The following is a 286,471-nucleotide window of genomic DNA, read 5'->3' as shown; positions in this document are numbered from 1 at the left end:
TGTCTTTCTGGAAATGCAAATACTTTGCTACAATTTGAGAAGATTTTTACCCCAGATAGATTTCCCGCCAGCTTGCAACAGTGCCTGAAATTCCACAAGAAATATTCATATCTTTTTGTCTTGAAAGGAACTCAAGCTAGCTATTAAAATGTATTCGTGTGTGTGTGTGTGTGTGTGTGTGTGTGTGTGTGTGTGTGTGTGTGTTTTAAAAGGTTAACAATAATTTTCTGGAGAGAATGGATATAATGGTTATTTTTATATTCTTCATACTTTAACCTATTTTAAAATTTTTCTACAGGAAAGATATACACTTCTATTATCAGAAAAAAAATGCTATAGCAATTTTTATGAGGCCAGGTGTGGTGGCTCACACCTGTAATCCCAACACTTTAGGAGGCTGATTGCTTAAGGCCAGGAGTTTGATACAAGCCTGGGCAACATAGCACGACTCTGCCTCTACAAAATAAAACTAAAAAAAAATTATACACTCAAAGATGAGAAAAATCTAAAGCCATTATCAGATAGCAGCTTATTGAATGTATATTTCTCAAACCTTTTATGTTAATGCTAGGCAGCTAGAACCCAGACCTTTTCAGAAATTCGCATAAGATCCCAAAAGGAAGTAAATCCTCATATTGATAATGTTCTTGTTCTTAAGCAGAGTGTTTATTCTATTATATTTAACAACACATTCTTTTGTATGTATCAAATATTACACTCAAATTTTTCTTTTTTTTAATCCTGAAAGGGCCAAAGATAAACTTCCTGTTTCCCCAGTATTTGCCCAAGCCTCCCATGGCAGGACTCACATACAGGGCCTTTTTTACAGCTAATGCTGCTATAAGTAGCATTTCTAAAAGCATTTCAGAAACTATGCCGGGCACAGTGGCTCACACTTGTAATCCCAGCTCTTTGCAGGCTGAGGCAAGAGTGTGGCTTGAGCTCAGGAGTTTGAGGCCACAGTGAGCTATGATCATGCCACTGCACTCCAGCTTAGGTGACAGAGCAAGACCCTTTCTGTAAAAATAAAAAGTATTTGAGAAACTGGAACAGATAAGACAGACCAATATTACGCTCAAGTTTTCCTCATATTATGGTAAAGTTGAAATTATTGAACTAGGCTGGGCATAGTGGCTAACACCTGTAACCCTAAGAACTTTGCAAGACTAAGGCAGGAGGATTGCTTGAGCCCAGGAGTTCAAGGCCAGCCTGGGCAGCATAGTGATAATCTGTCCCTAAAAAAAAATAATAATAACCATACCTGGCCAACATCGTGAAACCATGTCTCTACTAAAATACAAAAATTAGCTGGGTTTTTTGGTGCATGCCTGTAATCCCAACTACTTGGGAGGTTAAGGCAGAAGAATCACTTGAACCCGGGAGGCAGAGGTTGGAGTGAGCTGAGATTGCCCCACTGCACTCCAGCCTGGGTGACAGAGTGAAACTTCTTTTCTGAAACTGTCTCAAAAAAATAAAAATTAAAAGGCCAGGCGCGGTGGCCTACGCCTGTAATCCCAGCATTTTGGGAGGCCAAGGCGGGCAGATCACAAGGTCAGGAGATCGAGACCATCCTGGCTAATATGGTGAAACCACATCTCTACTAAAAATATAAAAAATTAGCCAGGTGTGGTGGCAGGCGCCTGTAGTCCCAGCTACTCGGGAGGCTGAGGCAGGAGAATGGCGTGAACCCAGGAGGCGGAGGTTGCAGTGAGCCGAGATCGAGCCACTGCACTCCAGCCTGGGCGACAGAGCGAGACTCCATCTCAAAATAAATAAAATTAAATTAAAATTAAAAAATAAATATTAAAATTCAATGTAAAACAATTAAGTTATGATGATAAACATCATACGATATCAACTCACACAAGATTCATGGTCCTTTTCAATGTCAGGTAAATTCATCCTTGATTTCATGAAAATCCAGGGATTAAAGCAGAGTAGTTTCATCTAAGTGCAGCTAATGTCTATTCCATTTTCAGGTATGTCCGTGGAGAACATACCTGAAAATGATATGTTCATGGAGAATCAACTTGCCTTTCATTCACTTCAACTTGTCTTTCATTCAAATATTCAGATATTTCATTTCAGATATTTCCTGAGCCATATGTTAGGTGCATGCCAAATTCATGCTGGGGATATTGTGTTGAACAAACCAGGCATGGTTCCTGCCCTCACGGAGTTTACAGCCTAGTGTGGTCCTAGCATACCGCCATGCCAATAATGTGCAGTTGTTTTTCTTTTTTTCCAGAAGGATCTCACTCTGTTGCCTACGCTAGAGTGCAGTGGTGCAATCATAGCTCACTGCAGCCTCCAACTGCTCGCTCAAGCAATCCTCTTACCTCAGCCTCCCAAGTAGCTGGGACTACAGGCATGTGCCACCATAATCAGCTGATTTTTTAAAAATTTTTTTGTAGAAACAGGACCTCACTTTGTTTTCTGGGATGGTCTTTTATTATTATTATTATTATTATTGTTTTTTTTTTTTTTTTTGAGATGGAGTCTTGCTCTGTTGCCAGGCTGGAGTGCAATGGCGTGATCTCGGCTCACTGCAGTCTCCACCTCCTGGGTTCAAGCGATTCCCCTGCCTCAGCCTCCCAAGTAGCTGGGATTAAAGGTGCATGCCACCATGCCCGGCTAATTTTTTTTTTGTATTTTAGTAGAGACGGGGTTTCACCATGTTGGCCAGGATGGCCTCGATCTCCTGACCTCATGATCCACCTGCCTCGGCCTCCCAAAGTGCTGGGATTATGGGCGTGAGCCACCGCGCCCAGCCTTTGGGCTGGTCTTGAACTCAGGGCCTGAAGTGATCCTCTTACCTCCCCTCCCAAAGTGTTGGGATTACAGGTGTGAGTAACCATGCCTGGACCTTTTTTTTTTTTTTTTTTTTTTTTTTTTAAGATACAGGTAGGGCCAGGGCTGGGCCCAGTGGCTCACTTCTATAATCCCAGCTATTTGGGAAGCCCAGGAGGGTGGATGGCTTGGGCTCAGGAATTCGAGACCAGCCCAGGCAACATGGCAAAACTCCATCTCTACTAAAACTACAAAAATTAGCCAGGCATGGTGGCCTGTACCTGTAGTCCCAGCCATTCAGGAAGCTAAGGTAGTAGGATCACTTGAGCCTAGGAGGCGGAGGTTGCAGTGAGCCAAGATCATGCCACTGCACTCCAGCCTGGGTGCAGAGCCAGACTCTGTCTCACGAAAAAATAAAAATAAAAAAAATAAGGAGGCTGGGCACGGTGGCTCACTCCTGTAATCTCAGCACTTTGGGAGGCCAAGGTGGGCCGATCACTTGAGTCCGGGAGTTCAAGACCAGCCTTGAAGACCAGCCTGGGCAACATGGTAAAACCCTGTATCTACTAAAAAATAAATAATATTAATAAATAAAATAAAATAAAGATATAATTAACAGCTAGGCGCAGTGGCTCAGGCCTGTAATTCCAGCACTGTGGGAGGCCAAGGCAGGAAAATCTCTTGAAGCCAGGACTTGGAGACCAGCCTGAGCAACATGGTGAGACTCCATCTCTACCAAAAATATACAGAAATTAGGCGGGCATGGTGGCATGGCACTTGTGGTGCCAGCTACTCTGGAGACTGAAGTGAAGGATCGCTTGAGCCCTGGAGGTGGAGATTGCAGTAAGTGGAGATTGCACCACTGCACTGCACTGCACCACTGCACTGTTGTCTGAGCAACAGAGGGAGACCCTCTTTAAAAAAAAATGCTGGAACTCATAGATACAATGGATTGAGTGCTCAGGGTTTTCCCTAATCACTAGGTAAAACCAGCATGGTTGATGTCTTTGTGAAGGTACTTTTCCAGCTACACCCAAGCTTTAATGCACAGGCAATCACCAGGAATCTTGGTAAAATGCAGACTGTGATCAGTAGGTGTGTGTTGGATCTGAGATTTTGCGTTTCTTTTCTTTCTTTCTCTCTTTCTTTCTTTCTTTCTCTTTCTTTCTTTCTTTTTTTGATGGAGTCTCGCTCTTGCACCCAGGCTGGAGTGCAGTGGCGCAATCTCGGCTCACTGCAAGCTCTGCCTCCCGGGTTCACACCATTCTCCTGCCTCAGCCTCCTGCGTAGCTGGGACTGCAGGCGCCTGCCACCGTGCCTGGCTAATTTTTTGTATTTTTAGTAGAGACGGGGTTTCACCATGTTAGCCAGGATGGTCTCGATCTCCTGACCTCGTGATCCGCCCACCTTGGCCTCTCAAAGTGCTGGGGTTACAGGCGTGAGCCACCACGCCTGGCCTCTTTCTTTTTTTGAGAAGTAGTCTCACTCTGTCACCCAGGCTGGAGTGCAGTGGCACCATCTTGGCTCACTGCAACCTCCGTCTCCTGGGTTCAAGCAATTATCCTGCCTCAGCCTCCTGAGTAGCTGGGATTACAGGTGTGCGCCACCATGCCCGGCTAATGTTTTTTGTATTTTGAGTAGAGATGGGGTTTCGTGATGTTGGCAAGGCTGGTCTTGAACTCTTGACCTCAGGTGATCCACCCACCTTGGCCTTCCAAAGTGCTGGAATTACAGACATTAGCCACCACGCCTGGCCAGATTTTGCATTTCTAATAAACTCACAGATGCTGCCTGTGCTGATGGTCCACTGATCCCATTTTGAGTGCAAGGAGTTAGACTATGTCATCAGGAGAATATCAGCTGAGGCTCCTTCAGGTGTTTCTGTGTGAGGGCTGTCCTGTCCTCCATATAGTATATAGCTTCTCCCCACCTTGGCCAGCACAATCTCTGTTCCACCCAGCCCCCAGCTCTTTAACAGGTTTTACACACACACACACACGCCCGCATGCGCACACACACATATGTATTTTGTTTGTTTTTGAGACAGGGTCTTGCTCTGTCGTCAGGCTGGAGTGCAGTGGTGTGATCACAGCTCACTGCAGTCTCAACCTCCCAGGATCAAACCATCCTCCCACCTCAGCCTCCCGAGGAGCTGGGACTAGAGGTGCATGCCACTATGCCTAGCTAATTTTTGTTTTGTTTTGTTTTTGAGAAGGAGCTTCACTCTTTTTGCCCAGGCTGGAGTACAATGGTGCAATCTCAGCTCAATGCAACCTCCACCTCCTGGGTTCAAGCGATTCTCTCTGCCTCAGCCTCCCAAGTAGCTGGGATTAAAGGCGCCTGCCACCACGCCCGGCTAATTTTTTGTATTTTTAGTAGAGATGGAGTTTCACCATGTTGGCCAGGCCAGTCTCGAACTCCTGACCTCACGTGATCCTACCCGCCTCGGCCTCCCAAAGTGCTGGGGTTACAGGCCTGAGCCACCGTGCCCAGCTGTGCCCAGCTAATTTTTAAATTGTTTGGACAGACAGATGCAGGGGGGCGGGTCTCCCTATGTTGCCTAGGCTGGTCTCTAGCTCCTGGCTTCAAGCCTCACTGTGGCTCCCAAAGTGCTGGGATTACAGGCAGGAGCCATTGTGCCCCGCCTTCAACGGGTTTCTTGTTCTGAGATCTGAGGGTGTTTGCCGGACCCACAGCTGCCTGACCCAGGGCCTGTTTCCTATCTCAGGAGGGGCCTTTGTGCTACTTCTCCTTGAGATGCTACTCCCTCCCATCCCCCAGGAAGTGATATATGGCCTCTCCTCCCTTTTGCAGGGATACTTGGCAACCAGACCCTTTGTGTATTTATGGCCCATTAACAAACTTTATCTAAGAGATAAGAAAGATCGTGAAAACCAGCTGCCCTTTGTTCAGATCATTTCACTTTGAAATAAGACTTACCCCTCTCTATTTTTAGTCTGCTGTTTATTTTGTAGGTTTGGATAAGGTGATTATAGCCCAAGGCTTGTTTTGATCTTTGTTCCTTAAGCTCTGGGGTGATTGGTAAACATTTTAGAAGCCAGTGGCTACTAGCTTTTATTTTAGCTTTTTCAGGATCATAGAATTGTAGACTTCGACCGTAGAAAAGGGCTTTCAAGGAGTTGTAGCTTAGCCCCCTTTATCTGACAAATAGGAAACAGGAGTTTTCTGTCAGGAGCCCATGGAGTTTCTGTACCTTACCAAAGACTACACAATTTAGGGCCAACTGGGCTGCTAGAGTCCCTCAGACCTTTTAAACTGTGCTCCAAGGAGCTGCTTAGACCTGCCTGCCCTGATATGTTTGTGTTTGGAGGAGTGGAGATAAAGGAGTACCTCAAGCAAAGCAGCGCCATTCATAACACTTTCATCCATTTCACATCCATTTCATACAATCTAAGATTTTAGAACTTGGATTTTATTTGAACAATGAGCTTTATATCTTAAAAAATTAATCATTTTATTTCACCTTGATGTCTGCAAATTAGTCTTTATTAAATATCTGTAGTTTAAGAGTCACATTTTTCTATTCTCATTTTACATGCAGAGTTTGAGCCAGAGCTAAAATTCTGTATCTGTGGAAAAGCTAAAGAAAGGAAGTCTGACACTTAGAACATTTAAATACAATATTTAAATACCCATTTTATCTTAGGCAGGAACTCATATTGTAAAGATATGTCTTCCATTTAGAAAGATAGAACATGCATCATCTTATCTAGTCACTGTTAGCATTTTTATGATACTTTTCCAACTCTTATATTGAAAGTTATACCCATTGATTTTCACCCAAGCCTTGGGAAATTAAAAACCCTTGTTGAGATACAATTTACTTAACACATAATTCTCCAATTTAAGCTGTACAATTCAATGTCTTTTAGCCTATTCACAGACTTGTGCAGCTATCTCCACTATCTAAATCCAGAACATTATCATCATTCCAAAAAGAAACCCTGTTGGCTGGGCGTGGTGGCTTATGCCTGTAATCCCAGCACTTTGGGAGGCCGAGGCAGGCAGATCATGAGGTCAGGAGATGGAGACCATACTGGCTAACACGGTGAAACCCCACCTCTACTAAAAATACAAAAATTGGCCGGGCGCGGTAGAACGCACCTGTAGTCCCAGCTACTCAGGAGGCTGATGTAGGAGAATCGCTTGAACTGGGGAGGCAGAGGTTGTAGTGAGCCGAGATCACGCTGCTGCACTCCATCTCAAAAAAAAAAAAAGGATGCTTCAAGATGAAGCTGAACATCTCCTTCCCAGCCACTGGCTGCCAGAAACTCATTGAAATGGATGATGAATGCAAACTTCGTACTTTTTATGAGAAACGTACGGCCACAAAAGTTGCTGCTGACACACTGGGTGAAGAATGGAAGGGTTATGTGGTCCGAATCAGTGGTGGGAACGACAAATAAGGTTTCCCCATGAAGCAGGGTGTCTTGACCCATGGCCATGTCCACCTGCTACTGAGTAAGGGGCATTCCTGTTACAGACCAAGGAGAACTGGAGAAAGGAAGGGAAAATCAGTTCATGGTTGCATTGTGGTTGCCAATCTGAGCATTCTCAACTTGGTTATTGTAAAAAAAGGAGAGAAGGATATTCCTGGACTGACTGATACTATGGTGCCTCATCACCTGGGACCCAAAAGAGCTAGCAGAATCCATAAACTTTTCAATCTCTCTAAAGAAAGCCCTTAAAGAAGGTAAGAAACCTAGGACCAAAGCACCCAAGATTCAGCGTCTTGTTACTCCATGTGTCCTGCAGCACAAACGGCGGTGTATTGCTCTGAAGAAGCAGCATACTAAGAAAAATAAGGAAGACGCTGCAGAATATGCTAAGCTTTTGGCAAGAGAATGAAGGAGGCTAAGGAAAAGCGCCAGGAACAAATTGTGAAGAGACGCAGACTTTCCTCTCTGCGAGCTTCTACTTCTAAGTGAGTAAAAAATAAATAAGATCAGACTCACAAAAAAAAAAAAGAAAAAAGAAAAAGAAAAGAAACCCTGTTACTCCCATTGCCCTCTTCTCGGCCCCTGGCAATCACTAATCTCCTTCTTATATCTATAGATTGCTTATACTGGATATTTTATTTAAATGAAATCATACAATATGTGGCCTTTTGTGTCTGGCTTCTTTCACATGTGTAATGTTTTCAAGTTTCATCCATGTTGTAGCATGTATCAGTACTCTTTATGCCTGGATAGTAACTCATTGTATGGCTATTCCACGTTTTGTTTATTCATTCATTATTTGATGGAAATTTGAGTGTTTTCCACCTTTTGGCCATTATAAATGATACTGCTATGATCAATGATATATAAGAATTTGGCCAGGCAGGGTAGCTCAAGCCTGTAATCTCAGCACTTTGGGAGGCTGAGGTGGGCGGATCACTTGAGCTCAGGAGTTGAAGACCAGCCTGGCCAACATGGTGAAACCCCATCTCTACTAAAAATACAAAAACTAGCTGGGCAAGGAGGCGGGTACCTGTAATCTTAGCTACTCGGGAGGCTGAGGCAGAAGAATCGTTTGAATGCAGGAGGTGGAGGTTGCAGTGAGCTGAGATTGCACCATTGCACTCCAGCCTAGGCAACAGAGCAAGACTCTGTCTCGAAAAACAGAATTTGAGTACTTGTTTTTAATTCTTTTGGATATATACCTAGGAGTAGAATTTCTGGGTCATATGTTAATTCTGTGTTTTAACTTCTGAAGGAACCACCAAATAGTTTTCCACAAAGGCTGTACCATCCTACATTTCTTCTAGCAATGTACAAGAGTTCCAACTTTTCCATATCCTCACCATTTATATATCTACACTATAAAAAGAACAGCCTTATTAGATATATGATTTGCATATATTTTCTCCCATTCTGTGATTTGGCTTTTCATTTTCTCGATGGTGTCCTTGGAAGGAAAAAGTTTTATATTTCGGTGATGTTCAATATGTAGAATAAAATTTACAGGAGGCCATTGAGTTGGACTGAGTTCCTGCCCTAGGCCTAACAGACCCCACCAAAATGGAGTTACTTATGCTGAAATTGCATGTCATGTCACTAAGTCAAAACTAAGATCTTTATCTGACCTTCTGAGAAATCAGGAGAGAGAGAGAGAGAATAGCCAAATCCTCAAACAGGCCAGTTTTAGCTGGCATGATAAGGAAATCCCCTCTGCCTCTCTATAAAAGCTATCTCTGGCATGATAAGGAAGTCCTCTCTGCCTGTTTATAAAAGCAATCTCTTCTGCTTTGTTCATTGGAAGACTCATTCTGTTTTATAGAATGATATATTGCCTGAGTTTAGAATCACAAATAAGTAACAATTAAGATTTTTAAACTTAATGTGTTGTAATTTTGTCTTTTGACAAATATATTCATTTGTTCTTTTGTTGTTTGTGCTTTTGATGTCATATCCCAGAAACCATTGTCTAATGAAAGCTCCTGAATACGTACACATAAGTTTTCTTTTAAAACTCTAATAGTTTTTGCTCTTACATTTGGGTGTATGGTCCATTTTGATTTTATTTATTTGGGTTTTTTTTAGATAGGATCTTGCTCAACTGCCCAGGCTTCAGTGCAATGGCACAATCATGGCAGTTGGCTCACTGCAACTTCCAAAACTCTTAGGCTCAAGCAATCCTCCTGTCTCAGCCTCCTGAATAGCTAGGACTACAGATGCTCGCCACCACACATGGCTAATTTTTACAATTTTGTAAGAGACAGGGTATTTGTGTGTGTGTGTTGGTGTGACAGGGTCTTGCTCTGTTGCCCAGGCTGGAGTGCTGTGGCATGATCAGCTTGCTGGACTCAAGTGATCCTTCCATCTTAGGCTCCTGAGTAGCTGGAACTACAGACACACACCACCATGCCCAGGTAATATTTTTATTTTTAGTACGGACGAAGTCTCACTATATTGTTCAGGCTGGTCTTGAACTCCTGGGCTCAAGCAATCTTCCCACCTCAGCCTCCCAAAGGGCTAGGATTACAGGACAAAGCCACTATGCCTAGCCTGGAGTTAATTTTTGTATGTGAAGTGAGCTAGGGTTCCAACTTCATTTTTTTTTTTTCATGTGGCATCCACTTGTTTCAGCATTATTTGTTGAAAAGATAGTTTATATGGGTCAAGTTTGAGGACTGCAACCTGGGACCTTTAATTAAGTTGCCTTGAATATATGCCATGATCAGCAGCAGTCACAGGTGAATTTTTTTTTTTTTTTTTTTGAGAAGGAGTCTCGCTCTGTTGCCCAGGCTGGAGTCCAGTGGCACGATCTTGGCTCACTGCAAGCTCCGTATCCCGGGTTCACACCATTCTCTTGCCTCAGCCTCCCGAGTAGCTGGGAGTACAGGCACCCGCCACCACGCCTGGCTAATTTTTTTGTATTTTTAGTAGAGACAGGGTTTCACTGTGTTAGCCAGGATGGTCTCGATCTCCTGACCTCGTGATCTGCCTGCCTCGGCCTCCCAAACTGCTGGGATTACAGGTGTGAGCCACCATGCCCAGCCTACAAGTGAATTTTTAAAGAAAAAAAGAAGAGGTAGTTCCTAAGTTGTTTACCAAGAATTTACCATAAAATAACATAAACTATTAATTGGCTATGCGTTGACTTTTCTTTTTAATTTAATTAAATTCTATTTTATTTTATTTTATAGAGACAGGGTTTTGCCATGTATCTAGGCTGGTCTTGAACTCCTGGACTCAGGGGATCCACCTGCCTTGGCCTCCCAAAGTGCTGAGATTACAGGCATGAGCTACCATGCCTGGCTTGTTTTTGCTTTTGGTTTTGTTTAAGATAGGGTCTCACTCTCGCTTAGGTGGACCGTACTGGTGCAATCACTGATCACTGCAGCCTCCACTTCCCAGGCTCAAGCAGTCCTCTCACCTCAGCCCTGTAAGTATCTGGGTGTGTACCACCACACCTAGCTAATTGTTTTTTTAATTTTTTGTAGAGATGGGTTCTCTCTATGTTGCCTAGGCTGGTCTGGAACTCCTGGGCTTAACCAGTCCTCCTGCCTCTGCCTCCCAAAGTGTTGAGATTACAGGTGTCAGCCACCGTGCCCGGCCCCAAATCCCTTTAAACAGTTGCCCCCCTGGACGTGTATGTTGGGTGGGTGGGGGAGCTTGACATACTCATGTCTCTCTGGACTCAATAAATTTTGCATCTCAATGTCCCAGACTGCTGTGAGCTATTTTTCTTTACTCAGAAATCAGAATGCAGGCTGGGCATGGTGGCTCATCCCTGTAATCCCAGCACTTTGGTAAGCCTAGGTCAGAGGATAGCTTGAGCCCAGGAGTTTGAGATCAGCCCTGGCCACATAGCAAGACCCAATATATACAAAATTTAAAAAATTAGTTGAAGCCTGGTACCGTGATTCACGCCTATAATCCTAGCACTTTGGGAGGCCGAGGCAGGTGGATCACCTGAGGTCAGGAGTTCGAGACCAGCCTGGCCAATATGGCAAAACCCTGTCTCTACTAAAAATACAAAAATTAGCTGGGCATGGTGGTGAGCACCTATAATCCCAGCTACTCAGGAGGGTGAGGCAGGAGAATCGCTTGAACCCAGGGAGCAGAGGTGCAGTGAGCTGAGATCACACTACTTCACTTCAGCCTGGGCCAAAGAGTGAAACTGTCTCAAACAAACAAACAAACAAACAAAAAATTAGTTGGGTATAGTGGCATGTACCTGTAGTCCCAGTTACTTGGGAGGCTGAGGTAGGAGGATGGCTTGAGCCTGAAGGTCAAGGCTTCAGTGAGCCCTGATCTCATCACTGCACTCTAGTCTGGGTGACAGAACAAGACCCTGTCTCAAAAAAAAAAAAAAAAAAAAAAAAAAAAGCCAGTCATGGTGGTAAGAGTCTGTAGTCCCAACTACTTAGGAGGCTGAGGTGGGAGGATCACTTGAGCCCAGTAGTTTGAGGCTGCAGTAAACTGTGATTGCACCACTGTGCTCCAGCCTGGGGGACAGAGCGAGACCCTGGCTCATAAATAAATAAGAAGTCAGAATGTATGTGTCCTCAAATTTTATTCTTCCTCTTCCTGATTGTATGGGCGATTCTTAGTCCTTTGCATTTCCAAACTATTCAGAATCAGCTTGTTGATTTCTGCAAAGAAGACAGCTGGGATTTGGAGAGAAGTGGTGTTAAATGTGTAGATCAGTTTGGGGAGTACTGCCATCTTAACAATATTAAGTCTTCCAATCCATGAACATACGATGTCTTTCCATTGATTTAGATCTTTTAAAATTTATTTCAGCAATGTTTGTAGTTTTCAGAGTACCCATTATGCAATTCTTTTGTTAAATGTATTTCTTTGTATTTTATTTATTTATTTATTTTGAGACAGAGTCTTGCTCTGTCACCCAGGCTAGAGTGCAGTGGTGTGATCTCGGCTCACTGCAACCTCCGCCTCCCAGGGTTCAAGCGATTCTCCTTCCTCAGTCTCCCAAGTAGCTGAGACTACAGGTGCATGCTACCACACCCTGCTAATTTTTATATTTTTAGTAGAGAAGAGGTTTCACCATGTTGGCCAGACTGGTCTGAAACTCCTGACCTCAGGTGATCTGCCTACCTCAGCCTCCCAAAGTGCTGGGATTACAGGCATGAGCCACCACGGGCAGCTGTATTTTTGTTTTTAATTTATTTTTTTGAGACAAGGTCTCACTCTGTCACCCAGGCTGGACTTCAATGGTGCAATCATAGCTCACTGCAGCCTCAACTTCCTGGACTCAAGCCCTTTTCCCACCTTAACTTCCTGAGTAGCTAAACTACACAGCTGCATGCCACGACACCCAGCACTTTTTTTTTTTTTTTTGAGACAGAATCTGGCTCTGTTGTCCAGGCTGGAGTGCAGTGGCTCAATTTTGGCTCACCGCACCTCCGCCTCCTGGGTTCAGGTGATTCTCCTGCCTCAGCCTCCTGAGTAGCTGGGATTACAGGGGCCCGCCACCATGCCTGGCTAATTTTTGTATTTTTAGTAGAGATGGGTTTTCACCATGTTGGCCAGGCTGGTCTTGAACTCCTGACCTCAGGTGATCCACCCACCTCAGCCTCCCAAACTGTTGGGATTACAGGTGTGAACCACTGCGCCAGACCTCACCCAGCAAATTTTTTTTTTTAGACGGAGTCTCTCTCTGTCGCCTAAGCTGGAGTGCAATGGTATGATTTTGGCTCCCTGCAATCTCTCTCTCGATCACCTGACCTCGTGATCTGCCCGCCTCGGCCTCCCAAAGTGCTGGGATTACAGGCATGAGCTACTGTGCCCGGCTGGAAAGACTGACTTTATCTCCTCTGTTATTTATAAACCACCTTTGATGAAAGAGAATTTTTTTTTCTTGAGATGGAGTCTCCGTCTGTCGCCCAGGCTGGAGTGCAGTGGCGTGATCTCGGCTCACTGCAACTTCTGCCTCCTGGGTTCAAGCAATTGTCCTGCCTCAGCCTCCTGAAAATTTTCTGTATACAAGATCATACAACCTGCAAGTAGAGATTGTGTTACTTCTTATTTTCCAATCTGGAGACCTTGTATTTATTTATTTTCTTGCCTAATAGCCCTCACTGGAACCTCCAGTGCACCGTTGAATGGCAGTGGCAAAGTGGACATGCTTGTCTTATTTCTGATGTTAGAGGAAAAGCATTCAATCTTTCACCATTAAGTATGATGTTAGTGATGGGGTTTTAGCTATGTCTACAATACCAATGCATATCCTAGTACAGATGTTCCAGCTGAGGGTGGAAATAGAGAACAGAGGTCAGAATAAAAAGCTGGGCTACATTTGGGAATCTTCAGTATTCAGATGAGAGTTGAAGTCATGGAAACTTAGTAAGATTGTCCAGGGCAGATCACACAGGATGAGAAGAGGATTGGGGATTGATACGGTTTGGTTTTGTGTCTCCACCCATATCTCATTTTGAACTGTAATTCCCATGTGTTGTGGGAGGGACCTGGTGGGAGGTGATTGGATCATGGGGGTGGTTTCCCCTATGCTGTTCTCATAATAGCGAAGGAGTTCTCATGAGATCTGATGGTTTAAAAGTGGCAGTTTTCCCTGCGCTCACTCTCTCCTGCCGTCTTGTGAGGAAGGTGCTTGCTTCACCTTCTCTTTCCACCATGATTGTAAGTTTCATAAGGCCTCCCCAGCCATGCATAACTGTAGTCAACTTAACCTCTTTCCTTCATAAATTACCCAGTCTCAGGCAGTTCTTTATAGCAATATGAGAATGGACTAATACAGAGAATTGGTACTAACAGAGTGAGGTACTGCTATAAAGATAACCTGAAAATGTGGAAGTGACTTTGGAACTCGGTAATGAGCAGAGGTTGGAACAGCTTGGAGGGCTCAGAAGAAGACAGGAAGATGTGGGAAAGTTTGGAGCTTACTAGAAACTTGTTGAATGGTTTTGACCAACATGCTGATAGTGATATGGACAATAAAGTCCAGGCTGAGGTGGTCTCAGGTGGAGATGAGGAACTTTTTGGGAACTGGAGCAAAAGTCACTTTGCTATGCTTTAGCAAAGAGACTGGTGGCATTTTGCCCCTGCCCTAGAAATCTGTGGAACTTTGAACTTGAGAGAGATGATTTAGGGCATCTGGCAGGAGAAATTTCTAAGCAGCAAAACATTCAAGAGGTGATCTGGATTTTTCTGAAAGCATACAGTCACATACGGTCACAAAGAGATGATTTGAAATTGGAATTTTTGTTTTGTTTTGTTCTTTTGAGATAGAGTCTTGCTATGTCACCCAGGCTGGAGTGCAGTGGTGCGATATCAGCTCAGTGCTTTCTATGCTAAAACCAGAAAAGTCCCAAACAAGACATATTGGTCACTTTTAGGAATACATGAATAAATACCTTTTCCCAAAGAGACTGAAGGAAGTTGAAATGTAATGGTGAGTTGAGATTGCAGTTCCTAGGCTGCCCTACCAATACTTAGCAAATTCATAAGTCATGTAAAAACTTTTTCTAAGCCTTGAAAGTATGTTTGTTTAGTCCCTGAAATCTGACCACTCGTCTCCTTTTTATTTATTTATTTATTTATTTTTGAAATGGAGTCTCATCTGTCGCCCAGGCTGGAGTGCAATGGCGCTATCTTGGCTCACTGCAACCTCCGCCTCCCGGGCTCAAATGATAACTTCTCTCCTTTTCATCTTACATTCCATAGCCTGGAGCCCCTGTCTGCTGTGAGAGGTAGGATGTGGGTAAGGCAGGTGGACAGCTCCAGGGCAACAGAGACAGAGGAGACTTCTTGCACAAGAAGAGGAGCTGGGCCAGACCTTTAAAAGCTCCTCCAGAAATAATAGCTGGGGCATTTATGAAAGGGAAGCAGGTAGCAGCAGCAGAAGGGCCCAGGAGCAAGAATAGTGAAGCACAAGGGGCTGCTTGTTTGTGCTGTCATTTGCAAGTCAGGAACTGCTTGACTTTACAAACATTTTATCACTCATGACTATTTTAAGAGAATTTCCGTCACAGGAAGTCCACTTCTAATCATTTCCACTAAGGGCACAATCAGGAATGTATGCAAATATATGTACAAAGAAGAAAAAATATTGATTACAGTTTTATAGTAGTAAAGATCTCAAAGAGAAAGTGATACTTAATTGAGCTGAACTTTGAAGGGTAAATAGGAGTTAGCCAGGTATGTAGGGTAGGGAAGAGTAAGAAGGGAAGTTAGAGGGAACAGCATGTGCCAAGTTACAGAGATAGGACAGAATGTATTGGGGAACAATAGGAAATTGGATATTACTGGAGCAAAGGATACACTGTGAATGGGGGAAGGGACAAGGCTGGGAGGAAGAACTCTGAGGCAGAACAGAATTATAATGCCAATTTTTAAAATCATAGTCATTTTCCTCTTTGAGTGAAAAAAATCCACATTCTTTAGGTTGGCATGTATACACAGAGAGATAAGAAATCTAACTCTGTATGCAGAAAATTCAAACCAAGGGAAGTAGTGAATTATCCTTGAGTTTAAATGTTATTTGAAATAATAAAATAGGGTGATTAAAGAGTCCTACTACTTTGATGTCAGATGAAGTCTTGTCTATGTATAATACACTGGTCAAAGTTCAAGAACTGGTTATCTTAATAAAAACACTACTCTCTTCTTTGCAAGATCATCGCAATGGCTCCAGAATTATTGGGGTAATACATTTTGTTTTTCATGTAAAAAGTTATCTTTTTATTTATTTTGAGACGGAGTCTTCTCTGACGCACAGGCTGGAGTGCAGTGGCACAATCTCGGCTCACTGCAACCTCCGCCTCCCGGGTTCAAGCAATTCTCCTGCCTCAGCCTCCCGAGTAGCTGGGACTACAGGCATGTGCCACCACGCCCAGCTAATTTTGTATTTTTAGTAGAGACAGGGTTTCACTATGTTGGCCAGGCTGGTCTCAAACTCCTGATCTCAGGTGATCTGCCCACCTTGGCCTCACAAAGTGCTGGGATTACAGGTGTGAGCCATGGCGCCTGGGCCAAAAGTTATCTTTTCAGTCAAGTTGATCAAAAAGTAAAATTTTGCTTATTGCTAATGGATCTATTTACATAATAAGACATTTCTCTAAATTTATCATTATCACGTTGTCTCAGTCATTACCTGCTGTTGTTACCACTTGCCTGTTCTTAAACTCCACTTACTTTTTGCAACTCATCTTTTTGTTACTTCTACTGCTAAATAATCTTTGCAAAGGAAGTTTTTTTTCCCTACCTCTTGTCATCACTTACTTAATTGTTCCCTGACCACAGAGATCAAAACCAAAATAATGTACCACCATCACTGTAGGGGATGGAAAAACACACACGAACCTTTTTCTTCTACCCTCCTAGGTTCTCCAGCTGGAGTCCTGGGAATCAAACTGATAAAAGAGAAAACAGTTTTCTGTTTTCTGATAAAAAGAGAAAAACAGAGTTTTTTAACATGTACAGCACACATACACACAAGAGAAACTCAGTAATGAGTAACTCAAAGGGGTGGTTAAAATCCAGGGCTTATATAGCATCTTAACATGGAACAATATATCTGTAGAGAAGTGACAAGAGAAAGGGGTTACAGCTTTTAGGGGCAGCAAACTGTGGGGAGGTAAATATGTGGGGGAGAAACCACTGGAAGATAAAGGTTATTTTATTTCTTTTGAGGCAGGGTCTTGCTCCATCGCCCAGGTTGGAGTGCAGTGGCTCCATCTCGGCCCACTGCAACCTCCACCTCCCAGGTTCAAGTGATTCTCTTGCCTCGGCCTCCCGAATAGCTGGGATTATAGACACCTGCCACCATACCCAGGTATTTTTATTTTATTTTATTTTTAGTAGAGATGGGGTTTCAGGCTAGGCACAATGGCTCATGCCTGTAATCCTAGCACTTTGGGAGGCAGAGGTGAGCAGATCCCTTGAGCTCAGAAGTTCGAGACCGACCTGAGCAACATGGAGAAACCCCATCTCTACCAAAAATACAAAACAATTAGCTGGGCATGGTGACGCATTCCTGTAGTCCCAGCTACTCAGAGAGGCTGAGGCGGGAGTATTGCTTGAGCCTGGGAGGCAGAGTTTGCAGTGAGTTGAGATCATGTCACTGCACTCCAGCCTGGGTGACAGAGTGAGACCTTATCTCAAAAAAAAAAAAAAAAAGAGAGATGGGATTTCACCATGTTGGCCAGGTTGGTCTTGAACTCCTACCCTCAAGTGATCCACCCACCTTGGCCTCCCAAAGTGCTGGGATTACAGGCCTGAGCCACAGTACCCAGCCAAAGGTTATCTTAGTAAAGTTTTTTATGTGGATTCCTCTTTCAGTGCTATGTCTGATTCCTGTCCTCTTAGTCTGGACTAAGAGTCAGGAATGATTGAGTTGTTCTCCTTTTCATGGAGGGGAAGGGAGACACCCTTACAATTTATATCCTGTTCTTAGCCAGACAGAGGAAAGAAGCCCAAGAGGTTTTTTTTTTTTTTAATTGGAGACAGGGTCTTGCTCTGTTGCCCAGGCTGGAGTGCATGGGCACAATCACGGCTCACTGCACTCTCAACCTTCTGGGCTCAAGCAATCCTCCCACCTCAGCCTCCTCAGTAGCTGGGACTATAGGCATGTACCACCACGCCAGGCTAATTTTTACTATTTTTTGTAGAGACAGAGTCTCACTGTGATGCCCAGGCTGGTCTCAAACTCCTGGACTCAAGCAATCCTCCCACCTCAGCCTCCCAAAGTGCTGGGATTACAGGTGTGAGCCCCAGGAGCTTCTTCTGCATCAGCTATTTCTCAGTTGTCTTCAGCTCAAAATAATCTTATTTGAAAGTGACATATTTGGGGTGGGGTAGGATGTTCTAATCCCCTGCAATACCATTTATTGCATCAACCAACAATGGATTCGTGGTATTACTTGCTCACAGGTAGAGGTTATTAGACTCCCCTGACTGGTTAATTGAAATGATTGCATCTTCACTCTCTTTTTTCTTTTTTTAGATTTTGGTACTCATTTTTCAAATTTCCAACGAAACATCTTGAAATGTCCCTCTGTAAGCCTCAAATAGTTAAGCGCCTCAGAAATGCATAATTGATTCTAAAGGTAACAATTACTTTTAGTTGTAAGAACCAGTCTCACAACTTGCAATTATGGCCATAGAATTTTAGCGGTGCACACTAGCACGCACTTCAGAAATTATCTAGTCCAGATCCTTCTTATAGATAAAGCAACTGAAGACAACACGGTGACTGGGTGACCTTGGGCAATTCACCTATCTTCTCACTTTTCTTATCAAATTGATCTCAGCAGTTCCTATACGTTTAAGGGTTATTTTAAGGAATGGATAATAAAAGGCTGGGCACAGTGGTTCACATTTGTAATTCCAGCATTTTGGGAGGCCAAGGCAGGAGAAACAATTGAGCCCAGGTGTTTGAGACTAGCCTAGGCAACATACCAAGACCCAGTCTCTAAAAAAAAAAAAGGTTAAAAATTAGCAGGGCATGGTGGTGCATGAAGTCCTAGGTACTCAGGAGGCTGAGGCGGGTGGATCATTTGAGCCCAGGAGTTTGAAGTCACAGAGAAGCGCTGTTGCCGTCTGGGATAAATATCAGAGGTTTCTTGTCTCATGCCAAGGGAATCAAGAACGCAGACACATAAGAAGTTAATTTAAGAGCATTGGTTTAATAGGCAAAAGGAAGAGAAAAGGGAATACCTCTCTCTCTTACAGAGAGAGGGGCTCCTGAGTGGGACTTTTGGTCTCATGGTGAAACGCAAAGGGTTTTGTAGACAAGCTTGTGGAGGCAGTGTCTGAGTTACATAGTGCCCGAGAGATTGGATGGACCAGGTGTGCCATTTACATAGCACGCAAAGAAGCTGGCTACCCCACCCGAATCTTTTATTATGCAGATGGTCCTCTATCTGGCCGGAGCCATGTTGCCTGTTTCTTTACTGTACACATGGTTGACAAAGAAAAGGGAAAATGGAGCCTCCATGTTGAACATGCCCCACCCCCAGTTAGCCTTTTCCTATTGGCACAGCTGTTGGCATTTACCTATGCAAGCTTCCAGCTTGCTTATTTATGTCTGCAGCTCAATTTTTCAGGCTGCTCTTTGTTAGAAAAGAAATGATTTAGGAGCTACTTGGTAAGAACCCTCAGTATCGGCCTAAATAATTTCTTTCTAGTTCCAGTATCAACAGTGAGCTGTGGGCCAGGTGTGGTGGCTCATGCCTGTAATCCTAGCATTTTGGGAGGCTGAGGTGGGCAGATCACTTGAGATCAGCAATTCAAGACCAGCCTGGCCAACATGGTGAAACCCCTGTCTCTACTAAAAATACAAAAATTAGCCAGGCATGGTGGCTCATGCTTGTAAATCCAGCTATTCGGGAGACTGAGGCAGGAGAATCGCTTGAACCCAGGAGGCAGAGGTTGCAGTTAGCTGAGATTATGCCACTGCACTCCAGCCTGGCTGACAGAGTGAGACTCCATCTCAGAAACAAACAAATCAGTGACAAATCAGTGACAAACAAACCAATGCATTCTAGCCTGGTAACAGAGTGAGACCCTGTCTCTAAAAAGAAAAAGAAAAAAGCCCTGTACAGTGGCTCACGCGTGTAATCCTAACACTTTGGGAGGCCAAGGCGGGAGGATTGCTTGAGCCTAGGAGTTTGAGACCAGCCTGGGCAATATGGCGAAACCCCGTCTCTGCAAAAAAATACAAAAAGTAGCTGTGACAGCGTATGCCTGTAGTCCCAGGTACTTGGGAGGCCGAGGTGGGAGGATCGCTTGAGCCTGGGAGGCAGAGATTGCAGGAGCCACAATCGCACCTCTGCACTTCAGACTGGGCCGCAGAACAAGAACCTGTGTCAAAAAAAAAAAAGAAAAAGTATGAATGACATGATGCAAGTGAAACACAGCAGTAAATCATTCAATAAATGTTCGTTATGACCATGGATACAACTAAACAGTCCTGAATTTGCTATTTACATTAGTTCGGAAAGTCCCTAAATATCTCTGGATCTCAGTTTTAACAATCCATGAAATGAATGAGAAGGTTAGACTAAGTCAGTGGTTCAAGTTGTGCTGTGGAGTCCTAGGGCTTCCCTGAAGGACAGCAGAGAGGGGCTGGGAGGCCAGCAGACAGCCACAGAATAACCTACCTTTCTTCAACCAAAGCTGTTTAGCTTTCCTCTTCTTAAATTTTTGTTTGAGGCCAGGCGCGGTGGCTCACGCCTGTAATCCCAGCACTTTGGGAGGCCGAGGCGGGCGGATCACGAGGTCAGGAGATCGAGACCACGGTGAAACCCCGTCTCTACTAAAAATACAAAAAAAAAAAAAAAAAAAAAAAATTAGCCGGGCGTAGTGGCGGGCGCCTGTAGTTCCAGCTACTCGGGAGGCTGAGGCAGGAGAATGGCGTGAACCCGGGAGGCGGAGCTTGCAGTGAGCCGAGATTGCGCCACTGCACTCCAGCCTGGGTGACAGAGCGAGACACCGTCTCAAAAAAAAAAAAAATTTTTTTTTGTTTGAATAAAATAGTTCTGAGCTGGGCATAGTGGCTCATGCCTGTAATCGCAGCCTTTTGGGAGGCCACAGTGGGAGGATCATTTGAGGCCAGGAGTTTGAGACCAGCTTGAGCCCCATCTCTGAAAAAAAATAAAAATAAAAATAAAAATTGTGCTTAAAAAAGTAACTACTTAGCAAGATAAACTTTAAGCTTCTTTCAGCTCAAGATTCTGTGATTTTGCAAAGATCACACTGTGTCCTTTGTTCTGGTTTCAAAATAAAGACAGGGATTTTATTTATTTATTTATTTTATTTTTGAGACAGAGTCTCACTCCTTGTCACCCAGGCTAGAGTGCAGTGGTGCAATCTGGGCTCATTGCAACTTCTGACTTCTGGGTTCAAGCGATTCTTGTGCCTCAGCCTCCCAAGTAGCTGGGATTACAGGTGTGTGCCACCACACTTGGCTAATATTTATATTTTTAGTAGATACAGGGTTTCACCACATTGGCCAGGTTGGTCTCAAGCGATCTGTCCTCAACTCCTGGCCTCAAATGATCCACCTGCCTTAGTCTCCCAAAGTGCTGGGATTACAGTCATATATCACCATGCTCGGCCAAAATAAAGACAAAGATTTTTACGTTTTTAAGGATAAGATCAACTTATGACTATAGGCACAGAGCCAGGACAGGACTCTAGGTCTCCTGACAGTAAGGAAGAGATATTATAATGTCTTGAGGTTAAAAGGAAGGAGATCTTCAAATGGTTAATGCTCAGTAATGACTATGGACATTCTTCTATTTTGGTTATAGAGAAACAAACCCTGGATTTTTGCTTCTTAGTTTTCTTTTGGATTACTTAAGGGGTGAGTATTCTTTAGGTGACGGTGCTGATTATGATCCAGTCTATGATTAACACATTTATTACCTAATCTTTTTCCGGGTAACTGAAGTTTAATGTTTGCTGAATTATAGTTGATTGAGAAAGAGGACCTTAAGGAGAGATTTCAGCATCACTTCCACTGAGATTTATTTTTAAAAAGGTTATAGGGTGGTTATTGCCATGCTATTGAGATATCCAGGTGAGCTTTGCATATTTCAGATGCAATTCTCTGGTACAGTTCTATTTTCAGTAAACCTACCCCAATTTCAAAGCTCTAATCAAAAAAGAGGTTGTATTGGCCAGATGCAGTGGCTCACACCTGTAATCCCAGCACTTTGGGAGGCTGAGGCGGGTGGATCACATGAGGCCAGGAGTTCAAGACCAGCCTGGCCAACATAGCAAAACCCCGTCTCTACTAAAAAGACAAAAATTAGTTGGTGTGGTGGTTCACATCTGTAATCCCAGCTACTTGGGAGGCTGAGGCACAAGAATCGCTTGAACCAGGGAGGCGGAGGTTGCAGTGAGCCAAGACTGCCCCACTGTACTCCAGCCTGGGTGACATAGCGAGACTCTGTCTCAAAAAATAAAAATAAAAATAAAAATAATTTTTTTTTAAAAAAAGGTTGTATATGTAATCCCAGCACTTTGGGAGGCCGAGGCAGGCGTATCACCTGAGGTCAGGAGTTCAAGACCAGCATGGCCAATATGGTGAAACCCTATCTCTACTAAAAATACAAAAATTAGCCGGGCGTGTTAGTGGACACTTGTAACCCCAGCTACTCGGGAGACTGAGGCAGGAGAATCGCTTGAACCCCAGAGGCAGAGGTTGCAGTGAGCAGAGATCATACCACACTGCACTCCAGCCTGGATTACAAGAGCAAAACTCCATCTCAAAAAAAAAGAAAAAAGAAAGAAATCAAAACTTAAACACACATTATTTTATTTGATCCTTACAAAAATTCTCTGAGGTAGACAGAAGAGGTTTCTTCCCTGATCACAGAAGAGAAAACAAAGGCTCAAGGAAGTTAATTATTATAACTATTCTACAGCTAATAAGTTGGTTATGCAGTCATTAAGTCTTTATTGAACATCTCTAGCATCCAGGCATTGGGTTAAGGAACCGGGACTCAAGTTCAAATGAATCACACCTCAGTGTTGTTTCTCTTATTTGGAGTAGTTCTTTAATGCATCAGTTTTAAAAGACTGAAAGTTTTAAACTTAGGGTGGCTTTCTTACAACTTAAAACTGTTTAATAGAGAATTCTTAATTCACATAGTATAATATAATATACCCAGCAACATTCTGCAACAGGCCAGGCGCGGTGGCTCACGCCTGTAATCACAGCACTTTGGGAGGCCAAGGCAGGTGGATGATCCAAGTTCATGAGTTCGAGACCAGCCTAGCCAACATGGAGAAACCCTGTCTCTACTAAAAATACAAAAAAAAAAAAAATTAGCTGGGCCTGGTGGCATACTCCTGTAGTCCCAGCTACTGGGGAGGCTGAGGCAGGAGAATCACTTGAACCCAGGAGGCGAAGGTTGCAGTGAACTGCACTCCAGCTGGGACGACAGAACAAGACTCTGCCTAAAAAAAAAAAAATTATGCAACAGTTGACTACAATCAAAAGAGAAAAGTAAAGGTTGACTTTTCTAACTATGGTATTTTGCCTGCTAGGCATTCTAGGTTTTTATTTTAAAAATTTCTTAGGAAACTCCAGCTGTTACAAGGAAGTATTGCTTTTGGTTTAATGTTTTATCCTGCTAGTGCACTCCACCCTTAAGTGATCTTGGTGACTAATAGGACTGGCACCAGTTCTCACTTACCAGATGTGAATTCCACTTACTAGTTTGTTTTTTGTCTTCTGCTAATTTGCAGTTGTAGACAAAAACGGAGTAAAGAAGTTCTTAAAATAAATGAAAATCGGCAATGTAGTCGCTCTTTAATTTTTGAATTGGCCTGGCGCAGTGGCCTCACCTAAGAGTCATATGGTTGTTATGTTCCCTGATGTTAGGGGGCCCTCCCCTGCAGCCCACAGTGACTCAGAAGGCAGCTGCCGAGAACAGGAAGGCCTGGGGTTCATGTGACAAGCCACCAGCCTTTACCAGAGCAAACAAAGTAGGTGGGATGTTCCCCTGTCCCCTGCCCACCAGTTTTATAACACATTTCAGGGCTTTTTTTTTCCCTTCCTCAGACTGCTCTGAATTTTCTCTTTGACCTAATTTGATTTGTGGAGAAATGCTGTCGAAAGGGCCTGCTGAGATTTTGTCCTGGCCTGCCTCACTGAAGAAGGCCAACAATCTGTTTGCATAGCAAGAATGAAAAAAATGTTTCTGTGCTTCAGAGATTACTGAATACTTTTTCCAAAATGAATCTGTTCCTTCTAGCAGGGATCGTTTTGCTAGTTGGGAAGATAAAGCTGTCAATATTCAGTAGCTAATCTCTAGATTTCTTTCTGTGATGGAGTCTAGCTCAGTGCAGGCTGAGGGGCAGTGGCACGATCTCAGCTCACTGCAACCTCCCACTCCTGGGTTCAAGCGATTCTCCTGCCTCAGCCTCCCAAGTAGCTGGGATTACAGGCACGCGCCATCACACCTGGCTAATTTTTGTATTTTTGGTAGAGATGGGGTTTCACCATATTGGCCAGGCTGGTCTCAACTCCTGATCTCAAGTGATCCACCCGCCTTGGCCTCCCATAATGCTAGGATTACAGGGGTGAGCCATCACATGTAGCACCAATCTCTAGATTTCAAGAGACCACATATTGTCACAGCTTCTTGGAGATTTTCTTCACTGGATTTAAGTCATTGTTCTCCAAAGTGTGTTCTGAGAGCTACCTACATTTGAATCATCTAGATTAAGGTATCATCATCTCTACTAAAGGACCTTGTAATCTGTGTTTTTTTTTTTTGAGATGAAGTCTCCCTCTATTGCCCAGGCTGGAGTGCAATGGTGCAATCTTGGCTTACTGGCAACCTCCGCCTCCAGGGTTCAAGCAATTATCTGCCTCAGCCTCCCGAATAGCTGGGATTACTGGCACCCGCCACCACACCCAGCTAATTTTTGTATTTTTAGTAGACATGGGGTTTCACCATCTTGGTCAGGCTGGCCTTGAACTCCTGACCTTGTGATCCACCCACCTCGGCCTCCCAAAGTGGTGGGATTACAGGCGTGAGCCACTGCGCCCGGCCCGGAATCTGTTTTTAACAAGCACTACAACTCCCCAGAATTCTTTTTTTTTTTTTTTTTTTGAGATGGAGTCCCTCTCTGTGGCCCAGGCTGGAGTGCAGTGGCGTGATCTCGGCTTACTGCAACCTCCAGCTCCTGGGTTCAAGCAATTTTCCTGCCTCAGCCTCCCGAGTAGCTGGGGTTACAGGCGCCCACCACCACGCTGGCTAATTTTTTGCGTGTATTTTTAGTAGAGACAGGGTTTCACCATCTTGGACAGGCTGGTCTTGAACTAACCTCATGATCCACCTGCCTCGGCCTCCCAAAGTGCTGGGATTACAGGTGTGAGCCACCGCACCGGGCCAAAATTTATTTTTTTGCACAAAATTAACTTAGCTAAATCAGAGTTCACAAGCCTTCACTGGTAATGTGACCCACAGGAGAGAGTCCTGGGGCAGAGGAGGAGTCTTGTTTATGCCTTTCCTGTTTCCATTCCTGTACTCCCTGTCCCTGCCAAAATGCCATTTCTGATAGTGTTGGTCACTGCAGAAGGAAACAGGAAAAAACAGGAAGGAACTGAGGAAACTTCAGTGTTCCCTCTTGATTACAGTAGTGTGGGAAACAGGCCTGGGTTTAGAAAGCAATGCAGCAGAATGCTTAAAAATCATTCACAAAGCTTGGTAAAACCACAGACTCCCCTTCTCCCCATTCTAATTAAGTGGGTATGCGGTGGGGCCTCAGAACCTATATTTGTAAAAATACCTACAGTGATTCTAATGCAGGTTGATCTGGGGGTACATCAGGATATTTCTTATTTAATGTACTGGAGCCCAGAGCTAGAAGTCCCCTTTGACAGCTGTCTTCAAACTGTCGGCACAAAGACCTAAAGTAATTTTACAATATAAAGACATCTGGGTTCTCTAACTGTCACAGGGCAACTCCCCAAACTGGGGATCAGCCCAGGAGGCCATAAGGGTTCTTGACTTTTGGCAGAAAAGAATTAAGGAGGCCATGGTGGCTAATGCCTGTAATCCCAACACTTTGGGAGGCTGAGGCAGGTGGATTGCCTCAGGTCAGGAGTTCGAGAACAGTCTGGCCAACATGGTGAAACCCCATCTCTACTAAAAATACAAAAAAATTAACTGGGTGTGGTGGCATGCACCTGTAATCCCAGCTACTCGGGAGGCTGAGGTAGGGGAATTGCTTGAACCAGGGAGGTGGAGGTTGCAGTGAGCGGAGATCATGCCACTGCACTCTAGCCTGGACAACAGAGCAAGACTCTGTCTCAAAAAAAAAAAAAAAAACAGGAGCAAGTGGACCGAATAAAGTGAAAGCCAGTTTATTAAAAAGTAAAGGAATGAAACAGTGGCTACCCCATAGACAGAGTAGAAGCACGGACTGCTGGACTAACTATAGTTATGGTTATTTCTTGATTACATGCTGAAAAGGGGGTGGATTATTCATGTTTTCTTGGAATGGGGTGGGGAGTTCCCCAGAACTGAGGGTCCTCCCCATCTCCTACTCTATAGGGTAACTTAGGGACGTTGCCATAACATTTGTAAACTTTCATGGTGCCAGTGGGAGTGTCTTTCAGGGCGCTGATAATGCATTAGAATTAGCATATAATGAGCAATGAGAATGACCAGAGGTCACGTTCTGTTTTTTTTTTTTTTTTTTTTTTTTTGAGACAGTCTTGTTCTGTCACCCAGGCTGGAGTGCAGTGGCGAGATCTCAGCTCACTTGCAACCTCTGCCTCTCAGGTTCAAGCGATTCTCCTGCCTCAGCCTTCTGAGTAGCTGGGAATACAGGTGCCCGCCACCAGGCCCAGCTAATTTTCGTATTATTAGTAGAGACGGGGTTTTACCATGTTGGTCAGGCTGGTCTCGAACTCCTGACCTCGTGATCCACCCACCTCGGCCTCCCAAAGTGCTAGGATTACAGGCGTGAACCACTGCGCACGTCCTCCAGAGGTCACTTTCTTTGCCATCTTGATTTTGATTTTGGGAGGGAGCTGGCTAACTGTTTTGTTTTTTTGTTTTGTTTTGTTTTTATGTTGCCAGGCTGTTCTTGAACTCCTAGCCTCAAGCGATCCTCACACCTTGGCTTCTCAAGTGCTGAGATTACAGGCATGAGCCACCACACCCAGCCCTTGGCTGGGTTCTTTACTGCACCCTGTTTTATAAGCAGGGTCTTTGTGACCTACGTCTTGTGAAACAAGTCCTGCCAAATTCCTATCTTATAACTAGCCAGCATTTAGTTTTAGTATATTCTGTGTTTGCCTTAAGATAGTATGTACATTTTCCCCTAGAGCAGCAAAAAAGAAAAGGATAGTGTATATTTTGTATTTCAAAGAAATACTGGGGCTGGGTGCTGTGGCTGACATCTGTAATCCCAGTACTTTGGGAGGCTGAGATGGGTGAATCACCTGAGGTCAGGAGTTTGAGACCAGCCTGGCCAATATGGCCAAACATTTTTTCTAGTCTCTGCTAAAAAAAAAAAAATTAGCCAGGCAAGGTGGCGCCTGCCTATAATCCCAGCTACTCAGGAAGCTGAGGCAGGAGAATTGCTGGAACCCAGGAGGCAGAGGATGCAGTGAGTCGAGATGGCGCCACTACACTCCAGCCTGAGCGACAGAGCGAGACTCCATCTCAAAAAAAAAAAAAAAAATACTGGCTAACATCTCTACAAATAAATGAACCATTTGATAGGAACATTACTTTCATATGATTCCATTAAAAATATAAACTTTGGCTGGGCATTGCGGTTCATGCCTGTAATCAATCCCAGCACTTTGGGAGGCCAAGGCAGGTGGATCACCTGAGGTGAGGAGTTCGAGAGCAGCCTAGCCAACATGGTGAAACCCTGTCTGTACTAAAAATATAAAAAATTAGCCAGGCATGGTGGCACACACCTGTAATCCCAGCTACTCAGGAAGCTGAAGCAGGAGAATTGCTTGAACACAGGAGGCAGAAGTTGCAGTGAGCCGAGACCCCACCACTGTACTTCAGCCTGGGTAAGAAGAGCAAAACTTTGTTTAAAAAAAAAAAAATTAGCTGGGTGTGGTGGCACACACCTGTAATCCTAACTATTTGGGAGGCTGAGGCATGAGAATCACTTGAACCTGGGAGGCAGAGATTGCAGTGAGCTGAGATTGTGCCATTGCATGCTAGCTTGGGCAACAGCAAGACTCTTGTTTAAAAAAAAAAAAAAAAATCATGGTGGCTTGTCAAGTTTTGGAAATTTCTCCTTAATGGTTTTTCCTAACATATTGCTTTTAGTATGTCATTCTGTCACTGCTTTCCTCAAAATCTTCAGTGGGACTTCACTGCCTACTTATTAATTTCCGTCGGCTAGTGTTTGAGGCCTTATGACTTTATCAGTCCACCTTGCCAGCCTCACTTTTTTGTTTTGTTTTGTTTGAGACAGAGTCACACTCTGTCACCCAGGCTGGAGTACTTTGGCACAATCTCGGCTCACTGCAACCTCCACCTCCCAGGTTCAAGCGATTCTCCTGCCTCAGCCTCCCAAGTAGCTGGGACTACAGGTGCCCACCACCATGCCTGGCTAATTTTTTTTTTTTTTTTTGTATTTTTTGTAGTGTCAGGGTTTCACCATGATGGCCAGACTGGTCTCGAACTCCTGACCTCAGGTGATCCGCCATCTCGGCCTCTCAAAGTACTGGGATTAAAGACATGAGCCGCAGTGCCCAGCCAAATTGATTCTTTTATTTTTTATTTTTATTTTTATTTATTTATTTGTTGAGGTGGAGTTTTGCTCTTGTTGCCAAGGCTGGAGTGCAATGGCATGATCTCAGTTCACTACAACCTCTGCCTCCCTGGTTCAAGCGATTCTCCTGCCTCAGCCTCCTGAGTAGCTGGGATTACAGGCGCCCGCCACAGCCGGGCTAATTTTTTGTATTTTTAGTAGAGACAGGGTTTCACCATGTTGGCCAGGCTGGTCTTGAACTCCTGACCTCAGGTGATCCACCCGCCTTGGCCTCCCAAAGTGCTGGGATTACAGGCATGAGCCACCATGCCTGGCCTATTTATTTATTTTTTGAGACAGAGTTTCACTTTTGTTGCCCAGGTTGGAGTGCAATGGTGCAATCTCAGCTCATTGCAACCTCTGCCTCCCATGTTTAAGTGATTCTCCTGCCTCAGCCTCCTGCTTTTAGAAAGCATTTTACAGGAGAACGGGCGCAGTGGCTAATGCCGGTAATCCCAGCACTTTGGGAAGTTGGAGGCAGGCAGATTGCTTGAGCTCAGGGGCTCAGGACTTTCCTGGGCAATATGGTGAGACCCCATCTCTACTAAAGATTGTTTTTAAATAGCTGAGTGTTGTGGCGAGGGCCTCTAGTCCTAACTACTCAGAGGCTGAGGCGAAAGGATGCTTGAGCCTGGGAGGTCGAGGCTGCAGTGAGCCGTGATCGCACCACTGCACTCCCGCCTGGGTGACAGAGTGAGACCCTGTCTCAAAACCAACTAATAAAAACAAAACAAAAGTATTTTAAAGGATTTCTCCTATTTAAGTCCTTATTCATATGCTTGAAAATATGTGGTAAAGATGTTTTAGTTGTAGGAAAAATGTTGGAAGCAATCTAAATGTCTATCAAACGAGATAATGGTTAAATTATGGTACATCCTGTGATATACCATACAGATTAGAAAGAATGAAGTGGATCTCCAGATCCTAAAGAATTTGATTCTTCAAAATTAAGAAAATCTGTCCAATTAAAAATACTTCAGGGGTGGCAGGGCACGGTGGCTCAAACCTGTAATCCCATCACTTTGGGAGGCCAAGGCAGGCGGATCACCTGAGATCAGGAGTTCAAGACCAGCCTGGCCAACATGATGAAACCCCGTCTCTACTAAAAATACAAAAAAAATTAGCTGGGCATGGTGGCGTGTGCCTGGAATCCCGGCTACCCAGGAGGCTGAGGCAGGAGAATCGCTGGAACCCGGGAGGCAGAGGCTGCAGAGAGCCAAGATCACACCACTGCACTCCAGCCTGGCCAATGGAGCAAGACTCTGTCTCAAAAAAAAAAAAAAAAAAAAAAAAAATTCAGGGCCAGGCACCACAGTGGCTCATGCCTGTAATCCCAGCACTTTTAGAGGCTGAGGCGGGCAGATCACTTGAGGCTAGGAGTTTGAGACTAGCCTGGCCAACATGGTGAAACCCCATCTCTACAAAAAAATACAAAAATTAGCTGGGTGCCTGTAAACCCAGCTACTTGGAAGGCTGAGGCAGGAGAATCACTTGAACCTGGGAGGCAGAAGTTGCAGTGAGCCAAGACTGTGCCATTGCACTCCAGCCTGGGTGACAAGAGTGAGACTCCGTCTCAAAAACAAACAAAAAAGCCGTTAATATTATATTTACATTAGTGATATCATGTCTCACACATAAATAATAAATATATATTGGCTATGAACAATATATTTTTAAGATTCTGGGGCCAGGCACAGTGGCTCATGCCTATAATCCCAGCACTTTGGGAGGCCAAGGCGGGTGGATCACCTGAGGTCAGGAGTTCGAGAACAGCCTGACCAACATGATGAAACCCTGTCTACTAAAAATACAAAATTAGCTGGGTTTAGTGGTGCATGCCTGTAATCCCAGCTACTCGGGAGGCTGAGGCAGGAGAATAGCTTGAACCCAAGAGGTGGAGGTTGTAGTGAGCTGAGATCGTGCCGTTGCATTCCAGTCTGGGCAACAAGAGCAAAATTCTGTCTCAAAAAAAAAAAAAAAAGATTCTGGTCATGAAGGCACTATTGAGAGGTGACAAAGATATATGCATATATGGAAGATATGTACATGACATAAATCCCCACTGTAGTTATCAGTAACTCCACTTTTTTTCTTTTTCTTTTCTTTTTTTTGAGATGGGGTCTCACTCTATCACCAGGCTGGAGTGCAGTGGTACAGTGATATAATCTTGGCTCACTGTAACCTCTGCCTCCCAGGCTCAAGCGATCCTCCTACCTCAGCCTCCCAAGTAGCTGGGACTGTAGGCACACCACACCACATCCAGCTAATTTTTGTATTTTTTTGTAGAGACAGGGTTTTGCCATGTTGCCCAGGCTGGTCTCGAACTCATGGCTTCAAGCATTTCGCTCCCCTTTGGCCTCCCAAAGTGCTGAGATTATAGGTGTGAGCACCGTGCCCAGCCACTAACTCCACCCTTCCAATAGTTCAAGCCAAAAATCTTGGCATCATCCCTAAATCCTCTCTTTCTCTCATACCCCACATTAAAGTATCAACAATATCTGTTGATATTATTTTAAAAATATTTCCGGAATCCAAACCCTTCTCACCACTTCCTTCTATACCACTCTGGTCCAAAGCATCATCTTTTTTCTTTCTTTTTTTTTTTTTTGGAGATGGAGTTTCGCTTTTTCGCCCAGGCTGGAGTGAAGTGGTGCGATCTCAGTTCACTGTAACCTCCACCCCCCGGGTTTAAGTGATTCTCTTGCCTCAGCCTCCCAAGTAGCTGGAATTACAGGCATGTGCCACCACGCCTGGCTAATTTTTGTATTTTTAGTAGAGATGGGGTTTCACCATGTTGGCCAGGCTGGTCTTGAACTCCTGACCTAAGGTGATCCACCTGCCTCGGCCCCCCAAAGTGCTAGGATTATAGGCATGAGCCACCGCGCCCGGTCAGTACTTTCTTTTTGTAGCACTTATCACAATTGTTGGCATATAGTTACCAGGTTATAAGCTTCATGGAGAGTTTGGGTCTGGATTTCTGTTGTATCCCTAGCACTGGTATATAGTAGATACTCAACAAATACTTACCAATGAGTTAATAAATATATCTGCAAGAGTGGTTATAGTATTGTTGTAACTTCCCTTCTACCTCAAAGCTGCTTTTGATTCAACTCCTATCAACAGGTAGGAGAAGTGAGTTCACCATGACTTGTTCTCCATTATGTATACAGTTGTGTCCCCACAATCCTTGTGATGCTAAACATACAAAAGGGGATATATACATGTTTACGGGTTGGTTGATTAAATGATGTGGTTTGATACTCATCTCCTACCTCAACTTTGCCTATTGTCAGATAAGAGGCAAAGAGAAATATTAGGGAAGCAACTCTCAGGTTACAGAGGTCAAAATCTTACTTGGGTCTTTTGAAATGTAGTCTGGCATTCATAGGAATTTGTCTGTTTTTGTCCACTATTGGCCTGAAAAATCAAATACCCTAGGCCAAGACCCTAATTGCCAGTAACTACTATATTATTGAGCATTATAGTATTAAATTCCATGCATGGCCAATATTATACATTATTAGGTTTTAAAGTAATCAGAAAGTATTTGCCCTTTTTTTTTTGCTTTGCAAATGGATGGGTAAATATATTCACTGTTCCTCTCTTCATTGTAGCAAAATCACGACTATATTACAGCATTAATAACTCTCTAGCTGTGTGGCTTTGGGCAAATCATTTCTCTCTGGACATAAATTTCCTTATTGACACAATGAGGAGATTGGATGTAAGGTCTCTTCCAATTCTAACATCTTTTTTTTCTATTTCATTTGATGAAAATTACCACACAAGGCCGGGCACAGTGGCTCACGCCTGTAATCCCAGCACTTTGGGAGGCCGAGGTGGGTGGATCACGAGGTCAGGAGATCAAGACCAGCCTGGCCAAGATGCTGAAACCCCATCTCTACTAAAAATACAAAAATTAGCCGGACGCGGTGGCAGGCGCCTGTAATCCCAGCTACTTGGGAGGTTGAGGTAGCAGAATCGCTTGAACCCGGGGGAGAGAGGTTGCAGTGAGCTGAGATTGCACCACTGCACTCCAGTCTGGGTGACAGAGCAAGACTCGGTAGACTCTGTCTCAAAAAAAAAAAAAGAAAAAAAGAAAAAGAAAAAAGAAAAGAAAATTACCACACAAATTAACTTACCTCTGGCCGGGTGCAGTGACTCACGCATGTAATCCCAGAACTTTGGGAGGCCAGGGCAGGTGGATCACCTGAGGTCAGGAGTTCGAGACCAGCCTGACCAACATGGTGAAACCCCGTCTTTATTAAAAATGCAAAAATTAGCCGGGCATGGTGGTGCATGCCTGTAATCCCAGCTACTCGGGAGGCTGAGGCAGGAGAATCGCCTGAACCCGGGAGGTGAGGTTGCAGTGAGCCGAGATCATTGCCATTGCATGCCAGGCTGGGCAACAAGAGAGAAATAGTCTCAAAAAAAAAAAATTAGCTTACCTCTAATTTATTCAGTTTTCTTCTATGTTCACAGGGAAAAATAAGACTCAAGTTTTCCTTAAATCTGGAGAAACTTTTTTTTAGGTTGTGTATGTGTTCCTACAAGAGAATTTTCTTTGAAAATAAAATACTGGACCAGCCTGGGCAGCCAAAAAACGGAAAAATTAGCCAGGCGTGGTGGCACATGCCTATAGTCCCAGCTACTCAGGAGGCTGAGGTGGGGGGATCATATGAACCCGGGACATCAAGGCTGCAGTGAGCTGTGACTGTGCCACTGCACTCCAGTCTGTGCAACAGAGTGAGACCTTGTCAAAAAAAGAAAGGAAGAAAAAAAGAAAGAAAGAAAGAAAGAAAGAAAAGGAAGGGAGGGAGAGACAGAGAGAAAAGAAAAAGAAGAAAGGAAGGAGAGGAAGAAAGGAAGGAAGGGAGGGAGGAAAAAATAGAGGAAGGAAGGAAGAGAGAAAGGGATAGAAAGAAAGGAAGGAAGGAAGGAGAGAGAATGAAACAAGGAAGGAAGGACGGAAGGAAGGAGAGAGAAAGGAAAGAAGGAAGGAAGAGAGAGAAAGAAAGAAAAAGAGAAAGGAAGGAAGGAAGGGAAAGAAAGAAGGAAAGGAAAAGAAGAAACTGAAAACATAGACTTTTTCCTATTTGGCCATTAGATGTCGCTCAACATCCAAAAAGTAGAAGAAACCAGATGTACACTATAAAGCTCCTGCCCAGTTCCCCCGGGACTGACCCAGTCATACTGGGTGGCTTGCTTAATCGTGTACTGGTATTTGTGTGTCAGTGTCTTGCCACGTATAGCAAAAAATCCCCTTAGCCATCCAGAAAACTTGTTGCCTATATGTCTTATATATGTGTTTATTTATTTATTTATTTAAGGAGACAGGGTCTTGCTCTGTAGCCCAGGTTAGAATGAAGTGGTGCAATTATAGCTCACTGCAACCTTGAACTCCTAGACTCAAGCAATCCTCTCACCTCAACCCAAACATCTCAATTTTATAACTTCTTTTTATTTTTTTCAGACAGAGTCTCTGTTCCCCATGCTGGAGTACATTGACATAGTCACAGCTCACTGCTGCCTCAAGCTCCTGGGCTCAAGTCATCCTCTTGCCTCAGCCTTCAGAGTGGCTGGGACTTACAGGCGCGGGCCACCACACCAGGCTAATTTTTGTGTCTTTTGGAAACATGAGGTCTCCCTGTGTTGTCTAGGCTGGTCTTGAACACCTGCAGTCAAGGGGTCCTCCTACCTCAGCTTCCCAAAGTGCTGGGATTAGGATTGCAGGCGTGGGACACTGCACCTGGCTGATTTTATCACTTAAGTCAACATATAGTTGTTGAACATTTTGGCTGACTACATACCAGGATCAATAAGCTCCATGGCGGAATTCCCCCTCATCCTTCAGGACCTAGATCAAATGCCACCTCCTCTGTGGGACCTTATCTGACCTTCCTAGAAAACTCTTTGTCACAGTACTTTTGTATTGTGTTTGTTTACCCACCTACCTCCCCAAATTCTGGAAAAGATTCCCAATCTTCTTCATAATAAAAGAAATGCACACTAAACTACAAAAAGATGCTATTTTAACTTACATGGTAAATATCAACAGTTCTGATATTTGGTTTAGAATAATAGGCATTCTCATATATTTTTAGTGAGAGTGTACACTGGTTTATGATTACTGTTAATAGAAGACAATTTAGAAATTTCTGTCTTTTTTTTTTTTTGAGACATGGTCTCGCTCTGTCACCCAGGCTGGAGTGCAGTGGCACTATCATGGCTCACTTCAGCCTTGACCTCCTGGGCTCAAGTGATCCCCCAACCTTACTGCCCCCTGCCCCAGGTCCTAGGCTAATAAACAGATGAGATTTGGCATGAGAAGGAATAACAATAGTAGCATGAATGCATTTTTGGCAGACACGAGTTGGGGAAGGGACATGTCCTCCCCTTCCCCGTGATGGGGAGAGGGGTGATGCGAAGTATGACAACCGGCAGGTGGGTGATTAAAGGCCCGCTTATACTGCCAAACACATGAGGGTAGTCCTGCACCAACCACACTAGGCATCTTATCATTCAATCGGCATCCTTTGCCATATCTCTTTTTCCTCTTGGGGAAGAAAAATGTGCTGGCACTCACCACCTTCAGTCCCCTTCATTTTTCAGAATGCTGATATTTATTTATACTTGAGGAGTGCTTTAAAGTAATTTTTTTTTTTTTTTGAGACTGAGTCTTGCTTTGTTGCCCAGGCTGGAGTGCAGTGGCGCGATCTTGGCTCACTGCAACCTTTGCCTCCTGGGTTTAATCGATTCTCCTGCCTCAGCCTCCCAGGTAGCTGGGACTACAAGAGCGTGCCACGCCTGGCTAATTTTTTGTATCTTTAGTAGAGACGGGGTTTCACTGTGTTAACCAGGATGGTCTTAATTTCCTGACCTCATGATCCGCCCGCCTCGGCCTCTCAAAGTACTGGGATTACAGGTGTGAGCCACCGCACCTGGCCATAAAGTAATTTTTAATTGGTTGTATGTTTCACAACCTGCACAGGGAAACTCAGACATCGCCTGCAACTTTCCCATGCAGTAAGTGTTCCAACCTCACATCACATTTCAGTACAGAATCTTTTTTTGTTGTTGTTAAGATAGAGACAGGGTCTCCCTATGTTGCCCAGGCTGGTCTCAAACTCCTGGGCTCAAGGGATCCTCCTGCCTCGGCCTCCCAAAGTGCTAAGATTATAGGCATCAGTCACCAAGCCCTGCCCCAGTACAGAATCTTGAGTGTAATTATGTTTTCATAATGAACTTTGGTTTCATCAGATGAAGATTGAATCATAGCACTGCAACTTTTATTTATCCACAAGTGGATTACTTAATATTTGTTCTCATTACTACAGATTTAAAAAGCCTTTCAGCAAAAGCCTCTCATTTGCCTCTCACGTGATTGTTGCCAGGAAATGAGAAACCAAATTACATCCTGAATATTCCTTGCTGCTGCCTCAACAATAGACCTAAAACAATAACAGGCTCAAATTAAGATAGAAATAGAACTATGGGGTTGGGGGGAACTAACGTTAGCAATATACAATGCTAATTTAGCACAGAACACTTACAGAACCAATGTACTTTATGCATCACTAGGGCACCTAAACATTTATTCAATAAGCAGCTATCGGCTGGGTGCAGTGGCTCACACCTGTAATCTCAGCACTTTGGGAGGCCAAGGTGGGTGGATCACCCGAGGTGAGGAGTTCAAGACCAGCCTGGCCAACATAGTGAAACCCAGTCTTTACTAAAAATACAAATATTAGTTGGGCATGGTGGCCCATGCCTGTAATTCCAGCTACTTGGGAGGTTGAGGCAGGAGAATCACTTGAACCCGGGAGGCGGAGGTTGCAGTGAGCCAAGATTGCGCCACTGCGCTCCAGCCTGGGCTACAGAGTGAGACTCCGTCTCAAAAAACAAAACAAAACAAAACAAACAAACAAAAAAAAACAAAAAAAAGCAGCTATAGAATACTTGACATTTTTTTACTTTTCCCTCTGATTTCTAGTTAATAACTGTATTTGAATATTATGTAATCCTATATGCCAGGTGCTATTTTAGGCACTTTATATATCATCTCATTTTCACACTTTGATTTCACATGTCTATTCTCCTCCTAACTGCCTCTTCCTTCTGTAGCTCACAGTTTGCTTCTGCCTCCTACTGTTTTCCTCTTGTCTCTATTATTTACTTTCCTCCCATTATTTTTCTCTCTGTTTCACCTCCGTCCTTGGAAAACTTTTTCCATTTTTCCTGAGATTCCCATCCCCCACTGCCCCCATCCTTCTCCTCTTTGCCTGCCTGTAGTGTATGTTGATAGATATGAAGAAAATTCAGAGGAAAGTCACAAATAGTTTTTCTTAAAATACTTTTAAGTTTTAATGACCACTAATAAGTGTATGAGGTTTTGGTGCTCCACATCCTCACTATTTAAAAAATTTTTGCCATCCCGGTGGGTGTGTAGCAGTATGTCATTCAGGTTTTAGTTTGCATTTCCCTGAACACCAATGATGTTGACCATCTTTTCATGTGCTACTGGACACTCACATATCTTCTTTTTATTATTATTAGTGTGTGTGTGTGTGTGTGTGTGTGTGTGTGTGTCTGTGTGTGTTTCACCCAGGCTGGAGTGCAGTGTCATGATCTGGGCTCACTGCAACCTCCGCCTCCCAGGTTCAAGCTATTCTCCTGCTTCAGCCTCCCAAGTAGCTGGGATTACAGGCGCACGCCACCATGCCTGGCTGATTTTTGTATTTTTAGTAGAGACGGAGTTTTGCCATGTTGCCCAGGCTGGTCTTGAACTCCTGACCTCAGGTGATCTGTCTGCCTTGGCCTCCCAAAGTGCTGGGATTAGAGGCGTGAGCCACCACGACCAGCCACATACCTACTTTGGTGAAGTATCTATTGAAATATTTTTCCCTTTCAAAAAAATGAGTTGTCTTTTTATTACTGAGTTGTAGGAATTCCTTATATATCCTAGATACTGCAGCCTTATCTGATATATATTTTGTTAATAATTTTTCCCCAGTGTGTGGCTTGCATCTGTTTCCTAGTGGTGGCTTGTTGGGCTGGACACGGTGGCTCATGCCTGTAATCCCAGCACTTTGGGAGGCCGCAGTGGGCGGATCACAAGGTCTGGAGTTCGAGACCGCCTGACCAACATGGTGAAACCCCATGTCTAACAAAAATACAAAAATTAGCTGGGCGTGGTGGCATGTGCCTGTAATCCCAGCTACTCATGAGGCTGAGGCAGGAGAATCACTTGAACCCGCAAGATGGAGGTTGCAGTGAGTCGAGATCGAGCCATTGCACTCCAGCCTGGGCACAGAGCGAGACTCCATCTCAAAAAAAAAAAAAAAAAAAAAAGGCCGGGCGTAGTGGCTCACGCCTGTAATCCCAGCACTTTTGAGAGGCCGAGGCGGGTGAATCACAAGGTCAGAAGTTCAAGACCAGCCTGGCCAAGATGGTGAAACCCCATCTCTACTGCAAGTACAAAAATTAGCCAGGTGTGGTGGTGGGTGCCTGTAATCCCAGCTACTTGGGAGGCTGAGGCAGGAGAATCACTTGAAACTGGGAGGCGGACGTTGCAGTGAGCTGAGATCTCACCACTGTGCTCCAGCCTGGGCAACAAGAGCAAGACTCCATCTCAGGAAAAAAAAAAAAAAAATGGCTTATTGTTGTTTTGAGACAGTCTCACTCTGTCACCCAGGCTAGAGTGCAGTGGCATGATCTCAGCTCACTACAGTCTCTGCCTCCCAGCTTCAAGCAATTCTCCTACCTTAGCCTCCCGAGTAGCTGGCACTATAGCCGCACCACCACACCTGGCTAATTAATGTATTTTTAGTGAAGAGGAGGTTTCACTATGTTGGCCAGGCTGGTCTCAAACTCCTGACCTGAAATGATCCGCCTCCCTCGGCCTCCCAAAGTGCTGGGATTACAGACATGAGCCACTGCGTTCAGCATGTTTTGTTTGGTTTTTGGTTTTTTGAGACAGGGTCTTGCTCTGTTGCTCAGGATGAGTGCAGTGAAGCGACCACAGCTCACTGCAGCCTCAAATTCCCGGGCTCAAGAGACGCTCCCACCTCAGCCTCCCAAGTAGCTGGGACTACAGGCACGTGCCACCGTGCCAGACTAATTTTATTTTATTTTTTGTGGAGATGGGTCTCCCTATTTTGCCCAGGCTAGGCTGAACTCAAGTGATCCTCCTACCCCAGCCTCCCATGCCTAGCCGATGGTGGCTTTTGGTAACCAAAAGTATTTCTTTTTGATGAAGTCTACTGCTTTCTCAAACCTTCACCTATTCACAAGTCAAGCTGTTATTTTCACATGTTTCCTCTAAAAGCTTTATGGTTCTAGCTTTACATTTAGGTTTATGATCTATCTCAAAATGATTTTTGTGTGTTATGAGCTGGTGGAAGGGATTTATTTTTTCCATAAGGATATGCAGCATAATTTATTGAATTACTTTCATTTACTCATTGGATTGCTTTGGTTCCTTTTTGAAAGTCAAAGGCTGCATAAATATGGGTGTTTTGCTATTTTTTGAACTATTATTATTTTCTAATTCATTTTTAAATTATCTTTTTGTTATCAGTTTTTTACTTTATTATATTCTGATCTGAGGATCTGGATTATATAATATTGATTTTTTAATTTAAGAAGACCTCTCTTTTGGCTTAGTACATTGTCAGTTTTATTAAGTAATCCTTTGTGCTTGAAAAGAAAAAGTTTTTTCTCTAATATTTGGTTTCAGAGTTCTATGTAGGTCATTTGAGGAACTGCTTTAATTGTGTTGTACAAATCTTCATACTCTTTTTTTTTTTTCTTCTTTTTTTTGAGACAGAGTCTTGCTTAGTCACCCAGGCTGGAGTGCAGTGGCTCGATCTCCGCTCACTGCAAGCTCCGCCTCCTGGGTTCACGCCATTCTCCTGCCTCAGCCTCCGAAGCAGCTGGGACTACAGGCGCTCGCCACCACTCCCAGCTAATTTTTTTGGATTTTTTTTAGTAGAGACGGGGTTTCACCGTGTTAGCCAGGATGGTCGCGATCTCCTGACCTCGTGATCCGCCCGCCTCGGCCTCCCGAAGTGCTGGGATTACAGGCGTGAGCCACCGCGCCCAGCCCTTCATACTCTTAATAAATCTTTTTTTGGCTTGAGCTCTCATTTTCTGAGATATGTGTTACAATCTCCAGTGAAACCCCGTTTCTACTAAAAATACAAAAAATTAGCCAGGTGTGGTGGTGGACGCCTGTAGTCCCAGCTACTTGGGAGGCTGATGCAGGAGAATGGCGTGAACCCAGGAGGTGGAGCTTGCAGTGAGCCGAGATCGCGCCACTGCACTCCAGCCTAGGCAACAGAGTGAGAATCTGTCTCAAAAAAAAAAAAAAGAAAAAAATTGAAAAAGAGATATGTGTTACAATCTCCTACCTTGGCATGCTCATGGGATGGCAAGGAGGCCCATACGCGATTCAACTGGAGTGAGTAAAGGGAAGAAGAGTAGGAGTTCAAATCAAAGAAGCAAGTGGTGCTGGATCATGTCTTAAAGGCTTGGATTTTACTGTGAGCGAGCTGAGTCATTTCTGAAGGGTTTTTTGAACAAAGGATTCAGTGATGCCATTTAAAGAATGGAATTTCAATACCTGAAAATAATAAGACCTATAACAAACCCACAGCCAACATTATACTGAATGGGCCAGAGCTGGAAGCATACCCCTTGAGAGCTGAAACAAGACAAGGATGTCCTCTTTCACCACTCCTATTCTGCACAGTGCTGGAAGTCCTAGCCAGAGCAACCGGGCCAAAGAAAGAAATAAAATGCATCCAAGTAGGAAAATAAGTCAAATTATCTCTCTTCACTGACAATATGATTCTATACCTAGAAAACGCTAAAGACTCCACCAAAAGGTGCCCGTCAATGGTGGAATGGTTAAAGAAAACTTGAAATATATACACCATGGAAAGCTGGGTGCAGTGGCTCACGCCTATAATCCCAACACTTCGGGAGGCTGAGATGGGCGGATCACGAGGTCAGGAGTTCGAGACCAGCCTAACCAATATGGTGAAACCCTGTCTCTACTAAAAATACAAAAATTAGCCAGGTGTGGTGGCATGCGCCCGTAGTCCCAGCTACTTGGGAGGCTGAGGCAGGGAAAATTGCTTGAACCAGGAGGTGGAGGTTGCAGTGAGCCGAGATCGTGTCACTGCACTCCAGCCTGGGCGACAGAGCAAGACTCCGTCTCAAAAAAAAAAAAAACAAAAAAAACCACATACACACAGAACACCATGGAATACTATGCAGCCATAAAAGGAATGAAACCATGTTCTTTGTAGCAACTTGCATGCAGCTGGAGGCCATTATCCTAAGCAAATTAATGCAGAAACAGAAAACCACATACCACATATTCTCACTTACAAGCGGGAGCTAAACATTGGTTACACATGGACACAAAGATGAGATAATAGATGCTGGGGACTATGAGAGAGGAGGGAGTAAAAAAACTACCTATTGGGTACTATGCTCACTTCTTGGGTGACAGGTTCAATAGCACCCCAAACCTTTCGCATCACACAATATACCCATGTAACAAACCTGCACATGTACCCCCTAAATCTAAAATAAAAGTTGAAATTTTTAAAAATAAAAAAAATAAAACTATTGTATTAGTCTGTTCTCACACTGCTATGGAGAACTACCTGAGACTGGGTAATTTATAAAGAAAAGAGGTTTAATTGGCTCCTGGTTCTGCAGGCTGTACAGGAAGCATGGCTGAGGAGGCCTCAGGAAACTTACAACCGTGGCGGAGGGTGAAGAGGAAGGAGGCATGTCTTACATGGCCAGAGCAGAGGAAGAGAGAGCAAAGCGGGAAGTGCTACACACTTTTAAACAACCAGATCTCGGCTAGGCGCGGTGGCTCACGCCTGTAATCCCAGCACTCTGGGAGGTCAAGGCAGGGGGATCACGAGGTCAGGAGTTCAAGACCAGCCTGGCCAAGATGGTGAAACCTTGTCTCTACGAAAAATACAAAAATTAGCTGGGCGTGGTGGTGGACGCCTGTAATCCCAGCTACTCGGGAGGCTGAGGCAGAGAATTGCTTGAACCCCGGAGGCAGAGGTTGCAGTGAGCTGAGATCATGTCACTGCACTCCAGCCTGGGCAACAGAGCAAGACTGCATCTCAAAAAATAAAAAATAAAAAATAAACCAAAAAAAAAAAAAACAAAAAACAGAACTCGTGAGAACTCAGTATCACAAAAATAGCAAGGGGGAAATCCACCCCCATGATCTAATCACTTCTCACCTGGTCCCTCCTCCAAAAGTGTGGATTACAATTCAACATGAGATTTGGGTGGGGACATAGATCCAAACAATATCAATTATATACAAGTATGGGAAAAAAGATGAATTTTTCCACAGGGGGCCAGGGGGCAGGTGGGGGTTCCATAAGAGACTAGTTAAAGAAACTATTGTAGAAGGCCAGGCAAGAGATGATGATGCTTTAGGCCAGGTGCAGTGGCTCGTGCCTATAATCCCAGCATGTTGGGAGGCCAAGGTGGGTGGATCACTTGAGGTGAGGAGTTCGAGACCAGCCTGACCAACATGGTGAAACCCTGTCTCTACTAAACATACAAAAATTAGCCAGGCATGGTGGCCCATGCCTGTAATCCCTCTAGAGGCTGAGGCAGGAGAATCGCTTGAACTTGGGAAGCGGAGGTTGCAGTGAGCCAAGATCATACCTCTGCGCTCCACCCTGGGTGACAGAGCAAGACTCTGTCTCAAAAAAAAAAAAAAAAAATGATGCTTTGGACCAGCGTGGTATACAAGAAGTGGTGAGAAGGGTTTAGATTCTAGAAATATTTTTAAAATAATATCAACAGATATTGTTGATACTTCAATGTGGGGTATGAGAGAAAGAGAGGATTCAAGGATGATGCCAAGATTTTTGGCTTGAACTATTGGAAGGGTGGAGTTAGTGGCTGGGCACGGTGCCCACACCTGGTAATCTCAGCACTTTGGGAGACCAAGGTGGGAGAAACACCTGTAGCCAGAAGTTTGAGACCAGCCTGGGCAACATGGCAAAACTCTGTCTCTACAAAAAATACAAAAATTAGCTGAGCGTGGTGTAATGTGCCTATAGTCCCAGGTACTTGGGAGGCTGAGGTGGGAGGATCGCTTGAGCCCAAGAGGCAGAGGGTACAATGAGCCAAGATTGCATCACTGTACCACTGCACTCCAGCCTGGGTGACGGAGTAAGACCCCATCTCAAAAAAAAAAAAAAAAAAAAAAAAAAAAAGAGAAACAGGAGTGGAGTTACTGATAACTATGGTGGGGATTTATGTTATGTATGTATCTTCCATATATGCATATATCTTTGTCACCTCAGTAGTGCCTTCATGACCAGAATCTTTTTTTTTTTGAGGCGGAATTTTGTTCTTGTTGCCCAGGCTGGAGTGCAATGGGATGACCTCGGCTCACTGCAAACTCTGCCTCCTGGGTTCAAGCGATTCTACTGCCTCAGCCTCCTGAGTAGCCAGGATTACAGGCATGCGCCACCAAGCCCGGCTAATTTTGTATTTTTAGCAGAGTTGGGGTTTCACCATGTTGGTCAGGCTGGTCTCAAACTCCTCACCTCAGCTGATCCGCCCACCTCGGCCTACCAAAGTTTGGCCTACCAAACCACTTACGGCTACCAACATAATTATAGTTATGAGCCTCTATGCCCAGTCCCAGAATCTTAAAAATATATTGTTTGTAGCTAATATATGTTTATTATTTATGTGTGAGGCATGATATCACTAATGTAAATATAATACTAAATTTTTTGTTTGTTTGTTTTTGAGACGGAGTCTCACTCTGTCACCCAGGCTGGAGTGCAATAGCATAATCTCGGCTCACTGCAACCTTGGCCTCCCAGGTTCAAGCAATTCTTCTGCCTCAGACTCCTGAGTAGCTGGGACTACAGGTCGCGCCACCACGCCCAGCTAATTTTTGTATTTTTAGTAGAGACAGGGTTTCACCATGTTGGCCAGGCTGGTCTTGAACTCCTGATCTCAGGTGATCCACCCGCCTCAGCCTCCCGAAGTGCTGGGATTACAGGCATGAGCCACCACGCCTGGCCCTATAATACTAAATGTTTTATTGCACATTAATAGTTAATCCTCGTTCAAACCTAGGTGATAGGTCCCTTTAATACAAAGGGACACTGAGCCCTGTGGACATTAAATAACTTGTCCATGGATGCATAGCTAGTAAAAAGGAAGGCTGAGATTCTTTTTTTGTTTGTTTTTGAGACAGCATCTCATTCTGTCGCCCAGGCTGGAGTACAGTGGCACATTCATAGCTCACTGCAGCCTTGACCTCCTGGGTTCAAACAGTCCTCCCACCTCAGCCCCCAGAGTAGCTGGGACTACAGGCACATGCCACCACGCCAGGCTAGTTTTTGTATTTTTAGTAGAGACAGGGTTTCACCATGTTGGCCAGGATGGTCTCAAACTCCTGACCTCAAGTAATCAGCCCGCCTCAGCCTCCCAAAGTGCTGGGATTATAGGCATCAGCCACTGTGCCCAGCCAGAAAGCTGGGATTTTTTTTTTTCATTTTGTAAGTTGTTACCAGATGCTCCTTTACTTTTTCTTTAAAAATGGTTGTTTTAATTTTTGACCAGATGACAGTCATAGTTCAAAATTGAAAAATACACGAAACTTCCCTTTTAATCTTTTTTTGTTTATTGAGACAGAGTCTCACTCTGTCACACAGGCCAGAGTGCAGTGGCCGGATCTCGGCTCACACTGCAACCTCCGCTTCCCATATTCAAGAGATTCTCCTGCCTCAGCCTCCCAAGTAGGTGGGATTACAGGCATGTGCCACCACACCTGGCTAATTTTTCTTTTTTCTTTTTTTTTTTTTTTTTGAGACGGATTCTTGCTCTGTCACTCGGGCTGGAGTGCAATGGCACCATCTCAGCTCACTGTAAACTCCACCTCCCGAGTTCAAGCGATTCTCCTGCCTCAGCTTCCTGAGTAGCTGGGATTACAGGTGTGCACTACCACGCCTGACTAATTTTTGTATTTTTAGTAAAGACAGGGTTTCACCATTTTGGTCAGGCTGGTCTCGAACTCCTGACCTTGTGATCCGCCCCCCCTTGGCCTCCCAAAGTGCTGGGATTACAGGAGTGAGCCACTGCGCCCGGCCACTTTTTTGTATTTTTATTAGAGACCGGTTTCACCTTTTTGGCCAAGCTGGTCTTGAACTCCTGGCCTCAAGTGATCCGCCCGCCTCAGCCTCCCAAAGAGTTGGGATTATGGGCGTGAGCCACTGCGATCAGCATTGCTAACTTCTTCAATACCCTTCCAGAGATACTTACTGAACAAGCAGCTATTAAGTAAGTATTTCTACACTTTGGGAAGTCAAAGCGGGAACATCACTTGAGCTCAGGAGTTTGAGACCAGCTTGAGCAACATAATGAGATCATATCTCTACTAAAAATAAAAGAAATTGGCCGGGCGTGATGGTACGTGCCGGTAGTCTCAACTACTTGGGAGGCAGAGGGGGGAGGATTGCTTGAGCCCAGGAGGCAGAGATTGCAGTGAGCTGTGACCATGCCACTGCATTCCACCCTGGGCAACTGAGTAAGACCCTGTCTCAAAAAAAAAAAAAAAATTCCCCCGTTTTATTTTTTTTTACAAAGGGTAACAATTTATACCCTGCTCTGTATCTTGCTTTTCCATTTGGATAACTTTCCACATTGTCATACCCATAATTTATTTAATTAGTTCCGTATCGATGGACATTTAGTATCTTTCCAGTCATTTTTTATTGTAAACAATGCTGCTGTGAATTACCTGGTACATATGGAATTTTGCAAAGGTGAAGCTAGTATTATAAACCAAATCTGAGTGTAAAGCCACTAAGCTGTGGCACCACACTGCCTCCCAATGTTGTTAATTGACTTGAGAAGATGATTCTTCCTGACTCCTATTTTTTTTTTTTTTTTCTGAGACAGAATTTCGCTCTTGTTGCCCAGGCTGGAGTGCAGTGGCGACATCTCAGCTCACCTCGAGCTCCGCCTCCTGGGTTCAAGCGATTCTCCTGCCTCAGCCTCCCGAGTAGCTGGGATTACAGGCATGCACCACCATGCCACACTAATTTTGTATTTTTAGTAGAGATGGGGTTTCTCCATGTTGGTCAGGCTGGTCTCGAACTCCCAACCTCAGGTGATCCGCCTGCCTTGGCCTCCCAAAGTGCTGTGATTACAGGTGTGAGCCATCGTGCCTGGCCCACTCCTCTCAATTTGATGAGCATACTTTATGTTTTAATCTTCCTGATGCTCAGCTCCCAGCTCCAGGTGCAGCCACCCTTGAATACCTGTGAAATTCATAAACATGCAATGTCCTCCAGCAGTCCTCTCTGGGAACCTCATCCACATGCAGATGACCCTGATGAGAGTCTAGAAAAGGGAAATAATAAACTCAGAGCACTTGAGAAAGATTTCCTTTTCTTATAAGTTAAGGTGAATGTACTTTAGGAAGTAACCCAGAAAGGGAAAGTGTCTCTCTAGGGCACATGGAAAGCCTTTCCTAAGGTGAGACAATGATCTGACTCTTGCAAAGACTGATTGCATACCAGCATCTTGAGCAATACGCCACCTGATCATGTGTGACACGTAGCACAGATCTTTTTTGTGTTGTGCAACCTTTCACTTTGTGCATGGGACTAACTTTGCTCTAGATTGGAGTCATTTCCTGTTAAAATGTTACATCTACTTTGTGGTGCTAAGAGGCTTACTGGTCTTATGATAAGACAGATAAATGACTCAGTAACTGTCTCTTCCTGAACTTTGGTCTAATTTGTGTTACAATGACATGTACTTCCCTGTGAACTTTCACCTAGATAGCTGATTCCCTGAAATTATTAAGAGTACTGCAGGTGGGCCTAATAATCCTCTTTATTGATTTTGAGATATCTAAACACTTCATAAATATTAGCAAATACGTGTAAAGTTAAAACTCCTTTCTTTCTTTCTTTCTTTTTTTTTTTTTGTGAGACAGAGTCTTGTTTTGTCACCCAGGCTGGAGTGCAGTGGATCAGTCTCCGCTCACTGCAACCTCTGCCTCCCGGGTTCAAGCGAATCTCATGCCTCAGGCTCCCAAGCAGCTGGAATTACAAGCTCGTGCCACCATGCTCAGCTAATTTTTTGTATTTTTTAACAGAGATGAGGTTTCAGCCATGTTGGCCAGGCTGGTCTCAAACTCCTGACCTCGAATGATGCACCTGGGTCAGTCTTCCACTGCTTTGGGATTCCAGGCATGAGCGACTGGGACTGGCCAAAACTCCTCTATCTCACCCATAAAAAACAGCACTGGTCTATAATTTTCATCTTGTGGAAATACTAATAATTAATATTGATAGAGTCCTTACCACACACTACGTATTGTTCTAAGCCCTTTAGGTAATACTCTCATGAGGTGGGCTCTATTGTTATTATCCCCATTTTATTTTTTTATTAGATTTTTTTTTTTTTTTTGTCTGGGCATGATGGCTCATGCCTGTAACCCCAGTACTTTGGGAGGCAGAGGTGGGTGGATCACTTGAGGTCCGGAGTTTGAGACCAGCTTGGCCAACATGACAAAACCCCATCTTTACTAAAAATAAAAAAATTAGCCAGGTATGGTGGTGCATGCCTATAATCCCAGCTGTTGCCTCAGGAGGCTGAGGCAAAAGAATCCCTTGAGCCCAGGAGGCAGAGGTTGCAGTGACCTGAGATCGTGCCACTGCACTTCAGCCTGGGCGACAGAACAAGACATCATCTCGAAAAAATTAAATTAAATTAAAAAATAATAAATAATTTTTTTGGAGACAGCATCTCACTGTATCGCCCAGGCTGGAGTGCAGTGGCACGATCTCAGCTCACTGCAACCTCCACCTACCGAGTTCAAACGATTCTCCTGCCTCAGTCTCCCAGGTAGCTGGGATTACAGGCGCCCACCACCATGCCCGGCTAATTTTTTGTATTTTTAGTAGAGACGGGGTTTCACCATGTTGGCCAGGCTGGTCTTGACCTTCTGACGTCAGGTGATCCACCCACCTTGGCCTCCCAAAGTTCTGGGCTTACAGGAGTGAGCCACCACACCCTGCTTTTTTTTTTTTTTTTTTAAGAGACAGAGTATTGCTATGTTGCCCAGGCTGGACTTGATCTCCTGGGCTCAAGCGATCTACATGCTATAGCCTCCCAAGAAGCAGAGGTTAAAGACCTTGCTCCAAATCCACCCGCTTTGTGAGAGCGTCCTTGCAACACTGACCTCAGTCCTCCTCCCACTCTGACTCTAAATAAGCTGCTTCTTCAGCTGTGTCCTCAAGGCATGGTATATCTGATTCTCTCTGTAGATCACATTCCATCCCCCATGTAGTACATTTTGCTGTTTATAATCTGTTGTAGAACATAGGCTCCTTGAGATTGAGAACTGACACTATTTCATTTCTATATCCCTTTGCAAGTTCTACTTAGGTTTCTGCAACCTCCACCTCCTGGGTTCACACAATTCTCCTGCCTCAGCCTCTGAGTAGCTGGGATTACAGGCGCGTGCCGGCACACCTGGCTAATTTTTGTATTTTTAGTAGAGACGGGGTTTCGCCATGTTGGCTATGGCTGGTTCCAAACTCCCGACCTCAGGTGATCCACTCACCTTGGCCTCCCAAAATGCTGGGTTTACAGGCATAAGCCACCATGCCCGGCCACATTATTCACATTTCAAGTGCTCAATTGCCATACCTGGCTGGCAGCTAGTGTATGAGCAACACAGACACAGGGCATTTCCATCACTGTAGAAAGTTCAACCAGACAGTACTAATCTGGAAAGATCATTGGTACAGATCACTGGAGTTACAGTTTGTTTGGTTTTTTGTTTTGTTTTGTTTTTTCTTTCTGAGATGGAGTCTTGCCATGTCGCCCAGGCTGGAGTGCGATCTCAGCTCATTGCAATCTCCACCTCCCAGGTTCAAGTGATTCTCCTGCCTCAGCCTCCCAAGCAGCTGGGACTACAAGCGCGTGCCACCACACCCAGCTAATTTTTTGTATTTTTAGTAGAGACAGGGTTTCGCTGTGTTAGCCAGGATGGTCTCGATCTCCTGACCTCGTGATCCACCCGCCTCGGCCTCTGAAAGTGCTGGGATTACAGGCGTGAGCCACCACACCCAGCCTGGAGTTACAGTTTGTATACCATTAAGAAACTGTTCTGGGAGGGTGGGGGCAGTGGCTTATGCCTGTAATCCCAGCACTTTGGGAGGCCTAGGCAAAAGGATCCCTTGAGGGCAGGAGTTCAAGACCAGCCTAAGCTACATAGTGAGACTCCATCTCTACAAAAAATGAAAAATTGGCCAGGCGTGGTGGCTTGCCTCTGTAGTCCCAGATGCTCAGGCGGCTGAGGCAGGAGAATCACTTGAGCCCAGTAGGTCAAGGCTCCAGTGAGCCATGGTGGCACCACTGCACTTCAGCCTGGATGACAAGGTTAGACTGTCTTTCAAATAAATAAAAGAAAAAAGCCAGGCGAGGTGGCTCACACTGTAATCCCAGCACTTTGGGAGGCCGAGGCGGGCGGATCACGAGGTCAGGAGATCGAGACCACGGTGAAACCCCGTCTCTACTAAAAATACAAAAAACAATTAGCCGGGCGCGGTGGTGGGAGCCTGTAGTCCCAGCTACTCGGGAGGCTGAGGCAGGAGAATGGCGTGAACCCGGGAGGTGAAGCTTGCAGTGAGCCGAGATTGCGCCACTGCACTCCAGCCTGGGCGACAGAGCGAGACTCCATCTCAAAAAAAAAAAAAAAGAAAAAAACTGTTCTTGGGAGCACTTGAGGGTAACATTGATCATAACATCGTCTTGGAGAATAACTGTTAATGATTTACCTTTAGAATATTCCACACTTGGTAAATGACTTAGGCTTACAGTAGAGAAAGAAGAAAAAGAAAAAAAGAAGCCATCAGTAAAACAACCATGTTAGAAAACTGCACCTGGGTGCAGTGTCTCACGCCTGTAATCCCAGCACTTTGGGAGGCCAAGGTGGGAAGATCACTTGAGGTCAGGAGTTTGAGACCAGCCTGGCCAACATGTTGAAACCCCGTCTCTACTAAAAATACAAAAATTAGCCAGGTATGGTGGTGGGTGCCTGTAATCCCAGCTACTCAGGAGGCTGAGGCAGGAGAATCACTTGAACCCCGGAGGCAGAGGTTGCAGTGAGCTGAGATCGCAACACTGCACTCTAGCCTGGGTGACAAGAACGAGACTCCATCTCAAAGAAAGAAAAAAAGAAAAAAGGAAAATTGCTTTGAGGCAAACCTCAGTAATCACAATGTTGTATCTTAAGTAATAATTAACAATTGTGAAAGCATATTTCTGTAGGCCTTTTGCAAGATACACAGAGTAAAAATCGGGCACATAAAGGTTGGGATTATAAAAGGATGTTCATTCATTTTTCAAGTTTGTGTAGTAACTTGCCTGACATTTATGTCAACTAAAAAAAAAAGTAAGATGACTGGCTACAGTGGCTCACGCCTGTAATCCCAGCATTTTGGGATGCCAACAAGAGTGGATCACCTGAGGTCAGGAATTCAAAACCAGCCTGACCAACATGGCAAAACCCCATCTCTACTAAAAATACAAGAGCTAGCCGGGCACGGTGGCACTTGCCTGTAATACTCAGGAGGCTGAGGCAGGAGAATCGCTTGAACCCAGGAGGCGGAGGTTGCAGTGAGCCAAGATCACACCACTGCACTCCACACTGGGCAACAAAGCCAGACTCCATCTCAAAAAAAAAGTCCCAGCACTTTTGGAGGCCAAGGCAGGTGGATCACCTGAGGTTGGGAGTTCAAGAGCAGCCTGACCAACATGGAAAACCCCCCTCTCTACTAAATACACAAAATTAGCTGGGCGTGGTGGCGCATGCCTGTAATCCCAGCTACTCGGGAGGCTGAGGCAGGAGAATCGCTTGAACACAGGGCGCTGAGGTTGCAGAGAGCTGAGATCACACCATTGCATTCCAGCCTGGGCAACAAGAGAGCAAAACTCCATCTCAAAAAAACAAACAAATTAGTCAAGTGTGGTGGTGTGCGCCTGTGGTCCCAGCTACTTGAGAGGCTGAGGTGGGAGGATGAACCCAGGAAGTCAAGTCTGCAATGAGCCGCGATCGTGCCATTGCACTTTGGCCTGGACAACAGAGAGAGATCCTGCTCAAAAAAGAAGAGGAGGAAGAGAGAAGAAGAAGAGGAAGAGGAAGGAGAAGGAGAAAGAAAAGGCTTTCAATGTGTCATAATTTTCTTTTCTTTTTTTTTTGAGACAGAGTCTTGCTCTGTTGCCCAGGCTGGAGTGCAGTGGCGCGATCTCGGCTCACTGCAAGCTCCTCCTCCAGGGTTCACGCCATTCTCCTGTCTCAGCCTCTGGAGTAGCTGGGACTATAGGCGCCACCACCACGCCCAGCTAATTTTTTATATTATTTGTAGAGATGGGGTTTCACCATGTTAGCCAGGATCGTCTCCATCTCCTGACTTTGTCATCCGCCCGCCTTGGCCTCCCAGAGTGCTGGGATTACAGGCGTGAGCCACTGCACCCGGCCCAATGTGTCATAATTTTCTGGCATCAATGAGAATTGGTACTTTTCCCAGTGATTTCTCCTATGATTCCCTCAGCCTGTTCTCTAAATCTAGCCATTACTGAAGGTTTTCTCAGAACCTCCTTTCTTTTCTCTCTGGACCCTCTCTCTTGATCATAAGCCATCTCACACAACTCCTAACTCCTAATTCCAAGGCAATGACTCCTTTTTTTTTTTCGGGGGGGTGGGGGGGTGGACAGAGTTTCACTCTTTTTGTCCAGGCTGGAGAGCAATGGTGTGATCTCGGCTCACCGCAACCTCTGCCTCCCGGGTTCAAGTGATTCTTCTGCCTCAGCCTCCCGAGTAGCTGGGATTACAGGCATGTGCCACCATGCCCAGCTAATTTAGTATTTTTAGTAGAGACGGGGTTTCTCCATGTTGGATTTTGGTCAGGCTGGTCTCGAACTCCTGACTGCAGGTGATCCGCCCACCTCGGCCTCCCAAAGTGCTGGGATTACAGGCATGAGCCACCGCGCCTGGCTGTCAATGACTCCTAAATCAACCTTCACCACCCTGAGCTATCTGTGCACAGAGGGACAATGTGTGCTGGTGTCTAAGGATGACACTTAGACCACAGACCAAGAACATAGGTAACACCTGTGCATTGTAATAAAGCCCTAGATGGTAGGTTGGCAAACCTTGTCTTTAAAGGGCCAGATAGCAAATACTTTCAATTCTGTGGACCATGGGGTTTCCCTGTCCTGATTATTCAGCTTGGTCATTGTAACATGAAAGCAGGCAGAGACAATATGAAATCAAAGAGGCATAGCTGTATCCCCATAGGTTTTTATTTGCAAAAGCAGGTGGCAGGCAGGAGCTGGTTGTGGTTTGCTAAGCCCTTTGATCATTGATTTTCAAACAAGAAGCCCCTTCAGAATCCACTTGGAGAGAAAGAAAGAAATGAGAGGAAGGAAAGAACTCAGTTCTTCCCTCCCACTTATTCCAACCAGAGTAATTTAGCTTTAATCTATTTGTTTACAATGGCTGACTAACATTTCATTTGTACAAAGGGTTTCAGGGCCAAAAAGTTTGAAAGCTGCTTGTCTACCTGTTCTCTGAGTTTCATTCTAGGTATGAATCTGTCACCTTGCTCAATCTAGTCACTGTCTGCTCTGAGCCACATTCTCTGCCAAAGTAGTAACCGAACTGCCCACTTCTGATCACATTACTTATCAACCTTCAGTGACTCCCTATGAGGCATTCCCAAGCTTCCCCCTTAATCTAACATACCTTCTCCATCAGCCACCCTGGGCTCTGTGCAGGAGACTCCCCAAAGGTGCTTTTCCTTCCTTCTGTTTCTGCACATTCTCCCCTTGCCTGAGAGGCTCTCTGCCTCCCATCCCATGCTCTTTGTAATCATCTATTTCACCACCCAGAAGCAGCTTCTCTTCTATGTTCCTGCTGTACTTTGTTCATGGGGCTTTTATGTGTGCATGTTCTAGCTCCCCTGCTGGATTAATTATCCTTATTAAGGGCAGGAATTACATTTTATAGATCTCTGTACCCAGCATAGGCATTAGCAAGATACCATATGCACAACAGCTATTTGAGCTCTTTATTTAGGTTGAAATGGGGCATGCCCTGGCAGAGTGCATCCTACCTCGCCAAATATTTCTTCACCTGTCTGTCATCTTCTCACTCCCACCTCCTCTCACCATCTGTAGGAGGCTATCATTACAATGCACAGGTGTTACCTAAGTTCTTAGATTATAGAACACCTGGTTGATGCCTGGGAGCTAAAAGAACAAGATCCAGGTCAACTAGTAGTGAACAAGACATGAGAAAGAGGCTTGAGAGAGAGACAAGTCCACAAGCCTTTGATGACAGGCAGACATAAGCTCTCTGGCCCTAGTGGGAAACGTCTAGGCTGAGACAATTGCCAGAGTTTGGAAATACATTGTTTTACAGTAGAAAGAGAGCAGTAGGTCTTGGAAAAGAACATACTTAATATTTACAGCTGTTTAATATTAGGTGGATTTCTAATCCTCTGAGCCTCATCTGTAAATTAGGAATAAAACATCTTCTGTAAACCTCTGAGGGTTAGCAATAATGTTCCTCATACGTAGCATACACAGCAGGCTCAATAAGTGGAATTACAGGTTGTGAAGAAAGGGAGTAAAGAGGCAAATGAGATGTAAAAACAAGAAGAAGGAAAGGTTGTTTTAAAGATAAATGTCTTTATTTTTCTTTATAGTCTTGCTATGTTGCCCAGGCTGGACTTGAACTCCTGGCCTCAAGTGATCATCCCACTTTGGCATCCCAAAGTGTTAGGATTACAGACATGAGTTACCATGGCTGATCAAGAAAAATGTCATGAACTACTCTTTTTTTTTTTTCCACGTATGACCAGTAAATCACATTGGGCTCCTTTTAACCATGGCTGAAGTGAGACTGTAATGATGTGGCATGTGCATAGGAATCACTTGGACATCTTGTGAAATGGCAGATTCTCATTCTATAGGTCTGGGTGGGCCTGATACTGTGCATTTATGATGTAATTCGGCTGGTCTGTGAACCACACACTGTGAGTAGAAAAGTGGTTGTCCATGTAGGCTGTTGAGATAAAAACAGATGAGTCAGCTGGGATGCCTGGTCTGCTTCCCTCACATGCCTAAAAGCTACCATGCTTTCAAGAAGAAGGAGGTCAGCTGAGGGAGGTTAAACTGTTAGGGAGAACAGCACCACGTGGAATGATAAGGGCCAAAGGATGGCGCAATTACAAGTGAAAAAGAGAACTTGTGTTCTTTGGGCCTTATCTACAGACCATATTCGGACACAAGAAACTGGATTGAAATTCTTCTCAGGGAACGTTAATCTCTTTGGACCTTGGTTGAAATGCTGGAATAATTAAAAAAAAAAAAAAGATTAAGCAAGATACCATTAGAAGCTTTTGCAACAAGACACAGTTTCATCAGCGGTAAAATGAGAATAATAATAGCAATACCTAAAGTAAATGTAGCAAATTAGTCATTGCAGAATCTAGGTGGTGGGAGTGTGGGTGTTCACTGAACAATTCTTTCTTTCTTTTCTTTTCTTTCTTTCTTTTTTTTTTTTGAGATGGAGTCTTGCTCTGTCTAACAGGCTGGAGTGCAGTGGTGTGATCTCAGCTCACTGCAGCCTCCACCTCTGGGGCTCAAGTGATTCTCCTTCCTCAGCCTCCCGAGTAGCTGGGATTACAGGTGCCTGCCACCACACCCAGCTAATTTTTGTAGTTTTGGTCGAGACGGGGTTTCTCCATGTTGGCCAGGCTGGTTTCAAACTCCTGACCTCAAGTAATCCGCCCACCTTGGCCTCCCAAAGTGCTGGGATTAGAGGCGTAAACCACTGCACCTGGCCCCACTGAACAATTCTTTCAACTTTCCTGTATGTTTGAAAAATCTTCAGAGTGAAATGTTGAAAAAATATGCCTCCAAATAAGGTTGAAATTAGATACATTAGAGTAAAATAGAGGAATGTAAATAACATTAGCCCAGTCTGAACACTAGTTACTCTCTAAGGGACATTCTTTTAGCAATTTTAGAAATTATTTTGGAGGCAGAAATACACATAAAATGTTTCTGAGGGCTGGGCGCGGTGGCTCACGCCTGTAATCCCAGCACTTTGGGAGGCCGAGGCGGGCAGATCACCTGAGGTCAGGAGTTCAAGACCAGCCTGGCCAACATGGTGAAACCCTGTCTGTACTAAAAATACAAAAATTAGCCAGGTGTGGTGGCAGGCGCCTGTAATCCCAGCTACTGAGGAGGCTGAGGCAGGAGAATCACTTGAACCCGGGAGGCAGAAGTTGCAGTGAGCCGAGATCGCACCACTGCACTCCAGCCTGGGCAACAGAGAGAGACAACATACCAAAAAAAAAAAATAATTATATATATATATATATATATATATATTTCTGAAAGGATACATAAGAAAAAGTTAGCATTGGCTGTGTGCGGTGGCTCGCGCCTGTAATCCCAGCAATTTGGGAGGCCGAGGCAGGTGGATTGCCTGAGCTCAGGAGTTTGCAACCAGCCTAGGCAACACAGTGAAACCCCGTCTCTACTAAAATACAAAAAAAAATAGCCAGGTGTGGTGGCATGCGCCTGTAGTCCCAGCTACTCAGGAGGCTGAGGCAGGAGAATTGCTTGAACCCGGGGGGCAGAGGTTGCAGTGAGCCGAGATATCGCCACTGCACTCCAGCCTGGGCAACAGACAGAGACTCTGTCTCAAAAAAAAAAACAAAAAGAGAAAAGAAAAGAAAAGAAAAGAAAGGATAGCATTGATTGCCTCCAGCAAGGGGGAACTTTGTGAGTAGAAGACAGAATGGAAGGGAGGCTTTTCACTGTATTATCTTTTGTAGGTTTTGCATATCAGATCATGTGTAAGTATTACCTATTCAAAAATAAATAAAATTATGGCCAGGTATGGTGGCTCACACCTGTAATCCCAGCACTTTGGGAGGCCAAGGCAGGCAGATCACTTGAGGTCATGAGTTCGAGACCAGCCTGGCCAACATGGTGAAACCTCATCTCTACTAAAAATAGAAAAATTAGCCAGGTGTGGTGGCAAGCACCTGTAATCCCAGCTACTCAGAAGGCTGAGGCAGGAGAATTGCTTGAACCTGGGAGGCAGAGGTTGCAGTGAGCCAAGATTACACCACTGCACTCCAGCCTGGGAGACAGAGCAAGAGTCCATCTCAAAATAAATAAATAAATAAAATCAAAATAAAAACGTAGAGCTCTCAAAGTCTAATAGTTTGCCTCTCTTCTAAGCAGTTTAATCATTAAGTTGCAGAATTTGCTGTGCATGGCCCTTGGTTATCAAAGAGGTCAATGTCCAGCTTCATTGAAGTGGTACATAATGAGGTTGAATTGACCTATGCACAGCCAGCTGGCTGGATCTATTTGAGGACATTTTTAGCTATGACCCAAAGGACTGTATTTTCCATTCCTGCGTTCCAGACAGGGCTGAGCTCAGGAAGTATCTAGGTTGGGTAGCCAGAGGCAGACTGGAGGTCTCATAGGTGTGTGTTAAAGGATGTAGACAGAGATAGGGAGTGAAGAGCTACACATCACGACTGGGTCATAGTCCTGTGTAAGGAATATTTTACCTGTTCCATACTTAAAGTTTACAAAGTGTTTACAGACATTACCTTCTCTGAGTCATCCAATTTCTCTGGATGGCAAGTGGGCAAGGATTTTGTCCTGTCTTACTAAAGGGGAAAACTGAGTGTGGTGACCATGAGATACACCGCTCAGATATCCTTCTAACTGCGGGGAGCAATTGACTGAGGGCCCCTGCTGCCTTCTGAATTCCATCACCACATGTGAGCTGAGGCCACACACCCATGGGCTACTCTCAGCCAGTGACAGAGTGTGGCAGGGATATTAAGGCAGGGTGATACTTTGGAGATATGGGACTCCTCTGATGACTGGGGTGCTCCCACAGCCTCACTGAAATTTCTTTAGAGTACACTATAATGTAACGTGCTTCTACCCACCCTTCTCTCCTTTCCTCTCTTCTTCACTTGGGTTGAGGCCTGCATCGCAGTCTGATGGGCCTGCCAGCCTCTCCTGGCTCCTTCCCATTTTCTCTTAGAGGCATTTCCTACAAGTTGAATACTATTTTGTCATCAAACATAGATCTGGGTGATTGTAGGTATGCTTGTAATCACTGCAATATATTGTCTTTGTTTTCAGAAATTCATTTCAACTTGAGTCATTAGATAGGCAAATCTTTTTTTCCTACTAGCTTATCATTTTGAATACTTTATTAAAAATATTTTCATATACATGTGATTCTGTGTGGCATATTACATAGGCATAGAAATAACAATTGGCTAGGCACACTGGCTCACACCTGTAATTCCAGCACTTTGGGAGGCCGAGGCAGGTGGATCATTTGAGGCCAGGAGTTCAAGACCAGCCTGGTCAACATGGTGAAACTCTGTCTGTACTAAAAATACAAAACATTAGCTGGGTATGATGGTGCATGCCTGTACTCCCAGATACTCGGGAGTCTGAGGCAGAAGAATCGCTTGAACCTGGGAGGTAGATGTTGTAGTGAGCTGAGATCGTACCACTGCACTCCAGCCTGGGTGACAGAGTGAGATCCTGTCTGCCCCGCAAAAAAAAGGAAAAAGAGAGAAAGACAGCTTCTCACTGTGTTGCCTAGGCTGAAGTGAGTGGCTATTTACAGGTGTGATCATAGTGCATGACAGCACTGTGATCTCCTATGATCACTCTTAAACTCCTGGGCTCAAGTGATCTGCCTGCCTCAGCCTCATGAGTAGCTGGGACAACAGGCACATGCCACCATGCCTGGCTATTTATTATTATTATTGAGACGGAGTCTCACTCTGTTGCCCATGCCAGAGTGCAGTGGGGCAATCTCAGCTTATTGCAATCTCTGCCTCCCAGGTTCGTGCAATTTTCCTGCCTCAGCCTCCCAAGCCCTGGGATTACAGGTGTGCACCACTACGCCCAGCTGGTTTTTGTTGTTGTTTTTTTGAGACGGAGTCTCACTGTCGCCCAGGCTGGAGAGCAGTCCTGGCTCACTGCAAACTCTGTCTCCCCGTCTCAAGCAATTCTCCTGCCTCAGCCTCCCCAGTAGCTGGGATTATAGGCGTGCGCCACCACGCCCAGCTAATTTTGTATATTTAGTAGAGACGGGGTTTCACCATGTTAGCTAGGCTGATCTCAAACTCCTGACCTCAGGTAATCTAACTGCCTCAGTCTCCCAAAATGCTGGGATTACAGGTGTGAGCCATCATGCCGGGCCCTAGTTTTTGTATTTTTAGTAGAGACAGGGTTTTACCGTGTTGGCCAGGCAGGTCTCACACTCCTGACCTCAAGTGACCCATTCACCTCAGACTCCCAAAGTGCTGGGATTACAGGTGTGAGCCACCATGCCTGGCCCATGCCTGGCTATTTAGTGTTTATGAAGATTTCAAGGTATTTTTGTTGTTGTTGTTCTTTGTAAAATAATTTGTCCTCCTCCATTGTCCACTCCACTTTTCTTCTTTCTTTTTTTGTCTTGAGACAGTCTTGCTCTGTCACCTAGGCCACAGTGCAGTTGCCTGATCCCGGCTCACTGCAACCCGGCTCAAGCGATCTTCCCACCTCAGCCTCTTTAGTAGCTGGGACTACAGGCTACAGGCACACACCACCGTACCTGGCTAATTATTGTATTTTTTTATACAGATGAGGTTTCACTATGTTGCCCAGGCTGGTCTGGAACTTCTGGGCTCAAGAATCCTCATGCCTCAGCCTCCCAAAGTGCTGAGATTATGGGCATGAGCCAGCCACTTCACTTTTCCTTGTCTTTATTAATGCTCTGGAGTTTGTAATTATATGGCCAACCTAGGGGTTCTGGGAACTTACTCAGGCCAGGAGAATTACCATTTGCAGATTACCCTGTGGCTTGGCAAGGAACGTCATAAACCCACACATGCTGGTCAAAGGAGGAGATGGTTTAAGTCTTTTGAAATGGTGTCATCAGGAGAATGGAGACATTGTCAGCTGTCAGCACGACACCATTTGACATAGGGTGGGAGGAGGCAGAGCAATCAGCAGGCTCTTACTTCTAGACTGTTCTTGGAGTTGGCTGGCAGCAACCTGATTGGCAATAGTTGTTTGCCTGAGTTCCCAGAATTCCATTTTGAGTTCATTCTGGTTGAACAGAACGTTTTGTCAGAACAATTATGGCTTTCTTCCTGAAGTGTGCTTGGCCGGAAAAGAAAGCAGGAGACCTCAAGGGCTAATAATCTAGCAGTGGCTGACACTGAAATGATGCATGGAAGAAAGGCTACCAAGCAAGGGAGGTGGAGAGCAGTTTGAAGCAACTGGGGTAAGCTGAGGTGTGTGAAAGCAGCCCTTCTGCTTGTGCGTCCCCACAGCGACAGCAAGTGTGGCTAGTGACGAGGAGGAGTGTGCCAAAGCCAGAGGGCCACAGGAAAGGGAAGGCTTGGCCATCAGTACATGACTTGGTGAAGACATGAAGAATGTCTTCAAGGAACTTGTCTATGTAGCAGACTGGTGATGAGGTGGTCTTGTTGAGTCCATGTAGTAAGGAATCAGTACCTTACACACATGCACACACACACCATGAGAGAGAGAGAGAGAGAAAGAGAGAGAACAGTATTGCCTTGCCTGTTTACAACAGAGATCTCAGTTACTAACTATATATTCTGGGCTCTTCAAGAGCAGGGGTCATGAATTTTTTTTTTTTTTTTTTGAGACAGTGTCTTGCTCTGTCACCCAGGCTAGAGTGCAGTGGTGTGATCTCGGTTCACTGCGACCTCCACCTCCTGGGTTCAAGAGATTCTCCTGCCTCAGCCTCCCTAGTAGCTGGGATTACAGGTGTGCGCCACCACGCCCAGCTAATTTTTGTATTTGTTTAGTAGAGATGGGGTTTCACCATGTTGGCCAGGCTGGTCTTGAACTCCTGACCTCATGATCCACCTGCCTTGGCCTCCCAAGGTGCTGGGATTACCGGCATGAGCCACTGCACCCAGCCGAGGGATCATTAATTTTACCTCTGTTGATTCCCTAATGTTACTCAATACAGGGCTGCACACTTGCCAGGGCCTCCTTGAATACAGTATATTATTCTTTTGGGCGTCATGGAAAACAGTTTCTTGACATCCTGCCAATGTGCACTATGCTAAATGGTTTCCATGCCCAAAAGCACGAAAGTTCCCCACCTCATCTTCAACATTCTTTCTCCACACATTTTTAGGGCTCTACCTAACAGTTCAGTTCTAAGCACATCTTTCACTAAGCATGAGGTTTGTTAGTGTTGACAGTCAATACCAGATTAAACCTCTGTGTCCCTTAGCCATTTGCAGAGAGGCCTGGGAAATCAACCATAAACAAAAGGCACATGGGGGTGAGAAGATAGGTAAGGACCCACAGGGAAACTGCTCATTCTGATGGTGAAGACAGTCCTGACAGACCCGAGGGAAAAGGTTACAAGGAAAGGAAGCCCAAGGGCTTCTACTTTGTCCCAGATTGGTATCTGCATGTGTGATTTTTTTGGTTTTGTTTTGTTTTGTTTGTTTTTTTGAGACGGAGTCCTGCTCTGTTACCCAGGCTGGAGTGCAATGGCGAGATCTCAGCTCACTGCAACCCCCTGCCTTCCGGGTTCAAGCGATTCTCCTGCCTCAGCCTCCCAAGTAGCTGGGATTACAGGCACAAACCACCACACTTGGCTAATTTTTGTATTTTTAGTAGAGATGGGGTTTCACCATGTTGGCCAGGCTGGTCTCAAACTCCTGACCTCGTGATCTGCCCGCTTCGGCCACCCAAAGTGCTGGGATTACAGGCGTGAGCCACGGCGCCCAGCCCCTCCTTTTTTTTTTTTTTTTTTTTTGAGTCAGAGTCTTGCTCTGTCACCCAGGCTGGAGTGCAGTGGTGCGGTCTCGTCTCACTGCAACCTCTGCCTCCTGGGTTTGAGCGATTCTCCTGCCTCAGCCTCCCGAGTAGCTAGGATTAAAGGCATGTGCCACCACACACGGCTAATTTTTGTATTTTTAGTAGAGACAGTGTTTCACTATGTTGGCCAGGCTGGTCTGGAACTCCTGACTTTGTGGTCCTCCCACCTTGGCCTCCCAAAGTGCTGGGATTACAGGCGTGAGCCACTGTGCCTGCATGATTTTCTACCCATTCAGAGGACTGGTAAGGAGCTGCCAAATCTTTTCAGGGACCCTCACAGCTGCTTGGAGATTGTGAATCAGGGATTCTCATGAACAGGCAGAACTATCACAAGGAGTCCGGCATGAAGTGAATGATGGTAGTATGTGGTCCACTGCTAAGAGAGGTGGCATGCTGCTTTTGTTTTTAAACTTTCTCTGTGTTATACTTTCTGCTTACAAAAGGAGAAATATAGGCTCACTAAACATGTTCAAACATTATAAGAAATATATAATATGAAAAGTGTGGAAGTTTTTTTATGATCCCTGCCCATCTATCCCAGATCACCATTGCCAATTATTTGGTATATCTCTCGAGATGGCATGCTTTCTGATTTTGAAGCAGATTGTGTCTTTTTTTTTTTTTTTTTGAGACAGGATACAGCTCTGACACTCAGGAGGGAGTGCAGTGGTGCAGTCTTGGTTCATTGCAGCCTCCACCTCTCAGGCTCAAGCCATTCTGTCACCTCAACCTCCTGGGTAGCTGGGATAACGGGTGCATGCCACCACACCCAGTTAATTTTTGTATATTTTGTAGAGCCAGAGTTTTGACACGTTGCCCAGGCTGGTCTCCAAATCCTGAGCTCAAGTCATCCGCCTGCCTCGGCTTCCCAAAGTGCTGGGATTATGAGCCACTGTGCCCAGCCAGGTTGTGACTTAAAATGTGCAATATCTTCGACTTCCAAAAATTGCACCACAAACAGATTCCTTGGCAGTTTGGAGTGTATGTCTCAATCTGTGTGTATGGGTGGGTACGAGAGAAAGAGAGAGAGAAAGAATAAATGTAACAAATTCACCACTATTCTTTTTCTGGGAAATAGTCTTCAGTTCTTGATTTTTATCTTTCACAGGAAATTGTGTTATTAATTAGGTAGCCAAATCATTTATTTAACATGAATATATTAAAATTTAGTTCAGTCCGAGACTACCCCAATCAGAATCTCCCCCACCCTCCATTAAATAAATAAGAACTGGTTATGAGCCTCATATGCTCACCTGGTGGAGAGCTGGCAAGAACATGGTGATAGGCCAGGCACAGGGGCTCACGCATGTAATCCCAACACTTTGGGAGGATGGGGTGGGAAGATCGCCTGAGCCCAGGAGTTTGAGACTAGCCTGGGCAACATACCAAGGCCCCGTCTCTATTAAAAAAAAAAAAAAGAGGAAGAAGAACATGGTGGTCTAGGTGTGGTTTCTGCCCAAGCATCCCTGAAGTTCTTATGAGCATGTGAAGGGAAGGGGCCATATTTTTTATGCCTAGCAAGGATATTCTGTAGTGGTGGCTTGAGGAGAAACCCTTTTGTAAACAATTACTGGGAAACCTGCAAGTTAAACTTCGACTCCCTCATGCAAGTAAAACCATGTGCGTTTTGGGCATACCCACTCAGTGCACCAGCCACTAAGCAGTTCCAGAGAGTAGTCCTTGTGTTTCAGGGATACATGTTGCTTGGAGAAAGGAGATAGAGACCTAGATTCTTTGTGTGTGTGTGTGTGTGTGTGTGTGTGTGTGTTTTGTTTTTTTTTTTTTCTTTTGTGACACAGTCTCACTCTCTCACCCAGACTGGAGTGCAGTGGCCTGATCTCAGTTCACTGCAACCTCCGCCTCTCAGGCTCAAGGGATTCTCCCACCTCAGCCTCCCGAGTAGCTGGGATTACAAGTGCATGCCACTACTGCCCAGGTAATTTTTTGTATTTTAGTAGAGACGGGGTTTCACCATGTTGGTCAGGCCGGTCTCGAACTCCTGACCTCAAATGATCCACCTGCCTCGGCCTCCCAAAGTGCTGGGATTATAGGTGTGAGCCACCGCATCCAGCCCCCTAGATTCTTACTCATTCTGTAACAGTGTGGCTGCTTTGCTGAGTTTATGCTCCCACATCCACACTTTTACAGAACATTTGAGAGAATATGTTTTGGCTCATGAATTAACTTGCAGTTTGAGACTCCCTAACTGACAATCTCCAAGCTGCTGTGGGAGTCCTTGATTCACATACATGTGTAAAATTTTGCTTGGATTTTCTAGGACAGTGAGCTGCATCCAATTACAGGCTTTCTGTAACCAAGTTCTAGGTAGAATTTAGCACTCATCAGTGACTTCTCTTGTTAGTTGTTTAGTTCTATGAGCATTAAGTAGAATCTGATACAAATATCCATCTAAAAACCACACTTTGGGCTAGGCACGGTGGCTCATGCATAGCACTTTGGGAGGCCAAGGCGGGTGGATTACCTGAGGTCAGGAGTTCAAGACCAGGCTGGCCAACATGGTGAAATCCCGTCTCTACTAAAAATACAAAAATTGGCCAGGCATGGTGGTACACACCTGTAATACCAGCTACTTGGGAGAGTGAGGCAGGAGAACCGCTTGAATCTGGGAGGCAGAGGTTGCAGTGAACCCACATCTCACCACTGCACTCCAGCCTGAGCCACAGACCAAGACTCCATCTCAAAAAAAAAAAAAAAAAAAAATTGGTCAAGCACAGTGGCTCACGCCTATAATCCCAGCACTTTGGGAGGCCGAGGCAGGCAGATCACCTGAGGTCAGGAATTCGAGACCAGCCTGGCCAACATGGCAAAACCCCGAATCTACCAAAATTACAAAAATTAGCCGGGCACCGTGGCAGGTGCCTGTAGTCCCAGCTACTCGGGAGGCAGGAGAATCGCTTGAACCCAAGAGGTGGAGGTTGCAGTGAGCCGAGATCACACCACTGCACTCCAGCCTGGGTGATGGAGTGAAACTTGTCTCAAAACAAAAACAAAAACAAAAACAAAAACAAAAACAAAAACAAAATTAGCCAGTCATGGTGGTAGGCGCCTGTGATCCCAGCTACTCAGGAGGCTGAGGCAGGAGAATCACTTGAACCCAGGAGGTGGAGATTGCGGTGAGCCGACATCATGCCACCGCACTCCAGCCTGGGTGACAGAGCAAGACTCTGTCTTAAAAAAAAAAAAAAAAAATCAAGATGCATTATATGTATGACATTAATTTAATTCAGCTCTTGGTTAACTAGAGACGTTTGGATTTAGCCATTCTACATTTCCAGGGTTACATCTGTAGACCTATAAAGCCAGCCTGAGGTGCGTTAATATAGGGAGTGGAGGGGTGGCAGAGTGTTTCTGAGTTCATATTCCATTTCTGTTAGTTATATCTAATCAGAATCTGAGTGATGAATGTCAACAAGGGCAGATTCATGGCTGATCTGTATTTTAGTTTCAGAGCAATGGACTGTTTCTTCTTCTCCGACAGTAGACTAGAGTGATTTCATTTGCTAAAGCCTAAGCCTGAACATTTCTGGAAGCTTACGAAAGTGATGTTTCAGGCTGAGAACGGTGGCTCACACCTGTAATCCCAGCACTTTAGGAGGCCGAGGCAGGCGGATCATGAGGTCAGGAGATCGAGACCATCCTGGCTAACACAGAGAAACACCGTCTCTACTAAAAATACAAAAAATTAGCCGGTGTGGTGGCACACGCCTGTAGTCCCAGCTACTGGTGAGGCTGAGGCAGGAGAATCGTTTGAATTTGGTAGGTGGAGGTTGCAGTGAGCAGAGATCGCACCATTGCACTCTAGCCTGGGCAACAGAGCAAGACTCTGTCTCAAAAAAAGGAAAAGAAAAGAAAAGAAAAAAGTGATGTTTCAGCTGGGCACGATGGCTCATGCCTGTAATCCCAGCACTTTGGGAGGAGTGGGGGGGCGGAACACCTGAGGTAGGAGTTCGAGACCAGCCTGGTCAACATGGTGAAACCCCGTCTCTATTAAAAACACAAAAAATTAGCCAGGGCCTGGTGGCAGGCACCTGTAATCCCAGCTACTTGGGATGCTGAGGCAGAAGAATTGCTTGAACTCAGGAGGCAGAGCCTGCAGTGAGCCGAGATCATGCCACTGCACTCCAGCCTGGGCAGCAAAGTGAAACTCCATCTCAAAAAAAAAAAAAAAAGAAAAGAAAAGAAAAAAAGAAAAGTGTTGTTGCTATGGTAGATGCCATTCTTACAGCATAACTTTGGATCACAAACCTTTTTTATTTTTTCATTGCAGTGCTCTAACTTCAAAGACAGATTGATTTGGTTTTGTTTTTGTTTTTTGAGATGGAGTCTTGCTCTGTCACCCAGGCTGGAGTGCAGTGGTGTGATCTCGGCTCACTGCAACCTCTGCTTCCCAGCTTCAAGCGATTCTCCTGCCTCAGCCTCCCGAGTAGCTGGGACTACAGGCATGAGACCCCATACCTGGCTAATTTTTGTATTTTTAGTAGAGACGGGGTTTCACCACACTGGCCATGCTGGTCTCAAACTCCTGACCACAAGTGATCTGCCTGTCTCAGCCTCCCAAAGTGCTGTGATTACAGGCCTGAGCCACCAGACCCGGCCATTGATTTGTTTTTTGTTTCTTCTTTTATTTTTCTCTGCCTCTTTGCATGCCTCAATCAGATGATTTTTTGTGTGTTTTAGAGATCTGTTAAAATTACATCAGGCTGACTTGACATCAATATAGCCTTACATTTTAGAAGATAAATTCTGAATTCTTGATGGATTTCATAACATTTGTAAGTAGTGTGGTAATCACATGTTTGCTAAACTTTGGAAATCATGATGTAACCCTCTGTCTTCACATAGTGAAGCCTTTTGGATTTTTCTTTAATGAAATATTAAGTTGAATGTGGAACTTTGAGTAATTGGCCCAGATAAAAGAAATGACTTGTCCAGGGATGACAAAAATTAATCCTGACCTTGAGGGATTCACTCTACCAACTCAGAGAATGAGATACACTGGCACTGATTGGTAAAGTCATAGTACCCCTAACTCCCTCAGTTGTTTTTGAGTCATTAAGAACTACTAATATTAGCCCTGTCAGAAGCCAACCTAAGAAAAGAATATTTGCCAAATGCAATTCCATAGCTGGAATGTTGAGGTATAGACAGTGAATATAATGGTTAAGTTATTCCTGAAACTTTAGCTCAGTTCTCTTTCCAAAATTAACGTACTAATATATATAAAAAATCACTCCTTTTCTCCTACTCCTCTTTCCTACTGGCTCTCAAAAAACAGGACTCAGAAATGAAAGGATCAGGCATCTTCACAAAAATGAAGGAAGCCTAGCTTGAACTGGACATGGCTTCTCAAACCTGCACTTGTAGTCCTAACTACATGGGAGGCTGAGGCAGGAGGACGGCTTGAGCCCAAGAGTTTGAGGCCAGCCTGGACAACACAGTGAAACTTTGCCTCTTAAAAAAAAAAAAATACTGAGCCAAAATAAAAGGTTTCAGGGTTTTTGTTTTTTGTTTTTTGTTTTTTTCCCAAACGTGGCTAGCAACAGCACTTGCCTCCAACAAAACTGCAGAGGCAGCTATTCCAGAGTGCAATGGTGCGATCTGGCTCACTGCAACCTCCGCTTCCTGGGTTCAAGCAAACCTCCTGCCTCAGCCTCCTGAATAGCTGGGATTACAGGCATATGCCACCACACCTGGCTAATTTTTGTATTTTTAGTAGAGACGGGGTTTCTCCATGTTGGTCAGGCTGATCTTGAACTCCTGACCTCAGGTGGTCTGCCTGCCTCAGCCTCTCAAAGTGCTGGGATTACAGGTGTGAGCTACCGTGCCTGGCCCACCAGGTATCAGCGTTTTCAAGCACAATTTGGTGGGTAGGGGGAAGCCAGTGATCTGGAGGTGCTGATTGGTCAGGTCAGAGATGAAATCATAGGGTCAAAGCTGTATTCTTGCACTAAGTCAGTTCCTGGGTGGGAGGGCTATAAGATCAGATGAGCTAGTTTATTGATCTAGGTTGTGCCAGCTGATCCATCAAGTGAAGGATCCGCAAAATACCTTAAGCACTGGTTTTAGGTTTTACAATAAACCTAAAATTTAGGTGATGTTATTCCCAGGAGCAATTTGGAGAGGGTCAGAGTCGTGTAGCCTCCAGTTTCATGACTACTAAACTATAATTTTTTTTTTTTTTTTTTTTTGAGACAGAGTCTCGCTCTGTTGCCCAGGCTGGAGTTCAGTGGCACAATCTCGGCTCAATGCAACCTCCGCCTCTCGGGTTCAACCAATTCTCTGCCTTAGTCTCCTGAGTAGCTGGGATCACAGGTACCCACTACCATGCCCAGCTGATTTTTGTATTTTTAGTACAGATGGGGTTTCACCATCTTGGCCAGGCTGGTCTTGAACTCCTGACCTCATGATCCACCTACCTCGGCCTCCCAAAGTGCTGGGATTACAAGCATGAGCCACTGCACCCGGCCCTAAACCATAATTTCTAATCTTGCAGCTAATTTGACAGTCCTACAAAGGCAGTCTAGTCCCTAGGCAAGAAGGGGGTTTGTTTTGGGAAAGGGGTGTTATCATCTTTGCTTTAAACTCTAAACTATAGCCGGGCACAGTAGCTCACGCCTGTAATCCCAGCACTTTGGCATGCCAAGGTGGGTGGATGACCTGAGGTCAGGAGTTTGCGACCAGCCTGACCAACATGGAGAAACCCCGTCTCTACTAAAAATACAAAATTAGCAGGGCGTGGTGGCACATGTCTGTAATCCCAGCTACTCCAGAGGCTGAGGCAGGAGAATCGCTTGAACTGAGGAGGTGGAGGCTGCAGTGAGCCAAGATTGCACCACTGCACTCCAGCCTGGGCAACAAGAGCAAAACAACGTATCAAAAAACAAAAAAACGAAAACAAAAAAAACAAAACCTCTAAACTATAAACTAAGTTCCTCCTAAAGTTAGTTCAGCCTACATCCAGGAGTGAACAAGGACAGCTTGGAGGCGAGAAGCAAGATGATGTTGGTTAGGTCAGATCTCTTTCACTGTCTCAGTTACAATTTTGCAATGGCTGCTTCAATAGTGTGTGGGGGAAGAAGTGTGTGTGTGTGTCTGTCTGTGTTGAGGGAGTTGTTCTTTTTTATTTTCTGAGAGGAAATCTCGTTCTGTTGCCCAGGCTGGAGTGCAATGTCACAATCTTGGCCCACTGCAACCTCTGCCTTCCAGGCTCAAGCGATTCTCCTGTCTTAGCCTCCCGAGTAGTTGGGATTACAGGCGTGTGCCACCATGCCCGGCTAATTTTTTGTATTTTTAGTAGTGACAAGGTTTCACCATATTGGCCAGGCTGGTCCTGAACTCCTGCTAGGATTATAGGTGTGAGCCACTGCGCTCGGCCTGAGGGGGATGTTAACTTTACATAGCCTTCTCTATCTACCAAGAACAAACAATTCCTTTCTGGCCCCCTTAAGGGAATAATGCTCAGTGTTTTTTTTTTTTTTTTTTTTTTTTTTTTTTTTTTTTTGTCTTTCTTTCTCATTACCTCATTCCCTCTTGCTCTTTCTTTCAACATTCATTCAACAAACATTCACTGGGGACCTTCAGACATTTATCCCTCAGAGACAGCATAATATAACTGAAAAAACTTTGGCTTCAAAGGTTGTAGAGAGGATCTTTGATCTAACTCTATACTTACAAACTGGGGAAACTTGAACAGGTAACTTAATCTCTTTCAGGCAGAGGACAGAATAGGAAAAACATGTCCTTCCCACTTCACATGAGAAGGTATTTTGTAAATTGTAAAAAACAAAAAACAAAAAACAAAAAAAATGTATAAAACAGACATGTGCCACCATGCCTGGCTAATTTTTGTATTTTTAGTAGAGATGGGGTTTCACCATGTTGGCCAGGCTGGTCTTGAACTCCTGGCCTCAAGTGATCCACCCATGTTGGCCTCCCAAAATACTGGGATTACAGGTGTGAGCCACCGTGCCCAGCCATAAAGGGCAATTTATGCAAAAATGATGAGGTGAAATAGACTTATTGTTTAGTTGTATTTTTATATGCATTGTGGAAGCAATGCAGCATGGAGGAAAGGCCGTGGAGTCATGCACCCCAGGTCCTGGTTTCAATCTGCCAGCTGTGGTACCTTAGGCAAATAACTCGATTGCTGTAACCCTCTGTAAATGAAGAGTCTGACTTGAACGCAGTGTTTCTTAATCTGTGGTTCTTGGATCACCTGCATCAGAATGACCTGGGTGGCTCACACTTGCAATTCCAACACTTCGGGAGGCCAAGGTGGGAGGATCGCTTGAGCCCACGAGTTCAAGACCAGCCCTGAGCAAAAGAGTGAGATACTGTCTCTATAAACTAAACTAATTAATCATTTAAAAATAAAATAAAAGTTTCTGGATTGTGTCCTAGATCAGGTGAATAACAATCTCTGGAGATGAGGCCCTAGAATCTGCATTTTTAGCAAGTGCTCAGGCCATTGTCATGCACACAGAAGCACACAGAGACCCACTGATAAGACCATCAACAGATTCTCTTCCTGCTCAAAAATTCTATAATTCTCATGACCCAAATTGTAGTTAGCTCTATTTTTCTGTGATCAAAGCAAAATTAAAAGGAGACAGGAAATAACAAAGATTTAGAAACTACTATTTGCAGGCCAGGCATGGTGGCTCACACCGGTAATCCCAGCACTTTGGGAGGCTGAGGTGGGCAGATCACTGGGTCAGGAAATCGAGACCATCCTGGCCAACATGGTGAAACCTCGTCTCTACTAAAAAAATACAAAAAATTAGCCGAGGGTGGTGGCACGTGCCTGTAGTCCCAGCTACTTAGGAGGCTGAGGCACGAGACTCGCTTGAACCCGGGAGGTGGAGGTTTGCAGTAAGCCACGATCGCACCACTGCACTCCAGCCTGGGTGACAGAGCAAGACTCCATCTCAAAAAAAAAAAAAAAAAGAAAAGAAACTACTACTTGCCTTGTACTATGTTTAGGTTTTTATATACACTGTCGTATTTTTCTCCACAATGATCTTTTGAGGTAGGTATTATTATCACCATAGTATGCATGGATTCAAAGTTGGGAATCTGATTTCAAAGTCAGTGGTTTTTCAGGAGTCTCTCTGAACCTATTCTGATTCAGTGGCTGCCTGAAAAAAAAAGTCAATGGTTTTTCCATTATACAATGCTCCACTAAGAAACCACAAAAGAGCTTACTGTAATTGATAAGCTCCAGTGCACACCTTATTTGTATACAGTAGATTAGGAGTTGTTTCTTCATTTTTGTTGAATCATGAGTTTTTCCTATTGTGAACCTTAATTGCTTGATGTGGTGATGACAATATAAAAACTATAAGTGTTATGTCACTCCACTTTAGCCTGGGTGACAGAGTAAGACCCTGTCTCAAAAAGACGAAACAAAACAAAACAAAAACCCAGAAAACTAAAATCTTCTTCTTAATTTCTCTTTGCTTTATTCTTCTTGCCTACTTAAAATTTATTCCTCCTATAATCTGTGCGTTTTTGTAAGGCAGTTTAAATCTTTTGTGTGGTGGAGAATGAATTGGATATAAACAAATAATAAAAAGCAAGCTACAATTATGAATTCACTAAACAACCACATTCATGTAAAGAGAATAAAAATACTTGAAATTGTGACAGCCCAGGATAATTTCAGTTTATGAGATCTCAAACATACAGCTAGCTGCAAAATAGAGAAGACAAGTAGTCTAGATGAGAAATAGATTTGAAATTGACAAGGTCTATCTTTTGAATCCTTTTGCTTGAATTACCTGTTTCAGAAAGAGAAGGGGCCAGGGCAGGCTCAAAGACTTGGTTTAGATGGGGAGAAGGAGGTTGGTCTCTTTGGAAACAAAGTCAAAACAAGGTCCATGTGAAAAAGGCATTGCCTTTTCCTCTTCATGGTATTTGGAGAAGAAACACAAAAAGAAAAGCAGAGGATCAAGTTCAGGGGTGATTAAGAATGCTGAGTAATTGAGTCATCCAAGAAATTGTTCTTGCTGCTGACCAGTTTGCATGGAAGTTGAACTGGTCAAAACAGAAATCATCTGGCCTTCTGATTGGTAACTTGTAACCCCATTATCTTGGTCTCTGATTCATAAGAAAAGTAGTTTGATCTAATTTCAAGCTCAGGTGAAAGGAAGAAATGAGGCCGGCCATGGTGGCTTATGTCTATAATCCCACCACTTTGGGATGCCAAGGTGGGTGGATCATCTGAGGTCAGGAGTTTGAGACCAGCCTGGCCAACATGGCGAAACCCCAATTCTACTAAAAATACAAAAATTAGCCAGGTGTGGTGGCATGCGCCTGTAATCCCAGCTACTCGGGAGGCTGAGGGAGAATCACTTGAACCCGAGAGGTGAAGGTTGCAGTGAGCCGAGATCGCACCACTGCACTCCAGCTGGGTGACACAGAGAGACTCTGTCTCAAAAAAAAAAAAAAAAAAAAAAAAGCTGGGTGCGGTGGCTCACACCTATAGTCCCAGCACTTTGGGAAGCTGAGGTGGGCAGATCACAAGGTCAGGCGTTCAAGACCAGCCTGGCCAACATGGTGAAACCCCATCTCTACTAAAAATACAAAAAATAGCCGGGTATGGTGGCAAGCGCCTGTAATCCCAGCTGCTCTGGAGGCTGAGGCAGGAGAATTGCTTGAGCCCGGGTGGTGGAGGTTAGAGTGAGCCGAGATTGTGCCATTGCACTCCAGCCAGGGCAACGGAACGAGACTCCGTCTCAAAATAATAAAAAGAACGAAAGAAAAGAAAAGAAGAAATGAATATAGGAACTTTCCTCTGTGATTGGATAGAGCTATCTTGTGACAAGAGAATAGCAAAAGTCACCTGTCTGAGATAATGTTTTGGAAAGGACATTATAAAGCCATATACAATGTAAGCAATTGTTTTTGTTGTTGTTTTTGATTAAGACAACACAACTGAAGGGAACCCTAGATATCATCAAGTCTAATTCCTTCATCTTATGATGTCTATGTGGACACTGAAGCCTGTCAGGTTAAGTGTATTTGTTGCCCAAGAGCACACACTTAGCAGAAGTAGCAATGTAGACTTTAGAATTAGACAAACCCTATGCAGGGCCCGGCTCTGCCATTTACTAGTTTATGATTTAGGGCTGGGGAGCGCCTCAGAGAGGTGAAAAGCTGAGCTACACAGAGAAAGTGGAGTTTTCCAGAGGGTCAGGCAATACAGACAGAGGGAGCAGTATATCTGAAGAGGAGCTATGACAGGGAGGATGAGCTTAATGAAGAAAGGGATGCAGGTGGCTGTAGCTGGAGCACATGGAGCTCTTGGGGGAGGGACGAGAAATTATGGGAAGAAAGGGAGGCTGTTGTCTTGTCTCTGGAAGAGGAAACTCCACTGCCAGATTTTTTTTTCTTGCTATATCAATATTACTTTGCATCAGCAACATACCCAAAGAAGCCTGAGTTGCTATAATACAAACTCTAGAAAAGGTGGCTTTTCCAGCAGAGTCTCCTATACTTCTTAGTCTAGGAAGGCAGACTGGAAAGGGCCTGGGATATTACTGGTCCCTTGAAGTCCCTTCCAATAATCCTGTGAGCTGAGCTCTCTTCAGCTCAATGCCCAGGAAGGCTTTCTTAGGCAACAGTTCTCGGGGTGTGTTCAAACAAACAAACAAACAAACAAACAAAAAACCATGAATAATAGCTACCATTTCTATGTGCCTGGCATTATTCTGTTGAGTGAATTGATTCATTTAATCCCCACAAGTCTTATGAAGTAATCACCGTTATTTTTCTACTCCTCAACTTTTCAAAACTTTTTTCTTTTTTTTTCTTTTTTTTTTTTTTTTTGAGATGGAGTCTTGCACCTGTTGCGCAGGGTGGAGTGCAATGGTGCGATCTCGGCTCACCACAACCTCTGCCTCCCGGGTTCAAGCGATTCTCCTGCCTCAGACTCCCCAGTAGCTGGGACAATAGGCATGCGCCATCACGCCTGGCTAATTTTGTATTTTTATTAGAGACGGGGTTTCTCCACGTTGGTCAGGCTGGTCTCGAACTCCTGACCTCAGGTGATCCGCCTGCCTTGGCCTCCCAAAGTGCTGGGATTACAGGCGTGAGTCACCGGACCCAGCCAACTTTTTTTTTTTCATTAAAAAAATTTTTTTACCAGCCTGGCCAATATGGTGAAACCCTGTCTCTACTAAAAGTACAAAAATTAGCTGGGCATGGTGGTGCGCACATATAGTCCCAGCTACTCGGGAGGCTGAGGCAGAAGAATCACTTGAACCCAGGAGGCAGAGGTTGCAGTGAGCAGAGATCACCCCACTGCACTCCAGCCTGGGCGACAGAGTGAGACCCAATCTTAAAAAAAAAAAAATTGTTTTAGCCAGGCACAGTGACTCACGCCTGTAATCCAACACTTTGGGAGGCCGAGGCAGGTGGATCACCTGAGGTCAGGAGTTCGAGACCAGCCTGGCCAACATGGTGAAACGCCGTCTCTACTCAAAATGCAAAAATTAGCCGGGCGTGGTGGTGGGCACCTGTAATCCCAGCTACTCGGGAGGCTGAGGCAGGAGAATCGCTTGAACCCAGGAGGTGGAGGTTGCAGTGAGCTGAGATCATGCCACTGCACTCCAGCCTGGGCAACAGAGTGCGACTCCATCTCAAAAAAAAAAAAATTAGCCAGGCATGATGGCACATGACTGTAATCCCAGCTACTCGGGAGGCTGAGGCAGGAGAATTGCTTGAACCCGGGAGGCAGAGGTTGCAGTGAGTCGAGATTGCGCCATTGCACTCCAGCCTGGGCAACAGAGCAAAACTGTCCCCCCCCAAAAAATTTTTTTTTTTAATAAAGATAGGGTCTCGTTGTGTTATGCAGGCTGGTCTTGAACTCCTAGTCTCAAGCAATCCTCCTGCCTCGGCCTCCCAAAATGCGGGGATTATAGGCATCGGCCACCATTCTCAGCTCACAACTTTTTATTGGAAGTGTAAGATCCATACAAAAACATATATGTCATAAGTGTACAGCTTGATGAATTTTCACAAAAGAGCATACACATGTATGTAACTAGCTTCCAGAATAAGACATAAAAAGTTACCAGCACCAAAAGGCCCCTAGCAGTCACTAGTCTTCCCACCCCCAACTCCCTGCAGAACAACTACCATCCTTACTTTTTACAGCAGAGCTTACTTTGTTTTTGTATGGTATGAACCTGTAGGTAACTGCTTTCATTTCATTTACATTACATTGCATATATGTGGTTAGTTATGGGTCTCTTCATTCTCTCTTATCACTGTATAACAACCTAAACTTTTCATTTTGAAACAGTTTTCTAAACCCACAGAAAAGCTGAAAGACCAGTACAATGAACACTCATATAACTGTTTTTTGTTTTGTTTTGTTTTTGAGGCCTTCTTATTCTGCTGCCCATGCTGGAGTGCAGTGGCGCCATCATGGCTCATTGCAGCCTCTACCTCCTGGGATCAAGTGATCCTCCTGCGTAAGCCTCCTTAGTAGCTGGGACTATAGGCACACGCCAACATTCCTGGCTAACTTTTGTATTTTTTTTGTAGAAATGGGGTCTCCCTATGTTGCCTGGGTTGGTCTTGAACTCCTGGGCTCAAGCAACCCTCCTGCTTCAGCTTCCTAAAGAGCTGGGATATAGTTGTGAGCAACCGCACTCAGCCTTATAAAACCTTTACGTAAAACATGAAGAGCTATTATTATCTCCACTTTACATATGAGGAAACTAAGACAAAAAGAAATTAGGTAACTAGCCCAGGTCATGCCCCTGGGATCTAATTTTGCCTAGCTTGCTGCTTAGTCATAAAACTATAGCCAGATCATATAACTTATCTGAGACTGTTTCTTTACTGTTAAGATGGGAGTAATAACCCCACTCCATCAAGTTTCCAGGCTGTTGTGAGGCTCAAATATGAGCGACATGGGAAAGTGCTTTGTGAAGAGTAAAGTGGTGGCACCTATCGTCACAAATGCAGGCTTCTGGGCCCCACCCCTCATAGATCTTGACTCAGTAGGTCTGGGGGAGGAGGCATAACGTTTGACAAACATCTTCGGTGATTCTGATAGTTTCCAGACCACCATGAGAAAACACATTTGTAAAACAGTAGCTTTCAAACTTTAGAAATTATAAGAATCACTTGAAGGAATTATCAAAACACAGATTGCAGGGCCCACACACAGAATTTCTGATTTACTAGGTTTGGGGTGAGGCCTGAGAATTTGCATTTCTAAGTTCCCACGTGATGCTAATGCTATTGACCCAGGACCCCCACTTTGAGAACCACTGCTGCAAAGCATTTATATAGGTCAGTTATGAGTACTGGTTAACCTGATAATCCACGATAATTTTATTAAGAGTGACTTCTAAGAAATAATAAGTTGGGGCCAGGCACCGTGGCTCATGCCTATAATCCCAGCCCTTTGGGAGGCTGAGGCAGGATTGCTTGAGGCCAGGAGTTCAAGACCAGCCTGGGCAACATAGTGAGACCACATCTCTAACACAAAATAAATAAAAAAGAAAGAAAGAAAGAAAAGAACAAATAAAAAATAGGAAATATTTATAAAAAAATTATTGGGCACTCACAAGCTGAAACAGTTTCAACTATTTATTCAACACCTTAGTGAACACCTGCTCAGTGCGGGCATTATTATATGTTAACTAGAGGTTACAAAAAGAAAAAAAGTTTTTTGACCTCAAGGAAAAAGAATGTATGAACACATAAATAATATTGTGTGATAAAGGCAAGCATAGGCCGGGTGCGGTGGGTCACACCTGTAATTCCAGCACTTTGGGAGGCTGAGGCAGGCGGATCACGAGGTCAGGAGGTTGAAACCATCCTGGCTAACACGGTGAAACCCCGTCTCTACTAAAAAATACAAAAAAATTAGCCGGGCATGGTGGTGGGCACCTGTAGTCCCAGCTACTCGGGACGCTGAGGCAGGAGAATGGCGTGAACCCGGGAGGCGGAGCTTGCAGTGAGCCCAGATCGTGCCACTGCACTCCAGAGTGAAGACTCCGTCTCAAAAAAAAAAAAAAAAAAAAAAAAAAAAGGCAAGCATAAATGTACAAAGTACAGAGGTGCAAAGATGTCTGAGTGATAGATTCCATCTAAGGTAGTCGGGAGGTCTTCCTGGGGGTGGTGGCATCTGTCCACCACCCTCAGGTGGGAATTTGAAGGATAAATTCCCAGTGAACAAGGTGGAGACAGCATGAGCAATGACATACAGGAATCCTATAATAGGATGTGTTCAAAGGACTGTAAGTAAATCTGTGTGACTAGAGCTTAAAGTTTAAGATAGGTGCAACACAAAGTATCTGAGACAGGACTCAATCAATTTAGAAGTTTATTTTGCCAAGGGTAAGGACACACACATGGGAGACAGGTCTGTGCCTTTCTCCAAAGATGATTTTGAGGGTTTCAATATCTAAAGGGGAAAGGAGTGGATACTGGGGAGAGGAGAAATTGTTAAGGGGTGTGGGCCAGTAAGAGGCAAATGGTTGCATTCCTTTGAGTCTTTGATTAGCCATTGACATGTGAGATGGGGGGGTAGAGGAATAGTCACGCATTCATCTAGCTCAGTGAATCTGCATTTTTAAATAAGATAAAATAAACATAGGCCAGAGGGAGCAATCAAATATTAATTTGTCTCAGGTGAGCAGAGGGATGCTATTGTGTTCTGTCCTATGTCCCACATCTGTGAATATAAGCTATCAATTTACATTGTGAGGATGAAATTCAACAGAACTTTTTAGGGTAAAGATCTTGGGGCCCACAAGGAATTTCCTAGTGGGCAAATTATGAGGGAGGTATGTAGCTTTTTTGTTTTGTTTTCTTTTGAGACAGAGTCTCACTCTGTTATCCAGGCTGGAGTGCAGTGTCTCCATTATAGCGGTCCCCAACTGCAGCCTTGACCACCCAGGCTCAAATGATCCTTCCACCTCAGCCCAGCAAGTAGGACTACAGGCGCATGCCACCACACCCGGCTAACTTTTGTATTTTCTGTAGAGACGGGATTTCACCATGTTGCCCAGGCTGGTCTCAAACTCCTGGGTTCAAGTGATCGCCTGCCTCAGCCTCCCAAAGGGCTGAGATTACAGGCATGAACCACTGCGCCTGGCTTATGTAGCTTATCTTTGAATAGGAGGTTTGTGTGACACAGTCCCCAGCTTGACTTTTCCCTTTGGTTCAGTGATTTTGGGGTCCCAAGATTTATTTTCCTTTCACACAGGTAAAGTCCGGAGAAGAAGCTGGTGAGAAAGAGACAGGAGCCAGATGCTGAATGACGGTAAATCGAATCCTGGAGGGAACCAAACAAAACCCTGAAAACCTCCAGGAATCTCAGGTTGGCCAAATCCTTGGTAATGTCCTGCCACTCCCCAGGACTGCCACACTGTACACACCCTATCTAATGGCAACCTACTGCAGGGGCCAAGGAAAAACGTCTCCTTTGTCCTCTGGAGGTTCACTGAAAAATCAACTGGCGGAAAGCAAATTAACAGGTCAAAAGATATACATGTATTATTATAAAAAGACGTAAATGTATTATTGGGCATGTGGGGGAACCACAGAGTAATTACTCCACCTCTCAGTGGGCTCAGAAGCTTATATACCCCTCCTGAGGTTACAGAAAGTTTGGGGGCTCAGAGAATGGTGGTAAATCAGGATTTAGTGGCAAGACAGAAATGGAAACTTGGCTAGCAAAAGTCATTTCATTATGTAGATTGGGGTCCCCAAACTTTGGGCCATTTACACTGTGGCCATTTACATTCCTGTTAGGAATAGGGCCGCACAGCAAGAGGTGAGTGGCGGGTGAGTGAGCAATACCGCCTGAGCTCTGCCTCTTGTCAGGTCAGCAGCTGGTATTAGGTTCTCTTAGGAGCAAGAACGCCGCTGTGAACTGCACATGCAAGGGATCTAGGTTGCGGCTCCTTATGAGAATCTAATGCCGATGATTTAAGGTGGAACAGTTTCATCCTGAAAACCATCCCCCTGCCCTGGTCCATGGAAAAATTGTCTTCCATGAAACCTATCCCTGGTGCCAAAAAGGTTGGGGACCGCTCATGTAGATGAAACCTCACAGGTAGTAGCCATTGGAAAGAATAGATGGTTGATGTTTCTTTCAGACCTTTAAAGGTGTCAGACTGTCCATTAACCTTTCCTATATCTGGACGAGGGAAAACCTCAGAGAGCACCTGGCTGCATCAATGCAGATTTTCTCTGTATATTGCAAGCCTCTCTCACACACACACACACACACACACACACACACACACACACACACACACACACCAAACAGCTTCGTAGGACTACTTCCGCCTGCAGGTCCTCTGAACAGCCATATCTCAAAATATGTGAAAGAAGTATATTTTGGGGTAAAATTTTTTGGTTTCCTTCACTACACATCTCACCTTGGGTGTTATTCTTGCCACTGGTTTCATGTTCTCAGACTCACGAAGCTGAAAAACAGTTGGGGATGCAGAATTTGATGTGCTTCATCCTTTGTGGGCTTGAAGAGTCTCTTGTTCCCAAAATTATTCCCTGGGGCCCTCTGCTTCACAGGCAAATAAAAGCAAAAAGAAGCTTGCTCAGCCTTAAGTGAGGAAATGACTCACAGGTTTAAAACAAAAAAGGAAAAGATGGAGGCATTTTGTAGGTGAAAGGGCGAGAGTCTTCTGATGCAAAGTAAGAGGTCATTAGAGCAGGGATGGATTATCAATAAGCAGAGCAAACATTTGCTTAGGGAACAAACAGCGCCGGAACACGAAAAAGAAAAGAAAAACATAATAATTTAATTACTTAAAACACTGAAGATGGCAACATAGGAAAAAACCCAAACCAGAACATTTTTGGACTTCATAACATTTTATGGTTCAGTATTTATGGCTTAGTATTTTATTTTGAATTACATGTGGGGAGGAGGGGTAAAAATACTTTAATTTTTCTTGCTAAGTAAGTACTATTATATATTCAGGTATAATGGGATAAGGGATACCATTTTAATGGGTCCGTTTGGAGCTTTAAATATGATCAACAGTATCTGTGTGCATGCAAGATTGGTTAAGAAACTGGGTTAGACCGAGTGCGGTGGCTCACGCCTGTAATCCCAGCACTTTGGGAGGCCAAGGCGGGCGGATCACGAGGTCAAGCGATCGAGACCATCCTGGCCAACATGGTGAAACCCCGTCTCTACTAAAAATACAAAAATTAGCTGGGCGTGGTGGCCCGCGCTTGTAGTCCCAGCTACTCGGGAGGCTGAGGCAAGAGAATCACTTGAACCCGGGAGGCTGGGGTTGCAGTGAGCCAAGATCGCGCCACTGCACTCCAGCCTGGCGACAGAGCGAGACTCCGTCTCAAAAAACAACAACAACAACAACAACAACAGAAAATGAAAACAAATTGGGGTAAAAGTCTCTGAGAGCTTCCTACAGTTACAACTCCAAAGCTTCACAAAGCCAGTCCCTCCTGGCTGGAGCCAGGGACTCCAACGCTGTGGGCCTCTCAGGGGGCGGACCCGCGGCGCCAGCGCCTGCTCCCTTCCCACCTCCCAACCCTCCTCTCTGCTGTATCCTCCCTGCGAGCTGTGTCGGGGGCCGGGGGGGGGGAGTGGGGGCCGAGGCCGGACAGCTTCATCTGGAAATCCCCCGCCACTCACGGGGGAAGAAGTCCCACGAGCCCTATCTGGCCTCGGGCGCTGGCGCAACTTGTCTGCTCAAATAATCTCGTTCCAAATCTGTGCGTTTTACACAAGAAACAAACAAACAAAACAACAACAACAAAAAAACACAACTGGGACTCAGATGACGTTTTAAGTTGTCTTTGAAAAACAATGCATAACCCTGCACGTATAAAGTTGCCTATGTCACATAACCCTAGGCAGCTGTCATTCTGGAGTGATCTGGAGTTAAGTTTTTTGTTTTCTTTTTCTTTTTTCTTTTCTTTTTTTTTTTTTAGACAGGGTCTCAGTCACTCAGGCTGGGGTGCAGTGGTACAGTGGCGCGATCTCGACTCATTGCAGCCTCGACCACCTGGGCTCAAAAGATTCTTTCACCTCAGCCACCCACCCGCCTGCCCCCAACCCCGCTAAACAGCCGGGACTAGCTGGGACTACAGGCGCGCGCCACCACGCTGGGCTGCTTTCTTTGTATTTTGAGAGAGACGGGGTTTCGCCATGTTGGCCAGGCTGGTGATTCGCTCGCCTCGGCCTCCCAAAGTGCTAGGATTACAGGCGTGAGCCACCGCGCCCAGCCGCCACAAAACTTTTAAAAGTTATTACTTCGCTAAAAATAACAGCGTAGAAGCCATTGTGCAGCGCCACGCGATCTCGGCTCACTGCAGCCTCGACCTCCCAGGCTCAAGCGATCCTCCCATCTTAGCCTCGCAGGTAGCTGGGGCCACAGGCGCACGACACCACGCTGGGCTATTTTTTAAAATAAAATAAAAATCTTCGCCAGGCTGGTCTCGAACTCCTAGGCTCGACAGATCCTCTCGCCTCAGCATCCCAAAGTGTTGTGATTACAGGCGTGAGCCACCGCTTCCATTTTTAGAGTTCTATTCTGAGGACTAACGCCGTTCAACAAGTTGGTGTGAATTTGTTTGCATTTTTCAAAACCCCAAAGCCGGCCTGGGCGCCATCCCCATTTGCCCCGGGCCTCTCAGGACCCCGACCACAGGCAGGACCCCGACCACAGGCAGCGCCCCGACTCCAGGCAGCGCCCCGACTCCAGGCAGGGCTACCTCCAACTCCCAGCCTCCCCAGGCCGGGCCCCCGCCCGGCTCCCGACAGGCTCCTCTCCCCGTGGCGGGGCCCCTCGCCCAGGCAGCACACCCTCTCAACCCGACCGGGCCCCCACCACTCTAGGAGGGCCGGCGTTGGGGGAGGGCGCCGGGACGTGCCCGAGGGTGACACTCGGGCTTGGGACAGGGCGTGCTGCCGCGGGTCACGTGCTGCGGAGGCTTGGGGAGGGGCGGCGAGGCGGGGTTTATAGCCCGGGCGCCCGCGGGCCCCACGCTTTGACCGGGTCGTGGCAGCCGGAGTCGTCTTCGGGACGCGCCTGCTCTTCGCCTTTCGCTGCAGTCCGTCGGTGAGTGCGCGCCCAGTGGGTGCCCCAGCGAACCGGTCCCGGGCCCCCAGCGGCGCCCAGTTGGGGTGGGGGGCTCCCCGGGGCCTTGGGACCGCTGCTCTGCTCCCCGCGGGGCTCAAAGGTGGACGGGACGCGGGGGTGATGGTCCGAGACCCCCCGCTCGCCTCGCGGCTTCCAGGTCCTGGCTGGGTAGGGGCGGTCTGCTGAACCCGCGCTTTCGACCCTTGCCTTTGTGCGTTGAGGCTTCTTTCCTGCCAACAGATTTAGGGCGATTGCTATCGAATGTCCCTTGGCCTGCTTGGGTGGTTGTGGGAAAACAATATTTGTCGAAGGGACATTATCGAAAGGGAAACGCGTTAGAAAACCGCATTTTTTTTTTGACGGAGTCTCGCTCTGTCGCCCAGGCTGGAGTGCAGTGACGCCATCTAGGCTCACTGCAACCTCCGCCTCCCGGGTTCAAGCGATTCTCCTGCCTCAGCCTCCAGAGCAGCTGGGATAACAGGCGCCCGCCACCACGCCCGGCTAATTTTTGTATTTTTAGAAGAGACGGGGTTTCACCACGTTGGTCAGGCTGGTCTTGAACTCCTGACATCAAGCAGTCCACCCCCCTCGGCCTCCCAAAGTGCTGGGATTACAGGCGTGAGCCACCGCGTCCGGCTTGGCTAGCATTTTTGTTAACAGATACTCGGAGAAACAAGAGAAGTATGTCAACAACTTTACTTCTCCCTCCTGAGTATTGCAAGTTTACACATAAGCTCTGAAACTTTGCCTCAAAAGAGGGAGTGGGGTTGTGTGGGTGTGGGTCTTTCAGGAGGGGGACCTGGAGAGCTGGAGAGAGGAAAGAAGTGCAGAAGACTACAGGGAGCTCACCCTGCATTTTTCTCTACTTGTAATCAGCATTTGCTTGGGTTGGGGAATGAATTTGGGAGAGTCTTATCCCGGTGTTCTGAAATAAGTCTCTTTTCTGCAGATTTCTTTCTCCAGGAAGAAAAATGGCATCCGTTGCAGTTGATCCACAACCGGTATGAATTTTGAGTAGCCTTTGTCTACTTTCTCTCCTTTTGTGTTTTGAGAGATTAATAAGCATACCCTCCCTACTTTGATTGCAGAGTGTGGTGACTCGGGTGGTCAACCTGCCCTTGGTGAGCTCCACGTATGACCTCATGTCCTCAGCCTATCTCAGTACAAAGGACCAGTATCCCTACCTGAAGTCTGTGTGTGAGATGGCAGAGAACGGTGTGAAGACCATCACCTCCGTGGCCATGACCAGTGCTCTGCCCATCATCCAGAAGCTAGAGCCGCAAAGTGAGTTCTGATTTTTCAAGATGCAAGTCAAGGGACTGGTCAGTGGCGAGCCCCTGAGCTCACAGCAGTAACATCTGGAACTCCTCAGCCCTTCCTGGGGCATACACTGCCTTTACCTAGAAACTTTCAGGTGACCCTCATTACCGTAAGAGGACTGTTTCTTTTCTTTTCTTTCCTTTTTTTTTTTTTTTGAGATGGAGTCTCACTCTATCACTCAGGCTGGAGTTCAGTGGCGCAGTCTTGGCTCACTGCAACCTCTGCCTGCTGGGTTCAAGTGATTCTCCTGCCTCAGCCTCCCGAGTAGCTGGGACTACAGGCTCCCACCACCATGCCCAGCTAATTTTTGTATTTTTAGTAGAGACGCGGTTTCACAATATTGGCCAGGCTTAACTCCTGACTTTGTGATCCACCCACCTCTGCCTCCCAAAGTGCTGGGATTACAGGCGTGAGCCACCGCGCCTGTCCACAGAAGGCCTGTTTCATAGCTTTGGCAGATGTTTATGATCCTTTAATTAAAAATCCCCCAGAGGATGGGCACGGTGGCCTGCACCTGTAATCCTAGCACTTTGGGAGGTCTAGATGGGAGGATCGCTTGAGGCCTGGAATTTGAGACTGCTCACTGCAGTCTCTGCCTCTCGGGCTCAGGTGATTGTCCTGCCTCAGCTCCCTGAGTAGTTGGGATTACAGGCATACACCACCATGCCCAGCTAATTTTGTATTTTTAGTAGAGACAGGGTTTTGCCATGTTGGCCAGGCTGGTCAGGAACTCCTGACCCCAGGTGATCCGCCCGCCTCGGCCTCCCAAAGTGCTAGGACTACAGGTGTGAGCCACCATGCCTGGCCATGAATGAGTTTTAGAAATGGATAGTGGTGATGGTTGTATAATGTTGTAAATGGACTTAATGCCACTGAATTGCACAGTTAAAAATGGTTGAAATGGTGAAATTTGTTATGTATATTTTACCGAAATAAAGAATAGAAATGTCATACTCCATGAGAAATCTCATACTCTCATACTTAGTAGTCACTCCCCATTTCCTAACAACCACCCTGAGGCAGCTACTCATCTACTTTGTCTTTATAGATTTGCCTATGCTGGATATTTCTTATAAATGAAATCATAAAATGTGTGGGTTTTTTTGTGATTGGCTTCTTTCGTTAAGCATAATGTTTTCAAAGTTAATCTGTCTTGTCACATCATATCAGTACTTCATCTCTTTTTATTGTTGAATAGTAATTTACTGTCTAGACAGACAATATTTATTCATTCTTCAACTGATGGATGTTTGGGTTCGTTCTACTTTTGGAGATTATGTATAATGCTTCTGTGAACATTTGTATACAAGTTTTTGTGTGGACATGTTTTCAGGTTTTTTTGGTATATACCCAGGAGTGGAATTGCTGGGTTATATAATAACTGTTTAAGCTTTTGAGGAGCTGCCAGACTGTTTTCCAAATCAGCTGTACCATTTTACATTCCCACCAACACTGTATGGAGGCTCCAATTTCTCCACAACATGAACTGCTTTTGAATAAAGATTTAAATCATTCTTTCAAATGGTTAAGCCAGGGACTTTTAGGATTATAAGGAGCCTTTAGAGACCAGCCATTCCAACTCTGCTACTTCCTAAATGAATTTGGTACTAGTACTTGGTTTGGTATTCTTAGTGGGAAGCTCACACTAAAATCTCCCTTGTTAGGGAGATCCAGGGTGGTCTTGGCATACTCTTTCCTCCTGAGGACCCCAAATACACTGACCTGTGCTGAAGTAAGCGTAGGTAGGGATTAAACTAGCATGGGAATGCCGATTTTGAGAGAGTTTCCAGATACCTTATTCTCTGAATGACAGTTCAGGGAAAGCCCGGCTACTCTTGGCATTAACATTAGGGGCCAGTTGATAAGGAAGAAGCTTCAGAGCCAGCTTCCTGTTTGGCCTGTCACTGCCTCTGCCTGCTCCTCCCTCACACCCCCATATTTCCTTACCTTTAGAAGAGAGTTGCCAGCAACTTGCCAGGCCTCTTCCTGTCAGAACTAGATAAACCAGGCAATGCCTTCTGTTGTATAAGATCAACATTCTTGCCTTTTTTTTTTTTTTTGAGATGGAGTCTTGCTCTGTCACCCAGGCTGGAGTGCAATGATGCATCTTGGCTCACTGGAACCCCTGCTTCCTGAGTTCAAGCGATTCTCCTGCCTCAGCCTCCTGAGTAGCTGGGACTACAGGCGCACACCATCACGCCCAGCTAATTTTTGTATTTTTAGTAGAGACGGGGTTTCACCATGTTGGCCAGGATGGTCTCGATCTCTTGACCTCGTGATCCGCCTGCCTCAGCCTCCCAAAGTGCTGGGATTACAGGCGTGAGCCACCGTGCCCAGCCCATTATTGCCATTTTTTATAAGGCCTATGGTAATGTGTGTTCATTCTATACCTATAGTACTACATTAACATTTTCCCATTTGTGATTCTAGTTGCAGTTGCCAATACCTATGCCTGTAAGGGGCTAGACAGGATTGAGGAGAGACTGCCTATTCTGAATCAGCCATCAACTCAGGTGAGCTTGGGACAAAAGTGCTGAGACTTGACACTTCACATGTTTTCATCTTCTATCTGTTAAAACAAGCTGTACATATCACAAACAGGCAAATACTTGTTTTCCCAACCTGGATCTGGATGTATGTTTGAAAAATAATGGCCACTTCCTTACTTCCTGAACTGTTGTCAAGTTGTATCTACGAAGCAGAGAAGAACTAGCCTCCTTTGGATTAGAAAACTTTTAGTGTGTTGTCTATCAGTTTGTGTCTTTGCTCCTATAAATGAAATTGCTGTCTCAAGTAACTGATTGTCTTGTGGTATTAAATAAATGCAGACGTGATATATATAACCTTTTCTCACCTGGCTTGTACAATGCTGCCAGGAACTACCATCCATATGGGATAGCTAGCCAGTGTTGACAAAAATGATAGGCTTGTCTGTCCTGGTGATCCTTTGGTTCAGATAATGTCCTAAAATTTTGTTTCAAATTAAGAATACAGAATGGCACAAAAGGATACCAGTTAGGGAAAAATATAGCTCTGTGTCTTTTCATAATCTAAATACAGTCATCTGTCACTTAGTGATGGGAATATATTTTGAGAAATGCACATTAGGTGATTTTGCCATTGTGTGAACATCACAGAGTATACTCACACCAACCTAGATGGTAGAGCCCAGTGGTCCCCAAGCTTTATGGCACCAGGAACTGGTTCCATGGAAGACAGTTTTTCCATGGACCAGCAGGGGGTGGGTGGTGTTTTTGGGATGATTCAAGTGCACTATATTTATCATTAGATTCTCATAAGGAGCATGCACGTGCACAGTTCACAAGAGGGTTAGGGTTAGGTCTCCTATGAGAATCTAATGCCGCCTCTGACTGGTAATGGACTGGTAATGGACTGGTAATGGTCCATGGCCCGGGGGTTAGGGACTTGTGGTGTAGCCTGCTATATACCTAGGCTATATGGTGTATAGCCTGCTATATACCTAGGCTATATGGTGTATAGCCTGCTATATACCTAGGCTATATGGTGTATAGCCTGCTATATACCTAGGCTATATGGTGTATAGCCTGCTATATACCTAGGCTATATGGTATATAGCCTGTTGCTTGCTTCTAGGCTACAAACCTGCACAGCATGACTACACTGACTACTGTAACACAATGATAAGTATTCGTGTATCTAAACTAGAAAAGGTACAGTGAAAAAAAAAAGTATACCTGTTATAGGGCAGTTCATTATAATCTTATGGGACTATCATTGAATAGTGGTCCATCGCTGACCAAAATATTATGTGGTACACAACTATAGGTAGGTTTAGTGTATAGCCTTTAGAATGCTTGTGCAAATCTTTTAAATTTTTCACTTACATTGCTTGAGACTGTGCTAATGGTGAGAGTTATTTTCCATTTCGGATATTTTCTTTAAATGTTGGTAACTTGTGTTCTTTTTTTTTTTTTTTTTTTTTTTTTTGAGACAGAGTCTTGCTCTGTCACCCAGGCTGGAGTGCAGTGGCACAATCTCGGCTCACTGCTGTCTCTTCCTCCTGGGTTCAAGCAATTGTCCTGCTTCAGCCTCCCCAGTAGCTGGGTTCACAGGCACGCCCCGCCACACCCAGCTAATTTTTTTTGTCATTGTTTGTTTGTTTTTGAGACAGAGTTTTGCTCTTGTTGCCCAGGCTGTAGTGTAATGGTGCAATTTTGGCTCACTGCAACCTCCACCTCTGGGGTTCAAGTGATTCTTCTGCCTCAGTCTCCCAAGTAGCTGGGGTTACAGGCATGTGCCACCACGCCCAACTAATTTTTTGTATTTAGTAGAGACGGGGTTTCACCATGTTGGTGAGGCTGGTCTCGAACTCCTAACCTCAGGTGATCCAACCAACTCAGCTTTGCAAAGTGCTGGCATTACAGGCATGAGCCACCATGCCCTGCCATGTATAATAACTGCATACTAATAACACCCCGAGGGCCAGGTATAGTTTGATCTTCAGTTTCCTCTCTGGATTTGTGTGACTTTGGAATAAGCTATATAACTTACCTTCTTTTCTTTTCTTTTTTTTTCTTTTCTCTTCTCTTTTTTTTTTTTTTTTTTTGAGACAGGGTCTTGCTCTGTCACCCAGGCTGAGTGCAGTGGCACAATCACAGCTCACTGCAGCCTTGGCAAACAGACAAATTTCATATCTGTTTACTTCATTTGCTCCTCCTGCAATTCCCAAGGATTGGCAGGTAGGGCAGATATACTTGATAGGGAAATTCAGGCTCATCAACTCTTAGTGACTTGCCCAAGACCTAAAGCTAGAGTGAGAGGACTAGATTCCTTCTTTAACTCTTCAGCTGTGCTGCCTTAGTTAAGACCTTAGGTATGTCCTTGTGCTCATTTTTCTCACCAGCCAGGGGATCTGCTTTTCTACTTACAGATTGTTGCCAATGCCAAAGGCGCTGTGACTGGGGCAAAAGATGCTGTGACGACTACTGTGACTGGGGCCAAGGATTCTGTGGCCAGCACGATCACAGGGGTGATGGACAAGACCAAAGGGGCAGTGACTGGCAGTGTGGAGAAGACCAAGTCTGTGGTCAGTGGCAGCATTAACACAGTCTTGGGGAGTCGGATGATGCAGCTCGTGAGCAGTGGCGTAGAAAATGCACTCACCAAATCAGAGCTGTTGGTAGAACAGTACCTCCCTCTCACTGAGGAAGAACTAGGTAACTGGAATTTTATCTTGAAATACTGTTTTATATTAAATCTTTCTTAAACAGCTTCATTGACATATACTCTCATCTTGAGTCTAAATTTACACAGTTGTGCAAGCATCACTGCAATCCAGTTTCAGAACACTTCTGCTACCCCAAAAGATCCTCATGCCTGTTTGCAGTCAGTCCTTTTTAATTTAATTTAATTTTATAGAGATGGGATCTCACTATGTTGCCCAGGCTGATCTCGAACTCCTGGGCTCAAACGATCCACCTGCCTTGACCTCCCAAAGTTCTGGGATTACAGATGTGAGCAACCACTAATCTTTTTGCCTCTATAGATTTTCCTTCCTAAAGCAATCATAAAGTTCACATTGAATCGTACGTAGTAAGTTTTGAAACCTTAGCAAAAATTGGCCTTGAAAAATATTTTCTGTAAATGGATAGTCTTTAATGGATTGCTTTATAAAATCCTCCTTACAAAGAATCATCATTAGGTAATGTGTGCCAGGTACCATGCCGCTCAAGTTCACTCTAGGCTGGGAGCAATGGTGCATGCATGCCTACAATCCCAGCACTTTGGGAGGCTAAGACAGGCAGATCGCTTGAGTTCAGGAGTTTGAGATTAGCCTGGGCAACATGGCGAAACCCTAAAAAACACAAAAATTAGCTGGGCATGGTGGCTTGTTCCTAGAGTCCTAGCTACTCGGGAGGCTGAGGTGAGAGGATCAGTTGAGCTCGGGAGGTTGAGGCTGCAGTGAGCCAAAATTGTGCCACTGTACTCCAGCCTGGGCAACAAAGCAAGACCTGTTTCCAAAAAAAAAAAAGCAGTTTACTCTAGTGGGAGAAACGTGTAGATGCATGCAGTGTGTATCAGATACAGTAATATGTTCAGGGTAGTCAAGTCCAGCAGCAGACGTGAGCAGTCTTGGAAAAATGACTGCATGATTGCTAAGTGATTGGGTAGAAGTAAGAAAGTCAAGACCCAGGTTAGAGTCCAGGCCTTATCACTTGTCACTGTGATCCCTTAAGTTTTTTTGTCTCTTATTTCTAACTTCAGAAAAAGAAGCAAAAAAAGTTGAAGGATTTGATCTGGTTCAGAAGCCAAGTTATTATGTTAGACTGGGATCCCTGTCTACCAAGCTTCACTCCCGTGCCTACCAGCAGGCTCTCAGCAGGGTTAAAGAAGCTAAGCAAAAAAGCCAACAGACCATTTCTCAGCTCCATTCTACTGTTCACCTGGTGAGTAAAACTTTATTTTAAGGTGTCTGAAGTGGGTTCATTTATCTCTAGGCCCAAGAATTAAATGTAATCACAAAATCCAAGAATTTCATTCTTAGTTGACAAACAACCCAATAGAAAACTGGACAAAGAATATGGAGACAGCTCACAGAAAAAGGAAGTATAACTAGTTGAAATATAGGAAGCAATGCTAATCTCGCTCTGAGGGGTCAAATACTGACATCTCTCTTGTCCTGCCACACGGGAAATGTGGCTGTTGGCAACGGTGTAGAGAAAGAACCACACTTGTGCAGCTCTTGCTCTAAGGGACTGATTCAAGAGACAGTTTTAGTAAAGTTACAAGCATACCTACACTTGGAGCTGTTTTACTTTTTATCTTACAGATGTGTATATTTGTTTAAAGTTGCAAGAGACTATAACAATGCACATCCACTAACAGGACTAATTAAATTGATATATCACAATAGACTACTGTGTAGCCATTAAAGGTTTCCAAGTTAAAGAACAGTATGTACCATTCTGTACTGCCATGAGAAAACCATTTCTTCTTAGAAGGGGAAATAGTGGTTGGCAACAGGGAAGAGGAAGGTCAAATTCCTTTCTGTTTTGTAATGCTAACTTATCCTTTACTCATGTACACATTAAATTTTAGTTGCTGGCTGGGCGTGGTGGCTCATGCCTATAATCCCAGCACTTTAGGAGGGCAAGGTGGTTGGATCACCTGAGGTCAGGAGTTCGAGACCAGTCTGGCCAACAAGGTGAAATCCTGTCTCTACTAAAAATACAAAAATTAGCTGGGCATGGTGGCGTATGCCTGTAATCCCAGCTACTCGGTAGGCTAAGGCACGAGAAGGAGGTTCAGTGAGCTGTGATCGCGCCACTGTACTTCAGCCTGGGTGACAGAGTGACACTCAAAAAAAATTTTTTGTAGTTTTTTAGTTGCTTTACCTGTGCTAAACTGGAAGTAAATGTGGAGTCAGTGATTTAATAGTTAAATAGAGGCAGTAAAGAGCTACTACTGCTTGGTTAATTTACACATATTGATAATAAATAATAATGATAGCAGGAATAGATCTTATTCAACTCCAGGAAATTCTTAGTTTTTATGTTGCCTGATTTACATCATACATCTGCAAACAGGCTAACGTGAATATCTGACTTGTGTGTTCCTTTGTCTTGTTTCAATGTGTCTAGATTGAATTTGCCAGGAAGAATGTGTATAGTGCCAATCAGAAAATTCAGGATGCTCAGGATAAGCTCTACCTCTCATGGGTAGAGTGGAAAAGGAGCATTGGATATGATGATACTGATGAGTCCCACTGTGCTGAGGTAAGATGACTGGGACGGTCATTTGTTGGTTGCTGAAGAAGTTCTTATCAGACTTTTCATTTCAATTTTTCCATACTATGTCTTAGAATACTCTTCTCTATCAAAAGGTTGAACAATACCATGTACATAGGTGGCTAGTTATGTGGCAGAAAAGCAAAACTAGGCAGCGAATAATTTTATCTAACAACCTATGAGTATACATATGCCCCAAGTGAGATACAACTAAATGAGAAACACAGGCCTTGCCCTCATAATGGGTACAGACTAACAGGGGATACAGCCAGCCATGCTGTCCTATTTTGTGCCTTTTTAATGCTCCTTGCAGAAGAGGGCTATCTCATAGGCAGTACACTCAGAGTAGCCAAGTCCGGTTGTTGTTTAACGGCATAAATACAGGTACTATTGGCTGGGCGCGATGGCTCACGCCTGTAATCCCAACACTTTGGGAGGCCGAGGCGGGTAGATCACGAGGTCAGGAGATCGAGACCATCCTGGCCAACATGGTGAAACCCTGTCTCTACTAAAAATACAAAAAATGAGCCAGGCATGGTGGCACGTGCCTGTAGTCCCAGCTACTCGGGCAGCTGAGGCAGGAGAATAGCTTGAACCTGGGAGGCAGAGGTTGCCATGAGCCGAGATCATGCTACTGCACTCCAGCCTGGGCAACAGAGTAAGACTCTGTCTCAAAAAAAAAAAAAAGAAAACATATGGGAAGACTATCTCAGGCAGCCTTGGAGTGGGGGTAGTTGAGTCACATTGCTTTCTGGAAGAGATGAATGGTAAGCTGAGAACTAATGGGTGAATAAACTAGGTGAAAGGGCAATAAGGTGACCAAGGTTCCAGAGGGAAGGCATAGCATCTTGGCTGGGTGCAATGGCTCACACCTGTAATCTCAGCATTTTGGGAGGCCAAGGCAGGCAGATCACTTGAGCCCAGGAATTCAGGACCAGCCTGGGCAACTGTGAAACCCCATCTCTACAAAAAATACAAAAATTAGCAGGGTGTGGTGGTGTGCACCTGTAGTCCTAGTTGCTCGAGAGGCTGAGGTGGGAGGATCACCTAAGCCCGAGAGGTCGGGTCCGCAGTGAGCCATGATTGTGCCAGTGCCCTCCAGCCTGGGCAACAGACTGAGACCCTGTCTCAGAAAGAAAGAAAGAAAAGAAAAGAAAGAAAGAAGAAAGAAAGAAAAAGGAAGGGAAGCAGGGAGGAAGGAAGGGAAAAGAAATATCCTCTTATAGTCCTAGAAAGTGGTTCTTTGTGTCCCAAAAGCTCTGAAGTCAATATGAACTGTTTGTTCATGTCTTGTCATTTTATTTGAGGAGGGAATATATACATTACACTACTAACATGAAGGATATTTCCATTCTTTTGGGTCTCCCCTACCTAATATGTTTCTTCAGTTTAAGATGATGAACTTTGGAGACTCAGGCACTAGTTCGAATCCCTACCCAGCTGTTTTCCAGTTGTTAACTGAAGCCATCTACTTAAACTCTAAGCTTATATTCATATCTATGAAATGTGAATAATACTGCTGCACTCGGCATTGTAATGAGGATTTTTAAAAGCCAAAGAATCCACATATGTGGTGGACACATAACCAGCCTACTGTCATCGAACTAATTTATACATAGCACTGTTGGATCCACTGCTAATTTTAAGTTTTATTTTTAGCACATTGAGTCACGTACTCTTGCAATTGCCCGCAACCTGACTCAGCAGCTCCAGACCACGTGCCACACCCTCCTGTCCAACATCCAAGGTGTACCACAGAACATCCAAGATCAAGCCAAGCACATGGGGGTGATGGCAGGCGACATCTACTCAGTGTTCCGCAATGCTGCCTCCTTTAAAGAAGTGTCTGACAGCCTCCTCACTTCTAGCAAGGGGCAGCTGCAGAAAATGAAGGAATCTTTAGATGACGTGATGGATTATCTTGTTAACAACACGCCCCTCAACTGGCTGGTAGGTCCCTTTTATCCTCAGCTGACTGAGTCTCAGAATGCTCAGGACCAAGGTGCAGAGATGGACAAGAGCAGCCAGGAGACCCAGCGATCTGAGCATAAAACTCATTAAACCTGCCCCTATCACTAGTGCATGCTGTGGCCAGACAGATGACACCTTTTGTTATGTTGAAATTAACTTGCTAGGCAACCCTAAATTGGGAAGCAAGTAGCTAGTATAAAGGCCCTCAATTGTAGTTGTTTCCAGCTGAATTAAGAGCTTTAAAGTTTCTGGCATTAGCAGATGATTTCTGTTCACCTGGTAAGAAAAGAATGATAGGCTTGTCAGAGCCTATAGCCAGAACTCAGAAAAAATTCAAATGCACTTATGTTCTCATTCTATGGCCATTGTGTTGCCTCTGTTACTGTTTGTATTGAATAAAAACATCTTCATGTGGGCTGGGGTAGAAACTGGTGTCTGCTCTGGTGTGATCTGAAAAGGCGTCTTCACTGCTTTATCTCATGATGCTTGCTTGTAAAACTTGATTTTAGTTTTTCATTTCTCAAATAGGAATACTACCTTTGAATTCAATAAAATTCACTGCAGGATAGACCAGTTACATGCTGTTTGTTCCATATGCTTTGTGTGTTGCTTTCGTAGAGCTGCTTAACCTGCATGACAGAGTTATTATACATACATGAATTTCAATTGGCCTGTTGGGGAGTTTGGCAGAGTGAGAACATTAGAAGGCTAATGTTAAAAATGGGATGCTTGGCCGGGTGCTGTGGCTCATGCCTGTAACCCCAGCACTTTGGGAGGCTGAGGTGGGCGGATCACGAGGTCAGGAGATCGAGACCATCCTGGCGAACACGGTGAAACCCCATCTCTACTAAAAATACAAAAAATTAGCCGGGCACGGTGGCGGGTGCCTGTAGTCCCAGCTACTCGGGAGGCTGAGGCAGGAGAATGGCGTGAACCCGGGAGGCAGAGCTTGCAGTGAGCCGAGATAGCGCCACTGCGCTCTGGCCTGGGCGAAAGAGCAAGACTCCATCTCAAAAAAAAAAAAAAAGAAAAGAAAATAGGATGCTTGATAACAAATTAAAAAAAAATAGGATGCTTGATAACAGATTTAAAACAAATTAAAAGCTAATGTGCATATTCAAATTTTACTAGGTGACAGTTGGCCCTCTTTGTTTGCCAACTTACTGGACCCCTGTGAGTGGGTTTTTAAACCAGTAAAAGGGCCTAGTCATGTCTGACTACCTCACTGAAAAGGAATCAGAGCTGAAAGGAAGTGAGTGATTGTTTAAATCAGCATCATGTAAAGGCATTGGGCATTTCTTGCCAGGGAACCAGTTAAAGCGTGAGTCCTAAAGGGAGATTCTTCACTGTCCAGCCTTAGCTGGACTTAACTTACTGTGTTGTCATTTTGGGAAAAAGTCACTAACCTCAGTTGTTGTTGGGGACATACGTATAGAAGACCATGTGAGACTAATTAGAAGTAAAAAGACTTTAAGCCCCCTGTAGAAAAAGGTTCTTCTTACCTCCTGCCTATGGTATCCAGACTTCTAGTCCATTCAACATTGGTTATTTAGGAACCATCCTGAATCTCCTTGTCACACAGATGAAATATGTCAAACTAGTTTTTAAAAGTGAGTCTCAGAACTTGTGAAATAGGCCAGGCGCTGTGGCTCATACCTGTAATCCCAGCACTTTGGGAGGCCGAGGCAGGCAGATCACCTGAGGTCAGGGATTCGACACCACCCTGACCAACAACGTGAAACCCTTTCTCTACAAAAAATACAAAAATTAGCCTGGCCTGGTGGTGCACGCCTATAATCCCAGCTACTTGGAGGCTGGGCAAGGAGAATCCCCTGCGTCTGGGAGGTGGAGGCTGCAGTGAGCCAAGATTGCGCCACTGCACTCCAACCTGAGCAACAGAGTGAGACTCTGTCTTAAAAAAAAAAAAATGTGAAATAGAGCTACATGCTTCTGGCTGTCCCTGCTAAAAGGTAAGCAGGGCTGCCCTCAGCAGAACTGGGAAGTCTAACTCAAATTAGTCTCTTTCTATCCTGGTTCACCCCTTTCTCTCCATGAAAACAAGGAAGCGGCACATAACTTTACATGTTCCTTTGGTGTGAGTGAGTTTATTAAAGTTTTTTATCGACCAGGCACGGTGACTCATGCTGGTAATCCCAGCACTTTGGGAGGCCGAGGTGGAGAGATCACTTGAGGTCAGGAGTTTGAGACCAGCCTGGCCAACAGGGCAAAACCCAGTCTCTACTAAAAACATAAAAATTAGGCCGGGCTTGGTAGCTCACGGCCTGTAATCCCAGCACATTGGGAGGCTGAGGCTGGCAGATCAAGAGGTCAGGAGAGGCCAACAGTGGCCAGCCTGGCCAACATGGTAAACCTTGTCTCTACTAAAAATACAAAAATTAGCTGGGCATGGGGGCGTGCACCTGTAATCCCAGCTCCTCGGGAGGCTGAGGCAGGAGAATCGTTTGAACCCGGGAGGTGGAGGTTGCAGTGAGCTGAGATTGCGCCATTGCACTCCAGCCTGTCCAGCGACAGGGCGAGACTCCATCTCAAAAAAAAAAAAAAACCAAAAATAACAACAACAAAAAACCCCACAAAAATTAGCTGGGCATGGCTGTATGCACCTGTAACCCCAGCTACTTGGGGGCTGAGGCACAAGAATCCCCTGAACCAAGGCAGGTGAAGGTTGCAGTGAGCCGAGATTGTGACACTGCACTCCTGCCTGGGTGACAGACCCTGTCTCAAAAAAAAAAAAAAAAAAGTTTTTATCAAGTTACAAATTTTTTCTTCTCATTGTAACTCCAGAAATCAGTAAACAGGTGAGTTGAGTTGGAGAGTAGGTGGGAAATCCCTAGGATTTGTTTTGCAGATAAGGAGCTTCTGGTTTCTGGGAAGGATGGACTTTTGTGATTTATGGGTTTCCAGGACAGAGCCTAGTCACTCACTTGCCTTCCTGTTCCCAGTGACTGGCATTTTCTAGGCCTCTGCCTCTTAATTTTTTTTTTTTGAGGCAGAGTCTTGCTCTGTTGTCCAGGCTGGAGTGTGATGGTGTGGTCTCAGCTCACTGCAACCTCCGCCTCCCAGGTTCAAGCTATTCTCCTGCCCTCAGCCTCCCAAGTATAGGCGTGCACCACCATGCCTGGCTAGTTTTTGTCTTTTTAGTAGAGATGGGGTTTCACCACATTGGCCAGGCTGGTCTCGAACTCCTGACCTCAAGTGATCTGCCCGCTTCGGCCTCCCAAAATGCTGGGATTACAGGCGTGAGCCACCACGCCTGGCCACACATGCTTTCTTATCCTGAACATACACCTTTGTGTTTCCCTATTATAAGAGTTATAGTGTGTTACTTTAGTACAAATTAAAAAAAAAAAAAGAATTGTAGTCCTTACTGAATAGCTTATGAAAAGGAGAGAGGTCTCAAAGCTCTTCTTCCTGAGCAGGGGCAGAATAAAATGTAGAACATCCTTAGCTTCTAGAAGAGCACCAGCAGCCCTTGCTTTTTGCTGTGAGCTGTGCACATTGGTCATGGTTTTGCTGTCTTTGTGTTTCAAGTTTGTGTCTACATGCATTTCATTCATTTGTCAACATGTCTCAGGATTTGTGGTGTTCTGGCATTTTTTTTTTTTTTTTTTTTTGAGATGGGCTCTTGCTCTGTTGCTCAGGCAATAGTGCAGTGGTGTGATTGGCTCACTGCAAGCTTCGCCTCCCAGGCTCAATCGATTCTCCCTCCTCAGTGTCCTGAGTATCTGGGACCATAGGCATGCACAATCACACCTGGCTAATTTTTGTATTTTTGTAAAGATGGGGTTTCACCATGTTGCCCAGGCTGGTCTCAAACTCCTGAGCTCAAGTGATCCACTCACCTCGGCCTGCCAAAGTGCTGCGATTCCAGGCATGAGCTACTGAACCTGGCCTGTGTTCTCACATCTTGCAGCTTCATTGTTGCATAAACTGGCAGAAAATTTTGGTTTTACAGACTTTTTTTCCTCCAGAAAACAGTTCTTTTGAGGGAAAATACTGACTAAGGCTAACATAGTATGTAACCATGGCAGGTTCGTCAACATTTGACTGCATGAAACCTGGCATGGTGTGCCTCAGGGAGTGTTCAAGAATGTTTTTTCCTTTGCCTGTAATGATAACATAGTCTTTCTAGTTTGTCCTATGCAAAAATGCAAAGGAATATGATGCATTGGCCATTAATCTCTGAGCCTTAGTTTTCTCATCTATTAAGTTAATGTTGCCTCAACAGATGGAAGTGAGTGTTGAGGATGGGGGTGTGCTTTTTAAATTTGCGCTAGAGGCATGGGGACATCATCTGTGGGACAGTGACATGTAGTATCTTTAACTTGGCAGTTCAAGGTGTGAGTATATAATACCAGCTCATGGTTAGGAAAATACATCCACTTTGATAAGGCAGTTATAGGTATTAAAGAACTAATGAAACTGGGCCTAGTGGTATGCACCTATAGTCTCAGTTTCTCAGGTGGCTGGGACAGGAAGATTGCTTGAGCCCAGGAGTTCAAGGCTGCGGAAAAAAAACAACTAATGAAGTGAAAAGGAAAAAGCTAAAATTTGGTTTATATAAGATATAGGGCTACAGGTCAGCTTAAGCCAAAGACTTGTTTTATGGTATCTTTCTTGGTTACCTTTTGAGATTCTGATGCTACCCCACTCCCTCCACCCCAAAATGAACTTCTTTAGGACTGAACTTCTAAAACCTTAGTTTTAGAAATTATTAACTCCTGAAAAAAAAAATGGTGTCAACTTGACCCTCACTGGGCTAGTCCCAGGTCGTATTTTTAGGACTGGTGAGGGTTAAGGACTTCTAACCAACCATCCTAAGCTGAGAGTCAGGAATAGAGTGCTCAGAAGGAAAAGACTGAATTAGAAAATTATACTCTTAATTGGTGGTGAGAGGCAGGCAGCCTATACTTCGTTGAATTTGACAGATGAAACTGCTGATTAACACAGTACATCTTTAATTGTAAAAATTGCCCAGGTGCGGTGGCTCATGCCTGTAATCCTAGCACTTTGGGAGGCCGAGTCGGCAGATCACTTGAGGCCAGGAGTTCAACGGCAGCCTGGCCAACATGGTGAAACCTCGTCTTTACTAAAGATACAAAAATTAGCTGGGCATTGTGGCTCGCTCCTGTAATTCAAGCTACTGAGGCATAAGAATTGCTTGAACCTGGGAGGCGAAGGTTGCAGTGAGCCAAGATGGCATCACTGCACTCCAGCTTGGGCGACAGAGCGAGACTCCGTCTCAAAAAAAAAAAAAATTGTTAAGATTGTCAGTAAGATGACTAAGTGAAGTGATAGGAAGGCAGTCGAGGGGAAAATGTTTGCAGTGGGAGGTAGACAGAATTGCCTGAGATTCTTCTCATGTTTTTCTTGCTTAAACTGGGCCTGCAGATTAGAGATATAATATGAAATATAATATAATGAAAGGCTTTGAATCTCACAAGGGAGCCTAGTCTTGATACATAATATACTTTCTAGGTTTTTAGCTGGTACAGATTTTATGAAAGTGCCATTTGAGAGTGCCATATAAAAGATAGTAGAGCTGGCTGGGCACGGTAGCTCATGCCTGTAATCCCAGCACTTTGGGAGGCCAAGGTGGGTGGATCACCTGAGGTCAGGAGTTCAAGACCAGCCTTGCCAACATGGTGAAATCCCATCTCTACTAAAAATACAAAAATTAGCCGGGTGTGGTGGCACACGCCTGTAATACCAGGTACTTGGGTGGCTGAGGCAGGAGAATCACTTGAACCTGGGAGGTGGAGGTTGTAGTGAACCGAGTTTGCACCACTGCACTCCAGCCTGGGTGACAATGAGACTCCATCTCAAAACAAACAAACAAACAAAACAAAACGAAATCCAATGTCAAAATTTCCATTTTTTCAATTTTTAAGTGTACAATTATGTGGCATTAAGCACATTCACAATGTTATACAACCATCACCGTTATATTCATCTTAAGCACAAATTCTGTACCTATTAAACAATAACTCCAGGCTGGGTGCAGTGGCTCACGCCTGTAATCCCAACATTTTGGGAAGCCAAGGAGGTTGGACCACTTGAGGTCAGGAGTTCGAGACCAGCCTGGCCAACATGGTGAAACCCCATCTCTACTAAAAAATACAAAAATTAGCCAGGCATGGTTGCAGCGCACGCCTGTAATCCCAGTTACTCGGGAAACTGAGGTAGGAGAATCAGTTGAACCTGGGAGGCTGAGGTTGCAGACAGCTGAGATTACGCCACTGCACTCCAACCTGGGGGAGAGAGTGAAACTCCATCTAAAACAAAACAAAACAAAAAAACCCACAATAACTCCCCAATTTCCCTCTTTCCTTCTATTTTTTGAGGGATTTTTTTTTTTTTCCTGTAAACAGTGTCTTGCTCTGTTACCCAGGCTAGAGTGCAGTGGTGCAATCTTGGCTCACTGCAACCTCTGCCTCCTGGGTTCAAGTAATTCTCCTGCCTCAGCCTCCCGAGTAGCTGGGATTACAGTCATCTGCCACTATACCCGGCTAATTTTTGTATTATTAGTAGAGATGGGGTTTCACCATGTTGGCCAGGCTGGTCTCGAACTCCTGACCTCATGATCCACCTGCCAAAGTGTTGGGATTACAGGCGTGAGCCACCGCACCTGGTCTTTTTGAGGGATTTTTGTTGCTGTTAGCTCTTTTTCCTCTGTTAGGTAATCAGCTACATTTTTTCCTCCACTATCAAGATTCTAGCCTTTGGTAATACGTTTTATGTTATTAATTTTTTTTCTTTTCTTTCTTTTTTTTTTTTTTCAGACAGAGTCTCGCTCTGTCGCCCAGGCTGGAGTGGTGGTGAACCTCGGCTCACTGCTCCTGGATTCAAGTGATTCTCCTGCCTCAGCCTCCTGAGTAACTGGGGCTACAGGGGCATGCCACCACGCCTGGCTAACTTTTTGTATTTTTAGTAGAGACAGCGTTCCACCGTGTTAGCCAGGATGGTCTCGATCTCCCAACCTCGTGATCCTCCCATCTCGGCCTCCCAAAGGGCTGGGATTACAGGCGTGAGCCACTGCAGCTGGCCTTAATTTTCTTGTTTTAATCTGTTGTTTGCTAAGAAACATTACCTAGCTTATCGAAATTGTATATAAAATAAAATTTGATAGAGTTTCTTGTCCCTAAAGGCTTTCCTGTGCAGGGAAGAGGTAGGGTTTTGTGATGGCTGTTTCAACCATAAAAAGACCTTTTGTTTCCTCAGTTGCTAAACATTTGCCTAGACACTTGCTTATGGAAAAGTGGGGTATTATTGTTTTTAAGAAAGTAATAGATTAATAGTTGAATAACAAAAAATGCTTTATATCTGGTATTTTTTAAAAAAGCTTCATTGACTAGGTTCCACCACTAGTTAGTTTCCTTTTTAAAAGGTTTCCTTAGTGCTTTTATAGTATGAGGGAATTGCAGGAATAAGACCACAAACATCTTTTCAAAAAGCACAGCTATGGACAAAGCAAGGTTCACCTACATGCACTAAAGTCTCCATGAGCTCAGATGGACCTGACAACTCACTTCATCGGTGTTTGTTTCAATATCCAAGATTCTTCTTTTACAGGTGTTTGATTTCACCACCATAGACTTGACATCTGAGACTGATGAAATTCCAGATATTATAGCTTTGGAAGAGGAGAACGGATCAAATAATTCACATGCTAATGGCCCTGTCCTCTCAGGGCAAGATGTTGAATAACTAACAACAATAAAATACCCCTTTTGGTTGAATACGCAATTTGTATTACATTAAACTTCCTGTTTTTATTCCTGTGACTTTGAAGAGTGTTAATCTATTTTTTGGCTACATTGGTCTTAATTGCAATGACACTCTGATCTAAACTTTTGTAAGAGATCCTAGTTCTGTGTCATATAATCATTTAATATAATTAAAGTTTAATTGCTGAAATACTTATAATGAAAATTGGGCTGTATAATCTTGACTTCATGATTTTTTTTCCCACTGGTATAGTGAACATTTGTTGTCTTTTGGTCTCCCATGATTCATTCATGCTTCTTTTGAAGGTCTCAGTGGGTATAGTGGTCAAGGTTTTTGCTTTCCCTTAGCCTAGTGATGGGCATGTGACTAAAAGCAGGTCACCTGGGAGGAAGCATAGCATGATGGGTAAGGGCTCAGACTCTGGGTTGTAATCTGGCTCTGCTGCTTACTGTGTGACCTTCAGCAAGTTACTTAATTTCTCTATGCCTCATTTTTTTCATCAGTAAAACAGGAATAGGGCTAAGTTTGCTCTGAAGATTAAATAGTTAACATTTGTGAAAAGCATAAAGCAGTGCCTGGCACAGAGCCGCATTAAGTATTAGTTGCCTGTAATCCCAGCACTTTGGGAGGCCAAGGCGGGTGGATCACTTGAGGTCAGGAGTTTGAAACCAGCCTGGCCAACATGGTGAAACCCCGTCTTTACTAAAAATACAAAAAAAAAAAAAAAAAAAAAAAATTAGCCGGGCTGTGGTGGCACAGGCCTGTAATCCCAGCTACTCAGGAGGCTGAGGCAGGAGAATTGCTTGAACCCAGGAGACAGAGGTTGCAGTGAGCCAAGATCACACCACCGCCCTCCAGTTTGGGTGGCAGAGTGAGACTCCATCTCAAAAAAAAAAAAAAAAAAAGTATTAGTTAAGGGAGTAAACTGTAGAAGCAATCCGGGGGCAGTGGCTCACACTTAGAATCCCAGCACTTTGGGAGGCCAAGGTGGGAGAATCACTTGAGCCCAGGAGTTCCAGACCAGTGTGGGCAATATGGTAAGACCTTCTCTCTATAACAAAAAACCTTAAAAAATTAGGCTGGGCACAGTGGCTCACGTCTGTAATCCCAACACTTTGGGAGGCCAAGGCGGGCAGATCACTTGAGGTCAGGAGCTCCAGACCAGCCTGGCCAACATGGTGAAACCCTGTCTCTACTAAAAATACAAAAATTTGTCAGGTGTGGTGGTGGACGCCTGTAATCCTAGCTACTCAGGAGGCTGAGGCAGAAGAATACCAGCCTAGCCTGGAATTCCTGGCCTCAAGTGATCCTCCTGCCTTGGCCTCCCAAAGTGCTGGGATTACAGGCATGAGCCACTGCGCCTAGCTGCCAAATCTTAGAATGAGGCCTAGTGAGTGAGAACTAAACTCTGATCTTTTTTCTTTCTTGTCCAAATTCCTATCTACAGAACTTGGGGAGTCATGTCCTACAAGCCATAAAAATCTCATCAGATGGGTTTTGTTGAAGCCTATATAACCCAGCTTACTTTCCAACCTGACTAGCATAATATCACATGACAGATAAAGAAGGAAATCAAAATATTTTTTCCCAAAATATGTTTCTTTGTTATATTTTGAAATGGTCCTGCAACGTCGTCGCTTATGGGGAGAAATCTACATCTGTAAAGAAGCTGGCTGGTGGCTCACGCCTGTAATCTCAGCACTTTGGGAGGCCGAGGCAGGCAGATCACCTGAGGTCTGGAGTTCCAGACCAGCCTGGCCAACACGGTGAAACCCCGTCTCTACTGAAAATACAAAAATTAGCTGGGCATGGTGGCGCATGCCTGTAATCCCAGCTACTTGGGAGGCTGAGGCAGGAGAATTACTTGAACCCAGGAGGCAGACGTTGCACTGAGCAGAGATGGCGCCACTGCACTCCAGCCTGGGCGATAGAGTGAGACTCCGTCTCATAAATAAATAAGTAGATCTTTCCCCTGGCAGGCCCTCCCAATCCTGAAGAGATTAACTGAGGATCCAATACTTGCTCTGTCACCCAGGCTGGAGTACAGTGGCGTGGCATGTGATCTCAGCTCACTGCAACCTCTGCCTCCTGGGTTCAAGGGATTCTCCTGCCTTAGCCTCCCAAGTAGCTGGGACTACAGGCGTCTGCCACCATGCCTAGCTAATTTTTGTCTTTTTAGTAGAGATGGGGTTTCACCATGTTGGCTGGGTTGGTCTTGAACTCTTGACCTCAGGTGATCTGCCTGCCTTGGCCTCTCAAAATGCAGGATTACAGGTGTGAGCCGCTGTGTCTAGCCTAAATTTTTTTTTTTTTTCTGAGACAGGGTCTTGCTCTGTTGCCCAGGCTGGTGTGCAGTGGCATGATGTGGGCTCACTGAAACCTCTGCCTCCTGGGCTGAAGCAATCCACAGCCTCAGCCTCCCAAAGTGTTGGGATTATAGGTGTGAGCCACCGCATCCAGCTTCTAGTACTTTTGGGTGGCCACCTATGAGACTTCATACTAACCCTGGTGTCCACAACCACTTATCTTGACCTAGAAACTTTTCTATGGATTCCAGGTCTTTAGATAGTAGCTTGACTCTAAACCAATGGCAATCATAAAATCTTTGTTGTTGTTGTTGTTGTTGTTTTGTTTTGAGACACAGTCTCACCCAGTCGCCCAGGCTGGAGTTCAGTGGTGTGATCTCGGCTCACTGCAATCTCAGCCTCTCGGGTTCAAGCGATTTTCCTGCCTCAGCCTCCCGAGTAGCTGGGATTACAGGTGCGCACCACCATGCCCGGCTAATGTTTGTATATTTAGTAGAGATGGGGTTTCACCATGTTGGCCAGGCTGGTCTCAAACTCCTGACCTCAAGTGATCCGTCTGCCTCGGCCTCCCAAAGTGTAGAGATTACAGGTGTGAGCCATCACATCCGCCCCAATCAGAAAATCTTTGAGTCCACCTATGACCTGAACCCACCACTTTGAGTTGCCTCACCTTTCTGTACAGAACCAATGTATACGTCACGTGTATTGATTGATGTCTTATGTCTCTCTAAAACTGTATAAAACAAAGCTATAGCCCCATCATCTTGGGCACATGTTCTCAGGAACTCTTGAGACTGTGCCTCAGGCCATGGTCATTCATATTTGGCTCAGAATAAACCTCTTTAAATATTCTGTTAGAGGAACCCCTGCTTACCAGACCTCTGGTTTAATAAAACATGACTAGAGTGACTCCATCTTAAAGTAGCTAGGCACTTACAAGGCTCCTATAAAATTAATGCTTATGGTTTAAAAATAGCCACATTCTAAGCTGGCCACCAATTATAATTACAGAATATTTATGGCCATACAGGACATCTCCCACTAAGCCTGCAGAATGTCCAGATGTTCTAAAGAGCAGCCCACTTTACTTAAAGATGACGTTAATGAGCAAGCTTAGGTTGAAAGATTAATGGTCTCTGAAAGCACAATAGCCCTACCTTTAGTGAGCACATCTGCGCATTCCAAGTTTAATCACAGCTCTTTATAGTTTCTTACAAGCAGAGACAGTAACAAAGGACCTTGTGTTCCTCCGCCTGCTTTCTGAGGTTGCTCCGCTCTTCAACGGAGTAGTTTCCAATAAACTTGCTTCCTTCATTGTGTTCTGTGATTCACCTCAAATTATTTCCTGCACGAGATCCAAGAACCTTCTCTTTGGGTCTGGATCAGGACTCTGTTTTTTCCGGCAACAATTTTACAGACTTTGACTCTTTTTGTCGACAGGAGTCAGAGATTTTTTTTTTGTGGCTGTTCTTTTGCTTTGAGAAGGGTCTTGCTCTGTCACTAGGCTGAAGTGCAGTCGTGCAATCACAGTTTACTGCAGCCTCAGCCTCCCAGGGCCCACGTGATTTTCCCACCTCAGCCTTCTGAGCAGCTGGACCACAGGCGTGCACCACCAGAATGGAGTCAGAGATCTTACAGATGACCTCCATAATGAAAAGCTATGGGTGATAGCATAAACTTCAAAAGGTGCTTTTAGGCTGGGCACGGTGGCTCATTCCTTGGGAGGTCAAGGTGGGCAGGTCGCTTGAGCCCAGGAGTTCGAGCCCAGCCTGGGCAACTTAGTGGCTTTTCTTTCTTTCTCTCTCTCTCTCTCCTCTTTTTTTTTTTTTTTTTTGAGACAGAGTCTCACTTTGTCGCCCAGGCTGGAATGCAGTGGAAGGATCTTGGCTCACTGCAACGTCTGCCTCCCGGGTTCAAGCGATTCTTCTGCCTCAGCCTCCCGAGTAGCTGAGCTGGGATTACAGGCATGCGCTACCACGCCCGGCTAATTTTGTATTTTTAGTAGAGACGGGGTTTCTACATGTTGGTCAGGCTGGTCTCGAACTCCCCACCTCAGGTGATCCGCCCACCTTGGCCTCCCAAAGTGCTGGGATTATAGGCGTGAGCCACTGTGCCCCGCCTCTCTCTCTTTTATTAAGGTGATTTTAGTGAGGCAGGAGACAATCATTGCCAGAGGTAGCAATGAGACTTAAAAGCAGGTTACCCAATCCACTTCCAGGCCCTGTTGTCAGTGGGGTTTGTGGTAGGCAACAGCTGTCAATTAAGACGACGGGCCGGGTGCGGTGGCTCACGCCTATAATCCCAGCACTTCGGGAGGCCGAGGAGGGCGGATCACGAGGTCAGGAGATCGAGACCATCCTGGCTAACAGGGTGAAACCCCGTCTCTACTAAAAATACAAAAAATTAGCCCGGCGTGGTGGTGGGAGCCTGTAGTCCCAGCTACTCGGGAGGCTGAGGCAGGAGAATGGCGTGAACCTGGGAGGCGGAGCTTGCAGTGAGCCGAGATTGCGCCACTGCACTCCAGCCTGGGAGACAGAGCTAGACTCCGTCTCAAAAAAAAAAAAAAAAAAAAAAAAAAAATTAAGAGGACTGCAGGCGGCCAGGCGCAGTGGCTCACGCCTGTAATCCCAGCACTTTGGGAGGCCAAGACCGGCAGATAACCTGAGGTCAGGAGTTCGAGACCAGCCAGCCAACATGGTGAAACCCCGTCTCCATTAAAAATACAAAAAAATTAGCCGGGCGTGGTGGCGGACACCTGTTAATCCCAGCTACTCGGGAGGCTGAGGCAGGAGAATCGCTTGAACCCGGGAGGCGGAGGTTGCAGTGAGCCGAAATCGCGTCACTGCACCCCAACTTGAGCAACAAGAGCGAAACCCCGTCTCAAAAAAAAAAAAAAAAAAAAAAAAGACTGCAGGACTGCAGGGGAGTATAGAGCCAGATTTCATTTAAAGCAGGAAAAGGAACATCCGGCATTTGAGGACATAGATTTCGCTAACGACAGAAATGAGGCTCAGAGATTACGTGACTTGATTAGAGTCACAGTGAGCATAGCGGAGGATGGAACCAATGCTTTAACTCTACACCGAGGCATAGTGCTCCATTTATGGCTTTTTTGTGACGTAACAACTAGGATACACAAGCAAATGGACCCCACTAACCAAGAATCAGAAACCCGAAGGCCCGAGGATCTGGGCACGACAGCGGTTAAGCAAGCGCAGAGCAAGTCGCTGGCCGCGCAATGCCCGGTGGGTCTTGCAGTTTCTTGGCTGGGCATGGCCGGAAGGGAGGAGAGAAGGACGCATTGCATGGCGGGAGATATAGTCTTTGCCGGAAGTCCCTCCTCCCTCGGACGCCTGGCGGCGCCGGCGCACACTGCTCTTCCTTAAGGGCGGGAGTCTCGGTTTGTGGTGGCTTCGCTGAGGCAGTGGTGGCCGCACTATACCGTTAGAAACTCAATTTCCCGGAGGTTGTGAGGCCCTTTGAGGCGAAATCGCTCTGGGCGTGAAAGGAGCAGGCGTTGGCAATGGAAGGACCACCGCGACCTCAGGCTGACCGTAGGGAGGGATCTTGAGGGCCCTCCGAGTCCCCTGGGCTTGCGCTTTCTTTCTTTGCAGCCACCGTGCCTACCGCGAGGATGAGCTCGGCCTCGGTCACCGCTTTCGAGAAGGAGCATCTCTGGATGTATCTGCAGGCGCTCGGCTTCGAGCCAGGCCCGGCAACCATTGCCTGCGGAAAGATCGTGTCGCACACGCACCTCGGAGTGTAAGGAGGCCGGGGCCGGCGGGGCGAGGGAGCCTGAACCGGGGGACGCCGGGGGACTCCCCCTTTTGTAGACCCCGGAGGTTGATTAATCAGAATTGGTTGAGCAGTTACTCTGTGCCAGGCATTGGCTCCAAAGTTCCTACTCCCAGTTGCTGCCAGCCTAGGGGCAGAGACAGACAGTAAATAATGCAAGAGTGCCGGAAGCGCTCTGTAGGGGAGTGCAAAAGTCTGCAGATGGGGAGAGTGCAAGACTGGAGGAGCAGCTTAACTCTGCCTATGTGGTGGAGGGGTGGTCTGTGAAGTAGTGGGAGGGATGGCGGGTGGTAGTGGAAGAGCATGGGAACCATATGTACAAAACACCTTTTGGACTCAAGGGAGCCTTTGAAGGTGGTTGTTTAATTTTATAATTTTTAATTTTTTAATTAGTAAGGCATGTTGGAGTTAGCATAAAACAACGGAGAAGGGTATTAAAAACAAATACCCTTTTAAGAAAAGTATGGAAAGTAAAAGCCCCTTCCCTACTTTTTCCACTTCTGTTTTATCAACTTTAGCCAGTATCTCTATTTAATCATTCCCACTGTAGGCCAAGAGGAATTCTTTTCTTTCATATGGAGTCTCCCTCTGTTGCCAGGCTGGAGTGCAGTGGCACGATCTCGGCTCACTGCACCCTCCAACTCCCTGGTTCAAGCGATTCTCCTGCCTCAGCCTCCCGAGTAGCTGGGATTACAGGCACTTGCCACCACGCCCAACCAATTTTTGTATCTTTAGTAGAGACGGGGTTTCACCATGTTGGCCAGGATGGTCTCGATCTCCTGAGCTCATGATCCACCTGCCTCGGCCTCCCAAAGTGCTGGGATTACAGGCGTGAGCCACCGTGCCCGGCCTCTATTTTTTTAAAGTATTATTATTTTAGAGACAGTAGCTAACCATGTTGCCCAGGCTGGTCTCAAAATTCCTGGGCTCAAGCAATCCTCCTGCTTCGGTCTTCCAAAGTGCTGGGATTATAGATATGAGCCATTGTTTTTTGTTTTGAGACAGGGTCTCCCACTCTGTCGCCCAGTCTGGAGTGCAGTTGTGCGATCACAGCTCACTGCAGCCTCCAACTCCTGGGCTCAGGCGATCCTCCCACTTCACCCTCCTGAGTAGCTGGGACTACAGGTGCGTGGCACCATGCCTAGGGTCGGCATGTTGCCCAGGCTGGTCTTGAGCTCCTGGCCTCCAGCAATCCCCCCGCCTTGGCCACTCCAAGTGCTGGGATTACAGATGTGAGCCACCGAGCCTGGCCTGTTTTATTTATGTTCATAGTTGTACATATTTTGGGGATATAAAATTTTGATATTTTGATACACTTATACAATGTATAAGGATCAGATCAGGATAAATGGGATAGCCATCATCTCAAACATTTATCTTTCCTTTGTGTTGGAAACATTTCAGTTCTTTTCTAGCTATTTTAAAATACACAATAAATTATTTTTAACTATAGTTTCACTTATGTACTATTGAACACTAGAACTTATTCCTTCTATCTAACTGTATATTTGTACCCATTAATCAACTTCTCTTCCTCCCTCCTTCTCTCCTTTTCCTTTCCTAGACTGTGTTAACCACCATTCTACTCCCTACCTCCATGAGGTCCACTTTTTTTGCTTTCACATGTGAGAACATGTGATATTTGTCTTTCCGTGCCTGGTTTATTTTACTTAAGATAATGACCTCCAGTCCCATCCATGTTGCTGCAGATGACAGGATTTTCTTCTTTTTGTGTGGCTGAATAATATTCCATTGTGTATATATACCACAATTTCTTTATCCATTCATCTGTTTTCTTTATCCATTCAACTTAGGTTGATTCTGTATCTCGACTATTGTGAATAATGTGTCACTAAACATGGGAGTGCAGATGCCTCTTTCATATACTGATCTCCTTCCTTTTGGATATATACCCAGCAGTGGGATTGCTGGATCATAGGGTACTTCTATTTTTAGTTTTTTAAGGAGCCTATGGTTTCCCATAATGGCTGTACTACTTTACATTCCACCAACAAAGTACAAGCATTCCCTTTTCTCTGCAGGATCCACCATCTTGTAACACATGTCCACTTTAAATGCTTTCAACATGGATGTGGCATTAAATTTACTTTTTTGTTTTTATTTTTTGAGATAGTCTGGCTCTGTCTCTCAGGCTGGAGTGCAGTGGCCTGAATGTGGCTCACTGCAGCCTCCATCTCCTGGGCTCAAGCGATCCTTCCTTCCACTTCAGCCTCCCGAATAGCTGGAATTACAGGTGCCTGCTGCCACGCCTGGCTAGTTTTAATTCTTTTTTTTTTGAGATGGAGTCTTGCTCTGTCGCCCAGGCGGGAGTGCAGTGGTGCGATCTGGACTCACTGCAACCCCCGCCTCCCTGGTTCAAGCAATTCTCTGCCTCAGCCTCCTGAGTAGCTGGGAATACAGGCGCCTGCCACCACGCCTGGCTAATTTTTTTGTATTTTTAGTAGAGACCGGGTTTCTCCATCTTAGCCAGGCGGAATCTTAAATTCCTGACCTTGTGATCCACCTGCCTTGGCCTCCCAAAGTGCTGGGATTATAGGCCTGAGCCACCACACCTGGGCAGCTAAGTTTAATTCTATTCTTTTTGTAGAGATGGGTTCTCACTGTGTTGTGGAGGCTGGTCTTGACCCTCTGGGCTTAAGTGATCCTCCCGCGTCAGCCTCCCAAAGTGCTGGGATTACAGACATGAGCCACTGCACCCTGCCAAAGTTACTTTTAAAATTGCTCGATGCATTTGTAAATCCAGCTACTCAGAAGGCTGAGGTGGGAGATTGCTTGAGGCCAGAAATTTGAGACCAGCCTGGGCAACATAGTGAGACCCTGTCTCTTAAAAATGCAATTAGGCTAGGCATGGTGGTTCACACCTGTTAATCCCTGTGCTATGGGAGGGCAAGGTGGGAGTATTGCTTGAGCCCAGGAGTTTGAGGCTACAGTGAGCTATGATGGTAGCACTGCACTCCAGCCTGGGTAACAAGAGTGAGACCCTGTCTCTTAAAAACAAAAAAGAGGCCGGGTGCGGTGGCTCACGCCTGTAATTCCAGCACTTTGGGAGGCCGAGATGGGCGGATCACGAGGTCAGGAAATTGAGACCATCCTAGCTAACACGGTGAAACCCTATCTCTACTAAAAATACAAAAAATTAGCCGGGCGTGTTGGCGGGCGCCTGTAGTCGCAGCTATTCGGGAGGCTGAGGCAGGAGAATGGCGTGAACCCAGGAGGCAGAGCTTGCAGTGAGCCGAGATCGCGCCGCTGCACTCCAGCCTGGGGGACAGAGCGAGACTCCGTCTCAAAAAAAAAAAAACACAAAAAAACAAACAAAAAAAACCCCATTATTTTTTATTCACTTACATTTTATACGTATACGTTCTCTTTGGTTTGCAGTTTATGATTTTTTTGTTTCTATGACCCTGTAGTGGTATGACCACTTTTCTTTTTTTCTTTTTTTTTTTTTTTTTGAGATGGAGTTTTGCTCTTGTTGCCCAGGCTGGAGTGCAATGGCATGACCTCACCGCAACCTCCGCCTCCCAGGTTCAAGCGATTCTCCTGCCTCAGCCTCTGGAGTAGCTGGGATTTTAGGCATGCGCCACCATGCCCTGCTAATTTTGTATTTTTAGTAGAGACGGGGTTTCTCCATGTTGGTCAGGCTGGTCTCGAACTCCCGACCTCAGGTGATCCACCTGCCTCGGCCTCCCAGAGTGCTGGGATTACAGGCGTGAGCCACCGGGCCCGGCTCCACTTTTTTTAAATGTTAAACATAATGTATGACTCAACAATCCATTCCAAGGTATTTGCCCAAAAGGTTTGCAGTTTGGAAAAATCATATGGTTGCATTACAGAGAATAGATAGAAGGGGAAGAAGCGCTTTGCAGTTAATTATTTAGGCCTGAACTAAAGTGGCAGTAGGAATAAAAAGAGGTGATTCATTTATTTGTTCATTCAACAAATATTTATTGACCACTGTATTGGACCTGGCTATACAGTGGTGAAGAGAATAGATATAAATTTTCCCTTATATAATTTTTTTTTTTTTTTTTTTGAGACGAAGTCTTGCTCTTTTGCCAGGCTGGAGTGCGGTGGCGCGATCTTGGCTCACTGCAACCTCTGCCTCCTGGGTTCAAGCGATTCTCCTGCCTCAGCCTCCTGAGTAGCTGGGATTACAGGTGCACGCCACCACGCCCAGCTAATTTTTGTATTTTTAGTGGAGATGGCGATTCGCCATGTTGGCCAGGATGGTCTCAATCTCTTGACTCATGATCTGCCTGCCTTGGCCTCCCAAAATGCTGGGATTACAGGTGTGAGCCGCTGCACCCGACCCCTTACAGAATTTTAGTCTAGCGATGGAACAAATCTTCAACAAATATCTTATTACAAATTACAATAAGTGTCAAAGAGAAGAGAACAAGGTACTTTGTGAAAAAACAACAGGTTTGAGAGATGGTAAGGAAGTAGGATAGATGGAACTTCATTTGTGTTACTTGAAGAGTAGAGATGTTCTAAGGACAAAAGTGTTGTTTGACAAATGGATAGGCATAGGAACTTACGCAAGAGAATAGTAATCCTAAGTCAGAAATTCACTTGATTTGATTTTTTGGAAGGAAATTTCATGCTTTGCCGTTTAAGTTAACTCTTGATTCCTTATAGTTGTGTGACATTTTCTTAAAGGGTTTAGTGTTCTTTCATTTTTGTTTTCACTTTTTTTTTTTTTAGGCTTTGTTTTGATTAATTAGGGTAATTGGCACAATAAAAACTATTGCCAGCATTATGTTATAAAGATGGTTCTGGAAATAAAAATCTAGTAGTGAAGACCCTGGACTCTAGGGTGAGGTGACATATTTCAAATCAGTGCTTTCTCCACATCCTTTCCAGCACCTGTTGTTTCCTGACTTTTTAATGATCCCCATTCTAACTGGTGTGAGATGGTATCTCATTGTGGTTTTGATTTGCATTTCTCTGATGGCCAGTGATGATGAGCATTTTTTCATGTGTTTTTTGGCTGCATAAATGTCTTCTTTTGAGAAGTGTCTGTTCATATCCTTCACCCACTTTTTGATGGGGTTGTTTGTTTTTTTCTTGTAAATTTGTTTGAGTTCATTTTAGATTCTGGATATTAGCCCTTTGTCAGATGAGTAGGTTGCAAAATTTTCTCCCTTTCCGTAGGTTGCCTGTTCACTCTGATGGCAGTTTCTTTTGCTGTGCAGAAGCTGTTTAGTTTAATTAGATCCCATTTGTCAATTTTGGCTTTTGTTGCCATTGCTTTTGGTGTTTTAGACATGCAGTCCTTGCCCATGCCTATGTCCTGAATGGTATTGCCTAGGTTTTCTTCTAGGGTTTTTATGGTTTTAGGTCTAACATGTACTCTTAATAAATATTAGCTATTTATTGTTATTCAGTAAATGTAGGTTGTTACCATTATAAGGCATGTTTCTCTTGAAATAGGTTTTCCTTCCTTTTCTGTAGAGTGTTTTCATTAAAGCCAGTTCTGCCAGTCTTATATTGAATCTGTGTTTTCAGAATTAGAAAATGAAAGCTTGTATGTTTTTCTTACTGGTTATAAAATACACATGAATGAGAAAAATTAATTTGCCTTGACTTCCTGAAGAGAATGAAAACATTAATTTGTGTCAAAGTCTTACTCAGCTTTTGATGATGTTTAGCTTATTAACCTTTTTCTTTTTCTATTTCTATTTCATTTTTAACCACTAGGAACATGTTTGACAAGCTGAACCGTGATGCCTTTCATATAATTTCTTATTTTTTGTTTCAAGTTCTGGACCAGTCTCTCACCAAAGAAGTTTTCAAGTAAGGAAAAATAATTTCATTTTCTTAAATTTCTTTCCAAATTTGAAAATGGACAGCGTTTTGATACAAGCCAGAATTCTCTCCTTTTTTTTTTTTTTTTTTTTTTTTTGAGACGGAGTCTCACTCCGTCATCGAGGCTGGAGTGCAGTGGCGTGATCTAGGCTCACTGCAACCTCTGCCTCCTGGGTTCAAGAAATTCTCCTGTCTCAGCATCCTGAGTAGCTGGGATTATAGGTGACTGCCACGACGCCTAGCTAAGTTTTGCATTTTTATTGGAGCTGGGGTTTCACCCTGTTGGTCAGGCTGGTCTCAAACTCCTGACCTCAGGTGATCCACCTGCCTCGGCCTCCCAAAGCGCTGTGATTACAGGCGTGAGCCACCACGCCCGGCATAAGCCAGAATTTCAACTTGGCCTTTGACTGTTGTTTTGAATGAATATTACAAAATTCAGGTTTGAGTCTTATACATTTAATACTTAATCTTTATAAATCTGGGTGATTTTTTTCTTTGGTACATATCTTAAAATCATTGTGTATTTTATAAGTAATATAGTTTTTATAGATTTCTTAACATTTTATTTACGGTCTTAATAATTAAGCAAATTATTGTTAGCAAAACAATTAAATGATATCAATCCGTATGAACTTGATTTTGCCCAATTTTTTTTGCTCGGTACTCTGTGCCTTACTACTTTTCCTATAGGCAGTGTTGTTTTGTCTACACGGCTATCTGTAAATCCTTATTTTTTTCATTGATATATTAAAGCATCAATTGCTTTAGGCAAAAATCATTCCTATTACATTTACTCTACTGTTATATGCTATTGAATATTAGTTTAAGAAGGAGATAAAAATGTAAGCACCCACAAGTCTCAGTCCTAAGTTATTTTGCATGTGATTTGTGTTTCTGCTATCTAAAAAAGTGTTCAAATTTATTTTGATATTTATATTGTACCATCAATCTTTTATATAGAAAAGCAACAAGTAGGTCTATCGCTTAGGGCATTATTTTCATTTTTGATAATCTATTTTCAATATTTTGCTTTTATTTAAAGTTCTGAGTATGCAGGATAATAGGTATGTTTGGATGATTTTTTGGAATTCCCTATTATTAAGGTATAGGGTTTCTTCTGTCCAAATAAAAACAGATTTTAATTTTTTTTTTTTTTTGCTGATTATCAACATTATGGCTCATTTTAAGTAATTCAGAAAATATAGGAAAATGTAAAAATTGTTTTGAAACCCGTCAACCATGGAGTATCACTGTTGACATTCTAGCCTTTTAGTCTTTTTGTTTCCTATGCATGCTCAGTTTTTTCTGTGAATACTGAATGTAGTTATAGAAAAGGTATGAGGCCTTAAATAATTATGCCTCAGAATAAAAATTTGGAAAAGCCTGACTGTGAAAGGAAAGCAGTAGGTAAATTTTAAACCCTAATATTTTTGACCAAAGTTGAAGCAAAACTTCTCTTTTTAATGTTTTTCTGTCTTGTTTAGCCACAAAATAATAGCACCCACAGTTATGATAAGGATTATCTCTAGGAGTCATAATCTTGTATGCCATTTTTTCTCTTCTTCATATATATCTGTTTATGTTTCTCTCTGGCAAGATTACTATTTCTTTTCAGGCTTAATTTACTAATTTATTTATATTGTCTTTATGCACTAGTCCAGTGGATCCATTGAGATTGTTGTCTTTAGCTGATTTTCAGCAATTTTTATAGCTGTTCATTCCCTCATTTAATACATTTTAGTTATTTGTATGACACAGAACTCAACCCTATAGATGTTTATAAATAAAAAAATTAAATTTCTCACAGGTTGGTGTCTCTCTAGCTGTTATCTAAGAAGGTTAGCTTTAATTCATTTCACTTTAATGGTTTTTTTTTCTTTTGAGACAGGGTCACCCAGGCTGCAGTGCAGTGGTGCCATCTTGGCTCACTGCAGACTCCATCTCCTGGGTTCAAGCAATACTCGTGCCTCAGCTCCCGAGTAGCTGGGGCTATAGGCGCACACCACTATGCCTAGTTAATTTTTATATTTTTAATAGAGACGGGATTTCTCCATGTTGGCCAGGCTGGTCTCAAACTCCTGGCCTCAAGTGATCTGTCTGCATTGGCTTTCCAAAGTGCTGGGATTAAAAGTGTGAGCCACCGCGCTTGGCCATGCATTAATATTTCTGGTATTAGAAATAAGTTTGATTTTTAAAAAATTTGCTGAGGCTTTTTTTTTTGGCTATTGTTGTGCATAGTCCTTACGCTTTTATTTTTGTTTTCCAGATTTTGTTGGCCCCCATTTGACCAAAAAAGTGACACTGAATTCCGAAAACATTGCTGTGAATGGATAAAAAGGATTTCTGTAAGTATTCTTTTTGTTAGAAGATACAGACTTTAAGAAGTTAAAAACTACTTTAACTCTTTAACTTTTTAGAGGTGAAATCCTTTTAATGCTTTAATGCTATCAGTATAAGCAAGGAAATATTAGTTAAAATAGTCTTCTTTGATGGTTTTTGGTTGGGATTCTATATATTTCGAAGAAACCAGCTTTGCTGGCCAGGTGTACTGAAAATAGGCTTTAGAGTTCCTGAGCGTTTATAGCACAGTTTTTGTTTAAAGAAAACTTTTCCAACCGTATATTATTTTAGTTTGTTTGCCCAGATAGTATCAATGATTGTGTCTGTATCATTATAATTGTTTTTTCTGACCAGGTCCACGTAGAGTTTAGAAAAACCAAAACATGTAACTTGTGGTTTAAAAGGAATAATTCTGATCAAATTCTTTATTTTATTTTATTATTACTTTTTTTTGAGACAGAGTCTTCTTCTGTCACCCAGGCTGGAGTGCAATGGCGCAATCTTGGCTCACTGCAACCTCTGTCTCCCAGGTTCGAATGATTCTCCCATCTCAGCCTCCTGAGTAGCTGGGATTACAGCCATGTACTACCATGCCCAGATAACTTTTGTATTTTCAGTAGAGACGGGGTTTCACCATGTTGGCCAGGCTGGTCTTGAACTCCTGACCTCCAGTGATCCGTCTGCCTCGGCCTCCCAAAATGCTGGGATTACAGGTATGAGCCACCACACCCAGCCCTGATCAAATTCTTTTATGCTTCAAAAATAGTGTGATGAGGAGACAGTGGCCTGGGGGCCTTACCCACTTTGCTTTGCACTCTGCTGCACAGTTGGATGTGTCCAAGCCACTGTGCTATGAAGAGGTCCTAGGGAACCCCACGCCAACCTATAGCATAGTACTTATGAAAATGTGGGACTTCTATTGCAAGACTGTCACACCCTTTAACAAAAATAGTGTGATGTAAATGTAAGAGTTATTGTTAACAAGGTCTTCAAATCATCTTATTTCTTTTCTTCATAGGGTGAATGTGGAAGTAGCTTTCCTCAAGTTGTTGGTTCACTATTTCTTTCTCCTGGTGGTCCTAAGTTTATTCATCTGATGTATCATTTTGCAAGATTTGTTGCAATGAAATATATTAAATCCAATTCTAAAAGTAAGTTCAACTTATAAAAGATTTTTTGTTTTGATTCTTAAATTTTTATTGTTCTTTACAATTTTTAAATCGTGAAGAGATCTTAGTAAAATCAAGGTAAGTTAAAACATTAATGTACCCCAAAAAGGAAATGGTTAATATTCTACTGGAAGTGTACTTTAAAATCTTCTCATAATAAACACAGTTACTATTTATATTATTTTATTATGTTCTAATACAAGGGTTGGGAAACATTTCTTTTTTTTTTTTTTTTTGAGACACAGTTTCGCTCAAGCTGGAGTGCAATGCTGTGATCTTGGCTCACTCCAACCTCTGCCTCCCAGGTTCAAGCAATTTTCCTGCCTCAGCCTCCTGAGTAGCTGGGATTACAGGTGTCTGCCACCATGACTGGCTAATTTTTTGTATTTTTATTAGAAATGGAGTTTTACCATGTTAGCCAGGCTGGTCTTGAACTCCTGACCTCAGATTATCTGCCCACCTGGGCCTCCCAAAGTGTTGGGATTACAGGTATGAGCCAATGCGCCTGGCTTTTTTTTTTTTTTTTTTTTTTTTCCGAGACGGAGTTTTTTTTCTTGTTGCCCAGGCTGGAGTGCAATGGCGCGATCTTGGCTCACCGCAACCTCTGCCTCCTGGGTTCAAGCGATTCTCCTGCCTCAGCCCCCGGAGTAGCTGGGATTACAGGCATGCACTTCTACACCCGGCTAATTTTGTATTTTTAGTAGAGATGGGGTTTCTCCCTGTTGGTCAGGCTGGTCTCAAACTCCCGACCTCAGGTGATCCGCCTGCCTCGGCCTCCCAAAGTGTTAGGATTACACCAAAGTGTTAGGATTACAGGCATGAGACACCACACCAGGCCTTTTGTTGTTGTTTTTTTTTTTTAATACCAGGGTTACACCATATTTCCCAGGCTGGTCTTGAACCCCTGTGCTCAGGCAGTCTTCCTGCCTTGGCCTCCTAAAGTGCTGGGATTACATGCATAAGCCACCGTGCCCGGCGACAACTGATACTTTTATCACTATTGTATGGATAATGTCTGTTTTCCTAAAGGCTTATTAGCATCGTATGTGACCAGACATTTTAATCTTTTCAGTCTGATAGGTTCCAGTGGAATCTCAGTATAGTTTTAATTTGTATTTCTTTTATTAGTGAGGTTGAAAATTGTTTCATGTTTAAGAGCAATTTGTACTTAAAAAAAAATGTTTATTTTTTGGCTGAGTGTGGTGGCTCATGCCTGTAATCCCAGGACTTTGGGAGGCTGAGGTAGGCAGATCACTTGAGGTCAGGAGTTCGACACCAGCCTGGCCAACATGGTGAAACCCTGTCATTACTGAAAATACAAAAATGAACCTGGCATGGTGGTGGGCACCTGTAATCCCAGCTACTTGGGAGGCTGAGGCACGAGAATCGCTTGAACCTGGGAGGCAGAGGGTGCAGTGAGCCAAGATCGCACCACTGCATTCCAGCCTGGGTGATAGAGCAGACTCAGTCTCAAAAAAGTTTTATTTTTTTTTAAGAGATGGGGTGGGTCTCCCTATGTTGCCCAGGCTGGTTTTGATTCGAACTCCTGGTCTCAAGTAATCCTGCCACCTTGGCCTCCCAAAGTGCTAGGATTACAAATGTAATATAAGAATGTTTCCAGTTTTTCTGCTACTGGATGATCTGCCCCAATTACATGTAATACAAACTATTTTATATAAAATATGTGTGTTTGGATTTAATAAGGCATAAGACTTCTAAGCATGGATTGTCCTATTTCTGGATTTAAACCAATTCCAGTCAACGTGTTCAGAGTCTAGATAACTTCTAAATTCGGTACACTCATTTCCTGTTAAATATTTAGAAATTTTGGTGGTTTCTTTTTTTTTTTTTCGCAGACGAAGTCTCACTCTGTTGCCCAAGCTGGAGTGCGGTGGCGCGATCTCGGCTTACTGCAACATCCACTTCCCGGGTTCAAGCGATTCTACTGCTTCAGCCTTCCGAGTAGCTGGGACTACAGGCATGCGCCACCATGCCTGCTAATTTTTTTGTATTTTTAGTATAGATGGGGTATCATTATGTTGGCCAGGCTGGTCTCGAACTCCTGACCTTGTGATCCACCCGCCTCGGCCTCCCAAAGTGCTGGGATTACAGGCCTGAGCCACTGCGCCCGGCCAATTCTGGTGGTTTCTCTGAGGCAATGCTAGAACCTGGATAAGCAATGTTAATACATTGTGGAAGTCCCTGATTTTCAGAATATTCATGTTTTTGTTGTATTGAACCATGTTAAAGTAGGATTTATTACAGGTAAAAACCTGAACTCTGAAATATTTACATGAGTTATTCTCAGGTCTACTCTGGTTTTTAGTAACACAGTGACGAATTGTTTGAGAAATGAACAGTGGTTTTATTTGGTTATCCTGTCCTATTGGTCTTACTAGGAGGAAAAGTAAACTGATGGCAGCAATGGAGATGATGTGATCTCCTCTTATCTTTTTATATTGACTTTCTTCCTTTGTTAAAAGATTCTATGGCTGGGCGAGGTGGCTCACGCCTATAATCCCAGCACTTTGGGAGGTCAGGGCGGGCGGATCATGAGGCCAGGAGATCAAGATCATCCTGGCTAACAGGGTGAAACCCGTCTCTACTAAAATTACAAAAAATTAGCCGGGCGTGGTGGCGGGCACCTGTAGTCCCAGCTACTTGGGAGGCTGAGGCAGGAGAATGGCGTGAACCCTGGAGGCGGAGGTTGCAGTGAGCCGAGATCACGCCACTGCATTTCAGCCTGGGTGACTGAGGGAGACTCCGTCTCAAAAAAAGAAAAAGAAAAGATTCTGTTTGGAAGCAAAGTAGCTCTTATTATAATTTGAGGTATCTATAAATAAATACACTATTACGGATATAAATGTATTTCTAGATATCTCAAATTATAATAAGAATTTTTTTAGGTGGATACACTCTGAAAATTTTTAATTGTGTAAAATAACTCGCCTTTAGAAATCTTTTTTAGTTGCCTGCCTTAAAAAAAGGTCATCTTACTTTCATTAACATTAGTTGTGTCAGGCTGAATGTGGTGGCCTGTAATCCCAGCACTCTGGGAGACTGAGACAGGAGGATCCCTTGAGTCCTGGAGTTCAAGACTAGCCTGGGCAACACCTTCAGACCCAGTCTCTACAAAAAATAATAAAAAAAAAACTAGCTGGGCATGGTGGTGCGTGCTTGTAGTCTCAGCTACTCTGGAGGCTGAGGTGAGAGGATTGCTTGAACCCGGAAGGTTGAGGCTGCAGTGACCTATGCTTGTGCCACTGCACTCCAGCCTGGGCAATAGAGTGAGACCCTGTCTCAAAAAAACAACCCAAAATACCAAAACAAAACATTAGTTGTTATATGTTTGTGGTATACTAGCTTTTGGGGAGTTGTTAGTTACGTGATGTTAATTTAATTTCTTAATATTGAAATTCAACATTTTTGGTATTTATTAGCTTGTAAGTCTGTTTTCCTTTTTTTAAAAGTCAATCAGATTTAGCAGTGGGAGATTGTATACCACCAACGTTAGTGACACTAATGTTCATTTCTGATAACCCACTACTATCAGACCAGCCTGTTTTCTATAATCTTATTTGTGTTCTGTGTAGATTCTTCTCATCATTTTGTAGAGACATTTAACATAAAACCACAGGACTTGCACAAATGCATTGCCAGATGCCATTTCGCACGTAGCAGATTTTTACAAATTTTGCAAAGACAAGATTGTGTTACCCAAAAATATCAGGAAAATGCACAGTAAGTAGTACCTTGATAGTTAGAAAATAATTTCTTTCTTTTGAACAGATGTCACCAATATAATGTCAGGAGAAATAATCCATGCCTACCTGAAAACCTTGGCGGTTATCTTTCTATTTTAAAGTCAGATAACTTCTTCTTCTTTTTTTTTTTCCCTATCTGAGACAGGGTCTGGTTCTGTCACCCAGGCTCCTAGGCTGGAATGCAGTGGCGCGATGTCGGCTCACTGCAGCCTCTGCTTCCTAGGCTTAAGTCATCCTCCCACCTCAGCCTCCAGAGTACCTGGGATTATTGGCGCAGGCCACCATGCCCAGCTAATTTTTGTATTTTTAATAGAGACGGGGTTTCACCATGTTGCCTAGACTGATCTCAAACTTCTGAGCTCACGTATTCTGCCCATCTCAGCCTCCCAAAGTGCTGAGATTACAGACATGAGCCACTGTGGCTGGCTATAGTCAGATAACTTCTGCCTAAAATATTTTAAAACTTTAGGGAAAAAGAAAAGATCACTTTACTTATTTATTTATTTATTTTGGGATGGAGTCTCGCTGTGTTGCCCAGGCTTGAGTGCAGTAGTGCAATCTTGGCTCACTGCAACCTCCACCTTCTGGGTTCAAACGATTCTCCTGCCTCAGGCTCCTGAGTAGCTGAGATTACAGGCGCCTGCCACCACGCCTGGCTCATTTTTTTTTTTTTTTGTATTTATAGTAGCGACCGGGTTTTGCCATGTTGACCATGCTGGTCTCGAACTCCTGACCTCAAGTGATCCGCCTGCCTTGGCCTCCCAAAGTGCTGGGATTGCAGGCATGAGCCACTGTGCCCGGCCCACTTTAGTTTAAAAAGTTCAGTTTTCTTATGTGCTTTGTAAAATATGGAAATATATTTTAAAGTTGTAATTGTAGTGTTTATTTTATTTCGTATCCTTTTTTGTCTTGCTATTTCATTCTGTAAATTTTTGCATATTGCCATAGTGTATTACTATTTTTTTTTTTTTTTGAGACGGAGTCTCACTCTGTTGCCCTGGCTGGAGCGCAGTGTCACAATCTCGGCTCACTGCAACCTCCACCTCCCAGGTTCAAGCAATTCTCCTGCCTCAGCCTCCCGAGTAATTGGGATTACAGGTGCATGCTACCATGCCTAGCTAATTTTTGTATTTTTTAGTAGAGAAGGGGTTTCGCCATGTTGGCCAAGCTGGTCTCGAACTCCTGACCTCAGGTGATCCACCCGCCTCAGCCTCCCAAAGTGCTGGGATTATAGGCGTGAGCCACTGTACCCTACCAGTGTATTACTTTTAATGTCTATTAGTCCTGTTAGTGGATATTTCATTAAGCAGATATTCTTTCAGGTAGGTAGTCCATCATTTTTTTAAACCACTTAATGCTATTTTATGTTTAGGTTCATCTATGCAGCATATCTTTTTTTCTTGGAGTTTCTTCTATGTGTCAGATACTGTTTAGGCATTGATATTACAGAATTAAACAGGACAGACAAGGCTGTTACTCTCAAAGAATAGGTTGTATATAATTGTGTGTGCATGTGGTTTTTTTTTTTTTTTTTTTTTTTTTGAGACAAGGTCTTGCTCTGTTGCTTAGCTAGACTAGAGTGCAGTGGCATGATTATGACTCACGGCAGCCTTGACCTCCTGGGCTCAAGTGATCTTCCCACTGTAGCTGGGAGTACAGGCGTGTTCTACCACACCCAGCTAATTTTTAAATTTTTTTGTAGAGACAGGGTCTTGCTTTGTAGCCAGGCTGGTCTCAAACTCCTGGCCTGAAGCCACATTCCTGCCTCAGCCTCCCAAAATATAGGCATTACAGGTGTGAGCCATTGCACCTGGCCTAATTTCTTTTTTGCAATTGTAAACAGTTACAGTAGGATAACTTTGTAGAATGCTTTGTTATATATTACTAAAGCTATAGAATCCTTTGAAATTAACTGAAATGTTGCCTGACTGTATTAGATAACATTTAAATTTATTCCTGGGTATGTGAGATGAGGATAAGAGCAGAGTCGTCTTACTAACCTCCATCATTTTAATCGGAGAGGATATACTAACCTATGAGTCCTAGGTCCATCTCAATAGGAGCCTGTATGTTGAATCACTTGTGTGATAAAGAGAGTCTAGAGTCCTTTAGCTTGCTGGTGGCTGTACCCAGAGGCCTTAAACAAGGATATGCAAAGGGAAAATAGAGAAGTGGGCTATACTAATTAATCGTAATGGTATTATAGTTGTCATTTTGTATGTTTTCTTGCAGATTATCAGTTAAGCAGGTACGAAACTTGAGATCTGAATGTATAGGATTGGAAAACCAAATAAAGAAGTAAGTGACTTTTAGAGCTAGAAGTTGCCTTAGATACTAGTTTAGCTCTTGCATTTTACAGGCTAGGAAACAGACTCCCACAAACATTAATTAAAATAATATATCAATAGCCAGATGATGATAGGATTAGAGCATAGTTATGACTGCTAATCCAGTTTTCCTAATAAATTATTATCGCTTTCAGATTAAATTTTATTTTTTGTTGGGGTGGTTGTTGGTGGGTTGATTTGCAGACTAATTAGCTCTTTGGATATTAAATTACCATGTGATTTTTAATATGACTAATTAGATTATTTAATTTTTATTAGAATGGAACCCTATGATGACCACAGTAATATGGAAGAAAAAATTCAAAAGGTGAGACAACTTATAAAAGGAGAAATTTAATCTTTTAAAATTCTGTGATACGCAGTGTTTGCTTAATTAGTGGGACTCTTATAGTCTATTTACCACTTTTTTTTTTTTTTTTTGGAGTTGGAGTCTCGCTCTGTTGCCCAGGCTGGAGTGCAGTGGCATGATTTTGGCTCACTACACCCTCTGCCTCTTGAGTTCAAGTGATTCTGTTGCCTCAGCCTCCTAAGTAGCTGGGATTACAAGCATGCGCCACCACGCCTGGCTAATTTTGTGTTTTTAGTAGAGATAGAGTTTCACCATGTTGGCCAGGCTGGTCTTGAACTCTTGAGCTCAGATGATCTGCATGCCTTGGCCTCCCAAAGTGCTGGGATTACAGGCATGAGCCACCGCGCCCAGCCTCCCTTCCCCTTCCCCCTCCCCTCCCCCTTTTGAGATGGAGTCTCACTCTCCCAGGCTGGAGTGCAGTGGCGTGGTCTCAGCTCACTGCAACCTCCACCTCCTGGGTTCAAGCAATTCTCCTGCCTCAGCCTCCCTAGTAGGTGGGATTACAGGTGTGTGCCAATATGTGCAGCTGATTTTTGTATTTTTGTAGAGATAGGGTTTCGCCATGTTGGCCAAGCTGGTCTTGAACTCCTGACCTCAGGTGATCTGCCCGCCTCAGTCTCCCAAAGTGCTGGGATTACAGGCATGAGCCACTGCGCCCGGTCCCCTTTCTTTTTATAGTACTATTACTTTTTTTTTTTTTAAAACTCATAGGTTGTATATATAAAGATATTGATAGAGTGCCTCTAAAACACTTGAATATAATGGAAAAATGAACTTATAGTTCATAAGCTTAATTATATTCAAAAGGGTTTTTAGACATGATTAATTTGAAATTCTCCACCCCAGTACAAAAAGCTCTGCTTGATTGTAGTATAACCTAGTCAGTGGTATTAATTTATCTAAATAAAATGGATTAACTGAAGGGAGATGTTAAGTATGAAAGGAAAATGAGGAATCAAAATGAGTCTGGTTTGGCAGGAGGGAGGATTCTGACAAATGAAAATGATCTGAGGCCTCCAGAGTTTGGCTTTGATGTGAGTTAAGTATTTTCTTAGGTTTTCTTTTTTTTTTTTTTTGGATAAAATCTCTCTCAAGCTCTTTGTTGTGATTCTGTGATTGCCATGCCAAGCTGCTGTGGGTATAAATTTGGCTTCCAAGGCACATTGTCACCTGTAAAGGTTAGCGCCCTCTTCAGGAAATATTTTTATTCAGTGAATGTATTGATCATCTGATATGTGCTAGGTATCTCGTAGACATTAGGGCTACAACAATGAGGAGAACAGGCAAGGCAAAGTCACTTCCTTCATGGAATTTTCCATTTAATGAATCTCTGATTGCAAATTATATAATTAAAATAATTTGCAGAACCTATTAAAGTTTTCACATCAGTCTCTTCTGAGTTTGGTTCATATTTGTTTTCCCTGAGTACAGTCAACTTTGAGCCATTGTCAAGATAAAAATCTAGACTTGGAAAATATGAGAACCAGATCCTGGACAATTACAGATTCATCAAGGAAATGCCATTCTGTGAGACCTCTAGACTGCTAGCCAATGAGTCTTCCTTTGGGAACAACTTTACCTTGCCATACAACATGTCAGAGATATTTAGGGTGGCACACACCTATAGTTTCACCTACTCAGGAGGCTGAGGCAGGAGGATTGTTTGAGCCCAGGAGCTCAAGGCTGCAGTGTGCTCTGGTTGTGCCAGTGGACTGTAGCCTGGGCAACAGAGCGAGACCCGTCTTAAAAAAGAAAAAAAAAAGAGGCGGGGGTACAGTGGCTCACGCCTGTGAGCACTTTGGGAGGCCGATATGGTTGGATCACTTGAGGCCAGGAGTTTGAGGCCAGCCTGGCCAACATGGTGAAACCCTGTCTCTACCAAAAATAAAAAAGTAGTCTGGTGTGGTGGTACTCACCTGTAGTCCCAGCTATTTGGGTGACTGAGGCACAAGAATCACTTGAACCTGGGAGGCAGAGGTTGCAGTGAGCCAAGATTGTGCCACTGCACTCCAGCCTGGGTGACAGAGTGAGACCTTGTTTCAAAAAAAAAAAAAAAGAAAAAAGAAAAAAAGTGAACTAATTAGAGATATTTAATATTGTATTTTTATCGTGCAGGAAGAACATGTGTATAATTATATTTCTCCACCTCCCTCCCTCTTTTGTAAATTCTGTTAATGCATAACATATATACAAGAAATGTGTAACTCATAAGTATATAGCTTGACAAATTTTCACAAAGTGAACAAGTCCATGTAACCATCATCATTTAAGGAATAGGATGTTACCAGCACCCTAGAATCCTCCTTGAACCTGTTTAGTTTACACTGTTTGCCCCCACGGGGAAACAGTGCCCTCACATGTTACACTAAAGATTAGTTTTGCCTGTTTTTGAACTTCATATAAATGCCAGTATATAGAATATATTCTTTTGTGTCTGACTTTGGCTCAACATTGTTTATGATATTTATCCATGCTGTTGTGTGTAATTGTAGTATGTTTATTCTCATTGCTGCTTAGTGTTCTATTTTATGAATATAGCACCAATGTACCCTTTTTACTCTGGATGGACCTTTGGATTGATTCTACTTTTTGATTGTTACAAATAGACATTCTATGAGTATTCTTTTTTTTTTTTTTTTTGCAAGGATCCTGGGCTTAAGGGATCCTTTTACCTCAGCCTTCTGAGTAGCTGGGATTACAGGTATGCGCCACTGTGCGTGCCTAAATATTCTTGTATATCAATTTTAATGAATATAGATTAGTATATGCCTAAGATTTTTTGCTTTTAATGAGGCATAATTTTTTACACTTTAACTTCCTCAAACTGAATGACTTAAAATTGAGATGTAGTAGTTTTTTTCTCTTGAAAAAAAATTTTTTTTTTTTTTTTGAGATGGAGTCTTGCTCTGTCCCCTAGGCTGGAGTGCAGTGGCGCGATCTTGGCTTACTGCAAGCTCCGCCTGCCGGGTTCACACCATTCTTCTGCCTCAGCCTCCCGAGTAGCTGGGATTACAGGCACCTGCCACCACGCCTGGCTAAGTTTTTGTATTTTTATTAGAGACGGGGTTTCACCGTGTTAGCCAGGATGGTCTCTATCTCCTGACCTCGTGATCTGCTTGCCTCGGCCTCCCAAAGGGCTGGGATTACAGACGTGAGCCACTGCGCCCGGCTTCTCTTGAAAAATTTTTAAAATTATTTCTCCCTGAATGATCTTCATTCGATTAATTACATGTCAGCATATAGAAAATGCTAATTGTATCTTGTATAAGATTTCTTAGATTTGGAGCTGGGTGCAGTGGTGCGTGCCTGTAGTCCCAGCTACTTGGGAGGCTGATGTGGGAAGATTGCTTGAGCCCAGGAGTTTGAGTCTGGCCTGGGCAACATAGTAAGACCCCATCTCTGAAAACAAAAAAATTCTTAGATTTGTTTGAAAATTATAGTGAGCTAGATTCTCCTGATACATTTTTTTAAAAATTCCCTTTGGAAATAATATCCAAAGGGACTTTTAAACTATTAAAGTATAATTATTTAATTTTCTTACTAGAAATCATTCTAGGAAATTTGTTACTAAGAGTGAACATACATTTACATTTTTAAAATATGTACAGATTATGTGTGGACTTTAATATTTTGTTTCTGTTTCCAAAGGTTCGGTCTTTGTGGGCTTCAGTGAATGAAACGCTCATGTTTTTGGAAAAAGAGAGAGAAGTTGTTAGTTCGGTCCTTAGTCTTGTTAACCAATATGCTTTAGATGGAACTAATGTTGCTATTAATATTCCAAGGCTCTTACTTGACAAAATTGAGAAACAAATGTTTCAGGTAAGCATTTGATATTAAGGAAGCTTTTGAGAAAACTCCTATCATGTAATTGTATATTTTCTTGCAATGTTCTTCTGCTTTCAGAATTTGTTTTTTGTTTTTTGTTTTTTGTTTTTTTTTTGAGACAGAATTTTGCTCTTATTGCCCAGGCTGGAGTGCAATGGCGTGGCGTGGTTTCAGCTCACTGCAACCTCCGCCTCCCAGGTTCAAGAGATTCTCCTGCCTCAGCCTCCCGAGTAGCTGGGATTACAGGCATGTGCCACCACACCCAGCTAATTTTGTATTTTTAGTAGACGGGGTTTCTCCATGTTGGTCAGGCTGGTCTCGAGCTCCTGACCTCAGGTGATCCACCCACCTTGGCCTCCCAAAGTGCTGGGATTACAGGCGTGAGCCACCGCACCCGGCCAGAATTTATTTCTATGAGTGTGTTTAGTAAAACTTTCATAAGGAGTGATACTGTTAAAGGTGTGTATATTTATATTCACTTTTATTAATTGCCCCTTACCTGTACAGTACTACATCATATAGTACAGACAGTATGAAGTTTCTTAGTAGGAAGATGATACTGTACTAGTTCATTATAAATTCTCAAAGGCAACAACAGTGATCTCCTAATTGCCAAATGTCCTTTTAAAAAGTCTCCATCCCCTGGTTTGTGTTTTATCTTGATGCTGTTAAGTGTTGCTTGTAAAGCAACATTAAATAATGTTCTCCATGGTTCTTTTAATGCCCTCTTTTTCTTTCCGTCATTATAAATGTATTTGTATTTTCTTACCAATTTCATGACTTCAGCAGTCTCTCCTCATCAACCCAAACTCCATCCAGTTATTTCCACTTGCTTATGGGACATTATCTGGATAGCTTACTTTTTTGTTTTCTTAGAAAACACAATTCATCAAGCATCTATTATATACTGGAGAGATACAAAGATAAAATATTGTTGTGACTCTCTGAAGAGAGACACTTCTTTAGTAGAGACGGGGTTTCACCATGTTGGCCAGGCCGGCTTAGAGCTCCTGACCTCAAATGATCCTCTTGCCTCGGCCCCCAAAGTGCTGGGATTACAGGCGTGAGCCAGTGTGCCTGGCCCATAATTTTTGTGTGAAATCTATGATTTAAAAAGTATTGGAAACTGTCTGGGTATGGTGGCTCACACCTATAATCCCAACACTTTGGGAAGCTGAGGAGGGTAGATCACTTGCGGTCAGGTATTGAGACCAGCCTGGCCAACATGATGAAACCCTGTCTCTACTAAAAATACAAAAATTAGCTGGGCATGGTGGTGCACATCTGTAGTCCCAGCTACTTGGGAGGCTGAGGTGGGAGGATCGCTTGAATGCTTGGGTCGGAGGCTGCAATGAGCCAAGATTGAGCCACTGCACCCAGCCTGGGAGACAGAGTGGGATTCTGCCTCAAAAAAAAAAATTAAAATTAAAATTAAAAAATTGGCAACTAATTCAAATGATTTTAAGACATAGAAATGTGCAAGCCAAAGAAACATATTTAAGTACAGATACAGCCTTTAGGGGTCATTGATTTGTAACTTCTGTTAAAAAATGAATTTATGGTCTTTTCACTAAACCTGCTGTTTCTGCTCAATCTTTATTTTTCTTTCCATCTATTAACATTTCTTTTATTCTAGTTTTCAACCTTTTGTGTAATATAAAAATGTAGCAAAAAATGTAGCAAGGCATGTTACTCTTTCCTAGTAGTTTTCACTGGGCCAAAATTATTTACGTCATTTTATGTTTGGGGGTATTTGATTTTTTTCCCCCCGCTTTTTTTTTTGTTTGTTTGTTTGAGATGGAGTTTCACTCTTATTGCCCAGGCTGGAGTACAATGGCACAATCTCGGCTCACTGCAACCTCTGCCTCTTGGGTTCAAGCGATTCTCCTGCCTCAGCCTCTGGAGTAGCTGTGATTACAGGCATGTGCCACCACGCCCAGCTAATTTTGTATTTTTAGTAGAGACAGGGTTTCTCCATGTTGGTCAGGCTGGTCTCGAACTCCCGACCTCAGGTGATCCGCCCCCACCACCCCCAACTCCCAGAGTGCTGGGATTACAGGTGTGAGCCGTTGCGTCTGGCCTTTCCCTCTTCTTTAAGGTAAACTTTAATAGTAAAAAACATAAATATTTTTATGTAATAGTTTGTTGTAACAACCTATAGTTCACCAATTTTTTTCTCCTCCTGATTCCTTAGTTGCACATAGGAAATGTTTATGAGGCTGGAAAACTGAACCTCTTAACAGTTATTCAGTTATTAAATGAAGTCTTGAAGGTGATGAAATATGAACGTTGTCAGGCTGATCAAGCAAGATTGACGGTAGACCTTCACTACCTTGAAAAAGAGACCAAATTTCAGAAGGAAAGATTATCAGATCTGAAACATATGAGGTACACTAAAAAGATCTGTTATTTTACTGTGGGAGGAGTAGGGTGGTTTTCTCAACAAAACTTGTATAAGTTTAATAGCTCTTCAGCTTTGGCAAACAAGTATGAGAATTCTAATACTCAAAAATCTTACATAATCAACTCTTGGAGATATACATGAAGCAGAAAGGAAAAGGAAAATTAATGGAATAAATGATTTGCCCTGAATAATTTTTTTGTGAAATAATTTTAGCTTTTCTGTAGTTTTCTTTTGTTGGGTCTAATCTTAAAACCTTAGGAAAGTTTTTTTTTTTTTTTTTTTTTTTTTGAGACGGAGTTTCGCTCTCGTTGCCCAGGCTAGAGTGCAATGGCGCGATCTTGGCTCACCACAACCCCTGCCTCCTGAGTTCAAGTGATTCTCCTGCCTCAGCCTCTTGAGTAGCTGCGATTACAGGCATGTGCCACCACGCCTGGCTAATTTTGTATTTTTAGTAGAGATGGGTTTTCTCCATGTTGGTCAGGCTGGTCTCGAACTCCCGACCTCAGATGATCCACCTGCCTCGGCCTCCCAAAGTGCTGGGATTACAGGCGTGAGCCACCAAGCCAGGCCCCTTTTTTTTTTGAGACAGAGTCTTGCTCTGTTGCCCAGGCTAGAGTGCAATGGTGTGATCTCCCGGGTTCATGCGATTCTCCTGCCTCAGACTCCCGAGTAGCTGAGATTACAGGCACGCGCCATCACGCCTGGCTAATTTTTGTATTTTTAGTAGGGATGGGGTTTCACCATGTTGGCCAGGCTGGTCTTGAACTCCTGACCTCAGGTGATCCGCCTGCCTCAGCCTTTCGAACAGTTTTTTTATTAACCAGAAAGAATAGAAAGTATGGGCTGCTTATAGGAATGGACAGAGAGTGGGAGTGAAAGTTCTACTCAAGTTTAGAGCAAGGAAAAACTTCTATCTTAAAAATAAATGGAGTAGCTGGGCATGGTGGCTCACACTTGTAATCCCAGCACTTTGGGAGACTGAGGCAGGTGGATCACCTCAGGTCAGAAGTTCAAGACCATTCTGGCCAATATGGGGAAACTGCGTCCCTACCAAAAAGACACAATTAGCCAGGCGTGGTGGCGTGCGCCTGTAATCCCAGCTACTTAGTAGGCAGAGGCAGGAGAATCACTTGAACCTGGGAGGCAGAGGTTGCAGTGAGCTGAGATTGCACCATTGCACTCCTCCAGCCTGGGTGACAGAGTGAGACTCCATCTCAATAAAAAAAAAAAAAGAAAAAAAAATAATAAAATGGAGTAATAGATGTATTATTGTTTCGTGTATTTTTTTTTTTTTTTTTGAGACGGCATTTCCCTCTTTTTGCCTAGGCTGGAGCACAATAGCGCAATCTCGGCTTTCTGCAACGTCTGCCTCCTGATTTCAAGTGATTCTCCTGCCTCAGCTTGTTGAGTAGCTGGGATTACAGGTGCATGCCACCATGTCCAGCCAATTTTGTATTATTATTATTTTTCAGTAGAGACAGGGTTTCACCATTTTGGTCAGGCTGGTCTTGAACTCCTGACCTCATGTGATCCACCTGCCTCAGCCTCCCAAAGTTCTGGGATTATAGGTGTGAGCCACCATACCCGGCCTCTTTCTGGTCTTTTTTTTTTTTTTTTAAACTAATTTTTTAAAATTATTTATTTATTTATTTATTTTTTATTTTTGAGACGGAGTTTTACTCTTGTCTCCCAGGCTGGAGTGCATGGAGTGCAATGGCACGATCTCGGCTCACTGCAACCTCTGCCTCCTGGGTTCAAGCGATTCTCCTACCTCAGCCTCCTTAGTAGCTGAAATTACAGGCACCCACCCCTACGCCCGGCTAATTTTTGTATTTTTCATAGAGATGAGGTTTCACCACATTGGCCAGGCTGGTCTTGAACTCCTGACCTCAGGTGATCCACCTGCCTTGGCCTCCCAAACTGCTGGGATTACAGGCATGAGACACTGCCCCCGGCCTTCTTTATGGTCATAAAAAGAGAAAGGTATTTTAGGTTCTGAATATTCACCTGTGAGAGTTTATTTAATTTATATGTGGTATATTGATTGAACTTTCACTTCTATTTCCTTCCACTTCTCTACAACTATTGTTATTTTCTTAAATTTTACTCAGTGCTTTTTTTGTATCATCTTTTGAATAAAGTTTTTTTATGCTATTATAGGTATAGAATAAAAGATGATCTCACAACTATAAGACATTCTGTTGTTGAAAAGCAAGGAGAATGGCATAAAAAGTGGAAAGAATTTCTTGGTTTGTCTCCTTTCAGTCTAATTAAAGGTTGGACTCCAGTAAGTAATGTTGACTTGCCCCTGCCCTCCCCGCCACCCACCTTTTTTTTTTTTTTTGAGACAGTGTCTTGCTCTGTTGCCCAGGCTGGAGTAGAGTGGCACGATCATAGCTGGCTGGAGTACAGTGGCACGATCATAGCTGGCTGGAGTACGGTGGCATGATCATAGCTTGTTGTAACCTTGAACTTCCGGGCTCAAGCAATCCTCCCACCTCAGCCTTCTGAGTAGCTGGGACTACAGGTTTGCACCACCAAGCCTGGCTAATTTTTTCTTTAATTTTATAGATAGGGTCTCCCTATATTGCCAAGGCTGGTCTCAAACTCCTGGGCTCAAGGGATCTTCCTGCCTCGGCCTCCCCAAAGTACTGGGATTACAGGCATGAGCCACTACACTCAGCCAATTTGCCTTTTGGAGAATAGTTTCATATATGGCAATTTGTGAATTTATTGTGTTACAAATGACCTAGAAATGTTGTATGTATGTCATCTTTCATTTGAGTCTAAAGTTTCTATGTTATGGTTTCTGTAATTTTTCTAAATGTATATATAATATAATATCCATAAGTTGCTGTTATTTAGAGTTAATATTTTTAGATTCGAAGGATTGTATGAAAAAGAAAACAATTATTATTATTATTTTTTGAGACAGAGTCTTGCTCTATTGCCCAGGCTGGAGTGCAGTGGCACGATCTCAGCTCACTGCAGCCTCTGCCTTCGAGGTTCAAGTGGTTCTACTGCCTCGGCCTCCCAAGTAGCCGGGACTAAAGGTGCCCGCCACCACGCTCGGCTAATTTTTCTATTTTCAGTAGAGATGGGGTTTTACCACGTTGGCCAGGCTGGTCTCGAATACCTGACTTCAGGTGATCCACCTGCCTCTGCCTCCCAAAGTGCTGGGATTATGGGCGTGAGCCACTGTGCCCAGCCAGAAAACAAGACTCCTCTTGATGTGAGGTACTATGATGTTTGAGAAATTCAAGGACTAAGTAATCCCCCTTGCTCCTAATGTTGTACTCTGCTTTAAAAATAGTTATAGGGCTGGGCGTGGTGGCTCACACATGTCATCCCACTGTTTTGGGAGGCAGAGGCAGGAGGATCATTTGAGGCCAGGAATTGGAGACCAGCCTGGACAACATGGTGAGACCTTATCTCTACCAAAAACAACCCCCAAAACTGGGTGTTGTGGTGTGTCTCTGCAGGCCTAGCTACTCGAGAGGCTGAAGTGGGAGGACTGCTTAAGTCCAGGAGTTTGAGGCTGCAGTGAGCTATGATAATGTCACTGCTCTTTAGCCTAGGCGAGGGACTGAGACCCTGTCTTTAAGAAAAATAAATAAATAAAAATAGTTATCTGATACATTCTTGGTAATTCTGACTTTCTTATTGAGAAGATAATCTATTCATAGATTAACTCAGTATTGTTATTGTGGTAGTTAGCAAATATGTTTACTTCAAAATTGTGAATTTTCTGTTTTAAGTCTGTAGATCTTTTACCACCAATGTCTCCCCTTTCGTTTGATCCTGCCTCAGAAGAAGTGTATGCAAAGAGTATTCTTTGTCAGTATCCTGCTTCACTTCCAGGTTGGTTATTTATTTATTTTTTTCTCTTTGAAACCTCCTTCCTGTCATTCTTTTTCATTATAATAATAGTTCTTTAAATTCCTTATCTTTTTCCTCCATTTTTTTTTATTGTGGTGAAATGCATGTAACATAAAATTCACAATTTCAGTTATTGCAAAGTATATAACTCAGTGGCATTTAGTACATTTACAATGTTGTGCAGTCATCATCACTATCTAGTTCTTGAACTTTTTCTTTTATTTTTTTTTGAGACAGGGTCTCACTTTGTTGCCCAAGCTGGAGTGCAGTCGAACAATCTCAGCTCACTGTAGCCTTGACCACCCCAGGCTCAAGTGATCCTCCCACCTCAGCCTCTCATGTGGCTGGGACACCACACCCGTCTAATTTTTATATTTTTTTTTTTTTGTAGAAATGGGATTTCACCATGTTGCCCGGGCTGATCTTGAACTCCTGGGCTCAAATGATTGACCCGTCTCAGCCTCCCAAAGTGCTGGGATTACAGGCATGAGCCACTGAGCCCAGCCCCCAGAATATTTTCATCATCTCAAAAAAACCCTCTAACCCACTAATCAGTCACTTCCATTTTCCCCGCTAGTCCCTGGCAGCCAGTAATGTACTTGTGTTTTTTTTTTTTTTTTTTTCCGAGATGGAGTCTTGCTCTGTTGCCCAGGCTGGAGTGCAGTGGCGCAATCTCAGCTCACTGCAACCTCTACCTTGGGTTCAAGCAATTAACCATCTTGCCTCAGCCTCCTGAGGAGCTGGGATCACAGGTATGCGCCACCACACCTGGCTAATTTTTTTTGTATTTTTAGTAGAGACGGAGTTTCACCATGTTGGCCAGGCTGGTCTTGAGCTCCTGACCTCGAATGATCCGCCCGCCTTGGCCTCCCAAAGTGCTGGGATTATAGGTGTGAGCCACTGTGCCTGGCCCATTAATGTACTTCTTATCTCTATGTATTTGTCTGTTCTGGATATTTCATATAAATGAAGTCATATAATATGAGTCCTGTTGTTTCTGGCTTCTTTCACTTGCACTGTTTTTAACTTTGCACAATGTTTTCTCAAACTGATTCCAAGCAATTCTCCTTCCTTGGCCTCCCAAAGTGCTGGGATTATAGGTGTGAGGCACCACATGTGCAGTATTTTCAAGTTTTTTACATCTTGTAGCATGTATCAGCGTTCAATTTTTAAAAATCAGATTTGTTGAGATATAATTCACATATACAATTCACCCATTGAAAATGTACAATTTCTTGCTTTTTGCTAAATTCACAAATATGTGCAACCATCATCACAATTGTAAACATTTTCATCACTTGAAAAAGAAACCTCATACCCTTTAGCTATCACCCCCCAATCCCCCTTCACTTCTCCAGTTCAAAGCAATTATGAAGATATTTTCTGTCTCCAGATTTCCCTGTTCTGGATTTTCATATGGATGGAATCATATCATATATAGACTTTTGTGACTGGCTTCTTTCACTTAGCATAGCGTTTTCAAAGTTCATCTAAGTTGTGGCATGTATCAGTCAGTATTACATTCCTTTTCTATGAATACATGCCATTGTATCCTCTACCACATTTTGTTTATCCATTCATCTGTTGATGGACATTTGGGTTGTTTTCACCTTTTGACTATTATGAGTAATGCTTCTATAAACATTCTGTACAGGTTTTTTGTGGAAGCTCACAATTTTTTTTAACATGAAAGAATAGTACAATAATTAACCTGTGTTAATTAGCACATGTGTACAAGACAATTAGGTTCTGTAAATAGAGGATAGATAAGGAATGAATGAATAAAAAACAAATTTTATAGCCAAACTGGAGCAGGTAATAGTTGTAGGCTGTAGTTCAGTTAGGTGAAAGGTCATGACAGCAGTTAGCACAGGACTTAATCACTGGGATAGGTAATTGGTTTGAGAGTCAGGTGTATTTGGGGAGGACACTGGTTGGGAAAGATTATAGACCAGAGAGCAAGGCTCAGTTTAGGTGCAACCAGAAGAGAAGACATAGAAAAGTCTGCATAGGGCTGGGCATAGCAGCTCACACCTATAATCCTGGCACTTTGGGAAGCCTAGGGTGGAAGATTGCTTAAGCCCAGGAGTTCGAGACCAGCCTGGACAACATAGTGAGACCCATTCTCTACAAAAAAATGAAAAATTAGCCAGGCCTGGTGGTGTGTGTCTGTAGTCCTAGCTATTCAGGAGGCTGAGGCAGGAGAATCATTTGAGCCCGGGAGTTCAAGGCTGCAATGATCTATTACTGCTCCACTGCACAATGCTCTAGCCTGGACAACAGAGTAAGACCCTCTCTCTCTTCTTTCTCTTTTTCTTAAATTTTTTTGATTTTTTTTTGAGACAGAATCTCACTGTCATCCAGGTTGGAGTGCAGTGGTGCGATCTCGGCTCATTGCAACCTTCGCCTCCCGGGTTCAAGCAATTCTCCTGCCTCAGCCTCCCCAGTAGCTGGGATTACAGGCACACTCTGCCATGCCTGGCTAATTTTTTATATTTTAGTAGAGACAGGGTTTCACCGTGTTGCCCAGGCTGGTCTCAAACTCCTGAGCTCAGCCATTCCGCCTGCCTAGCCTCCCAAAGTGCTGGGATTACAGGTGTGAGCCACCGTACCTGGCCCTTTTTCTTAAATTTTAACTTAAACTTTTATTTTAAATTAAAAATTAGTGTTATGCATGCTCAGGGGCCATGTTAATCTCTGTATTGTTCCAATTTTAATATATGTGCAGCTGAAGTGAGCATGAGACCCTGTCTCTTAAAAAAATAAAAGGCTGCATTGTTTGATAAATGAGGGGGAGCTTCAGATAGAGCATCCTGGTTCCATGGTGGCTTTGGACAGTCCTTAATTATGGTAGAATTCTTTTGATAGCTCTTGGCTTTGTTTTTATCTCTTTTATTTTTATTTTTTATTTTTGAATTATTTCTCTCTTTTTTTTTTTTTTGGAGATCCACTAGTCAACAGAGCTCTTAGGGTTGTGTTGTGTTTTCATTTCAGTTGGGAAAGGGCTTTTGCACTCTTGCCAGGATTAGTTTACCCCTTCGAATCTATGAAATTCTCATGTCCATTTGGAGGTTTCTCTACTTGCCTTTATACTGAGGGAAAATGTGTCCGTTTAGGAAGTCCAGTTGGAAGTTGTACTCTTGGGAGTCCTTTTTTTTTTTCCTAGTATAGAACCTTGATCTGAGCTGGGCTACTTCAACATTATATTTTTTGTGGTAAAACAACCTTTTCCGCCTTCCTATACCTTACATATTGCATCTTACTTAATTTACTTTAAAAATGTTTTTTAGAATTATATTTCAGCATATTTAAAAGTACAGAGAATAATATTATAAATACTTGTTTATTAAACACCTTTTTTTGGCAAAGGTTTGCAATATTCACTTTAGGTTTTTTAAAAGGTACATATGTAGTTAATCCTTGGATATCCACCTTTCTTCACCTTCCTTACTGATTTCACAGAGGTAATCACTATTCTGAATCTAATCTTTATTCTGATGTATGTTTATAAAATAAATTTATTACATATGTATAGACCTATAAACAATATGTAATATTGTTCTTCCTCTTTTTTAAAGTTTATAAATGAAAATTTTTTATTATCTTCCAAAAGGTTCTTTGTTAATGTTTGTATTTTTCAAACAAGGATCCAGGGAGGGTTAGTTCATTACATGTGATTGTTTTATTTTCTTAGTAACTTTTATTCTAGAATAATGCCTGTCTTTTTTTAATGACATTGATAGAAATTGTTTTTAACAATTACTATGTTTAAATTGAGCAACACGATTAATGACTTTTTTGGTCTATTCTTTTGTTCTTCTCCTTTTGAGAAGTGTATCTCAAAGTATATGCTTAGTTCTTGGACTCTGAATAGTAAAATTCTCGTTCTTTCTTTGAAAATGTCTTCATTTGCACTCATTTTTGAATGATAGTTTAGTTGGATATAGAATTCTAGATTGACATTTATTTGTCTTTCAGACTTCCATGATATAATCTCGTTGTTTTCTGTTGTTTTTGAGGCTGTTTGCTCTTGGTCTACTTGTCATTCATTTGTAGTTAATTTTTTTTTTTTTTTGAGACAGAGTCTTTATTACCCAGGCTTGAGTGTAGTGGCACAATCTCAGCTCACTGCAACCTCTGCCTCCCGGGTTCAAGCAATTCTTCTGCCTAAGCTTCCCATGTAGCTGGGATTCCTGGCGTGTGCCATCACACCTGGCTAATTTTTGTATTTTTAGTAGAGACGGGGTTTCACCATGTTGAACAGGTTGGTCTTGAACTACTGACCTCAAGTGATCTGCCCGCCTTGGCCTCCCAAAGTGCTGAGATTACAGGTGTTAGTCATCGTACCTGGCCCATTTGTAGTTAGTTAATTTTTCTTTTCTTTTTTTTTTTTGAGAGGGAGTTTCACTGTTGTTGCCCAGGCTGGAGTGCAATGGCATGATTTCCACTCACTGCAACCTCTGCCTCTTGGGTTCAAGCGCTTCCCCTAGTTCAAGCTTCCAAGTAGCTGGGATTACAGGCATGTGCCACCATGCCCAGCTGATTTTTGTATTTTTAGTAGAGACGGGGCCAGGCTGGTCTCAAACTCCTGACCTTAGGTGATCCGCCCACCTTGGCCTCCCAAAGTGTTGGGATTACAGGCATGAGCCACTGGGCTCGGCCCATTTATAGTTAGTTAATTTTTGATTTCTGGTTGCTTTTAAGGTTTTTCTTTGGCTGGGCGTGGTGGCTCACGCCTGTAATCCCAGCACTTTGGGAGCCTGAGGCAGGAGGATTGCTTGAGCCTAGGAGACCAACCTGGGCAATAAAGTGAAACCCTGTCTCTATAAAAAAACACAAAAAATTAGCTGGGCATGGTGTCATGCACCTGTGGCCCCAGTTACTTTTGAGGCTGAGGTGGGAGGATCGCTTGAGCCCAGGAAGTCGAGGCTGTAGTGAGCCATGATTGTGGTACTGCAGTCAGCCTGGGTGACAAAGCAAGACCCTGTCTCAAAAAAAAAAAAAAAAAAAGAAAATATTTTTCTTTTGTATTATGCAGGTTCACTGGGATATATCTAAATGTAGTTTTGTTTTATTTAGCCTATTTGGGATTTGTGTGTGCTTATTTATTCTGAAAGCTCATATCTTCAGTTTAGAAACTTATTCACCAATATCTCTTAAAATATTACTTTATCTCTTATTCTTTTGATCCTTTCCTTCTGAAACTCCTATTGTTGGGACTTCTAATTCTGTCTTTCATATCTTTTAACTTCTCATTCATATTTACAACTTTTTTGTATCTCATGGCTTCATTCTAGGTATTTTCTTTAGATACCTCCTATAACTCACTGATTTATCTTTTAGTTATGTTTAATCTGCTTTTTGACCTGTCTGTCTAGTATTTAGTAGTCATAGGTATATACTTTTTACCTCTGTAATCCTTACTTCTTTTCTGTAACTGCCTGTTTTTCATGGTGTCATCTTTCATTATGGCTTCTGTTCCACTTGGACATGTACAAATGGGGAAAGCCTTTCAGAAGGTAACATGATGAAAGAGGTCGAGCCCTTGGAATATCAGATCTTCTGTAATCCAGTCATGGCTTTCTCTACCAATCTTATTTCCCACCATGCTTCCACTGGATGTACCCTGTGCTCCATCATAGCAACTTGTACCTCGTTCTCTCAGTACCTTCATGCCTTCTTCCCACTCTGCAGTCTGGGCTGGATGTCTGTCCTCTGCCTCCTTAAATTCTGTATATACTTCTGTCATAATACTGTAGAAGTATAACATAACACTTGACTCATCACTATCCTTTCCTAGACTGACTCTTCGGAGGCAACATTTCCATCTTTCATTTCTTTCTTCCATTGTTGGTATGGTAGTAGCATGTAGTTATTCAGTCATAGGTTGAAGAATAAATATATAGGTTGACTGATACCATAAATGTGCACTGAAATATGCTAAGACTGTAACTTTTTGGCCTTGCTGGCTTTTGTGATAATCTCATGATCTGTGTATGTAAACATGAAGCATATAACACTGGGGAATTATGGATTCTTAGTCTTTGAGTAACTTGTTTTAGTATTAGCCATCATTTCTTTTATAAAAGCTAGATGTTCTCTATTACTTTTCTGCTCATCACTTTATACTTATCAATTGAATAATTATGTTTTCCTATTAGTGTTCATATTTTGGTTTTTCTGTTTTCTTCTGTTTACAAGTTGTTCTCGAATTTCAAGGAATCCTTGAATGTTAGAATGTACAAACATAATTAAAGAGTAACCAATTTTTAAATTTCTTTAGATGCACATAAGCAACATAACCAAGAAAATGGTTGCAGAGGAGACAGTGATACCTTGGGAGCGCTACATGATCTAGCCAACAGGTAAAACAAATTTGATTTTCTTTTGTTAAACATTAAAAAACTCTTATTTTATAAAAAATAGAGATGGAACTGAGAGGTGAAGCCAGCTGGACTTCTGGGTCTGTTGGGGAGTTGGAGAACTTTTCTGTATTACAAGAGGATTGTAAAAACGCACCAATCACTGGATGTAGTGGCTCACTCCTGTAATCCTAGCACTTTGGGAGGCTGAGGTGGGAAGATCGCTTGAGCCCAGGAGTTCTAGACCAGTACAGGCATAGCAAGACCCTGTCTGTACTAAAAGGAAAAACAAAAGGTGTGGTCTTTCTGGGTTGCAGAGGCTAGTCTTTAACTCTTGGCCTCAAGTGATCCTCCTGCCGGGGCCTCCCAAAGTGCTGGGATTATGGTCATAACCTCCTGTGCCTGACCCAAATTTGATTTTTATATTGATTTTTTTATATATTAATTTTATTCCCATCTTAAACCAGTTTCCAATCTTATTTACTCTGGGATAGTGCATAATTTTGCCTTTTGTTTTTTTTTGAAATGGAGTCTTGCTCTTGTTTCCTAGGCTGGAGTGCAATGGCACGATTTTGGCTCACTGCAACATCCCCGCCTCCTGGGTTCAAATAGTTCCCCTCCTGGGTTCAGGCTACCTCCTAAGTAGCTGGCATTACAAGCGCCTGCCACCACACTTGGGTAATTTTTGTATTTTTAGTAGAGATGAGGTTTCACCATGTTGGCCAGGCTGGTCTCGAACTCCTGATCTCAGGTGATCTACCCGCCTTGGCCTCCCAAAGTGCTGTGATTACAGATGTGAGCCACCGCACCCGGCCAATTTTGCCCTTTTAACTGGACAATATTTTTCTACCATAGACCCACATTTTCAGAAAAGATCCAACATTTATGATACATGGGCATTTTTTCCTCTTCTATTCTTTATCTAAATATTGAGTTTCATGGGGATTATTTGGAAATTATCTAATGCAAATTTGAGAGTTTTTGCCTTTTTATGTATGTGAACTTTTTTGAAACTAAGTTCAAGTGTTTGGGGGCCTTTGAGATCATCTTGTCCAGATAGTTTTCAGACTACATCCTATAGTGCCATTTGGTGCTGTGGATGTATCTAACATAACCCGTGGCTGGTCCAGCCTTTTCCCACTTTAGCCTTGGGCAACTTGCTCTTTTATATATGTTATATATTGTGGTGTTTGGTAAACTATTCGATAAGAAGAGTTCCATGCTTAAAAAAAAATTGGACAACTTCTGATTTACTATAACCACCAGATTTAACATATGAAAAAACTGGATTTTGTTCTAACTTCCTCCAGTAATATTCCTATTTTCTTTATTGCCTTTTTTTTTCTCTATTATCCCATTTTGGACTAATTACAGATTATATGAGCAAAAAATCTGTGAACTAAATGTATGTAATCCGATTGGGGAACATATTAGTTCTTCATTGAAATTAAACATTATTAAGTAGCAATCAAACACGAAACTTTCCTTTATTAGTTTTTTTTTTTTTAATTGTTTTTTAACCTAAATAGGTGTCTTTCATTACAACTTCCCCAAGTAGATGAGGGACAGATGAAAATAAAATACTTAGGAAAATTATAAAGGAAAATCCTAAATTTTAAATGAAGCACTCATCATTCTATGCCATCTTAGTAAGTTAATAAGCTGTAACACTAACCAGAGTTAAAACTTTTTTTGTAAAATTGAGTTATTGGTAATTGGTTCTGCAGTAATCTAGTTCACAGGCAGTCAGGACTAGTTGTGGAAGAACCATATTTTAGTCTATCTGGATTTGATGTTAATTTTTTGAGTGCCTAAAGAAAAATAATGAAATCTTCTCTGAGGACCTGTAATCTAGTTCACAGGCAGTCAGGACTAGTTGTGGAAGAACCATATTTTAGTCTATCTGGATTTGATGTTAATTTTTTGAGTGCCTAAAGAAAAATAATGAAATCTTCTCTGAGGACCTGGTGTTAAGAGATAGTAAAGTTACTGGCCTACCCATTTTACACTCATATCACAGTTCTTTTTATGGCAGGCTAGGGGAGGGTATGGTTGGTGCTTCCCAAACTCAGTTATGTTTTCGATTTGTCTTCCTTGAGGGAGCAAACTAAATATTTTGATTAAGGTGTTTTGCTGGACTAAAGATTGATAGGGATACTAGATTAATATATATAGCAGATTTTATTCATGAACCCCATTAAACCTCAAGATAACTTTTTTTTTTGGGGGGCCAGGTGCGGTGGCTCATGCCTGTAATCCCAGCACTTTAGGAGGCTGAGGTGGGTGGCTCACCTGAGGTCAGGAGTTCGAGACTAGCCTGACCAACATGGTGAAACCCCGTCTCTACTTAAAATACAAAAAATTAGCTGGGTGTGGTGGCGCATGCTTATAATCCCAACTACTTACTTGGGAGGCTGAGACAGGAGAATTGCTTGAACCCAGGTGGCGGAGGTTGCGGCGAGCCGAGGTTGCACCATTGCACTCCAGCCTGGACAACAAGAGTGAAACTCTATCTGAAAAAGAAAAACAAAATTCTTTTTGAAGAATTTTGTACCAAGATACTATCAGAATTCTGTAAGAGCCAGAAACTCAACCCCTAAGAATTTAGTTCAAATGGAAACTCTTAATATAGGAAAAAGAAGGTCTATTAGATATACTTTGATTTCCACATCTGTCTTCTTCTAAGCTCCTGAATCTTTTAGTTATATTCTGATTATTTTAATTATAGATTTGAAATACTGAAGGGAGGTAGGGGAAGGCCTGGTGGTGAGGGATAAATGGTTAATGGGATATAAAAGATTATCATTGCTAGATATCAGAATAAAACAGAAGGCCTGTGAAAAGCTAAGTTTCTGGGACGTGGAAGTAGTCTGCTCAGAATTCTTCACTGTTAAAGGTATATGTAGTTACATGTTCCATCAGTAATATGTAACATAGGTGGACTGTACTTAATGAAAGAAGATAATACCTTTTTTGCATGTAGTTCAGCAATTACACTATTTTATCTGCAATACATCATCTTTTATCAGTAATAATGTAGTTAACTGGGAAATTCATATGTGGATATGATCAATATAACTATTCAACTAAAAAAGCATGGAAAGAATGTAGTTTTTAGAGAGTGTTATCAGCCCTATCACATGCAGTTGTCATTCATGGATACCAAAAGATATGTAGTCTTTTCCATAAATCTCATTGCTGGCTTTTTTTTTTTTTGAGAAGGGACTTGCTCTGCTACCCAGGCAGGAGTGCAGTGGTGCAGTCATAGCTCACTGCAGCCTTGATCTCCTGGGCTCAAGTGATCCTCCCATCTCAGCTACCCAAGTAGCTAGGAGTGCAGGCATGCACCTCCACACCCAGCTAATTAAATTTTTTTTTTTTTTTTTTTTTTGTAGAGATGAGGTCTCACTATGTTGCCCAGGCTGGTCTCAAACTTCTGAGCTCAGGTGATCCTCCCACCCCGACCTCCCAAAATGCTAGGGTTTCAGACGTGAGCCACCTTGCCTGGCTTCCATTTCTGGTTCTGATCAGAGCGAGAGGCTGCATTATACTTAAAACCAGAATTCAGCAATTGGTGATGCCTTTGCTGTACACTGTGAGCATTAGCATTCTTTGCAATGGCTTTTTGTGTTTGTGTGTGTGGGGGGGAGTTCCATGATATTTCTAACGGTAATGATGCTGTTGTTCTAGACATCTAACTTCTATGTTTTCTCCTATACCACATTTCAAAGATAAGGAGGGCAGTATGATCTTGCATACGTGCCAGCTAAATGTCATTTGTGTTAGAAATTGAATTCTAGTCTCATATCTTTCTCTTTTTATAGTTTCTATTTTTATTTTTCTCCTAATTATTGGTATAACAACAGCAACAAATAAAAATGAGAAATAATTGGTTAAAGTTTTTAAGGAATCACTTGTAACTCCCTCCCCCGCCCCGCCAAGTTCTTATCTAGGCTTTGTATACCACGATATATAAATTTAGCTCTAGCTGGGCATGGTGGCTCATGCCTGTAATCCCAGCACTTTGGGATGCTGAGGCAGGCAGATCACCTGAGGTCAGGAGTTTGAGAACAGCCTGGCCAACATGGTGAAACCCTGTCCCTATTAAAACTACAAAAATTAGCCAGGTGTGGTGGTCGGCACCTGTAATTCCAGCTACTCAGGAGGCTGGGGCAGGAGAAGTGCTTGAACCCAGGAGGCGGAGGTTGCAGTGAGCCAGGATCCCGCCACTGCACTCCAGTGTGGGCGACAGAGTGAGAGTCTGTCTCAAAAAAAAAAAAAAAAAATTTTTGGCTGTGATCAAAGGATGGATACAATCTAAATACAAATTTTAAAATGCAGAATTCTAAAGTACAAAATTTTATTCATTAATTTATTTTTGAGGCGGAGTTTCGTTCCTGTTGCCCAGGCTGGAGTGCAATGGCACGATCTCGGCTCACTGCAACTGCTGCCTCCTGGGTTCAAGCGATTCTCTTGCTTCAGCCTCCCGAGTAGCTGGGATTACAGGCGCCCATGACCACACCTGGCTAATTTTTGTATTTTTAGTAGATATGGGGTTTCATCATGTTGGCGAGGCTGGTCTTCAACTCCTGACCTCAGGTGATCCGCTTGCCTCAGCCTCCCAAAGTGGTGGGATTACAGGCGTGAGCCACCGCGCCCAGCCCAAAATTTTAAAACATTAACATAGTATAAACGGTTGTGATTTTTTTTTGGCTGTCTGTATGTTTAAATAACATATTAACCAATTTTCATTGATAATAGCTTTGTAACACTACATTTATTTGTAGACTTGAATTTTCTCTCAATTTTATTTTTTACTACTATAAAAAGTGTGTTCCTCTTTTTTCTCTCTGTTCTTCCCTTAGGATAAATTTCCACAAGGGGATCACCATCCTTCTGTTTTGTTACAGTGCTAGGATTTCATAGGCCTCAATCTTGGCATGGCAAATGGACGAAGTATAAAGACTGAGCCAGGGCTGCTTTAAACTTGTCTTAGATTATGATGTTAGCAGGTTTAATAGCATGTTGCCAGTTCAGAAATGAGAGAGGGGAGGGTACAGAATGTTTCCATTGTTCTCTGCTATAAGGTTCCACAAGAATCATTCAAATGGAAACACTTGTCACCTATAGAACCCCATTCTCAAGTGGCATTTACTCATCGATTCCATCAATCCATCAAATAGTTAACATGTATGTATTGCACTACCAACCACTGTGTTAGCCTCTGGGAATAGCCTTAGGGAAAGACATAGCCTTTGTCCTTACCTTCTTGTGGTGGTGGCACCTTAGTGGCATTGGTCCATAGATTGCTGGCTCTGTTTCAGGGGGCTTTTTGATAATTTTAATGTTAAGTTTCCCTCAAAATCTAGTAGATGATCAATTCTTTGCCTTTGATATCTGGATTATATTTTGTCAATGCTACGTTGAAGCTTGAGTGATTGCAGTGATTTTGAATTATGTTTGGAACGTAGGCAAAGACTCTAAGAGTGCATATTTGAAAAAGTTTGAAAATTACATTTACTATGATATAAAATATTTGCAGTGCTATTAATTTTGTACTTCTAGTTATAAGAAGAAAGGAAAGTACCAACATGCATGCTGTTGAAAGCAGTCTTTGATAATCCTGTCTTATAGTAACTAGAGTAGAAAAGCTTTAGGCTTTTAACTTTTAAAGGTTTTTAAGACCAAAGTAAAAAAGTTACCATTTCTTTGAAGATTTTAGAATTTAATAACATTTTATAATTAGCATGAAAAGCTGCATAAATTTTAATATTTATCCAAAAGGGCAAGGGAATACAAAAGATTAACAAATACAACAGAATGTGGCAAACTAAAACTCTGACCTTATGACATTACTGTGAAACTGTAACATGTTTGCTATAGAGTAAAATTTAGCATATGAGAAATTGATTTTGGATATGAAGTATCAAGAGAATCTTAAAAATAAGTCTGCTGGGCCAGGTGTGGTGGCTCACACCTGTAATCCTAGGACTTTGGGAGGCCAAGGTGGGCGGATCACCTGAGGTCGGGAGTTTGAGACCAGCCTGACTCACATGGAGAAAGCCCATCTCTACTAAAAAGACAAAATTACTCAGGTGTTGTGGCGCATGCCTGTAATTCCAGCTACTCAGGAGGCTGAGGCAGGAGAATCGCTTGAACCTGGGAGGCGGAGGTCGTGGTGAGCCAAGATCGCGCCATTGCACTCTAGCCTGGGCAACAAGAGCGAAACTCCGTCTCAAAAAAAAAAAAAATAAAATAAAGGATCTGCTACAAAGAAACTGTGATTTGGAACCTGTGACATTGTAATAATGCAGTTCTAGTTAATTGAATCTGTTTTTAACCTGTGTTCAAGTTGTGGAGTATTCATTAAGTCACTTAACTCTTTCAAATCAAAATATTGTTGACTCAGTATGTGGTAAGTAAAGTCTTCATAATTGGGAGGCTGATACACAAATTGGGCTGAAATACTGCTCTACTTGTCACCATGCCTCCCTAGAATAAACTGCCTTTTGATGACCGGGACGAATTGAGTGAAATCGTAACGGACAGATACGGGGCAGACAGATTTTAGAATAGACTCGTAAAGGGAATGGAATTCTTTTCTCCTTATAACTTGGATTTGTTGTCTTTTTTCCTTTTAGCCCTGCCTCTTTCTTGTCGCAGTCAGTTTCATCATCAGATAGAAACAGTGTTACAGTACTTGAAAAGGTATATTTTAAAATAAGTCTCAATTAATTCTGGACCATACTAAATTATAAAATATTATTTATTTTTGTTGATACCACAGTTAAATTTAATTTCTAATTTCACATTTTCTACTATTTGTACATTTTGTACCATATCTACTTATATTCCTTATTGCTAAGTGGGAATATTGGAATTAGTTAATTCTGCCAGTGACATACAATTTCACAATAGTATTAACAACCTTTTATAGGTTCATGATAACCAGTGAACTGCTAATGAAGACAGCTTCAGGATCAGCCATGATTATTAAGGGTTTAACATTACATATCTGTCTTCTTCAGGACACAAAGATGGGAACTCCCAAAGAAAAAAATGAAGCAATTTCTAAGAAAATACCAGAATTTGAAGTGGAAAATTCTCCATTATCAGATGTTGCAAAGAATACAGAGAGTAGTGCATTTGGAGGGTCTTTGCCAGCTAAAAAAAGTGATCCATTTCAAAAAGAGCAAGATCATCTGGTAGAAGAGGTGAGAAAAGACTGTAATGAGTATACTTAAATATCAGTTATTGGATGGGCACAGTGGCCCATGTCTGTAATCCCAACACTTGGGGAGGTTTCGGCAAGAGGAACATTTGAGCCCAGAAGTTCGAGACCAGCATGGGCAACATGGCGAAACCCATCTCTACAAAAAAATTAAAAAAACAGTTGAGCATGGGGGCGTGTCTCTGAAGTCCCAGCTACTTACTGGTGAGGCTGAGGTGGAGGATCACTTAAAGCCCAGGAGACTGAGGCTGCAGTGAGCTGTGTTTGCATCACTGCACTCCAGCCTGAGTGACAGACTGAGACCCTGTTTCAAAAAACAAAATCAAAAACAAATATTTTCTCAATGGTGTTGGGATCCTAAGCGAAATACAGTTAATTATTGATTACCTCGGGTAATATGGGATAAAGAAGGCTACAGATAATAAAAATTATGGTTAAAGCAAAATTGGTCTTCCTCAAAAGTGAGAATAGATTTAATATAAACTTATTTAGCTAATATTACATCTGTGGTTTAGAACCCACTTCCCATTCTTTAAACATTACCTGAAAGTATACAAATGATACATTTGAGAAATTTTGGAGATTAACCATTACATGGTTAGATAAATGTACCCAGTGTTTATACTATATTAAAATACTTTTGTCAGTGTTGTTTGTTGCTTAGCTGAGTTTCCTCTTTTTTTTGAATATTAGAACACACTGCAATATCATATCATTATCACTGAGCATAGGTTTTGTTCTTTTTGCTGTCTAAAATATTTCAGAAGTGATTAGATGCATTGTTGTTCATGAACTTGATTTTCCTAACCAGCCCCCTCCCTTAACACTATTCTGCTTTTTACTGGTAAGTGACCACACAATACTACCATTGCTCAGCATTACAGAACTCATTTCACTCAAGCTAAATTCTGAAGTTATTTGCTAATGTTATTTTTAGTACATGTTTTCCACAACATGCTTTAGCATTGCTTGAATTTGGTTAAGCAGCCAGAAAATCAGTGTTACTTTTTATTCCTGAGACACTGAAAGAAAAATTTGGTTTAGCAGATATTAATTCAGGTATTAGAGTTCCCTCCTTTATTGCATTCCTGATCAAACTAAATGAGCATTGTCCAAATAAGAGAACTGGATGTCAGACACTTTTCTTTTTTCTTTTAAGACAGGGTCTTGTTCTGTCACCCAAGCTGGAGTGCAGTTGTGTAATTATAGCTCACTGTAACTTCGAACTTCTGAGCTCAAGGGATCCTTCCACCTCAGCCTTCCAAACAGCTACGACTATAGGCGTGCACCACTTTGCCTGGCTAAGTTTTTTATTTTTTGTAGAGTTGGGAACTCACTCTTTTGCCCAGGTTGGTCTCGAACCCGTAGCCTGAAGTGATCTTCTAGCTTTGGCCTCCCAAAGTGCTGGGATTACAGGCATGAGCCACCATGCCTGACTGGATGTCAGTTATTTTTCTTGTTTGTAACATGAGGTCTAGTTTCATGGTCCCTAAGTACTTTTAAATCTCTAAAGTTCTATTGTTTCTCTTCATTGACTCTACACTAAAGTAAAGATGGTTAGTATTTTTTACTTTCCTAATTTTGAAAGGAAAAACACATTTTCTGATTAAAAGAATTTATATTAGCAATGGGATCAGATAGAAGAGGAAAGTCTTAAAATTTCATGAAGCTCTGAAAGTAAAATTAATTTTCTTTAAGAGTGTTTATGACAGGGGATATTTAGTGTTTTAATTCCCAGAAGCACTCTGTTTTCTTGAGGGAGAAGCCCTTTTTTTCCATGGGCCAATTTTATTTGTATTTTTAAATTTTATTTATGTTATTTTTTTGAGACGGAGTTTTGCACTTGTTGCCCAGGCTGGGGTGCAATGGCACGATCTTGGCTCACCGCAGCCTCCGCCTCCCGGGTTCAAGCGATTCTCCTGCTGCAGCCTACCGAGTAGCTGGAATTACAGGCATGCGCCACCATGCCCAGCTAATTTTGTATTTTTAGTAGAGATGGGGTTTCTCCATGTTGTTGGTCAGGCTGGTCTTGAACTCCTGACCTGAAGTGATCCGACCGTCTCGGCCTCCCAAAGTGCTGGGATTACAGGCGTGAGCCACCATGCCCGGCCTCTTGGGTCAATTTAATTATGGCTTCAAGAAGTTTATTTTTTAGTGATGTCGGGGGCAGAGTTTTTAATTTGCATGTTTTTTCTTTTTCGGTTTTATTGATATTTAATAGAGAGCACTATTTTGATATTGGATACTTTTTTAGTTTTAGAATGTACGTATGCTTTTTTCAGTAATGAAGATGTGATAATAGGTTTCTGGTGAAGAGGTATGTTGTCAGAATGATTCTGTTTCTTAATAGAGATGTCACTGTCCAAATTGATTATAATTGAGAAGAGTCTGCTTCCTTTAAAACTAGTCATTTTAGTGAATACAGAGCTGTCAAGCTCACAGTTGTGGCAGACAGCAGCTTAGGTCACTGCACAACTGGAACTGCCTCTAAATCTTCCCAGCATAAAGATTCTTATCTATTCTCTCCTTTATAATGGGATATCCATTTAAGATGAGGAAATACTTCAGTGTTTCATTTCACTTTACAGGATTGTACCTGGATGGTCTATACAGAGTTGTTGGGGAACTTCTTTGTTGCTTATTTTTGTGTTGTCTGCAATGGGAGGGGCTGCTGACTGTGAAGTGCTTATTATCCTTATCAGGGGTTTTGTTGCATTCTACCAATGGGCTTGGTAATCTTTGCTTTACTTTTTCTTTTCTGTTTTAGGTTGCCAGAGCAGTTTTATCTGATTCACCACAGCTCTCTGAAGGAAAAGAAATAAAATTAGAGGAACTAATTGACTCTCTGGGTTCTAACCCCTTCTTAACAAGGAATCAGATTCCCCGTACTCCAGAAAACTTGAGTAAGTTAATAATGCTTTCTGTTACTTTTTTCTTTCATCGACATAACCACTGTTAGAACCATGGCCTGACAGATCTTTTTAGCTGAGTTGCCAAAGGCTGTTTATTTATGCTGTTGTAATCGACGTACTAAGTGTGGGCATTCTCACATAACAGTCTTTTAGCAGTATTTTGTGCCTTCAGTGTACTCAATATACAGAGATATAAAATTTTGATAATGTACAATTTTGTCTTTGTTGTTATACTTTGCTTTTATCTAGAAAGATCTTATTTGAGCATTTAAAAAAAAAAATCTCTTGCCTCCTGGTCTGACCTGTGATCTACATATTTATAGAGTACATAGGCTGTGTTCTGCCAGTCATCAACCAGAAGCATCAGCCATAAACCATGTGTGCGGAGGTCTTTACCCCTCCCAAATGAGTCAAACTGCCCAATACCTTTTTTCCTATAACCTGTAATTTGTGTAGGCAAAGTTCTGATATTGGTGTCCTTAGGTAGGCACATCATCTTGGTTGAGTAATTAAATAATTTCTGTTTTGCTGCTGATTTAATTCAGTTTGAACTGAGCCACAGCCTAGGTCAGCAAACTATAGCCTATGAACCAAATTTGGCCCCACCTTGTGTGTTTTTGTATATAAAATTGTATTGAACATAAGCATATTCATTTGTTGACATTGTTTATGGCTACTTTCATGCTATCATGGCAGAGTTAAGTAGTTGACAGAATGGATGGCCTGCAAAGCCTAAAATATTGCTATCTGGCCCTTATAGAAAATGTTTGCCAAACTGTGGCTTAGATGGACAAGAAAAGGTCTTTTTAATACATGTAATTCATATGTGCTGTGTAAAATTGGATGCATATTTCAGGAACAGCTGTCTTTATATGTGTTTATTTGTGCGAGCAGTTGGAGATGGGGTTCTTCGATGTTGGGATTTGTTATATTGTGGAGGCTTATCATCCAACCAGTATATTTATGGAACATGTACTGAGTCAGGAGCTTTATCTTCAGTGTTAGAAATAAAATGATTCATTGCATGCTCTATGTTTGGGAATGTTAGTAAACTGTGTTTTTCTCCCCTTTAATTAGTAACTGAAATTAGGAGCTCATGGAGAAAAGCTATTGAAATGGAAGAAAACAGAACTAAAGAACCAATTCAAATGGATGCTGAACATAGAGAAGTATTGCCAGAATCATTACCTGTGTTGCACAATCAAAGAGAATTTAGCATGGCTGATTTTCTCTTAGAAACCACTGTATCAGATTTTGGCCAGTCTCATTTGACTGAAGAGAAAGTTATTTCAGATTGCGAGTGTGTGCCTCAGAAACATGTGCTGACCAGTCACATAGATGAACCACCAACACAAAATCAGTCAGATTTGTTAAATAAGAAAGTAATTTGCAAGCAAGATTTGGAATGTTTAGCCTTCACCAAGCTTTCAGAAACTAGCCGAATGGAGACATTCTCCCCTGCTGTCGGCAATAGGATAGATGTGATGGGTGGCAGTGAAGAGGAGTTTATGAAAATATTGGACCACTTAGAAGTTTCTTGTAACAAACCTTCCACAAATAAAACTATGTTGTGGAATTCTTTTCAGATATCAAGTGGAATTAGTTCTAAGAGTTTTAAAGATAATGATTTTGGCATATTACACGAAACTCTCCCGGAAGAAGTTGGTCATCTAAGTTTTAATAGTTCCAGTAGTTCAGAGGCCAATTTTAAACTGGAGCCAAATAGTCCTATGCATGGTGGCACTCTTCTAGAAGATGTTGTGGGAGGGAGACAGACTACTCCAGAATCAGACTTTAATTTACAGGCTCTTCGCAGTAGATACGAGGCTCTGAAGAAATCTCTTTCCAAGAAAAGGGAAGAATCTTACCTCTCGAATTCCCAAACACCCGAAAGACACAAACCAGAATTGAGCCCTACTCCCCAAAATGTACAAACAGATGATACGCTTAACTTTTTGGACACCTGTGATTTGCATACTGAGCATATAAAGCCATCTTTACGCACGTCCATCGGTGAAAGAAAACGGTCTCTTTCACCACTAATTAAGTTTTCTCCAGTGGAACAAAGATTGAGAACCACAATAGCATGTAGTCTTGGAGAACTACCTAATTTAAAGGGTAAGGTTTAAATAGACCTATGCATATTCACCTGTTGAAGTTTTCTCTCAACTTTTGATAAAACCAGTACACAAAGAATGCTGCATGACCTTTATTGTTAATGTGCTCCCCCTTCCTTCATTTAGGATGAGGGGAATGATCCCTCACTGGACAGGTCCTTTCAGAATCTCTGTTTATGTATATATAGTTACAATTGATTTGAGACAGGGGTGGGAAAAAAAAGCCCCCCCAATCTGAAGCTTACAGGTTTTATAATACAAATGACTGAAAAGTAAATGTCATCAAAATCTTGCCCAGTGGAAGGTGGTTTTTAAACACTTGAGAAACCCAATTTTAAATATCATCACTATAATGGTGTAATATCTGGGGGTGGGGTGTAGAAATAAAAGAAGCCAGGTCAGTGTATTAGTTTCCTAGGGCTGCCATAACAAAGCACCATCAAGTGGGTGGCTTAGAACAGCAGAAATTTATTGTCTCTGGAGACAGTAAGTTCTAGAGGCTAGATGTCCAAAATCAAGGTGTTGACAGGGCCATGTTCCCTCTGAAGCCACTAGAAGAGGATCCTTCTTTGCCTCTTCTAGCCTCTGGTAGCACCAGGCATTCCTTGGCTTGTGGCAGTGTAATTCTAATCTTTGCCTCCATTGTCACATGGTATTCTTCCCTTGTGTGTGTATTGTCTTATAAGGACACAGTCATATTAGCTAATTAATGGGTCACCCTACTCCAGTATGACCTCATCTTACTTAGCTAATTATATCTGTAATGACCACATTTCCAAATAAGGTCACATTCTGAGGTACTGGGGTTAGAACTTCAACATATGTTTTTGGGGGTATTCAGTTCATAACAGTTAGTATTAATAATTATTGAAGCTAGGTGATGGATATATTGAGTTAATCACAGTTCTCTTCACTTTTGTATGTTTGAATGTTTTCCTCATAAAAGGTTAAAAAAATTGCTCTTGTAGCTCATTAAGAGAGATAAGGATCTGGTGATACAGATTCATTACATACTCTGATTTGCCCATAATAGTTATACACTGCCATATTGAAAAGTATTTGGCTGGGCACAGTGGCTCACACCTGCAATCCCAGCACTTTGGGAGTCCGAGATGGGAGGATCACTTGAACCCAGGAGTTCGAGACTAGCCTCAGCAACACAGGGAGACTATGTCTCTACAAAAAATTAAACAATTAGCTGGGCACGTTGGCGCATGCCTGTGATCCCAGGTACACAGGAGGCTGAGGTGGGAGGATTGCTTGGGCCTGGGAGTTTGAGGCTGAAGTGAGCTGCGATCGTGCCACTGCACTCCAGCCTGGGTGACAGAGCAAGACCCTGTCGCAGAAAAAAGAAAAAAAAAAAAGTACTCTGGGAGGAATGTATTGATCTCTGGAGAAAGAGGGTACTTTGGTGAGAATAATAATAATTTTATCATAATCAAGTATTTGCAAAGCTATGAACCTTTTTTGTATTGACTAAAATTTGCTATTGCTTGGAATCTATTGTTTATTTTTCTTTGTAATGTTTGCTTATACTTTTTTAAAATCAATTTGCAGAAGAAGACATTTTGAATAAGAGCCTTGATGCAAAAGAACCACCGTCTGACTTGACAAGATGAAGACGTACCCATTTAATATAACTATGATGCACTTAAATTGAAGCTATGCCACAGGATAGAAAATGAATTACAACTTAAATACATGTTGGAAGTGTAACACTGTTTTTCAAGGTTTAAAAAAATTCCTAATGCCTTTTAGCCTTCTTTAATATTTTTAGGTAAGGAAAGTATGTTTGGATTTTTTCCTCTTTGTAGGTATATGAGATTGAAATGTGAAGTATTTGGACAACAAACGTCAAGCAATGGGAAGCCATTTTGATTTCTTGAGTAATCTTGTAAGCATTAAGTGAATGACAAAGTAGTAGTGTAACTTATTTCTTATGTTATAACTTCAGTCAATTAATATAAGGATAGTTTTTGTTGTATGTTCACTAAATGGTTAATATAATAGCCATTGAATATACTAATCTTTCATCTTAGAGAACTATACAACTTTTATTGTTTCTTAATGGAACATTCTGGCTAACCAGAAAAAGTGAGAAAAGTAGTACCTTGGGATGTGTAGTCAAGATGACAAATTTTAAGACTGGAAAAGCTCTAAACAGGCTTAATGATTCTTCAGGTAGAATGATCCTGAGAAGTGATGTTTGATGGAATAAAGTGCATGTGATGATTAAGTGAAGACTGGGGCAGAATGATTTAAAAAAAGGAAAAAGATGGAAGATGAGTAGACACTTGCAAGGAACACTGTCAAACTATAAATCCATTCAGTGGGTTGTATAACATTTATATTTAGTCTAATTTAGACTTTGATAATTTAATGCTACTTTTATATTTTAACAAAAATATAAATTAAAATTTTCATTAGTCTGTTTTGTTGTTGGGTTTTTTTGTGAGGTACTCCCTGTTGGGGGAAAGGAACAAGGAACAACCATCAGAATCCCCCAGTCCCTACAGAATAGCCTCACAGTAACTTGAGAAAACTGAACTTGGGGTTAAATAACTTGTCACACTTGCAGTCTCCTGCCTCACTCCTTCAGGTGCCCTGCCTAGAAAAAGACTTGTGTCTAGCATCCAAGTGAACACATACTATTGCCCTCTGTGAACCAGGAGGAATGGAACAGGCAATGGAAGGGTGATAGTACCTACAATACCCTTTGTAGACCCCATCTCACTACCATCAAAATCTTGTCCACTAGCCCCCAAAAAACTGGCAAGGAAAGAAGGTGGAGGGGAAATTTATGGAAGTAGATGGCTTAATAGTTATTTCTTTTATCTTGGGCTGCCTTTCTCTAAGTTGGTTGTCCTGTCCCAGTGTGAAGACCCATCTTTTTGTGAGAAAAGACAAAAGAAAGCACATGTAACTACCTTCTTTGCAATGGAAAAGGAGAAAGAAAAAATCTTCTCCTAAGTTGCTGTTTTCTTTTATTAGTTAATAAAACAAATCAGGGACTATGCAGGTCTATGGGGAAACCTTTAGTCTGCTTTAAGAAAACTCAGTATCTGAAAATCTTAACTTAGCATGTGATACTGTCTTATCAGCATCTGCAGAAGTGCCAAAGCCACTGCTAGACACTTAATGTGTATTATTTCATTTAATTATATTTTAAATGTGCTTCCTTGGTAATTCTTAAGCTCGAGAAAGAGTTTGAGAACTGCTGCTAGGAAATAGAGATTCACATTTAACCCTGTGGTACTTTTAAGAAGCAGGTACGTTGTTGCATATATACTTGGGTAGAGATTGGTAACTATCTGATAGGGAAGCTCAAGTTGGCCACCCAAGTCTGAGAAACCCTTAATTACTGAGAATCAAAAGAGCAGAATGTCTGTAGACATTTTGGATTTGTAAAAATCACATTGTTGAGTTATACCTGTGATGGGCTGAAAGTTTTTGGCATTCTTTCCTGTTCTTCATATGCCAGTACCATAAACAAAAAGTATCTCAGATCTGTCACTTTCTTCTCCTAAACCAATGTGATGGCAGCTTTTTGCCTTCAGCCTTTTCCCTATCCAGTATCTCCTACATAGTTACCTTTTGATCTTAAGGAACTGTTTTGATTGGGTCACTTCCTTGCCTAAAATTCCATTGATTGTTCATTGTTAATTCTAAAATAGAGTTCAAATTTAAAGGCATGTAAGTTCCCCTGTAACGGATTTCCTCTACTCCCCCTTCCGCTGTAATCTCCCATTTTTTTACTGAAATGCTTCAGTGAGCATGGGTCTTTAGAGGTCTTGATATACAATTTTCCTGAAGCAGGAATACCTTGCTTTCCTCTACTAGTTTACCACAATTACAGCTCTCTTTTAAGCCTCAGAAAAAAATCTCACTTCCGTCTTGAAGTCTTAATCCACGCTTTTTATATCCATGTGCCTACTCCTTCTCTGAAATCTCCTATGGTTTATCTTTTTATTCATTTAATATCCCACGAATTGATTTTATTATATATTTTTTATGGTTGCATGTGGTCTTTCTAGTTATAGCAATATACACATACATGCATAAATACATATACACCTATGTAAATGTGTGTTGGGAGTATGTATTCACACACATACATATACCCCAAGGCCATGTGTCATCTTTATCAATATTTAAGTTTTGGAATTGTTTTGTTTGCCTCCTATATCATGGAATAAATGGTAAAGAGGGCTAATTTATTACTCTAAGTGGATTTCTTATTACATTAATATCAGACATATAGAATGTACTTTGTTTTACTATTTGTAAGATACAAAGGTATATAAACTGACATACATCAGCTTGAAACCTGAGATAATGCTAAAATGTTCTAATTATTTTAAATGTTTAAAGAGGACAACCATGTAATGTTGCTAAACATGAAAAATGTCATCAAGTGGAATAAAGAATAGCTGAAGTTAACATTTGGGGGAAATTGAGCTGAAAACAAAAATATGAGTATTTTGATACCTTTTCTTTACCATGAGACTCTTGACTATGAAGTCAAATTTATCTAAAGGAAAAACAGGAATTCTGGAGACCTGTGTAAAAGCAGACTATTATCTTCCTACTGTGAGAGTACTAAAATTAAAATACGTTTAATGACGTTTTCCTCAATGTAAAAGCATTGAAGTAAATGTTTCTTTTATGTTGCAGATACATAGTTGCTCTAGAGATCACCTTTTTCTTTATGCATTGTGAATAGCAGTCTGCATCCTAAGTTTAAAATATTTGAGAATCCTCTATGGGACTCTCTGTAAATGTTTTAAATACTGTTGTTTTCAATAAATATTTTATACTATCTGGCTCTGGAATTTCCTATATAATCTCAAAAAGAACTATGCCCCTGCAAATCATAAGATGATCACATGTAAAGTTATATTAATAACCTGATCAACAAATTTGAGAGGTTCAGTGATTCAGGTCAACATATTTTGTTACTTCCATTTTAATTACTAGATTTACAGTATATAGTATTTTAAAATGAATTTTTAAGGTTATATCTATACTGTCAGTTTACACATCTGGAGTCTTTATACTAATGTATTGCCAATGGCCCTAATTAGGTAATTTTTATAAATTACACCTGAATAGCTTCTTACTCTTCATGAGTAGCGTCATCCACATCTGCTGCTAGAAAGGGTTTAATGAACATTAAATAATTTTATAAAGCCTTAGAAATTCTAAAGCCCTATCACTTATGTTTACTGTCCATACAAAGATAGCACCTCGAGTGTAAAATGAAAGGCTTAGAGTTGATCACAGGTCTCTTCGCTCTAAAATACTTAGATTTCTTTTCAAACAATCCTTAAGGCAGCTATTGCTGGAAGTGGAATGGGACATTTTAGATCTGTTTGTCCATTTTACTACACCACATTGCCAATCCAAATTAGGAACCTCAGAATCCTTCCTTAAAAGTAGGTGATCTAAGAATCTGTTTCAGTATTATCCAATTTCTAGAGAAATACAAATGGGAAAGTGATCTTGCCCAAAATGAGTGAAACTCTATTCCTTGAGGGAGGTCACTTAGCTTCCTGGGCTTCAGCTTACCCACTATGTAAATTTGGAATTATATGAAGGAATAATCTACATTTAAAAAGCTAGGACCCATCAGTGCTGATATGTGCAAGTTATAAGAACAAAAAAAATTGCCGGGTGCAGTGGCTTATGGCTGTAATCCAGCACTTTGGGAGGCTGAGATGGGTGGATCACTTGAGGTCGGGAGTTCCAGACCAGCCTGGCCAAAGTGGTGAAACCCCGTCTCTACTAAAAAATACCAAAAATGAGCTGGGCGTGGTGGCACATGCCTGTAGTCCCAGCTACTTGGGAGGCTGAGGCAGGAGAATGGCTTGAACCTGGGAGGCGGAGGTTGCAGTGAGATCGCGCAATTGCACTCAAGCCTGGGCAACAGAGCGAGACTCCGTCTCAAACAAACAAACCAAAAATAAATAAAAAGCTATGACTCTTATGGTTAACTTTTCAATGGAAGTAATGGGGTGTAATGATTAGGAGAGTCAGTAGTCAGATTGCCTGGGTTTAGCTGTATGACCTTAATAAGATCATAGTTTGCTCATCTGCTAAAATAGCGATCAAAGTAACCTACCACATAGGTTGTGAGGATTCAGTAAGATAAATGCACAAGTGCTTAAGAACACCTGACATTTAGTAAGGGATCAAATATTCAAATAGGTTTCATATCCAGTAATTTGGGGAAGAATGGCTCAGTAGGTAGTAATGGTAGTTAACAGAGTATGCTATGCGCTAGGCACCATTCCTAAATACTTACCATGTTGAATTTAATCCTTTTAAACATCCTATCAAGTGGTTTTTTATTGTTGTTTTTGAGATAGGGTCTTGCTTTGTCACCCAAACTGGAGGCCAGTGACACAATTATGCCTCACTGCAGCCTCTACCTCCTGGACTCAAGCAATCCTCTCTCCTCAGCCTCCCAAGCAGCTAGGACTGTAGGCACGCACCACTACGCCTAGCTAATGAAAAAAAATTTTTTTTTGTAGAGAGAGGGTCTCTCTATATTGCCCAGGCTGGTCTCGAACTCCTGATCTCAGGTGATCCTCCCACTTCAGCCTTCCAAAGTGCTGGAATTACAGGTGTGAGCCACCACGACTGGCTATAAAGTAGTATTCTGACCCACATTTTACCAATGAGGAAACAAGTGTAATGAAATTAAGTATTTGCCCATGTTCACAGAGCTAGTAAGTGAAGGGACCAGAATACTAACTCAGGTGGTCTAGCTTCAGTCCATAGCATAAGCGCTTCTACAGCTGTTACCAAACATCACTAAAGTGCTGGGGGCTAAATTCACAGAATCAAATTTGCCAGTCAAGCAATACTTGTGGGCAGTCAGAATTTTTAGATTTGCATATTAAGCACTTTCAAGTTATTTCAAATAAGGACATGTTTTAAATTGCTAACACGTTTATTCATGAATGAAGCCAAGAAGAATTTATAAATGCATTTTAATACCTTGCTGATAAAATAGTAACATTCCGTCTTTGCAATCTGATACGGAATACAGGAAGATACTGGTAAAGGCTTTGATGTGCATATCTATCATAACCAGGTAATGAGAACACACACGAACCACCTACTTTAGTGTTACACCATACCAACTTCTCAGAAAGGTCAGCTTCAAGCTCTACTGGGTAGCTGAGTAAATAGCGTCCAATGTTTAAAGACTGGGGAAGCGGGGAGAAAGATGAAAGGAGTAAGCAGCACACACTTCAAAGCCCACTTTTAAGCACACGACATTATGAATATTAAAAATAAAGGATGCAAACAAAAAAGGCAATTCAGCATTTTCAGAAAGAGCATTTGGCAATATTCAACGCATAAGGAGACTGTGCTTGGGGCCATCCACTCTCTCCAGCTTCTCAAAGTGTTTCCGGGCATTGCGAATGTTGATCAGAGTGGCCGCAGAAGGGATCGACGGATCTGACATGACCACCATCACGTACGTATTTGAGGTGAAGATGTCGATGAAAGCAGCGAAGTTGGAATTCCTAACTTCCATGCTCTGGAAGGAAGCGGCCAATTTACTGCAGCTCAGCTTGAACTGTTTGATGATGTTGCTGATCTTCTCAAACCGGTGGACGTCGCGCTGCTCTTTGCACTGGTAGTGGGAAATAACCAAGAATGTAGCTCTTTCGAACAGCAGAACTTCATCGGCCTCAATGATTTGGGCAAAATTCCTGAGGTTCATCTCCAGCTGCTGAACGTTGGGAATCAGCTGGTAGACGATGCTGGACCAGGCTTTGTAGAGCGTCTCATCCCAGATGGACGTTCGAAAACAAGCACACTCCAGCGGGCGAGACAGACGCCTCAGGTCTTCCTCTCGCTCTTTAAAAATCAGGTCACGCTGATCCTCCTGAACCAGATCCATTTTGTGCACCAGGCAGAAGATTTTGGCGTCAGGAGAGTTCTGGAGGATGGCCTCCAGACACGACTGGTAATAATGCATGTCCTTTTCCAGTTCGCGGCTCTCCACGTCAAACACGTAAATCAAAACTTCCACGTTACGGAAGATATTGTCTCGCTGGCTGGTGAAGTAATTTTCCATGAAGGTGTCCTGACCGCCACAGTCCCACAGGTTCAGCACCAGGTTCCCTAGGAATCGGACGTGGGAGTGTTCCACGTCAATGGTGGCCCCCAGGCGCCGGGTGTCGCGAGCAATGTAATTGGCGAAGATTATCGACCTCATGCTGGTCTTCCCCGACCCGCTCTTCCCCATCAGCAGCACCTTTTTCTTCATGGCTGTATTTGGCATCACCCGCCGGGGCACCGCGGACTGGGCCTGAGGGCGCGGCCTACACGCAGCGCCGAGGGAGGGGTCGGGGGCTGCCGGGGACTCGCAGGCCGCGCCTCGCTCCGCTCCGCCGCGCAGCTGGGCAGGCAGGAGAGTCGAGAGCGCGAACCCGGGGCTGGAGAGGCCGCGGACGGGCTGGCTCTTACTCAGATGGGAGCGCCCGCGGCTGTCAGTGGCAACGGCTCGGGAGATACGCTCGCTTTCCGGGAGGGAGCCGCTGCGTCCCCGCCACCACCCACTTCCGGCGGCGATCTCGCGAGAGCTCCCTCGCTCCGCCCTCCGTGCCCGACGAGCCTTGAAAAGCCGCTGCTCTAATGAAACCTAACCGGGGCGGCGTGAGCCCTAAGATGGAAGGGAAGCTCGAGGACTTCGGTCTTTTGTTCTGTTGCAGCTGGGTTTGCTGTTGCTAGGGGTACGTGTGTGGTTGGCCGGGGGAAATGCTGCCCTCTCGTGGCCAAAAAAAGCCCCAACCGCCACCACCACCGCAACTGGCTTTAGGAGCGAGGTGTGTCGGGCCGGTTTCCGCAGGGGCAGCCGACTGGTGAAGTGGAGGGAAAGCCTAACTTCCCAGTCCGCTTAGGCCTCCCCAGCTTGCCCGGCCCAGTGAGTACAAGGGCAGGGCAGATGGAGACTGTGCAGGCGCGGAAAGTGAGACTTGTAGGCAAGCGATTGCCTGTTGCTGCGCAGCTAGGTAATAGCAAGTCCCTCCTAGGAGACATCCTGGCTTCCAGTGGGTGCTTTTAATTCCTTTCTCACATCTGCTTTTCCGTAATCTCAGACTTTAGAATTTATAATTAGAATTCCAAAGCTCGAGGAAATGATAATGTGGAATCCCAGGCATTAGTTCCATCCTCACAGTAACCCTGTGAATTAATAACCCTATTTTCAAGTTAGGGAATCAAAGGTTAGAGAGGTTAAGTCACTTGACCAAGTTACACAGATACTAAATGATGAAATGGAATTTGGTTTTAGACAATCTTGCTGCGGTCTATTTGCCTAACAATAGGCTACCCTGTGCCCCTCTCAAAGCATAATATGATTCTGCTCTTGGTCTTCAAGTAGATGAGTGAATCAGTGTCGCCAGTATCGTTCATACAGAATGAATGAGAGTCATCAGGATACTGAAGCCTCTGTATCTACCTTAAAGTCCTTTTTTTTTCTTTTGAGACGGAGTCTCACTCTGTTGCCCAGGCTGGAGTGCAGTGGCGCGATCTCAGCTCACTGCAACCTACGCCTCCTGAGTTCAAGCGATTCTCCTGCCTCAGTCCCCCAAATAGCTGGGATTGTGGGCACCTGCCACCACGCCCGGCTAATTTTTGTATTTTTAGTGGAGACGGGGTTTCACTATGTTGGCCAGGCTGGTCTGGAACTCAAGCCAGCCACCTGCCTCGGCCTCCTAAAGTGTGGGATTACAGGCGTGAGCCACCGTGCCTGGCCTAAAGCCCTTATCAAAGTGTATACTGTACTGTACAAATTCAGGTATTCCATTCTTTCATTTATTCAAAAAATATTTTAATTCCTACTGTTAACGTGTGCAGTAAAAGAAGTTCAAAAATGGCCTTTGCTGTAGTTTATGGAAATCATAGAGTGAAATTCCATAATACAATATAGTATGTGGAAAATCTCCTCTCAATGTATTCAGTTTCATCTCCTTGGTGCTACCTCTTCTGGAGCCTTCTTATCTGATCGCCTTTCACCACCATTCTGGGGTTTCCCTTCCCCGTTCTTTCGAGTTGGGTATTCTTTTTCCTGATTTCACATCTTCTCATTTTTGGCTCATTTGGTGGAACACATGTTCCAATAGTTTCCAGATAAAAAGTATGAGGAGAGTAAAAATTTCAAGAGATTGGATGTCTGAAAATTTCTTTGTTTTTACCCTCACACTTGATTGGTTGGACATAATTTTTCCTCAGAGTCTTGGAGGCATTGCTCTGTTGCTCCATCGTCTTTTAGCAGCCAGTAGTCTGATGCCTGCTTCTTGGTTTTGATCTATTCTTTCCTCTCTAAAAACATATTCGAAATTTTCTTATTCTAGTGTTCTGAAACTTAATGATAATTGGCATTGTTGAGCCCAAATTTGCATTGTACTGGACTCTCCAATGTGTCTTTTAATTTGGAAACCATGCCCTTGAATTCTAAACAATGTTCTTGAATTGTTTGATGATGTATTTCCTCTATTCTGTCATGTGAATACTCCTAAGGTCTGGATATCACATTTTACGGAGTCTCCTCTAATGTATTTTTTTTCTTTTTTTTGGAGACAGAGTCTCACTCTGTTGCCCATGCTAGAGTGTAGTTGCACGATCTTGGCTCACTGCAACCTCCACCTCCTGGGTTCAAGAGATTCTCTTGCTTCAGCCTCCCAAGTAGCTGGGACTACAGGCCTCCACCACCATGCCTGGCTAAGTTTTATTTTTGTTTTTGTTTTTGTTTTGAGATGGAGTCTTGCTCAGCAGCCTAGGCCGGAGTGCAGTGGCACTATCTCGGCTTACTGCAACCTCCGCCTCCCAGATTCAAGCCATTCTCCCGGCTCAGCCTCCCGAGTAGCTGGTATTACAGATGCCTGCCACCATACCTGGCTAATTTTTGTATTTTTAGTAGAGAGGGGGTTTCACCATGTTGGCCAGGCTGGTCTCAAACTGCTGGTCTTAAGTGATCTGCCCGCCTCAGCTTCCCAAAGTGCTGGGGTTACAGGCATGCGCCACTGCGCCTGGCCTTCTTTTCTTTTTAAAAAAATTTTTTAAATTTATTTTTAGAGACAGGATCTTTCTCTGTCAACCAGGCTGGAGTGCAGTGGTGAGATCATAGCTCACTGCAGCCACCACCTCCTCGGCTCAAGGGATCCTCACATGCCAGCCTCCCAAGTAGCTAGGATTATAGGTGTGTGCCACTATGCTTAATTTTTTTTTTTTTTTTCTGAGACGAAGTTTTGCTCTTGTTGCCCAGGCTGGAGTGCAATGGCATGATCTCAGCTCACCACAACCTCTGCCTGCCGGGTTCAAGCGATCCTTCTGCCTCAGCCTCCCAAGTAGCTGGGATTGCAGGCATGTGCCACCTTGTCTGGCTAATTTTGTATTTTTAGTAGAGATGGGGTTTCTCCTTTCTCCATGTTGGTCAGGCTGGTCTCGAACTGCCGACCTCAGGTGATCTGCCCGCCTCGGCCTCCCAAAGTGCTGGGATTACAGGCGTGAGCCACCGCACCTGGCCTGCCTAATTTTTAAATATTTTTTTGGTAACCCTTTCTTATTTTCTATTTCTGTCTTTTTGTTCTACTTTCCAGGAGATTTTTCTCATCCTAATTTTCCAACTCTTTGGAGTTTTAAATTTTAATATCATATTTTTAATTTCCACAGGCTGTTCTAATTGTTCTTTTTAAAAACATAAAATTATTTTCTTGGATTAAATATATTCTTTTATCTCTCTGAGGATAATAGTAACATTAAGAAAAAGTTTTTATCCCGTTTAGTCTTGGTTTCTTCCAAGTTTCTTTTGTTTGTATGTTCTCCTTATGTTCTCCTTTTTTTTTTTTTTTTTTTTTGAGACGGAGTTTCATTCTTGTTGCCCAGGCGCAACGGCGCAATCTCTGCTCACCGCAACCTCCGCCTCCCAGGTTCAAGTGATTCTCCTGCCTCAGCCTTCTCCAGCAGCTGGGATTACAGGCATGCGCCCCCAGGCCCGGCTACTTTTGTATTTTTAGTAGATACGGGGTTTCTCCATGTTGGTGAGCCACCGCGCCCGGCAGTAAAAGAAGTTCAAAAATGGCCTTTGCTGTAGTTTATGGAAATCATAGAGCATATTCATGTTAGAAACTTTCCTTATTTGTTCAGTGATCATTGGTTGTCTGCTCCTATTTAAAGTTATTTAAAAACCCGTGGGTAGCATTGAAGACTATCAGGTTCATTAAAATGACTGGGCCATTTCTTTGAAGAAAGTCTTGCCGCCTGCCTCATTTAGACCTGTGCTCTTTGGCTGGTTAGATTCTCCCAGGATTCTTCTACTGGGATGGGGTGTGTATAAGCCTGATTAATAGCATTCTGGTTACTAAGTGGGAGAAGAAAGCTAGGTTGCTAATATTCAGTTTATAGGCCAGCTTAATCCTGTTTACAATATGGTACTTCAGTCCTCTGTGTCTCTGGTGTTTCCCTAGTCCAGAGACCCCCTGTTTTACTCTTTGCATCTTTGCAGGGAATAAAAACTGCTAGTCTTAGATGAGAGACGGACAATTGCCCAGCTATGTGAAATTGTGAGGGGATCTGTAAGTCTAATTGCATCTTTTTTTTTTTTTTTTTTTTTTTTTTTTTTTTGAGACGGAGTCTCGCTCTGTCGCCCAGGCCGGACTGCGGACTGCAGTGGCGCAATCTCGGCTCACTGCAAGCTCCGCTTCCCAGGTTCACGCCATTCTCCTGCCTCAGCCTCCCGAGTAGCTGGGACTACAGGCGCCCGCCACCGCGCCCGGCTAATTTTTTGTATTTTTAGTAGAGACGGGGTTTCACCTTGTTAGCCAGGATGGTCTCGATCTCCTGACCTCATGATCCACCCGCCTCGGCCTCCCAAAGTGCTGGGATTACAGGCGTGAGCCACCGCGCCCGGCCGTCTAATTGCATCTTAAAGAGCTCTTCAAACAATCCCTCCTTTTTAGTGCAGTCTCTGCTCTCACTGATGCTACCGATTCTTGAACCATTTGGAGGTTCTGTGGTAAAAATGTTGCTCCTTGGCTTTCCCTACTACTGGCTAAGGATTCAGCTTTCGTTTTTTTTTGAAACGGAGTCTCGCACTCTCACCCGGGCTGGAGTGCAGTGGCGCCATCTCGGCTCACTGCAAGCTCCGCCTCCCGGGTTCACGCCATTCTCCTGCCTCAGCCTCCCAAGTAGCTGGGACTACAGGCGCCCGCCACCACACCCAGCTAATTTTTTTGTATTTTTAGTAGAGACGGGGTTTCACCGTGTTAGCCAGGATGGTCTCGATCTTCTGACCTTGTGATCTGCCGCCTCAGCCTCCCAAAGTACTGGGATTACAGGCGTGAGCTACCGCGCCCGCCGGATTCAGCTTTCTTGAGTCAGCTAAGTCACTTACCATTCTTGTTTGTGCATTCCCGCTTCCAAAAATTTTGATTTTATGATCTCTTACCCCATTTTTTGTTCTTGCCATCTCATCCTATTTGTCTCATGTTTGTGGGATTCTGGAGAAAGATAAATGCGTGTGTTCAATCTGCCAGCTTTCTTGGAAATAGGAGAGATCTTAATCTAAAATGCTCAAATGGAATAATGATAATTTGATAGTAAGTAATACCCAAAGAGAATTGAAAAGTTTTTTTTGTTTTTAATTTTTGTGGGTACATAGTAGGTGTATATATTTATGAGGTACATGAGATACTTTGATACAGGCATGCAAGGCATAATAATCACATCATGGTAAATGGGGTATGCATCCCCTCAAGCATTTATCCTTTGTGTTGCAAACAATCCAATTGTTTTTTTTTTTTAAGACAGAGTCTCACTCCATTGCCCAGGCTGGAGTGCAGTGGCATGACACACTGCAGCCTCTACCTCCTGGGTTCAAGTGATTCTCCTGCCTCAGCCTCCCAAGTAGCTGGTATTACAGGCACCTGCCACAAAACCTGGCTAATTTTTGTATTTTTAGTAGAGACAGGGTTTCACCATGTTGGCCAGACTGGTCTCGAACTCCCGATCTCAGGTGATCCGCCTGCCTCAGCCTCCCAAAGTGCTGGGATTATAGGCGTGAGTCACTGTGCCAGGCTCAATTATACTCTTTTAGTTATTTTTGAATGTACAATGAAATTATTGACTATAATTATCCTGTTGTGCTATCAAATACTAGGTCTTTTTTTTTTTCGAGACAGGGTCTTACTCTGTGGCCCAAGCTGGAGTGCAGTGTTGTGATCACTGCTCACCGCAGCTTCCACCTCCTGGGCTCAAGCAATCCTCCCACATCAGTGCCCCCGAGTAGCTGGGACTACAGTTACGCACTACCATGCCTGGCTAATTTTTGTATTTTTTGTAGAGACAGGATCCCACTATGTTGCCCAGATTGCTCTTGAATTCCCGGGCTCAAGTGATCTGCCCGCCTTGGCCTCCCAAAGTGCTCCAATTACAGGTGTGAGCCACCATGCCTGGCCCCTACTAGGTCTTACTCCTTCTTTCTAACTACTTTTTGTACCTATTAACCATCTCCACCTCCCGCTTAACCCCCCTGTTATCCTTCCCAGCCTCTGGTAACCATTCTTCTGCTCTCTGTGTCTGTGAGTTCAATTGTTTTAATTTTCAGCTCCCACAAATAAGTGAGAACATGCAGAGTTTGTCTTTCTGTGCCTGGCTTATTTCACTTAACATAATGATCTCCAGTTCCATCCATGTTGTTGCAAATGACAGGATCTCATTCTTTTTTTTTGTGGCTGAATAGTGTATATGTACCACATTTTCTTTTTTGGGGGGACAGGGTTTTGCTCTGTTGCTCAGGCTGGAGTGTAGTGGTGCAGTCTTGGTTCACTGCAACCTCTGCCTCTCAGGCTCAAGTGATCCTCCCACCTCAGCCTCCTGAGTAGCTGGGACTACAGGTGTGTACCACCATGCCTGACTAATTTTTGTATTTTTTGTAGAGACAGGGTTTTGCTATATTTCCCAGCGTGGTCTCAAACTCCCGGGCTCAAGTGATCCTCCCGCCTTGGCCTCACAAAGTGCGGGTATTATAGGCATCAACCACTGCACCTGGCCACATTTTCTTTCTTTCTTTCTCTTTATGAGGCAGAGTTTTGCTCTTGTTGCCCAGTCTGGAGTACAGTGGTGTAATCTCAGCTCAACACAACCTCCGCCTCCCCGGTTCAAGCGATTCTCCTGCCTCAGCCTCCCGAGTAGCGGGGATTACAGGCATGCACCACCATGCCTGGCTAATTTTGTATTCTTAGTAGGGACGGGGTTTCTCCATGTTGGTCGGGCTGGTTTTGAATTCCCAACCTCTGGTGATCCGCCTGCCTTGGCCTCCCAAAGTGCTGGGATTACAGGTGTGAGCCACTGCACCTGGCCCACATTTTCTATATCTATTTATCTGTTAATAGACACTTAGATTGCTTCCAAATCTTGGCTATTGTGAACAGTGCTGCAACAAACATAGGAGTGCAGCTATCTCTTTGATATACTGATTCCCTTTCTTTTGGGTATATACCCAGCAGTGGGATTGCTGAATCGTATGATAGTACCATTTTTAGCTTTTTAAGGAACTTCTAAACTGTTCCCCATAGTGGTTGTAATAATTTACATTTCCACCAACAGTGTACAGCGGTTCCCTTTTCCCCACATCCTTGCCAGCATTTGTTATTGCCCATCATTTGGATAAAAGCCATTTTAACTGGGGTGACATGATATCTCATTGTCATTTTGATTTGCATTTCTCTGATGATCCATGATTTTGAGCACTTTTTTATATGCCTGTTTGCCATTTGTATGTTGTCTTTTGAGAAATGTCTATTCAGATCTTTTGCCCATTAAAAAATTAGATTATTAGATTTTTTTCCCATAGAGTTGTTTGAGCTCCTTATATATTCTGATTAATTTTTTATCAGATGGGTAGTTTGCAAATATTATCTCCCATTCGGTGGGTTGTCTCTTTGATTTGTTGATTGTTTCTATTGCTGTGTAGAAGCTTTTTAACTTGATATGATCCCATGTGTCCATTTTTGCTTTGGTTGCCTGTGCTTGTGGGGTATTACTCAAGAAGTTTTTGTCCAGACCAATGTTCTGGAGAGTTTTCCAATGTTTTCTTGTAATAGTTTCATGGTTTGAGGTCTTAGATTTAAGTCTTCAATCCATTTTGACTTTATTTTTGTATATGGCAAGAGATAGGGGTCTAGTTTCCTTCTTCTGCATATGGATATTCAGTTTTTCCAGCACTATTTATTGAAGAGACTGTTTTTACCCCATGCATGTTCTTGGCACCTGTGTTGAAATGAGTTAACTTTTGATGTATAGATTTGTTTCTGCTTTTTCTTTTCTGTTCTATTGGTCTATGTGTCTGTTTTTATGCTAGTACCATGCTGTTTTGGTTACCATAACTCTGTAGTATAACTGGAGGTCAGGTAATGTGATTCCTCCAATTTTGTTCTTTTTGCTCAGGATAGCTTTGGCTATTCTCAATCTTTTGTGGTTCCATATACATTTTAGGATTGTTTTTTCTATTTCTGCGCAGAATGTTATTGGTACTTTCATAAGGATTTCATTAAATCTGTAGATTGCTTTGGGTAGCATGAACATTTTAACAAAATTGATTTTTCCAATCCATGTACATGGAATATTTTTCCACTTTTTTGTGTCCTCTTCTGTTTCTTTCATCAGTGTTTTATAGTTTTCATTGTAGAGCTCTTTCACTTCCATGGTTAACTAAATTCTTAGGTATTTAATTTTATTTGTGTCTATTGTAAATGGGATTACTTTTTTTTTTTTTTTTTTCAGATTGTTCACTGTTGGCAGGTAGAAGTGCTCCTGATTTTCGTATGTTGGTTTTGTATCCTGCAATGTTACTGTATTTGTTGATCAATTCTAATAGTTTTTTGGTGGAGCCTTTAGGTTTTTCCAAATATAAGAACATATCATCTGCAAACAACGATAATTTGACTTTTTTTTTTTCCAATTTGGATGCCCTTTATTCTGAAAGGGAATTTTTGCAAGATTTTTTTAATGCTTTATTGAGGTATAATTTTAATTCTATAAAATTCATTTATTGTACGTAAGTATATAGTTCTGTTACCACCACTCAATTTTAGAGTATTTCCACCATCCCCAAAAGTTCCCTTCTCCCTGTTTGTATTTGATCTCTGCTTCTACCCTGAGACCCAGGCAACTGCTGGTCTGCTTTCTGTCTGTATAGGTTTACCTTCTTGAGAAACTTCATATAAGTGGAATTGTATAATATATAGTTTTATGTCCTCTTTCTTTCTCTCTCTCTCTTTTTTTTTCTTCTTTTTTTGGAGAAAGAATCTCACTCTGTTGCCCAGGCTGGAATGCAGTGGCGCCATCTTGGCTCACTGCAACCTCTGCTTCCTGGGTTCAAGTGATTCTCATGCCTCAGCCTCCCAGGTAGCTAGGATTACAGGTGCGTGCCACTATGCTTGGCTAATTTTTTGTATTTTTAGTAGAGGCGGGGTTTTGTAATGTCAGCCGGGCTGGTCTCGAACTCCTGGCCTCAAGTGATCCATGTGCCTCAGCCTCCCAGAGACACTGTGCTCAGCCCTTTTTCTTTTTAAAAACATTTTCTAACATCTTTAATCAAATTTCACCCATGCTAAATGAGTCGTATTAGGTGCTTGACTTTCCCAAATGCTCATGTGTCAGGAGGGTATCAGTATTTGAAATCCTAAACCATTCATTTGCTGTTTCTTAACAAAAATTTTTGAAAAGCATGTAAACTCTACCCTTATCCTTTGGATTACAATGGTTAAGTACAAAAGCAATTCATTTAGCATCTTATAAATCATTCAAATTATAAATAAAAGCACCTACAGTTTTTTTAAATAAAAGATTCACAGTGCACCGTGCCTTGGAACATATAAGGTTGGAACATAACATTTAAAAAGTGAATTCCAGGCCATGTACAGTGGCTCACACCTGTAATCCCAGCACTTTGAGAGGCCGAGGCGGGCAGATCACCTGAGGTGAGGAGTTCAGAACCAGCCTGGCCAACATGGTGAAACCCTGTCTCTACTAAAAATACAAAAATTAGCTGGGTGTGGTGGCAGGCGCCTGTAATCCCACCTACTGGGGAGGCTGAGGCAGGAGAATTGCTTGAACCTGGGAGGCGGAGGTTGCAGTGAGCTGAGATGGCCCCATCACACTCCAGCCTGGGGGACAAGAACGAGACTTCATCTCAAAAAAAAGCAAATTCCAAGACCTGCATCTCTTTCAAAGACATAAAACATAATGAAGCCAACCGACTACTTGTTTCATCTAGGTTCTTAAAATGCAGCACTTGGTAGAAGTAAATTATTGCATATTCAGCATACTCCTTTATCACTTGATTTCTTCAAACCATACTAAAATTTCTCAAATGAGAAATCAGTTCTCTAAGCATGGCCTTTCTCAAGGTAACCTGAACACTGAGAAACTATTAAGGACTAAACTTTGAGGGACGAAGTACAGTAGATGTACATAAAACAGGTACATCCAACTTAAATATTTTCTGCATAGCTAAATCACATCATACACATAAACTTTAACTCCCATCTTTTAACATTTTTTTAACCTCAAACTTTGAGAGCTAAAAGCCTAGAGTTATAATCACATCCCAACAATACCGTTATTTTGTTCCACAGCGCATTAAATAAAGCAGCGCAACAGCAATAACGTTTAACCACAGTTGGTTTTTCAATATTAAAACCACCTTGTATTCTTGGGATAAATCCCTCTTGGTCATGGTGTTTAATCCTTTTTATATGTTGCTGGTTTCAGTTTGCTAATATTTTCTTTTTTTTTTTTCTTTTGAGGCAGGGTCTTGCTCTGTTGCCCAGGCTGGAGTGCAGTGGTGTGATCTCACCACTTTAAACAATGTTCTGTAAAGAGTTGCTTTTCAGATGGTATACAGCAATAAGTTTGGGGTTGGGTGAGTTATAAGGCCACAGAATAAAAATTGTGCAGCACCACTGAGTATTAATTTTACAAAAAATTTTAGGGAAAACATTAAACAAAGATGTCCATATTAAGAAGTAAATGAAAATTTTAAGATAAAATACTGTTTATAGTGGTTTCAAAGATATTCAAGTTACCATTTTTTTTTTAATTTTTTTAAAGGCTTTGCCTCACCCTGCTCCCTCACAAGGGCTGGCTGCACATACACAGCCATTTATTCTTTTTTTTTTATTATTATACTTTAAGTTTTAGGGTACATGTGCACAATGTGCAGGTTAGTTACATATGTATACATGTGCCATGCTGGTGTACTGCACCCATTAACTCGTCATTTAGCATTAGGTATATCCCTCATGCTATCCCTCCCCCCTCCCCCCACCCCACAACAGTCCCCAGAGTGTGATGTTCCCCTTCCTGTGTCCATGTGTTCTCATTGTTCAATTCCCATCTATGAGTGAGAACATGCGGTGTTTGGTTTTTTGTCCTTGCAATAGTTTACTGAGAATGATGATTTCCAATTTCATCCATGTCCCTACAAAGGACATGAGCTCATCATTTTTTATGGCTGCATAGTATTCCATGGTGTATATGTGCCACATTTTCTTAATCCAGTCTATCATTGTTGGACATTTGGGTTGGTTCCAAGTCTTTGGTATTGTGAATAGTGCTGCAATAAACATACATGTGCATGTGTCTTTATAGCAGCATGATTTATAGTCCTTTGGGTATATACCCAGTAATGGGATGGCTGGGTCAAATGGTATTTCTAGTTCTAGATCCCTGAGGAATCGCCACACTGCCTTCCACAATGGTTGAACTAGTTTACAGTCCCACCAACAGTGTAAAAGTGTCCCTGTTTCTCCACATCCTCTCCGGCACCTGTTGTTTCCTGACTTTTTAATGATTGCCATTCTAACTGGTGTGAGATGGTATCTCATTGTGGTTTTGATTTGCATTTCTCTGATGACCAGTGATGATGAGCATTTTTTCATGATACACAGCCATTTATTCTTATTCTTTGTCCTTTCATTGGGTGGAAAAGCTTGAGACCATCTGAATCTGAATCCCAGATCTAGTACTCATTGAATGAGTTTACCTCCTGGCTTCAGTGTTCTGATTTGTAATATGGGCATGATAGATTTATGTCAGTTGTAAGAGACAGATGAGAGAGCTTATAGAAAAGTACCCAGAAAGGTTTGATGTAACTTGATAGCAAGTTACAGTAAACAGTTCCTAGGGGAGGAAATTTTGATACCAGGGTTAGGGAAGTTTAGATGGTGTATTAGTCAATTTTCATACTGCTGATAAAGGCATACCTGAGACTTGGAAGGAAAAGAGGTTTAATTGGACTTACAGTTCCACATGGCTGGGGAGGCCTCAGAATCATGGCGGGAGGTGAAAGGCACTTCTTACATGGCAGCAGCAAGAGAAAAAAATGAGGAGGATGCAAAAGCGGAAACCCCTGATAAATCCATCAGAACTTGTGAGACTTACTACCATGAGAACAGTATGGGGTAATCTGCTGTCATGATTCAAATTATCTCCCACTGGGTCCCTCCCACAACATGTGGGAATTATGGGAGTACAATTTAAGATGAGATATGGGTGGGGACACAGAGCCAAACCATATAGTTTCACCCCTGGTCCCTCCAAATCTCATGTCCTCACATTTCACAAAAAACATGCCTTCCCAACAGTCCCTCCAAAGTCTTAAGTCATTTCGGCATTAACCCGAAAGTCCACAGTCCAAAATTTCATCTGAGACAAGGCAAGTCCCTTCCACCTATGAACCTGTAAAATCAAAAGCAAGCTAGTTACTTCCTAGATAAAATGCGGATATAGGTACTGGGTAAATACAGCCATTCCAAATGGGAGAAATTGGGCAAAACAAAGGGGTTACAGTCCCCATGCAAGTCTGAAATCCAGCAGGGTAGTCAAATCTTAAAGCTCCAAAATGATCTCCTTTGACTCCATGTCTCACATCCAGGTCACGCTGAAGCAAGAGGTGAATTCCCATGGTCTTGGACAGCTCCTCCCCTGTGGCTTTCCAGGGTACCGCCTCCCTTCTGGATGTTTTCATGGGCTGGCAATGAGTGTCTGTGGCTTTACCAGGCACACAGTGCAATTTGTCGGTGGATCTCCCATTTTGGGGTCTGGAGGATGCTGGCCCTCTTCTCACAGCTCCACTAGGTGGTGCCCCAGTAGGGACATTTCCCTTTCACATTGCCCTAGCAGAGGTTCTCCATGAGAGTTCCAACCCTGCAGCAAACTTCTGCTTGGACATCCAGGCATTTCCATATATCCTCTGAAATCTAGGCGGAGATTCCCAAACCTCAATTCTTGACTTCTGTGCACTCACAGGCTTAACACCATGCGGAAGCTGCCAAGGCTTGGGGCTTGCATCCTCTGAAGCCATGGCCCAAGCTCTATGTTGGCCCCTTTCAGCCATGGCTGGAGCAGCTGGGATGCAGGGCACCAAGTCCCTAGGCTGGACACAGCATGGGGACCCTGGTCCCGGCCCATGAAACCATTTTCTCCTAGGCCTGCGGGCCTGTGATGGGAGGGGCTGCTGTGAAGATTTCTGACATGCCCAGGAGACATTTTCCCCATTGTCTTGGGGATTAACATTTGGCTACTTGTCACTTATGCAAATTTCTGCAGCCAGCTTGAATTTCTCCTCAGAAAACAGGTTTTTCTTTTCTTTTTTCTTTCTTTCTTTCTTTTTTTTTTTTTTTATTATACTTTAAGTTCTGGGGTACATGTGCAGAACGTGCAGGTTTGTTACATGGGTATACATGTGCCATGGTCGTTTGCTGCACCCATCAACCCATCATCTACATTAGGTATTTCTCCTAATGCTCTCCCTCCCCCAGCCCCCTACCCCCCGCCAGGCCCCAGTGTGTGATGTTCCCCTCCCTGTGTCCATGTGTTCTCATTGTTCAGCTCCCACTTATGAGTGAGAACATGTGGTGTTTGGTTTTCTGTTCTTGTGTTAGTTTGCTGAGAAGGTTTTTCTTTTCTATTGCATTGTCAGGATGCAAATTTTCCAAACTTTTGTGCTCTGCTTCCCTTATAAAACTGAATGCCTTTAACAGCACCCAAGTCACCTGTTAAATGCTTTGCTGCTTAGAAGTTTCGTCTGCCAGATACCCTAAATCATCTCCCTCAAGTTCAAACTTCCATAGATCTCTAGGACAGGGCAAAATGCCACCAGTCTCTTTGCTAAAACATAACAAGAATCACCTTGGATTCCATTCCCAACAAGTTCCTCATCTCTATCTGAGACCACCTCAGCCTGGACTTTATTGTCCATATCGCTATCAGCATTTTGGGCAAAGCCATTCAACAAGTCTCTAGGAAGTTCCAAATTTTCTCACATTTTCCTGTCTTCTTCGGAGCCCTCCAAACTGTTCCAACCTCTGCCTATTACCCAGTTCCAAAGTTGCTTCCTCATTTTTGGGTAACTTTTCAGCAGCATCCCACTCTGCTGGTACCAATTTACTGTATTAGTCCATTTTCATGCTGCTGATAAAGACATATCTGAGACTGGGAAGATAAAGCAGTTTAATTGGACTTACAGTTCCACATGGCTGGGGAGGTCTCAGAATCATGGTGGGAGGTGAAAGACCCTTCCTACATGGCGGGTGGCAAGAGAGAAAAATGAAGATAAAACCGTCAGATCTCATGAGACTTATTCTCTATCATAAGAGCAGTATGGGGGAAACCGCCCCCATGATTCAAATTATCTCCCACTGGGTCCCTCCCACAACATGTGGGAATTATGGGAGTACAATTCAAGATTAGATTTGGGTGGGGACACAGAACCAAACCATATCAGATGGGTCAGGGTAAGTTTGGCTGGATGTAACAAAAGATGGACAGTAAGTGTAACTAGGTGAGGGGAGGTTGTCCCTACTGTCTAGCACTGATCTTTAGGTATATCATTGTTGAGGCTATTTTGTCCACACCATCTTCATCTTTCAAGATCTCTACCCTCTATTGAGGGCATGGATGGAGGAAGTGGGGAGTACCATGATTGTTGACAAGGTGGCCACCCACAAGGGCAGTTTGAATGGCAGGGGGCATGAACAGGCATTCTTCTGCTGAAAGATTTATGGATAATGTTTAGGCAGCCATCAAGAGAAGGCTGGTGTCCAGCACTGTATTTCCTCTGTAAGGACTGTGTGATGTTCTCTGTCAATGGCAATGGATGGCATGCAGGTTTTGCTTTGACTTCCAATAGCTCCCACCTCTTTTTTGTCTGGCCATGTTTCCATCCTCCCCTGTAGAGTTCTGACTTCCTACTGGGAAGGCAAGGAGCAGCTTCCCACCCCACTGTTCTTAAGAATGATCAATAAGCTTTGCTCCTGTCTGAATCTACCTTGCTGACTTCCTATAACTGGGGTTGGAACTCTCTCTCTGTAAAATGTCAGATAGTGAATATTTTAGCTTTTGTGGGCCAAGAGGCAAAATCGGGAATGTTTACACAAATTTTTTGAAAAAATTCAAAACTTTATTCACAGACACTGAAATTTGAATTTTAGGTAAGTTTCATTTGTCATGTAATATTATTATTTTAATTTTTTCAACCATTAAAAAATATGAAAACCATTCTTAGCTCAATGGCCAGATAGAGTCAAGTGGCCAACTGCAGACAATAGTTTGCTGACCTCTATTCTAGAGCCTATTACTGAAGGAAAAAACCTAACCCCCCCCACACAAAAAGAAACCCTCTGAATATTAAGTGTCTTGCAGTCCAAGATGCCTCTGACTGACTCATTCACTAAAATGAATGGAAAGAGTTAGGAAGCATAGGAAAGAAAAGCATAAAGATTGTCAATACTTTAAGCTCCCATTTCCCATAAGCAGGAAGTCAAAATGTTTTAAGTCCAAACAACTGGCCAGAGCAGTGTCTTTTGAACTTGCTTCATGACCAGAATCACCTGGCTTCTTGTTGAAGCTAGATTCCCGGACTAGAGGTTTTGATGCAAGGGAGACTTCTGGGTGGGGGTGTGCTCTCGGGATCAGGTAAGCTGAAGAAACACTATTCCAGGGGGTGTAAAGGAACCTCAAAAGCTGTAGTTCTTAAAGTGTGGTCCGTGGCCCAGCAGAACCAGCATTACCTGAGAGCTTGTAAGAAATGCAAGTCTTTGGCCTACCCTAGAAACACTGAATCAGAAACTGGGGGTGGGGTCTGGCAATCTGGTTTTCATCAAGCCAGGTGGTCCTGATGCCAACTAGAATTTGAGAACGCCTGCTTCAAGGCATCATTACCAGCATCTGGAGAAGTGATTGAGAACCCACCTGAGCAGTGAAGGCCTGGGCGCTCTTAAACCACTGTGTTCTCAAGAGCGCAGGTCTGTGGGTGAGAGCAATTCTAACAGACATCTGAAGCCAAAGGCCTAGGTTTCCACAGGAAGATCTGGAAACCCTGTTCAAGGCAAGCCTTTTGGAAGTCAAGGCTGTATTCCCCTAAGAGGGGGCACCATGGATCCTAGAGATAGCAAATGCCACCCAAGGTGATGGTGAGGGAGTTTTCAGCTTTTCTGCACGTGTGACCGTTTACTGCACCAGGAGCTTTCTAGTGACTTCCACCTTTTTCAGGTTTTTCCAAGGTTCACCGGGGAACCCCTGTCCTGGGCCTGCCAGTGAGGTGCTGGGAGCTTCCCGACCTCACAAGCGGCTCTTGTGATGTAATTGCCACCTGAGGCGTGCCCCTCCTGGCCCTGGCGACATCACAGAGGCTACCTGGGCACGGACCCCGCAGCTTCCTGGGGCCCAGTCAGCCGCTCCAGGTGCTTAAGTCTGGACTGCGGAGGCCGGGGCGGTGGCGTGCAGGGTGAGGTCTCCCGGGCTGGCGCGCGTGCAAGCCCCCTGCTGCTACCTCGCGCTAGGCCAGCTCCAGGAGGGCAACAGACGACAGGACATTGCAAAAGGGCCACTTAAATTTTCCTTCGAGTAAACAGAACACCTGCCAAGACCCTCGAGCCTGGGCGTGCCCCAAGACAGGTGGTTGGGGTCTAGGAGTCGGCTGCAGCTGGCGATGCTCTGAGGGGACGTCAGGGCCTCAGGATCGCCCCTATGAAGACGAAGTGCATCTGTGAACTGTGCTCCTGCGGGTAAGGTGGCCACGCCCAGGGCAAGGCTGGGGGAGCCTGGGTTTTCAGACTCCCGAGGAAGGGAAGCCTCCCCCAGCTGCTTCATCAGGCGGCATCACGGTGGGTTCGTCCACTTGCTACGTTTTTTAAGCCACAATTGTGTCAACTAGCGTTGTGCCCGCGGACGCCACATCAGTTCTGGCGAATGTGGCTGTTTTCGGGCCTTCTGTGCCGCTTCACTTGAGAACTGCAGGAGGGTTGAAAATGGGCGTGACCGCGCAGTCTGCACTCCCTTCCCTGAAGCCCAGAAAGTGTCAGCCAAGGAGGGAGAACACCTGGCCCAGTGGGACCAGTCTTGCTCCTTTTGGGAAAGTGATAGGATGGGAGGAGAATTCCTGTAGTATAACTGAATTTCTCATTCAGAGAGATTGTTACTTTGTCAGAGAAGTATAAGGTATTAGTAAAACTTGTTCCACATTGTGTAGAGTTGAATAAGGATAATGAAAACATTACTTTCACAGTCGCCTGGCCTGCCAGGTCTCCCTTCTAACCTTTAAGGACCATCTTTGGGTGGAAGCGCAGTAAAGGTGGTCCTGGGGGAAATCATGGACTTTAGTCAGAGTCCCACGGGCTGACTGGTCTGCTGTCACTCACATGATCTCTTAGAGGCTCCTTCTATCTGCTTCCCAGGGCAGCTGGGTTTCTGCTTGGCTGGGGCAGGGAGTGGGCAGCAGAGGAGCAACAGGCAAGAGGGTTCTGAGGTCACCTTTCCTGGGCTGTCATTAATTGTGGGATCTTAGATTGGTAACTAAACTCCAGGTCATAGTCGCCTCATCTGTACCAACAATACGTACCTCATAGGACTATTGTAAGAGTTAAGATCATGTATGTGAGTCCTGGTACATGGATTGTGCTTAATATGTTAGTGTCCTGAAATCTGAAAAAAGGGCAAATATGACACATGCATATAAAAATGGTATCAGTAGTGTGGAGAATTAAAGGGCACTCTAAAAACTGGATCAGCAACCTTCTATATCTCTGGCATCAATAAATGGTTCCCAACTCTGGCTGCTGATTAGAATCACACAGGGAGTTTGAAAACTATCAGTTGCTCAGGCCGTTGAATTGATACTCTCAGAGTGGGCCCTGTCAACTGTCTAAAGGTGATTCTGGCCATTTGCTAGGACTGGGACTCACTGAACTAGATCATGTACAAACGTGGGTCTTGCTTTTGAGCTTTGTTAAGTGGGGCCAGAGCAGTGTATAGTCTAGGACTACATGTTACCAAGCAAAACCTTTTTTTCTAAGGCCGCCTTTCTTTTTTCTTTTTGGAGGCAGTGTCTTGCTCTGTTGCGCAGGCTGGAGTGCAGTGGTGCCATCTCGCTTCACTGCAACCTATGCCTCAGGGTTCAAGTGATTCTCCTGCCTCAGCCTCCTGAGTAGATGGGATTACAGGCACATGCCACCATGCCTGGCTAATTTTTGTATTTTTAGTAGAGACAGGGTTTCAACCATGTTGTCCAGGCTGGTTTTGAACTCCTGATCTCAGGTGATCGCCTGCCTCGGCCTCCCAAAGTGCTGGGATTACAGGCATGAGCCACTAAGGCCTTCTTTCTACTGGGATGCTTTACATTACCCTCCTGTGTCCTCCTGCATTGTTCTAGGCATTGGGATTGAATGTATAAGACATAGTCTCCATCTTTGCACAGCGTGCAGTCTAGGTAGGAAGGCAGAATGCTCATTAAGAGGTGCAGAGCATATATAGTGAGAAGTCTCCCTCCTGCCCCTGCAGTAGGGTTATGACTCATTTGGGTGTTCCTTCTCTGACTCTGTTCTCATTCTGTCCCTGCAAAGGAGTCACTTTCCATTGGAAGCAGAGTCTGTTCTTGTGTCTCTTCTCCTTTTCTTCTCTCCTCATCCTGTATTTTCTCCTCCATTTTATGGTTTCAGCCAATAGTTTCTCCTGTCTTCTGAATTCCAGTTTCATTTTCATCTTCTCAAAGTGCTTTGGTGATCCATCTGTCTCATTAATCTCAACTTCAACAACCTTCAAACATTATTCTGGTATCTGCCCCATTCATGGTGCCAGCAATCTTCCATTCACCCTGGGTGAAAATTTTGAATCATCTCTTACTCTCCCTCAAACAGAACATTGAATCTTTTTCTTCTTCTTATTTTTTTATTTTTTTTATTTTTTTGAGATGGAGTCTTACTCTGTCGTGCAGTGGCGCGATCTCTGCTCACTGCAACCTCCGCCTGCTGGGTTCAAACGATTCTCCTGCCCCAGCCTCCCAAGTAGCTGGGATTACAGGTACCCACCACCATGCTGGGCTAATTTTTGCATTTTTAGTAGAGATGGGGTTTCACCATGTTGGCCAGCTGGTCTTAAACTCCTGACCTCAAATGATCCACCTACCTTGGCCTCCAAAAGTGTTGGGATTACAGGCGTGAGCCACCGAGCCTGGCACATTGACTCTTTTCTAAAGTCTGGGTCCCTCCTCCATTGTAATCTTTCTTTAATTGGTCCCTTCCCTTTTATTCCGGTTACAACCTCCCTGGTTCTCTCATTTTTGTGTTTGGAAACTGGTCCTAAATTACCTTCCTAGTTTTTTTTTCTCCCATGATTCCCTTACATGAAACTACACCTTGAATTGGATCAGGTTTCTTGGCATCCCCTGAGTGGACCTGCTGATGTCCCTTTTCTGATCCTTATCCTTTCCCTTTCTCTAAAATACCTATGTTCCCTCCTCCTGCTGGACTTGTAAGGCCCGGTTTCACTTGCAAGTTCCCTGTTAACCCAGCCCTGTGGCTCCCCATCAAAGAAAAACCCCGCTCCGTGTTCTCATCCTCTATGCATCAGCATGCTTTATATCCTCGATTAATTATATGTACGCTGGGAAAACAGATATTTTCTATTTTTGTGTGTGCACTGTATCATAGCAACACAGTTTTCTTTATTAACAGCTAACACATATCTTTTTGAATGAATGGATGGCGTTTTTTGTTTGTCAAGGTCATAACATGCTGGACTGGGTTAGGAATGTAAGATTTAGAGATGTACTGTCCAGTATGGTAGCCAGCTGTGGCAATTTCATTTAAATAAATGAAAGTTAAATAAAACTAAAAATTCAGTTTCTCAGCTGCACAAGCCACATGTCAAGTGCTCAGTAGCTACTCGAGTATAGTCACTCCCATACCGGCACATGCAGATAGGGAGTGTTTCCATCACTGCGGAAAGTTCTGTTGGACAACACTGATCTTGAGTCTCATTATTTGGAAGTCTTGATCTCTCCCACCCCAATTAAATCCCTCCCACCCCAATTAAATCTGCTCAGTGACCGGTTGGGATGGAGCGAGGAATTTTATAGGTGTTTTCTAAGCTGTGGAAGTCTATATTTGGCTTTTCCAGTCTGAGGTCATGGGAAAAAGCAATGGGAAATCTGGAAGACAAGCATGCATGAAGAAGTCAGAGACAGCGCCCTTGAGTGGGAGGGGGAGACCGGGGTTCCTGAGTGAGTCACTGGTTCTCTCTGGGCTTCAGTTCCCCCATTTTTTAATCCTGGAGATTTGTGGAGACCCTCAGGGCTGCCAGGGAGGGAGAGAGGCACATTTATTCCCCCTTCTCTCTCACATTCTCTTCTTCCGAAGTTTTTCTTGAGCAAATAATTCTTTAATGTCCTTTCAACTTTAACTTTTGAGGACATTGTACTTGTTGGCGAGTGGGCTCTGGAGATGCTCAGAGGCCTGGATAAAAAGGTGTCCATCTGCAGGAGCAGCTGCCCACAGCTGCTGAGGAAAAGCCACCAATGGGTGACTCTCTTGGAGCAAGTTCTTATATTTGGCCACAAGATGGCAGACGTTTCCTGATCAATTCTCACTGCGGGTTAAACCAAATCAGCCTGAATGGAAAAGCAAAACCTTTGGAGTTCTGGATTTTATTTTATTTTTAAATAGATTTATCTTTAGTTTTCTAAAATGAGCAATTAGAGTTTAGGGTCCAGCAGAGCTCAGGAAAGTGGTACGCCTTTCAGAGTAGATGGCAGATTACGAAGTGAAAAGTGTTTCAAATGTCTAAATTTAAAGATTCCAATCACTTGTAAAACTTTTCAGTGAGCTTTGCTGGGCTAAAAAAAAAATCAGACATATTTTACTGCGTCAAGCTCAAGGCTTTGCCTCCACAACAATGCTCTACTTCTTTCCTTGAAGATCAAAATCTTGCAATTGGAATTATTACCATAGAATGTCATAATATTCTCTTTTCAACATAATCAGCACCAAAAAAGCAGAGTATTGTGGTTTGCAGAAACAGTAAGGTCAGCATCTAAATTTTTTTTGAAACTAATGTACCACTTAATTATCTTGACTTAAGAAGCTACATGGTGGGGGAGTGCTTTGAATAGAGTAACTCTAATTTTGTATATGAGAGTATAATGTTTCCAATTGCATCTGATTATCTCCAGCATTTCCTGTTATTGAAAAAATGCTACTCCGAAGAGTTTTATTTTTTATTTTTTTTGAGACGGAGTCTCGCTCTGTTGCCCAGGCTGGAGTGCAATGGCGCGATCTTGGCTTATTGCAACCTCCGCCTCCCGGGCTCAAGCGATTCTCCTGCCTCAGCCTCCCGAGCAGCTGGGATTACAGGCGCCCGCCACTACGGCCGGCTAATTTTTGTATTTTTTTTGTTTTGTTTTATTTTGCCTCTAAACCATCTTTTATTGCGCACTTCAGCCGCGAGTCCGGGGCTGGCCTGCCGTGCCCTAGGCGTAGTACTGTAGGTTGGCTTTCTTCTTGGCCTGGACCTCCAGGATGCCTTCCATGTAGTCCTCGTGGGTGAGCTCCGTGGCACCCCTGCGCAGTGCGATCATACCCGCCTCCACAGACACAGCCTTGCACTGGGCCCCGTTGAAGTCATCTGTGCAGCGGGTCAGCTCCCTCGCAGTTCACGTCAGGACTGACGTTCATCTTTTGGGAGTGGATCTGCATGATTCTGGCCCAGGCACTCGATCTTGCGGTCCAGGCCGCCCTAGCGTAGCAGGGCGGGGTCCAGGATGTCCACCCGGTTTGTGACTGCAATTACCTTAACTTGGGTGTTGGGCTGGAAGCCATCCAGCTGGTTCAGAAGCTCCAGCATCGTCCTCTGCACCTCTCGGTCCCCGGACTTCTCGCTGTCAAAGTGCTTGGTGCCTATGGCATCCAGCTCATCAGTGAAGATGATGGAGGGCGCTTTCTCCTTGGCCAGGGCGAAGGCATCCCGGACTAGCTTGGCACCATCTCCAGTGAACATCTGCACCAGCTGGGGGCCAGTCAGCTTTAGGAAGGTGGCCTTAGTCTGTGCCCTACAGGCCCAGGCCAGGAGGGTCTTCTCCGTCCCTGGGGGCCAGCACCCCTTTTGGATGTTGGATCCGCAAGTTCTCAAACTTCTCCTTGTGGTTCATTGACAAGACAGTGGCCTCCACCAGTTCCTGGATCTGCTTGTCCAAGCCCCCAGTGTCACTGTATTGCTCCGTGGGTCTCTCATCCACCTCTGTGGCCTTCACCCGCGAGTCGTACTCTGGGCAGTGTCTCCAGGATTGGATAGGAGTCTTTGTTCACACCCACCAGGTCTCCTGGCTTTAGCTTTTCAACATCCACCAATCCAATCACAGGTAGGAAGTATGTCTGTCGTGTAGAGGTTTTGATCACAGCACACTTGTCCTTCCTCTGGGAGTCCAGGTCAATATTTGGACCATCCTCCTCTTGATCATTGGGATCAACATCCAGGAGCTCGATGATGTTGGAGACAAGGTACACCAGGGTTTTGTTCACATTGATTTTCTCACTGTTCTCTTTGATCTTGTCCTTCATGGCTTGGAGCTCATGGGTGACTCTCAACAGTTAACTCTTCATGATCTTGATCTCACTGTCCAGAAGCCATGTGCGCTGGATGATCTCCTCCGTGGACATGTTGAGCACCTCCACCCCAGTTCCATCTTGCTTGGCCTCATCCCACACGGTTGCCATCTTCTTTTCTAGTTTTTGAATTTTTAGTAGAGATGGGGTTTCACCATGTTGGCCAGGCTGGTCTTGAACTCCTGACCTTGTGATCCACCCACCTCAGCCTCCCAAAGTGCTCAGACTACAGGTGTGAGCTACCACGCCCGGCCCAGCATTTTATAATATTAAACCACCTTCCATCTTTACAGTATTTTGAAAATTCAAAAAGTATTTTCCCATATATTATTATCTTACTGTGGGTCCCTCAACATGGGAAGCATTGCTTAGTTTGGAAATTCGATTCCTTGATTTTAGCCTCTCTTTTCCCTGGCGATGTTTTCAGTCTATTGAGCTGTTCTTTCCCAGATGACTAAATTTGAAACTGTGGTTAGGTGGGGGAGTGGGTGGCGCAAGGCAGGGTTGCTGTAAAGTAAAACGTTAATCAGACTTTTAAAGCTGAAAGGGATCTTAGTGGTCTCTAGCTCTTTTATTTTACAGATAAGGAAATAGAAACATTGAGATTAATTTTAATATATGGGAACATGTTAAGCTTCAGGCACAATTTAGGTCAATCAATTAAATTTTATTCATATTTTACTGGGTATCAGACACTGCTAGGTGTTAAAATTTATAGTCTGGTCTATTTTCGAGTCACACTGGACCATTTAAAAAATTGATACATAATGATTGTACATATTTCTGGGGTACAAGTGACATTTTGATATATTCATATAACATGTAACAATCAAATTAGGGTAATTAGCATATCTATCACTTCACACATTGATCATTTATTTGTATTGGGAAGCTTACAAATAATCTTCTAGCTATTTTGAAATATATGGCAAATTATAACTATAGTCACCCTACTGTATTATCAAACACTGTAATTTATTTCTTCTATCCAACTTATTTTTGTATCCATTAACCAACTTAATTAGTTCCCCCAACTCCCACAATGGGCCATTTTTGATTGTAGAGTACAATATGAAGGCTCTGGTCCAACTGAGAAAATAGTATCTGATATAAAAAAAAAAGTGTAATTCTAAAAGCCTTTTAGTAAAGTAATATAAATAGCAAATCTCCCTCCTGAGATTAAAATGTAGTAACACTACTTTTTCTAAAATTCTTGTAAAAAATTGTTAATGAAGGGATTGATATAGCTTACTTTTATATCTGATTATTTTACAGCTTACAGTGCACCATTTTAAAGATTTTGTGCAATCTTGCAGGAAATTCCAGGACTGGTTAATGTATCATGAAATATTTATGAAGCATTGGTAGTATGTGCAGCATTTCATAAAAAAGGTAGTCCCATAGAGGACTCAAAAATTGCTGAAAAGGATGTGGATTTGGCCCTTTCACAGAGCTTGTGGAGGAAGGTGATCTCAGGGGCAGCCATGTATCTGCAACTTAAATCAGTTATGTTAACCAGGGAGGAACTTGTTATTTTAATTTTGGAAAATATTTTCTTCATATCGATGGAAATTTCCTTAACCTTAGATTTTATTTTCTTAGAGTCTCTGTTACACATTAAGAGGAAGGAAAAAAAATTGAGGACTTGGTTTCATATTACATGTTTTAAGAAGAATTCTTATTTTTAATTTAAATAAAATTGACTTCATAAATTCTGATTAAGGAAAAAAAACACAAAGAACAGCCTTTAACAGATACTTGCTGATGACTTATCTTTAGCAGAATCCAGATAGAGATGCCAAGAAAAAAAAGAAAAACTTTCACGTTAAGATTGAATTTTTATTGTAGATTTCATGTACTTTTCATGTTAAGCTATGTTATGCTCCTTAAAAATGGCCTTTTTTGGATATCAGAATTAATGTTTAATTGTTCATAAATACCTTTCATCTTATAAAATGAGTACAAGTGGGTATATGTCAAATTTCAGATATTATTAGAGTACAACTTCATATTCCAATTACAGCAGTAAACATGATCTATTCGACCTTATAGTCTGCAGATGGATCCGTTCAGAGTAACATGTTCTGATTCTGTTCTGTAGTGGGCAGTTTTAAACGTCATTCCCTCCATTGATATTAAAATATTTATTACTGACCTTCAGGTGATTTATAGTTTATTTGGAAAGATGACATGTCTCGGGATGGGTGGTGGAGGGGTGGAAACAGCTACCCTTAGATGAATGAGACCAATAAAACAAGTGATGTAGGATGTGAGGGGTGGGAGAGGCGCTTTGGGATGGGGTAGCCGGGGAAGGCTTTAGGATGGAGAAGTGATGAGGAAAGTGAAGCTGGAGTGAGACTGCCTGGTTTCAAATGCTGGCTCTGCCACTTTTTTTTAAATTTTATTATTATTATACTTTAAGTTTTAGGGTACATGTGCACAACGTGCAGGTTAGTTACATATCTATACATGTGCCATGTTGGTGTGCTGCACCCATTAACTCGTCATTTAGCATTAGGTATATCTCCTAATGCTATCCCTCCCCCCCTCGCCCCACCCCACAACTGTCCCCGGTGTGTGATGTTCCCCTTCCTGTGTCCATGTGTTCTCATTGTTCAGTTCCCACCTATGAGTGAGAACATGCGGTGTTTGGTTTTTTGTCCTTGCGATATTCTTAAGGTTGGTGTGAGGATTAGGCGGGAGAGGAGCACAGGCCCTGGAGGAAAGGGTATGTTGGGGTTTAGTGCGGCTGCCCTTGCTGCAGGGCAGGGCAGTCAGAGAGACACGGAAGACATCATGTCTGCCTGAGTACTTGAGCCTGCAGGAGATCGTGCCGGAAGCTTGCTGGAGGCAAATTGCAGAGGGACTCTTACATGTCTCAGAATGTGAACTCGCCAGCAAAGAGCCATGGATGGATTTTGAGCTGGAGAGTAACATAGATAAATAGTCTTTTCCCCCGCAAAAAAAAAAAAAAAAAAAAAAAAAAAAAAGCCTTAAAGAGTAGCATTTCTTCTTCTTTTTTAAAATATAGAGATGAGGTGTCACTATGTTGCCTAGGTTAGTCTCAAACTCCTGGGCTCAAGCAATCTTCCCACCTCGGACTCCCAAAGTGCTGGTGTGAGGAGCTACTGTGCCTGGCCCCCTTTGTTCGTTCCTTCGTTCCTTTCCTCCCTTTCCTTCCTTTCTTTCCTTTCCTTGCTTTCCTCCCTCCCTTCCTTCCTTCTTTCTTCTTCAGAAATGCCCAATATCTGAATTAGGCTGACTTTAAATCTGTTAATGTTTTGGTTTTTCTGAGTGGATTTGTAGTTTGCTAATATTTCCTTAAAGATATATTATCTCCATTCCATTCTTGTCACTTTTCTTAACTTGATTTAACACATGATTAAGTGATGATTGACTACGAGAAGTGGCAGAGTATTGCAGTTCCAAGCGCAGACTGTGGAGCCAGCCTATCTTGGTTCAAATCCCAGCCTTTCTGCTCCCTAACTGTGTCATGTTAAACCATTTCACAGTGAAGTTTCTATTTCTGTGTACCTCAGCGTTCTCATCAGTAAAAGGGAGATAGAACCTGACTCAACAGAGTTATTGAGAGGATTGAATCAGTATTAAGCAAGTAGAACAATGCGTGCATCCACAGTAAGGCATAGGTAGATGTTATTAAATAAGCATAAAGGTCTGTTCTAGGCAATGAAGAATGAAGAAGTGTACTTGCCTGAGCACTTGAGTCTGAGTGGGAGATCCTGCCAGCAGCTCTGTGGAGCTCGCACCCTAGAGAAGAGAGTTAGGATTGTTTACTAACTTGCATGTAATAAAAAATGCCCTGCAGAGAATTAACTCCGGTGGGGCGGGGGGGTGGGGGGGGATGTAATCTGGTGTTTGGGGGGCTTGATTAAATATTGATGATAAGAATGGTTTGCAAAGACTTCATCTACTCCTTATACTCTGGGAGGCTCTCTGCCCTTTCTGGGATGCCTACACTTGAGTCCAGCATTTATTAGGCTTTGTGAGTTCATACTGACATTAACAAACACTAAGGTTAAGTTGCTGTTCAGTTTTGAACTTTGCAAGTCTTCAAAACAATGACTCTGGGGATTAAAGACGTACTCCCTGCATAGCATACCCTACTATTCTGTTTTATTGTCTTTACCAGCTTGTTCAAAGTAACTTTGAAGTTTCTCTGGTTGTTTCTCTAAAAGGAAAGAAAAATGTTTCTAAATGGCTGTCAAATTAGCTGCTAAGCAAAATATATCCTTATATTTTAAATATCTAGACTATCCAAAAGCCCTTCATTCTAATGTTAACAAATTGGGGTTGTAATGTAAAAAATCAGTTAAGTTTCTCCCAGTGCTGGTCAATAACTTAACTTTTAGAAACTACCCATTATGAGTAACTATTTTTAAAAATCACTATCTTTCCCCATAATGGTCCAATTTCTCTTTCAAGTATGATGCATTTCAAGTCTTCTGCAAATGAAAAAAACTCTACATACAATCTGTGAACAACAGCTCCAAATGAAGAGCAGAGTCAATTGAATACCCTGTTCTTTATCTTGCTTCACATGGGAGGGCAGTGAGTAATATTAGGGGAAGAACATGCTATTGTGTCTGGAATTGGTTCCTTCTGGTGGATTCTTGGTCTCACTCACTTCAAGAATGAAGCCGCAGACTCTCGCAGTGAATGTTACAGTTCTTACAGATGGTGTGTCCAGAGTTTGTTCCTTCAGATGTTCAGATGTGTCCAGAGTTTCTTCCTTCCAGTGGGTTGGTGATCTCTCTGACTTAAGGAGTGGAGCTGCAGACCTTTGCAGTGAGTGTTACAGCTCTTAAAGGTGGCGCCTCCGGAGTTGTTCGTTTCTCCCCGTGGGTTCGTGGTCTTGCTGATTTCAGGAATGAAGCCACAGAAACTCACACTGAGTGTTACAGCTCATAAAGATAGTGCGGACCCAAGGAGTGAGCAGCAGCAAGATTTATTGTGAAGAGCAAAAGAACAAAGCTTCCACAATGGGGAAGGGGACCCGACCCAGTTGCCACTGCTGAGCAGGTTGCCCTTGCTGGCTTGGGTGGCCAGCTTTTATTTCCTTACTGGGCCCTGCCCACATCCTTCTGATTGGTCCATTTTACAGAGTGTTGATTGGTCCATTTTACAGAGTGCTGATTGGTCCATTTTACAGAGTGCTGATTGGTGCGTTTACAATGCTTTAGCTAGACACAGATTGCTGACTGGTGCAGTTTTACAGAGTGCTGATTGGTGCATTTGCAATCCTTTAGCTAGACACAAAAGTTCTCCAAGTACCCACCTGACCCAGAAGCTCAGCTGGCTTCACCTCTCACTATGACTGTTGGGATTGCAGTCCTGGATTTAATTACTTACAAGCTTTGTGAACTTGTTCAGGTCCTTGAATATCTCTAGACTGTCAAAAATCAGTGATCCTCAGACAGTGGGATTCCCATCATCTATAGCGGTGTTTTTTCAGGTCCAGAGAACTTCCATGTCAGGGCCCAGAAGGTGTCTGCAGAGGTCTTCTACAGCCTCTGCTGGCGACCTCAAGAGAAGTCAGGGAAAAGGGGACATGGGGCACAGACCTGAAGGTGGACAGATGTTTTCCTGAGTTCATCAAAAGTATTTAATGGCTAGTTGGGAGTATGTGTCTTTCTCGGACCTTATGGCTCTTGCGGTGTCTGATCTGTTTTCTTCTGGGTACTCTGACTTCCTCTGCACGTTGGCTGTCTGTGGCTACCCCAGCCCTAGCTTCATACCACTTCTCATTTCAGAGAACTAAAGAGTTTAATGTGCTGTTTCCAAATTCCACAGAAAAGAGCTCCTGGTTGGGTCCAGCCTGTGACAGGTGGCTCTTCTGGCATGAGGCTGTCTCCTGTGGTCTAATCAGCTGAGCATCAGGAGGGGTGAGGTCACATAGAACAAACTGGGCAGCTAGAGGAGAGCAGTTTTAGGTAATAAAGATGTAGTTTGGAAGAAAATAATTAAGAGGAAACAATTGGCCTTGCAACAATTCTTGCCAAGATAATCTTGTGGATAAAGCTAGTGAAAGATGGGTTGGATGACAATATTAGGTTAGGTGGATTCCCAGGTCATTGAACAAGCAGGCCAGAAGAGTTTCAACAGATGGCTTTTTACCTGCTTAAAACAATGTCACCATTGTTAGTGATACTGGAACAATATCCCCATGCCCTAGAACTCTATTGTTAGCTTTGTCATGTTCAACATTTTTAATCAAAACTTGGATGAAGACACAGAAGACATCCTTATCAAGTGTGCTGAGAACACAAAGTGAGAAGAACATAGCAAGCATAATAGATGACAGAATGAAGATTCAAAATTATCTTGGTTATGCCCAGTGGCTCACACCTGTAATCCTAGCATTTTTGGAGGCTGAGGTGGGCAAATCACTTGAGCCCAGGAGTTCAAGACCAGCCTGGGCTGCATGGTGAAACCCTGTTTCTACAAAAAATACAACAACAAAAAATTAGCTGGTTATGGTGGTGCGTGCCTGTAGTCCCAGGTGCTGGGGATGCTGAGGTGGGAGGATGGCTTGAGCCTTGGAGGCGGAGGTTGCAGTGATGCAGTGAGCTGAGATCGCACCACTGAATCCCAGCCCAGGAAACAAGGCAAGACCCTGTCTCACAAAAAAAAAAAAAAATTATTTCGACAGGCTGAAATGCTGGGCCCCAAACAAACTGGAACTTAGCAAGAGTAAGCATGAAGTTTTACATTTGGGATGAAAAATCAATTACACATAGTCATAATGGAGGTGGTTTATCTTGGCCTTTTCAGTTTGTGAAAAGATCTTGGGGTTTTACTTCACTACAGTTTTATGTGATCTGAGGGTATGATGTGGCTGTGAAGAAGCATTAACTTAGTGCTACGCTCAATGGAGGTAGAGTGTCCAGTCATTGGACTTTTGCTTTGTCAGACCACAACTGAAGGATGCTTTCCACGTGGACACTTTTTTTTTTTTTTTTAATAATACCTGCTGGTGACCAGGATGGCCAGTTTATATGGAATGCATTCTGAAAGTGAGAAAACTTGAACTTGACAACAGCAGGAGATAGATGGATAATAACGTAGTATTTGAATGCTGTAGTTTACAGAAGAGGGCTTTTACTTGTTCTGGGTTGTTCAGAATGTGGAACCAAGACCCATGAGTGGTCATTGCGTGAAAGTGGATTTGGGGTCAATACTAATAAAGAATTTTGCAACAGTTAGAACCATAAGAAATTGAAGTAGACTACTTTTTCTTTCTTTCTTTTTTCTTTTGAGACAGTGTCTCACTGTCGCCGAGGCTGGGGTGCAGTGGTGCCGTCTGGGCTCATTGCAACCTCTGCCTCCCTGGCTCAAGTGATTTCTCCTGCCTTAGCCCCTCGAGTAGCTGGGATTACAGGCATGCACCACCATGCCTGGGTAATTTTTGTAGTTTTTGTAGAGGTGGGGTTTCACCATTTTGGCCAGGCTGGTCTCAAACTCCTGACCTCAAGGTAAACAACTGCCTTGGCCTCCCAAAGTGCCTGGATTACAGGTGTGAGCCAACCTTGTCCGGCCGAAGTATACTTTTTCTGACTCTTGTGTTGGGTGTGTGTCTGTGAGATGCTATGGAAAGGGCTCCTACATTGGGCAGGAGGTTTGACAAAATTATCTCTAGGATCACTTTCAACACTAGAAACCTAGATTTCTGGAAAGACAGAAGAGCCTTTTTTCTTTTCTTAATTTGTCATTAATGTCTCAGCAAAGAAGAGCATTTATTTTAATATGATCATCGGACTTGAAAGGCTTCTACAGAGAGCTATGGGTACATGTGATATGAAGAATAAGCTGAGATCCATATGCACTTGAAAAACCAAGAAAATTAAGAGGGTTCTTTTTTTTTTCTTTTTTTTTGAGATGGAGTTTCACTCTTGTTGCCCAGGCTGGAGTGCAATGGCATGATCTCGGCTCACTGCAACCTCCACCTTCCAAATTCAAGTGATTATCCTGCCTCAGCCTCCCCAGTAGCTGGGATTACAGGTGCCCGCCACCAAGCCTGGCTAATTTTGTATTTTTAGTAGAGACAGGGTTTCTCCATGTTGGTCAGGCTGGGTTCGAACTCCTGACCTCAGGTGATCCACCAGCCTCAGCCTCCCAAAGTGCTGGGATTACAGGTGTAAGCCACCATGCCCGGCATAAGAAGGTTCTTAAGGCAGCTATATTTAACATATAAAGCACATACCCAGACTTCAGCGTCCTGTCTCTAACCACTGCTCCTACTGAATCTGCCTTTTTACCTGGTGCCTCTGCTTTTCTGAGAGTCCTTGGATAACTTTTGGGTACTGTATTAAAAACCTTCATCTGTTGTTTCCACAACGTCCCCTGATTATGTCTGCATGTAGCAGTTCATGTTAAGGAGGCTTTTATGGGCTAGCCTGGGACTCTAGCCATGACGTGAAGCAATACTTTTGTGGGAAATGTATTTCAGGCTTCCAACAGCGTGTATTGACTTTTGAAACACGTTCCATTGCAAAGCTGGAATGACCCATGTTTCTCTTCTAATGTACCACTTCACACCCACCTTGGAGCTGTTCCTAAACTGGGTTCTGGTCTTGGAAGCCTTCTTTGCACCTTCCTGCCAACGATGGCAGTTCCTGAAATTCTGACACTTACATGAATCAAGACTTCCTGTTTCTCTTCCACTGCTCTATCTAGAAATGAATTTTAAGAGGCTTTTCTTCCCCAAAAAGAATTTGAAGAATCATAAATAACTTTACATGATATAGTACAATAAAAAACAAAAACATGGAGAATGGTTCTGTGGTGGTGTTTTTGTTTGTTTGTTTTTTTTTTTTTGAGATGGGGTCTTGCTCTGTTGCCCCAGCTAGAGTGCAGTGGTGCAGTCATGACTCACAGCAACCTCAAACTCTCAGACTCAAGTGATCCTCCCACCTCAGCCTCCCAGGTAGCTGAGACTACAGGTGTGTACAACCACACCCGACTAATTTTTGTATTTTTTGTAGAGATGAGATTTTGCCATGTTGCCCAGGGTCATCGTCACCTCCTAGGCTCAAGTGATCTTCCTGCCTTGGCCTCCCAAATTGTTGGGATTACAAGCGTGAGCCACTGTGCACAGCCAGTTCCATGTTTTCTATGCCAGTAGTTCACTTGTGTGCATGCCTGAAATCATCACATGTGGATTTAAGGTTTTTGTTTTGGTGTTCTTAGCTTCTTAGGCATTTAATCCTTGCATTAGAAGGTGTAGGAGATAGGCATGGATATTTTTAAATGATGGACCAGGGAAAGCTCCTGGAATGGTTATATTATTCAGGATTCTTGGTTGAAGTAACTAAAATGGACACTGGTTTGTTTAAGCAAAAGGCTGTGGGGCAGTTTGCAGAAGTGTGGAGAGGCAAGGTTGGAATATGGACAGGTATAGGAGAGGCCAGAAGGCCAGAGCCACAGCCCAAATCACTCTGCAGAGACTGGTGAGCCAGCCGCTAAGGCCTGCTCTGGTGCAGCATGCTGTAGCTGCAACAACTGTCACTGGCCATGCTCTGGTGCTGCCAGTGTCCCTGTCTGTAGAATGAATTCTTCACTGTCACCCCAGTTTTTTAAAAAAATATTTTTTCATCTTTTATTTTAGATTCTGTGGGTATGTGTACAGGTTTGTTATGAAGGTATATTGTGTGATGCTGAGGTTTGGGGTGTGGTTGAACCTGTCATTCAGGAAGTTAGCAGAGTACCCAATAGGTAGGTTTTCAATTCTTGTCCCTCCCCTTGTATTCTCCAGTGTCACTCCAGATTTTTTGGCATCAATTGATCTTTTTTTTTCTTTTTCTTTCTCTCTTCTTTCTGCCTTTGCCCTTTGCCTTTGCCTTGCAACAAGTTCTCACTATGTTGTCCAGGCTGGTCTCAAACTCCTGGGCTCAAGCAATCTGCCCACCTCTGCCTCCCAAAGTGCTAGGAGTACAGGCATGAGCCACCATGCCAGGCCCAATTGGTCTGCATTGAAGTTGCAGAGGGGAGCTTCTGATTGACCAGGCCTTGGTCACATGCTCAGGCCTCACAGAGGAAGGTGGGTGGTTGTCAGGGGCGTCTCACTTTTTGGTTTCTGTAGTGGCGGGTGGGCACTGCCTTCCACAAGATGAATATGGTGGGAATTCATCAAACGAAAGGTATCTCAAAAAATGTTAGGTAGCTAAAAAAAAAAAAAAAAAAAAAAGTCAGATGTTAGATAGTTAAAAGAAAATGGCTAGCGAAAAATAATAACTTTTGTTTACATTTCTGTATTCATTTATGAAAAGGCTCAACTTAGGTTAGAGCAGGGTTTCTAATCTGTGGCACCAATGGACATTTTTTGTTGTGGGGCCTGTCCTGTGCATTGTAGGGTGTTTAGCAGTATCCTTGACCACTACCCACTGGATGCCAGTGGCACCTACCCCACTTTTGACAATCAAAAATGTGTCTGCACATTGCCACATGTTTCCTTGGGGGCAAAATTGCCCCCACCTGAGAATCACTGGGCTAGAGGCATTCTCAAGCCATGGGTTATGCTTTTATTTATTTATTTACATATTTATTTTTTGAGAAGGAGTCTTGCTCTGTCGCCCATGCTGGAGTGCAGTAGCGCAATCTCGGCTCACTACAACCTCCGCCACCTGGGTTCAAGCGATTCTTCTGCCTCAGCCTCCTGAGTAGCCGGGACTACAGGCGTGCACCACCATGCCCAGCTAATTTTTGTACTTTTAGTAGAGACAGGGTTTCACCATGTTCGTCAGGCCGGTCTCGAACTCCCGACCTCAGTGGATCCACCCGCCTCGGCCTCCCAAAGTGCTGGGATTACAGGCATGAGCCACCATGCCTGGCCGGGTTATGCTTTTATAGCCTTGCATTAATGGCTTTATCACAGGAATGGATCTTATATTATTGTCCTTGGAGAGGGACAAAGCTTTTCTCATGATGGTGCCCTTCCCCTGCATGTGAATGTCTGAATCTTCAGTATTCTCAGCCTTCAGTGTACCTGAGAATCAACTGGAGAGCTGTTTGAAGGATGCCAATTTCTGGGCCCTACTTCATACACTTTAATTCTGTGGGTCTGAGGCTCAGGAATCTGCAAGTTTTAACAACTTTGGTGATTCAGATGCAGGTGGGTGATGGACTACACTTTAAAAAACACATGGTTACTTCATTGAGTGTCAACCTCAAAAACACAAAGGTGTGTTTTTTCAAAAAGAAGAGATATGTCTGGGTGCCATGGCTCATATCTGTAATCCCAGCAACTTGGGAGGCTGAGGCAGAAGGATCGTTTGAGGCCAGGAATTTCAGACTAGCCTGGGCCACATAGTGATACTCAGTCTCTTAAAAAAAAAAAAAAAAAGGGCCAGGCGTGATGGCTCATGCCTGTAATCCCAGCACTTTGGGAGGCAGAAGTGGGTGATCACTCGAGGTTAGGAGTTTGAGACCAGCTTGGCCAACGTGGTGAAACTCCATCTCTACTAAATATACAAAAATTAGCCGGGCGTGGTGGTACACACACATAATCCCAGCTACTTGGGAAGTGGAGGCATGAGAATCACTTGAATCCGGGAGGCGGAGCTTGCAGTAAGCCAAGATCACGCCACTGCACTCCAGCCTGGGTGACAGGATGAGACTCTGTCTCAAAAACAAAAAATAACAAAACAAAAATAATTAGCCAGACATGGTGGTGCACACTTGTAGTCCCAATTACTTGGGAGGCTGTGGCATGAGGATTGCTGGAGCCCAGGAGCTTGAGGCTGCGGTAAGCCATGATCATGCCATTGTACTCCGGGCTGGTTGACATAGGAAGGGATACAATTTTAAGACTTGCAAATCTTTTTAGTTATTGATTAAAAAGAAGCAAGGTAAAGATGCTGTCTGTCCTTAGGCTTTTTTGGAAGGGGTTGTGTGGAAGCAGCTTTGACACGTGACACCAGCACTTAACGCCCTTCATCATCATCAGCAGAAGTACTCTCTCTCGTTTTTTAGCTCTGATTTGCCTTACATCTTTCTCAGGAAAGGATCGTTTACTCTCCACCCCCTTAAGTATTAGAGAAAACTCAAGGGGAGGTTTTTATGTTTTCACGATCTCTGAGGTCTCTTCACTGGTCTTGTTTATTGGTCTTGACTTCCTAACCCCGGCAGGAAGAGGGAACACTGACCCTCAGCAGCACTGGCTTTATTTTTCATGTAGAGCCTCTATGGTTGGATGTTGTCCAACATTCAGTTGTTCCCCAGGAACGGAGGAGACAACAGGTAGGTAATACCTGTGACAAAGCTGTGGACCTCCTGAGCCTCTAAGCCCCTCTCAGAGGAAGTCTTAAATCTATGAAAGAAGATCCTATCCACTGACAAAGCATCTTGTAGTTTCAAAGTATGTTTGGTGGCTTCTTTGAGCTACTTGGTTCTATTTTCACTCCTCTATCTGGGGCTAGTCAGTGATATTTCCGATAGCAATTTTTCTAAAACTCCTATCAGGCAATTTTGCCAATTTTTTTTTAAATTTTTAAAATTTAATTAATTAACTTTTTTTTTTTTTTTTTGAGACACAGTTTCGCTCTGTTGCCCAGGCTGGAGTGCAGTGGCGTGATCTCAGCTAACTGCAACCTTGCCCCCCAGGTTCAAGGGATTCTTGTGCCTCAGCCTGCCGAGTAGCTGGGATTACAGGTGCCCACCCCCACGCCCAGCTAAGTTTTTGTATTTTCAGTAGAGATAGGGTTTCTCCACGTTGGCCAGGCTGGTCTTGCACTCCTGGCCTCAAGTGATCTGCCCACCTCAGCCTCCCAAAGTGCTGCGATTACAGGTGTGAGCCACCGTACCCGGTGATTTTTGCCAATTTAAAGCCTTTGATAGTTCTCCATTGATTACAGAACAAATTCTACCCTTAATCAAGCCCCTACTCTACCTTTCCAGCCATTCCTCCTCATGCTGCCTGTGTTCCAGGCTCACCAAACTATCCTGAGGACGTTTAACTCTCTGTATACTAACTTTATTCATACGTTGTTATTAACTATACTGACAACCTGTATTTCAGACTCACCAGACTCTGTTACAGACTAACATGCCCAGCTCACGAACTGGGTGCCTGCTAAATATTTTTTCTAAAAAGTGCATATTGGCTGCTAACATGTAAAATCTCATGAGTTTTAAATATCTGGGCTGGGCGTGGCGCCTCACACCTGTAATCCTAACACTTTGGGAGGCCGAGGCGGGTGGATCACCTGAGGTCAGGAGTTCAAGACCAGCCTGGCCAACATGGTGAAAACCCGTTTCCACTAAAAATACAAAAATTAGCCAGGCATGGTGATGCACGCCTGTAATTCCAGCTACTTGGGAAGCTGAGGCAGGAGAATCACTTGAACCCGGGAGGCAGAGGTTGCAGTGAGCGGAGATTGTACCACTGCATTCCAGCCTGGGTGACAGAGCCAGACTCTGTCTCAAAAAAAAAAAAAAAAAAAAAAAATCCGTACTTTTAGTTTCTTCTGAAATACCAAAAGACGTGACAGTATTGTGACTGCATTCCTAAATGGTAATGGTCAGCTCTTGCCCTGAGACAGGATGTGTTCTATCTATAGCCATCATGGAAAAAGGTAAGGGGAAATACTGTGAAACTTTCCCCTCCTATTTCCCACAAGAGGGCAATCTAATCTCTAAGAAAGTAAAAGGGACTGGCGTTGCAAAATCTGCTATTATAGCCTGGCTTTGTTACCCCCGCAGTGGTGAAGATCTTTAGGCACCCACCTGCATTTCGTGTGCTGAATTGCCATGCCTTATGCCTTATGCCTTGTGCTGTTATTTAGTCTTTCATCGCTTCTCGGCCTTTTGGCTAAGATCAAGTGTATTTAGTCTTTCACAAATTCCTTTTTTTTTTGGTGTGGTTCCCCTCCAGGATCTATCTGGAAGGCCAGTTTGATGAAAAGGCATGCAAGAGGTGCCTGTGTGTAGCTTCTGGAGCCACCTTCAGCCTAGGTGGAGGTTGTGAAAGGTTGGCAGAGGCCTGATGAGGCAGGGTTGTTTCTAGAGAAAAGCGTGACCTATAGAAACAACCTCACAGCCTAGCATTACTTGATGGTGCTTTTTGTTGGTGCAGAATCTTGATTTCTGTCAGCACCCTGAGAGAGCAGCCCCCTGAGCTCCGCAGCGCCTCCCTTAATATTAACCTGGCTAATACAGACTGCTGTGTAAACTGAAATGCCAATTTATTTAGAATGAGACAGATCTACTGAGAGTGCCTAGAAACTCATTTTTGCTGGTCAGAGTATACTTTCTGTTTAGAAAAATTAAAAGTAAGCCAAAATATAATCACAGGTTGCTTGTCTGAGTTCTAAGCAAGGGGACTGCTGCCATTTGCACGTTCTGATGTATCCTTCTGAGATTAGGGACTGGGTGGGTTGAGCCCCTCTGCCAGGCCTCCTTATCCAGACAGTGCTTGTAGGTACCTTGCTAGAGTTGCCCATCTAACTCTGTGCCCACCGTCCCCCATATGGTTCGTGCCACATTGACATATCTTTAGATATACCAACACCACAAAGTTGATTACATTCACATGTAGCATTTTTCACTCTAGGTCCTATTTACAGTTGTCTATTACAGATTATTTTAATAATTCAGACCTAAGGATTTGGGGAGGATTAGGGGTGAGGCGCCCTAGCGCCTCTAACTGTCCCTAAAGAGATTGCAGAGGTTTCAGAAAGTAAAACTAGCTCTTAACCCCCAGATGGTAAGTGGTATAGATGAGAGAAAAAGGCTCTAAATCTTATTTTCTCTAGTTTTTCTTCTCTTTATTTGCCTTTGGTCAAAAGAAAACAAACATCTATATGCCTCATCTTTTTTCCTCTCTCATTAAAAAAAATCTATCCTTGCCGGGCGTGGTGGCTCACGCCTGTAATTCCAGCACTTTGGGAGGCCAAGGTGGGCGGATCATGAGGTCAAGAGATCGAGACCATCCTGGCCAACATGGTGAAACCCCGTCTCTACTAAAAATACAAAAATTGGCCGGGCATGGTGACCTGCGCCTGTAGTCCCAGCTACTTGGGAGGCTGAGGCAGGAGAATTGCTTGAACCTGGGAGGCAGAGGTTGCAGTGACCTGAGATTGTGCCACTGCACTCTAGCCTGGCGACAGAATGAGACTCCATCTCAAAAAAAAAAAAAAATCTATGCTTAATAATGGTAAAATTGAAATGGTTTAGTAAGAATATGGAATTTGAGAAAGAAGAGGAGGGAGGAAGAAAGAGCTGAAGTGGTTCGTAATTGGCATACTTAGATTTTGTGTTATTTAAAAACTGGATTTGGTTGTTAAAACTGGTAATTTTTTCCATCAGTTTGGGTTGAATAACATAGCCATATTCCATTAGGTAAAACTAATACTGAGTCGGTGTATCTACCCATCTATCCAAATCCTAGTTTTGACCCTACTTTCCACCAATTTGCCGATAGGATGTTGACTTAGCCTTGGGCCCTACAATTTAGGGTTTAGCTCTGGGCACACAAGAAACTTGGATGCTTATGAAAACTTTGGGTAAGTTTTATTCATGTGCTCAATTTAGGGGACAATCTGCATGTGCATCGGGCGTGTCTCTTTCAGCCATGTTTTGTTTAAGTCATCTATGGCCTTGGGGTTCCCAGTGCAAGAGATGAAGCAGGGCATGAGTGTTTAGTGACACTGTGGGGTTGTGCCCATTCTTGCCTCCCTCGTTAGAAAGTGGCAATGGGCTCAAATGCCTCAGCAGGTAGTTTGATAGGATTTGGAGAAATGGGACAGTCAGAAAATGAGTTATTTGATACTGAAGTTCAGTCACGCATGTATTTAAAAGCCTTTTTAGTGCTCTGAACTTGGCTTAGGTTTAGGGTGCTATTAGGGTAAGTAGAATACTTAACTTTTACTTTTTTAGGGAATTTAAAATCTATGCAACTGAAACATCTACATAAAACAATTAGAAAGCAATGCAGGATACTGTAGTGTAGTGAAGAGGTTAGAGACTCTGGAGTTAGACAGATGTGAACTTTTAAAAACCTTTCTGGGCCTTAGTTCCCTGATGTGTAAAATGGGGATATTGAAGAGATTGTACCAGGTAATGTATGTCAAGCACTTAATGTACAGCCTGGCATATAGCTAAATGTTCAATATTTGGTGGTAATTATAGTAATTGGGTCTAATAAAAGGTTTCCTTTATGTGGTCCTATTGAGAAAGGAAAGGTTTCCCCTCCTCACTGCCCCTGGTAATCACATTGAAAGAAAATTTCCTAGAATACTGTTGTATACCTTCTTGATTTCTTTGATAAGCTTACCTGCCTGTAATTGTCTTTTTTAACCCGTTTTTAAAATAAGTTGCTTCTATTCTGGAGAGTCAGCTAGCCAAATAATATATTTCTATATAAACAAGTAAAGAGTACAGAAGGGCCTTTACCAGGACTAACAAGAAAGGGCTTTGGGACAACTTCACTGTTTCGGGTGGTCAGGATCTTTCTGCTCCTAACATTCTTGGCCAGGTTCTAAAAGACTATAGGGTTTCTTTTTTTTTTTTCCTAGAAATATGGAACCTGGTTACATGGGATATTTGTTTAGTAGGACCAGAGGTGTGTAAAGAAACAGCAAATAGCCCCTGGATTATCTTTTATTTCCCATCAGAAGGGAGCTTGATGGAAAGACTGATTCAGAAGCATGCAGGAAATGTGGGTTCCAGCCCTAAAAATGTGGCCATGACCATGTGCCAGGGCCACCCCTCTACTGCACGTGGCACTGGTTGCCTGAGGAGTTTTAGAACGTCCTGGGAAGGGTAAGGTGCAGATAAGTGAAAATAAACCTTACTAGGTTTCAACTTTTATATAAGGTGTTTTTGTTGTTGTTGTTGTTTTTTTTTAGATTAAAAATGTAGGCCAGGCAAAGTGGCTCACGCCTGAAATCCCAGCACTTTGGGAGGCCAAGGCTGGTGGATCCCTTGAGCCCAGAAGTTCGAGATCAGCCTGAGCAACATGGCGAAACCCTGTCTCTACAAAAAATACAAAAAAATTAGCCAGATGTGGTGGTATGCACCTGTAGTTCCTGGTACCTGGGAAGCTGAGGTGGAAAGATAGCTTGAGTCCAGGAGGCGGAGGTTGCAGTGAGCAGAGATGGTGCCACTGCACTTTAGCCTGGGTGACAGAGCAAGACCTTGTCTCAAAAAAAAAAAAAGAAAACCCCAAAACTTTAATGGACTTCACCTCTTTAGACGGTGAATATTCTTTTTGAGGTGATGGAAATTGCATGAGTAAAGGAAAATCTGACTGGCTTTGGTAATGAAAGAGTGTAAGCAGGTCAGGATTTCTCACAGCTGTTTTAGTAGGCAGAGTGCTTCCACTTGGGGAATAACACCACAAGAAATCTCAATTTTCCCTGATGCTTGTTCCATTTCATTCTGTGTACTCCTCTCTGCACAGATTTAAATACCAAATTGTTTCTATTACTTCACAGTTTCCACCTGGGGTCTCGGGAGTTTGCCCAGAGCCCAAAAAGCATCTGCAGCTTCCCCCTTTTTGCCACGTCTTATAACTTGGGGGCTTCTTTTTGAGCTGTTTATATCATCATGGCTATATCTCCGGGTATTCCTAGTTGAGTTTTTAGTTTCAACTGGAGCTGCAATCACAGAAGTGGCAGGACTCCCCATGCTTAAAAATTAACCTCAGCTTGGAAAATTTTCTGCTGTGATGGTTGGGGTGACTTAGTTTTGAAACTCCCTTTTTACCTTTCTTAGCTCTGCTGGGATTAAATTTTTTTTTTAAATTTGGCAGATTTGAAAAACAATGTGAAGATTTTTTTTTACTCTAAAAATACAGAAAATAGTTTTAGCCCAATCTTGTTTGCATAGTTTTTATTCCATGAACACAGGGGAGGAAAATTATAGGCAAGACAGATTTAATTCTGTCTGCTGTTGCTGTGTGGGGGTACTGATTAAAATAAATTATATTTGTTTATTTGAAAGCGAACTAGACATTTTTGGAAATAATAGTTTGCTGCATATATGAATGAATTTGGACTAAACTGACCCATCAATTAGCCAGATGATCAATTGCTTTCAATTTGGTGATTAATGAACTTCCGGTGCTGTGATCAGCTTTCCCCTCGCTGAGTTGCTAAGTTGCATGCATGCTGAAAAGGGCTCCCAGAGAACAGGTATGTTTGCCAGACACAGTTGCTCCTGGACCTGCCCTTGGAAAAAGTCCCCTGCAGTGGCTGGGGGTCCCCTCCTTCTCCTTTCTGATTTGTCCTGTTTCTTATCCAGTGTCGTCATAGTCGGGCTGAGTGGGGTTAGTATGACAGCACATGCACACACTTTAAGGAGACCTCACAGAAGTATTATAGAAGACTTTACAGCTGGCACAGTTATTTGGGGATTGTTTTGCTAAGGAAAAAGAGGAAGATAAATATTCGGGTAGGTATCTAGCATTTTCTGCCTCAATCACTCAACTCTTCAAATATGGCAAGCCTCTCTCCTCCCCTGTTCACCCTCAATTTCTTACCATGGGCTTCAAAATAGCTTTCTGCTCCTTCCAGAAATTGCCATTTTGATTTGTGAAAGTAAAGGTCAGTTCAATCTGAGAATGGCCCTATTGCTTGGATCTTTAAAAATAACAACTGAGTGGTTAGCTCAAAGGGAAGTTCAGTGGAATTTGACACTGCATTTCGTCCTTTACTGAGTTGATAATTTAGATCAGAAATCAGCAATCTTTTTCTATAAAGGACCAGGTAGGCTGGGCATGGTGGCTCAGGCCTGTAATCCCAGCACTTTGAGAGGCCAAAGTGGGCAGATCGCTTGAGCTTAGGAGTTCAAGATCACCAGCCTGGGCAACATGGTGAAACCCCCTCTCTACTAAAAATACAAAAATTAGCCAGGTGTGATGGCATGCACCTGTAGTCCCAGCTCCCAGCTACTTGGGAGGCTGAGGTGAGTGGATGGCTTAAGCCTGGGAGGTCAATGCTACAGTGAGCTGAGACGGTGCCACTGTACTCCAGACTGGGTGACAGAGACCCTGTCTCCAAAAAAAAAAAAAAAGACCTGGTAGTAAATGTTTGAGGACTTGCAGACTGTATCCCTTGTGTTGTGACTATTCAACTCTGTCTTTGTAGTACAAAAGTAGCCATAGACAATACATAAAAGAACAGGCATGCTGTGTTCCAATGAAACTTAATTTATTACCTTGAAATGGAAATTACATACAATTTTCACGTGTCGTGAAATATCCCTGTTAATTTTTCAACTATTTTAAAATGTAAAAATTATTCTTAGCTCATAAGCTGTAGAAAAACAGGTAGCAAGCTGTAGAAAAACAGGTAGCAAGCTGAATTTGGCTCTAAGGCCATAGTTTGTTGACTCCTGATTTTAGATGGTGATTGTAGAAATGAGTCCTAAGAAAAGAAAGTAATGTTTTGCTGTTCTAAACAGAAGTTGGTTACCTAGGGTAAAACTCTGGAATGGCACAGAGGGAAGGAGAATCTAAACTTCTAAAAGAAGGGAGTCAGACTTAGTTTTCAGGTCACAGATTCTAAAGTGTTTAAAGATATATTGCTAGATCCAAAAAGTCCGTATTTTAAAAAGTTGAACTTCTTTGTTTTTTTAAATGTGATAAAATATGTAACTTAAAATTTAACATTTTAACCAGTTTATTTTTTCATTTTTTTTTGAGATGGAGTTCTGCTCTTTGACCAGGCTGGAGTGCAGTGGCACGATCTCAGCTCACTGCAACCTCTGCCTCCCGGGTTCAAGCGATTTTCCTGCCTCAGCCTCCCGAGTAGCTGGGACTACAGGCGTGCACCAAAACGCCCAGTTAATTTTTGTATTTTTAGTAGAGATGGGGTTTCACCATGTTGGCCAGGATGGTCTCGATCTCTTGACCTCATGATCCACCCGCCTCGGCCTCCCAAAGTGCTGGGATTACAGGCATGAGCCACAGCACCTGGTCTATTTTTTTTATTTTTATTTTTGAGATGGAGTCTCACTGTGTTACCCAGGCTGGAGTGCAGTGGTGCAATCTCATCTCACTGCATCCTTTGCCTCCCGGGTTCACGTGATTGTCCTGCATCAGCCTCCCGAGTAACTGGGGTTACAGGTGCACATCACCACACCTGGCTAATTTTTGTATTTTTAGTAGAGACGGGGTTTCACCATTTGGCCAGGCTGGTCTTGAACGCTTGACCTCAAGTGATACTCCTGCCTCAGCCTCCCAGAGGGCTAGGATTATAGGCATGAGCCACCACACCTGGCCTCATTTTAACCAGTTTAAAAATGTACAATTCTGTGATATCAAAACATTGACAATGTTGTGCAGCTGTTACCACTATTTGTTTCCAGAACTTTTTCATCATCCCAAACTCTGTACTTGTTTAAACAAAAATAACTTCCCATTACCCCTCCCTCCCATCCTGCCCTGGTGTCCTTTATTGTACTTACTGTCTGTGAATTTGCCTATTGCAGGTACCTCGTAAGTGGAGACATACAATATTTGTTCTGTTGTGACCGGCTTATTTCACTTAGCAATTTGTCTCTAAGGTTCACTCATGTTGTAGCATGCATCCAAATTTTATTTCTTTTTAAGACCGAATAATCTGTTGTATGTGTTTACCACCACATTTTGTTTATCCATTTATCTGTTGATGGACATTTGAGTTGTTTCTACTTCTGGCTATTGGAATAATGCTTCTGCGATTGGTCTACAGGTATCTGTTTCAGTCCCTGCTTTCAGTTCTTTTGGATACATACCTGAAAGTCGAATTGGTGGATCATAGGGTAATTCTATGTTTAACTTTTTGAGAAACCATCATACTGTTTTGCACAGAGACTACGCCATCTTACATTCCCACCAGCAACGCACTAGGATTCTAATTTTTCTACAGCCTTGCCAACATTTCTCTTTCTTTTTTAAAATAATAACCATCCAAATGGTTGTGAAGTGGTATTTGATTGTGATTGTGATTTGCATTTATCCTAATGACTAGTGATACTGAAAATCTTTTCATGTCCTTTTTGCCGTTTGTATATCTCCTTTGGAGAGATGTCTACTCAAGGTGGGTTGTTTGTTTGTTTTTTTTGTTTTTGCCATTTTAAAATTGATTTTGTTTTTCATGGGTTGTAGGAATTCTTACATATTCTGGATATTAATCCCTTATCAGATCTGCAAATTTTTTCCCAGCCTGTAGCTTACCTTTTCACTGTCTTGATAGCGTTGTTTACACAGAAGTTTCTAATTTCGATGAAGACCAATTTATTTTTCTTTGGTTTTGTGCTTTTGATGTCATAGCCAAGAAATCATTGCCAAATCCAATGTCATGATTTTTCCCTATGTTTTCTTCTCAGCGTTTGTATAGTTTTAGTTCTTATGCTTAGGTCTTTGATCCATTTTGAGTTAGTTTTTGTATGTGGTGTTAGGTAAGGGTCCCACTTCATTCTTCTGTGTGTGGATATCCAACTTTTCCTGTGCCATTTGTTAAAAAAGGCTGTCCTTCCCACATTGAATAGTCTTGATACCTTTGTTGAAAACTCACTTAACCATATATGTGAGGGTTTATTTCTGGGCTCTATTCTATACCACTGGTCTATATGTCTGTCCTTATGCTAGTATCATACTGTTTTGATTACATAGCTTTGTAATCAGTTTTGAAATCAGGAAGTGTGGGTCTTTATACTTGGTCATTTTTTTTTTCTCCAAGATTATTTCAGCTGTTTTGGGTCCCTTGAGATTCAATATGAACTTCAGAATAGGATTTTCTGCCAAAAAGGCCACAGATTTTGATAGGGCTTGATTGAATCTGTAGATCACTTTGGGTAATATTGTCATTTTAACAGTATTAAGACTTCCAGTCCATCAACATGGGGTGTCTATCCATTTATTTGTCTTCTTTAATTTCTTTCAGCAATGTCTTGTAGTTTTTTGAATGTGAAAGTCTTTCACTTCCTTGGTTAAATTTATTCCTAAGTGTTCCATTCTTTTTGACATTATTGTAAATGAAATTGTTTATTTTCAGATTGTCATTGTTAGTGTGCAGAAATTCAACTGATTTTAGTGTGTTGGTTTTGTACCCTGCACCTCTTTCCTGGGTTCATTTATTAGTTCAAAGAGTTTTTAGAATTTTTTTCATGTTAAATTTGCATTTCTTTTTATTATTATTTTACTCTAAGTTCTAGCGTACATGTGCACAATGTGCAGGTTTGCTACATAGATACACATGTGCCATGTTGGTCTGCTGCACCCATCAACTCATCGTTTACATTAGGTATTTCTCCCAGCGCTATCCCTCCCCTTGCCCCCTACTCCACAACAGGCCCCCAGGGTGTGATGTTCCCCGCCCTGTGTCCAAGTGTTCTCATTGTTCAACTCCCACTTGTGAGTGAGAAGTTGTGGTGTTTGGTTTTCCGTCCTTGTGATAGTTTGCTAAGAATGATGGTTTCCAGCTTCATCCATGTCCATGAAAAAGACATGAAGTCATCCTTTTTTATGGCTGCATAGTATTCCATGGTGTATATGTGTCACATTTTCTTTATCCAGTCTATTATTGATGGACATTTGGGTTGGTTCCAAGTCTTTGCTATTGTGAATAGTGCCGCAATAAACATATATGTGCATGTGTCTTTATAGTAGCATGATTTATAATCCTTTGGTTATATACCCAGTAACAGGATTGCAAGTTCTAGAACCTTGAGGAATCACCACACTGTCTTCCACAATGGTTGAACTAATTTACATTCCCACCAACAGTGTAAAAGCATTCCTATTTCTCCACATCCTCTCCAGCAACTGTTGTTTCCTGACTTTTTAATGAACACCATTCTAACTGACATGAGATGGTATCTCGTTGTGGTTTTGATTTGCATTTCTCTAATGACCAGTGATGATGAGCATTTTTTCATATGTCTGTTGGCTGCATAAATATCTTCTTTTGAGGAGTGTCTGTTCATAGCCTTTGCCTGCTTTTTGATGGGGTTGTTTTTTTTGTTGTAAATTTAAGTTCTTTGTGGATTCTGGATATAAGTCCTTTGTTAGATGGATAGATTGCAAAATTTTTCTCCCATTCTGTGGGTTGCCAACTGTGATGGTAGTTTCTTTTGCTTTGCAGAAGCTCTTTAGTTTAATTAGGTCCCATTTGTCTATTTTGGCTTTTGTTGCCATTGCTTTTGGTGTTTTAGTCATGAAGTCTTTGCCCTTGCCTATGTCCTGAATGATATTGCCTAGGTTTTCTTCTAGGGTTTTTATGGTTTTAGGTCTTACGTTTAAGTCTTTAGGCCATCTTGAGTCAATTTTTGTTTAAGGTGTAAGGAAGGAGTCCAGTTTTAGCTTTCTACATATGGCTAGCCAGTTTTCCCAGCACCATTTATTAAATAGGGAATCTTTTCCCCATTGCTTATTTTTGTCAGGTTTGTCAAAGACCAGATGGTTGTAGATGTGTAGTGTTATTTCTGAGGCCTCTGTTCTATTCCATTTGTCTATATGTCTGTTTTGGTACAAGTACCATGCTGTTTTGGTTATTGTAGCCTTGCAGTTTAGTTTGAAGTCAGGTAGCATGATGCCTCCAGCTTTGTTCTTTTTGCTTAGGATAGTCTTGGCTATGTGGGCTCTTTTTTGGTTCCATATGAGCTTTAAAGTAGTTTTTTCCAATTCTGTGAAGAAAGTCAATGGTAGCTTGATGGGGATAGCATTGAATCTGTAAATTACTTTGGGCAGTATGGCCATTTTCACAATATTGATTCTTCCTATCCATGCGCATGGAATATTCTTCCGTTTGTTTGTGTCCTCTTTTATTTCGTTGAGCAGTGGTTTGTAGTTCTCCTTGAAGAGGTCCTTTACATCCCTTGTAAGTTGGATTCCTAGGTATTTTATTCTCTTTGTAGTAATAGTGAATGGGAGTTCACTCATGATTTGGCTCTCTGTTTGTCTGTTCTTTGTGTATAGGAATGCTTGTGATTTTTGCACATTGATTTTGTGTCCTGAGACTTTGCTGAAGTTGCTTATCAGCTTAAGGAGATTTTGGGCTGAGATGATGGGGTTTTCTAAATATATAGTCATGTCATATGCAAATAGAGACAATTTGACTTCGTCTTTGCTTAATTGAATACCTTTTATTTCTTTCTCTTGCCTGATTGCCCCAGCAGAACTTCCAATACTATGCTGAATAGGAGTGGTGAGAGAAGGCATCCTTGTCTTGTGCCAGTTTTCAAAGGGAATGCTTCCAGTTTTTGCCCAGTTAGTATGATATTGGCTGTGGGTTTGTCATAAATAGCTCTTACTATTTTGAGATACATTCCATCAGTACCTAGTTTATTGAGAGTTTTTAGCATGAAGGGGTGTTGAATTTTATTGAAGGCCTTTTCTGCATCTATTGAGATAATCATGTGGTTTTTGTCTTTGGTTCTGTTCATGTGATGGATTGCATTTATTAATTTGCCTATGTTGAACCAGCCTTGTATCCCAGGGATGAAGCTGACTTGATTGTGGTGGATAAGCATTTGATGTGCTGCTGGATTTGGTTTGCCAGTATTTTATTGAGAATTTTTGCATCGATGTTCATCAGGGATATTGGCCTAAAATTCTCTTTTTTTGTTGTGTCTCTGCCAGGCTTTGGTATCAGGATGATGCTGGCCTCATAGAAAGAGTGAGAGAGGAGTCCCTCTTTTTCTGTTGTTTGAAATAGTTTCAGAAGGAATGGTACCAGCTCCTCTTTGTACCTCTGGTAGAATTCGGCTGTGAATCCATCTGGTCCTGGACTTTTTTTTTGGTTGGTAGGCTATTACTGCCTCAATTTCAGAACCTGTTATTGGTCTATGCAGAGATTCAACTTCTTCCTGGTTTAGTCTTGGGAGGGTATGTGTGTCCAGGAATTTATCGATTTCTTCCAGACTTTATAGTTTATTTGTTTAGAGGTGTTTATAGTATTCTCTGATGGTAGTTTGTATTTCTGTGGGATCAGTGGTGATATCCCCTTTATCATTTTTTATTGCGTCTATTTGACTCTTCTCTCTTTTCTTCTTTATTAGTCTGGCTAGTGGGCTATCTGTTTTGTTGATCTTTCCAAAAAACCAGCTCCTGGATTCATTGATTTTTTTGAAGGGTTTTTTGTGTCTCTATCTCCTTCATTTCTGCTCTGATTTTAGTTATTTCTTGCCTTTGCTAGCTTTTGAATTTGTTTGCTCTTGCTTCCCTAGTTCTTTTAATTGTGATGTTAGGGTGCCGATTTTAGATCTTTCATGCTTTCTCTTATGGGCATTTAGTGTTATAAATTTCCTTCTACACACTGCTTTAAATGTGTCTCAGATATTCTGGTACGTTGTGTCTTTGTTCTCATTGGTTTCAAAGAACATCTTTTTTTTTTTTTTTGACGGAGTCTTGCTCTGTTGCCCAGGCTAGAGTGCAATGCGCGATCTCGGCTCAGTGCAAGCTCCGCCTCCCGGGTTCATGCCATTCTCCTGCCTCAGCCTCCCGAGTAGCTGGGACTACAGGTGCCCGCCACCACACCTGGCTAATTTTTTGTGTTTTTAGTAGAGACGGGGTTTCACTGTGGTAGCCAGGATGGTCTCAATCTCTGGACCTCATGATCCACCTGCTTCAACCTCCCAAAGTGCTGGGATTACAGGTGTGAGCCACCGCACCTGGCTTCAAAGAACATCTTTATTTCTGCCTTCATTTCGTTATGTACCCAGTAGCCATTCAGGAGCAGGTTGTTCAGTTTCCATGTAGTTGTGCAGTTTTGAGTGAGTTTCTTAATCCTGAGTTCTAATTTGATTGCACTGTGGTCTGAGAGACAGTTTGTTGTGATTTCTGTTCTTTTACATTTGCCCAGGAGTGCTTTACTTCCAACTATGTGGTCAAGTTTAGAATAAGTGTGATGTAATGCTGAGAAGAATGTATATTCTGTTGATTTGGGTTGGAGAGTTCTGTAGATGTCTATTAGGTCTGCTTGGTCCAGAGCTGAGTTCAAGTCCCAGATATCCTTGTTAATTAGACAGATCTCGTTGATCTGTCTAATATTGACAGTGGGGTGTTAAAGTCTTCCATTATTATTGTGTGGGAGTCTAAGTGTCTTTGTAGATCTCTAAGAACTTGCTTTATGAATCTGGGTGCTCCTGTATTGGGTGCATATATATTTAGGATAGTTAGCTGCTGTTGTTGAATTGATCCCTTTAGCATTATGTAATGGCCTTCTTTGTCTCTTTTGATCTTTGTTGGTTTAAAGTCTGTTTTATCAGAGACCAGGATTGCAACCCCTGCTTTTTTTTGCTTTCCATTTGCTTGGTAGATCTTCCTCCATTCCTTTAATTTTTTTATTTTTATTTTTTTAATTAAAAAGTAAACTTTAATATCAAAAATGCAAACTTGGGGAGGGCAGAAGGATCACACACAAGGCTGTCACTTCACACTTGGAGGGTTGCACAGTGGCTGGGCAGAGGTGCTTCTCTCTTCCCAGATGGTGGGGCGTATGGGCAGAGGTGCTCCTCATTTCCTAGAGGGGGGCAGCTGTGCAGAGGCACCCCTCACTTCCCAGACAGGGCAGTGGGCGGGCAGAGGCACTCCTCACATCCCAGACGGTGGGGCGGCCTGGCAGAGGCATTCCTCACTTCCCAGACTGTGGGCGGCCAGGTGGAGGCGCTCCTCACTTCCCAGTCAGTTGGGTGGCCGGGCAGAGGGGCTCCTCACTTCCCAGACAGGGTGGTGGCTGGGCAGAGGCGCTCCTCACTTCCCAGAGGGTGGGGCGGCTGGGCAGAGGCGCTCCTCACGTCCCAGTCAGTTGGGTGGCCGGGCAGAGGCGCTCCTCACTTCCCAGTCATTTGGGCGACCGGGTGGAGGCGCTCCTCACTTCCCAGACAGGGTGGCGGCCAGGCAGAGGTGCTCCTCACTTCCCAGACAGTGGGACAGCCGGACAGAGGTGCTCCTCACTTCCCAGATGGTGGGGCGGCTGGGTAGAGGCACTCCTCACTTCCCAGATGTTGTGGCGGCTGGGCAGAGGCGCTCCTCACTTCCCAGACAGTGGGACAGCCGGGCAGAGGTGCTCCTCACTTCCCAGATGGTGGGGCGGCTGGGTAGAGGCACTCCTCACTTCCCAGATGTTGTGGCGGCCGGGCAGAGGCGCTCCTCACTTCCCAGATGGTGGGGCGGCTGGGTAGAGGCACTCCTCACTTCCCAGATGTTGTGGCGGCTGGGCAGAGGCGCTCCTCACTTCCCAGACAGTGGGACAGCCGGGCAGAGGTGCTCCTCACTCTCCAGATGGTGTGGCGGCCGGGCAGAGGCGCTCCTCACTTCCCAGACAGTGGGACAGCTGGGCAGAGGTGCTCCTCACTCTCCAGATGGTGTGGCGGCCGGGCAGAGGCGCTCCTCACTTCCCAGACGGTGTGGCGGCCGGGCAGAGGGGCTCTTCACTTCCCAGATGGTGGGACAGCCAGGCAGAGGCGCTCCTCACTTCCCAGATGGTGTGGCGGCCAGGCAGCGGCGCTCCTCACTTCCCAGACGGTGTGGCGGCCGGGCAGAGGCCTCCTCACTTCCCAGATGGTGGGGCGGCCGGGCAGAGGTGCTCCTCACTTGCCAGATGGTGGGGCAGCCGGGTGGAGGCGCTCCTCACTTCCCAGATGGTGGGGCGGCTGGGCGGAGGTGCTCCTCACTTCACCGATGGTGGGGCAGCCAGGCAGAGGCACTCGTCACTTGCCAGCCGGGGCAGTGGCCAGGCAGAGGCACTCCTCACATCCCAGACAGGGCGGTCGCTGGGCAGAGGCACTCCTCAGATCCCAGACGGCTCCATCCCTTTATTTTAAGCCTGTGTGTGTCTTTCCACCTAAGATGGGTTTCCTGAATACAGCACACAGGTAGGTCTTGACTCTTTATCCAATTTGCCAGTCTGTGTCTTTTAATTGGAGCATTTAGCCCATTTACATTTAAGGTTCATATTGTTATGTGTGAATTTGATCATGTCATTATGATGCTAGCTGGTTATTTTGCACATTAATTGATGCAGTTTCTTCATAGCATCAGTGGTCTTTACCATTTGGCATGTTTTTGCAGTGGCTGGTACTGGTTGTTCCTTTCTGTATTTAGTGCTTCCTTCAGGAGCTCTTGTAAGGCAGGCCTGGTGGTGACAAAATCTCTCAGCATTTGCTTTCTGTAAAGGATTTTATTTCTCCTTCACTTATTAAGGTTAGTTTGGCTGGATATGAAGTTGCAGGTTGAACATGTCTTTAAGAATGTTGAATAATGGCCCCTTTTTCTGGCTTGTAGGGTTTCTGCAGAGATATCTGCTGTTAGTCTAATGGGCTTCCCTTTGTGGGTAACCTGACCTTTCTCTCTGGGTGCCCTTAACATTTTTTCCTTCATTTCAACCTTGGTGAATCTGACAATTACGTGTTTGGGGTTGCTCTTCTCATGGAGTATCTTTGTGGTGTTCTGTGTACTTCCTGAATTTGAATGTTGGCCTGTCTTGCTAGGTTGGGAAAGTTCTTCTGGATAATATCCCGAAGAGTGTTTTCTAACTTGGTTCCATTCTCCCCATCACTTTCAGGTACACCAATCAGACATAGATTTGGTCTTTTCACATAGTCCCAAATTTCTTGGAGGCTTTGTTCATTTCTTTTCACTCTTTTTTCTCTAATCTTGTCTTCTCACTTTATTTGATTAATTTGATCTTTAATTGCTGATATTCTTTCTTCTGCTTGATCAAATTGGCTATTGAGGCTTGTGTATGCTTCATGCAGTTCTCTTACTGTGGTTTTCAGATCCACGAGGTCATTTAAGCTCTTCTCTACATAGGTTATTCTAGTTAGCCATTCATCTAACCTTTTTTCAAGGTTTTTAGCTTCCTTGTGATGGTTTAGAACATACTCCTTTAGCTGGGAGAAGTTTGTTATTACCAACCTTCTGAAGCCTACTTTTGTCAACTTGTCAAAGTCATTCTCCATCCAGTTTTGTTCCCTGGTGAGGAGTTGTGTTCCTTTGGAGGAGAAAGGGCATTCTGGTTTTTGGAATTTTCAGCCTTTCTGCTCTGGTTTCTCTCCATGTTAGAGGTTTTATCTACCTTTGGTCTTTGATGTTGGTGACCTACAGATGGGGTTTTGGTGTGGATGTCCTTTTTGTTGATGTTGATGCTATTCCTTTCTGTTGGTTTTCCTTCTAACAGACAGGCCCCTCAGCTGCATGTCTGTTGGAGTTTGCTGGAAGTCCACTCCAGAACTTGTTTGCCTTGTATCACCAGCAGAGGCTTCAGAACAGCAAATATTGCTGACTGAACCTTCCTCTGGAAGCTTCATCCTTGATCGGCACCCACCTGTATGAAGTATCTGTCAGCCCCTACTGGGAAGTGTCTCCCAGTCAGGCTACATGGGGGTCAGGGACCCACTTAAGGAAGCAGTCTGTCCGTTATCAGAGCTTGAATGCCATGCTGGGAGAACCACTGCTGTCTTCAGAACTATCTGGCAGGGACATTTAAGCCTGTAGAAGCTCTCTACTTCCTTTTGTTCAGATATGCCCTGCCCCCAGAGGTGGAATCTAGAGAGGCAGTAGGCCTTGTTAAGCTGTGGTGGGCTCTGCCCAGTTTGAGCTTTCCTGCCTCTTTGTTTACACTGTGAGCATGGAACTACCTACTCAAGCCTCAGCAATGGCAGATGCCCCTCCTCTTACCACACTCCAGCATCCCAGGTTGATCTCATACTGCTGCGCTAGCAGTGAGAAGGCTCTGTGGGCATGTGACCTGTCTAGCCAGGCACAGGAGGGAATGTCCTGGTCTGCTGGTTGTGAAGACTGTGGGAAAAGTGCAGTACTTGGGCAGGAGTGTACGGTTCCTCCAGGTATAGTCACTCATGGCTTCCCTTGGTTAGGAAAGGGAAATCCCCCAACCCCTTGTTCTTCCTGGGTGAGGCAATGCCCTGCCCTGCTTTGGCTCATCCTCTGTGGGCGGCACCCACTGTCCAACCATTCCCAATGAGATGAACCAGGTAATTCAGTTGGAAATGCAGAAATCACCCATCTTCTGCGTCAGTCTCGCTGGGAGCTGTAGACCAGAGCTGTTCCTATTCGGCCATCTTGGAAGTGCCTCCTAAATTTGCCTAGATTTTTTTTTTGGGTTTTACATATGAGATCATGTCATTTGTGAACTGAGATAATTTTACCTCTTCCTTTCCAATTGGATGCCTTTTACTATGTTTTTTTTCTTGCCTCATTTCTCTGGCTAGAGCTTTAAATACTATGTTGAATAGAAGTTATATATGTGGGGATCCTTATCTTGTTTCTGATCTTAGGGAAAAAGTTTTCAGTTTTTCATCATTAAGTATGATGTTCACTGTGAGTTTTTCATCCGTGGCCTTTATCATGTTATGACGTTTCTATTTCTAGTTTAGTGAGTGTTTTTTTTGTCGAGAAAGGATGTTGAATTTTACCAAATGCTTTTTTTGTAGAGATGCATATTGAAGTACAGTCATGTGCTGCATAAGAACATTTTGGTTAACAAAAGACTGAATATATGATGATGGTTCCATAAGATTTAATACTGTATTTTCACTGCACGTTTTGTATGCTTAGATACATAATTGCCTACAGTAATCAGTGTAGTCACATGCTGTACAGGCTTACAGCCTAGGAGCAATAGGTTATACCATATAGCCTAGGTTTATAGTAGGTTGCACCATCAAGGTTTGCATAAGTAAACTCTGAGATGTTTGCACAATGACGAAATTGCCTAATGATGCATTTCTCAGAATGTATCCCTGTCATTAAGTGGTGGATGGCTGTATATAAGGATGATTTCTGGGACTTACTTTAAAATACTGCAGCGAAGAAGAAAAGGGGATTGATAAAGCAAGTGTGGCAACATCTGGATAATTGTGAGGAATGGATGATACTTATTTGGGGATTCATTAAATGATTTCTACTTTTGAATATGTTTGGACATTTATATAATAAAACTTTCTTTTCTTTTTTTTTTTTTGAGATGTAGTTTCACTCTTGTTGCTGAGATTGGAGTGCTGTGGCATGATCTTGGGTCACTGCAACCTCCACCTCCTGGATTCAAGCGATTCTCCTGCCCCAGCCTCCCGAATAGCTGGGATTACAGGCGTACACCACCACTTCCAGCTAGTTGTTGTATTTTTGGTAAGATGGGGTTTCACCACGTTGGCCAGGCTGGTCTCAAACTCCTGACCTCAAGTGATCCTCCCAATGTGGCCTCCCAAAATGCTGGGATTACAGGCAAAAGCCACCACACCCAGCTTATATAATAAAACTTTTGGAAAGGAAAAAAATTATTAAAGTTCTCTATATTGTGTTTTTATTTTCTTTATTTTTGTGTTTGGTATGAATGTGCAGTGGTTTCTAAACCTGAATTATTTGTGGGGACTTTGAAAAAACTGTAGATTCTGTGAATAGATTCATCAGGCTTGGGGACTTTGTCCCTGGAAGTGACTGGGATGCAGCCAGGTTTAGGAATCATAAACAGGAGTAAGGCTTAAAAAAGGGAATAGCAGCAGCATCCCCTTGTGTTCTTTCTTGCAAGCTAGGAGAACATTCTTCTTTAGTGGGAGAGGAGCAGGGCTTGGAATCACAAATTCTACTTCAGACAGTAAGCCTAGGTGACCTTGGTTGGACGGATAACTTTTTAACCGCTTTGGGCTACTTCAGCCTTGGAAAAATTAGGAGGCTGACCTAAGACCTCTGGAAAGTTCCCTGAATTAATTATCCCACAAGTGAGACTGGCTGATGCCAGCTTCAGCCTGAGAGAGAGATAGATACTGATCGCTAGAAAGGAGAGGATTAATATGGAATAATCCTGTGTACTTAAGAAGAGGATATTGACATGTCTGCATTAGGTTAGGTTTTTAGACAGGGAAATAATTACAAATCCCCAAAGGTATTTTTGGGGGGAGAAAAGGGAGGGAGAATCTTGTTTTATTAGTTAATTTATTTTTGGTGCTTATTTACTTAAATAAGCATAAGTAGTAGAAGTGTGACATTTTATAGTTATTTTGTGCATTTCAAAAAGAAAAACTCAGTCTCTTCCTGGATGGTCTAATGGAACCACAACCTTGACATATTTAATAAAGTTAAACATTGCACAAGGAGCTTTTCTTTTGAGGCCTTTAAGAATGTTCAAACATGTCTTGTTAGCTCACTAACAGGTCCAATTGGGATGTAGAGGAGATGCTGGCAGCCTGTCAGATCCTGAGGCCCCCAGGCACTGAGATTAGCCCCAGATTGCATCCTGGGGGTTAGTGTGGAACTGCTAATAGCTTTCAGTCTTTTACAATCTAGAATTCAGAGGGGAAGGGATCTTAGGGACTTTGGGGGCAGCCCTTCCTTTTGTAGGTGACAACTAAGGCCGGGAGAGGAGGACTGCTTACCCGAGCAGAGTGCTCCTGCTGAGCCCAGGCGGTTTCCATTTCCCGGGGTCTCTGTTAGGATTGCAGCACCTTCAAAACATTGAACATACTTCCCTGCCGGAAGCCACATCCTTCAGTGGTGACACCCAGAAACAGCCCCCTTGGTCTTTTGCTTGTTTTGGAGAGATGCAGCGTGACTGCTTTTATTGTTACAACACTGGGTGGTCTACCAGTGAGCACGTAGTATAAATAACAACTAATAAATAATTTTACAGCAAAAGTCCTAAATCTTTCCAGATAGTGCACTGGTGCATGGCTGTCAAATGCCGGACAGATCCTAAGAAAACAGTAACTTTAACCCATCCATCTTTTACGTACATGGCACATTGTCGTCATAAAATTTTCCTAAGGTTTCAGTGGCTTAAGGGAGAAAATGTACATGTAAAAACACACGTACACAAACACACCCACATAGGCATAGCTACCCTTGCTGGTGGCATGATCACTTCCATTTTTTAAACATGACTGCTTGACACCTGTCTGAATTTTTCCTGTATTTTTGGCTACAGTAACCTGTTTTATTTTAGTGCAGTAAATTTGAACAGACTTGATATTTTTTGATAAAAGGATTCTCTAATTTTTTCATTCTGGGCCATACTTTGGCATTGTTTTAGTGTCAGAAATGATAAGTTGATTTGGTTTAACTCATTTTGTAGGTTCGCCTTTCTTTTCAACCTCTTGAAAGCCAGGTACCTGAGTTATGTGCTACCAAGACCTTTGGTATTTCAGCTGAGTTGGGGGTTAGGATTCTGGACTTATCCCCCTCCCTGGAATTTCCCAAGTTTTAGCTGCTTCTCTTGTAAATTGGGGATGATATTGATGGCATAGGGTGACTTTAAGGATTGAATATGGTAATATGGTAGCTTACATGAGAACCCCCCAGCCTAGGGTCTCCATATGAAGGTCTTGATGACTGTTGGTTCGCCTTGCCTTCTACATTCTTACCTTATACCCCCTTTCTGTTGAAATCCTACCCACAGCAGAGCCTGTTCTCTCTTGAAGCCATCTGGAATGGAAATAAAAGCTGTGCTCCTCTGTGTTTTCAGTGCACTGTAACTTGTACCTCTCCTGTACAGTCTTTGATGCGACGTCTTTCACTCTGGTGATTACATGGGACATGTCTGCACCTTCTCACCCTCCAAACTGGCTGAGCCATAAGAAGGAAAGCTGACTGAAGGCAGAGGCTGAGGCTGAGTCCTGTAGCTTCTGCAGGATTAGCGCAGTGCTGGCCACATAGCAAGCATGATCATGGATGAGCCCTCAACAGATGTGAGAGGTAATTGTTTAATATGTTCTTAATGAGAACACATGGACACAGGGAGGGTAACAACACACATCGGGGCCTATCTGGGGGTGGGGGGCAAGGGGAGGGAGAGCATTAGGACAAATACCTAATGCATGCGGGGCTTAAAACCTAGATGACGTGTTGATAGGTGCAACAAACCACCATGACACGTGTATACCTATGTAACATACCTGTACACTCTGCACATATATCCCAGAACTTAAAGTAAAAAAAAAAAAAATTGTTCTGGCTGGGCATGGTGGCCCACACCAGTAATCTCAGCACTTTGGAAGGCCTAGGTGGGCAGATCACCTGAGGCTGGGAGTTCAAGACCAGCCTGACCAACATGGAGAAACCCTGTCTCTACTAAAAATATAAAATTACCTGGGTGTGGTGGTGCATGCTTGTAATCCTAGCTATTCTGGAGGCTGAGGCAGGAGAATCACTTGAACCCAGGAGGTAGAGGCAGGAGAATTGCTTGAATCTGGGAGGTGGAGGTTGCGGTGAGCTGAGATCATGCCATTGCACTCCAGCCTGGGCAACAAGAGCTAAACTTTGTCTAAAAAAAAAAAATAGCTCTTAAGTCATTAGAATATACACACTCATGAGATCGTAGTCATCTCCCTCATTCTTTCTTCTTCCAATGTGCCAACGTCTGTCTCCAAACTCTCTCACTTGGAGTTCCTCTGCCCTTCACTTTGGCCTCCCTGAGGAGGTGCCAGGTTTGGAGAGTAGTGGTTAACTGCTTGCAACCTGACCACTTCCTAGCTGTGTGTTATGGATTGAATTGTGCCACCTCAAAAGATTTTGAAGTCCTAATGCTCCAGCCTCCAAATATGATCTTATTTGGTAAAGAGTCTTTACAGAGGTAGTTGAGGTACCATGAGCTCATTAGCGTGGGCCCTAATCCAGCATGAGTAGCATCCTTATTAAAAGAGAAAATTTGGACACTAAGACAGACATGGACAGAGGGAAGACAATGTGAAGACACAGGGAGAATCCCAGCTACAAGCCAAGGAACACCTGAGCCTCTCAGAAGCTCAGAGCAACACATGGAGCAGAATTTCACCCACAGCACTCACAGGAACTGACACCTTGATTTTTGACTTCTAGCCCCTAGAACTGTAAGCCAATAAACTTCTGGTTCAACCACTCAGTTTCTGAGACTTTGTTATGGCAGCCCCAGGAAAGTGATATGTAGTGGGGAATAGGCAACTTTATAAATCTTTTCAGCCTGATTTCCCTTATCTATAGAATGGGATGTTGTGACAAATCACACCTATCTCATTGGGGGGTTCTGAGGATTAAATCGTGCCTGGCATTTTGGGATAGACCTTAAAAAATAGCATTCATTCAATGTTATCATTCATAGACTCTGACTTGCTCATTCCTGGAACACTTTTAAACTTAGCAGTCTCTTGAGTTTTTACAGACGCCTCTTCAAGCAGGGTTTGGTAGCCAAAGGTCTCAAAATCTTAGTGTAAAGCAGCAGTCCTCCAACTTTCTGGCACCAGGGAATGGTTTTGTGGAAGCCAATTTTTCTGTGGACTGGCAGGTGGGGGTAGGAGATGGTTTGGGGATGATTCAAGTACATTACATTTATTGTGCACTTTTTTATTTTAATTTTTTTAAATTGTACTTTAAGTTCTAGGGTACATGTGCACAATGTGCAGGTTTGGTACATAGGTATACATGTGCCATGTTGGTTTGCTTCACCCATTAACTCATCATTTACATTAGGTATTTCTCCTAATGCTATCCCTCCCCCTTTCCCCCACTCCGCGACAAGCCCCAGGGTGTGATGTTCCCTGTCCTGTGTCTAGGTGTTCTCATTGTTCAATTCCCACCTATGAATGAGAATGTACGGTGTTTGGTTTTCTGTCCTTGTGATAGTTTGCTCAGAATGATGGTTTCCAGCTTCATCCATGTCCCTGCAAAGGACATGAACTCATCCTTTTTTATGGCTGCATAGTATTCCATGGTGTATATGTGATGCATTTTCTTAATCCAGTCTGTCATTGATGGACATTTGGGTTGGTTCCCAGTTTTTGCTTTTGTGAATAGTGCTGCAGTAAACATAAGTGTGCATGTGTGAGTCTCGCTCTGTCACCCAGGCTGGAGGAGTGTAGTGGTGCAATCTTGGCTCACTATGACCTCTGCCTCCCAGGTTCAAGTGATTCTCATGGCTCAGCCTCTCGAGCAGCTGGGATTACAGGCATGCACCACCTTGCATGTCTAGTTTTTGTGTTTTTGGTAGAGACAGGGTTTCACTATGTTGGCCAGGCTGGTCTTGAACTCCTGACCTCAGGTGATCCACCTGCCTTGGCCTCCCAAAGTGCTGAGATTACAGATGTGAGTCACCATGCCCCGCCTTGTGCACTTTAGTTCTATCATTATTATATTGTAATATATAATAATTATACAACTCACTGTAATGTAGAATCAATGGGAGCCCTGAGCTTGTTTTCTTGCAACAAGGTGGTCCCATTCTAGGGATGATGGAGACAGTGACACATCATCAGGCATTAGGTTCTCATAAGGAGCACACAACCTAGATCGCTTGCATGCGCAGTTCACTGATAGGGTTTGCACTCCTATGATGCTGCTGATCTGACAAGAGGCAGAGCTCAGGTGGTAATGTGAGCAATGGGGAGTGGCTGTAAATACAGATGAAGCTTCACTTGCTCGCCTGCCACTCACCTTCTGCTGTGCAGCCTGGTTCCTAACAGGCTACGGATCGGTACTGGTCCATGGCCCAGGGGTTGGGGACCTCTGTTGTAAAGCAAATCATATTTGTCACCCAGGCTTGAGTGTAGTGGTGCAAACATGGCTCACTGCAGCCTCAACCTCTGAGGTTCAAGCAATTCTCCTACCTTGGCCTCCCAAAGTTCTGGGATTATAGGCATAAGCCACGGTGTCCTGCTAGGAATTTAGTTCTAATTAGGGGTTTAATTTTCTGACAGAGTTCTCAGCAACAAGCAAGTCAAATCTGTAAAATTGTCCCATTGTCATGAGTTAATGTGTGTTGACTGGCTCTCTCTGAGGTTGCCATTTTAACTGGGAGCGTTTGTTATACCCTTTGAATATCTTGATTTTCTTGCTTTTAAATGCCGGTCATTATAGGCTATAGGAAGTAGGGTGTGGATTATTTGGTAGTTGTTAGGAAAAAAAAAAAAAAAGTCCATGACTCCTGCTTGGTGTGCGCAGGGTAGGCAGCACCGAAATCAAATGTAGCTTCAGTCTGCCACTGAGCGTACCTATGTGGCATTGGGCCAGTTGCTTAATCCTTTGGAACATCTGTTCTCTCTCCTTTGCAAAATAAAGGTGGCAATACCTGCCAAGAGGCAGTTTTATGGTTCAAGTAAGATAGCATAGGTAAAGAAACTCCTTTTGTATGTGGTGCATATTCAAAAAAAATTAATTCCTTTTCTCTCATCTCCCTTGGTCCTCAAAGGTTACAATCTGTAAGAGCAATGGCTGAAATGTTGGCCACTTCACTCATGATGTTGAAGTTCCTCTTGGACAGGTAAACAGCTTATCATGTCCCTCAAGTTGTACACCATGAAAAGCTGCCTGCTACCTACATGCTGAGAACCCACTTGGAGTGACACAGTTCAGATTAAAGACTTTATTTCAACATGGTCTGAAGTGAATTTGATGTTCCACTTCTTAGCTCTTTTAGTGATTATATAACTTATGAGTTGTTTATTTTTTTTTAAAAGCCTGAAAGTACTAAACATTTGAAGAATGAAGTATCACGAGATGGGTGTGTGTGTGTGTGTGTGTGTGTGCATAATGGCTAAAAAAGTAAATTTCCTTTAGCTCATGCTCTGTATGAATTGGTCATCTGTATACATTAAATGTATATTTTTGAAGTTCTCTATGATAAATCTGCATTAGTAACTATGGCTATTTGAGCACTTAGGCTTCAGATAACATCAATATACCTAAAAAATTTCAAAGCTTTTTATAAACATCAATGCAGACAGTATTAATATCTATATAAAACAGGACTTCAGTTTGAGCTTAATTGAATTAGTCACTTGGTATCCGATGTAGGAGCCTGCTCTTCAGTTTCACTTAAAAGCAATAGGGAAGGAAAAGAAAGAGGCATCGAATGTTCTGTTTTGGCATCATTGTATTTGTTTTACTAATTTGCTAGTCTCAGAGCCATTCTCAGATGATGCCATTAAAAGGAGGTGGGATATTTGCCATTTTCCAAGTAATGATAGATGATAGGAGTGATCAGTCATACCCTATTTTGACCAATATAACTCATTCTATAGCTGTTTTTTTTGGTCCCTTTAAAGTAAAATGATCTTACTTCTTATTAAAATAAAAAGGCATACATCCTATAGGGGAAAGTTCACAACACAGAGGTAGTTCCCAAAGGTTTTTATACTCCCCTCTGATTAATAATTATTTTCACAAACTATGCTCAGGTACACCATGATTTGGGTTGCTGTATGATCTGGAAGCCAATGTAAAGTGAATCATTATAAAGCGAATCATATTTTCCCATAGGAGTCTAGTTTTAATTAGGGGTTTTATTCCTGACAAAGTGCTCAGCATCACATAAATCATACATGTGGTTACTAATATATTATAAAAGTAAAGATACAGCAATTTACATCACTGTAATAATTTAAAATAATAGCATTATACTCGTTGTTACATACAATGGGCATGCATATAGTGCATACATTGATTATCCAAAGGGCCCAAGTGCTTTATAAAATATACATTCAACGTATAAAATGCACAGCTTTGCCATGATTTAATGTATATGAAAGAACTTAATAAACTGTAGAATGCCATACAGATGTAAGCTGAAATTTTATTAGCCTTGTGCATATAGCTTAACATAATACATACACATAAAGACATTCCTAAATGTCTAATTGGGAACACTTTTGCTCACCTTAGGATTTGGAAGGACATTTAGGGGTTTGGGTGACTCATAGCCCTGGATACCTAGGGAAATTTGAATGGATGCTTTTTTGTTGTTAATGTTTATGCTTATATGTTCTGTTTCAAAATGTTTTCACTTGTTTCATAATGTAATCCTTTTTGAAGAGTAGGACACTGATGCTCACAGAAGATGCTGTGCTCTTTATCACTGATAAATGCTTTTTTATTGCTGATACTCACTTTCAGAGCCACTTTGTGGCTAGGAAGTTGCAAAACTCAAACTAAAATCTGTGACTGCTCATTCTGTGCTTTTTCAAATAAGCTGTAAGGGCCTGCTGTTTTCTCTGTAGTTAAGCAGATGCTAGTAAAATTATTTCAGGGATCTTAGAGTAGTGTTTAAAGAAGTTGGGATTACCCTTGAAGGGAACCATTACAGTGCCTGAAAACGTGGAGTGCTCATAGAAGACTTCAGTCATCAGTTATGAAGATGTAGAGAGGAAGAGCTGGTTTTCTTTTTTCTTTTTTTCTTTTTTTTTTTTTGAGACAGGGTCTCACTCTGTTGCCCAGGTTATAGTGGGGTGGTGCCATCTCTGCTCACTGCAGCCTTAACCTCCTAGGCCCAAGCAATCCTTTCACCTCAGCCTTCCAAGTAGCTGGGACTACAGGCATGTGCCACCACACCTAGCTAATTATTTTTTTTTGTAGAGATGAGGTCTCCCTCTGTTGCCCAGGCTGGCCTTGAGCTCCTGAGCTTAAGCAATCCTCCTGCATCAGCCTCCCAGAGTGCTGGGATTACAGGCATGGGCTACCATACCAGGCCCAAGGAAGAGAATCGAGTTTTTGCTCTTGCTTACCCACACCCTTGCCCTCATAACATTACTGAATACAGGAGGTCACAGGAGGCTGAGCGGGTGGACTACCTGAGGAAATCACATCGAAAGGAAAAGCTGGATCATATTTCCTTGCCTTAGCATATTAGTTAAGTAATACTAGTCTGTGCTGCAGTCACAAATAAACTCTGAAATCTCAGTTATAATGAAGATTTCTTAATCATGAAAAATCGAAGGCTCCCTTTGTGCCATGGCTAAGTGATCAGGGCTGTTGCCATCCTGCAGTTCTGTCATCTTGGAGTTTGTTCTTGGAGTATGAGGAAGAGGGAGAGAAAACATGCGGCTCTCCCTGGGTGAAGGGGTGAGATCTGAAGTTTCCCAGTTCTTCTCTGTGCTGAGATAATTGGCTTCTATAGCAATGAAATCATGACACTGTCTCCAGTAACATCCTTGTTAATCACCTGAGAGGACTGTGCCTGACAATCACTTTGCTGTTTTTTTGTTTATTTAATAAACATTCATGGAGTGCTTGTGTGCAAAGCATTGGGTTGAAAAGTTGATTCAATGCAGCAATTTGTTCCAAGGAATCATCTGAATTGTGTTGTATCTATTAACCATCATTTCTTTATCTGGGACACAGCTAGCCCACATGAAGTCTTTATGCAAATTAGAAACGGGCACCCCTTCCTCAATACATTTTACTTCCATTTGTCAGAAAATTGTCATGCTGATTTTATTAAAACAATGCCCTTTGCTGTTGTCCCCAAAACATTGTCAAAATGAATATACAACCTAACAATGTCTTTGAAGTGAACAGTGCCCTCTTAGATGTGTCACTCTTGTGCAGTATGCAACCTGCACAACTGTATGTGACAGTCTTTGCCCCCTTGCTTCCTACTATTGAATCTTTCTGGAATTTTGTAGATATTTTCAGGTAAACTTTTCTTTCAGTCTTTGTAGACACGATGATGAGGAACCGCCCCCCCTTTTTTTTTTCTCCTTTGGAGAAGACTCCTTGAGTTCTGTTATGCTACAGGAAAAATGTCACTTCTTTTCATAAGGTCAAATTCCCATTTTATTTGCTGTGGCAAATACTATCATTCATCTTAAATCTGGTTTGTTTTAAAATTGTGTTTACCTTCCTCGATTGGTCTCTCTGTTCTTTGACCATTTACTACATTTTGAAAATACAGTTATCCTGTTAAAATAGTTTGATTTTACTAAAAAAACTTTTACTCAAATAGGACCTCAATGGAATATTCTAAGGGTGATAAATTCCTGCCCAGGGGCTAAAACATTTTGACATTATTAGGAAAAAAGATTTTCTGTTTGTCTGTGTATGAAAAAGACCAACCCAATAGGCCATGCCATTATTTGTTAAATGAATAAATGAATGGATACATTGTGAAGGATATGTAGTAGTAGCTGTAAATGAATTGCTTTTTTTAAAATCTGTGTTATGATTGCATATTATCACAGAAGGACCCAAAGCTAGAAAAGCCCATTAGTATTTCTTTGAGTTAAGGATCTCTGCTAAGAATGAAAGTGCAATCATGTGTGAAGAAAGGATAGTATATTTAAAAAAATTCCAGGCCTGGTCTAATTGTGCTTTGATTACTGTCTCTAGGGAGTAATTCTTACTTCTTGGTAGGAAACCATGAGCAAGTCTGACCATTTGGTTTTGTGAAAATAAACTTTGTTTAATTTATTGACACGTTAGACATACCTGCCAAATTTTCTCATGCTTTTTCCCTGACATGTGTCTTGCCTGATGGAGTCACTGTAATGCAGTCTATGTGTTTTTAAAGAAATTATGTTTTGCTAAGGAATGTATCAAAATTGTTAAACCATGTTGCACCTTGTTCTCATTAGCCTTTGGAATGCAGCTGCCGGAACAGAAAGGGCAGGGGAGTCGGAGTGGTGGCTCTGCGTGCTCTCACCTCCTTTCCTTGCAGAGGCCCTTGGGCTCCATCGTGAGGTGCTGGGTCTCTGCCCATCCTTGGGCAGCTTTGCCAGGAGAGTACACTCGAGGAGCCCTGTAACTCCAGTCAATTGCTGCTCTGTTTAGAAAAAGCCAACAAAAAAATGAATTTTACCTCTATGTACAACCTAGCCAGCTCTGATTGCTACACTGTGTGCATAGGCATACCTTGTTCTACTGTGCTTTGCTTTATCGCACTTTGCAGATAGTGTGTTTTTTTAATGTAGGTTTGTGGTAACCCTGTGTTGAAGAATTCTGTCTGCTGTTTTTCCAATACCATGCGCTCACTTCATGTCTCTGTCACATATTGCTAATTCTCACACTGTTTCAAGCTTTTTAATTATTATGTCTGTTATGGCGATCTGTGATTAACCTTTGATGTTACTATTTAAATTCTTTTAGGGTGCCATGAGCCACGCCCGTATAAGACAGCAAACAACTGATAAATATGTGTGTGTTCTGACTACTCCACCAATCGGCCATTCTCGCATCTCTCTCCTTCTCCTTGGGCCTCCCTATTCATTGAGACACAGTATTGAAATAGGGCAAATATTTGAAATTAGGGCAAATATTTGAAAATATCTGAAAATAGGGCAAATATTTGAAATTAGTACAAATAATTGAAATTAGGGCAATTAAAGCACTTAGTGGTTTCTAAGTGCTTATGTGAAAGGAAGAGTCGCACCTCTATCACTTTAAATCAACAGCTCAAAACAATTAAGCTTAGTTAAGGGCATATTGAAAGGCAAGACAGGCTGAAAGCTAGGCCTCTTATGCCAAACAGCCAAGCTGTGAATGCAAAGGAAAAGTTCTTGAAAGAAATTCAAAGTGCTACTCCAGTGAACGCATGAATGATGAGAAAGCAAATAGCCTTATTGCTGATATGGGGAAAGTTTTAGTGATATGGAGAAAGTTTTAGCAGCCACAACATTCCCTTAAGCCAAAGCCTAACACCCAGAGCAAGGCCCTAACTCTTTTCAGTTCTGTGAAGGCTGAAAGAGGTGAGGAAGCTGCAGAGGAAATATTTGAGGCTAGCAGAAGTTGGTTCACAAGGTTTAAGGAAAGAAGCCTTCTTTACAACATAAAAGTGCAAGTTGAAGCAGGAAGTGCTGATGTAGAAGCTACAGCAAGTTATCCGGAAAATCTAGCTAAGATCACTGGTGAAGGCAGCTATTTTAAACACAACAAATTTTCAGTGTAGATGAAACAGTTATCTATTGGAAGAAGATGCCATCTAGGACTTTTATAGCTGGAGAGGAAAAGTCAATGCCTGGCTTCAAAGTTTCAGACAGGCTGACACTCTTGTTAGGGGCGAATGTAGCTGGTGACTTGATGTTGAAGCGGATGCCCATTTACCATTCTGAAAATCCTAGGACCCTTAAGAAGTATGCAAAATCTACTCTGCCTATGCCCTATAAATGGAACAGTAAAGCCTGGATGATGGCACATCTTTTTACAACATGGTTTTCTGAAGATTTTAAGCCTTCTATTGAGACCTACTGCTCAGAAAAAAGATAACTTTAAAATATTACTGTTCATTGACAATACACTTAGTCACCCAAGAGCTCTGATGGAGATGTATAAGGAGATGAATATTGTCTATCCCTGCTAACATAACATCCATTCTTCAGCCCTGGGTCAAAAAGTAATTTCAATTTTCAAGTCTTATTTTTAAGAAATATATTTTGTAAAACTGTAGCTGCCATAGAATGTGGTTAACTCCTAACAAGAGTCAGCATGTCCTTTGAAGATTGGAAGCCAGGCATTGACTGGTATTGGCCTTCTGGAAAGGATTCATCATTCTAGACGCCATTAAGAAAGTTAGTGATTCGTGGGAGTGGGGTGAAAATATCAACATTAACAGGAGTTTGGAAGCAGTTGATTTCAACCCTTTTGGATGACTTTGAGGGCTTTGAGACCTCAGTAGAGGAAGTCACTGCAGTTGTGCTGGTGATAGCAAGAGAACTAGAATTAGAAGTGGACCCTGAAGACATAAATTACTGCACTCTCATGATAAAACTTAAATGCATGAGGAGTTACTTCTTATGGATGAGCAAAGAGTGGTTTCTTGAGATGGAATCTACTTCTGGTGAAAATGCAGTGAACATTGTTGAAATAATAGCAAAGGATTTAGAATATTATAAAAACTTTTGGTATGGTTTGGCTCTGTGTCCCCACCTAAATCTCATCTTGAATTATAATGCCTACATGTTGAGGGAGGGATCTGGCAGGAGGTAATTGGATCATGGGGTGGTTTCCCCCATGCTGTTCTCATGGTAGTGACTTCTCACAAGATCTGATGCTTTAAAAGTGTTTGGCAGTTACCCCCTCGCTCTGTCTCCTGCTGCCATGTAAGACATGCCTTGCTTCCCCTTCACCTTCTGCCATGATTTTAAGTTTCCTGAGGCCTCCCCAGCCATTGCAGAACTGTGTGTCAATTAAACCTCTCTAGTTTATAAATTACTCAGTCTCAGGTAGTTGTTTATAGTGGTATGAAAATGGACTAATACACTTTGTATTTTTGCTCCTTTTTTTTTCCTTTCCTTTTTTCTTCCTTGAATAACCTCTCTGCTAATGGTCCGTCTGGCTAACTCTACTTAGCCCAAGCGTCACCTCATGTTTGAAGCCCTTCCTGATTTCCTCTGCTGATTTAGGTGCCCAGCATCCTTAGTGTTCACACTAAGCTTTATGAAATACATCTATCAAAACAATTACCTTGTAGCATAAATACTTGTTTCTCCTGATTGGACTCTGAAGTCTAAGACTGTAGCTTTTAGTTTGTATCTCCATAAATGATCACAGGCTTGGTATATAGAAATTCAGTGAATGAATTAAGGTAAGATTTCCAAGATATGTTACTCAGCAAGTCTTCAAAAGCAGTTATGTTCAAAAGCAGACATCTCTACATCCAGTGAATTAATGTAGGTGAATGTAATGCTTTGGTAAAAAAGTTATCTGAGTGAAAAACTAATTGAATTGTTTGGTCAGCCTCAGCTTATTGCTCTCCCTCCCAACTGACGTTATATACAAAGTCACCAGAAGGAAAGGTTTGCTCAGAGTAACCCCTTCTGCCATGGTGACTCTGTTGGAAGTCATCCAGTGACAGAAGACCCTGGAGGCAGCAGCTCTTGTCCCGGGTCCTTTTGTTTTGTGTGTTTCATTGTACTTTGCAGAGCTTTTCCTAGGAGACTGGTTGCCTGCCCTGACGTGTCAGAGCTCCTGGCAGGGCCCCAGATTTGGTCTCCCTCGGACACCTTCCCTGGGGAGGGAATTTTATTACCCAATAAAAATTGCCTCGGAATTCCAAGAAATGTGACATTGAAATTCATCAGGCTGTTTTATAGTGAGATGTTTTCTTGTCTTGGTGCCTGGGACTAATGGCCAATGGGTTTGCATTATCTCTAGATTTGGGGGCAACTGTATCTTCATTGGTTGGACATCTTAGTATTGAGGATTGTGGCAGGTTTTGGCTGAGCTGGGTGGAGGGGCTCTGAGTTCCTATCCTGCAGGTCACCCTGGTGAATGAAGATCTAAGGTTCTCAGAATGGAGGGAGAACACAGAGTGAAGCATGTGAGGGGCTGTCAAGGGTACTGGTCGCTCTGGCGTGGTCTGGGAGGCCTAGAGAGCAAGGAGCCTGTGCTGGGATGGTGTTTTCTTCATTCTCTTGTGTCAGGGTCCGGCTCATCCAGGCTGCAAAGCCAAATGCCTTTAAACTTGAGTGTGGCAAGATGTAGAGGAAAAGGGTTTTGGAGTTGGGGAGAGCTGAATTGAAATCTTGGTTCTGGCACTTACGGTGGGCCCTTGGGCAAGTTGCTGAGCCCCTCTGTTTAGTTTTTCTTTTGTTTTGTTTTTTATTTTTTATTCACTTGTGAGGTGGGGCCCCAATCCCTGTGAGCCTGCTGTGAGGATGCAAAGTGAGAGCATTTTGGCAGAGCTCCTGGCACATTCCAGGCCCTCAGGAGTTATCACCCCCATTTGTGAATGCCTGTTCTAAAGATATATTAGAAAAACACAGAGGCACAGAAAAGGAGAGTGGATTTTTGTTTTTGCATGCTGGCTTAGTGAAGTGGCCAGAATCACTAGTATGACATTGATGCTGTGAGGGCTCTGGGCTCTGTGTGAGGGGCTTTAGCCTGGCCTCTTACCCAGAGGATCTGCTCAGGGAGCCCCTCTGGAAAAGGGGGTAAGGGTCAGGAGGAAGCCTGAGTTCTAGTGTTTGCTTTGCCACCAACCACACGTATGACCTTAGATAAATCACTTGCCTCAGTTTCCAGACTTGTTTGGAAATTGGTGTGGACCAGTTCTGAAATTTAATAGACATGAAAGTATTGTTATGAGACTATTAGAAAGTATTTTATAACTAAGAGTGGGGGTGGGTAGGGGCTTTCTCTTCCTTTCTTTCCCTTCTTTCCATTAACAAGGTATTTAATTATCGCAATCACAAAGAAATAACCTAGAAGCACTGTGGAGAAGCACTACTGTTAAAGTGATTTCTTGCAGAGGTCTTCAGGTTTATTTCCAGAGTTTCCTTGGAAAGACTTTGAAGTTGGTTTAACACTTTACACCTGCTTTGCTGTCAGGTATTGATTGGGCTAGTGGCTGGTCAGATTTGAATTTCACAAATCCGTGCGTCAATTTATTCCTTAGCACTTAGGTAACGCTCTACCAGGATAAGCACATTTTAAAGGTGAAAATCTCCCGACAATGTAAAAAATGGAGGTGGGAAAGAATGGAAGGTAACATACCAAGATGTTAACTGATGGATGAGCGGTGAGGGTTCTCGATGAGTTTTTATTTTCCTTATACCCTTCTGTGCTTTCCAGGCTTTTTTTTTTTTTTTTTTCAGTTTTTTAAAAATATGCTTCTCCTCCCACAAAGCAAATGTGGTGCTATTATTTAATATTATAAGACATATAGGATTTAAAAATTTTGTGACTTGCCAGGAAACTAAAGAGGGCTAGTATATCTGGAAAATCCCAGAAGGCAGGCAGGGCCCAGCCAGTCTGAAACATTTCTTTAGCCCCAGCCTGGTGCACACCCTCCTCCTCCTCCTCCTCCTCCTCTTCTTCCTCTTCCCTCCCTCCCTCCCTCCCCCCGCCACTACCTTGCTGCTCAGATCTGGGACAAAACATTCTCCTTTTGGCAAGGCCTTCCTTAGGAAGGAAGTCACATGCCAGTTTTGGTGAGTCTGGAGGATTAATGAGCTGCTAAAACTCAACTTCTTCATCTCCTGAAGCTTCCTTTCAAACTACAGATTCCAAATATGACCTACCACAGCCATATACCACCTCCCACTATACTTCTGATTTGTATGCTTAAACACACACTCCCAAGCAGTGCCTAAACTCCTACTGTGGAGTCTGGGAGTTTGTCAAAAGGTGCCAGAAACAGAGCTTTATGAATGAGCTCAGCAGTCTCACAGCATGAAAATGACTCTAGAATAACCCAGTTTTCAGGCCTCTGCCTAAATTAAGCTTTTTAATTATTCTAATTTGTTAATCATGAAGAATAAACACTTGAGCAAGTCCAGCATGTTCAAAAATCTGAAGTCCTTTCCTTTCTCAAGTAGACTCCCTTTTCTAAACACCCCGTTTCAGAAAGTTATACCACCAGGCTCTGTTTCCCTTCCTTTCACTTGCCCAGTACAGTCTGTCACTAAGTCCCGGTGAAATGTCTCTTAACTCTTTATTTTCTCTTTTTCACACTTTAGTGTAGGTCTTCATCATCTCATAGCCAGACAACTGCCATTGGTTTCTCCACTTCTAGACTCTTTTTAAAAAAAGAAAAATGAGGTCTTTCTCTTTTGCCCAGGCTGTAGTGCAGTGGTACAATCATAGCTCACTGCAGCCTTAAACATCTAGGCTCAAGTGATCCTCCTGCCTCTGTCTCCCTAGTAGATGGGATTATAGGCGTGGGCCACTATGCTGCCTCCAATTCTAGGCTGTTATCCTCTCAGCCCATACACTCTTGCTGGAATAATCTCCTTGGAAAATAGAGCTGATGAGATCACTCCCAATCCAGAGTCTGAAGTCAACAGCTGAGTCAGCCCTTCCTGGTGTGACTTTCAGCCTCATGCATATCCCCAGGCCAAAGGCTCTGGACTGTCCCACCACGTGCCCCCTGCCTTCTCCCTGAGCCTTTGCTCAAATCCTTCTCTTTGCACAGATACCCCCATTCACCATTGTCCAGTCATGACTGAGGTGTAAAATCTGACCCATTCTCAGCTCTGGTGAAATTTCCTCACAAAGGCTGAGTTTATTACACATTTTTCTACCCTCACATGAAAACAAGTATGTCTTTATTTCCTTCTTCTCAGGTCCATTTAGCATGCTATGGAATTCTTCCTCTTGTTTTAGTAGTATATTCAACAATTTATATAATAATCTGCTCAGTTAATTGGGAAATCTATTTGTGAGGGGAGGCTGCAAGTCTATCTCAATCTTGGGTTTTTTCATATTGTCTAGCCTAGTGCTTTGGACCTATAGTTGCTGTGTATAATTGAATAGTAGACATTCAAACATGGCTTTCAATGAGGTACTAGAATAGATTCAACATATATAATCTAAGTTTCCTTACCTTTATTTGTGAAGAGTAAAAGCAAAAATTTGATGCTATCCCATTTTAGTAGAGGCTTGTGAAATATTCCTTTGCAGCTGCAAAGATGCTGAGGCCTTGGAGTCTTTCTTATTTTTCAACTGGAGTAAACTTTCTTTGAAAAGAGAGTAACTTCAGGTCCATGAGAAAGTGGGAGCCCATGAAGAGTTGGGGATTGATACGGTTTTGGTGTCTGCTCAACATGGGGTTGGATCTTGGCTCTTGGGCAAATTATTTAGCTTCTCTGACAGGACTCAGGTTCTCCATCTGCAAACTGTTGATAATATCTTCCTAAGTTATTTTGCAAATTGGGGATGATGGATGTATGCATCTAGAACAGTGCCTGGTGCACAGTGGGCATGCCAAAAATGCAATAACGGGCAATTATTTTCACAGCCATTATTCAGGGTTCAGTTAGAAAGTGGGGCATCTGCGAGTGCAGCTGCAGACTGAAAACCAACTTTATTTCAAAAGCTCACCTTGCACAATGGCTCTTATTAAAATGTGAGATTGTTTATAAAGCAGAAGATTACTTGACAGCTGACCCTGAAAATGGAGTTTGAGCTCAGGCAGGAAGGGCCAGATGTGCTGTGCTATTCCAAGCTGGGCATCTCCTCCCCAGCAGGTGAGCTCTTCAGGCCAGAACAAACAGATGTTTGGTTTTCTGGGGTGAGAAGGCAGGACAGGGTCCTGTTTGCTGTTTCACAATGTGAGTGGCTGTGAAAGGTTGAGCTTTGGGAAGCGTGCTAGGAGCTCTCACACATGCATGGCTTCAAAATGCGGCCTTGAAAAAAATTCATCACTCTCATTGCATTTCCATTGTGGGGTTGGGGGTGGATCCAAGAAAGGACCTGAGAAGAGAATTTGGTCAATTGGAGAGCTGGTAGTTGAGTACATACCATGACCAGGCACTGCTTTTGAGTGCTAGGGGCAATGAGGGGAATGGTGACACAGAATTTAATGATAAGATCTAGTTCCACCCGACTCTGGAACAATCGTTTTGGACTTTTTTTTTTTTTTTTTTTTTTTTTTTTTTTGGCAGGGTCTCATTCTCTTACCCAGGCTGAAGTGCAGTGGCATGATCTAGGCCCACTGCAACCTCCGCCTCCCGGGTTCAAGTGATTCTCCCACCTCAGCCCTCCCGAGTAGCTGGCATTACAGGCACGCTCCATCATGCCAAGTAAATTTTTGTATTTTTTGGTAGAGACGGGGTTTTGCCATGTTGCCCAGAGTGGTGTGGAGCTCCCAACTTCAAGTGATCCACTGCCTTGGCATCTCAAAGTGCTGGGATTTACAGCCGTGAGCCACCACGCCTGGCAGTTGTGGACTTTCTTTGAGGAAAATGTGTATATACACATGCCATTTTCATACAATTCCAAGTGGCTCATGGGTCCCCTGAAGTTCAAGGAACCCAAGTTAAGAATCATTTATTTAGTAATTACAATCTAGTGGAAAACAAACATGAACTTTAGATTCAGAAACACTTAGTTTAAATTTGTATTCCACCCCTTATCAGCTATATATCTCACCGAACGAAAGATCTTGGATGATTTAACCTCTGTAAGCCTTAGACACCTCCTATGTAGATGAGAATAATAGCGGCAGCATCTGATGAGGTTGTAATGAAGATGAAATAAGTTAATAAGCACAAAAGCTATTAGCAGTATGCCCAGCATGTGGTAAATGATCTACACATGGTAATAAAATTATTACTAGTGAGCCTGCTATAAGGGAGACACTGAAGTATGGCAGATTAATTCCTATTGGCATCTGAGAAGAAACTATGAACCACAGTTTTCAGTTGAGGTTTTGTATGTAAAAGAATTGTGAAAAACAGCATGGTGGGAGTTTCTGTTACAGGCAACAAATTTATTATAACTGTCTCATGCCAGTTTATAAGAGAAGGCAACCACAGCGGGATTCCATAGGGATGTTTCAGTGGTTATATAGTCCACGAAGATGACCTCATTGGATGGAATAAATCTCTTTCAGTGACAGCTAAATACTGAGCTATAATCCATTAGCAATAATGAAGAAAAAGGATAAGATGATGATGATAACAGCCGTGAGCCAGGCATTGTGCTAAGTGCTTCACATTTGTTTTGGTTTGTGGTTTTGTGGGGTCGTTCCTGATGAAACTTGAGGACTTTCACTTGGTGTAGCTGGAGGACGGCAGGCTGTGTGCACACGTGTGCATGTATGCACTAGCTAAACCAGTTTCTTATCAGCTTTCACTCATTTGACTGTTTTTGGAGCCATGACTTTTAACATTTTGGAATGTCCTCGTTGGAAAATGAAAGTTTATCACGCAACGTGTAAGATTACAACCACAAGACTCAGGAAAGCGTCCCTGAGCTTGGGGGAGAGTTACAATTAACCTCGTAAAGAGTGCGGATGAAAGTCTTTCCCATAGTTACAATCAAAGACACTTTAGGCCACTCTTTCCCCAGAGGAATAGTTGCTTTTTATGGCATGTTTTAAAGTTTTATTTCAAAAACAGTCAGCATCTTAAAGCAGAATGCTGTGTGCACCCCAGGACTTCACTTAAAATGTGTTTTTAGTTTTCTCAATCATATTACCAAGTTTCTGGCCACAACATGAGCTGCTACCCTCACAGACCCACACGCAGAAGGATTTAGCCTGATTTGTTTGTGCTTGTAGCAAGAGCTCTCTCCCTGATCTTTCTGCTATTTTCTTCTGAGAGGGAAGTTAGGAGTCAGCATTATTATGTTAGAAAAGACAACCTTTTTCAGCCCTCAAGTTTTTCAGCCCTAGAGAAGAGATGAACCCCAGTCCCATGCAGTTCTTTCTACTCTACTCAGTACTCAGCTGCCCCTCAAACCCAAGAAAATAATTTTTTGCCCATATCCTGGCTTAGAGTGCTTCCTAATTATGTCATATGTGTGCACACATGGGTGCATCTATGTGTTTTAACTTAAATATTGGAATATCATGTTTTTTCCTAAGACATAGGCACTGTGACTGATTACCTTTCGATGATAATTTTTCAGTGAACACCTAAGTATTGCAGGGAATGATAAGTAGTCTAGTAGTGCCGAGGTGCTAAAGTACTGCTGTAGTTACTTTGTAATTCTGTTTGCGTGGAGTTCAAGGGTGAGTGAAACTTACATCTCTCTTGGTCTGTCTGCTCCACTTCAGCTGTAGTTCTTTCTTTTGGGTCTCACTTTTCGCTCAGCACAACTTTCAGCTTCTGCTGGGCCTTGGGTTTTCTTGGTCGAAGAATGTTTTACGTGCTCACTCCACCATAATATGTGCTCTGACAATGGCTAGAGAAAAGCATGGGGTTTGAACCAAATCTGACTTTGTATGGTCTCATTTACATAGTGTATGAATTTGTACGCTCTCATTTATACAATGCATAGGACTGCTGTAGAGGCCTTCTCACTAGTCACTATGCCTGGAGTTTATCCTTTGATCAATTGACACTGATATCAGGGTCTAGCTTTGTTACACAAGTGCAAATCATAACTGCCACCTGTTAAAAATCCTCTAAACCTTCTCATTGCCTAGAGTAGGGAGGGCAAATGATTCCATTTCAGGTGCCAATTGGCAGGGCTGTCTGAAATGGGTGTGCTCTGAAGTGCATAAAGTGCTGTGATTAGACATGTCTGACATATGTGCAGAGCGGTAGTAGCAGCAGGTGTGCCACATCGTCCCTAAGAGGGCAAGGTCTGAACTTCTAAGCATGGTCCATAAGACTCTTCTTGATCTGGTTTCTGTCTGCCTGTCCAGAACCATTTATCCTTCCCCAGCCTGCACTCTCCCTGCTTCCCCAGCCTGCACTCTCCCTGCTTCCCCAGCCTGCAGCCTCCTTGCTTCCCCAGCACTCATGCTGTCACTCCAGCATGGCTTTGCATCTGCCCAACTTCCCCTGGAAATCTCTTGCCTCTTATTTCTCCATAGCTGCCTCATCCTTCAACACCTGATTCAAGTATTACCGCCTTTGAAGCCTCCCCACCTTCTTGCCCCTTAGCCATACCCTACACAGTCATGATGATGCTAACCTTGATCATATGGTCAAGGTTGAGAGTCTGCCAGATTTCTCCACTGTAAAGTCACCATGTTCCCTTTGTATTTGATTATGATGGAGATTCTGATATTATACCAATATCCTGTTTGTTATCAAAACTTTGCCTATCAGCCTTAGCATCCATCCATGGTTGAATGAATCCACCTGAATCTACCACTGTCACCACCATGGTTGCCAAATGGTGATGGCTTATTTTCATCATTTCCTCTACATTTATTATTTGGCATTCTATAAGAAAGAGCTTTCTCTTCTCCCCCATTTATACATGTATATATATATCTCAGTATGTACTCATTGATCTGTTTTGTTCAGTGGGTTATAACCTATTACTATCATCATTTATTTTAATACTCAAATTATTCCCTGTTTGAGCTCCTTCCAGTTGGCTCCCATGTCCTTTTGACATATGTCCATTATCCATTCAGCATTTCCTGACTTTCTGACACAAGATGTTCCAGGCTTACCTTGTATTTCTCTACCTCAACCCTCAAACTTTTTCTCTAACAGCTCTCCCTCCTTTTACTTGAGGTTAATATTTAGAAACCAAGGTCTGATTGTTCACTGTGTTTGTTGCTTCTATATAGATACACACACAATGTACATATCAATGTGCACATATACATAATACACACAAACACATGGAAAATAACTGTTTCCGTATCTCTGCATGTATATTAAAAACCCATCAGTTCATACCAATACTTCCAATTCCGTTCCAACACTCCAGAGGTCTTTCTAGCTTTCTTCTTTCCATGTTTAGAAGTAGATTTTGAGGATAAGAACCTGGCTCCTTCTATTTTGAATGTATTTACTGGTTTGTAAAACATAACCAGTCTTCTTAACTATTTTGGATGCCTCTCCTGCCCCATTGTACCTACAACCCCTTACTGTCTGCTTCCTTGGCCATAAGGGCACACTGCCACCAACATAAGACATAAGGGCCCCAAGTTTTTGGATACTGAGCACCAATGTCAAGAAGGGAAGATGGGACATGATAGATCAGTTCCTTTAAGGCAAGGAAGTATGTACATTATTTTTCTTTCTAATTATTACCCAACATAGTACATGACATATAACAAGAGCTTTGAGAGTGTCATATGGATGAATGAATAAGTGGGCAATAAATGAAAAGACAAAATTGTACATTGTTTAACTTGTGAATATTACAGTGGGATAATCAGGTGATCAGGATATAATAGGTAAGACTAAACACCTTCTGTATCTGAGAAGATTTTTGTCTCTTTTCACCCAAGTGAGTAGCTTTGGAAATCTGCAGAGGAAAGGGATCAGATACCAGGGATACCAGCTTAAGTAGCCAGGTGAGCCAAAAGAAACTCTGGTCTGGAATCAGTTGACAGATGAGACACCCAGCTTGTCTTATCCAGTGCAGCACCAGGCACATGAGGGCCATTTAACCAGGATGTGTAATGATAACAAGGGCAAGACACGTCTGGGTTTTGGCTGCATTTTGTTTGAGATTCCTGTGTGTGTGCACTAGAGATAATACAAGGCAACGCTCTAGAGAAAATCATTCCTATCTACCTATGTGTTTCTGAAATTTCACTTGGCATGCAGTGTCCTGTGATACCTGTCTACAACACTACTGAGATGTGCAGCTGTATGGCAGCTGTATTGAATGCCACTTTAAAGGTGCTGGTACTTTAGATGATTCTTCTATAGTAGTTTGCAGTTGTACATAAATATGCACAAAGCTCATTTTATGCATAATTAAAACCAGTTATTCCATTAGAGTTTTCACCAACCTTTACCTGGTAACTACCTGTACAACACTGACAATAAATAAAAACACGTTATTTTTGTTGACTCATTTTGAGAACAGATTCTGTTGGGTGGTCACTTGAACTACTTTCCCAACCTGATTTCTCTTGCCTATTTTCCAGTGTTCTGACTCCACATCTTTGATTTTGCAGCTCCCCGTGCAGCCAGGGGTGGCTTTATGCCCTGATTTTAGTCAGTGAGAGGGCTTGTGGGGAGTGTTTTTTTCACTTTTCCTTTGTCTGGTGGCAGAGGGTGGGATCCTGAGTACCGGAGGCTGTTGCCACTACTTTCTGTGAATGGACTTTGCCTCCCCATGTGTACTCTGGGTTGGAAATGGCCATGGCCTTAGGCCCGGAAGGACTCGAGGCTTAGTGCAGTGTGGGCACCAAGAAGAGAACAAGATGTAGGGGCTGGACAAAGGAAGAGCAAAGAGGAGAGTATAAGGAAAGAGATGGAATTTTGTAGAAGCTGGAGGAGGCCCTTCTGTTGGTACGCTGGGCTTCTTAGAGCCTAAGAGTTGGAGACTCCAGGTCCATTTCCTCTTGAATGCCCTTCTGTGGCTGATCTGGTTCTATGAGGGTCCTTTGTAGCCCTAGACTGTTCATGTAGCATGACTCACAACCTCAGGTTTTGAGTTTTTTTGTAGACCTTCTGTTCTAATAAGATTGTAAAGATTGAGATAATACAGATAAACAGGTAAGAACAGTGCCTGGCACACAGTCAATGCAAATGTCAAATATTCATATTGTCATCATTGAAGGTGTACAAATGTATTGGTGCACAAATTCTACACATTTATGAACAAAAGGCAAAGGTCTCATGGAGCGCAGTCTTCAGCCAGTCTAATAGAAAGGTATGGTGTTTGTTTCTTCAGTAATTTGAGATGAGAAAAAGAAGAGGGCTACTTTGCAAAGATTAGAGAAAGCTGAGAATTTTATTTTTGTGAATCTTATTTTTTGTAAAGAAGGGCTATCTTCTACCAGAAATAAAAAATGGAATGAATGCCCATTGTATGTGTATATCTGCCTGTTTTCTCCTAACACCTCTTCATTCCCTTGAACTTTGCCAGCATCTGGGAGGTCCAGTAAGAAATGCTCTTTAAATCCTCTGCATTCTTCCAGAAGCCCAAGGGGTTTAACAAGTTCTGACTTTCATGAAAACATATAAACCAAAAGTACAATTTTTCCAGCGTGGTTCTTTATACTAGAAATCTTCTTGTTTTGTCAAGTAACAAAAGCAAAACCTGGCTCTTTTGTTATTATTAGTGAATCCATATAAAGCAGGATATTTGGGGGTGAGAGTGGGTTACCTTTAACATTTTACAGTGCTATATTTTATTGGAGTGGGTTTTACACTATCTGTAAATTTTAATTTCCAGTGAGAATATATTGAAAAAGTACAATTGGAAAGGGATGACTTAAAAAGTTTCCCTTTGGGCTAAACATCTAGGAAAAATAGAGAAAAAAACCATTAGTGAAATCAGAGACAACTTTGACATATTGAATTATGAACACACAGTATAGGGAAGTAATTTCATTCCAGCTGCTCAGCTGTGGTAATAATTAAACTCGAAGTCCAGCCTCCTACTTGTTTTGGAAAGTAGGGGGTGTCTTATAACAGTGAGTTAGGTCCCTAAGAATCACATGCTTGTTGAAAAATATTTTTGGTACTCAGAGGAATAAATGTAGTGAAATGAGGGCATTTTTTTCTAAAATCATTCCATTCATTGTTTAAATTAACTTTCTTTTGCTTTAGTGACATTATAGGGGATTTGGCTCCTATTTTGAAAAGCTCCGTAGAGACAGAAAATATAGATTAGCCCTGATACATTTTGATGGAAGATACAACAGTTGAGATTTTGGTTATCTGTTGGAATTCTGAAAGTTTGGAGAATTGAGGCAAGCAGCAGTGGGGCATGGGGAATATTCAGTTTTGGCAGCTTACGAGCAGTGGAGAAAATCCTCGCTGCTCAATTGAATTTGGCATTGGCTACCAAGTCAGGATCTTCCTGTCTGCACATCTTGCTCCGCCACTTGCTGCTGCAGAAAGGCCCCACTCGGGGCAAAATCACTCCCTTTGGTAGCTGTTCAGGTAGGAAAAGGTATGGGTTGGGTAGGAGGGCTGGTGCAGGTCGGACTGGGGTTGGGGGTTTGAGGGGACAGGGAAACCCAGGGAACCCATTTATCCTCCCCATTACCTGCAGCATGAGACAGGGCCACGTTTAGAGAAGGAAAGACTCCTGAAACCTTAACACAGGGAGACCTTGGCACTGAAAACCTGACACGGAGGCTAAGAGACCTCGGGCTAAGTTTTGGGGCTCAAGGCAATGGGACAACTATAAACACTGAAATGCCTAGGAAGCTGCTTAGCAACAGTAATTCAGAAGGCACTTGAGGACTCCAGGACTTCCAATAATTCCATCCATGTCATAAAAAGCATACTTGTACCCCAGAGAGGGATGCTGGGACACTGGGACATTCTCTTGAAGGAGATGAAATGCAACTGTTCCAGGAATCTAGTCCTTTGGGCCTTTTGGCCCCACTCAAGTTGTCACCAGTTCACCTGCTGAGACTCAAAGCACAACTCTAGGGCTGTATCTCATATGCGTGTAGATAGATTTGGGTAGGGAGCAGTGGCAGCGACCACAGCCTAGGGCCAGTGTTTATTTATAGACTCATCCAGAACTTCCAGTTCTTTGCCTGAACTTGAAGCTAGGAGAGGACAGGAGGAGTCTTTTATGAACTGCTTGGGGTTAATCTGACCTCAAAGGTAACAGTTGAGGGTGATCCTAGCCAATACCTGAGCATCCCCAAGAAAGGGGCAGTGAAAGCACAGCAATTGATTGTTATTTATGCAGGATGAGGAAAGGGACTTGTGGAGGGAGAAATTATGAAGCAGATTAATACATGTTGAGTGGTTGATGTCAGCTGGCTGGTAGAAATTAACATGGTATATAGCATAACTGTTATCATTTTTATCTTAATTAATTTTATGAGACATTTAACATGTTCACACATCAAGCCAAACATCTGGGGCTATATGGATGGTGGCATTTATCCAACTGTTTACACACCCTGCTTTCCAAGTATCAGCCATGCTCACTGGGTCCCATCCACTTGCAAGCTTAGTAAGGCAGAGGCCATACAACCCCCATCTCCAAGCTCTGTGCTTATGGGTAGAGGAGTGTCCTTATAGTCTGAGACATCAACTTGAATTTTCCTCAGAGAGGAATCAGATGTAATGAAAAGAGCATCCTTTTAGAAGTCAGCAAAAGAGGCATTAGCCCTGGTTTTAAAATGGACTGTTCTATGATATTGAGCAGGTTCTTAACCCCATTGGCCTTGCTTCCTCATCTGGGATATTGGTGGTGGCGGCAGCCATAGCAAAAGTAATAATTTCTGCCCTGCTTAGCTCTCAGGGCTGCAGAAAGAATAAGATAAGACTGTGTAGCAAAGCTCTAGAAACTGAGTGTGTTTCACAAATTGTTCATCCAAAAATATTAAGTGTGTAGATGTTCCAGGCATTGTGCTTAGCTGTTTATATAATAGTGAACAAGATACCCCCTTTCTCACCAAGGAATCTAGTTTGGGTGATAAAAAAGCATTTTTTAATATTGTGGACTTAATGCTGTGATAAAAGTAATCTACAGTGTGCTGTGCAAGCAACCCAGTCTTGGATAGGGGTGAGATAGTGGGTCATGAACAGTTACTGTTTTAAAATAGGGATTAGAGGGGCTTTGGGTGTTTTTTGCAGTGCCTGGAAGAGAGCCTTGGAAATATTTGTTTAGCACAGCTGTTGGGTTTCATCCGAAATTCACAGGGTCCTAGATTGCTTGTGAAGAGAGTGAAACTCCAGTCAAGAGAGCTTGCTGTTTTTTGGCTGGAGGACACTAAAAGGCCATGTGGGAACAAGCCTAGTGCAGCTGACACAAACTTCAGAGTGTGAGAAGGGAAGCTTCCTTTGGTTGTTGGCTCTGCATTTATCATCAGCTTAAATCAAGAGCCTGTTTTACCCAGGTGGTTGGACTAAAGCCTATTAGCCTCAAGGAAGCTCTTACTTAAGCAGATACGCGCTTGTTTCATGTAGGCCCCACTGCTTAGGGATTTGTATACATATTTCCTTAATTTAGACAAAAAAAAAAACTGCAAAAAGAGAACAGAGTGGGCCCCCATTTCCAGCATCAACAATGATCAGGGTTTTGCCACACTGGGTTCATCCATCAATCCCAGCCATCCATCAATGCCAGCCAGCCATGTTTTTTACCCCTACCTACCTTATTATGCTTCTCTAAAAGTAGGGATATTTTTGGTTGGGTGCAGGGGCTCATGTCTGTAATCCTAGCACTTTGGGAGGCTGAGGTGGGTGGATTACCTGAGGTCAGGAGTTCGACACCAGCCTGGCCAACATGGGGAAGCCCCATCTCTACTAAAAATACAAAAATTAGCCAGGTGTAGTGGCGTGTGCCTGTAATCCCAGCTACTCCAGAGGCTGAGGCAGGAGAATCACTTGAACCTGAGAGGCGGAGGTTGCAGTGAGCTGCGATCATACCACTGCATTCCAGCCTAGGCAACAAGAGTGAAACTGCGTCTCAAAAAAAAAAAACAAAAAGGGGGACATTTTCTTAACCATGATGCCACTATCTATCGCATCAAAAAATCCAAGGAGTTTTAGAAACTTTTTTTCACTTTCTATTTCTCCCCAAAATGTTATTTTGAAAAACTTCAAGTGTATAACAAACTTAAGAGAATTTAAAAGTGAATGGCTACGTATCTGTCACTTAGATTCTATCATTAACATTGACACATCTCTCCATCTATTCATCCCATTATCCATGCATCTCTTAAAAATGTATTTCTGGCTGGGTGCTGTGGCTCACATCTGTAATCCCAGTGCTTTGGGAGGCCAAGGCAGGTGGATTGCTTGAGCCCAAGAGTTCGAGACCAGCCTGGCCAACATGAGGAAACCTCATCTCTACAAATAACAAAAAAGGGAAGACTGGCAAGATGGCTGAATAAAAGCAGCTCCAGTCTGCAGCTCCCAGTGAGACCAATGCAGAAGGTGGGTGATTTCTGCATTTCCAACTGAGGTACTCACTTAGTCTCATTGGGACTGGTTAGACAGTGGCTGAGGCCCACAGAAGGTGAGCAGAAGCAGGGTGGGGCGTCGCCTCACCCAGGAAGCGTAAGGGGTTGGGGAACTCCCTCACTTAGCCATCGGAGGCTGTGAGGGACTGTGTCGTGAAGGACAGTGCTATCTGGCCCAGATACTACACTTTTCCAACGGTCTTCCCAACCTGCAGACCAGGAGATTCCCTTGTGTGCCTATACCACCAGGGCTCTGGGTTTCAAGAACAAAACTGGGCAGTTGTTTGGGCAGACACCGAGCTAGCTGCAGGAGTTTTTTTTTTCATACCCCAATGGTGCCCGGAACGCTGGTGAGACAGAATCATTCACTCCCGTGGAAAGGGGGCTGAAGCCAGGGAGCCGAATGGTCTTGCTCAGCGGATCCTCCCCCAATGGAGCCCAACAAGCTAAGATCCGCTGGCTTGAAATTCTTGCTGCCAGCACAGCAGTCTGAAGTTGACCTGGGACACTCGAGCTTGGTTGGGGGAGGGGCATCCACTATTACTGAGGCTTGAGTACGTAGTTTTCCCCTTACAGTGTAAACAAAGCCAGGAAGTTTGAACTGGGTTAGAACCCCCAACAGTGTGGCAAAGCCACTGTAGCCAGACAGCCTCTCTAGATTCCTCCTCTCTGGGCAGGGCATCTCTGAAAGAAAGGCAACAGCCCCAGTCAGGGGTCTATAGATAAAACTCCCATCTCCCTGGGACAGAGCACCTGGGGGAAGGGGTGGCTGTGGATGCAGCTTCAGCAGACTTAAATGTTCCTGCCTGCCAACTCTGAAGAGAGCAGCAGATCTCCCAGGACAGCTGTCGAGCTCTGCTAGGGGACAGACTGCCTCCTCAAGTGGGTCCCTGACCCCCAGGCCTCCTGGCTGGGAGACACCTCCCAGCAGGGGTAGACAGACACCTCATACAGGAGAGCTCCAGCTGGCATCTGGCAGGTGCCCCTCTGGGATGAAGCTTCCCGAGGAAGGAGCAGGCAGCAATCTTTGCTGTTCTGCAGCCTCCTCTGTTGATACCCAGGCAAACAGGGTCTGGAATGCACCTCCATCAAACTCTAGCAGACCTGCAGAAGAGGGGCTTGACTATTAGAAGGAAAACTAACAAACAGAAAGCAATAGCATCAATATCAACAAAAAGCATGCCCACATAAAAACTCCATCCAAAGGTCACCAACATCAAAGATTAAAGGTAGATAAATCCACGAAGGTAAGGAGGAAACAGTGCAAAAAGGCTGAAAATTCCAAAAACCAGAATGCCTCTTCTCCCCCAAAGGATCACAACTCCTCACCAGTAAAGGAACAAAACTAGACAGAGAATGAGTTTGACGAATTGACAGAAGTAGGCTTCAGAAGGTGAATAATAACAAACTCTTCCAAGACAAAGGAGCATGTTCCTACCCAATTGCAAGGAAGCTAAGAACCTTGATAAAAGGTTACAGGAACTGCTAACTAGAATAACCAGTTTAGAGAAGAATATAAATGACTTGATGGAGGTGTAGAACACAGCACAAGAGCTTGGTGAAGCATACACCAGTATCAATAGCCAAATTGATCAAGTGGAAGAAAGGATATCAGAGTTTGAAGATCAACTTAATGAAATAAAGCATGAGGACAAGATTAGAGAAAAAAGAATGAAAAGGAAAAAACAAACCCTTCAAGAAATATGGGACTGTATGAAAAGACCAAACCCACTTTTGATTGGTATACCTGAAAGTGACGGGCAGAATGGAACCAAGTTGGAAAACACTTTTCAGGATATAATCCAGGGGAACTTCCCCAACCTGGAAGGACAGGCCAACATTCAAATTCAGGAAATACAGAGAACACCAGAAAGATACTCCACAAGAAGAGCAACCCCAAGACACATAATCATCAGATTGACCAAGGTTGAAATGAAAAAAATGTTAAGGGCATCCAGAGAGAAAGGTTGGGTTGCCCACAAAGGGAAGCCCATCAGACTAACAGCAGATCTCTGCAGAAACCCTACAAACCAGAAGAGAGTGGAGGCCAGTATTTAACATTCTTAAAGAAAAGAATTTTCAACCCAGTATTTCATAGCCAGCCAAACTAAGCTTCATAAGTGAGGGAGAAATAAAATCCTTTACAGACAAGCCAATGCTGAGGGATTGTGTCACTACCAGCCCTGCCTTACAACAGCTCCTGAAGGAAGCACTAAATATGGAAAGGAAAAGACGGTACCAGCCACGCAAAAACATAACGAAATGTAAAGACCAATGACACTATGAAGAAACTGCATCAACTAATGTGCAAAATAACCAGCTAGCATCATAATGACAGGATCAAATTCACACATAACAATATTAACCTTAAATGTAAATGGGCTAAATGCTCCAATTAAAAGACACAGACTGGCAAATTGGATAGAGTCAAGACCCATCAGTGTGCTGTATTCAGGAGACCCATCTCACATGCAAAGACACACATAGGCTCAAAATAAAGGGACGGAGGAAGATATACCAAGCAAATGGAAAGAAAAAAAAAGCAGGGGTTGCAATCCTAGTCTTTGATAAAACAGACTTTAAATCAACAAAGATCAAATAAGACAATGGCATTACATAATGGTAAAGGGATCAATGCAACAAGAAGAGCTAACTATCCTAAATATATATGCACCCAATACAGGAGCACCCAGATTCATAAAGCAAGTTCTAGGAGACCTACAAAGAGACTTAGACTTGCACACAATAATAGTGGAAGACTTTAACACCCCACTGTCAATATTAGGTCAACAAGACAAAATTAACAAGGATATTCAGGACTTGAACTCAGCCCTGGACCAAGTGGACCTAATAGACACCTCCAGAACTCTCCACTCCAAATCAACAGAATATACATTCTTCTCAGCACCACATCACACTTATTCTAAAATTGACCACATAATTGGAAGTAAAACACTTCTCAGCAAATGCAAAAGAATGGAAATCATAACAAACAGTGTCTCAGGCCACAGTGCAATCAAATTAGAACTCGGGATTAAGAAACTCACTCAAAACTGCACGACTACATGGAAACTGAACAACCTGCTCCTGAATGTCTACTGGGTAAATAACGAAGTTAAGGCAGAAATAAATAAATTCTTTGAAACCAATGAGAACAAAGAGACAATGCACCAGAATCTCTGGGATACAGCTAAAGCAGTGTGTAGAGGGAAATTTATAGCACCAAATGCACACAGGAGAAAGCAGGAAAGATCTAAAATCAATGCCCTAACATCACAATTAAAAGAACTAGAGAAGCAAGAGCAAACAAATTCAAAAGCTAGCAGAAGATAAGAAATATCTAAGATCAGAACAGAATTGAGGGAGTTAGAGACATGAGAAACCCTTCAAAAAATCAATGAATCCAGGAACTAGTTTTTAGAAAAGATTAACAAAGTAGACCACTAGCCAGACTAATAAAGAAGAAAAGAGAGAAGAATCAAATAGACACAGTCAAAAATGATAAAGGGAATATCACCACTGATCCCACAGAAATATAAACTGCCATAAATACCTCTTTGCAAATAAACTAGAAAATCTAGAAGAAATGGATAAATTCCTGGAAACATACATTCTCCTAAGACTAAACCAGGAAGAATTTGAGTCCCTGAATAGACCAATAACAAGTTCTGAAATTGAGGCAGTAATTAATAGTCCACCAACCAAAAAAATGCCCAGGTCAAGATAGATTCACAGCTGAATTCTACCAGAGGTACAAAAAGGAGTTGGTACCATTCCTTCTGAAACTATTCCAAACAATAGAAAAAGAGGGACTCCTCCCTAATTCCGTTTATGAGGCCAGCATCATCCCGATACCAAAATCTGGCAGAGACACAACAAAAAAAGAAAATTTCAGGCCAATATCCCTGATGAACGTTAATACAAAAATCCTCACTAAAATACTGGCAAACCGAATCGAGCAGCACATCAAAAAGCTTATCCACCACAATCAAGTCAGCTTCATTCCTAGGATGCGAGGTTGGTTAAACATTTGCAAATCAATAAACATAATCCATCACATACACAGAACCAATGACAAAAACCACATGATTATCTCAATAGATACAGAAAAGGCCTTTGACAAAATTAAAAAACTCTCAGTAAAGTAGGTATTGATGGAACATATCTCAATAAGAACTATTTATGACAAACCCACAGCCAGTATCATACTGAATGGGCAAAAACTGGAAGCATTCCCTTTGAAAACCAGCACAAGACAAGGATGCCCTCTCTCACCACTCCTATTCAACACAGTATTGGAAATTCTGGCCAGGGCAATCAGGCAAGAGAAAGAAATAAAGGGTATTCAATTAGGAGAGAGGAAGTCAAATTGTCTCTGTTTGCAGTTGACATGATTGTATATTTAGAAAACTCCATTGTCTCAGCCCCAAAACTCTTTAAGCTTATAAGCAACTTCAGCAAAGTCTCAGGATAAGAAATCAATGTGCAAAACCCACAAGCATTTCTATACACTAATATTAGAGAGCTAAATCATGAGTGAACTTCCATTCACAATTGCTACGAAGAGAATAAAAAACCTAGGAATACAACTTACAAAGGATATGAAGGACCTCTTCAAGGAGAACTACAAGCCACTGCTCAAGGAAATAGAGGACACAACAAGTGGAAAAACATTGCATGCTCATGGATAGGAAGAATCAGTATCATACAAATGGCCATACTGCCCAAAGTAATTTATAGAATCAATGCTATTCCCATCAAGCTACCATTAACTTTCTTCACAGAATTAGAAAAAACGACTTTAAATTTCTTATGGAACCAAAAAAAGCCTGTATAGCCAAGACAATCCTAAAACTAAGCAAAAAGAACAAAGCTGGAGGCATCATGCTGCCTGACTTCAAACTATACTACAAGGCTACGATAACCAAAACAGCATGGTACTCGTACCAAAACAGATATGTAGACAAATGGAAAAGAACAGAGGCCTCAGAAATAACACCACATATCTACAACCATCTGATCTTTGATAAATCTGACAAAAACAATCAATGGAGGAAGGATTCCCTATTTAATAAATGGTGTTGGGAAAACTGGCTAGCCATATGCAGAAAACTGAAACTGGACCCCTTCCTTACACTTTATACAAAAATTAACTCAAGATGGATTAAAGACCTAAGCGTAAGACGTAAAACCATAAAAACCCTAGAAAAAAAGCTAGCTAATACCATTCAGGACGTAGGCATGGGCAAAGACTTCGTGACTAAAACACCAAAAGCAATGGCGACAAAAGCCAAAATTGACAAATGGGATCTAATTAAAGAGCTTCTGCACAGCAAAAGAAACTATCATTAGAGTGAACAGGCAACCTACTGAAAGGGAGAAAATTTTTGCAATCTGTCCATCTGACAAAGGGCTAATACCCAGAATCTACAAGGAACTTAAATTTACAAGAAAAATACAACCCCATCAAAAAGTGGGTGAACGATATGAACAGACGCTTCTGCACACAAAAGAAACTATCATCAGAGTGAACAGGCAACCTACTGAATGGGAGAACATTTTTGCAATCTGTCCATCTGACAAAGGGCTAATACCCAGAACCTACAAGGAACTTAAACAAATTCACCCATCAAAAAGTGGGTGAATGATGTGAACAGACACTTCTCAAAAGAAGACATGTATGCGGCCAAACAAACATATGAAAAAAAGCTCATCACTGGTCATTAGAGAAATGCAAATCCCCAATGAGAGCCGGGTGCGGTGGCTCATGCCTGTAATCCCAGCACTTTGGGAGGCCAAGGCGGGCAGATCATCTGAGTTCGGGAGTTCAAGACTAGCCTGATCAACATGGAGAAACCCCGACTCTACTAAAAATACAAAAATTAGCCGGGTGTGGTGGCACATGCCTATAATTCCAGCTACTTAGGAGGCTGAGGCAGGAGAATCACTTGAACCTAGGAGGTGGAGGTTGAGGCGAGCAGTGATTACGCCATTACACTCCTGCTTGGGCAACAAGAGCAAAACTCCATCTTAAGAAAGAAAAAGAAAAACTAAAAAAACCGTACACACACAATGAGATACCATCTCACACCAGTCAGAATGGTGATCACTAAAAAGTCAGGAAACAACAGATGCAGAGAAATAGGAATGCTTTTACACTGTTGGTGGAATTGTAAATTAGTTCAACCATTGTGGAAGACAGTGTGGCAATTCCTCAAGGATCTAGAACCAGAAATACCATTTGACCCAGCAATCCCATTACTGGGTATATAACCAAAGGATAGGTACATCATTCTACTATAAAGACACATGCACACGTATGTTTATTGAAGCACTATTCACAATAGCAAAGACTTGGAACCCACCCAAATGCCCATCAATGATAGACTGGATTAAGAAAATGTGGCACATATACACCATGGAATACTGTGCAGCCATAAAAAAGTACGAGTTCATGTCTTTTGCAGGGACATGGATGAAGCTGGAAACCATCATTCTCAGCAAACTAACACAGGAACAGAAAAGCAAACACCACATGTTCCCACTCATAAGTGGGAGTTGAACAATGAGAACACATGGACACAGGGAGGGGAACATCACACACTGGGGTCTGTTGAGGGGTGGGGGCAAGGGGAGGGATAGCATTAGGAGTAATACCTAACGTAGATGATGGGTTGATAGGTACAGCAAACCACCATGGCACATGTATACCTATGTAACAAACCTGCACGTTCTGCACATGTATCCCAGAACTTAAAGTATAATAAAACAAAAAACAATTAGCCAGGCGTGGTGGCACATGCCTGTGGTCCCAGCTACTGGAAATGTTGAAGCAGGAGGATGGCCTGAGCCCGGGAGGTTGAGGCTGTACTTAGCTGGCCGTCATTGCACCACTGCACTCTAGCCTGGCTGACAGAGCGAGAACCCCCACCTCCAAAAAAAAAAAAGAAAGAATTTCAAAGTAAATAAGAGATCAAGCAAAATTTTCCTCTAAATACTTTAGCATTTGTTTCCTTAAGTACAGTTCAATAATTGTTCTTTTTTCTTTTGCAAGAAACTTAGCATTTAATGAACAAATCTTGAGGTGCACTTGCTGAGTTTTGACAAAATCATGTGCCTATTTAACCCAAGTCCCTATGAAGATGAAGAACACTGCCAGCACTCCAGAACATTTCTGCATGCCCCTTCACCCTCACTCTCTTCTCTCACTCTCAATGGGAACCCCTTATCTGACTTTTTTCCCACTAAAGATTAGTTTTTCTGTTCTAGAAATTCATATAAATTAAATCATAAAGTATGTATTCTTTCGATTAATTCAGCAATTTTTTTTTCTTTTGAGACAGGGTCTTGCTCTGTTGTCCTGGCTGGAGTGCAGGGGGCCGAACACAGCTCACTGCAGTCTCAACCCTCTGGACTCATGTGTCTTTTGCCTTAGCTTCCCAAGTAGCTGGGACTACAGGCACATGCCACCACACCTGGATAACTTTTGTATGTTGTTTTTTGTAGATTCGGGGTTTCACCATGTTACCCAGGCTGGTCTCAAACTCCTAGGCTTAAGGGATCTGCACACCTCAGTCTTCCAAAGTGCTGGGATTACAGGCATGTGTGGGGAAGAGTAACATGAATATGGACCTGACAGGGGGTCCAGGAAGACCTGGTAGGAGGGATTTCTGAAATTTCAGGGAAGTAACAGGGAAGGCTAGGAATAGGCTTCCAGGCAGAGTGTTCCCCGGGCCTCATAAAAAGGAGTAGTGAAGAGATAGAACATTCCAGAGTGGTATCTTCCTTCCCCCAGAGGATTGGCTCTCCAAGAATTGAAAGAGTTGTGGACATGTTTCTTTCTGTGTCTCCCTCTGAGGTGATGAGGCCATTGGCAAAATCCTACCCCACGCGTCCCAGGGATGGCTTCACCAATTGTACCTTCTTGAAGAGGTTTCTCTAATTAATCTAAATATTTTTCACAGAAGAAACTCTTTTTCCTTTTCATTGCCAAGGGGGGAGGGGCCGGAAGAGCCCATGAGGTGCTCTCCAGTAGCCGCTGAACATATCGTTTGCTGCTCTCTCCCATCCCTCAGCTCTGGCTCTTGCTGGCATCCCTCGTGCCCACTCAGCCTGATGCCTGCCTGCCCATTCCAACAGGGCTTCTCTCATCAGCATCTGCTATCACCTGTCCTTAGCCTTGCATTGCTGCTGATGAAAGTCCCAGCACTGGGCCAGCTGTGTCCAGCAGGGCCTCTCCTTGGCATTACTACTCCTGGAATCAAGCCTGCAGCTCTTTAACATCCCCTTCAGCACACTCCCTAGAGTACGCTGTACACACCTGGAATCTTTTTTTTTTTTTTTCTTAGACAGAGTTTCACTCTTGTTGCCCAGGCTGGAGTGCAATGTCGCAGTCTTGGCTCATTGCAACCTCCGCCTCCCTGGTGCAAGTGATTCTCCTGCCTCAGCCTCGCAAGTAGCTGGAATTAAAGACATCTGCCACCACACCTGGCCAATTTTTGTATTTTTGGTAGAGATGGGGTTTCACCATATTGGCCAGGCTGGTCTTGAACTCCTGACCTCAGGTGATCCATCGGCCCTGTCCTCCTATAGTGCTGGGATTACAGGCATGAACTACACCTTGAATCTCTTCCTAGCTTCTAGTCCTGCCTCGTGCACTCTCTGTCTGTAGATGCCCTGGGTCGAGGCCAGCAGACCTGGCTCTGATTCTTCTCTCCCCTCTCAAGTTGTCTTTTTAATGTCATCCATCTGCCCTCTTTAATCATGCCTTCTTGCCAGTCCAGGCTCTTTTTCCACCGATTATTTTTGTTCATCAGAGTATTCCTATCTGCGAATCTGTTTCTCTGTATTTGCAAGATGATCTGATTTTAGTTCTTCCACCCACTGCCCCATGATGACCACCCCAGAGTTAACATTTCTTAAGTACCTCCTGGGTAATTTCTTGCTGCTTTCACCACCAGATTTTTCAGAATGTCTGTTGAACCACTTCTTCAGCACTGAGTCCTTGTCCCCACCCCAGCGGCTCTACTAAAGCTGTTTTCTAGCCACCAAATAAGATGTCTTTTTCCCAGCCCTCATGACTTTTGATTTTTCTGTGGCATCAAACTGTTAAACATATAAAAGTCGTTTCTTTGTTTGATCCCTGTGACAGAGTTTTCTTACTCTTTTTGTCAGTTTTTCCCCCAGAAACTTATTTTCCTTCTTCGCAAATACGGTTTCTCCAAGGTTTTGTTTTTATTCCTTCCTCTTCTCTTCGAGCAACTTCATTCATATTTTTATGGCTTCGTTGTTGTTCCAGATGTCTTCCAAACGTATGATTCTGCAAGTCGTCATGTTCAACAGCCTGGAGACATTTCCTTCAGAATTCTCTTCTCTTCCTTTCCCTTCCTGCACAGATATTCACCCCACCCCCATCCTAACCCAGCGTTTTGGCTGGCGTGGCTTAATTGATCTAGGTAGTCTTTTTCACTAAACTTGGTGGTAGCCTCTTAATCCTTCCAGCGTGGCACTCAGGCAGCGACTGCTAGTTGGTATATCATTTGCATCTCTTTGTTATATGCGTACCAAATAACCATTAAAGTTGCTTTTCTCTGACTTATACTTCAGGGGTTGGCCCTGCTTTCTGTTATCCAATTTCTGGTTGCCTGAGGGGTTAGTCCTTGTCAGAAGTTCTGGTTTACTTATTTATTTTCTCAGACGGAGTCTCCCTCTGTTGCCCAGGCAGGAGCGCAGTGTTGCTATCTCGACTCAGGGCAACCTCTGCCTCTCAGGTTCAAATGATTGTCCTGCCTCAGCCTCCCGAGTAGCTGGAATTACAGGTGCCCACCATCACACCTGGCTAATTTTTGTATTTTTAGTAGAGACAAGGTTTCACCATGTTGGCCAAGCTAGTCTCGAACCCCTGACCTCAAATGATTCACCCACCTCAGCCTCCCAATGTGCTGGGGTTACAGGAATGAGCCACCGCACCTGGCTAGGATCTGGTTTATGATCCCTGATCATTTCACTGGCACCATGAGTGGAGTATAAGCTGGAGTTATTCAGATTTCTCTCACTGTTCTGATTCTTTAAAGATCTCTACAGACGAGGTGTAGGTAGGGAGTATGAGATATCTTGCCTCAAGATTGCTGTAAAGTATATCTATGTCCAAAAGTTGTTATATTTTGCAGTTTACTTGTCCTTTGGCCTCTGGGTATATCATAAATTAAATAGAAAAACTTTTAGTAAATACATATTTTAAAAGTTTATAAACCACTGCAGGTAAACACAAATGCACTTTAGGAAAAGTGTGGGCTTTACTCTTTCCCTGAGGCCAGTTGGGTTGTGGGGGTTGTTAAGACAAAACACCATTCCAGAGACATAGATCCTTCTTTGAGAAGGCCTTGCCTGTAGTATCCAGAGTTTTCGCTATTCCAGGCACCCTAGAATCATTCTAAGCTATTGGCATGGAATGATGAGTTTTATGACTTGGTGTTTGGCGATCCTGGGCAGCTTCCCCTCTCCTAGATGGGGAATGCATTATCTGCACTGCTTTCCTCCCTTGAACAGCAGCTGTGACAGGTCACAAGCTCTCAACTACTGGGAAAAAGGAAAAATGGGCTGCAAATCCTTTAAGAGTCTGAACTTTGGGTTTGAAATTGGATTGTAAGTGGAGGTCAGGTATGTGGGAGGTGATTGGGCCCTGGCGTGAAGGCTGCTGCTGACCAGCTGTGTTACCTTGGGAAGTAACTCAGCATCCACATCTGTATACTGAAGTGGTAGGGCTGGCCGATCTGTAGGGTTCTTCTACATCTAGCGTTCCATTTTATTTCCCTGATTATTACCGTTATTGCTTTATCTAATGACACTCTCGTTTAAGCAGCAAAGAAAGTTCTGTGGGAAAGATCAGAATTTTAAAGAGGAGTGGAGTTAAATCTATTTGTTGGTCTGTATTGGGATATTTTTAGGTCAGTGGGAAAGAGGAGGATGTCTTGGAAGACTCTGAGTGTAGCTGAGGGAACTTGGAAGGGCAGACATACTATTTATTGCTGCCCTTAGGTTTATCGGAGCAGCCAGAAAAGAGAATTACTTGGTACAGGCTGGCATTCCATCAAGCCATGTTGTGTACGGCTGTGATTTAAAAGCATAGGCTTTGAAATCAGGCAGACCTGGGCGTCCAGTTGTGCCTTTGTCACCTTCTGGTTATGTGACCTTGAGGAGGATAACATCTTCATAGCACTGGTTTTCCTATTTGTAAAATGGTGATGATAGTGCCTCGCTCATCGCATTGCTGTGAGATTAGATGCAATAATATATAAAACACTTAGCCCGTGTTGTGCGTAGTAATTGCTCCACAAATTAGCCTTTTAATTACAGCCTGCTTGCTTTGGACAGGGCTAGGCATTTGAATTCCAGTACCTGATTTAATTCACATAATCATACTAAGTAGTAGAAATTGTTATCTGCAGATTAAAGAGGAGAAGATTGAAGTTCGGAGGAGTTAAGTGGTTTTCTCAATGTTACACAAGTAGTCAGTGGCAGAGCTAGGATTGGAACCAGATCTTCCTGCCTCTGAGCCCCTTTCCACTATGAACCCTGCCTCCTCGAGTGAAGGAGAACCCTCTTCACTGCCCACATGAGGCTAGGCTCAGCAGGGGATCCAGAAGACTGGTGGAGGCAAGACAAGTCATAAGTATCCTACAAGATGCTGTCCTTTTTATAGATTAGATTCTAAAAAACTATTGAAAGTTCATAAGTTTGAAAAGCCCAAAGTCACGTTATACCAGCTACTATTCAAGCTGCCAGTTGATTGCAGGGGAAATGGTCATGGATTTGTTTTGATGAACAGCTTTGTTTGCAGCCATGAAAATTCTTAACATGAAAGTTGATGCTGGTCATGGTGCTTATACCTGTAATCCCAGCACTTCGGGAGGCTGAGGCAGGAGGATAGCTTGAGCCCAGGAGTTTGAGACCAGCCTGGGCAACATGGCAAAACTCCATTTCTACAAAAAAAAAAAAAAAAAAAAATTAGCCAGGTTGTGCAGTGGTGCATGCCTGTAGTCCCAGCTACTTAGGAGGCTGAGGTGGGAGGATTGCTTGAGCCCAGGAATTTTGAGGCTGCAGTGAGCTATGATTGTGCCACTGTACTCCAGTCTAGGTGACAAAGTCGGTCCCTGTCTCTAAAAGACAAAAAAAAAAGTTTAAAAGTAGAGGCTCATGCAAGGCTGTGCAGTAGAAGAAGAGGTGGGGACATAATCTCATGCACACTCTGAGCAGAAGAGTCATAGCCAGTAACTGTGTAGTGGGATCTTCAGCAGCTTTGTGGGGAGGCAGGGGTGGGAGTGGTGGCATTGAAGATGGGCCTTGAAGACAGAGAAAAGTGAGAGTGGCAGGAAAGTGAGCAGCTGCAGCTAGTGTTCCAAGTGCATAAAACCGAAACTTGGTGCTATAGATTGAGATGAATTATGGAAGTAAGAAAGACTGCTTTATTTGTTATTTGTTTTAGTGCCTCTGATTATGCCATATGAAGACAGGTCAGAGAAAGCCTAAGAAAGAGACGGATATTGTATTAATCAACAAAAAGTATTTTTTAGTGTTTTTATCTTTCCTACACTTTTAGAGTAAACTTCCAGTACCCAAGTGCTTGCAGTTCTTTTGTCTGTACCTTCGAATTTTAGATCTGCACTTTCCAATAGGGAAGCCACTACCATATGTGGCTGTTGAGCATTTGGAATGTGTCTGGTCTGAACTGAAGGAAATGTACAAGACACACTGGATTTTGAAGTGTAGTAAGAAAGAGTAAGAAAGTAAAATATCTCATTAATAATTTTTAAATGGATGTTGAAATGATAATTTAGGTATATTGGGTCACATGAAACATTAATAAATTAATTTCACTTGTTTCTTTTTACCTTTTAAAAAACTTTTTAGTTTTTTTTAGAGATACTACATCACCCAGGCTGGAGTGCAGTGGCTATTCCCAGACAAGATCATAGCACACTACAGCCTTGAACTCCTGGACTCAAGCATCCCCTCTCCTCAGCCTGCTGAGTAGCTGGGACGATAGGCAGGTGCCACTATGCCTGGCTTTTTTTTACCCTTCTAATGTGGCTACTATAATAGAAAATTAAAAATGACGTGTATGACATGGCTTGCATTCTATTTCCATTGGATGATGTTATTCTAGAGGAACCTATTATATTCTTGTTTTTTTTTTTTAACTTTTTTTTCTTACCTGTGTACCAGTGTACCAGTGCAGTTGTTATATTCTTAAAGTTCTGTTATCCATTCTAGGATTGCCTGAGAGTCATAGATGACTTGAGCTAGTTGTATGTCAGGAAATGTACCTAGTCCTTTGGAAGTGATAGACGCCTATCCTATGTCTATGACTGGTTCATGTACATCATTCGGAACTTCAGATTTTTCATCTACATAACATAATGGAGATACTAGAACAGATATTTCCCATGCCCCCTTTCAATTTAAAAATTCTGTGATTCTAGGCTAGGTGTGGTGGCTCATGCCTGTGATCTCAGCACTTTGCGTGGCTGAGGTAGGTGGATTGCTTGAGCTCAGGAGTTCGATACCAGCTTGGGAAGCATGGTGAAACCCTATCTCTACAGAAAATACAAAAATTACCCATGCATGGTTTTGCGTGTCTGTGGTCCCAGCTACTTGGGAGGCTGAGGTGGGAGGATTGCTTGATCCCAGGAGGTCGAGGCTGCAGTGAGCTGTGATGGCACCACTGCCCTCCAGCCTGGATGACAGAGTGAAACCTTGTCTTAAAAAAAAAAAAATTCTGTGATTCTAGCTTGGAGCCAATGCTCCAAGTTTTGTTAATTATTTATTAACAATTAACAGAATCAAGTATTGTTAATTATTTCTGAGATCCATCATAAGGTCTCTACTACTCTCTTTTCCAAGTATCAGAAAGTCAGTGTTATGTCCTTTTACCCCTGGGAATTGTGAATTCTGGAGTGGAAAGACTAGAGAGTTCTGGTAGGCTAAAGAAACCTCCTCTCTCCCTTTTCCTTCCCGGCCTATGGATCCATCTGGGTATGTCTGTGGATGTACCTGAGCAAGGTGGCGAGGGCAGCTCTTGGAACGACCCAAGTATCACAGAGCTTGAAGAAGTTTCAGTTCTTTGGATCATGGCTGCCAAGCTTACTTTTAAATGCCCTAGGCAGGGCAATTCTACAAACTTTCTTTAGATACTAATTAGTTCTTAAACGTTGAGAAATCTGTCTTTCCCTTTTTGGCTCTACTAATGTTAGAACAAATTATTTTCTGTTCCTTGATAACTTCTAGATATCTTTCTTTTAGCAGATCATCCTCTTACACACTGTTTATCCATCTATTAAATACGTATATAATATTGGCTAGCTTCCAAAACAAAAAGATGTCAGACTTGATCTTTGTCCTTGAGGGATTCCTGGTTAATGAGGGTTGGGTTGATCACCAATGAGAAGACATGGTCCTGGGTATCTTGGGAGGGGTATTCAGGGCATTCATGGTGCAGGTAGGGAAAGGAGATGACTCCATGAGCACACTCAGGCAGTGAAACATTTATTTTTGCATAAGGGTTTTTGATATTTCAAAGTGAGACAAGGTTTCAGTTAACCAGCAATAAGTCAAAGTCTGCTCTATAAATATGTTGATATAATTCCATTTAATGGAACATCAGTGTCTGGATAGAAGCTTGTTGCTGTACTGACATCTCCTTTCATGATGCCAATCATATTGCAGTATATTGCCATTAAATTTATTTTTCTTTTGGAATAAATCCTTAGAGTGTGTTACATTTTTTAAAAGTAACAATATGGAAAGGGGGTTATATGAAAGTAGTTTTACCAGTTTAAAAAACAGGGGCACTGAAAAGGGAAAGTAATCACTCTGCCTGTGGAGCCCATTTTATTATAAGTGCCTGAAACTAAGTTATCCTGAATAAAATCTTGACTTTTCTTTTAGAATGTGGGTGAATAAAATATACATGCAGAGGTATTTTTGGTAGCCAGTGCTTCTTGGCTTTCGATCTGAGGTTTGTCGGAATCCTAAAATGATAGGGTACTAGTTGGCTTAAATTGAAATCTCAGATAGTCGGACCGATTGTGAGCACAGAAATGGCAATAATATTTAACATGCATCCGCTGTGGGCGATGGGTCATTGGTTTACTATGCAAACATAACAATTTGTCTCTTGAATGTGCAGAAGATACTTTAAAGTTCTCAATTTATTTGCCAACAATTAGGAGATATTTTATTAAAGGGGTATAAAATAGAAATACATAGCTTTGTACACTAAGTGCCAAGAATGTGCATGCTGAAAAAGAAAAAGCACACTTTTCTTGATTGTATTTAACACTGTGAAATTTAGATATTTATACTATAAGGACAGCATATTTGTGGAAGATTTTCCTTGTACATGATGAGGAATATCTAAAATATTTACCATGAATCAATACTGCTTTTATAATACAAAGTAAATCAGGCAATTTCATGCCTTCTTAAGGCATTTCTGATAACAAATCTATAGGTGAGAAGAAAATAAGTAGGGATATCTCTAATGGTACTTGTTAATATGCAATTCTAGCCATATGAACAGTACAGGTGTTGATGATTTTCTCTGGAGAGTAGATGGACGAGATGTACATAGTAACAACAGTGGTGGCAGTAATATTTATATAAAAGGTTGAACTTACTAGCAGGAGCAGCATGCCAGCTGTTGCCTGGAAAATAGCTTTACATTAGAGCAGTGAGGAATTCTTGGTTTCTTTCTCTCATTTTATCTCCCTTCCCCCATGTACTTCCCCAAAGTATTGCATTTTAATTTCTGTGATGAAAAATCAGTCCAGTGTGAAAATGGGAAAACAATGCTATGCCATTCATGAAGGTAGCTAAGTTGGAAAACACCAGCATGGAGTTTTTGCTGATGTGCTGGTGCCTGATGATGAGAGGGACCCCAGCTGGATTGTGAAGATTGTGGGCACACACAAAATTGATAAAATGCCTTCACTTAGTTTTTGACAGCTTTAATAGCTGACTCAGTCCAGCTGTAAGTAGTAAGTAAATAAGTAAGTTTCATTTACTACCATGCAAGTAAAATGGAAAAGCTCACTATAAATTTTAACTGCTAAATACTATTTATCATTTGTTCAATTCATTCATCACTAGGTATAAAGTTTATTTAATTATTCACGTATACACTCAGTCTTTCATTCAATAAATATTTACCGAATGTGCCAGTATGCAGTAAACATTTACTGAATGAAAAATTTAGGATATGATATATAGAGATGTACATCATGTACGATGAACAGTGGACAAGGTTGAAAAATGTACAGTGTACACGTACAGTGTAGCAGTGAACAAGGTTGATAAAGGCCCTGAGCTTGACAGATGAGACAGACAATAAACAAACTTGCCAACAGACATGCCAGTCACAGGTAGCTATAAGTGATGGGACAGGCATACACAGGGTGATGGGAGAAAATATGTGCACACACAGGGAAGAGTAGTGGGGAGAGGGGATACGACGGCGAGGTGGATCCTGGGTATAAGATGATTGGCGGAAGTCTTTCTAAGGCTGTAATAACTGAGGTGAGACCTGAAAGAATAAATGAGGGAGACTTTCAATGTGAAAGTGGTTTCACATAGTCAGTGGTGTCTGGTGGACTCAGAACTAAGGTGATTTTGCTTTGAATGATGTCATTTGTGTACAGTGATGATATTCCGAGTTGACCCAGGAGCTAACCAGTTACAAAAGACACTGGCTGGCCCTATTGGAGAGCCTTGGAGCACCCTGTTAGGTCAGTAGTAAGCCCTGAATTCCTGGGCTGTTGTGAGACCTCAGGGGAGGACCTGGGGCAGCTGGGTGGCACTCGGAGAGCTTGGGGACACAGCCATTTCTCTATTATGGTATGGAAATATTTCCCTGCTTACACAAGCAATGTGGCATGTGTGACAGCTTGTGTGTAATTCTCTGATCCAAGGAATTTTTATTAACCAATTGTAGTTACAGACCACCTTTATATTCTGGCCACTTCACGTAGTTTAGTGGAAAAAAGTAACCGTTGAATTCTGGTTTTCAATGTTGGCAGTCACATGATTTTACAGTCTGAGTCACATTTGGCGGAAGTACTCTTAGGAAATTGGGTTTTTTTCTCCCAAGAAGGTAATCAACCTAACTCTGTGTCTTTTATAGGCGGCATCACTGTCCACATCTCCCTACCAAGATTTATGATAAAACAGAGAAACCATGTCTTCTCTCCGAATATACCGAGAACTACCCTTTCTATCACTCCTACCTGCCCAGAGAGTCCTTCAAGCCAAGGCGGGAGTACCAGAAAGGGCCTATACCAATGGAAGGCCTGACTACATCAAGGTGAGGGCAAACAGTATTAATGTATGCAGGTACATACAACACTAATGGAGTAACATGCAGTGCTAATGTATAATATTAATGTAATGTGCAGTGCTAATGCATTAATGTGCAGTATCAACATATGATATTAATGCCTTAATGTACTATATCTCTGAAGGAATATCCTGCATTTATGAGCCTTCTCAGTTTTTTCCAAATTCTCTGTTAAAGAGAAAGGATTCTTGCTTGCTGAAGTAAAGGGTGGGGAAAGGCTGGATTAATCTATATAATATAGGATTGGAGGTTAAGAAAAATATTTAAGGGATGGAAAGAGTGGGGGATGTTGCTGAAAAGCAAGTTTTGGGCTTTGTTACATGAAAAGCTCCAGGCCAGCTTGGGTAGGTGGGGGATGGTGGTGGTGGTGGTGAAAGGGAACTTGGCAATAGAGAAAAAATGAGCTTTTTTTTCTCCCCTTAAAATTATGCTGCTGTAAATTTTGAATTGGGGTTCTCCTGAATGTTCTTCAAGAAAGATGAACAAATAATGTTTTGCTTTTAAATTATTCTTGACTCCCAAACTAAGATTGTTTAGCTCTAGGTCTGTGCAGAGGCTGAGCCACATGGTTCAGTATATTAGCGTTGCAGAGGTGTTTCTACTGAGGGGGTGCAGAAAAGTTATCAGTTCAGGGTTGGTCTATAAGCAAGGCTCTTGCAGAATCTGCCATGGACAACTCAGTTAGTGACCTGTGACTGGTGATCTAGTAGAGTGGAAACATCTTTGAGTGCAGTTGGGCAGTCTCAGATTGTATAGTTTTGTCCTTAGCTGAGCCCTGAAAGATTGATGTGTTCTCTGCCTTCCCGGTTCCTCATCCCTAAAGGGCAGGGTTGCTGTGAGGTGGAGATGATGGTGAATGTTGACTGTTCCAGCACAATGCTTGCACATCGGTGCCTCAGACCTGGTGACTTTTCTTCCTATTGCTCCCTTTTGCTTCATGATTTTGTGCTAGTAAAGGTCCCAGATGGTCTAGGTGAAGCAGAACCATTCTAATTCATTCTGCCTTCAGGTTTTCTCCAGAATAGGACTGGAAACATCTGAGACTGTGAGTTGGAGGTGCTCTTCTCTACACAATGCTGCCATCTTCTAGATCCACGGGAAGTCCAGTCTGGGTAATGGGGCAGGAGCACCCACAATGGGAGAAATGAGGCCAAAGGATTCCTGAGCTTAGTGGAAACCACTGGACAGGGGCTTGAGAATGAGAGGGAGTTGAGGGCCTTGTCTGATGCTTGACTTGAATCAGGCCACTTAAAAAAAATTTTTTTTTTAAAACAAGGTTTCCTTCTGTAGCCATGGCTGGAGTGCAATGGTGTGATCATCGCTCAGTGCAGCCTCGAATTTCTGGGCTCAAGTGATCCTTGCCCCTCAGTCTCCTAGTAGCTGGGACTACAGGCATGGACCACCATGCCCAACTAATTTTTAAACTTTTTGTAGAGACAAGGTTTTGCTATATTGCTAAGGCCAGATGATTATATTTATTCTAAGCATGTATCTTAAATGATTTGGTTTAAGTGCAGTGTTTGTGTGTCCTGATGTATTAAAACATTGTAGTTTATGCTGCTGTTTTTTCAACCTATGACTTATTAAACAATATGAACACTAAAGTTTGGGCTTCATTTTGCTGGGAAAACAGTATTCTTTGTCTCTGAGAGTCTAAAGACCATAATAAGAAGTGTGAACCATTTCTGAGCATTGCTTTTGTTTTAGGAAACCCTGGTCAACACCAAGTAAGAGTCCTAGGCACATGTATAAGGGACATGTAATCGGTAGGAAAGGGTGAGAGTAGTACTGAGGGGTGGCTTGCAAATATCTTGTTCGGTCTCCAGGTGTGGGTCTTTTTATCTCTTTATATCCAATTTGCAGGAAATGAAGAAGACTTTGTGAGATGTCTAGTTGGCTTCAGACACTGATATATTTCCTATCCTGAAAGTATAGACAGGGATGCTTTGAAGGTTGGTTGTTGCAGGTTGCTTTGTTAGCTGCCCAAAGCTTAGGAGAATGGGGACAAACCCTTGGTCTGGGGCGGAAGACCTGCCCCAACACCTAGCTCTGAGGCCCCCAGATGCAACTCCAGGTACCCTCCCTCCTCCTGATGGTGCTTCGCTAAACAAAAACTTACCCTCTGACCTGTCCTAAATTATCCTTGCCTTGTGTCACTTAAAACAATAAACATATCACCCAGAAGGCCCCTCTGCCCCTGCCGGAGTCAGAGTAACAATAAATACCATGTACATCAAATGTGGCTAAAGTAGAGGAAAGCAGATTCTGCAAGAATTTCCAAAATAAGCTGTTAATGAACATAAGGGCCTTAAAAAGAAAAAGTGGCAGGATCAAGGTTGTCCACAGGGAGGAAAAGGAGCAGATATGAATCTCTTTTTATTTCCTACCCTAAAAAGAGAAGTAAAGGGGAAATGAGTAGAAGACATCTGTGTTCTCTTTTCTACCACAATTTCATTATTTCTCAACCCTGTGCCTGCCATGATAGGCACTACTGTTCATAGACCGAGAACAAAATTATGCCACTGTCAGGAAATGTAGGGAAGCTACCATCTGGGTGTTCCCCTAGAGGCTTACAGGGGAAGGGATGCGTCAGCCCAGTGTCTGCACAGCCCAGTGTCTGCACACCCTTGTGTCTGTGCAGATTGTCGTCACCCCTCTGCTCTTAGCACTCTTATTACTGGAACATCCCACCCACTTCTTTATCTAAACAGTGACCCTGCTTAGTTTCTGAGGTTGGACATGAGGCTCCCACCTGCTGAATGAAAAAGTCACGTGGTCCAGGGCTTTGCTGGGTTTGGTGATTAAGCCCAGACACAAAAAAACACCTGGTTTCTGGAAAGGTTATCATCCCAGCGTGAGGCATGATTATAACTGCACACAACTCTTACTGACCATAAATCTTGGGGATTTACAGCAGGTGCCATGAGGGGAATGCTTGTGATTTCCAGCCATTCTTAGTGTGAAACTCTTTCTTGCAGCCCTTGGTAATTCTCTGGTGTAGAATCTGCCTTTACTTCAGATAGACCTGAGATCAATTTATGAATAAGAGGTTTGCACTTCCAGCCTCATTTCCCCATAGGCATGTCACCATGTAAAACACTTGGATCCCAATTTGAGACATTCTGTTAGCTAAACCAGCTCGCTAAAGATGGGCAAAATGAGCAGCATCAGAAGAAAGAGGTGAGTCTTCAATGGTGTTAGACGTTTATCCTAAAGGGAGTGGGACCATGGGTAGAGTGGAATGGAGGCACAGAGTGAGGAGATAGAATTGAGTTCAGACTTGATGGGTGTGGCTGAAAGGCAGACGGCAGGGAATTGGTAGCATCGACTCTATCACTTATTTGCAAGACTCCTTGGTAAACCAAGGAGAGTAAGGGAGGGAAGAGCTAAGAGAGAAAGGGCATTTAGTATCCTCCCCAAAGGTCAGGAAAGAAACAAGAGAGTTAGTAGCAGGCTTGAGTCTTGCACTGCCCATTGAATTTTATATATATATTTTTTGTTCAAAGAGACACCTGACTCTCTTACTCAGAGCTGTACCACTGGGCATATACTTAGCCTCCATAGCCTGGGCCTGAGAATTAGTGTGAACACAATGTAGGTAGAGTTCTCGGCACTGGACTTGCTTGGGCAATCTCAGAGCCTTTGAATTGTCTATACTGTATTTCTGAGTAAATTTGTAGACATTTTGGCCATTATTTCTTCAAGTAATTTTTCTTTCACGGATGCTCTGTTCACTTCTTTTCCCCAATCTTTTCTCCCCGTCCTCTGTTCTTCAGATTGGATAGTTTCTATTAACCTAGTTTCAACTTCAAGTTTTTCTCCCTTATCTCCATTTTGTGATTAAGGCCATCCAGTGAATGTTCTACTTCACATATTTTGCAGTTTCAGAATTTGCATTTGATTCTTGTTTTATATAGTTTCTATTTATTTTACCTAATTTCCTATCCTTTAATTCATTATGGCCTTACTTTGCTTTCCTTAATGAGCATGGTTTAAAAAGCTACTTTAAAATCCTTATCTGCTAATTCCAATGTCTGGTCTGCTTGGAGTTGGTCTCCATAATTATCTTTTTTTTTTCTTTTTTGAGCATGGGTCAGATTTTGGGTTGATTTTTGTACAGTGAGAATGTTGCTACATTGTGGACACCTTAGATGTTTGTTTGCATTCCTCTAAAAAGTGTTTTTATCTTTGGCAGGCAGGTAACCTGATTTGATTTACAATGCAAACTCTGTGTCTTGGGTGGCCGCTCAAATCTCACTTCAGTTCTTTAGCTTGGAATCTACCCCATATATGTGAGGTTATGCAGAGATTTGGGCCCAGTTTATGTACAGAATTTAGGGCTTCCTGTCTTTGACTCTCTCATTTCCAGGTTTCTTTCCTCATTTTGCAGCATCCGTGGTTGCTTCAAACTTGGTCCTCTTTTTTTTTTTTTTTTTTTTTTTTTTGGTGAGATGAAGTTTTGCTCTTGTTGCCCAGGCTGGAGAGCAGTGGCACGATCTCGGCTCACCGCAACTTCCTCCTCCCGAGTTCAAGCGATTCTCCTGCCTCAGCCTCCCGAGTAGTTAGGATTACAGGTGTGTCCCACCACATCCAGCTAATTTTGTATTTTTAGTAGAGATGGGGTTTCTCCATGTTGGTCAGGCTGGTCTCATACTCCTGACATCTGGTGATCCGCCTGCCTTGGCCTCCCAAAGTGCTGGGATTACAAGCATGGGCCACCGTGCCCGGCCAGCCTTCTGGTTTTTGTAGTCAAGAAAAGGTGATTACCTAAAAGATCTGCCTTTTAGCTGCCCTCCCTTGCACAGACTGGAGCTGACCTTCAGGCTGGAAGCTTTGAATCTTAAATAGTTAATGGAAAATTAAGCAATGAAGCCTCACACAGTGCCATTTTCTGCTTCCACCTGTTGGCTCTCCCCAGAATCTACCTTTTTAGAGCTTTAAAGTCATTTGAAATAGTTTGCCTAGGGTTTATATGAAGTGGTGACAGATATTTGCCTCAGCCTTAGTGGGAGTTGAGGGACTCAGAGGGCAGAGGAGAAGACAGGTGCTATGTAACTTGGATTCTGGAGTGCATGGGCTTGGAATCCCATCTGTTATAGTGAAGGTAAGGAGGACTCTGTGTCCCATAAGGACCAGGGGCATGAATCAAACCCTGTGATTCAGCCAAGGATCTTTTGCAGCACAATGGGATGGACTCCCCAAGCTGCCTAGGATGGGAGAATAGTTTCTCTAGAAGGGTGCCTTTTGACATTGGGAAGTTTGAGAATAGCATATAGAAGTGACAAAGTCAATCAAATCAACTGACAAAGAGCAGAACCCCATAGAAGACATGGAGAAAAGATCATGAGGAGTGGTATCACGGAAGTCAAGGGAGAGAGTATTGAAAAATTGAGTGAGAGGATGGATGCTATGAACAACCACAGTGGGATAAGGTTGAGAAGCAGCGGTTGGGTCTGGAAAACAAGGTGATGCTTGGAGTATCCAGGAGTGAGGGGAATCAGATCTGATGGGTGGGACATGAGGAGAGGAAGGCAAGTCTGTACTTGTAGACAACACTTTCTGGAAGACAGAAGGGAAAACTGGAGGAGAATGGAGCTCAGTGAGGATAGTGTCTTGTTTTACTCTTTACCTTTAAAGATGGGAGGTAACACTCAATGGAGAAAGGAGGCAGTAGGGAGGAAGAGAGAAAAGCATGGCCTAGGAGATGGTCTGCAGATGAGATTCCCGAGAAAGAGGGCAGGGGTGAGAGAGGTTGGCTTTGGCCAAGAGGAGGAACTCCTTTTAAGATGGATTCCATTTTAATATAATTGATTACTTGGACACACTAATATATCTTCAAGTTTGCATAAATAAACATTAAAAACAGGTTTAAAAAAAGTGTTGCATGGCCCTTTGTCATGGTGAAAATCTTCATTTCCCACTGCCAGGCTCAGGACCCTAGCTCACTGTTACGTTATTTCCTCTTTCCTTTTGTCAGAGAGTTGTCAAACACCTTTCTTCAGCTTTGCTAAATGATTTGAAGTCAAGTTGTTATGACTTCCCCAGCAGGACCACTCCAACTTTTTACTTAACTCTGAGTTTAACTCTTGGCCTTCCCTACTCTATAACTTTTATAGCTACTTACCTAAAAGAAACTTACTTCTCTGACCAGTTTCTTTTTCTTGGTTCATGTCACATGTGCACAGAGACTGGGAAATGTACCACAGAAAGAGAGGGGAGATCCAGTGTTCTTAAAAAGAAAAGCTAGTTAATTGGAGCAATTCTGGGGAGACTAAAATATAGACTTTTCTTTTACGTGAATTTAAAGGCTGTAAGATTATGTGTGATTGGGGACATGCAGTTATGTTGCGGTTAATGACAGGTTTCAGTGAATGTTCTCAACATAAAAACATAATGAGGAAACACATAAATTCTGATTAAATTCACTCCTAAGCCACAGTAACTATGTTTGGGTAGGTTATAAAAAAGTCAAACTTTAAAATTTTTCTTCTCTTCAGAAGTAGATACCGCTTCCCCCCACCCCCCATAATCATTTGCCTTAGTTATGGCTGATCAATAAATTAAACCATAGAGGAACACTTACAAAGGAACTTAAATTTTATACTGGAAAAGGCGATTGGCTTTTGTCTTTGGGAAACCAATTTCAGAATAGTCTGTGAACTGGTGAATTTGGTTTTGGGCTTTTGTCTGCTCTTTTCCGGTAGAAGCCGTGGGAGATGCGCAATAAGCGTGCTTTAGTTTTCAAGAGTCTGGCAGCCTTTGAAGGGAGGTTTCTGCGGCATCCCTGAGAGGAAGCTGGTCCTCTTGGTCAGAGTAACTGCAGAAGAGGCTGCTATGGACTCTGTGTGCAGGGTCCCTGAGAGTGGCAGCCTCACAACTGGAAAGCATCCCTAGATGCTCTGAGGTTGGGTGGGCTCAGCACGGCAGCTCAGGCGCCCAGCTTTGTTCCTCACTGCATGCCCTTGGTACCTCCTGATACTCCTTGGAAATGAATAGGGTGTAGGCTTAGGTAGCCATCACTGAGCACAGGCTTTTATAAGGGTTTAGGAATGTGTGGTCTCAGGCTGCCTTGAAACCTGTCCATCCCTTCTGAGAGTGAGGAGAGCTCAACTTCCCTTGGGAGCACTCCCTTTAGAATGTACACTTTCTGACCAAGAGTCCCTTTCCACTCAGCTGGTTTTCAGATGGAGTTTTCTGGGCATTTTCATTTGTCTTTGTAGCCTAAGGACTTACCCTCTTAGTTCCCTGCTACAATTGGTTTAGTGCTGAATAGACACCAGGGTGTAGTACTTGCTCACTGAGAACAGCAGAAGTAGGAGCTGACCCTTGGCTGCTTGTTCAGTCCATTCCCTCCATAAGCCCCGATATGTACAGTCAGCTTCCAGACACTTCAGGCTAACAGCAGGGCCCCTAGGAAGGGAGCCCAGGCTGAATGTCCTATAACTGCCGCTAAGATATATTTTTAAATCTACCCAGAGGGTGTTAGGGGAGTTCAACTGAAGCATCTCCCATTTCCTCCTTAGAGCCCTAGAGAGACTAATTCTCCTGCTTCCTAACTTCCTTCTCCCATCCCACTAAGCATTTTCAGGACCCGGTTCGGGTTTACTGACAATCATGTGTATAATTCACGCAAGACAGGTTACAGTGGAGCGTGTTACCTTTGCTAGTCAAGCATGGCTGAGTAATGCTGCTCCAGATTTTGGCCAGGAAGTGGGTTTTATTGGTGTTTGGGCCTAACGTTTTCCTGTCCGGAAACCTTCCCCTTCCCTTGACAGGGATGTTCTGGCAAGCACCATCAGGAAAAATCTACCTTCCCTTTGTCCAGTTGAATAAATGGGTTCCAGGCAAAAACAGTTTGTTGTGTAAAACAGACACCCTTCAGAGGGAAATGTTAGCATTGAGAGGTGGGAAGTTGCGAGTGCCCTGGAGGGCAACACAAGTCCGAGCTAAGCCCTGGCTCCTTAGGGCGGTTCCTGGTGGGCATTGCAGTGAGCATCTGGGCCTTTTTATCTGGGATGCTTTGGGGAGGGACTGCTTCCTGTTTAGTGAAGACCATTATACTTTTTCGATCCTATTGTTTTGGTACTCCCTGAAACAATGGGGGCGCAGACACCAGATAGCAGAGAAATGAAGGAGTCAGGGTTTCCAGTTATTTCACTGTTTTCCTCTTCTGGGTTTTCTGTAGGCTAAGTAGAGGAAAGAGATAAACATTAGCAGGAGAAGCTTTTGGGAACACAGAGAAGGTGGCAGCGGCACCTGAAAGGAAGATACCTCCGCAGTGAAGGGGTTGGGTGGAAGGAAGGTGGAGAGCGCAGCAGTAGAAACGGTGGCATTGTGGTTGGAGTGCAGGGTTTTCAGGTGGGGTGGGGATCGTGAGAGACAAGGGTGAGTCAGGCAGGAGCCAGGTCCAGAAAGGCTTATAAATTATGCCAGGAAGTTGAATTTTACCTGGAAGAGTTTTAAACTGGGGAAAGCCATCTGATTTCCATTTAGAGAGTTTATTCTGGCCACATTATGGTGATTGAATAGAAGTGGTAGGAATGAAGGAGGAAGCTCAGGTGGCAGGCTGTTAGTGAGAAATTGTCAGGATCTGGACCAAGGGGAAAGAAAAACCAATGAGGTGGAGGGGCACTGGTGGTGATAGACTCTGGGGCCGTGAGGAAAGGAGGTCAAAGATGAATACAGGTGTCTGAGTTGGGTGAGAAGGAATTGATGGTACCCTTCTCAAAAGTGGGAAATAGAGGAGAAACAGTTCGGGGGAGGAGGGAAGGCAGGTAGAGTAGAACAGGACTTCTCAGCAAATGTTTGTAGAGTTGGGTTGAGCAGAAAACATAAGCCTTATCGCAAGCCAAGGACCCCAACAGCATGCACTTGCTTCCTTACAGGAGAGATTTTGGGCCTCACAAAGTGGCACCAGTGAAGGTCCACCAGTATGACCAGTTCGTCCCGAGTGAAGAGAATATGGATTTGCTCACGACGTATAAGAAAGATTACAATCCCTACCCTGTCTGTCGAGTGGACCCCATCAAACCTCGGGACAGTAAATATCCATGTAGCGACAAGATGGAGTGTTTGCCTACTTATAAAGGTGGGAGAGCACAGAGGGGCAGATTGGGGGAAAGACAGGCTGAGCCTGTGTGCGGGCCAGGAAATGTGTTTTATGTGCATACTCAGTTAGTGCAAGAGTTGGCAGACTACTTCCTACGGGCCAGATCTGGCCAGCAGCCTGTTTTTGTATAGCTGGAGAGCTAAGAAGAGTTAAGCATTTTTTTTTAATAATTGAAAAACAAATCAAAAGGATATAATTTGAGGACTGTGAAAATGATATAAAATTGAAAATTCAGTGTTCATGTTTTATTGGAACGCAGCCATATTCATTCATTTACGCAGTATCGATGGCTACTTTTTTTTTTAGCATAGTAGCAAAGTTGAGTAGTTGTTGACAGAGACACTACAGTCTGTGAGGCATAAGACACTTAATACCTGGCTCTTATACAAAATATCTGCCAACCCCTGCCTTAGCTTGCAGTTTGAATCCTATATTGGGGGAAGCATTTCAAGTTCAGGCTAAGTTAGTTTCTACCACTGATTAAGTGATTGATTCATTCACATGTTTAAAAAATATATCAAAATGTAACATACATATGGAAAAGTATACAAATTATAATTATAGAGATCAATAAATTTGCACTGAACAAATCCATATAAACAGTACCCAGATCAAGAGATAAAACATTACTACTCCATTTCTGTTACCCTCCCCAATGAGAATATAACCATTATTTTAACCTTTAATACTTTAAATTAGTTTCGCCAGTTTTGAACTTTATATAAATAGGATTGCTTCTTTCTTTATTGAGTATCTATTGATATTACCTATGAGGTGTGGTCCTAGAAACTGAAGGAAGCATAATGGCCTGCCCTTGACTTTCTAGCCTAGTGGAGAGACAAGATACGTGGTCATATGTGTTTTGCTAGCAGACAGCCACTCTATGGAGCTCAGCTGCAAAGACTGAGACCATGAGACTGGAGACCAGGTTTGTAATCAATAACTCATGCTTATGATACCAACCTTTGCCTTGCCCTAGGAGGACAAGCTGAACAGTTCACGGACCTCTAAATGCTGTGAATAGAGAGGGCCACTTTTATTTAGTCAAGCCAAGCATTTAGGGTGAAGAGGGTGGTGGAGGTAGGGAGGTTGGAGGGATGTGAGCTCCTAGAAGGGCCTCTAATTCTGTCATCCTGGAGGACCCTGTGCTTAGTTGAGTTTCTCTGATTCTTCCAGGAACTGAAGACTGGATTGGCGTGGGCCTCTTCAGCAACCTGGGCTCTGCCCTTTTATTTTCTTTAGCTTCTTCCTCTAACACTCCCCCATAGATAGCTACCTTTGGTCAAGCCACCTTTTATCAGCAGTACAAGAACTGACTAATATTCTGAATGTTATCATACCCTGAAATGGCCCCACCTCTGAAGTCTTTGTGCACATCGGCATCCTGTCCTCTGGGCTTGTCCTCTTATCTCCTCCCACCACGACAGTCCTTGGCCTTTTTGGGACCTCCAGTCCATTGACGTCTTAATCCTCCCTCTTACCACCAGCCGCTCCTGTGTCTGTCCCTCCCCATGGAGTCTCTACTTCATGGCCTATCTTTGGAGCCCAGCTCCTACTGATAGCCGAGAGTCCCTCTCTCTTCAGCCCTTTTGCTGTTTCCTCCTAGCAAAGCCCTAATCCTGTTTTCCCCATGTCTACACCTGGGCACACACCTGAGCATATCTCCAGTCTTGTCAGCTTTTACTCATTTTCCACAGAAAGGGAGCAGAGCAGTCTTCTATACATGGCAATCTGATCTGACCACTCCTTTGTATAAAACTCCTCAGATAATCATTTGATAAAATCATTATTTTGTCTAATCATATCATTTTATCAAACGATAAAATCATTATTTTATCAAATCATATTATTTTATCAAATCATATGATCCTATTACGATAAAAACCCAAACCTTTTCTGCCTCCTCTGATGCCTTGGAAGTCCTGGTGTCTTCTAAGCCCCTCTGCTCCAGCCTCAGGGCCTTCTTTCAGGTCCCTTCCTACATTTCTTTTCTGCTTCAGGGCATTTGTTTAGCACATGTGATGCCTTCTATATAGAATCCTTCTGCTTCCTTAATCTAGCACTTATCCTTTCAGCTAGCAGCTGAAAGATCACATTCTGAGCCCTTCCGCCATGTCAGGCTGGATGCTATATGGGTGCCTTGCACTCCCCTGTCTTATCATGCATTGTGTACTTTTAATGCTTCCTTTAATGGCCAGGCTGTAACCTCCAAGGGGCAGGGATCTGTTTGTCTTTTTCTTTCCCAATTACCCTCTCACAGCAGGCACCACACAGGAGTCCATACAACCAGGTGTATGACCATGGGTAGGGTGTTGGGGGGCACTTTTGCCTCTACTGAATGCATTCTTCTCCTTTTTAATCCAGTGTTTACAAGAAGACCAGAAATAAGGCAGCACAGACATTGAGCTAGTGGGATAGAGGAATGAAACTGCAGTAAGCGCTTTCCACGATGGGTGGAGGGAATAAGGGACTGTGATATGGCATATCCGATGGCGGACTCGCCTCTCCTCTACACTGTCTTTGTGGGCCCTGTTGGTTTATGAATCTTAGTATAGGGAGAGACTCTTCAGAGCTCCTGCCTGTCAGTTCAGTTCCCTCTCTTCCACCTTGCCCTAGGTGCAGGGAGAGGTCTGCGAGTGAAAAATGCTCCTTGCTTGTCTTGGGGGTTGGCAAGGATGGAGGAGGTCTATATGTAGCATTTAAAGAGAAGTCCTCCCTACTTCTCCCCAGCAGACTACTTACCGCTCAACACACACACACATACACACACACACACACACACACACACACACACGCACGCACGCATGCACCCCACCACACCCCAGCAGTACTCTTTGTTTAATCTCTTTCACTGCCATTTTCCCCTGTCTCTCCCTTTGTCCATACAGCTACATCTCAGGCTGTCCTCTTCAAACTACAGAAGAGTGAGTATTCCACAGCTTAAACTGAATCATGGCTGACAGGGTTTGGGTCTCTGCCCCCATGAAATCTCATGTTGAATTGTAATCCTCAGTGTTGGAGGTGGGGCCTGGTGAGAGGTGATTGTATAATGGGGGCGGTTTTTGATGGTTTAGCACCCCCCTGCCCCCTTAGTACTGTAAAATGAGTGAGTTCCCCTGAGATCTGCTTGTTTAGAAGCGTTTGGCACCTCCCCACCTCCCGACTCGCGCTCTCTGTCCTGCTCCTGCCGTGTAGGATGCCTTATTGCACTTTGCCTTCCACCATGAGTAAAACTCCCTGAGGCCTCCCCAGAAACAGATGCTACCATGCTTCCTGTACATCCTGCAGAACCATGAGCCAATTCAACTGCTTTTCTTTATAAATTACCCAATCTCAGGCATTTCTTTATAGCAGTGCAAGAACTGACTAATATAATGGCTGACTTCCCTACTGACAAAGTTAAAATTGAGAAAATCCTATTTTCTTCCTCAGTTTCCTTAAACTTCTGGTACCTCTTAACTGCTTGCCTACTTAAACAGAGTTAATAAATGAACACCAGTCAAGTCTGAACTGGACTGCTCAGAACCAGGCATGCATAGATGGACAGGGTTTTTGTTCTTGGAACATGTGCATTTGAGGTTGGAGTTCATAGTTTTCCTCTGCAATTCCGATTTTAAAACAAATCAGTATGTAGCTAAAGGAAACACTTATAGTTAGATTAACCTATGGGTACCAGTTTGCAACATGTGTGTCTTATGAGGTTTTTTTTTGAATACTACTTTCTTAGTTCATTTGTGCTGCTGTAACAAAAATACTTGAGAGTGAGTAATTTATAAATAAGACATTTATTTCTCGCAGTTCTGAAGGCTGGGAAGTTCAAGATCAAGGCGCTGATAGGTTTGGTGTCCAGTGAGGGTCTGCTCTCTGCTTCCAAGATGGTGCCTTGTTGCTGTGTCCTCATGTGGTGAAAGCCAGAAGGAAAAAAGGGCCTTGGCTAGCTCCCTCCAGTCATTGTATAGCAGTGCTAATCCATTCATGAAGGTGGAGCCTGCATGATGCAATCATTTCCCAAAAGGCCTCACCTCCCAATACCACCGTATTGGGGATTAAGTTTCAGCACATGAATTTTGGGGCACATTCAGACTATAGCAAATACTTTTATTCTATTAATTGAAGTGGTTTGTTTGTTCTGTCACTCACCTGTGATAGAAGGGCTTCCCAAACTGTGCCTTGAATGCCCAACATCTGTATTCCCAGCATCGAACACAGGGAATGACACAACAAAGTGTGTCAAGTGAGGGACTCAATGGATGAATGGTTCTGAACCATTGTTTACAAGGGCTCCAGGTGACAGAGTTTGGCATATCTACACAAATCCCCACCCAGGCTATTACCCTGTGGGTCCTGGCCAGGAGCAGAAGTGAGGATTGAGAAGGCCCATGCCACTTACCATTTGGTTGGGTCAGTCCTTAATAACCCCATGCATTTATGAGGGGTCACGCCCTTATCTCTTGGTGTATCACCCCTTGGGTGACATGTTTGTGTCTTGTGAAAATTTGCTGCTTTCTTAAGTCTTTTCCATAACAACCTTCATGTTTTATGACCATACGTTGATTCTCTTCCTCCTCTACCACCCAAAGAGAAACCAAAGACCAAGGTTATTAAATACATGTTTCAGTGGGTGCCATCTAGATTTTGTCTATATGCTCTGCTTACATTTGTTCCACAGAAAAAATATGAAATCTTTTTTTCCCCTTTTCACTCTATGGCCAGCACCTTTACTGGGGTCCAGAAAACCACCAATAAAATATGCTTTAGCGGCATTTGGTTGTAATTTGTGACATTTTCAAAACACTGTGCAATTGGAAAGATTGAGAGTGTAATTACTTGATGCTCAGCTTTAGGTTTAGCTGTTTTTTTAAAGGCACATTATTGAATGGAATCCCTTTTAAAGAAGTTCTTGCCAATTACCCACATGACACTCTGGCCCTGAAGGGCTTTACTGGCATATGAATAGTTTGTCATGTGAAATTCTGAGGTTTTTCAGGGTCCTGTAGAGGTTTTTGGTAATAAATGCTGGGTGGAGGAAGTCGGGAGGCTTGGATAATAATGTGGTTTCAACTATATTGTTGGGTATCAGAAATCACATGAGGCAACTTTGAGCTTAGAAACCTGTTTTGTTAACACTTCATCCATCACAGAAGAGAGCCAGAAAAGCCCTGTCCTCCCCACCCCCAAGTACCTTGAGGGAGTGCGTAGGCATCTACAGGTAGATGCCTCCGTTTCAGCAAGGCCAGGAGTCTGGGGGCCGGGGTGGGCAGGAAACATGTGGTTTATATTCAGCAAGATGGTTCCCTCCAAGGCCCCCTAATGCTTTCAAGATGCTGATAGAGCCGTTAATGGCTCTTGGAGAAAGATTAGATTTTCAATTAAAATGAAGCCAATTTTAGATAAATAGTTGGTAGTATTATCAGCCTAAAATAAACTTAAGAGCGTGCTGGTGGATGAGGGGGTGGTATCAGGACTTCTGGAGATGAGGAGTAAGGAGCTTGGCAAATCCTCTTCCCAAAAAGCAATGACAAAACTGGACAAAACAGTGAAAATCAACCATTTCTAGACTCTGGAAATCAGCCACTGGTATGCAAAAAAATTGAGAAGCATTTATTAAAGAAACTGTGGCACCTTGGTTATTAACACTAGGAGTCTGTGATGTTTTATTCTGGGGCTGCTTCCATCACCCCATCCCCACCCCTGCTGTTTCATTTATGTAGTGGCTCTGCCGGAGCAGGCTAGGCTGTGGAAACAAGCAGCTGTGCTGTCAGTGGGGCCTGACTTGATTGGGAATAGAGTGCATCCCCAGGAGTTTCAATAAAAACAATAGTGAGCTTAATGGCAAGAAATCAGGGAAGACAACTTCTGAGTTAGTCTGAGGCTGCAGTGCTAGTTGTGGCAAGCAACAGACCAGCAAACCAGCTAGGAATGTAAGAAGGGAGCTTCAGAGAATGAGACAGACACAGTGGGTCTTGATAAGCTCATATGTATTCCTGGTGGTCGGGAAGGCTGTGCATATGGGCAAGACTGTGTGCAGACTAAAGGGCAATCAGAAAGAAACCCATCTATCAACTCATCATCCCTGGTTGAGTAGTCTGGAAGGCTGTGCACATGGGCAAGGCTACATGCAGGCTCAAGGGCAATCAGAGAGGAGCCCATCTATCAACTTATCATCCCTAATCATCCCTAGTTAGGCCTAGTGCTTGTGTAGGGGAGGCATGAGAAAGCCCAATAGGAAGTAAAAGCCAAATGAGACTTATAAACTGCCTGATCTTTGTATGTGTTTTTCCTAACCCACACACAGCTCCATTGGCAAAGTGTGAATGCCTTACTGGCTTAAAGTTCTTAAGTTTAACTTCTGACCAATCATTGGCTGACCACTAAACTATGCTGACAGAGTGACCCTTAAGAAGTCAGGCAAGGTGGCTCACGTCTATAATCCTAGCACTTTGCGAGGCCCAGGTGCGCAGATCATGGGGTCAGGAGGTTTTGTATTTTTTTGTAAAAATACAAAAAAAGAAAACAATAAATTATCTGGGTGTGGTGGTGGACGCCTGTAATCCCAGCCACTCAGGAGGCTGAGGCAGGAGAATCGCTTGAACCCGGGAAGGCGGAGGTTGCAGTGAGCTGAGATCGTGCCACTGCACTCCAGTCTGGGCAACAAGAGCAAGACACCATCTCAAAACAAACAAGCAAATTAAAAACAAAAACAAATTAAAAAGAAAAAAATGAACAAAAATATCGGTAGCCATACACTGCAGGGAAGATAAGACTCTATGGAATTAGTGCAGGTAAGCTAAACACAAGTAAAACCAACTCCCAATGGGGATCAGAATCCAGAGTTGCTGCAGCATATTATCTAAAGTGTTGTGTTTTACACAAAAAAATTGTAAGATGTGAAAAAGGGAAGTATGACCCATGCATGGTGGGGGAAAAAGCAGTCAACAGAAAGTATCTCTGCAGGAGCCCAGATGTTGGACATCGCAGACAAATATTTCAAAGTAGCTATTATAAATATGGTCAAAGAATAACAGGAAAGCATATTTAAAGAAATAAAAGTATGACAACAATTGCTCATCAAATAGAGAGTATCAGTAACAGGAAATAATAAAGAGGCAAATGAAAACTCTGGAGTTGGAAGGGCAATAACTAAAATAAAAAATTCGTTAGAGGGGCTCAACAGCAGATTTGAGCTGGCATAAGAATCAGCAAAAATGTGGATAGTTCAATAGAGATTCCCAATCTGAAGAACAGAAAAAAATTAAGAGAAAGGTCCAAACCAGACTCGTGGAATACCATAAAGTGTACTAACATACTCATAATCATGGCCCCAAAAGGAGAAGAAGGGGGCAGAAAAATGATAGATTAATGGCTGAAAGTTGCCAAATTTTATGAAAAATGTTTATTAATACATTCAAGAGGCACAATCCAAATAGAATAAGTACAAAGAGATCCACATCTATTCATAACATAGTCAAATTGTTGAAAGCCAAAAACAAAGATTTGGAAGGAGGCAAAAGAGAAATGACTCATCACATATAGAAAAATGACATTATTATTATTATTATTATTATTTTTGAGACGGAGTCTCGCTCTGTCACTCAGGCTGGAGTGCAGTGGCTGCAATCTCGGCTCACTGCAAGCTCCGCCTCCCGGGTTCACACCATTCTCCTGCCTCAGCCTCCCTAGTAGCTGGGACTACAGGCGCCCGCCACTACGCCTGGCTAATTTGTTGTATTTTTAGTAGAGACAGGGTTTCACCATGTTGGCCAGGATGGTCTTGATCTCCTGACCTCGTGATCAGCCCACCTTGGCCTCCCAAAGTGCTGGGATTACAGGCGTGAGCCACCGTGCCCGGCCCAAAAATGACATTATTAATGGCTAAGTTCTCTTCAGAAACAATGGAGGACTGAAGGCAGTTGGTTGCATATTCACAGTTTTGAAAGAAAAAAGTCTATCCTTCAAGAATTTCATATCTAGTGATATTATGATTCAATAATGAAGGCAAAATACATTCCCAGATAAGGATGGAGAGAAGTTACAGGTACCTAGCTTGCAAGAAGTACTAAAGGAAATCCTTCAGGCTAAAAGGGAATGATACCAGATGGCAGCACAAATCTACACAAAAAGTAGTAAAGCATACTGGTAAATGTAATTAGGTAAATATATACTTTTCTTTGTTTTCTTCTTAAATCATTAAAAAGATATTTTTTTCTTTTAATTCATTTAAAAGACAATTACAGAATCAATATTTATAAAACTATGAGATTTATTCTGGGAATTCAAAGTTGGTGTAACATCAGAAAATCAATTAATATGCCACATTAATAAAGTAACAGAAAAAAGCCACTTGGTTGATAGAAAGCATTTGACAAAGTTCAACACTCATAAAAGCTCTCAACAAGCTTAGGACTAGAAGGAAACTTCCTCAGCCTGATAAAGGGCATTCACAAAAAAAATCTGTACTTCTAAAACATCATACTTAATGTGAAAGACTAAATGGCTTCCCCCTAAGATTGAGAACAAGGCTAGGATGTCAGCTTTCACCACTTCCACTCAATATTGTATTGGAGGTTCTAGCTAGTGCAATAATGCAAGAAAAGCAAGCAGACAAGTAAATGTATCTAGGCTCAAAAGGAAAATGCGAAGCTGTCTTTATTCTCAGACAACATGATCCTGTATGCAGATAACACCAAGGAATCCAAAAAATTACCAGAACTAATACATGAGTTCAGCGAGATGTCAGTACTGAACAATATATAAAAATCAGTTGTTTCTGTATTCTAGCATGGACAATCAAAATGGAGTCAAGAAAACTGTTCTCTTTTTAATAGCCTCAAAATTAATAAAATCTTGGAATAAAATTTTAAAAAAGCAAGTGTAAGTCTTGCATGCTGAAAGCTACCAACGATTGCTGGGAGAAATTAAAATCTGAACAAAAATGATGGACATTCTGTGTTCATGGATTGGAAGGTTCAATACTATTAAGGTAAAGTTGTCCCAAATTGATCTGTAGATTCAATGCAATTCCTATCAAAATCTCAGAAGGCTCCTTTTCCTTTTTAGAACTTGGCAAAGTAATTTTAGGTTTTATATATGAAATCCAAATAAACCAGAATAGCTGAAAGTATTTTTGAAAAATAAGAACTAAGTTGTAAAACTTACACTTCCTGATTACAAAACTTTATTATAAAGCTACAGCAATTGAGACAGTTATACTGACACAAAGACAAGTATAATGACCAATGCAACTAAGTTGAGAGTACAGAAATAAGCCTTTATGTCTATTGTCGTTAACTTCTCACAAAGATGCCTAGGCACTTCAGTGTGGGAGAGGATAGTCTTTTTGATGAATGGTGCTGGGACAGTTGGATATCCACATGCAAAAAGACGAAGTTACCGCATCCAAACTCAAAAGAGTCAGAAACCTAAATGTAATAGCTAAAACTATAAATGTTTCAAAATAAAACATGGGAGAAAAATCTATGATATCTTGGGACAGGCAAAGAATTTAGACATGGCATCAAAAGCATGATTTATTAAAGATATAAATAGGACTTTATCGCAATTCAAAACCTTTGGGCACTTAGAAAGACACCATTAAGAAATGAAAAGAGTCAGGTGTCAGGTGGGTGTTTTGTTAAAATAATAAGAAAATGAAAAGAGAAGTGATAGACTTGGAAAAAAATTTGTAAATCACATACCTGGTGTAAGATTTGTATTTAGAACATGCAAAGAATTCTATAACTCAATAAGAAGACAATCTAATTTTAAAATGGGCAAAACATCTCAATATTTTACCAATGAAAGCACATGAAGAGCGGATAAGTGCATGCAGAGATACTCAACATCATTAGTCATTAGAGAAATGTAAATGACACTGCAAGATACTACTAAATACCCATTGGAATGTCTATAATAATTTAAAAACACAGATGATAACAAATATTGACAAGGATGTGGAGAAATGAGAATGTTTATACGTTGCTGGTGGGATGTAAAATGGCACATCTACTTCTCCACTTTGAGAACATTTGGCAGTATCTTTTTTAAAAAGCTAAAGATAGATTTTTCTATACAACCTAGCAATTTCACTTTATTATCTACCCAAGAGAAATGAAAATATATGTTCACACACAGACTTCTTCACAAAGGCTCATAGCAGAATTTCTTTATAATAGCCAAGGAGTAGAAACAACTCAAAATGTCCATCAATTGGTGAATGATAAACAAAATTTGGTATCATATAATATTATTCAACAATAAAAAGGTGAACTACTGATACAGGCTACATTATGGATGAACCTCAATTACATTACACTAAGTGAAAGAAGCCAGATGCAAAACGCTACATATTGGGTGATTCTATTTATATGAAATGTCCAAAAAATGCGCAGTTATAGAGACCAAGAGCAAATTAATGGTTGCCTGGGGCTGGAGATGGGAGTAAAGACTGACTACAAATGAAGATAATTGGTATTTTTGGCATGATGCAAATACTCTATAACTTGATTTTGGTGATGGATATACAACTCCATAAAAGTCACTAAATTGTGTACTTCAGATGGTACCTTTTATTATGCAAATTAGATTTCAATAAAACTGTTACAAATTGTGCCTGCGGACTCCACTAGTGTTGGTGTGTATACCCAAGGCTCCTGGGAAGCAGCTTTTTTTTCTAACCTTTCGTACAGCAGTAAGCAAGAGAATTCCCTATAGATTCAGAGGGCTCACTAGGGCTAATTTAAATCTGGTAATTTATGGGCCTGATGGGGCAACCTAGGTCTTGGATGTTAGTCAAGTATTTTGAAAGAATGCCAGCAGTAGGCCGGGCGTGGTGGCTCACGCCTGTGATCCCAGCACTTTGGGAGGCCGAGGTGGGCGGATTACCTGAGGTCGGGAGTTCGAGACCAGCCTGACCAACACGGAGAAACACCGTCTCTACTAAAAATACAAAATTAGCCGGGTGCGGTGGCACATGCCTGTAATCCCAGCTACTAGGGAGGCTGAGGCAGGAGAATCGCTTGAACCTGGGAGGTGGAGGTTGCGGTGAGCTGAGATTGTGCCATTGCACTCCAGCCTGGGCAACAAGAGTGAAACTCCATCTCAAATAAAAAAAAAAAAGTTCCAGCAGTGCCAAGGCAGTTGAATCACATGGTTTGTCATCCCATTTTTCTCACCTAGACTTTCAGTCTTGGTGTGCTGGCCCTGATGGTCTGTGTGGCAAAGCCAGTTTCAAAGGCTTACAGTGCTGCCTGAAGACAGTATCTGGTCCTCAAGATGCATGGAGGCCATCTCTACTGCAGATTTCCTTGGGGTCCAGGCCTCCCATTATGTTGGCCATTCCAGCCCCACAGCAGAGGTTCCTCTGGAGATGGACATCTAGATTGGCCAGTTCTTCTCATTCTTCAAACATTCTGAAGTTCTTTTCCTCCTGAAAATCTTCCCTCTGATTATTTTTTTCTTTAACCTTTACTCCATCTGGAAATAAAATGCCCCTAAGTGTGATATGAGGTATCAGAAGAACATGGCTTTGGAGACAACAATACGGTTTAAATTCCAACTCACCTCACTAGCCATGTGACTTTTGGGCAAGTTTCTTAGCTCCTCTGAGCCTTGTATTTAGAAATCTGTAGAATGGAGAGAATCATACCCATCACAAAGGGTTATTGTGAAGATGAAACAAGATCATGTATGGAAAGACTTGAGCACAATTGACCGACATGTAGTTGGTATTCCCTAACTGTTAGAACCAGAGAGTAGAGTGGGTCAGATCGTGGGCTCTGGGTCTGAATTTGCATTTGTGCTTTTCCACTTCTAGCCAAGTGAGCTGGGACAAATTCCCTCATTTTCTGTATATCTGTTTCTGCATCTATAAAACTGGCATTAATAGTACCCACCTTATTAGGACAGTCTGAAGATTAAGTGAGTTAATATATACAGCACTTAGAATACTGCCTGTTATGTAATAAGTTTTATATAAGTGGCAGCCACTGTTCTCTCACCACCCAATACAATGCCCTATTCCCTTGGAGCAGCATATTTGATTTATGTGGATTACATGTGAGGATTACAGGGACACAGTGGGCTGTCACTCCACAGACGACCAGGTAGGCCTGGTTCATCTGGCTGGTGGCCCACCAGTGGTGGGTTGTGAATTTTCTATCTCACTACATCACATGCATCTTCTCACTCCTTCCATGCTGATTCAGAGAAAGTACCTTCTCCACAGAAGAAAGGAAGTGTTGTCAGAGTAAGCTAGTGGTTGAACTTTTCTGCAGGAATGGATTCCCTGGATCCTCTCACGACCATGGACCCTCTAAGATCCCTGCATGCAGTATTGTGGGGTGTGATGAGAGCTCCTGTAGATTTGTCTCTTCTGCCTGCAAGTACCATAAAGTTGACACATCAGGTGTTTGAATGAAGTGGTAGCAGGGATGTGCTCTGTTCTTTCTTTGTCTCAAAGAACACTTCATCGGAGACTGCCTTAAGACCTTGGGGCTCTGTAGAATATATGCAAGTTGGTTGACTTGATTTATTATTAATTACCTCTTCTGCTTTAATTTCAGCTGATTATTTGCCTTGGAACCAACCAAGGCGAGAGCCACTTCGTCTGGAACACAAATACCAGCCGGCATCAGTCAGGTTTGATAACAGAACCACACACCAGGACGATTACCCCATAAAAGGCCTTGTGAAGACCATAAGCTGTAAACCTCTGGCCATGCCAAAGCTCTGTAACATCCCCTTGGAGGATGTGACTAACTACAAGATGAGCTATGTGGCCCACCCCGTGGAGAAGCGCTTTGTGCATGAAGCAGAGAAGTTCAGGCCCTGTGAAATCCCCTTTGAAAGCCTTACCACTCAAAAACAATCCTACCGGGGCCTGATGGGGGAGCCTGCCAAGAGCTTGAAACCTCTAGCCAGGCCTCCTGGGCTAGACATGCCTTTCTGTAACACCACTGAGTTTCGAGATAAGTACCAAGCTTGGCCAATGCCCCGGATGTTCTCCAAAGCTCCCATCACCTACGTCCCTCCCGAAGACAGGATGGATCTTCTGACAACAGTGCAGGCCCATTACACATGCCCTAAGGGTGCCCCAGCTCAGTCCTGCCGACCTGCACTTCAGATTAAGAAGTGCGGTCGCTTTGAAGGCTCTTCCACCACCAAGGATGACTACAAGCAGTGGTCCAGCATGCGCACAGAGCCAGTCAAGCCCGTTCCCCAGCTGGACTTGCCCACCGAGCCCCTGGACTGCCTGACCACCACTCGGGCCCACTATGTGCCCCACCTGCCTATCAATACCAAAAGCTGTAAGCCTCATTGGTCTGGCCCTCGAGGAAATGTCCCTGTGGAAAGCCAGACCACCTACACCATCAGCTTTACTCCCAAGGAAATGGGCAGGTGCCTAGCTTCATATCCTGAGCCTCCTGGCTACACCTTTGAGGAAGTGGATGCTTTGGGTCACAGGATATACAAACCAGTTTCCCAGGCAGGCTCTCAGCAGAGCAGCCATCTTTCTGTAGATGATTCAGAAAACCCCAACCAGAGGGAGTTGGAAGTGTTAGCCTGATTTTGAAAAATAGTAATTTAGAAATTACACAGTACTTTTAAAAGCAGACAACTGAGAATTATTTGTTGGACAAAAAAGAATTCCCTAAAATGACAAAAAACAAAAAACAAAAAACCTTCACCACTTCCAGAGCACTTGAATAAAATGAGAATCACTTGACTCAGGGAAAATGACATTTAATCACCGGCTAATTAACTCCCCTTACCTTCTCCTTTACTGCATCCCCACCCCGTTTCAGGTCCTTTACTTTGTGCTTATGGAATCAAAGTTGGTCTGTGAGGGTTTCTCTGATCCAGATGTATTTTATTAATTTAATCATTGTATGAACTGACATAATGATTAACCCTTGCCAAGTATGAAGCGCCAAAGAATAAATTTTATTTTGGGGGGAATGAATCTGTAGGCTGGCTATGCAGAGAGTAGTCCGTATTGCTTGGGACCTTTGGGAGATTTTATACTAGCACCCCCATTGTGTATCAGTATTGGTGGAGGTGCCTTGGGCCTGGTCTGGAGTCTTGTTTTGGGTTCTCTCTGTGCAGGGCTGCTTCACAAAGCATCCTTCTACCTCTTCACTGCATGACATACCAGCAAGAATAGTGCTGTTCGATGGGGTGTGGATCTCTTTAGTCACAGGTGATGGAGGGAAAGAAAGAGGGAGGCAGTGATGCATGAACCTACCAGACCTCTCCCCAACCCCAAGCTGGTACAGGCTATGATTCCAGGGAGAGGAGGGAGAAAAAGCACCCTTGGCAACCAGGCAGTCGACGCCTGGTCCTTGAGCTGTGAGCAAAAGCTGTGGGCTCTTCTAAATGCTCAGAGCCTGGAAGAAATTTCCCCAGGCTGGCCTGGTTTCTGGAGAGCCTGGATGTGCTTGTCCTAAAATGACAGCTGTGACCAGACCTGTGACAAAGTTTAACATAGTGGTGAGCCACATTCCGCCCTGGAGTTTCTCTCCTGAGCCTAAGGTTTTTACCACGTTTGTTTCTAAGGCCAAGTAATTTAAAGTTATCTTATTTATATTTTTTTAACTGAGCAAAATTGAGGAGGGACTTTGTTAAAGAGGGTCCGATACAGCCAATTAACTTGCAGATTTTTTTTTTTAACTGGGCAGAATTGAGGAAAGACTTTGTGCCAGTTAGGTGAGCTCATGGGTCTGGGTGAGCCTCACAGAGGGACGTAGACTTAAGTCTGGGACACTTGCCTCTCTCGAGTTCACAGAATCCTGAAATGTACTCCATGGTCTCAGGGAACTTGGGAGTAGCATGGAGAAGGTGGGGGGAGTTCAGCTCATGTCTAAAGCCTTGGGCTTGGGCTCAGGGCCTGGTGGAGGGACCAGGGGCCTGTTCCTTTCTATCTAGGGCTCTGTCTTTCCATGGCTCTCACCCACCTGACCCAGGCTTCGCAGGTCCCCACACCTTGCATCCTCACCATGAGCTTTGTTTTCATTGTTGGGTTGGGATCTATGTTATTTAATCCTCTCATTGGTTTGTATGGGGTCTGAGTGCCTGCCCTTAGGGGTAGAAAGGCTCAGAGTGGTTAAGCACCTTTCCCAAGGCCATACAGCACGGAGCAGCAGAGCCAAGGTCAGAATCCAGGTTTTCTGACCCATGGCTCTTCCACAACACCAGGCGCCTCCCATCTTCTGTGTCTCAGATCTCCTGGCTCCACAAACCACATCAAACCACCTTCTGTCTGAGCCTACTGGAGTTCATTAAGCTAAAGGATTACACTAAGAAGGGTAGGTTTTATTATTACTACTTTTTTTTTTTTAACAAATCAAAAAAATATTGGCACTTCATTTGAAAAGCCAAATAGTGCTAAAATGCTTGTAAAAATACAGCAATCTCTTATGTCCCAGCTGCTTAGCCTTCCCCCATTGATATTTCCCCAGAGAGAACAGTTTTAAATTATCTATTTTGCTAATACTTCTATTCACATTCCTAAATAATATGCATATACTGCTATGTGCTGATTCATCAACTTTAGACATGCTTTGTTTTGGCAGATTTCTCTCCTCTCAGTATAATTATATGACAGTGTTTGGTAACATCAAGGCTAATAAGCTTTCCTAATTTTATCAATTGACAGGAAGGGAAGAAGCTGAAGGATGGGATTGACCTGGCTGACTGAGGAGCACAGACCCTGTTGGAGTGAAGAATTTTGTCTGAGCTTTGCCTTTGTAATGAGGCCATCTTCATGGTGACCCCAGGCTGGAGAGGCCACCCTAGGGCATCCCTGCCTTGCCTGTTCTTCTTGGTCTTAAGAAACCAACTCTCTTTGGGAGGCCGAGGTAGGCGGATCATGAGGTCAGGAGATTGAGACCATCCTGGCTAACACGGTGAAACCCTATCTCTACTAAAAATACAAAAAATTAGCCAGGCGTGGTGGCGGGCGCCTGTAGTCCCAGCTACTTGGGAGGCTGAGGCAGGAGAATGGCATGATCCCGGGAGGCGGAGCTTGCAGTGAGCCGAGATCACGCCACTGCACTCCGGCCTGGGAGGCAGAGCGAGACTCTGTCTCAAAAAAAAAAACACAAAAACAAAACAAAACAAAAACAAAAAAAACCCAACTCTCCCCCTACTACCTATTTCTTTTTTTTTGGCTTCCAAATTAAAATTTTCTTAATATTATGAAAGTGATTAATACAAATAAAACACTTAGAAAATACAGAAAAAATACAAAGTGCCTATCTGGGGCCTCTTCATGTTAGTGAAGAGCATGCAAGGTTTTTGGAGTCCAGACCTGGCTTTGCACCTTGGCCCTTGACACCACAAGCTATGAGAGCTTGGTCAAATTCTTCAACATGTGAAAATGTGGATAATAGCAATCCTGGCCTCATGGTTTTGCTGTTTGGATTGAATGATAGTGTATATGTCAGTCACTTAGTCCTGACTCACAGTTAACTCTCATTAAATGTAGATGAGGATGAGGAAGACAATTGCTGAATTGGGACTGGCTGAATCTACTTATGATTTCATCAGTCAGTGTTTACAAGTGTGCAGGTAAGGATAACTGCTCATTTTTTATTTAACATATTTTACAAAATAAAATATATGTGTATTTTCCTCATACAGGTGAATTACTCTTTAGTTGTTTTGTGTCAGGGTTGCTAACTATGTTTCCTGGAAATCTGGTTTGAGAAAGCAACTGGGCCACGAGGAGGAAAGCGGAGCTGAGCAGATGGGGCACTGGTTTCCTTCTCAGTTCTAATTCATGCACCTCTTTAGCAGGTCTGTGTGTTGGGCTTCCATATTGAGTTTGCTGGTAAAAGGCTCTGTGATGAAAGGACAGGCACACACATGTGCACACACTGCCCTGTACCTGGTATGATCTGATTCAACAAATCTGACAACGGGAAACCTTCAAACATGTTGTCTTCTCTCAAAAATGTGTGCACATGCTTATACTGCATATCTTCCACTTACGAGAATGAATTGGGAGCTTAATCACCTACCCTAGCCCAGGGTTCCCAAAACTTTAGGTGTGCCATTAAATAAAAATGACTAGAGGTCAAAGATATTAATATAATAGAACAGAAGGGAAAAAAGTGTTATGGCTATGCAGGAAGGCTGTTTCAATGCAGGATTGAGTAGGTTCTTGGGGATGAGGTTCTGGGGCAGAAAATGAGAGTCGAACTTTTACAGCTGAAAGATGGTGAATTCTAGTCTATCAGAGGAAAGGACATTCTCTAGTGAGGTTGATTGGCTGGTAAGAGTGGGCTTTGTGTGGAGCCCTGGGCTGGCTGGAAGTGGTCTGCTGGTTTAGGGTACGGTGCCCAGGGGCGTCTGCTGGGCATGCAGTCCTCTTAAGATGGTGGTATCTGACAACCTCAGGCTATGGGCAGGTCTGCCATCCTGTCAGCAGGCTAGGTGACCAGGGTAGGCCTTGTCCTTTGGTTCACGTTACACTGGGGCCACCTGTGTGGGTGGAGATTCTGGTACTTTGCCTTCATTTTGGGGGGATCAGGAATTCACTTTCCAATCCCCTCCCCATTAAGGTCTGAATATAGCACCAAATCAGCTTAAAGGACTCTTCATTCTACTGCTGGCTGCATTTTCTCAGGAATCAATGTCTTTAAAGATGAGCCTCATTTTTTGGCCTGGCTTCAAGCTCTTGTGCCGGACAGTGGTTGGAGGATGGGGAAGGATAGGTCCCTTGTTAGTGATGCCCCTGATTATAGCACCACTTGCTCCCCTGCCCTCTGTGGTACCTGTCATTTCAAATCCTGAGCCCCACCAGCTTCTGTCCATAGACCCCATTCTCTGCAGCTCCAGCTCCCTGGCCGTGTCTTCATTCCAGGCTGTGGCTTCCTCTTATACATTTGTCAGTCATCACTCCAGCATTCACCTGCCTTCTTCAGGTTTCTTGAAATCCCTTGTCCTTTGAGGACATTCCTCCCATTTTCTTCATGATGGCATTTTATATTTCATTATTCCTCTGCTGTGGTTTAGTATCATGTGAGTGAGGAGTGGGAAGGAGTAAGCACAGGCAGGCAGCCCGTTGCTAGACCTGGCCTAGAGCCAGTTGGAGGGGGTGAAGCGCTCATGGGCTTTTACCAGAGTCTTCTCAACTGCAAAGCATACCTGGAGGGTGACTTTGGCTCTGACTGGGCAGAAGGGCAAACCTGGAGCAGAATAAGCACCAGGCTAACTGGTGTGTGCAGGTGAAGAGAACCCTGGGAGGGGTTGCTAACCCCTGAACCCCAGGCCATTCCCTGAGGCTATGCTCTCCCACCTCCATCCTCTGCTCCAGCTGTCTGCCTCCACACCCTCTCAGATAGCATCAGCAGACCAGGGGCAGCTGAGCAGACACCACAGCCCAATTCTGACATCAGGGGCAACAGTCCTGGCTGGGGTCTGAGCTGAGGGAGCCAGCACTGCCTGTCCCATCTTAGGGTTTGGCTTTTGTGTGTGACTTCTAACTGCCTTTTCATTATAGTCTCATTGCCCTAAAATTGAAATGAAGTAACGTAGATATTGAGAATAAGACCCTCCTTTTTCTGCCTTTTTTTTTTTTTTAGCGGAGTCTTGCTCTGTCACCCAGGCTGGAGCGCAGTGGCGCGATCTCGGCTCACTGAAAGCTCCACCTCCTGGGTTCATGCCATTCTCCTGCCTCAGCCTCCCGAGTAGCTGGGACTACAGATGCCCGCCACCACGCCTGGCTAATTTTTTGTATTTTTTTTTAGTAGAGACAGGCTTTCACCATGTTCGCCAGGATGGTCTCGATCTCCTGACCTCATGATCTGCCTGCCTTGGCCTCTGAGTGGAGCTAACTGGCCCAGGGCAATGAGATCTGCACAAAAACACTTTCCAAAATGACTCGTCCAGAAGATGAACTGAGGGATCCATTTCCTCTGAAAGTGCTTTTTAGCTGTGCAGTTGTCAAGAGGAAGTAGGTGGAGCAGGCAGGGGTGTGCACAGTCCTAATTGAGGATTAATGACCTCCTGGCTCCTCAGACCTGCCCTGCCTTCACCCAGGTCCACATCTGGTCAGCAGCCCTCAAAGTGGGAAGACAGAGGCCTTTCTGAGCATAAATGCTGGGGTTGGGGCAGACAGGGGTGTTTTCTTTGGCAGAGCAGGTTTAGAATTGCACATGGCTGTCTGAGCAGGTACTTGGCTCCTCCCCACTTTGAGGGTGCAACAGTAGCCCCGGAGCCCGTGACCCTTCCAGAACATGTGCTCCGGAATCTGGAAAACGCATCAGGGCAATGCGAGGTTAGGCCCTTCTTTCAGCCACACTACTGGGCTGCAGGTGCCCTGGTTCTTGAAGCCTCTGGATCCTTAGATACTTACATGAGAAATCTTGATGCATTTTCCTTGTCAACCCTCTAAGTGTGGCTGCAAACCCAGCCTGATGCAAATAAAAAGACTTGAGAGTTTCCACTGCTGTGATTGAATCTAACACTGATTTTCATGTTACCCAGACCAGCCAGCCTGCCTGCCTATGCCTCTGCCTACCTTCTTAAGGCCAAGGCTATACTTACAACGACAACAAGGGAGTTTAGTTACCTCCCTGTTGCTTCAAATCCCCATCTATTTTATTATAAGATCATAAAACAGGGGAGTCCGCAAATACCCTTTAAACAGGCAGTGACTTGAGAGTTATAGGCAGAAAAAAATGCCTGAAAAATGACTGAAATTTGACTTCTGTGCCAATGGATGACTTATGAAGAAATGGAATTTTTGGACTATGAATGCTCCTGGCCTTAAAAAAAGAATTTTTCATTTTAAAGTTCCTAAGCAGAGTTCAGTGCTTACTATCAAGTTGGAGTGGTTCTTTTCTTGGCTAAGTAGTATAACAATTCCCATCTTCAAAGGTCAGTTATTTAGAAACTTTAGCTGTCCAAAACCAAGGCAGGAACCTGGAAATAAGTGACTTTTAAATTGCCAAAATCATCGACACATCGACAGAGATTTCACGTACAGAAACTTAGGT

At 43.1% G+C, this 286,471-nt stretch overlaps 4 protein-coding genes, 1 non-coding gene and 3 pseudogenes across 19 annotated transcripts, besides 14 other annotated features; 5 read left to right on the top strand and 3 right to left on the bottom strand.

Moving 5' to 3' along the window:
• Positions 5,123-5,641: an enhancer, noted in NCBI's record as "NANOG-H3K27ac-H3K4me1 hESC enhancer chr9:19202444-19202962 (GRCh37/hg19 assembly coordinates)". NCBI's record gives its function as "activates a minimal SCP1, AML or CMV promoter by ChIP-STARR-seq in naive H9 embryonic stem cells {active_cell/tissue: H9 hESC(naive)}" and the evidence as "EXISTENCE:reporter gene assay evidence [ECO:0000049][PMID:30033119]".
• On the top strand, positions 7,032-7,764 carry RPS6P10 (ribosomal protein S6 pseudogene 10; annotated as a pseudogene).
• Positions 21,083-21,583: an enhancer, noted in NCBI's record as "H3K27ac hESC enhancer chr9:19186502-19187002 (GRCh37/hg19 assembly coordinates)". NCBI's record gives its function as "activates a minimal SCP1, AML or CMV promoter by ChIP-STARR-seq in naive H9 embryonic stem cells {active_cell/tissue: H9 hESC(naive)}" and the evidence as "EXISTENCE:reporter gene assay evidence [ECO:0000049][PMID:30033119]".
• Positions 23,562-23,611: an enhancer, noted in NCBI's record as "active region_28219". NCBI's record gives its function as "activates an Ori minimal core promoter by ATAC-STARR-seq in GM12878 lymphoblastoid cells {active_cell/tissue: GM12878}" and the evidence as "EXISTENCE:reporter gene assay evidence [ECO:0000049][PMID:35858748]".
• Positions 53,429-54,017: a transcriptional cis regulatory region, noted in NCBI's record as "candidate enhancer chr9.246 targeted for multiplex CRISPR interference". NCBI's record gives its function as "positively regulates PLIN2 gene expression with high confidence in K562 cells {active_cell/tissue: K562}" and the evidence as "EXISTENCE:mutant phenotype evidence [ECO:0000015][PMID:30612741]".
• Positions 80,257-80,816: a silencer, noted in NCBI's record as "silent region_19790". NCBI's record gives its function as "represses an Ori minimal core promoter by ATAC-STARR-seq in GM12878 lymphoblastoid cells {active_cell/tissue: GM12878}" and the evidence as "EXISTENCE:reporter gene assay evidence [ECO:0000049][PMID:35858748]".
• Positions 80,257-80,838: a biological region, named in NCBI's record as "H3K27ac hESC enhancer GRCh37_chr9:19127247-19127756".
• Positions 80,329-80,838: an enhancer, noted in NCBI's record as "H3K27ac hESC enhancer chr9:19127247-19127756 (GRCh37/hg19 assembly coordinates)". NCBI's record gives its function as "activates a minimal SCP1, AML or CMV promoter by ChIP-STARR-seq in primed H9 embryonic stem cells {active_cell/tissue: H9 hESC(primed)}" and the evidence as "EXISTENCE:reporter gene assay evidence [ECO:0000049][PMID:30033119]".
• PLIN2 (perilipin 2) lies at positions 80,595-99,699 on the top strand. 3 transcript variants are annotated; one of them, XM_017014259.3, is made up of 9 exons: positions 80,595-80,668; positions 81,639-81,690; positions 81,778-81,973; positions 84,440-84,522; positions 86,922-87,207; positions 88,256-88,437; positions 89,632-89,766; positions 91,438-91,728; positions 99,340-99,699. In XM_017014259.3, exons 2-9 carry the CDS (start codon positions 81,661-81,663, stop codon positions 99,472-99,474), a joined length of 1,338 nt encoding a protein of 445 aa, XP_016869748.1. In that variant the 5' UTR covers positions 80,595-80,668; positions 81,639-81,660; the 3' UTR covers positions 99,475-99,699. The 3 variants fall into 3 exon arrangements, 2 of the variants coding, with proteins under 2 accessions (XP_016869748.1, NP_001113.2); NM_001122.4 differs by lacking the exon at positions 99,340-99,699 and having other exon boundaries at positions 91,438-92,326; NR_038064.2 differs by lacking the exon at positions 99,340-99,699 and having other exon boundaries at positions 81,639-81,973; positions 91,438-92,326.
• Positions 80,839-81,349: an enhancer, noted in NCBI's record as "H3K27ac hESC enhancer chr9:19126736-19127246 (GRCh37/hg19 assembly coordinates)". NCBI's record gives its function as "activates a minimal SCP1, AML or CMV promoter by ChIP-STARR-seq in primed H9 embryonic stem cells {active_cell/tissue: H9 hESC(primed)}" and the evidence as "EXISTENCE:reporter gene assay evidence [ECO:0000049][PMID:30033119]".
• Positions 83,802-84,096: an enhancer, noted in NCBI's record as "tiled region #12241; K562 Activating DNase matched - State 5:Enh". NCBI's record gives its function as "activates a minimal TATA promoter and a strong SV40 promoter by Sharpr-MPRA in K562 cells {active_cell/tissue: K562}" and the evidence as "EXISTENCE:reporter gene assay evidence [ECO:0000049][PMID:27701403]".
• Positions 104,941-105,504: an enhancer, noted in NCBI's record as "H3K27ac hESC enhancer chr9:19102581-19103144 (GRCh37/hg19 assembly coordinates)". NCBI's record gives its function as "activates a minimal SCP1, AML or CMV promoter by ChIP-STARR-seq in naive H9 embryonic stem cells {active_cell/tissue: H9 hESC(naive)}" and the evidence as "EXISTENCE:reporter gene assay evidence [ECO:0000049][PMID:30033119]".
• HAUS6 (HAUS augmin like complex subunit 6) lies at positions 105,183-154,946 on the top strand. 4 transcript variants are annotated; one of them, NM_001270890.2, is made up of 17 exons: positions 105,183-105,563; positions 111,318-111,413; positions 113,692-113,770; positions 114,784-114,916; positions 118,528-118,675; positions 120,931-120,996; positions 121,305-121,353; positions 125,044-125,214; positions 127,415-127,608; positions 129,890-129,911; positions 131,383-131,485; positions 137,787-137,868; positions 144,507-144,573; positions 144,894-145,079; positions 147,864-147,999; positions 149,086-150,126; positions 151,683-154,946. In NM_001270890.2, exons 1-17 carry the CDS (start codon positions 105,436-105,438, stop codon positions 151,742-151,744), a joined length of 2,763 nt encoding a protein of 920 aa, NP_001257819.1. In that variant the 5' UTR covers positions 105,183-105,435; the 3' UTR covers positions 151,745-154,946. The 4 variants fall into 4 exon arrangements, with proteins under 4 accessions (NP_001257819.1, NP_060115.3, XP_047279474.1 ...); NM_017645.5 differs by having other exon boundaries at positions 129,785-129,911; XM_047423518.1 differs by lacking the exons at positions 105,183-105,563; positions 111,318-111,413; positions 113,692-113,770; positions 118,528-118,675 and having other exon boundaries at positions 114,890-114,916; positions 129,785-129,911.
• RNU6-264P (RNA, U6 small nuclear 264, pseudogene) lies at positions 134,141-134,244 on the bottom strand (annotated as a pseudogene).
• Positions 144,301-144,431, top strand: SCARNA8 (small Cajal body-specific RNA 8). The gene has a single exon (NR_003009.1).
• A 2,115-nt stretch (positions 154,947-157,061) lies between the features above and the next one.
• RRAGA (Ras related GTP binding A) lies at positions 157,062-158,660 on the bottom strand. The gene has a single exon (NM_006570.5). It carries the CDS (start codon positions 158,425-158,427, stop codon positions 157,486-157,488), a length of 942 nt encoding a protein of 313 aa, NP_006561.1. The 5' UTR covers positions 158,428-158,660; the 3' UTR covers positions 157,062-157,485.
• Positions 158,199-158,720: an enhancer, noted in NCBI's record as "H3K27ac hESC enhancer chr9:19049365-19049886 (GRCh37/hg19 assembly coordinates)". NCBI's record gives its function as "activates a minimal SCP1, AML or CMV promoter by ChIP-STARR-seq in primed H9 embryonic stem cells {active_cell/tissue: H9 hESC(primed)}" and the evidence as "EXISTENCE:reporter gene assay evidence [ECO:0000049][PMID:30033119]".
• Positions 158,402-158,591: a silencer, noted in NCBI's record as "silent region_19789". NCBI's record gives its function as "represses an Ori minimal core promoter by ATAC-STARR-seq in GM12878 lymphoblastoid cells {active_cell/tissue: GM12878}" and the evidence as "EXISTENCE:reporter gene assay evidence [ECO:0000049][PMID:35858748]".
• On the top strand, positions 158,748-280,437 carry SAXO1 (stabilizer of axonemal microtubules 1). Of its 10 annotated transcripts, none has more exons than XM_011517745.3 (6): positions 158,748-158,878; positions 214,531-214,730; positions 218,194-218,265; positions 257,150-257,329; positions 266,248-266,450; positions 279,032-280,437. In XM_011517745.3, exons 3-6 carry the CDS (start codon positions 218,213-218,215, stop codon positions 280,033-280,035), a joined length of 1,440 nt encoding a protein of 479 aa, XP_011516047.1. In that variant the 5' UTR covers positions 158,748-158,878; positions 214,531-214,730; positions 218,194-218,212; the 3' UTR covers positions 280,036-280,437. The 10 variants fall into 10 exon arrangements, with proteins under 10 accessions (XP_011516047.1, XP_024303196.1, NP_001273978.1 ...); XM_011517746.3 differs by lacking the exon at positions 158,748-158,878 and adding an exon at positions 174,878-175,216; XM_047422843.1 differs by lacking the exon at positions 158,748-158,878 and adding an exon at positions 174,878-175,216 and having other exon boundaries at positions 214,501-214,730.
• Positions 174,449-175,002: an enhancer, noted in NCBI's record as "H3K27ac-H3K4me1 hESC enhancer chr9:19033083-19033636 (GRCh37/hg19 assembly coordinates)". NCBI's record gives its function as "activates a minimal SCP1, AML or CMV promoter by ChIP-STARR-seq in primed H9 embryonic stem cells {active_cell/tissue: H9 hESC(primed)}" and the evidence as "EXISTENCE:reporter gene assay evidence [ECO:0000049][PMID:30033119]".
• Positions 175,003-175,556: an enhancer, noted in NCBI's record as "H3K27ac-H3K4me1 hESC enhancer chr9:19032529-19033082 (GRCh37/hg19 assembly coordinates)". NCBI's record gives its function as "activates a minimal SCP1, AML or CMV promoter by ChIP-STARR-seq in primed H9 embryonic stem cells {active_cell/tissue: H9 hESC(primed)}" and the evidence as "EXISTENCE:reporter gene assay evidence [ECO:0000049][PMID:30033119]".
• Positions 179,896-181,200, bottom strand: PSMC3P1 (proteasome 26S subunit, ATPase 3 pseudogene 1; annotated as a pseudogene).
• Positions 280,438-286,471: the final 6,034 nt, after the last annotated feature.

The sequence above is a fragment of the Homo sapiens genome, chromosome 9 (assembly GCF_000001405.40).
Source record: "Homo sapiens chromosome 9, GRCh38.p14 Primary Assembly".
Lineage (NCBI taxonomy): Eukaryota > Metazoa > Chordata > Mammalia > Primates > Hominidae > Homo > Homo sapiens.
The sequence above is the reverse complement of the archived record's forward strand: the minus strand, read 5'-3'. Positions and strand labels throughout refer to the sequence as shown.

Bases quoted from the DNA above. Each gene is read 5' to 3' on its own strand.
- PLIN2 (XM_017014259.3), top strand. From the start codon at position 81,661: ATGGCATCCGTTGCAGTTGATCCACAACCG. The intron at 81,974-84,439 runs GTGAGTTCTGAT...TTGTGATTCTAG, and splicing joins CCAGAAGCTAGAGCCGCAAA to TTGCAGTTGCCAATACCTAT. The intron at 88,438-89,631 runs GTGAGTAAAACT...CAATGTGTCTAG, and splicing joins TCCATTCTACTGTTCACCTG to ATTGAATTTGCCAGGAAGAA.
- HAUS6 (NM_017645.5), top strand. From the start codon at position 105,436: ATGAGCTCGGCCTCGGTCACCGCTTTCGAGAAGGAGCATCTCTGGATG. The intron at 121,354-125,043 runs GTGAGACAACTT...CTGTTTCCAAAG, and splicing joins TGGAAGAAAAAATTCAAAAG to GTTCGGTCTTTGTGGGCTTC. The intron at 129,912-131,382 runs GTAAGTAATGTT...TTCTGTTTTAAG, and splicing joins TAATTAAAGGTTGGACTCCA to TCTGTAGATCTTTTACCACC.
- RRAGA (NM_006570.5), bottom strand. From the start codon at position 158,427: ATGCCAAATACAGCCATGAAGAAAAAGGTGCTGCTGATGGGGAAGAGC.
- SAXO1 (XM_011517744.2), top strand. From the start codon at position 175,179: ATGAAGACGAAGTGCATCTGTGAACTGTGCTCCTGCGG. The intron at 175,217-218,193 runs GTAAGGTGGCCA...TGGTCCTCAAAG, and splicing joins TGTGAACTGTGCTCCTGCGG to GTTACAATCTGTAAGAGCAA. The intron at 218,266-257,149 runs GTAAACAGCTTA...TGTCTTTTATAG, and splicing joins TTGAAGTTCCTCTTGGACAG to GCGGCATCACTGTCCACATC.